We start from the raw sequence: 288,358 nt of genomic DNA, 5'->3' as shown, positions 1-288,358 counted from the left end.
GGGACACCCGCGGAAACAGAGACAAATCCATCAAAGTGACAAGCCACAGTGTCATCCACTGCAGCCTCCAGCAGCTGACGCCGGCTTTGCCCCAGGCTACGTGCAGGAGTTAGCCCTTCCCACCCGATGCAAGAGCCTTGCGGATGACGCCCGGGCTCAGCCTCACGGCCCCTCTGCCTGCAGAACTCCTCCCACTGGGGAGCCAGCGACCCCGCTCTCTGCCCTGGCAATGGGAACACCGCAGCCAAGCACTCGCCTGCCGGGCAGCGGCAGCTAATGGGGAGTGGAAACAGCTTCCTGTCCACGGCACGAGGCAGCTACCAAATTTCAGATTTGAATTGTATGAGAAATGGCTTCTGCCATCCACCAGCAAGAGTACCTAGAACTGTGTTTTTAAAATCTCACCAGAGTGTAACAAAAATCAGAACATTCATACGTTTGCGGCGGGATAGGACCAAGACCTGGATGGTAAAAGCCCCTTTTAGAGAGTTTTCACAAGAGGCTACAACCCGCCCGTCTGCGGAGCTCGCCTGGGGGGATGGGCTTCTCCCGTCCCTGTAGGTGGCTTACAGAGTCCCATGAATTGTCCTGCCTGAAGGAGGGGCCGCAAGCCCCCTCCCCAGAAGGCCTGGGCCTCTCCCCAGATCTCTCAGGCACGCCCTTTCTTGGGGTTCCAGTCTTCCAAAGCCATCGTCAGAGGCTTAGGGTCTAGGGGAGGGGCATCCTCATCGGAGCCCAGCACGGAGGCTTTGCATCGAGAGCTGCGCCCCTTCTGGGGTCCCCGCAGGCCCAGTGTCATATAGGAGCCTCAAGGTGGGACTCAATCTACTGGGCCAAGCTCCCCGAAGCCCTGCCACCGACACGCACACTTTCAACCACACAGGCCGCGTGCCCAAGGGTGGCTTGTGTTTCCAGGGACTGAAGCCGAGTTAGGACGGAAGAGAGAACCTGCACATCGCAGGTTAGGAACTGAGGCAAGGGGGGCGGGGCAGAGGGGTGCTCCCCAGTCACACAGCGGAGCGGAGCTGGGACGCGGCTCTGGGCTCCAAGCCGCCCACCCAATCCGGACAGTGAGGTGGGCTTCTCTCTCCCTTTCTTTGGTCTCTTTCTGGTTCATATTTAGGCATCAAGGGGGCCTCTGAGAGACGGGCCGCAGCAGCCCCCTCAAGGAAGGCAGCCCCCGGGAAGGTCGCTCAGCCGACAGAGAAGGTGCAGAAGAGAGACTCATGCCCAGGCTGCAGGCTCAGACCCTGGTGGTGACGCACTGCAGCATGGGGTCCCCTGGGCTCTGTGATACCAGGCCTGCTCAGCCAGAGGCTGGGGGAAGGGAGACGCCCCGCAGGCCTGCCTAGCAAGTGGGTGTCAGAGGAAGAGCCCGCTGCCTTGCTGGCCTGCCATCCACGCAGACACCCGCGTTTCCAAGTGCCCCTCTGTCTCCCCATCTGAGACTTTGCTGGTGAATCTCCATGCAAATAAGACCTTTCATGTTGTCTCTGAGTTGGTGAGAAATCAAGGAGATTATTTTTCTTCCATGGTTCAAAGCTTAGAAATTAAACAAACTCTGAACTGATAAACTCTAACAAGACGACCAAACTGTTTTAATGAGAAAAAATCGGACTTAAAATCTTAAAGATGTTACCATTCCAAGACTTACGAAGTTTTAAATCTGGGAGGGACCGTAGAGACGGTTACCCCAGCTTGCTCACTCGACAGATGAAGACGCCAGGCACCGCGGGCCCAGTGACTCCCCGGGGTGGCAGGCAGCAGAGCCGGCCCCCGCACTCAGCTGTCCGCGGCTGGGCGGGGCGCCTTCACCCCCACACGTGCCTCTCAGAGAAGGAGAGACTTCTGAGAACCTGCTCACGTTTCCAGACTCACTGCAGGTTCTCTAAGGAATAGCATATTTATTAATGTCTCTGTTTATAATGAATATTTATTAAGCAATTAGCATGTGCTCAGAAGCCCAAGGCATCCTGAAGGAGACGTAATTATGAGAAGTGTAAAAATATTACACGTGAGATTTTGTCACGTGTGCTCATTTGTGTGACAACCATCCCAGTCCAGACCCAGGACAAGGCCTCACCGAAGGACCCTGGCCGCTCCTTTCATGGAAGTAAATGCACAAACACACGAACACGTCTGTGTGCGTGTATAACTGGACACATCCGAACGAGGTCAAGGGTTGTATCAAACCTATTTCCTGGGTGGCGCCTAGTTATGTGAGATGTCATAACCACAGCACACCGGGGACGTGGGGGAAGCCGTCCCTCTGTGTTGCTAACTCGGGAGCTTGGGTTAAAGTGATGAGAACAAGGCGAAGTCAGAAACAGAGTAAAAGAGTCGGAGGAAAGAGTAGGAACTAGGCACACACGGGGGGAGGGGGACCTGCAGGGTCCTGCCTCAGGGTCCCCACGCTGCGCAAGAGCTGGCCAGGGGGCCTGGGACAGGAAGGGTGGCGGACCCTTGGCCTCGGGTCGCAGAGGTCATGAAGGAAATGGGGAGCCCGGGAGGAGTAAGGAGCCCGCATCCTCTCCTGCAGAGGGGCGCGAGCCTCAGGCCCACAGAGCGGCGGGAGCGTGTCCCCATGATTCTGGCCTGGCCCCGGGGGCCATTTGCTGTCTGCTCATTTCACTGCTCCGCCCACCAGTCCCCGAGGACAATTAGTCCTGAACTCAGGGGACAGATCTATCTCACACCTCTTCTGATAGAACGTGTTTGACAGAAGCAAGCACGCTCCCCAAGGACAACTAATGCATCTTCCATCCTCCGGCAATTTCCAGCAGGTGCCACGGCCAAAGGCACAGCCCCACGCCCCACAGCTGGGGACGGGGCCGCCGGTGGTCAGAGTCGGTGACATACTGTGAACGGAAATGCTGCCGCCTTCAGTGTTGACTGGCTCGCATCATAAATTCCTGAAATACACACGTCCTTGTCCCATTCTGTTCTATTCTCCCCACCCAAAGCCCGCGGTAGGCTGGCGTGTTTGCAAATCGACATTAATTATGCATCGGGAGAGCTCATTCCACCTCATGGTAAATGAAGCAGGGCAGACCCGAGGGACCGGCCTGGCTTCCAGGGCAGTAACCAGAGCCAGGGCGGCCGCCTTCGGCGCGTTTTGAATCCACGGTCCAACCAGGCTCCCCAAGTCCTCATAAAAGATCGCCTCTGATAACGAAAATGAAGCAAAGAGGAGAGAGGGAGTTGGAAAAGAATGAAGAAGAAATTGTATTTGCTCTAGGGGCAGACGGGTCCCATTTTAACTGCTGTGTGCAAACTGTCGTCGCAGTCACATCTTGTCCAGGACACCAGGAAGGGGGGGGCCCTTCAGGAATTCGGGTTCCTGAGCCTCAAAGTCCCCTCAGCCTTCTCCATGGCCCTGTGCGGACAGTAACCGGAGAATAGAGGTCCCTTGTCAAGAAATTAAGTGCTTCAAGAGAGGTAACAAACACACACCTGTCACTGCCCCTCCCTCCCCAGCCTGCTGTCATCTTCCTCTGCCCAAGTCAGCCACTGTCCCCGAGACCCAAGAGGCTGCTGGCCCTGGTGGTGACCAGCTGCTCAGGCGGTGACAGCAGACTGTGACTCGGGCCCACGGGAGACAGTGCGGCTTCCTTCCCGCCCGGGCCACCTCCACACCCAGCATGCTCAGGGCCCAGTGGGGCCCACGAGGTCTTCTAGACCCACGACTAGATCTCTGCCTCTCGCAACGAGGAGCGTAGAGCAGGGTTTCAGCACAGCAGCCCCGGTGACGCTGGGACCAGTCATCCATCGTGCTGGGTCCCCCGTGCCCTGCAGGGCGCTGAGCATCATCCCTGGCGTCTGCCCACCAGAGGCCAGTGACACCATGTCCTCCGCTGTGGTGACAACCACGCCTGTCTCCAGACACATTAGACAGTGTGTTTAGAGCTTAAGGATGTAGGTTTGGGACCATCACTGGCAGACGGTCCTGGATCCAGCCACCTCTACAGACCACTGTGTGTGGCAAGGAGCGGGGGACAAGGTGACTTTGGAGACGGTGCGGGCTGGAGCTGGGGCGTCCCAGGAAGGTGCCGTCTGACCCTGGCAGCCACAGCGAGCCCACTGTGCTGTCCCTCTGGCCACACACCCCGCAGAGAGAAGGCCTCATCGGGACAGGAAAGCCACCTGGGCGAGGACGACCCTCCTGCAGCCTTCCTGTAGCAGCAGGTGCAGGCCACGCAGCGGCGTCCGGGCCGAAGGACCCTGTTTCCACAGGTCCCACCCACACAGTGACGGACGTTCTATGAAGCCACTTGAAAGTGCGGAAAGTGCTGGCCTGGAGGGCCCAAGCCCAGCGTGTGCATGAGAAGAAATAGGTGCACTCGTGCTCACGGCACGCCTCCGTTTCCACGCACCGACGAGAGTCCCAGCACGTGAACGCACAGGCCCTTCCGAGAGAACCACGAGGAACCGCTAACCGTGCTTGCTCCTGGGGGACCGGGGGGCTTCGGGGGAAAGGGGGCAGTTCCATTGTGTTCCCATTCGTATTCTGCATGTCTGACCATGTGCATGCGTGCTTTGTGAATAAAATAAGAAATGCATCGTTTAAAAATAAATGCACACTTAAGCACATACATACATATACCTACACCCACACTGGACCTTACTTATCTGATGAGAGAGAGTGACCTTGATCAAAGAATGAAATGCTGAGCGCCCCTTACTTTTTTTCTTAGTTATGCCACCTAAAATCCTTCTGCACGAAGAAGTACACCTACAAGAACTTCCGGCCTAGATGGAGGTCTAGACAGACACGCTGCATCTCCCTCCACAGTTAAGAAGGAACACAAGTACCTCAAAACTAGAGACAACCAGAAGTTCCAGGACATCAAACTGCATGGAAGTCCAGCAAACAAAGACATAAAGAAGAAACACTCACCCAGACAGGTAGGAGGGACAGAGCCAGGGCGGAGAGGACACCGTGTGGTGGTGGCAGAGGCAGAAGCAGGGGCAGCCCTGTGGAAAGCAGAGTCACACATTTTAAAAAGTCAGGAGGGACACCTGGGGGGCACTCCCAGCCCCAGACCAGGCCATGCAGCTCACAGTTCCAGCACCAGGGAAAATCAAGCCTCATTGCTTCTGACTGTGCAGACCAGTGGGGGTTGGGGCGGAGGCAGAAACTGCCGGTCTCAGCAGAGTCCGCTCTTTAAAGGGCCCCTGTGGTCCTAGAGTGTCTGCAGACCCACCCACTCTGGGAACGACGGCTAGGGCAGCAGCTAGAGGGGCGCTAGTCCAGTGCGGAAGTGGGAGAGGTGCCTGGAAAAGGGGCGAGCGCTGGGCAGGTGGCATTGTTCCCTCTCAGACCCCTCCCCCACACACAGCGCCAAAACGTGGTGAAACAGGTCACCCGTACTGATGAAATTCTAAGGCTCCACCCCTTACAACGTAACAGAAGCGACAGCTCTACCTGGCACATGGAGGCAAACACACACAGTAGCCTGTCTGAATGAGGAGACAGAGAAGTATGGCCCGCAAGGAGGAACAGATCAAGGTTCCAGTGGGAGAACTAAGCGATGAGGAGATAGCCAACCTAACAGATAAGAAGATACACAACCTAGCAGACACAGAGTTCAGAACCCTGGTGATAAAGATGCTCACAGGCTTGACAGATATGCTTGAGTACGGCAAATGCATAAGGGAAGAAGTGAAGTCTATGCTAAGTGAAACGAAGGAAAATCCACACAAAACCAATAATGAAGGGAAGGAAACCGGGGCTCAAATCAATCATTTGGAACATAAGGAAGAAAAAAAAGAGTCAACCAGTACAGCATGAGGAAGCAAGAATTGAAAAAAAATGAGGAAAACTTCCCAAATTTTGCGAAGGAGATGGTCATACAGGTCCAGGAAACACAGAGGGTCCTGGGCGAGCTGGACACAGAGGGGACCACACCAGGACACATCAGGATTGAGATGCCAAAGATGAAAGATAAAGAGAGAGTCCTGGGGGCAACAAGAGAGAGGCGGAGAGTTGCCTACAGGGGGGTGCCTATAGGACTATCAGCTGATTTCTCTGAGGACACTTTGCAGGCAGGAAGGGACTGGCAAGCAGTATTCAATGTGATGAAAGGCAACCTGCAACCAGGATTCCTCTATCCAGCATGGCTATCATTTAGAATGGAAGGGCAGGTGAAATGCTTCCCAGACAAGGTGAAGCTAAAGGAAGTCATCATCGCCAAACAATTATTATATGAAATGTCAAAGGGACTTACTTAAGAAAAAGAAGATCAAAACTATGAGCATTAAAATGACAACAAACTCACAACTATCAGCAACTGAATCTAAAAAATAAAAACAAAATCCAACTAAGCAAACCAGAATAGGAACAGAATCATAGGTATGGGGGTCATTTGGAAGGTTATCAGCTGGGAGGGGGGAAGAGGAGAAATGGGGAAATGGTGCAGGGACTAAGAAGCATAATTGGTTGGTACAAAATAGACAGGGGGAAGGTAAGAATAATACAGGAAAGGGTGAAGCCAAAGAACTTACATGCATGACCCATGGACATGAACTAAGGGGGGGTGGGATTGCTGGAGGGAAAGGGGGGTACTGGGCAGAGGGGAGCAAAGGGGAGAAAGATTGGGACTACTGTAACAACATAATCAATAAAATACACTTTAAAAAAGAAAAAAGAAAAAATGAAGTTTACCTACAAATCCAGAGACCGATTCAGAACCATCTTTAAAAGCCAAACCCTGCAAGGTGACCAAGGGAAAGGCAATTTTGCTAAAAGTTGCCGGCAACCAAGCCCAGCTGGCATAGCCCCGAGGCCGCCCGCCTGTAAACTCACTTTTTAAGTCCTTGGTGCGTGTTAATTCTTGATGAACGGGGTCTAGACAGTTGGTGGGTTTTATGTGACTATTTTATTCTCACGATTGCTTACTCAGGACTAATATACACGACACAGTGAACTGGGGAACTGCTAACCGCCGCCAACCGGAGTAATTCCCACAAACCGTGGATGCCCGTTAATGGGGGCAGGGCGGGAGAAGAAGGGGCAGAACAAGACAGCAGCCCGCAGAGCTGAACCATGTGAAGATCACAACAGTGAATTTATTTGTCTGTAGTTCAGGGAGCGACATAATTTTGTAACGCGCAGTAATCCTGCCTGATTCCATCTCAGTGTCTTGCAAAGTACTGAAATGGAAATCTCTTCGCAAATCAACAAAGCCGTATTTTCTGAGCCTAAACACTAGCCCTCAAGCCGGCGCCAAATTGATGGGTCGGAAGCCAAGAAGATAAAGAATTATGAATAACTGAGAATGAAAGGGAGAACCTCCGAGTATATTTCTGAAGTCATAAAGCTGCGTGGCTTCTTGAAGCTTTAGGTCCATTTTTCAATGTAACTGAAAATTTCCTAAAGCCACCAAATGTTAACCAGATAATCACCTCTTTGAATGTTAAGCTGTGTGTTTAAAAATGTGTTCGAGGTCTTCATCACAGAAAATTCTCGTCTGGTTTGAAAAATGGAGGCCCCTGCTTTGGAGTTCTGTGTTTACTTTTGGCTCATGCCCTCACCCACCCAACACGGGAGACGGGGCTGTCTGTCTGGGGCACGGGAAGCTTCCTTTAGGGGGACCACAGTCTTGGCAGTGAAACAGATTGGTCAGTTCACAGAAAATGTGCCAGTTGCTACTCCTGTGCATGGACGTTTAATCTCGTGAGATACACGTTTTGCCAAGAAGAGGAAGAAGTCAAGGCAGATAGAAAATAGCAGGGCCCCAGCTCCTTCCCTTCTGTGCTTCTGTCCTTGGGGCCCAGAGGACGCGAGCTGCCAGGGTCTGGGACAGGGCCTTTCCCAGCGCGAGGGCAGCACCCTCTCACCTCCCAGGGGTGAGAAGACAAAGGTGCAGCCCCTGGAGGGACCCAGTGTTTTTCTACAGGTATTTTAGCTCGTGGCGGAAGCTGGGGTGGGCCGCGAGCTGCATGCCGGGCCTGCGGCCACCATGAGGACCAGCAGCGCTCAGACAGGTACAGTCGCTGCCCTCCGTGGCCGGGGTGCTCCCGCTGCAGACCCACCCAGACACAAAACACCCAGAAAGAAATGTTTCGTCGCTGCCGACACGCACCGTGCAGTGGGACCTAAGATGTTGCGTCTGTACAGAGCAGGTACCGATTGTTTCTTGTCATTCTTCCCTGAACAACACCGTGTGACAATTACTCCCGCAGAGTGACAGTGAATGGGGTGTCACGCGTAACCTAGAGATGATTGACGTAGACAGGAGCCCGTGCGCAGGTTACATGCAAAAGGAGTGATCACCCCTTCTCTGCTGTTTTGCTTTCCACCGATGCACTTGCCCGTGGGCAACTGAGGCCCCAAAATATTAACCAGAAAATTCCAGAAATGCACAATTCATGTACTTTAAACTGTGCTCCACTCTGAGCAGCGTGATGGATCTCGCGCTGTGCCACTGCGGAAATCCCCCCTGTCCAGAGCCACCACCACACGGCGTCCCACCTCGGGGACACTGTGTCACCTCACATCAGCGCGAGGAGAAGAGGCGTGAGCACGGTCCGAGAAGACAGTGGGACTGAGAGCAACCCCCACTTTATTACAGCGTATTGCTATAACTGTCCTATGTCATTACTAGGTGTGCATCTCTTACTGGGCCTGATGTATAGTTAAGCTTTATCAGAGGCATGTACGTCTAGGGAAAACCATGATATACTTCAGCACTGTCCACGGTTTCAGACATCCACTGGAAAGTACCCCCACCGATAGGGCGGACTCCTGTTCCGGGCCATTTTATTTAAGGGGCTTGAGCAGCCACAGATTTCGGTATCCGTGGGGGCTCCTGGACCCCCCTCCCCCCCCCCACACACACAGAAACAGAAACAAGGGCACAGGGGAAGGGCCGCATTTCTGTCCCACGATTCCACTGTCGCCTCTTTCCCTGTTTCAGGAAAATGAGGCCATTTAGAAAGTCAGTTGAATAGACTGATGAGCCCAATGGGCTGGAACCACAAAACAGATCCCAGGTGGCGTGAGTCTCCCTTGGAGGGACAGGCAGGAAAAATATGTTGAGCCCAGTGCGGTCTTGGTTTCGTGTGTGAGAAAACTCTCTTAAAGAGAGAACAAGGGCCTCATCCGTCAGCTCTCCCGTTAGCAGCAGCCCCCTGGCAGGACCCATCAATTCGGCTTTCGGGTGTCTGGAGCCCAGCCAGGGACGGCGCAGCTCCCACACGCTCAGCAATGCGCAGAGCAGCAGCCCTGCCGCCGCCGGCGGGCATGAGCGTTAGCCCCGCGGACTCCGGGCAGGCCCGAGCGCTCCCATCTATTACCCGATTCTGAGCAAGCCCCGCCTTGCCCATGCCGCCCGGCCCCGGCCTTGCGGGGTCCCTGGGGCTCCCTGTGCACCCACCAAGAATAGCTGGGTTCCTTGGCCCACCTAGCTCTCGCCTGGTCACACCCCCACCCGGTGTATCGATCACGTTCCGGCTGTCAGAGCAAGAAGCCAACCGCTCCGTCGCGACATTGCTGGGCTGTGTTCCTCCAAGCCCCGAACAGAGGAGAAGCAGAAACGGTGAGGACGCATCCCGGGGCACAGCCTCTGGGCAGAGACCTGTGTTCCCCTGTGTCTCTTTCCTCCCTGCCGCAGCCACCTTTCCCTCCCTGCACACGTGCAAGACAACACACCACATACACACAGGCTTATACAGGCACCACACACACGTGCATTCAACGTGTAGGCACCACCTATGCACATGCCTGAAGACACAGATACACATCACATGTGCATGCAACACACACACACACACACACCTGTGCACACATGGACACATCACATACTTATGTACACGTGCAAGCATGCACATGTGTACGTGTGGGCTGTACACATGCTCACACGTATACACGCGTCCACAAGGCACTCATGAGTGTGTACACACGGGCACTGTGCACACACACCCCACACACTTTTTTTTTGCTTCCTGTTCCAAATCGAGCCTGGCGGGTCCACATGTCCCAGCCTGAAAGTGCCTGTGCGCTGAGGCCTCTGGCTGGCTGACCGCGTCCAGGTTGGCCCCATGGAATGTCCCCTTGGTAGGGAGAAGCCCAGCCTTTGCTGCCCAGTGAGCACTGGGAGTGACCTTCCTTCCTGGCCTCCTTCCAGGCATTGAGGCTACTGGACTCTTCCACGCGGAATTCAGAACGCATTGAATTGGTCTGGCGGCACGAATGTTGGCGAGTCACGTAACCTCTCGGTGCTTCAACGTCTCCATCTCTACACGGGAGAGTAGCGGTCGCCTCTCCCGGCCGCGGGGCGGACGGCAGGCACTTGCCATTGTTCGTGTCACCGCGGAGCTCACGGCTGCCTGTCGATATGTCCCTGTTGAGACGGTCTTTACAGGCAGGACACGAGGTGGGGGAGGCGTGGGGGCGGGACCCCTGCACCGCTGAGGCGGCTGGGCACTGGGACGATGGCCGAGCCTGGGCAGCACGCAGACATCGGGGCCCCAGCCAGCCCTGGGCCTTGAACTCTGAAGAGCAAGGCCAAGCTTTCCGGCCCCCAGCAGGCGCTGCCTCTCCTCCTCCTGCACTAACTGCTCAGATGGGCCCTTTGGGGACCCATCGCTGCCCCAAAGCTGCAGTTACAGAGGGTGTGGAATGCAGAAAGGCGGAAAAAGGGAGCAAAAGAAACACATTCAAGAGATGCACCCAGCCAAGCCCCCGGCAAAAATTCTAAGCAGGAACAGGTCCAGATCTGGGGGGGTCTGAACCTTATACAGTCTGGGCGATACTTTCTGAGAAAAAGCACAAACTAATCAATGCGCAATCAGGGGGTTATCGGGATATGTATTTATAATGCGAAGAGAAATAGTGACGAATCGCCGGAGCTTGCGGTTGCTTTCCCAGAGGCCCCTGGAGTCTGCTGGACATCAGAGCTCCCACAGAAAAGCACCCCAGCTGCGACGGGCCTCCCACGGACCCAGGGCACTGACGGCCCCCGCCGGCACCCGCGGGCCTGACGTGGCCTCCGCTTCGGTGCCTGGGAGTCTCTCAGGGACCGGGGCGCTGCCGCTCCAGCTTTCTGAGACAAACGGTGGCAGCCTTGTGGCCATCGGCATTATCTCATCTGCTGGCCTGAGGGGAGAAAACGGAGCTGAGACCCTCCGATGAGTCCTCGTGTGAGGGGGCCAGATCACCTAAGTCATCCCACGCGCCTTCTGCACGCGGAAGAGCAGGTGACCTGAGGCTGCACGAGCAGCTCACGCGTGTTCCCGTCAGCACACTGGTGGCCCCGGGGCTGTGCTGCCGTACAGTGGACTGGTTCCCCCGGGAACCACACCCGCCCTTGGCTCTGCCAGGGCACCTGCCTGTCCCCTCTGTCCACAACCTGCACTCACGACCTGCAGAGCTCCACTGGGGTGACAATAGTCTTGGGCTGCCACCGCAGAGGGTTCCAGAAATCTAGGCCACAGATCTCACTCCATTGTCCCAAGGCCACAGTGTGGGGGTGAGATGCCCCACCTTCCCCCAAGCCCACACGCACCCACACCCCCCCCTCCACCCATGGAGTCATATTCCTGATCTAGTCTGCAAGGCCCACCCGTTCTGCGTGACCCGGCCCAGCCGGTCACCTCTGCTGGGAGGGGCCCCCCTCCCCTTGAGTCCTACGGCTCCTGCCTCTGCCATGGTGTGCTGACTGTCATCGCAGCTGCACAAATACACAAGTCACCGGGCCTCCCTCGGCGGCCACCTTTCCCAAGTCCAGGTCCCCAGCAAATCTGCCTCACGCATCCCCAGGCTCCATGGAGGAATGAACGACAAAGAAACTAGACATGCTTTTTAAACCAAAGACATCAGAGTACTTTCTATTGAAAACTACGAGGCTCTGAAAATGATTGTTAAACCTGTGTTCTTTCTGAGAGCGACGCGGGACGTCAGGAGGAGCCCGCGTGCCCTTAGAGTGGCGGCTGACCCTTTACACTGAGGTCCCCTCGGCAGAAAAATGAGAGCAGTGACAGCACCCGTCTCCTAGGCTCCCTGCACGCTCGGATGGTGGGTGCGTGCAGACTGGCACGTGGTGGGCACCCAGAAAACAGCTAACGCTTCTGGCCTTGACCCCACAGAGGAGTGCCCATCCTGCCAGCTGCCCTGTCTCGCCGGCAGCAACAGTCAAACCTGCTCCGAGGAAGAAGGCTGGGTGGGAAGCGGGGTTTCCGGAAGGGGCAGTTCCCGGGCAGTCTGGGCGCAGCAGCCCCTCCGCTCGTAGCTTCTGCCCGGGGCGCTGCTGAGGCTTGCTGGCCCCCCGCGGCCCTCGCCCACACGCTCCCCTGCTGCCTCCAGCTGTGCCCCTTCCAGGCTCCGTCTGAACACCGCCCTGCCTGCTCCCCGTCTGCACGTGGACGGGGTCAAGGCTGGGCCTCCAGGGACGTGCCAGCCCTCAGTGCCCGTCTCTGCTCAGAAGTTCCCACCCTGTGTGCCCAGACCTCCTGCCACGCGCCGCTCCTCTAGATTAGCAACTGGACCTGACCACACAACGCGGGGCTTGATCTCCTCGGCCCATGCGTTCCTCTTAATCAGCAACGGTCCATGGGGCAGCACGCTTTGCCCCTGCAAACTGCAAGGTGACCACCCTGAAGATTTCATGGAGTATAATTTTAAGGGTAAAATGGGAGAGTCTTAGATTGCAGGGCCCAGGACGCTCAGTCGCTCCCGTTGAAACGGCACGGAAATAGCCTATCATGGCTTGACTCTGCCTGACACAAATACCCAGCACAGGACAGCTTCCTCTGTCATCATTTCTGCGGCCACAGGACACAGCGCCCTGGTCCTCGGCCTACCCTACGGCAGGCACACTCTCACCGGGCTCCCGGCCCCCAGCCCGCCCCCACTCCCGCCCGTCCATCCTTTCTATACACACCAGCTATTTTTACAAACTCTTAACTAATGGGCTTTTTGGAGAAAAACAAATACTTTACAGCTGAACTTCAATCTCAAAAGCCTTGAGAATACGAACTACGAATATGAACACATACCATTTTGCTGGGTCACTAGTTTAAGGTTTTGAATTTTCTAAAAGGATTTAGAACCCCAGCTTGACAGATCTGTAAAAAGACATCGATGGGTGAGTGGTGGGCTTGGAGCAGGCAAGGAGCGGCTCTGGCATCCTGACCTGCGATGGTCACATCCTGCCCTCAGCCTCTGCCCCCATGAAAAGTGTAATTGCAGCAATGACAGCAATGACAACACGAAGCGGCACGTGAAGATGGAAAGAAAACCACGCTGGTCACATCTCCCAGGGTGGGTTTCAGACTCTGTGCTTCCGCTGGCTTCAAACGTCTACGTTGCTGAGTTTCAATCTGAAGAGCACACATCTGTCTTGGGAGTGAGCGTGTTAGACTATGTGGCTATCTGGTGTCTCCACTTTGAAAAACAAAAATAATATATCGCCTGAACCAGATCACATCGGTGACCGTCCCCTAAGTCCTGCCCTGTGGTGTCAGGGCTGACGTCTCCATCTCTGGTCACAAGCCCAGGGGTCACGGGCACGCGCTGAGCCTGCACTAGGCTGGTGCACTGGCCAGGCCACCTTTTCGTACCGTGTCCTTACGTCAAAGCCCCGTTACCTTCCAGGTGAACTCATGTTGGGGTTTTTGAACCGACTTTCAAAATAAAATTTCTGCTTGGAAGTGGTTGTTGACAATCAAGAAAGATATTTCGAATACTAAAAGTTTGTGTTCCCCAGGTACTAGCAGGTTTGGTCTGACATCATGAAGTCCACACTCTAGTGGAGAGACGTCCAACTTCAGAGAGAGAGAGAGGGTGTGGGGCAGGGGTAAGAGTGGGGACCCTGGAGCTGCAGTGGCAGGGTGCAAACCCTAGCCCTGCCCCACGTGACCTCTCTGTGCCTCAGTTTCCCTGAGCGTAACATGGATATCATATCCTTTTGGCAAATACTACTTTCAGCAAGATTTCTGGTTCTCCTCTGTTTCCAGGTACACGAGCCCTTGAACTTAGACGTGGCCGTGTGAAGTACTTTGGCCACTAAAATATCAGTGGAAGTGACGTTTTTATATGTGCACAATGAATGTGATGGAATAATGACGTTACTTGGCAGAGCAATATTGAAGATCTGGTGCACAATCCACCAAGTTTTCCTCCCCAGAGAGGGACGATCGCGGAAACTCCAGTTGACTCTGAGGTGACGCAGAGGGAGACTGAGCCTTCATAACGGCTTGACATGCATGAGAAACAATCATCTGCTGAAGTAACCCACTGCGATCTGGGAGCTGCTTGTTCCCGAGCGCCAGCAAGCCTGTTGGGTGAACCCATTTCCCCGCACGGCATCGGGAGATCGGCGGAGAGCGTACGTAAACACGTCCAAGACTCCTCGTCGTAGGAACTACACAAACTCTTGCTAAGCCTCTTCCAGGAGGGCCTGCCCCCCCCCCCCCCCAGTTTCTCACAGCCTCGGGGCACTCCCTGTGGGGTGCTGGCCTGGAAGCCCTGCTGAGGAGGGAAAGGGAGGTTGAGCCTGGTCACAGGACCACAGCCCCTCCCTCACACCCCTCACCCAAACCCTCCCCACCCCCGCGCTGGGCCTGCGGCTGTACAGCCAGAGCCCCCAGAGCAGAAGGATCAGAGGAATGTCGTCATTGTCACCTGTCTGCAACCCAGTGCCCAAAGCCAAACACTGCTGAGTGGGAGACAGAGGGCATTCAGGGGTCAGGAGGCTGGAGGGCGCCAGGGCCCTCGTGCCTTTTGTCCCCTGAAATAAAAGGCAGGAAGCGACTGTCCATGGGCAGCACCCACCCAGGCCCCGTGGGTGTGACACGCTCCTCACCGCTGTCCTAACTCCACCTTTATCTTTGTGTTCCTGGGCCGCCTCCCCCCGGAAGTTCCCTGTGGACAGAGTCTGACCTGTTTTTGGTTTCTCTACAGCATCGGAGCCCCTGAGCACAGTAGGAGCTCAAAGGGCCATGGGAGTGAACTGACGTGCACAGGACTGAACGGAGCCGGGTCTCAGCAGCCTCCATGCATCCACCAACCTCCCTTTCCCACAGGAAAGGCTCCCTCAGGCCCACACAGAAACCCACCTCAGGAGCCACCAGCCTGGCCCCTCCTGGCCCCTGGAGGGGCTGTGTGAGCCAGAGCACTGTGCTTGGGGGACCCCTGCACATGGCTGCGTCTGTGAGTGACTGAAAGAGGAAAAGAAGCTCCTGCTGCAGGCTGGCAGGCTGCCTGGAGGAGGGGGCCACATGAGACAGCTACATTTGGGTGGTTCTGCAGCCCTTAGGATTTCCCCACATCCCTGCCATGCAGAATCTTTACAGATAGAGAGTAAATCCGTCTCATCGCCAGGGCCTTACACTAGCTCTACCAAGTCTCCCCCTCTTTTTTTTTTTTTACTTTTAAACCTCATTTTCCTGCCAAAAAGTGAGTTGGGTTTGCTTCAGAAATAACTACAAACTCAGGGCTGGCGAGTGCAAACAACCTTAAATGTAGGAGCTCCGGCTCATCCAACCAAGGCACACGCCCCTCTTCCCACCCCTCCCAACCTCACCGCCGAGCCCTTAAGGTCAGCCTTGAGCTGGACAACCCGTCCCCCTCACCTGTCCTGGCCTTCGACTCTCAGGTTCCTCCCGGCTGGGGACCCGAGAAAGGTGTGCCCTCAGCACACCTCCCATGGTGAGCAGCGTGGGGCCATGCGCAGACAGGACAAGGACACCTGCCCCCTCGCCTGGCGTTCACAGCGCAGCGCACCCTGGGAGGCTCTGGACGGAGGACAGGGCGGGCTAACTGGCTGGGCACCGCGGTGCAGACGGTGGTTCCGAGCGCTGACAGCGCCCCGCGTGATGGGTGTGGAGACCGCTGGGCAGCAGGCCATGGCCTTCCTCCCGACCCTTCTCTTCTGACTATTGCTCTCATCCTCGGTGGCACCAGCATGCCCGCTGCCAGCTAAGGACATGTGTTCTGTCTGTGGCAGGTGACAGTTCCTAAGAGAACGCACGGAGGCACCTAAGCGAGACTTAGTGACGCCAGGAAGAGGGGGTGGGAGGGGTCTGGGTCCTTATCTGTCCGGTTGATTAAGGCTCTAAAGCCAGAGAAGGACCCCGCTTCCTCTTCCACCTGCTGCCCCCCTTAGAAGACATGTTCTGTCTCCTTTCTGCCCCCCCCCCCGACAGCCCCCTCCGATAGCACACATCCGAGGACGCTGGGGGGCGGGTCACGGGGCTCCAATCTCCAGGCCCCGTCCTCACACCTGTTGGCAGGTAGCACAGAGCGCCCTGAGTGGTACCAAGGGCATGTCAACTTCCCCAAACCTGCCAGGCAATTGATGCCACTCACGCATGGGCCATTTGTCACACAAGGACCATGTAGAGAGCAAGAGGGGTTGCTTTTCCTGAGTGGGTTGAAGATTTAATTTTTTTTTAAAAAAGAAAACTTGGGCTTTTGTGGAAGCAGGAGACACAGCAGGAAGTCCAAGGAAGCACGCAGGGGCTGAGAGAGGAGGACGTGAGTCAACACTCGGAAGCTCCTCCTTGGCTACAACCAGGCCATGGACGTCCCTGTGCCCCTGGTGCTGACATGGGACAGCACACATGTTCATGACAGGAGGTCCCCGTCAGACACACAGACTCCAGGGCGGAGAGTCGGATGCCATGGGTCTGAGTGCAGCCCAGGGTTCTGTGTGTGTGTTTGCATGTTTGCATGTTTGCGTGTTTGTTTGCTTGTTCATTCCCAGGTGATCTGGATACACAGCCAGGCTGACCCGTATCTAAAACTCAGACGTGCTGAATTTCTTTCTACAGTGATCAAATGCACATTTGGTCTTTTTTTTTTTTTTTAATAAAAAGGATTTAAGAATGATTATACATTTCAAGAAAAAAATACCTGGACTGCTTAAATACAAGGGTTACTACGAGTACTATTTTGACATTCATTTTCTGTGCCACAACGGTTCGTGAACATTCCGTACGGTGTTGGTACGGCATTTTATATTCATAATCAGACCTTGGGAGAAGAGGGCCCCCCTAGCTCGTTTGTCTCAAATCAGCTTTGTCTAGTAGTGGAAGGTGGTGCTCAGGGGCCACTGGTCCCAACCAGCCCCCCAGTGCTGGATTTCAACCCCCTCGGGAAAGCGTCAGCCACGGCCCAACCCACCGAGTGCGTGTCGGAGTGGCTGCTGAGAGGCTGCGTCTGGGCGGGAGGCTCAGGATGACAGACACAGGCACGCGTGGCGGCCCGCGCTCCCTGCGCGACAGAGAGAACTCCGTCCGGCTCTGTCATTCGGCAGGCTGGGCGCCGGGGCTGGCACGCTGAGTTCTGCCCACCGCTGCTCAGACCCAGCCTCGGAAGAGCCCGTAGCTGGGAGATCTGGGGGCCATCGCGCCAACACACCCTATCGTCCTTCCTGGTCACAGCCAGAGCCACAGTGAGTGAGTCAGCCACGCTGCAGAGTTTGCGACCCTGGGGAGAGCAGGTAGGGTGTCAGACCAACTAAAAGGGTCCTGTCTGGTTAAAAGTGTCCAAGGAGAGGCCCTCGAATGTGCTGGCCTCCCTGAGGGTCTGGGGAGGGTGCCTGCAGGCAGACAGACAGACAGACAGGCAGACACTGGGAGTCCCTCCCCTCCTCGGCCACCTTGTCTCTGTGTCTCCAACTTGGGGTCACCTCTTGGGCAGCGACAGAGAACATTTTTTTCAGTGGCACCCCTTAACCCCCCGCCCATGGTAAGGACAGACGCCTTGCTGGAGCAGGACAGAGTGCCGGACAGGACAGGGAGAGGAAGCAGCTTCTCGTGTTTTCTCCGCGGGAAGCACATCACTGAGCTGGAGGGAAGCCGGGCGCAGACCGCCCGCTCGGGTCTCCATCCCTGTGGCGCGGGTGGAGGGCGCAGTGGTGGTGACAGGTCACACTCCCATCGTGTCTAAAGATCATGCGTGTCAAATGTCACGCGGGTGCTCAGCAGAGACCGGACCGTAGTCACTCCCCCAACAGCTGAAGCCAACTGAGACAAAAGAGCTGTGAGGTCCCTCCTCCCAAGGTCTGCTCGTGAAGACAAACCATAGAGACCGTTCGTGAACTGGGCCAGCACAGTGGGTCTCAGAACGATGGTCAGAAAACACTGTATTTAAATAGCACAGACATTTTTTTTTTTGTCTTTTATAATCATTTTTCAATCCTTATTAAGCTGAAAGCCAACATTTCCATTGGATAGGTTGGGGCTGGGGATTTGGCAATTCTGAGTGAAGGAAAATGAGAAGTTTGGCTCTTCCTCCTTTTCTTTGCCGTTGCGTCTTGGAACGAGGCCCGGTGTGTGGTGCTGCCTCTCAGCCCTATTTTCCAGGGAAACCGTCCTCTAACCCGGCCGGGGCCCTTCCCCAACGACGGCCTCTGTGCAGACATCTGTACTTTGTCCCTTATCAAGACGTTGCTCACGTCCCCGGCAACAGCAGGTGCACTGGCTGAAGGTCCCACAGGGAAGCCCACTTTGTCGGAGACCACCCTTGTCGCAAGTGGGGTTGCCCTGCAGATGTCACAGAGAAAGGCCACCTCCTCCTTCAGTCCTTCCTTCCTGCTCTGCAGACGCCTCTGAAACCCGCTGCCTGCATCACAAATGGCTGGTCTCTCTGCAGGTACACGGCTCACTCGTCCTAAGGGCTCCACGGTAGATCCATCACACAGCCTCTCTGGGGGCCCAGGACGTCTAACTCCCAATCTCCAGGGATGGCGTTTACAGGTGGCTCTGAGGTACCTGAATTCCAAAGTTGTGGGACAAAGGAGCAAGCAAAGTAAAAGATGGAGCTAAACCCACCAGCAGAAAGAGGGGAAAATGCCACCCGACAGAAGAAAGCGGAGCGCTCCCCGCCACCCCACCCCCGCCGGCAGATCAAGCAGCTGTGGAGCTCCTGCAGGCATTTCGCACCCACATTCATACCCATGTGCTTGCATCCCCGTCACTCGTCACCATGGGAACCAGGTGGTTTTGACTGACACATTAAATATGATAAAGACAGAAAGGAAAGAAAAAATGGCCAAGATACACACCTCCCCTGGGTGTAGGTATCTCTCCCAGGGGTGATTGAACGAGTTGACACTTTTGAGGGATGGGTTGTATGCACCGGACCTCCATCCTGACACCAGACCTGAGCTGAGTGGTTCTCAGTCTGAGGGTGGCCGGTGAGGGCCCAGATTTCTGGGGCGCACACCCAGAGTTCCCGATGCACTGAACCTGGCCAGAGCCCAGGAACCTACATTTCTGACAGATGCCACAGATGCCGCGACTCGGGAACCACGCTGGGAGAACAGTGGCTTCCCTGGGTGCCTTCAGGCTTCACGAAGGGGAGGACGCCGGGGATACGAGGTCCTGTCGCTGACCGTCACACTCACCCACGGGCACAGGCTTTGCTGGGGAAGTCCTTGCTGAGTTTCTCCTGTATGTCTGTGTGCAAAACTCTAGCATTCAAGTGAACCCTGCAGCCCGCCAGCCAAAGGGAACGTCCCGACAGCATTCTAAAGGCTCTCGGTAGACTTCCTATGAATTGAATTTAGGTTGAACAGGAATTGTACATGTTAATTAAACAGCCACTGATTACTGAGACATACCCTGTGAGGATTGCTATGGAACAGACGTGGACTTGGGACATCAATGCCAGCTCCAGTCCTTAGTAAGGACTAACCAGCTGTCGCATCAGAGAGACGGGAAATGGCCGAGGCTACTTTGGTGTGTGAGGATTCTCCGTGGCTAGACTTGCTCATGCGCAGCAGCAGACACTCTCGCTGTGAGATCCAGTGTTCAAACTATTTTTCTTTTCTGCCCCGTTTGTGAAGCTGCCCACGCCACCAGCGGGCGGCTGTCTCACTTCCTGGTACTGACTTGTACGTGCAAACCCTAAGGGGAGGTGTGCATGCCAACATGGCCTTGACCTCCGGTCTCAGCACAAAAGAGTAACCACCAGCACAACAGCAATACCAACACCACCTGCTGAGCCTCCTGGGCTTCGTGTGCGGCATGCGACGGGGACGGTAGGAGCGTCCCATGCGCGGAATCGGGGCTCCGGCGGGTCAGGGGGTGGCCGAGGCGACACTTGAGTCTGTTGTAGGATGAAGGCGAGACCGGCCTGTCTGACCCCAGAGGTCTTCTGCTGCATCACTGAGCTGGACCGAGCGCTAAATGACCTAGAGTTTACGAAATCTCCAACAGATGCTGTTCAATGCCTGCGTGCAGCATGTGCTAGAACGCTGCTTACACTTTGCAGACGAAGGGCGGAGGCGCCATGGGGCGGAGACATTTGCACAAGGTGACCAGCGAGTGCACGGAAACCGAGACCCGAGCTCCCTACAAAACCCCTCTAACCGCTGCGTTCCTGCCGAGGGGGAGACTCTGTGCTTCCCTCAGTGAGGTCAAAGGCATTTACTTGCCAAACGCGTGTTACGTGCTACATGCCCACAAAGCGCCGTTGCTGAGCATGCGTGCGAGCGGCCGACTTGGATGGTGGGCGACTGCGGAGGACTGAAGGTAACGCTCCTCCCTGCAGCTCGGGGCTGGGCCTGGCTGCTTTCCCGGACAGGGTTGGGGGCCCAGCTCCGGGCAGAGCCTCCGGAGGCACCGGCAGGTCCCACCTCGGTCTCCCGGAGTCCTCAGCTGTCGGGTAAGAAGTCTGGCACCGTCCTGCTTCAGCGGACGACAGGGGGAGGGGGCGAGCCAGGTGAGCCCAGCCCTCCAACGGCCTCGGAGAAGCCTTCTCGGTCCCCCAGCCCTGCCTACCTGCGCGCAGGACACCCCGGGTCAGCGTAACCTGGAACGAGAGACTCATCCAGGCGCGTGCCGCTCAAATTCCTCATTCCTGAAATTATGAAACGTAATGCAATTGTTCACGGTTTAAGTCACCACGTTTTGGGTCAGCTTGGGATGCAGCCACAGGGTACAAGAAAGACTCTTGTGATCTGGAAGTGGCGAGGTGCCGTGACCAGAATTATAACAGCCGCGTTGGGACGAGGACCTGGCGGCGCAGACAGGGCTGGAGGCTTCTGAGCACCTGCTCGCGGAGAGGAAGGACAGCAAGAAACCATTATTGGAGGCTGGGGAGATGGCCTGTGTCATGTAGGGGCAGGTTGTTTCACGAAAGTGTCCCTTCCAGTAACGTGGGAAGTAGGACTTTCCCATGAAGCATGTAGAACTCTTCTTCCGGCGGCTAATGATGAAATTCAAGAAGACAAACATGGACCAAAGAAGAAACCGTTTTTTGTTTGTTTGTTTGTTTGTTTTAGCAGAATGTAGAGAGAATATAAAGGAGCCGGGGCTTGCTTGGTTTGAAAATAAAACGCTTTCTTATCCTTAGCTTCTCCAAGCAGAAGATTCTCGAAAGAGAAATGGCCTCCGGGAAAAGGTCAGACCCAGGCGTCAGCTCAGGTTCTGTGAAGGCTCTGCCCCTCTGGCCACAGTCCTGCCTCCGATTGCCCCTCAAACCCTGCACTTCCTTCCTGCTTCTGTGACGACGCACGAATGTCACTGTGGACATGCGAGGGAAGGAACGGGGTCTTGTTCATTCCCATCACGTTCCTCCGCCCCTCCTCCTGTCCTGACCGAGTGCTGTGCAGTGTCTGACACAGACCAGTTGACCAAATGCAGAATTATTAATTCTTCCGCTCTGTGCCAGGGAGGTGACCATTGAGTGGGCTTCTGGCACTGGGTGCAGACAGGCAGGACAGACACTGAGGGACGGGGCTCACCGGGGCCTCTCACCCCCTCACCGAGCAGCCCCCTGTGCTCTTGCAGGCTAAGGGAGGCACAGGTCCAACCTGAAGCTGTTGTCTTGTGTACCAGCTGGAAAACCCCAGGAGGTCAAGGCCTGGATCTGAGCCACAAGCTCTCGGACATGCTGACTGCAGCTCTGACACCTGACTGTGCAGCGCGTGCATGAGGGAAATTTCCTGGAAGCAAACAGGGTTTAAACCCCACCATGACAGCACAGAGAGTTCACCTTGTCCCTTTGCCAAGGTACCCAGACGCCCCTCCGGCGTTAACATCGGAACCGGTAAAAACCTGTAAGAACACCTGCTCGCCGGCCCTCGGACATGACGCGCCAGACAGCAGGCCGGAGCGAGTCTCTCGGCCCCGCCAGGAAAGCCTTCGCTGCGGGGGGATGTGAGGAGTGCAAGGTTTCCAAACAATCTGAATTAAAATTGAGTCAGCTTACAAATCCTACTTTGCCTTTCATTTAGTCTCCAGCAAAAACAAATAAGAAAAAAAACAAAACCCTACATCAGTCTAAGCACCCCAAAGTTCATTTGTTTTTCATTTATTCTCCGAACGGGTACAGGACTTCCTTCCCCTTAATGTGCTCCTGTTCGGGCTCATTTGGTTGCAAGGGAGAAAACTCCCTTGTACGCAGAGCCGAGAAGGAGGTGTTCGTGTGCGGACGGCTGAGATGCTCTCGCGGAGCCTGGAGAAGCAGCGTCCTCACTGGGCAGGAGCCCTCTGGCTGGAGAAGGAGGGACACTGGGGTCTGAGGCAGACCCGGGGCCCCAGGGGGATGGCGTGGCCCTCCCCTCGCTCTTCACCAGCCCCGCCATCCCGCCTTGGACGGTCACAGCATCGCCTGCATCATTTGCTCTCACTACGAACTGCCAACTCTTTCTCTGTGGCCAGTTCAGGTTCTTAAGGAGGAAGGAACTGGGTCAGACGGGCTCACTGTTCAAGCGGCCACCGATCTGCGGCCAGCCTGTCGGGAGGTATGGACTGGCTGCCCCGAAGCGCTGGGTGTTCACACCTTACCAGTCAGATGTGAGCGTAGGATGCTCGTGTGTGTGTGTGTGTGTGTGTGTGCACATATGCATGCATGTTAGATGATGGGATGTGGATATAGGAGTGTACCCCAAGAACATCAAAGATTCGGGGAAAGGTTCTTCTCCACCGAAACACACATGTTATCATTTTAGATAAACTTACTGATATATTGCTCCCCAAGCTCCAATCTGCACGGACCAGTTTACCCTATAAGTGTATGAGGGGCCTTGAACTGGCCAACAAGTCAGGTCACCTGGGAGCTCATTTTCGTGTCCCGGGGAAACGGCCTAGTCATGCCAAGGTCGGGCCGGGGTACTGAGGACGCCACGTTCCCTGAAAAAGTGCTGCACTGTGCAGAGCGGGAGAGGACCACTCTGTCTAAGGGCCTGACTCCCGGGAGAGGGAAGGAGACTCCCTCTGTAATCGGATGCTTCGTTAAGCTCTCCGATAGTCTGGGAGGCCCCCCCAAGTCTCTACCAAAGACAAAAAACAAGCAGGAAAGTTGACTCCGCTGGTGCTCTACCTAAAAACAAGAACCTAAGATTTCAGGGTTTGAGGGGGGGAATCTGGGAACCCCCCCAAGACCCAGCCATCCCAGAATGGTGATTTGGTAACAGTGGCTGCAAGTGTTACAAGTGTACACCCGAAGAGCTTTGGTCAGGACACCCAAGGGTGGGGCCCCGCCAGCTTAGGTTTCTCCTGAATCGTGGGAGAAACCAGTCGCCTGGTCACTGCACCTCCCAGGACACCAAGGGGCGAGGCCAGCCCAAGTCAGGGCAGCGCCTCTTGGACATCTGAGACTTCCTCCTCCTCCCAACACCCCACCGTCCCCGTCCCTGCCCGGCACATCCCTGCGTGTCTTTCAAAAACCCCCTCCCGGGCAGTGTGGCCACTGAAGGCTCACCCTGCTCCTTCCTCTGCCAGCGAACCCTGAGGTCCCTCGGTCCAACCGACCAGTCCGCGTTGTGATCAGCTGTGGTGCACATGCTCCCCCCCAAACTGGGAGCTGGAGCCCCAGGGCAGTCTGAAGAGGCAGAATAAATAGGAGATGTGGCTGACATCTAATGGAGCTGAATATCGCTTTTCATTCTAGAGAACTGACCAACTCTACACGAGGTCCCACGGTCACTCGAGGCCCAGCCACGGTCTCCCAGCCTTCTGAGGAATTCGATGAACCCCCAGCAGGCTCGCCTAAGGGTGAAAATAGACGCCACCGTGGGAACAGAGCGACACCACAGTGACCCGGGGTGCGCCCCCCACGTGCAGATGACGGCCATATTTATCGACGCCTGTTACGTGTCAGGCTGGGGGTGGGGACAAAAGCCCACAAGGCACCACGAGGAAACGCGGGCTGAGAAGCAAAGGGGCCGCCCCGTGACACCGCATTGGTGGGGGACGGAGTGGGGCTGTCCCTTCAGCTGTGACCCCGTGCCATTGCTTTGTGGTCAGGACTTCCCCGCAGCTCTCCTTCAGGCGGGACTCGCAAATCCTTGAGGAGCCAGCCCTGGAGATAGCTACCGTCCCTGTCGGAGGTTCCGTGGACGAACGGCAGACGAGCCTCGTTTCTGAGTTGAGAAGCTCAGCCGTTCCTGTTTGCTCCCCGTTCCAAGGTTCACCCCCTCCCGAGCCATTGCCTTCCCGCTCCCTGTCCCCCAGCGCCTCCCCGCTGCCTCACAGGCTGCCGTGAACTGTCACTCAGAACTGCCCTGTCTGGGTGGTCCTGTCCCGGCCTGGAAGGGGGTGGGATGGAGTGTGAAGGTCATGGCCCGTGTCCCCTTCCCTCCTGCTGCCAGGAACGCGCCTCCCAGGCCCTGTGTTGCCTTCCCACCCAGAAACCAACCTCACCTGCTTTAAGGAAAGGCCGCACATGAGAACTAGAAAGCGCCTGCTCTTGCAGGAAGACAGCCAGGCCTTGGCCTCGTTCGTCGGGGCTGGTCTGCCCTCACCCGGGAGAGAAGGTGCGTTCTGTATGTCTCCCGAGCTCCTGGGGTCTCCGCTCCCCCTCCTGTGACGTGAGGAAACGTTCTGCACGCAGACAGACACGTATTCGGGTCGCCTGACCTTGCTTCCGCTCCCTCCTGGGCTACCAGTTACCAAAAGGAAAATCAGCTGCTTTCTTCCTCCAAGTTTTGATGCTGTGACAGAACCCACGCCTGTCAAAGATGCTGGTGGCCCTCGGAACAGAGGGAGCGTTTCTGCACGAAGCCGTCTGAGCGGGATCGTAAGTGAGCACCGCGGGGCAGGAAGCGCGCGGTCACCACCGCCGTTCTCGGCGCCCCTGCCCTCCGAGCGTCGCTGGGGTGCTCGTAAGGGAGATCGCTGCTTTCTCCGGCCGCTAAACAAGGCCCCAGGCTTTCCTTCGGGGCGACCAGGACGAACTGGACTCCGGGTCAGACTGCTCCACCGTGGGGGGTGCGCCCCACGCAGGAGCACCGGCGCCCTGCGGGAACACGTGCCGGGGGACCGAAGACTGGGACGCATCTGCATTCTCCTCCTTTACAATAAAATCACTGAATGGGACGTACAACCCGATTTTCCCATCTTCTCCCTCAAACTCCACAGCAGCCGCGCACTCCCAGGGAGACCGTTCACTCTGCGGGTTCCACGGCAGGTCTCCCGTGTCGCATGCAAGCGCCGCCCGGCTCAGCCCTCCTCCCGGGCGGGGGCTGACCCTGCTCCTGTTTACATCAAAGTTCCCTGTACAAAGCCCCGTGTGGTCCCACCCGGGACACATCCTTCCTGATGGCCTGAGCCAGGGACACGGCCCCACATCGAGGAGGAGCCGCGCTCAGCCCGGGGCTTCTCCCGCAGCCGGAGCCCCTCCCACAGCCGGAGCCCCACCCACAGCCGGAGCTCCTCCCACAGCCGGAGCTCCTCCCACAGCCGCAGCCCCTCCCACAGCCGGAGCTCCTCCCACAGCCGCAGCCCCTCCCACAGCCTCAGCCCCTCCCACAGCCTCAGCCTCTCCCGGAGCCCCTCCCACAGCCGGAGCCCCTCCCACAGCCGGAGCCCCTCCCACAGCCGGAGCCTGCGGCCTCCTGCGCGCCCTCCTCCTGCCGCGTCCTCGTGGCTCCAGGAAACGATGACCAGACTTGACTGCGTGAAGCACACGCCCTGAGTTTGCTCCCAGTTACTTCCAGGAGGTCATTTCTGTGTGTGTGTGTGTTTGCTGGTGAAAGAGGACAAAGAGCAGAGCGGAGGGAAGAAACCAGAGCATCCCCTGATGGCGCTTCGGCTAATTTGGGGCCTGGGCGTCAGCGGAAAGGGGCCTCTGATCTCCTTATTCCTACAAACGCACAGCGATCCCTGGCCCCTGTGGGCGGACCTGCGTCCACGCAAGGCTGGGCCACGAACGAGAGGCTGTGCCTGAGTAATGCACACCCACACGCTCACACGCACTCGTGCCTGCCGACACTTCGGGGACATGCGCATGGTCTAACTCAGGAGAAAAAGACAGAAGCATTGCAGCTAAGGGGGTGCAGTCTGTCGGGCTGATCCCCAGTGTGAACAGGGCCCGTTAGTGCCGCACCCCTGATGGTGCTGCGTCCTGGCCTGCGTTTTAAAGCACCTACCAACACTGCAGTAAGGAAAGCAGGAAGGCAAGCCCTCTCCGCTCGGCCTAAGGCCACGCTAACCCTTCACAGCCACGCCCACGGAGCGCGCCCCACGAGCTAGCCTTGCACGTGCCTCTGATGGCAGATGCAAGGGTCTGGCCACTGCCCTCAAACTGCCCCCGTTCCCACGGGGAGGGTGCGGAATCACCTAGGGCGCAAAGGAGAGGGCTCAAAGTGCTGGAGAACAGGGGCTGCTGGAGCCCAGGAGAGAAGCGCTCATCCTGCCCCGGGGGTCCTCAGAGGCTGCCCGGTGTGGCCTTGGAGCCTGCCCCGTGTGGCCTCGGAGCCTGCCCGGTGTGGCCTCGGAGCCTGCCCGGTGTGGCCTCGGAGCCTGCCCCGTGTGGCCTCGGAGCCTGCCCGGTGTGGCCTCGGAGCCTGCCCGGTGTGACCTCGGAGCCTGACCTTGAAGGGACGGAGAATTCTCACAGGCAGACACGGAGGAATGCCAGAGCCTCAGAAGGGATCAGTGTGTTCTAGGCAAGAGGGCCCATGACAGCTGCAGGCAAACTAGGGCACAAAGCAGGTGGCCCGTGTGTCTCTGTCAGGGTCCCACGAGGGGAGCAAGGCCCAGCGAGACGTACGCACCAAGGGGTGATGCCAAGGCCTTAGCTTACGGGACTGGGGGCCGGCTCAGCAGGTCTGAAATGCTGGGCGGGGAGTCAGGGAGAGACGGCGGGGGGCAGAATCTGTAACAGCTCCTGCCCATCAAGAAACACATGCCCCCACGCGCGCACACACACACACACTTAGGTCTTCCGCGGGCGGCCCTACACCGTGTAGCCTGAGTTAGGAAAGAATTAATTCACCACCTGAGGCCCACGAGCTCCACACCCCATCCAGAGATCAAACGTTTCTGCCCATGACTTTTCTTTTTCATGGAGTTAGATTTCTCCTGATTTTTCTCTAGCAGTAAATTTAATTGAAGCAATAGATACAGCAGCTGATACCTTATATTAAAAAAATAGCCTCGCTAGCTTGGCACTGCTAAAGGATTTTATTTTACAAAACCCACCACCGCAAAACACTGGCTTCGCCTTTTGTACTACAGATGTGACGGAATTAAAGGATTCAGGAGTGCAAAGCCTTCATGAATAATTTAGAAACCTCAGCTCCCGGCAAACACGCGCTCCGCTTTCGGGGCGCCAGCACCGCGCTGGCATTTGAAGAAGGTTTAATGGCGCTGAGAGCTTCTTAATTCAGGATCATCTCCCGCCAACACGCACACCCGCGCGCGCGCGCTTCTTCCAGCCGTTCTGTGCCACCGTGTGTCTAAAATCTCAGACCGCGCTCATCTCCGTGGTGCTGGGGTCCCGGATATTTATTCTAACACATCCCAAATCATAGCTCATTATCCTCCTCCTAGCGAACTATTAGGTAGGAGTCACAATCCTGCGAATAAAGTAATCCAAGCTCAGGCCGGGGGCGCCCCCTCTCCCAGCCACACCCCCAGGAGGGGCGCGGCCGGGGCCCAGGGGCAGGTTCTCCGGCCCAAGTCTGCGCTCCCAGCCATTGCACCGCCTGTCGTGCCGGTCACTAAAAGGGCAACAGCGATGCCCAAGGGGTGCGACAGCTTTTCTGCTGTATTTTCAGGAAGGGTCAGGACACTGGGTGGTCTCCGTCCAATATGGAAACTCTTTTCTAAGCTTGAATCCCAACTAGCAGCTACCTTCCTGTCACCTCGAGGACAGAGACGTGCTCATCACCACGTGCGGAAGGACAGTGAGCAGACCCCACCCACGCATGCGCTCAGGTCTCCATCCCCACAGGGAGACAAAGGCCTTCTCCAGGCGACAAGGAAGCAGCGGGACGATGCACGGCCCACGTCAGAGGAACGGCATGGACACCATTGGGAGACATTTAATACTCTGAAGAAATCCTGAATCTTCACCCCAGGAAACTCTGCATTTTTTCCTCAAGGCACGAGGGTCCTCGGGCAGCAAAGGGAGCCTCCGGGGGCAGGTCAGCATGGAGCGCAGAGAAGGCATCGCCGCAGCCTGGGCAGCCGGAGGACAGGAGGGGGTCCCGGGCTGGCAGGGGTGTGCCCGTGCCCAGCCTGCCTGGGCCTCACCCACCCCCTGCTGTGAAGCTTTGGGAGGTCATACCTGACGTGTGCGACCCGTGACCCGTGACACAGGAGGCCCGGTCATCATGCCACCCGCGCAGGCAGGAAAGCGGGCTCCGTGCTCCCACGTAAAACAGAAACCCCTCCTCACAGCGATGAGTACCGGTGACGGGTTTATCTTGAACTGGAAATCACAAAGCAAGTTGGTTTTGTTTATATTTCACACCATTTTAGGTTATTAAACAGAACACCGCCGGTATTGATGGGGGAGGGGCCGCGACGTGACATCCTGCATTTGATCATCGCCCTTCCCGGCGCGCTCAGAAGAGGCCCAGTTCTGCCAAACGGCATCAGGCTCTCCCTCGATGCTCCCAAGGGTCCCTCCCCACAGCTTCAAACGCATGCCACTGTCCTCGCCAACGCTGCTCTTCCTCTGAGAGCGGGAATAGGCCTCTCAGGGCCCCGCTTCCCGAGGGCGTGTGCAGGCTTCGTGGGACTCTGCCTCGACCGCAGGACCACAGTCTCACTCTGTAAACGCTGCACACCCGTCTGCACACCCGTCTGCACACCCGTCTGCACGGCCATCTGCACACCCGTCTGCACACCCGTCTGCACAGCAACGTCTGAGGGGATCATGGCAGCAATCAGGAAGCAGTGCGGTCCCATGGGAATGGATCATTCTGCTGCTGACTGGTGACGTTTCATGCTGTGACTTCTGTTTTCTCTAAGCAGACTTGGAACGAAGGAGACCAAGGGATACTCCCCTTTTTGTGCTCCTGTGAGGACCGGCCGTCGAGAGGCTCTAGAAGGGTTACGGTCCGCCAGCGGGATCCGGTGAACCCCACCAGTGCCTCCAGCACCTCCCCTTTTCATTGAGGTAGCCAACAGCACAGACTCCAAAGCAGGCAAATGCGGAACTATTAAAATGATATATATAAAACCCACTGCTAATTTTTAAAATTTAAGTCTGGTTAGTACACAATATCTTATGTTGGCTACATTCGTTTCAGGGGTGCGATACAGTGTCGGACATTTTCACACCCCAGCATGTGAGCACCCACTAACTCTCTAACCTAGTCACCTCCTGTCACCGGGCACACTGACCACGATGTTACTGACTGCGTTCACCTTTGTCTCCCTCCCCCTCCCCCTCTTCTCCGGCAGCTGACCCCCTGGTCTCCATTCCTATGAGTCCATGTTGGTTTTGTTTGTTTACTTGTTTTGTTTTGTCTTTAGATTCCACGTGTAAGTAAAACCATATGGTGTCGGTCTTCCTCTGTCTGACTTACCTCACTCAGCATAATATAATCAGCCTGGCAAAAATTTAGAGGAAATTGTGACATACCAAAAATGATGACGAATGCTAAATAAAAGCCGGTGCGCGAAGACTGAGGCTGGAAGAAGCAATAATCTGCTTGTCTCTGGGGGCTGTGCAGGGATGACAGAAAAGCAATGAACACCAGGACCCTCAGAACCAACGCCCACAAGCAGGAGATGGTATGAACAGCCCGCCTCAACGCTGGTCCTGAAGGAGGGGGAAGCTTTCCACTCGGAGGGTTTCCAACCACATCCTGGCCCTCCTTGTATTTGGGACCAGAATCATGCTACCTGCATGGCCCCCGTGACACCTAGTGTTTGTGTCCACGGGCACAGGACAGAAACTTAAACACAGGCCTCCACGATTCCCAAACATAAATTTCCAAGTATATCTTTCACCACTCAAACCGGGCAATACCTACAAGGACGAGAGCCACCGTGAGCAGGAATCAACAGAAGGAATGAACACCAAAAGCCAATTCGCAAAGCATAGAATTTAGAACCATCAACTAGAAAAACTTAAAACACACACGTCTAGTCTGTGCCAAGAAATTTAAAATATCAAATTCATAATATAAAACTACTAACAATCATTTAGATTAAAAGAAAAACAAATTACTAAAGTTAGAAACTATAAAAAATAAAATTTAGTACACAAAAAATAATAAAGTTAAAGGATGAGTTAAAAAGAGAAGATTATATAGCTTTGATGGGAGACTTAGTGAACTGGAGGATATACTTAAAAACTATATGTCAGACTGACTCTCAGAGCTATAAAGAGAGAAAGAAAATAGTATTGAGAATTTGGGAAATATAGTAATAGAGTGAACCATCACCCTATCTAATTAAAGTTTCTAAAGGAGATAATATAAGGGAGAAAGAAGAGATATTTGAAGAGATAATAACTTAGAATTTTCTAAATTAATGATAGATATCTAAATCTTCAGAGTCAAGGAACCCAAAATATCCAAGTAGGAAAATAAATGCTAAAATACTGGAGAACAACAGTACATTAGCTGGAAAGGGCATGATTGGAATGAAGATAATCTAAGCTTCTGTATTCTTTAAGAGGAAGGTAAATTTATAGATTAACTTTCAGTTTTGTTAAATTAAATATATTTTAATTTTTTAGGGAACCACTCTAAGATATTAGTTCCAAGGAGTAGAAGGGAAAATTATAATAAAGAAGGAAAAGGAAGAAAATCACATTCAATCCAAAAGTAAATATTAAAGAAAAAGAAAAGTACTAAGAAAAACCAGAACAAATAGAAAGCACATAAGATATTAGAAATGAAGAAAAAATACCAATAATAACAATAAATATAAATGGGTTAAATTCATCAGTTAATAGGCACAGACGGTCGGTCAGACTGCATCTTTTTTTTTTTTTTTAAAGTATATATACAGTATACTGGTGACCCACCTAAGACAGAAAGACTCAAAAAAGTCGAAAATTAAAAGATACACATAGAAAATACTAACCAAAATAAAGTTGACATTAATAATAGAAAAAACATTCTTTAAAGCATTAAACATCAGTAGAGATAAGGGAGGTCACTAGACCATAATAAAATGATCAATTTTGTTGTCATTTCTACTAGAAGGACAGAAAAATTTTAAACTTGTATGCACCTATTAACATAACTTCAAAATATAGTTTTTAAATGGTAGAACTTCAAGAGTAATTGACAAATCTCTAATATAGAGGAAAAATTTTATTATTCTCTAAATAATTGAGAGACCAAGCAATTTAAAAATCAGAAAAAAATAGAATATTTAAACAACACAATTAACTATCCTGGCTTACTAAAATTCTTTTCATGTGTACATGGAATTTTTTTTTTAATTAACTATATTCTGGGCCATAAACCAAGCTTCAACACAACTCTAAACATTGTTAATATAAAAACAACATTCTCTAGCCCAGTACAAATTGAAACCAATAACAAGAAAGATTTTTTAACCCTCCCTTCATGTGTAAAGTTTTAAATGCCTTGTTAAATAACCTTAGTTCAAAGAAGACACCATAATGGAAAATTTAAAAATACCCTGAATGAAACAATCATAAATATATATCACATATCAAAACTTACATGTTGTAGCTAAAGACTATTGAAGAGAAATTTATAGGTTTAAATGCTCATTTTAGTAAAACACTCTTTAAAAAAACTGAAAGTTAATGTATTAAGTATACAACTTAAGTAATTATACTTGTATAAAAAACAACAGAATAACAGTTTTTAAAATGCAGAAAGGAAGAAATAGTAAAAATAAGAGCAGAAATGAATACATTAGAAAACAAAGCTCCACAGAAAGAGAACTACGTGAGCCTGATTCCCTGGTGCAGATGCCCAGGGAAGCAGGAAAATGCCCTTTCTGTGTGAAACAGCAGGTAAGGCCCCGACCGTGTCCCCGCACCGGGTCTGCGGCTCAGGTCCGATTACAATGCTGAAATGAGCCCGCAGCCTCGCAGAGAACTTTGCTTCCTGTTCCATCTGCCTTTTTTTTTTGTTATTCATTCAACAAACACTTTCCTCCTGGCTACAGCAGACCAACTGCTGTGCTAAGTGCCGGAACACAGAAATGAATAAGGAACATCCTTGTCCACACACGCACATCACAACCGTGACCCCGTTATGTCCCCAGAGGCACAAGAGCAGAGTCGAGGTGGCCTTTTGTTGCCCCATTAGTCAACCATTTTGCTGAATTGGTTGGTGTTTTTCTGAAAACACCTTCCTTCAGCAGGGCCACAGAGGCGGTCATTAACCCCGTTTTATCACGGCCGAGAACGTTGTGGCCCGAGGCCGGCACCTTAAACCGATGTTTCGGGGAACCATCCTGACTTGCTCTATCATCAGGGGGAAGAGTAATGATCTGTTTCAAACCAGCTCTCCGAGCGAGCGGCGATTCACAGTCTTTCCCTCCCAAAAGTCATCAGGCTCTGAGGAAACCTGCTTCGGCACCAAACTGTCTGCGGCCACAGCGGGCCCAACTGCGAGTGTCCTGACCCAGCTACGTGCAAGGCTGGCAGCCAGCACTCTGGATTTGTCACCCACACCCGGGCGCTGCCGAGCACCCGAGGGCACGTCTGACGTTCCCCGTAGGAGACGCAGCAGCGCAGGTGGGTGGCCGTTCGCCCCAGGAGGATCAAGTGATCTAACTGAACCTGAATCTCGAGTCACCCCCGCGCTGTCTTGTGAGTCATAAGGGTGACCCTTCTGACCGAAACCAGGTCCCTTTCCCTGAGCTGGCTCTTCCGTGAGACAATGTGCCGGGGTGATGGGGACAGGTCTTTCTAAAGGTGTCTTCCAAAATTAACCGTAAACACTTGGGTGCTGCCCAACTTTGCACACATTATGATTAATAACACCAATTGCTTGATAACAATTAATTGGAGTGCTAATATTTTATCTAAGCGTTCCATCACCCTAGGGAAAGGGCAAAGGACCAGAGTTGCCAGCTGCCAGGTGACGAAGGGGCAGCACTGCTGTCACCTTGGATGGCCCAGCCTTATGATTTTCTATATAATAAATAATATGATATATGTCACACATTAAGTGATATGTACCAATCACACATACAAACATTTAAAATACATAATAAATATGTAATTATATACTATGTAATATATAATGGGTAGAAAGATATCAAAAACCACTTCAGTAACAGACACACTGAGAGGCGATGGGAGCTGGAAGATGCCATTCTGAGCCTATTTTACATCTAAATGTCCCGGTCTTTGGGTCAGAATGTTACCCTTGCTTGCCCGGACTCCACTCCCACTCATCGGCCCTGGCCGTCTGTCTTCTAAGAACACATTCTGGTCATTACACGAACCGATCAGTGGCAGCAACAACAATAAAAAAGAGAGAGAGGAAAGAAGAGAACTCTTATTTGCCCGCCGGAGAGTACCCTGCTGGGCCTCCGCACTGCGCTCCCTCCACAACACCGACCGGAGACGTTCCCTTTCCGTGCCCTAGAGGCCGCAGTCACACAACCACTTCCGTTCCGGGGCATCCACGCAGCACCCTTCTCCCAGAACGGGACAGGCCATCCGCTCAGCATCGCAGCCCTGCCCCCTCGGCAGCACAGCCGGCCCTTCGGTATCAGCCCCTGGACCTCGGTCAACGGCCATGCTCTCCTCGCCACACTCAGTCTGAGGAGCGAATGGAGACCTTGGAAAGCAGACTCCTCTGTAGAACCCCAGCTCTGTCTCCCCGAAACCTTTTGCTCCCCGTTTCCTTTCCATCCTCGTCCTTCCCCCTCTGTCCCGCAGCGGTAAGCACACAGCACGCGCCCCCACCTTCCCAGCCTGCCGTGGAACTCGGGCACGGGTGCCCTGTGTCCGCTGGCACATCTGCCGGGCCCGGGCGCGTGAGGCCCAGCCGGAGATCATGAGGAAAAATCCCTGCATTCACGTGAGAACACGGGATTGTGCGGGGCTTCACGTACAATGTTAATTATTTACTGAAAAATGAGTTGCACCTGCATTTGACTGTAACTATATCAAATAAAACTGATGGCATGCAGGTGATTGCAACTCCTTTATCACATAGTTGTTTCTTAAAACAATCCTTTTAAAAGAGGCTCCCTCGGGCAATAAGTCCTCATGTTTAACTTAACTTTCATTTTCCATCCTAACCAGGCTCCTCTGTAATAAAACCAAACTCATCTGACATGTTTGTAGAGCACTTTATCCAAAGAGTCCCAAAGGCTCACAGATTTCATTCTATTGGAGGGAAGGGAGCAAATTACTCACTTTACAGAGAGCAGTGAATAACATTTCCTGGCTACTTTGATCACTCCCTCTAACAGTCAGTAGTAACGCAGACAGTCCCCTGCGGCCATTTATGCCAGCGTCATTCTGTAAGCTTGTGGGGACACAGAGGGGCTAGACTGACCCCCCCCATGCCACGCCTCCGTCCATCTTTCTGGCCTCCAATCACAAAGCATCTTGCTCCTCTTCACTCTGATTGGTATTCGCCATGTCAAAATGTGGAAACAGAAAATGAGAACATGTCAAAAATTTAATTATCAATACACTAAATGGCCCCCTGTTACTGGGAAATGTTAACGTCCTTCCCAGGAACACACCTCCGTTCCGCCTTACAAGCCTCCCCTTGCCGTCCAGTTCCGCAGGAAAGGCAGTCTCTAACCTGCGTGCTATCCCCGGTCACCAATGGAGGCAGAGGGTGAAAAGGAGCAGAGATTGGTCCAAACTAAAGAATGCCTGAAGACAGACGATCTCCACATATGTGAGTCGCAGCAGCCGTGAGAAAACATCCACAAGACAGCAAAGAGGACAAAAATAACTGTAAGAGATCCCTGGCAGGGACCCGAGAAGATAGCCTGTCAACATGTCTTTAAAATGGGCGGTGCTGCTTCTCAAAGAAGCAACCAGAATCATCCCGTTTCTGCTCAAGGAAAGTCATGGTATAGGAAATGCATCATTTGACTGAGTTATTTTCTGGAAGATTCCACAATACCCTCCCTAGACACATTAAGTCAATCACCATGGACCAAGCACCGCCAACACCCCGTACCCAGGACCCCCTGGGCTTCGCTTCCCACGTTCTACCACTGATGGAGACACACCTGGGCAGTCCCTGGGAAGAGCTAACCTCAGGGTATATAATTCCTCGCTAGGAACACATACGCGCACCCCCGAATATTCTTTTTAATGTTAACATTATTTACAGCAGAGTAATAAATATATGCAGAACGGCGAATAAACCGCTTTACAGATTACAAATCAATGCACTACACGTTTCAGCCTCGCCCAGCGTCTCATCAATCCAAGAACAGCTTATTGCTGTGCAGGAGCCAAATCAATAAAAAACACACCTTAGAAACACCTATAACACAGAGCGCTGGCGGACAGACACTCTGGGACTACAGGAGCAATTATACCGCACAGTTACGGAGCATAATACCGAGAGCAAGCAGTTATCGTAACCACCCATGAAAAATTATGGGGTGTTTAAAGCTAAGTTGCTTCCCATTACACTTTTCTTAAGGAAGATCCGATATCGGGGAGTGTATTTACAGTTCTTTACCCACGTATGCCGGCGCTGTCACCAAAATTGAGAGGATCGGTGCTAAACAGGACTCGTGGAGCGATCCAAAGCTTGTGTTCAAACCGTGAGCTCTTTTGGGTCCTGAGCAGGACATTGCTTGTGGCCACACAAACACCATGTCCCCGCGCTCCCAGCAGCCGCCTGTGCTCCTAGGTCACAGAGTAGTGCCCTGCTGCGGGTCCTGTTACGTGTCTTGGTCCCGCTTTGGCACGTGTGAGACAGAGGCCGCGTTTCACCAGCCATACACGCCACTGACCCTTTGCCTCCCTTCGGCTCTGACTCCCTCCACCCAGAGATGTCCAGTGTCACCGGACCCTTGCGGGCATCTGGAAGGATGTCCCTTCACCAGCGGCATGCATGCTGCCCAGACCCGAACGATAGCTTGTCTGGCCAAAGACGGGAACAGAAAAAGAGGGGAGAGGAAGAGAAGAAGGGAAAGGAAGGAACGTAACAGAAAATAAAGTCATCAGGAGAAATGCAGTGAAGCGAAGTGAAAAATGAGCCAATCGTCTGAGACAGATTCTGACCTGCACAGGGGGGTGCTCTGAGCACCCAGACACTTCACGGCTCCCATTCAAGGTCCCTGTCGGACAGCGACAAGACACTGAGCAGCCAGGCTCGAGTCTGAGGGCTGTCCCTCTGACAGGGCCATGGCAAGTCCATCTGAAACTAATACACAATAACACTGCATGTGAACTGTGATTGAGACATAAAGTTAAAATAAAATGGAAGGGCCAGGCCAAATATAAAAGTGAATGAATGAGCTGTAAGGCTAAATATCGTATGAAGAACCCCCGGAAACAATGGTGCGGTGTAGCCCGAACAAAGTAACTCGCAGAGCAAAGGGGTCCTGGCCTGGAACAAACAAGGGTCACGTAAAGGGAAGCGAGACGCTCGCCAGGGTCCCACGGCCGGAAGAGTGGGAGCGACCGGGAGAAACTGTCCGCAGGGTGAGGAGCGACTTCCTAAGCGCCGGACCCAGTGCAGGGACAGGCCAGCGTGGCCCCTGGGAGCTCCTGCCACCGAAGTCAGCCGAGACCAGACAGACACCTGAAGGGTGAGCAAGAGGTTCTCGCCCTCAGAGCAGAAGGAGCCCAGTGACCTCTGTGGGCCCTGACACTGCAGTGTCGTGACAGAGGTTGGTGTCCTGTGCATGTCATCGGCCTGAGCAACTCTCGCCTGACTTCAGTGCTGCCCTGGGGCCCCGGAGGCAGGAGGGGGCAGCAGCCCAAAGGGCCACCACCCAGGCAGAGCCATTCTGACCTAAGTGGCCCGAAGTATGTGTGCAGCGGAGAGGCCCTGGGTGGCGTGAGATGTGGGTGTCCGGGATGACCACCAGGGACATTACCCTGATGCTGCCTAGGGTCAGAAGGGACTAGATCAGGCCTTTGCCACAGGAGTATCTGGATCTCACTGAAAAAGAGCAGTGACCCCACCCCCAGCCGAGTCCCCTGGGCAGACAGCAGTTTCTGGGGGAACCACGGAGCCTGCAGCCTCCTCAGACCCTCTCCCACCTGACCCCCCGCCCCCAAGCCCTCCATTCTGCGGGCACCTGTTAACTGGGATGTAGGCCGCCCTTCTGGCCAGCTGTGCGCACACTGAGTGCCTCGGAGCTGCAGGGCCTCCTGCCTCCGGGCCACTCACGGCCCTCGTTTCCGCGTTGGCTGGTCCCCGCGCAGCTCAGAGGGCAAAGCGGTGTGACCAGGGCAGAGTGGGCGCCCCAGTTCCGCTCGGCCTTTCAACACCTGTGACTTCTCACGCATGCTCGCATTTCCCGGTGCAAACCTCTCAGAGGAAACCATCCTCATTAGGGTGGATCATTAACTGAGAAAACAAAGACGTCTGTAAGGCATCATTATCCTTTTTCTTTTCTCCTGAATGTGGCCAGAATTTCAACCTTCTCCAAGGAGACGTGGGCCGTTAGATTGCTTGGGGAATGAACGGTCTTTACCATTCCTGCGACGGCGCCTTCTCCCCTGCATGGCTCCTGTGCTGGGGACCCTGGAGCAAGCAGCCGGGCGCTTGTCCTCGTCAGGTGCAGCTCAGCCACCCCTGCTCGGTCCGTCTCAGCTTCCCTGTCACGGCACCAGGGGCAGGAGATTACCTGCAGGCAGCCAAGGCACTTACCACCCAGCAGGGTCCGATTGTTTTCCGTTAAAAGCTTTACTGCAGCCTTTAGTCTCCGACTCAGCTGCGGCCACCTGAGTGCCTGAGGGCCTACCAGCCATGGGCCCATGCCACGCCCAGTGCCATTAATGCCGGGGAGCGTTTTCCTCCTTCCTAATGAGAAACCTCCACGGTCCAGGGCAGACATGGGAAGAGCCTGACGCCTTTTCGGTGGCCCAGGGAAAGCTGTAACGCAGGACTCAGGAAGGTCACTTCTGGGAAAAACAAGCCTTTCCCCTCCTGCCTGAAGTACTCGATGGTTGTCTTAATGCTCATCTTCACAGCAACAGGGGTGCTCAGCTCGAACTGCTCCCCTTCCCACCTCCCACCCACCACAGAGTTGGTAGCTCTCAAATGAAAAGTCTCCGAACTACGATTTCACCAGATGCATCGTCTTGGGGGAGACATTTTTTATTTTCATATTCACTCTCGGCCCAGCTCTGCACAATTCAGCAGGACCCAAAACCGAGGCAGAGAAAATTGTAAAGAGCCACCCAGGACACCCAATGGGAGAGTGATAGAAGCTATTTTAGCTGTTTTGGTAACGTAGAGCCTAGACTCCATTTCTAAGGTGACGAACTTATTAGAAATTAGCGTGGGTGCTTTATGGACCCAGGAGGGGTGACAGCCCAAGGGTTGGACGTGGAGTTTCCTGCACAAATTCAGCCCGTTCCTGGTGCTTTACACTGGAAATGGGCTCACACAGCTCCAGGCTCTGTGCCTTCCTCTGCAGCAGAGGTTCTTCTGTAGCTCCGTGGGGCCGTGGGCCACAGCCCTGCCCCGTGAGGCGGACGTGCGAATCCCAAAGAGGGGTCCCTTCCCAAACGAAAAGGCAAAGCCTTGCAAGGAGAAAGCACTGGGCCCTTTCGATCCTCCTCCCCTTGTGCCTTCTCTGCATGTCCCTTGGACAGGAGTCTGAAGGGCCAGTAGGCGTGAGGACAAAGGCATGAGCACTGGAGAGGTCATGCAGAAATTCAGAAAGAGCGGGTCCTTCACAACACAGAGCCAGCCCAAGACTGCTGAGGCCCAGCTTGCCATTCGTGAGGCATAGAAGTCACAGGCTGTTTCCGACCTGCCAGAAGGCTTTGCTGCCATTTGTGGGTGGGGGTGGGGGGTGCATTCCTAACTAATCGAGTAATCCAACCAAGAAAATAGTCACCAAAAGGACTGGAGGGAAGTTCCAGACCAAGAGAAGTACTTCCATTTGAAGCAGCAAGTTTACTCTCTTGATTCTCAAAAGAGTAAGACAAAAATTCTCGAAGATCATTAACCAAACTAAAAGAATTTGAAAGGCAAAGTCAGAAATCCATGGGCAACAGTTTTTGCTGTTTTCTCCCATATTTCTGGCTTCCCTTCTTCCTGGAAAACGATAAAGTGTGCTTCCGTGCTCCTCTGACGTGAGACAAAACCATGTAACGTTCTCTGGCCACTTGAAGAGTCAGTGTCCCTTCCTCTGACGGAGGCGATGGGGAGCCCAGGTCACAATGGGGCACCTGCTCCCCCTGGCTCCCCGGGAGCGGCACCCCCTGCTGACCCGCCCGGAAGTGCAGCCGGAGCGGAGCAGAAAGGTGCGTGGAGAACCCCACGGAGGGGCTGCTCCTCGTTTGTTCCAGCATCACGCGCTGTCCCCGGAGCCTGCCACGCCGTCTGACAAGCAACACCTGGGCAATGCAGGGGCGTCACGTTGGGGGGAAGAACCTACAAAAAGACTCAGATTCTCACTGAGGAGTTTCTTGACGCGTGAAGGACAAGAGCAGCGGATCCCCAACTTCGCCGCAAATGGCAGTCACTCCGGGGCCTCTAACGTCCTGACAGCCAGGTCGGCGCCCCATGCGCACGAACCCAAAGGCTCAGGGGGGAGCCAAGCGTGGGAATTTTAGGAAGATCCCCAATGAGTCCAGTGTGCAAGCGAGTTTAGGAAAGATTCCATCACAGTCCTTTTCCTTCACTAAAAAAAAAAAAAATCACGTTTCTGTTGAGTGTAAGAATACTTACTGCAAGGCAAGGCTGTTACTGAGCCGAAGAGGAGGGAAGAGGGCAAATCACCGTCCACGGGACCCCGATGGGGAGGGAGGAGACTCCTCCCCCAAACACGTCAGTAATGCCACCCTGGGAGCCACCCTGGGAGTGGCTTCCGTCCGCCGACATTATCTGAGAGTCAGCTTTTCACAGGCTGTCCATCGGCCCTGAGATCACGTTTATGAATGACTTCTCCTCAGACTCTTTGGCTTGGGTCTCCCCCCGAGAGGCCAGCGACTCCCCCTGACGCCCCCACCACCACTTCAGGGTGTCAGTCTGGGCTGCTGAAGGGAGGGGACAGCATTCGCTCTGCCTTCCAGCGCGTCCTGGCTACAAAGCCCTCCCCACTCTGCCACGGCCTCTGCCCTCCTGCAGAAACGACTCATTGGGAATCTCATGGCATTGCCTTGCCCTTTTGAGAAAAGAACAAGGTAATAAATCAGATATCTTTAAGTTCTTCGGGCATAATTTGCCCCTGAAATACCCCGAACTATTTTCATAAGGCACATGACAAACCTGGGTCGGGCCAGCCCGACCTGAAGAAGCCCCGGGGGACAGGGGCCCTTCCGGTGTGTGAGCCTCAGTACGCCCCTAACTAGGTCGCCCTCTGCCCCCTGCCCGTGCCCCCGCCCCCCGCCAGCGGCGCTCCTGTGAGCCCTCCGCGGTTATTCCAAAAACTATGCACACGGCACAGCTCTGGGAGGCTTGCTCCCCCGACGGCTTGGCCACCGGCCACCTCCTGTGGCCGTGCAATGAAAAAAAAAACAAAAAACGGTGCGTCCCCAGTGACTTCCTGTATCCCTGCCCGTTCCTGCCTCCCTGGCAGCGGCGTGATTGAACGCCAGTCGTAAATTAAGAGCCTCCGCCGAGCCCTGCGCCCCATTTTGCTGATTACAAAGAAACCTTGCCAGGACTTCCATTACGGATACTCATTTCCTAAACTGTAACTCCAGCCACGTCGTCATCGCGCCGTACAGTAATGGATGGAGGCTGTATATTCACCCTGCGTCCCTCTGAGCTCATTCTGATGATTAAAATGACTCCCCTAATGTCCTCCCAGCACATGCTGTCCCCATGATGTCAGCTTCCCCTGACCGGCCCCCGCGGGGCGTGCAGGCGGGGTGGGCTGCCCGGCTCTGGGCTGCTGGGCTTCACCCAGCTGGTGGTGGCAGAGGCTCCCGCCAGCCTGGCCCGTGCTGGGGTCGGGGGACTCTCCCGGTGCCACCAGAGCTTGTGTGTGTGTTCACTTTGTCTCGTTTGCTTATTTTGTTTCTTCGGGGCTGAAGTGTGAATGCTTTAGATTAGGACCGAGGTGGCCAGAGTTTCATTCCGCTTTGCTTCATACAGGTGGCCCCAGCAGCCCTTCGGGGCGTGAGTTGTGTTTGGGCAGATCCCAGTCTCTCTGACCCTCGGGGTTGCCATCAATAAAATGAGGACGATACTAAAATCTGTGCTCACACGACTGTTGTTGGGATCAGCAAAATAACCTGTGAAAACACTTTACCGAATGCAAGTACGTGAGCTGCTGGTATTGCTCAAAGTCAGAAGAATGGACTCACGAACCCAGTTCTGATCCCGAATCCACCCTTAAGGAGCTGCATGTCCTTAAATAAGACACGTAACAATTCACGGCTCGTCCCCAGTTCTCTTGTGAAGACTGGAGTGAGAGGGCGGGCAGCGCACACCACAGGACCCACGAGAAACTCAGGGCCCAGCAAACAGCAGCCACTTCTCTTCTCGTTGTTAGCGTCGCGTGACGAGGATAAGCAGCTAAAAGGCCTGTCCAAGGACCACAGAGAAACTGCCCTTTCTTTTATCTTACGCGTCTTGAGAAGAGAAGAGGAGAAGCAGGCTTTTCACATTTCCAAAGTGACACTGATTCATAAATAAAGAGCAACACTTGGGAGCTCCTGAATATTGTCTAACGAATTTGAGAACTCTGGAAAAAAAAAAAAATAGAACAGCTGACACATCAGAGCTTAAATATAATCAGTCACCGAAATTGCTCTGCAATTTGTTTCTGTTTCTTTCTGTGGAGCTGGTTCTTTTTTTAACCGTCCACATGTCCTCAGTATATAATTATATGGCGGAATATAATAGCTCACTTAGAGTCATTGAGGCCTATTAGCTGGTGCAGTGGGACGCGGGGCCGGGTGAGGAGAGGGGCGGGCTGGGTGACTTGAACGAGTGTCCAGCGCGAGCCTGGGCAGGTGTCCACGAATGGTCTTGGGACCCGTTCTCTTCTCATCCTGGCCAGTCTTCCAAGAGACACATCGATTTCCTCCAAACACTAAATGGCTTTAAATTGATGGTACATATTCTTTCAAAAGATCGAAGGACTTTCCATGTAAAATGTATCATGGGCAGAGTATAAGTGTGTGTCTGTATGTATTATGCCCACGTGTGTGTCATGACGGAGGGTATGCGTTTCTGGGTGTCTGGGTGTAAGTCTGTATGTCTGTCTGCCTGAAATCTGTGTGTTCCAGGACGCTAAGAACTGTCTTGGACATAGGAGACACCCAGTTTTTCAAGGAATAAATAAGCAAGGCAAATTCCCGCCTCCCTAGACATCCTCCACTGGACCCGTCCATGAAAGGTATGCATGAGCAGAACCCGACAGGAGGACCCACTTCGTCTGCCCCCTGACTTGGGTTTTAGTGGACGCAGCCAGCGCCATGGATCCTGGCCGAGCTGACCACCTTGTCAGCGTGTCCCTGCTGAGGAACCGAGGGATTCCACACAGACCTCCTGCCCATCTCCATTCCCAGAGCAGAGTTCCTCTCCTTCAAGACAAACCAGCAGGGGGATGCGAGACCACAGATGAGACCACCTATTCAAAACTCACTACGGAATTTATTCTTAATCCCAAGAAAAGCTAAGACTGGGGACGCTTGGACGTGCCTTACAACAGTGGTCGCCTAAGAGTCGGGGGACAGACATGCCTCCCATTGCTCTCCCCATCTGCACACGGACCCTCGGGGCCCGAGTCATCAGGGGAAAGTCCATTCTGCGTATTGAAGCCGATGCAGACTGGCCTGGGCAACCTTTACCTTCTCGCAGCTGACGTTTTGAAGAACCACATGTCGTTCAAAGTGCGTTCCTCTGCCTAAGGGGCAGCCCCTCCCCCCGCAGAGGCCAACAGAGCGCAGGGATGTGCTCACCTGGGGCCCCACTGCCACACGGGCTGCTCCCGAGCGTCTGCATTTGTCACCACTGAGAACTTTCTCGTCTGGCCTGGCTCTCCCCTCCCAAAGATACAAATCTCTGAAAGCATGGCTTCACGGGGCATCTGTCTTCTCCCCGGAACTCACAGGGCCTTCGGGAGCTCCCAGAACGGTGACCGACCAAGGCCTGGAGCCACCACCCCAGGGCAGTTTCACGCTGAATTTTGTCCTCTAGGTAATTGCAGCCAAAACCTCAATTCTGGGACCTCATTTTCAAGATCCTGCTCCCCTCCCCAGGGAGCTGGAGGAGCACCACCTGGTCTACATTCTGGGGGTCCAGCTCCCTTCCTGTCATTGGAAAGAAGCCACTTTGGTGCCCAGAGGGGACATGGGTCTCAGCCTGGCGTAGGAGCTCAGGGTCAGAGGCCACTGGGTGGCAGCCTCCCATCCGGCCTGGTCTTGAGGACAGAGGGGAGACGGCTGCAGTGAGGGAGGGGGCCGTCCCCAGCCAGGGGCAGCGCCTAGGGACACCTGGGCATGAGAGGAGCCCTGGTAACAGGAGCAGCCAGGGGAGCAAACTGAGCTCGGAAGCGCGGGGGGTAGATGGACCGCTCTGGCGAGAAGACCATGGAGCCCCCTGTCTTCCCACGATGCCTGCGGAGCAGCCCAACATCGTCGTCGTCGGTAGCCGTCCGTCTCGAGAGACGATGGCGTAGCTTCTTGAGAGTCTATCTGCACCGCCGAGAATGGCTGTGCAGTCCGATTCGGGAGTGACAATCCCTGCCGCACTTGTTACAGGTGAAGGCAGATGGCCGTTGTTGCTGCTGTTGACGCTGCTTCCGCCTCGATCTTTTCTGGACCGCCTCCTCGTTGCGCGCAGCCTCCGCGCGTGACGTACCTTGCCTGACCGCGAGCCTCCAGGCTAGGCGGTCGTCTGCTTGAACTTCCCATGTGTTGAGATTGATGGAGCATTGTGTCATGTCCTTTTTGCAGATGTCTTTGAACCGCTCAGCCCAACATGGACCGAATCCAACCGGCTCAGAGCTGTCATTCCAGCCCCAGGGTGGCACTTCGAGAAAGCCCTCCTTCCAGCCTCTGCCCCTCCTTGCTTAAGCCACGCCCCCAGTGCCCCTCCTTGCCCCCCAAACGAGCCTCTGCTCCAGCCAGCTGGCAGGTGAGCCACTCTGCTCTCCACGCGTCAGCAAAGCCGGCAGCCTTCTGCAACTGTCCTCAGGGCCCCCCCAGCCCATCAGGGTGCTTCCCCCCACCCGCACCCCCAACCAAACCTCCTGCCTTGGTGCTCCCACCAGGCACGCTTCCCCTTCGTTCCTCCGTCACCTGGACCGTCTCCCAAGGCCCAGCTCAGGGCCTCCTCTGCTCAGCCCACGCAGACAGCACCGCTTGGGGGTGGATTCCTGCGAGCCCTGCCGAGCGGGGGAATGGCCCGTCCCCTAGCCAGAGACGCTGCGGCCCCGCTGAGAGCCCCACGCCCTCCTAAGGTCCCCGCGTGCAGAACCAGGCTAACGCTCGCTGACGGGACTGTGCGTCAACTCCACACCCCGCTGAGGAAACTGACGAGTAACGTGTGCAAGGGCATCCCTAGGAAGCAGCCCAGCGGGGGTCGGCTCCAGCCAGCTCCCCGGCGTGGCACTGTGCTCCCCTGTCACCGCTCAGGCCACGCTCCTGGCCTCCCTCCTCAGTGGAGGGTCCGCCCAGCTCGGCCTCGGGCTTGCTTTCAGTTTTGCTGTTTTATGTGACTGTGACGTCACTCCGAGAGGACTGCCAGTTCTGGGGGCGCAGGGGCCCAACTCTGGGTTCTCACATTGAACTTGACAGACACGACTCGGCGCTCTCCTGCCTCGGAGCATCGGGAGGCCCCTGGCCAAGCCACCTCTGCGTTGACCGAAGTCCACAGCAGAACCAGCATTTCTGTTTGGGGTCCCAGAGGCACGCCATTCCGAAGGCCGATGAGCTGACTTAAAGCCACAGGGCCTCTGTCTCTGCGGCGAGGGGACCATGCGCGCTGCACCGGACAGCGGGTTCCAGCCCTTCCCACACAGCCTTCCCCCGGCAGACGGCCTTGACGCCCGCGTGGAGGGGAGAGCTTCTGGGGTCGGCAGCCATGATCATGACCGCGTCCAGTCTAAAGCCCATCGGTCACGGCTACAGCCAGAGGAACACGTCAGATAGCTGTCCCCCCATCGCCAGGGTCTGTGTCTGGGGACAGTGGGAGTCAGCCCAGAGACCTGATCCCTGAGCAGAAGGGGCAGCGCTGGGGACCCCCGAGGTCCAGGGCTCGGTGGGAGGGGTCACAGTCAGTGCTTGGGCTGGGAACACAGGAGATGCGGAGACGGACAGACCCCCTCAGACAAGCCCACCGCCGGGAGACCCCGGCCCTTCCTGGGCGGAGTCTGGTCTTGCCGCTGACTGTCCAGGTCCCTGTCCTTCAGCTGCCCCCAGTCACCAGATTCAACTCGATCCTGGGGCAACGGCAGCCAGAAATATGAGCTGTCATCAAAGGTCATCCCCAGCCAGGCCTGGCTTCCACCTTGACCCCCACGTGGCCTCTGTGGCTTGATGTAATCCCCCGTTTCCTCGTCGCCTTTCACACACATTCACGCGGATCCCAGCTGGACTGCGGCGCTGAATTTCCGTGGCGCAAGTCTGAGGTCTGAGGTCTGAGCGAAGTGCAGGAGCTCTGATTCCCCGAGCCCCCCGGCACCCTGAGCACCCTGAGTACCCCAAGAACCCAGAGTGGCAAGCAGCTTCACAGACGTGGGGGCGTAGCTTCACAGATGTGGGGGTGCAGCTTCCCAGACGTCTGTCTTGTAACAGCTCGACTTTATGTAATAACCCTCTCTGTCCCCAAGTGTGAACGCTGCGGCTCTGTAATATCCTTCTGCTGTGGCAGAACCACCCTGCGACACAGGAAATAAGCTCTGAGAAAACATCTAAAATAACGAAGACAGGAGACTCCGTGAGCTTTTCATCGTTACGCGTTCGTTCAGACGACAGCCAGTAGGGCTTGAAATTACACGTTTCCTCCTTCACGCACTCAGTGTCCCAGCACCGGCGTGTGACCCGGGCAGGACCCGCTGCGCCCACAGCTGTCAGTCGGGGCGGCGCGGGGAGCCTGCCGGGGCGAGGGGAGGGCGGTGCCGACCGGGCCTCCGGGGCTGCCAATCAGCCGAGCGGATGAAGCCACTCAGCTTATCAAGGGCGACCTGGACGTCAGCTGATTGCAAATGGTGGTCTCACCCCAGGAGGTATCACTGCAGACACCCCGTGGCGTTTCGGACGAGCCCCGCGGGAGTCCCAGGGAGCCCCCTGCAGTCCTGCAGTGAGGGCATGCCACCTGCGGCGGGGAGCCGCGCGTCCTGACAAACGACCCCTACATTCTGTGGAACTCGGACCGAAACAGACTGCCCAGCCATGGGCCCCAGGTGACCGTGTGGCCAGAGGAGCCGGGGCCCTTCAGACCCACTGCGTCCAAGCGGGCCGGCAAGACTCCAACAAGGGGAGGCCCAGCGTCACGCGGGCTGCGCGGCAGGTGGTCCAGGGCACCGTCACAGCAGCGCCTGTCCCTGGGCCGCGCCGGTGGCTGCTGCGGCTGATTGCGCGTGACCGGGACGATGAGCCGGGTGTATGCCGTCAGCCGAGTGTGTGGAGTGTGACAGTCACCAGGAGTGACTTTGAAAGACGCTGTTGGGGGAAACCCTCCCGGGGGCAGAGCTTTGGGCAGCGCGCCTGCTCGTTCCTCTTGGGGTGGCAAGAGAGAGAGAAGGTCCCCGACGTTAGACCGCAGATGAGCTCAGAGGCACGGTGAAAGGCCTTGCTCGCCGGTCAGGCCCCCGGAGGGAACCAAGAGGGAGGATGGGGACAGAGGGGTCTGAGGCAGAGGCGCCCGGAATTCAGGAGGGGCACAGAGTGTAACACGCTGCGCCACGTGCCAACGGAAGCAGCGACGTGCTGACTGCTGAGTGGGCGTGAGGAGGCGGGACGGCTCCCTCCCTCCCGTCTCCGCGCTAAAGAGCTCGGTCCGCTTACCCCGGCCCGCGACGTGCGCCTGCACCGGCGGGAGAACGCTGAGTGCCGGGCCCCGCCCTCAGCATCTTTGATTCAGGAGCTCTGGGGTGAGTTTGTATTTCAAAGAAGCCCCCCAGGAACGCTGCTGCCATGGCCCGGGGACCCCACTTCAACCAGAACCGCCTCCCCCTGTCCTCCTAGTTCTTGTTTTCCAGATGCCGACACCTTTGTCACCTTCTTCTGACCTCTCCCATGGCACCTTCCGTGGAAAACCCGATTTGCAAAGCGTGTTTTCCACAGCCTGCCCGGAGCAGAACATAAAAGGAGGATTCCTCTGCCCACTGCTGTGTCAGCCGGCTGGGGCGTCCGTTAGTGCTGAGCCTGGGCGACTGCCACTCTGTGCGGGTGACACACCGTGGCTCTCGTCTCCCCGCCCTGTGGGCAGGTGACAGGACGTCCTCTGAAGCTCACACACGAGACCCACGCGTGACACCGGCAAACAGTCCTAAACGTTTATCAGCAACAAGAAGGTTTTCACATTCTCCCACTCAGGGGCTTATTTCGTCCATTACCAGGATGAAAAACATGAAACACGGCCCGGTGGGGGCTGTCCACCGAAAGCCCTGAAGCGGCTCCGGCAGTCACTGCCGTGCGGGGTGGCACTGCCAGAGCCTGGGATGCCTCAGGGAACGTGGAAGGTCCAAACCTGTACGTGAAGCCCCCGGCTTTTAACTGCTGTCGTTCGAACGTGTTTGCAGGCTTGGCCAGCTCCCCGCCGCCGGTGCCGCCCCCGCGCTGGCCCTCGGGTGTGGGCCTCCCCCGCTCACTGCCTCAGCGTCTCAGCTGGCACGGCGCCGCCACTGGGCAAGGCAGCAAGCATGTCTCCCCGTGACAGAGGAGCAGACGGAGCCCACAAGGGCTAATGACTTGCCCAAGGCCTCAGAGCGAACGGAGCAGAGCCGGGACGCAGCCTGCAGGGCCCGCTTCTGCCTAGGACACGCTGTGGGCGTCCCCCGGAGGCCGCCTGCTCTGAGAAGCCCACAGCCGGCGTCCGGGGTGGGCAGGCAGCGCCCTCCCTTCTCCCATCGGGGGGCTCGGGCATCTTCAGCCCGTGCCTTCTGAAGCCACCGGGTCTGGCAGCAGAGGAGCATGAGGAAGCCACGTGTGGGGATGCCATACGGGAAGCCTGGAAGCGCGTGTATCACCTGCTTACGTGCAGCCAGCCAGACCCTGGCGACAAGGTGGCGACCCCAACTGCAGAGGGAGCTGGCGGGCGGGGTGCAGCTGCAAGCTCAGAGGCAGGCGCCGACCGACGTGGTGACCGCTTTGCTGCGCTGCCGTGAACTTACGTGCAAGTGACTCACGTTCTCCGAGACCGTCCTTGTTTTGGTTGGAAATACAGCGCCTTTGCATTGAGGTTTCCAATTTTCAAACTATTAAGGTTAAAACTGGAACGTGGACTGATAGATCTTCTGCCTGATAAAATACCCAACTTCTATTCGGTGCTGCTTAATCCTAGGACAGTGCCACACACGTAGGAGGTACCGGGTAACACCAGCCAAAAAGGACTTAATTCACCCTGGGCGTGGCCCTGTGCTGAAGAGGAGACAGGCAGAGGCTCCAGCTTCTCTCCAGCCAACCGGCCTCTGGCCTGGCTGCGCAGCCCCTGGGGAGACGGGAGATTCAACACCCACTGTGCTGGTGGCAAGGAACCCTCGCTGACCCACTCCGCCTCCCTGAGCCTCAGTCCCCACCAGCAGAAGGGAGAGACCATCCCCACGACGTCACTTTGGGGCCACGTGATGTAACACATCTGTCACAATGCTGAACACAGAAGGCGTTCCATCAGCAGCTGCTAAGGAAGTGAGAAGCAGGCACGGCCCTACGGCTGGAGCAGCCCAGAGTAGCCCAGATGTGGCAGCATCGCTGGAGACATCCCAGGTGACCGGGCCCACAGATGACTGTCCAGAATGAGGGACGACCTCGCCAGCAAAGACAAGCTCTTCATACTCGTGGGGCTATCACAGGAACCAGAGAGGTGAGGGCTGATGGCCACGCCAGGAGAAGGCTTCCTGCCAATGTGCCGGGATGCGTGGTCACTCCAGGACACATGGATCCAACCAGCCCTCCAGTGACTGACCAGGTGGCCCCCCGTGTGGGACTTCTAGCCGCCCAGTGGCTGGGTCAGGGCTCAGCTTGTCCCTGGGCTACAGGGCAGCTCTGTCCTGTGTGCTGGGGCATGAGGCGCGGCAGGGGCTCTCTCCCTTCTCAGCAGAACACAAGTGTTTCTTCCCCGGAAGCGCAGGCCCGGCTCCTGTCACCAGGGGAGCAGATAAGAAAGCAGGAGCTCGGCGTAGAAGCGAATGTGCCCCGTCTCTGCTCAGGGCCCCGGCTCCGCTCAGAACGGGGGCAGGCGGCATGCAGACGAATGTCACGTTCCACGGTCCTGCGGGTTTGTCCCTCTGCCATGACAGAGCCGTGAAATCACGTTAAATCGAATATCAAGTACAGCTTTAACAGGGAAAAAATAAAATCGTTGGGAGACAGAGAAGAAAGTTAAGGAAACTGTGACCTTCACAGTGAGAAGGGCGAGGCAAAGCAGCGCTGCCCAAACTGGGAGGGGACTGCAGACCCCTTGGGGGGGGCGCTTCGCTCCGGGTGCGGGGGTCTGCGGGCCCAGGAGGCCGCAGCGGGCGGGGCTCCCCGGGAAGTCCCCGTGCGCCCCACTCTTTCGGACACCCTGACACGAGGCTTCAGTAGGTGGGACCTGCGCTGACCCCAGAGAGCCTCGGGTGTTGGAAGCTTCTAGAGCCACCCTCCCCTCTGACAGACAGCTCGTGCCCACAGTCCTGTTAGCCACATGCCACTCGCCGTGGGTGTTCAGACTGGGGTGCACCAGACTCCCCCGGAGAGCTGGCCCCAGCCCGCGTGTCTGCCTCGGTGATCAGTATGTGCCCCGAACCTGCACTCTGACAGGTCCTGCGTCCCCGGGTGGCACTGATGTGTGGTCCGGGTCTCCCCATGAGAAGCCCGCTCCACACCAGGCCCTCGAGCTCAGCCCCCTGAGACGCGGGCGGGAGCGCTCCCTAATGGGGGCCGTCCTGGGCCTGCGGGGGTGGTCTGCAGCATCCTTGGCTTCGACCCACTAGAGACCAGTGTCACCCCCACCTGTGACAACCAGAAATGCCTGCAGACATCCCCGAAAGTCATCTGTGGGGCAAACGTTCTCCCCCATCACCACCCATTGGAGAACGGGTCTCGGGGAACTCAAGACCTGCTGAAGGCTCCAGGCAGTGGGGCCACCGCTTTCTGTCCTCTTCTATACAAATCCCTGCCTGTCCTCGCTTCTGTCCCTGCCTGCCCTGGGCCCCACGGGGCTGCCCCCTGTCCCCACCTTGACCTTGATTTCCTCCAGCCACAGAAGCAGCTCTCCCTTCCCACCTTAAAGACGTTTCCACCCGGCTTTCCTCAGCATAAGAACCAGCGGATCCCCCTCTGAAGGAGAGATTCCCAGGCCCCTCTCTGGATGTTCGGAGCCACAGGGCGGCAGGGGGGCCCCGGAATCTGCCTGTGCAAGGCGCCCCAGGCGAGGCTGACATCTCCGAGGCCTGGGCAGCGCGGCCCCCAGCTGTGCTTCTCCGGCGCTGACGTCCAGCACCTCCTCCCCTGGGGGTCTTGTTAAACGCCAGGTTTCAATCCAGTTGGCCTGGGGTGGAGCCTGAGAGTCTGCATTCCTAAGAAGCCCCCAGTGATGCCAACACGCCCCAAGTCCTCAGACCGCGCCCCAGGGAGCAGGCCCCTACAGCGCCAAACCAGGCCACGGGGCACAGCGGTGCTGAGCTGACACGGGGACAGGGGTGGGGCTCAGGGGCCTGCGAGAAGTTCCGCGCAGCCCAGGGGCCCTTCTCGGAGAACACCAGCCTGCACAGCGGGGGCCAGTGTCTCTGGGCGCATGCTGGCCCCTTCGTATCCCAGGACATCTCTCCCTGGCGTGTCTGCGGCTGTTGCTTCTCGTGCGTGTCTCGACTGTGTCCCGGTCCTCCAGCCTCTCCCGTCGTCCGCAGTCCCAGGGCTGCTCCCCAGCTACCGGTCAACCATGAACCCCTCCACTGGGCACACGGCACAACTTCCCTTCCCGCCAGTCCGCCTGACCTCCTCTTTTTCCGTCAGAACCAGCTCGGGTGGACACCTTGAACTTGTCAGCCTAAAGAGTCAATCAAACTGCTCTCCTTAAGGAAGTCCAGCTTTCCCTGCACGAGGACCCTCTGTTCTCCCAGCCCCGTGGGTCTCAATGGGCGGCCAGCATCCCAGGGACCTCGTCAGACATGCAGTGCATCCGAAACTCCGGGGGAGGGACCTGCCACCTGTGTTTGAGCAAGTCCGCCAGGTGGGTCTGCACCTTCAGCTTGGAGACCGCTGGTCTAGAGTGCGGCCAGCTTGGAAAGGAGATCGCTCCGCCACGTGCACAGGGGCCAGCAGGCCTCTCGAACACCAGCCATGGAAGTCCCCACCTCCTGGCGCTGCTGGGGGACCCCGCCAGCCGGTGAGGGCGAAGGCGTTTGGTGAGCTCTGCAGGCTGGACGCGTCCTCGCTGAACACAGTGCAAACCCACCAGCAGGCGAGTCTGGAAGCCCAAGTTCCCCTTCCGTCCCTGCAGTGACACCCGCGCCTAAATCACAGACGTGGTGTGAGAACCTCACCTTGTCGGCGCACCAAGGTGAACCTGTTAGGCAACTGCTCTCCTCCCTGAAAATAAAACATGTCCAAACAAACGAACGCGGCATTTTCTTAAGAATAAAATGACAATGTGACTTGCAAACACGGGCTTTCGGGGCGTGAGTAACATCCCCATTATTCACGACGCACACACCAGCCCGGGGTCTGGGAGACGGCTGCAGAGGCGAACACGGTGGCAGTCTGGATCTAAATACGCCAAACACATTGGTGCTTCTTTTTTAATTATTTAGACTTTACCACCCACACATGCTGATTGCTTCACACCGGCCTTAATTACCTGGTTGAATCACCTCCGTGGCAGAGCGCCGGCTGCAGAAACCACGGAGCTTGGTCTGAAATCGGCTGCGCTCTAAATGAGCAGAGAACACTTCAGAGCAAAGGAAAAAAGGATAAAACTGTCCCCTGGAGACCTCAGGAGAATTTAACAAGATGCAGATGCGCTAGGACCTGACGTCCTGTTGGCATTTACTGGGACTGACACACAGTCTTGGCCCCAAACTAACCCCTCCATGAAAGCTGGGTTGGCACGGAAGATGGGCCAGTATCTATCTGGTGAGTATGATCTTGCACTTGAGATATCCAAGTTAATTAACTTGATAAATTTCAGCTTTTCTCTATGCGGTGTAGACAAAGCCATTTTCTGGGGAAATAACAGATTATTTTTCCCCATGGAAAAGGCTAGTAATAAAAAGCCTTTCGCCTACATCCTTTCCAAGCCTAGAACTTCTTGAAGAGTGCCGCTGTCACCTCCTTCCTCTAACGGGGACACCCTGGGGGTTCACATGGGCCCCTCTGGCCACTCAGAATTGCCATGGTTGACAGAAGGGACAAACACCCAGAAAGACCTTTTTTCCAATTTCACGTACTTAGGGACAGGCAAAGGACGGAGAGAGACTATTTCAAACAGGCAATTTAGCAATTATGTTTTGGGGGAATTTTTAGAAAGCAGCTTGGTACATTTCTATTTTAAAATTAATGACATGTACTTGATCAAAAATGCTATTTTCAGCAAATTGCACAGATAATTAAGTCTAATTTCAATGATGTTTGAAATAATAGCAATAAATCTTTATGGTTCTTGCATTCAGTCCATACTGAAAACTCATTTTAATACAGATTTTTCTCATCCTGGTGACTTTTTTATGGGTTTAGTTAACTAAGGCGGTGTCTTCATGGAAAAAGTGAACAAGAAGAAAATTACTTAAGTGGGCTAATTTGAGTATTTTAAAAACCAGATTTTCCCTGGCTGGTGTGACTCAGTGGATGGATTGAGTGCTGGCCTGAAAACCAAAGGGTCGCCGGTTCGATTCCCAGTCAGGGCACATACCTGGGTTGTGGGCCAGGTCCCCAGTTGGGGGTGTAAGAGGCAACCACACAGTGATGTTTCTCTCCTCCTTTTTCTCCCTCCCTTCCCCTCTCCCTAAAAATAAATGAAAGCTTTAAAAACCTAAAATAAAAACCAGATTTATCCTAATTGTGTAGAGTACCACTTCCACTCTTCACTATTTTCTCTTTGTGGCTTTGGTACTGATATTGTCAAACCCTCTCCCTCAAGCTCCAGAATAAAAGGATCACAGTTCTCCCCCACACCCCTAATTTGGATTGAAAGCGATCATAAATACATGATTTAACAAAAAGACTCCCAAAACCTAAATCAGGGTAGGCTGGGAAAGGTGGTAGAGAGTTGCTGGTTTAAATAAATCCTGGGGCCAGCTGCTTTTGGAAGGTTCCATAGTTCAGGCCTGCGGGGAGCTCTCAGACCACGCCCCCACAAAGCAGCCCGTCACAGAGAAGTCCACGTCTGTCCTGGCCTCTGCCCTTTCATCGTGGCTAAGAGGCAGAAAGGCTGCTAAGGTGTGTTGGGGGGTAACAGGCTTCCCAGGGGCATGGGGTGTCTCTCCAGGGCAGGAACGAGCCGGGGGGCCCGCCCCCGCCCTGACGCCCGGGCAGTGCTCACCACAGCAAGGGAGAGCTCCAGGGCCTTTCCTGGAATTGTTCCCTTCTGCCTGCCTGTCCCCGGCCCCCACACAAGGGCGCCCCTATTATTTTATCAGCAGGTCAGCTGGCGTTGTCTTCAGACATGAAGGTCTGTGTCCCCTAACTTTACATTTCACCTCCGCAGTCAGCAAACTCTTCCTAGAAAGGGACACAGAGTAAAGAGTGGGGACCTGCAGGCTCTACAGGAGCTCGGCTGCAGCCACGGAGCGCCGCCATTTTAACACGGCAGCAGCCACAGACGATGCATAGACACGTGTGCGGCTGCATTTCAAATAGAACTTTATTTACAAAAATACGCAGTGGGTCCCGTCTGGCCCCTGTGCTGCCGTGGGCCACCCCCTGCTGTGTTTGGGCCGTGAAGGCGCAGAAGGTGGCCGCCGCCATGTGGGCTCACGCTTCTATTCCAGCAGCCACGTACCTCCCGGGAAGTGTTCAGAAAAGGCTTCCATTCGGTCCCCGCTTGGAGATGGGCAAAGACACTCGAAACCATTTGGAACCACCCTGGGAAAGGGGGAGGCGACATGAGGAAGCGGGTGTGCTGGCCGCCTGCGCAGAGGCTGCGTATGATTACATTTCACATGAGGGCTGAATTACTCACGGGCCGGGCCCTCGATCCCCGGGAGGGCCACGCTAGGGGACAGGCCCACTCCGCTTCAGGGAATAGAACAGTCCTGGCAGCACATTCAAGGAGACGCGGACGTGCAGCGGCCCATGTGGACAGCATCCCTATCACAGGTGTGATGCGACCCCACACGGAGGCTCGGTCAGGGCCGCCACCTCCACGGAGCGCCCTGTGAATCGAGCATATCGCCCTTGCCCAGTGTCCCCAGTGTCAGAGATGGAGCCTGGAGGGTGGGCGTGTCCCGCAGGCCCGACCTCCTATCCGACTAGCCCCTGTGAAAGAGACTGCCTGACAGCGGGTGTGCGACGTCACGTAATAAACATGGGACTTCTTTCTGGAGCAGCCAAATAATTGGCCATAAGTCGAGACTCTGAAGACAGGCGCGGGCACATTGGCACTGTTTATAAGGCACACACCCCGTGGAGCAAAAGGCAGAACGCGACACAACGTTCAGATCAACCCCCGGGCTTCCGAGGGGAGTGGCACCGTGCCGCGGCTCTGAAACCAGAGTGTCTGCGGGCAAGTTCTGGCTGCTTTGGGAAGCCTCCGGGAAGGCAGTTTCCTGCCTGAGACTCGGTTCACTGAGTGGTGAACGGGGCCGAGTGGCAAGCCCCTCGGGGGATGGTGTCAGGATAAGCCGCTGACCTCTGTGCAGCTGTCCCCGCGAACTTGTCCCACGTTTCAGCCTCTGGGTGGCTGGGCACACCCCATCCCACCCCGTCTCCGATGCTCTCAGCGCTCCTGCCTGGGGACACCGTTCCCACTCAACCAATAGCGGACTGGTGCTTCCAAACACGCAGACAGTGGCCCAGGAGGCCTCTCGCTCCGCCCCTGCTGTGTCCCGGCGTTGCTTCCCAGAAGTGCCGCCCAGGTGGTTCTGAAGGCTGGCGAGCCCTCGGCTGACCAGGGCCGGGCCGCCCAGCGAGGCCCAGTTCACACCAGCAGAGAAGCCGAGAAAACGCTTCAGTGCCACACTTGACATTTTCAAAGACGAGATCTGAATTATGTTCCATGTTAAAGGAGAAATGAAATCATTCATGACACTAAACCGCTGCCGTTGGAGCGAACGCGGGTCGTCAGGACGTTGCTCTCTGTGGTCGGCCACGAACGTGCCTTCTTGGCAACTAAGCCTTTCATGGCCTTTACAAACAGCAGGTTCTTACGGAACGCGCGTTAAAAAATAAAAACTTTGCATCTCAACAGAAAACCACTTGTATTTTATACTTAATCTTTCACATTATTTAACTCCTTTATGTGTAATTATTTGTTCAAAGCAAAAATTGGTTGCCTAGTGCGCTCAAGGCCTCGCCTTCGGAAGGCTTAGACCCCCCTGGGCGCAGGCCAGGAGGGTGGAGACGGTGGTTATCCACCGCAGAGCCCGGGACCCCTCCCGTCCGGGACCCCTCCCGTCCGGTCCCCGCTCCGCCCTCCGGCAGGAAGAGGGGTGCTTGGCTGTCTGGCTCCGGCGCCCACAGGCGTGCAGGGCTGGTCAGTGTCCCGCGGAGCACCGCCCACCCGTCCCCGGCGCGGGGTGGTGGCTGGACGTGCAGACTTGGGACCACGCACCGCGGCCGCCTAACGCACGGCGGAGGGTCACAGCGCGCACACGGAGGGACCGCGGCGCCGCCGACCTGAGAGACAGGCAGGTCTGCCCGGGGGAAGTTTACTTCAGGCTGTGGTCTACATGATGGGACGTGTGCACTTAAAGGAAACTTTCCCGCTGTTACACTGGACAGGGCGTTCATTGACGACATTCCCCAAGTGATCTGAGCGGCAGAATGTGAGACCAGCTGGTGTTACATTAAGAGTTAAATTCTTATGCCGACGGCACATACGTGTTCTGTCAGGTGGGTCCTTGGGCGCAGTCTCCAGCATCCTGGTTTGATTATGTCGCCTCGTAATTTACTTAGCGGTTATTTTTATAAGAAAGATCTCATCCTTACTCCTCTTTTTCAAAATTTGTTTAGATATTTTTCTTTCTTCAAGTCATTTTGGAATTATTTTGTCAAGTTGCCAAAGAATCCATTGTAATTAAAGTAAAAATTGCACTAAATTTATAAGCTGACCTGAAGCAAATGGGAAGTTTTTACAATATTCTGTTGCCATCCTGCAATGTATATATTTATATATACATTTTTGTTTATTCCAGCGATATTTTTATGGGTCTTTGTAAAATAATTTCATTTATAAACCTTGTATTTATTAACTTATTCTGGTGAGTTTTAAAATTTATTGCTATTATAAATAGCAAAATTAAGGAATTTTGGAAATTTACTTTTTAATGGAAACCAAGTTGACTGGGAAGCCCTGCGTGAGCACAAACAGACGCGACTACTGAGGCCTTTCCCGTAGCTGCTCACCGCGGGCGTCCGTCTCAGCTCCGCCCCACGGAGTCCTGTGACGTCGCGCAATCAGCTGACCGGGACGCCGGGTCCATGCGGGACGCCGGGTCCATGCGGGACGCCCCGCATCCCCCGGAGAAAGAAGCCGCAGGACCCGCCAGGCAGTGCAGGGGCACCCAGGAGAGCGCTGTGCTGTGGGGGCCCCGCGCCCTGGTTCCCACCTGCCTCCTCCAGCTTCACGTGCGGGCAAAGGCTGCGTGGCCCCCACCGGGAGCTGAGCATCACCCCAGGACCCCGCTCATCCCCGCGCGGAAGCTGCAGGTCCAGGGGCGTCAGAGCGTCTCCAGACCCAAATACGATGCTTTCTTAGCCTCGCCTCTCGCCACTGTGGTTTCAAGGCGAACAAGCTCACGTCGCTCAGATGCAAGGCGACCCCGAGCAGCGTGGGCTGGAGCCACGGGGCACGGCCCAGGGGCCTGCAGTTCAGACAGCCGCGTGGGTGCAGTCGCGCGGGCAGGTGCAGGGCCGGGGGCGACATCTGCCTCGCCCGCATCCCCGATTTACACCCTCAGTGCGGCTTCCCAGGTCTGCAGCCCGGCGGCGCTCCTGAAGGTCCCCAGGGGCCTGGCACACACTCTGGTCACTGGTCACAGTCCCATGCAGTTGATGTGGAGAGTCACCATGGAAGCACACAAGCAACCTCACCTCCTTCTGCACCCCCACACCCCACCCTGTCCTCCAAACACACTGAGACAAGAGGTCAGATATGTCACGCGTGTCGTCAAAACACACAGCCACCCTCAAAACCAGAGGAATCCCTCATGAGCCCAGAGCGGGGCTAAAGTCAAGGTCGCAGGGCTGCCAGGACATTGGATGCGAACTGGGTCCGACGCAAACCCCTCCCCCACCCTACTCTTGAGAGCCACCGAGACAACCCCAGCGACCTGCGTGGCCACTTCCACGTGTCACCTTGACAAAGCCACAGGTGCCCACCTGTGCCATCATATGTTAGTCTGGGTGTCTGCAGGGATGTTTCTGGAAGAGATCAGCAGTTAAATCAGCTGAGTACCGTGGGTCCCCCTCCCCAGTGGCACTGTGCAGTGTGGTAGGGGTCGGCGTAGAACCAAAGGAGGAGGGAAGGGAGCTCCCCCACCCCCTACCCCCTCTCTGCCCGACTTTGGAGCTGGCCCATGCACCTTCCCTGCCCTTGGACCGGGACTTACACCACCTCCGGCGCCGCTGGCTCTGGGTCCTTCAGACTGAGACGGGAGCCTCCCCTCGGCGCCTGGCGCTCAGCCGACACGCCGCACGCAGCTCTGCGGGCCCCAGCCTGCGGCCCACGGGTCACAGCCCTTAGGCGCGGCGATGGCGAGACTCACTCCTGAGAGCGAACCTATTGGCCGTTTCTCTGAACAGCCGTGACCACCACGCGGCCCGAAGAGGAACAAGAGAGGGGCCCGAGGAGGAAACTCCGTAAGCACGGCTCTCCGACAAACTTCCCAAACAGCAGCTGAGGAAGCCCAACAAGACGCCGACCAAAGAGAACAGAGCGCTGGAGGCCAGAGACCAGGAACATCACACCTTCCGGGTGCCAGGGAAGAGCAGCTGAGCGAGCACCGTTCTCCCGGCTGAGTTTGGAAATTAAGACCATGCAATGCAGCCTTTCTTTCTTTAATCAAATGTGGTTTCTTTTTTTAAGACATCAATACTGTAACCCCCGCACTTGATGAACGATCCAAGGCCGCCAAAGGGACTCACCCCGCGTTAATATGGAGTGGCGAAAATGCGTCTCTCTCTCCTGCCTCCTATTAACTAAATTACAGAAGCATTTATATGAGCAAAGCAATAAAAAGGCAAAGGAGAGGGAACCAGAGAGGAACCTATAAAATGATTAAGCTTATTAGCATAAGAGCCGTTAGTGGACTCGATGGCGTAGCTCTAAGCGCATCACAATGGCGTCTTTCTGACTCAGCTCTCTGCTGGAATGATAATTCCACTATTGATTATACATAATTATTGAAATCTCTTCCCCAAATGAAACACAGACTAGTTTTCTGGATGACTGTTATTAACTTATGCAGCTAAATAATCTTAGTAACTATCATGCATGAAAATGGAAAAATTATTTGCCTTTCTCTATTAGGACAATACAAATGAGACAAAATGAGAAAAGATTATTTAAATCAACATGTTAAAATCAAAGACGTGGTTTCAAAGTGATGTTATTTTATGAGTGAAGCTTCAAAGCGGAAAGTTCAGAATCAGGACTTGCAAAACAAGACAGGGGGCTGCGGGCAGGTGTGGGCAGCTATGGGCAGGTGTGGGCAGCTATGGGCAGGTGTGGGCGGCTGTGGGCAGGTGTGGGCGGCTGTTGGCAGGTGTGGGCAGCTATGGGCAGGTGTGGGCGGCTGTGGGCAGGTGTGGGCAGCTATGGGCAGGTGTGGGCGGCTGTGGGCAGGTGTGGGCGGCTGTTGGCAGGTGTGGGCAGCTATGGGCAGGTGTGGGTGGCTGTGGGCAGGTGTGGGTGGCTGTGGGCAGGTGTGGGCAGCTATGGGCAGGTGTGGGCGGCTGTGGGCAGGTGTGGGCGGCTGTTGGCAGGTGTGGGCAGCTATGGGCAGGTGTGGGCAGCTGTGGGCATCTGTGGGCAGCTGTGGGCAGGTGTGGGCAGCTGTTGGCAGGTGTGGGCAGCTGAGGGCAGGTTTGGTCAGATGTGGGCAGCTGAGGGCAGATGTGGGTGGCTGTGGGCAGCTGTGGGCAGGTGTGGGCGGTTCTGGGCAGGTGTGGGCGGCTCTGGGAAGGTGTGGGCGGCTGTGGGCAGGGCTTTCCAGCTGGCCGCGTATGGGACCCAGGCTCTCCTCTGCATAGCAGTCCCCCTGCTTCAGCACCTTCTGCTTCCAAGCTCTGTTCAGAGGCGAGATAAGACCAACTTATTCACTGAGCCATAAGGATCAACATGTGTCCTCTCCCAGGGAAATTTGCATTTTAATGAAAGACAAACCATCACTCTTTACTCTGTAGAAACATCCCCTAGAACAAGATCGTTTCATGAACCAGAAACCGAAGATGTCAGTGGCATGGAAGTTGGGGCTGAGCTGAGGAGACCAGGCAGAGCATCACCCTCTATGAAGCACCCAGGATTTCTGCTCCCCGCCCCCCGGGCACCCCGCTTTCCATCACTTCCCCTGGATGCGGAAGGGGCAAAGGCAGAGTCCTTTTTAATTTCACTTCATTTTCATCTGCAGGCCTAACCACACACAACATATTTGCCTGAGCTGGTGTTAATTCATGATAATTACTAAGAAAATGCCTGTGACTCATAAGCAGAGGCCTGACACGTGAATTTTTTAACGAACGATTTAGATTTTATTGCTCTGTGATACACACACCCAAATGCATTTTAAAGCTCACCAGTGTCGATTTCGGCCCAGGATAGTCACAGAGCCACCACACGAGCTAGCTAGAACTCTAACTTATGTCTCTGAATATTCGGGGAAACCCTTCTACATCACCCTCCATCAAGGACCACGGACCCGCAATTCCCACAAGCCCCGCTCGTGGCTGCGGCCTTAAGACAAGACGCCTGTTCCTTGGTGCTTCGCCCAGCGAACTTCATGAGCCTTAACTTGGCTTCATGGCAGCAGCGTTATCCGAAGGAGCTGCGCGCGGGAGCGCAGGGCTGCTTCCTGCCCAGACCCTGTGGCTTCGCGTCACCGCCTCCCGGAGGCGGGCGCTCTGTAAGCGCTACCGCAGGACCCCGGTCACTGCTCCCACTTTAAGTAGCTCTGCAGCCAGTGCTGGGCCCCGCCACCCGTCCCCGCCCCGGGCCCCCGCCAGCAGGCACACAACGGACCCAGCGAGCCACGGTGCTCTTGGCGCCGCAGACACGGGAACGAAGCTCCCAGGGGTTAGCACTGGGCTCTGCCCACCACCCCTAACGTGACCAAGACGCCCGTGTGTCGAAGCCTAACGTGACCAAGACGCCCGTGTGTCGAATCCACTGTGACCTGGATTTCAGTCGATGGGCTGTAGCTCACACCTGTCTCTCACCTCCCCACCCTCACCTCCCAATCTATAGGAGAAAATCTTTAACCACCCCCCCCACCACCACCACCAAGCAATGCAACTCCGCTGACTGGGAGCTGCGACCCCAGCGACCCCAGCGACCCCAGCGACCCCAGCATCAGGAAGGCAGCTCCTGAGAGGGCCCGAGGCCCTGCGGAAGCATCTGAAGACAGCCACATCGGGGAAGCAGGCAGGGTGATGGCCTCTTACAGGTGAGGCCCCTGAGGCCCACACCAATGAAGCCACCATTGTCCCCATTCCGCCAGCCATGGAGGGTGTGTGGCCCAGCATCTCCCCTGCCACTGCCGGACCTGGGGCCCGGGGCGCTGTGACACAGCCACGCAAGGTCCCCGCTCTCCTGACGCTGACAGGCTCATAGACAGAAGCAGGCAGTGAGCTAGCCAGTGAGCAGGGAGACAATCCCAGCTAGAAGAGCTCTGATGACAAACGGGGGGCGGGGGGGTGGGGTGGGCCTCACTGCAAAGGCTGCTTGGACACTGGGAACGGGGACACAGGAGCTCCGACACCTCACTGACAAGGATGGAGCCACTCGGGCATCGGGAGAAAGTTCTGGGCCGAGGCCCTCGGGTGCCAATGTCCCCAGGTGGGAGTGGGGATGGATGGCACCATGCAGGCACAGGAAGAGCCTGGGGACCGGGAGGAACAGTGGTCCCAGGCGGACACCAAGAGGTTCAAGTGGGGTCCCAGCTGGGGGCGAAGTGAAGTCCAGGTGGGGTCCCGGGAGGATGGGAGAGGCCTGCCCGGGTTCTTGCTGTTCCAAGTATTGTGAAAGGCGGAGAGGATCGATCGAAGACAGGAGCTTCACTCGGTCTGGTTTGTTTTTAAAGAGACCCCTCTGGCTGCTGTTCGGGACTGGACCACGGGAGCAGGCGCGCAGGCAGGGAGTGTGGTCAGGGGCAGGGCGGACCCGGCTGGAAGCCTCGCTCCGCAGGCCAGGCGGAGGCAGGTTCTATTGCGCTGCGTCCGAGGCCCAAGGAGACAGAGGCGGGTCAGAAGGGGCCGAGCAGCGCTGGGGGCAACGGCACTGGGAGGAGGAGCCCTGAGTTCCTAGAAACCTGGGCCCGAGGCTCTGAGAAGACCCCGCTCCTACGCGGCCCCTCGAGCCTCAGAGAGCCCGTTCCGTGCACGACTAAGATAATTAATTACACAGGACAAAGTTCAGTGCGATGTGAGCAAAGAAATGGCTCTTACGTACCAACAGCCCAGACTCGTGGGCCTTCCGCCAGCAAGCTGGGGCTCTGTGCGCCCTGCCTTTACTCCTCTCTGCTGGGTTCTCTCCAGAGCCTGCCACCCCACAGGGGGCTTTTCTCAGACACAGCGGGCCCTGCCACGTGCGGGGCCCAGAGGCTCAGCCCCCGCTGCTGTCCCTGCTCTGTCCACGCTGGGCACGCTGGCGTGGGGACGGAGGCCGCCCAGCAGACCGTGCGCCTGTGCAGACTGGTCCTACCCCCTCTTCCCTGCTGGGGTGACTCACACGGGGCTGCTCTTTCGTCCTGAGCAGTCAGTGTCCCCTGGGACACGAGGACAGAGCCGTTGACCCCGAGGCGATTCACAGCCACGCGCATGGGGTCCCGGTGGGTGTCGGAGAGCACCTCCAGGGGACGGCCGTTGCCTACGGCTGCAGCGCATGCCTGTGTCTCTCCCTCCCAGCAGCAGGGACCCCTCGCGGGCTGCCCAACCTCGCTCCTGCTCCCGGGGACTGGATGATGAACAGACCTTTTTCTAAGCAGCCCGCGCGCCACCCTTGATTAGAAACTGCCTGTAATTACAACACCACATCGGAATTCAGAGCCAGTTCCATCCTGGCTCTCCTAAGTGCTTTGTACAAAACATTAGCTCTGGAATCTCATTACACATTTGCCACCCCCGTGACAAACATAAATGATAATTGAGTTCTAATACCTTCTCGAGCAAGCCAGCCTTTCCAAGACGCAAGGCTCACAGCCATGTACGGAGGGGATGGGGAAGTGTCGTGTGTATCTTCTCAAACAAAGAGTTCGAGCTGGGGCAGCAGTGGGCTGACCAGTCAGCACCAAGCACACACCTGCCAGCCCTGAGCACACACCTGCCAGCCCTGAGCACACACCTGTCGGCCCCGAGCACGCATTTACCAGCCCCGAGCACACACCTGCTAGCCCCGAGCACACACCTGCCGGCCCCGAGCACACACCTGTCAGCCCCGAGCACACACCTGTCGGCACCAAGCACACACCTGTCAGCCCCGAGCACACACCTGCCGGCCCCGAGCACACACCTGTCAGCCCCGAGCACACACCTGTCGGCACCAAGCACACACCTGTCAGCCCCGAGCACACACCTGCCGGCCCCGAGCACACACCTGCCGGCCCTTAGCACACACCTGTCGGCTCTGCCGTACTCACCCGGAAAGCTCTGTCGCTTCTGCAAGCCCCAGTCCTTAGGTACCAATGACAAGGGGCGGGCACTCTGGGAAACTGAGGTAAGGCAGGTCTGAACCACGTTGCTAATTGCTCACAGGGGACAGCTCAAAGGACCTGCATCAGGGTCAGAGAAGACCCTTCCTGGAAAGGGAGCCCAGACTTCCCAGCAAGGCAGGTGGGAGGGGCGATAACTGAAGGCTTGAGACTGGCGCTGCCAGAGGAGGGGGGTGGCGTCTGGGTGAAGACGGTGACGGACCTGAGACGTGCGGATCGGTAGCTGCAGGGACAGTGATCACCACACAGGGAGTGCGTCAGTAATATCATCCCAGCCAGGTCTGGTACCAGGAGGGCACTTGAAATATTGGGGGAATCACTTTGTAAAGTATGTGATTATCTAACCACGATGCTGTGCACCTGAAGCTAATACAAAATAATATTAAATGTAAACTGTAATTAAATGTTTGAATTTAAAAACGCAGAAGACAGTAACGACGGAGGGTCACGTCTCTGCGCCGCTCTGACGCGTCACGCTGGCCTCGCTGCGCCCGCGGGGCTCTGGCTGTCCTTCAGCCCCTCCCAACGGGACGGCAGTGGGCTGTGCAAACCTGCTCCTCCTGCCTCCGGTGGCCACCCCGAGGGCGGGCTGCTGACCTGGGCGGGGGGCGGCCCACCCGTGGGCTCGCTGGCCTGCGAATGCACCGCCCTGCTCGCCCAGGGGCCCGCCGTGCCAGCCAGGTGCTCGGACCACAAAACACGACGGAGGAGGCAGAGCCGGACACGTATCAGCCACGGACACGCCGGAGTGGAGACAGACCAGCGCGGCTTGCGAGGCAGCCACGAGGGTGGGAGACAGGCCCAGGCGTCCGAGGGGAGCGAGCAGCCCCGGGTGAGGCCGAGGCAGGCGGTGCGAGAGGCCGCGCTGGACCGACGGGGACAGAAGAGGCAGGACTCACAGGTGCTCTGGACCCCAGTCGCCTCCGCCCCAGGTTCTGGGGGTCCTAGCACGAGCGTTCCCATGGGGGCGCCCACGCAACCTCAGCGCCTCAGCCCACGGGCAGCTTCATCCCCCGGCTCCTCCCCGAGCCAGAGCCGGCCCTGCTGATGCTGAGGGCAGACGCGGCACCGCCAACGCAATGGCATGTGTGCACACGCGTGGGGGTTGTCTGTGCGCGTGTGGGGGCTGTACGTGTGCGTTAGTGTGAGTGCGTGTATGTGTGCACGGGTGGGAGTGTGCGCACGATGTCCTAGTGTGTGCATGTCAGCATGTTGTTTATATGTGTACATGTGTGTGCGAGTGTGCATGTGTGTGTGTTAGCGTGCATGTGTGGGTGTGTATATGTGTGGGTGTATGTGCATGAGTGTGCGTGTGTGTGAGTGCGTATATGTGTGAGCATTGTGCACATGTGTGCATGATTGTGTGTGTCAGTTGTGATTGTGTGTGGCTCAGTATGCATGAGTGTGCTAGTATGACTGTGTGTGTTGAGTGTATTGTGTATGTATGTATGTGTATGTGTAAGTGCGCAAGTATATGTATGCACAGCGCATGTGCACATGGAAGTGTGCATGTGTGTGTACACGTGCACGTGTGTGCATGCATGTAAGTGTGCATGTGTGTACATGCATGTGTAGGCATGCGTGTGTGTGCATGTGACTTGTGGGCATGTGTGCGCGTGCGTGTGCATGCGTGTGCATGTGTGAGTGTGTACATGTGTGTGTAGGTGTGAGTGCGTGTGCGAGAGTGTGCGCGCGTGACGGTGGGTGTGTGTGAGTGTGTGTGTGAGAGTGTCGCTCGGGCTGGGGTTTCATGACCTCACAACAACTGTCCAGGAGCCTCGTCTCTCCAGCCCTCGGGGACCTCCCCTCTCCCCGGGCTCCCCTTCCCCCCACCCTGTCAGCTGGCCACGCCCCCGCTGCTGCACAGTCACCTTTTCGAGGGCCCGCCCCTTCTACCCTCTGGGTGTCCGCGGCAGGCAGAGACCCAGCCACGCCCACCCCTGCCCCCCCACCCCTGGGCGACCAGACCCGCCGGCTGCGTGGACTCCCACGCCGGCTCCTGCAGGAAGGTTGTGAATACCCCGAGAAAGCTGGTTTCTGGGACTTACTGTACATTTCTCAGAGCTAGCTACGGGTCATTCATGAAATATTTTTTAGCAAAATGTAAAATTCCTTTCCTGCTCTTTGTCGATAAAACTTTAGCTCCTCGATGAACCACTTCTTAAAAAACTTAGCTTTACCATGACGATTTCCCACAATCAAGTGTTAGGAAGGCTGCAGGTTCCGAACTAAGCGAAGCCTCGCCTACCGTCCGAGCTCAGGCACTGCCCGCCTTGGGGTCGTCATGAAGGGGGTGCGGGCCTCACGCTTTGTAAAATCGCTCACCTTCTCAGTTCTTCTGCTCTTGCGACTCACCAGCTTCGTGCCCTGACGCTGACTTCCTCAGCCTCGGTCCTCCTTCAAGGGTCTAACTAAGAGCACTTGAAACTAGACCTGAGCTTCCGGGTGCGGGTTCAGCGCTGTGAGCAGGTCGCTGATTCTGGTGCGATCCTGCCTTTTCCCAGCTTCGGGGAGCTGTAACTGACATGTCACACTGTGAGCTCAGAGGGCGTTGTGCCATGATGTGATATCCACATAGACTGGAAGTGATTATCACAGCACAGTCAGTTCCCACCTCCGTCACCTCACGCAGTGACCTGTCGGTATTGGCATGGTGAGAACGGTTAGGATGCCTCTTTTAGCAACTTTCAAATACAACAGTGTTGTTCCCTGTGGCCACCATGGCGCCCACTGGTCCTCGGGACTTACTTGTGTAATAAGCGAGGGTGTGTCCTTTTTGACCTTCAGCCACGACCCTCTACCCTCACCACCCCCACACCCCGCTCAGGGCAATGACCAATTTACTCTCCATTCCTATGAATGCTAAGTTGTGTTTAAGATTCCACTATATGTGGCCTGGGGCAGTGGGTTTGTCTGACATTCTACATAGCATAACGCCCTCCAGGCCCCCCCATTCTGCCCCAAGTGGCAGACCTGCCTTCATTCGGGGGCTGAATAATATCATGCTGCACGCATACACCCTGTTTCCTTCGTCCGTCCGTCCGTCTGTCCGTCCATCAGTGGGCACTCGGGCTGTTGCTTCCATGCCTTGGCCATTGTAACTAATGCCGCTGTGGACATGGGAACGCAGATATTTTTTAGAGTTAGCGTTTCTATTTTCTTTAGCTAAACACCCAGAATTGCTGGATCATGTGCTAGCACTTTTTTATTTTGGGGGAACCTCCATACTGCTTTGCACAGCGGCCGACCCAGCCTGCGTTCCCTCTCCCCACACCCCGGCCAGCCTGGTACTGCTCATCCTTTTATCACGGCCGCTCTGACCAGTGTGGCGCGCGAGCTCATGGCGGTTTGGGTTTGCGTTTCCCCCGATGGTTAGTGTGTGGAGCACCTGTGGGTCATCTGCTTGTCTCCTCTGGAAACATGTCCATTCGGGTCCTCTGTCCATTTGTAAACTGGATTATTTGGGGGGGTTGCTGTTGAGTTGTTTGAGCTCCTCCTATAATTTTGATATCAATTCCTTGTCAGATGTAAGGTTTGCAAATAGTTTCTTCCATTCCATTGGCTGTGTTTTCATTTCGTTGCTGATTTTCTGGATTTCTCTTCCTGTGCAGACGCATTCCAGGTTCATGTTATCCCACTTGTTCATTTGCAATTTTGCTGCTGGCGCTTTCTGTGTCGCATCCAAAAGTCACCGCCAAGACCTATTTCAAGAAGCTCGTTTCCTATGTTTTCTTCTAGGGTCTTCAGGTCTCACAGTTAAGTCTTCAATCCATTTCCAGTTAATTTTGCGACTGGTATGATCTTCTTTATCAGAAACACGAGGGGAGAAAGGAAATGAATAGATACAGATTCTGTATGCTGTTAGGTGCTGGTATTAAATAAGCATGGGATAAACTTACTATTGCACAGTGTATTTTACACAATACAGCAATCTTTGCCATTCCCCTGTAACCCTTGGCTTGTACATAGCCCCGCTGGTAACTTTAATTTGGTGCCTTTCAGCCGCTGGCAAACTCATATGCTTAAAATATATTACTTGATTTTTACCTCTCCCTTTTCCATTTTTTATTTCCAACAGCAGAACAACCCAGGAGTCAAAAATCCTCTAAAGCACAGCATCTAAGTCGTGATTCCGGAGCGGGCGCTGCATTCTGATATTCTTACCCCAGGGCTGCATGGATGAATCCCGTAGCTGACGGAAGTCTGGAAATGAGACCCTGCAATGCTGTTTCCGACGTTAAAAAATGGCTAAAATACCCGGAAACAGTCGCTCTTGGAAGGGCTTACGCAGGGTAGACACTTAGTGCTTTCGCCCCAAAGAGCAGATCCAGGGCCTAAGAGGCGAGAGACAGATGTCAACGAACAGAAAGCTGGCTTACTAGGGCTGCAAGTGCACTGATTGGGGAAGCAGCGCGCCCCGTACCCCTCCCTGCGTTTGAGAACAGAGTGGGTGTGGGTTACATCACTGTGTCCAAACACGGTCCACAGGGCCCACGGGGCTCCTGCTGTCCCTCCTCCAGCCGTCGGACCTCACCCACAACCCACCCCATGTGCAGTCGGGGCCACGGGCTGCCCCTGTGCGTCTCAGAAACTCCCACGGGAAGACGCCCCCGCCCCCTGAATCCATCAGAAGGAGTGGAGTGAATGAGGTCAAGAAGAGCCTGAAGGAAATGGGGGCGGCTGCCAGCCCCACCAGGGGAAGAGCTGGGCCCCAGCCACCATCGCCTCTGCTGTAGTCACCTGGACTGGAAATTTATAACACACACACACGCACACGCACACGCACACGCACATGCACATGCACACGGGTCCGTCAAGATTCTGTTTAGGACCCTAACTAACAACCAAACACCCGGAAGAACATGAGACCACTGACCAGCCCCTAGAGCCGTGGCCCATGCAGCGTGTCCTTCCAAGCCACTCACCCTGTGCAGGGAGTGCTGCCACGCGTGGCTCGGGCTCCGTCATCCTTCCTTCCATGTCCTCCCCCCGCTCATCCATCCTCTGTTGTCCTGGTTCCCCACCCAGGGGTCACCTAGGTCCCCATTCCACTGCAAGGCAGCCCTATGTCAGGAGGGTAGATAAGACCTTTAATCAGAGTGCCAGCCCTCGGGGGGCCTGAGCGCAGGAGGAGAGGGATTCCTGGGGGAAGGGGCTCCTACACGTCCCATGCTGCGAGGCCCATGAACCAGGCTGGGCCCGTGGGTGGCCTCTGTGGCAGTGCTTCCAGGCCCGAGTGGGGGAGAAAGACGAAGCGAAGGAAACAAACCGATTATTCTCCAAGCTCTTTAGGAATTAAATACAGGGGGAAAAAATTGCGCAATAATCTTGTTCTTGGTTCCAGAAAAAAATGAATTTCAGGAGGATAAAAATACGTATTGTGTCTAATTTCAGCTCATTTCCCTCCTGAAGACTCTGTGTCGAACGAAGGGTTTTATTTCAGGTGCCGCTTTTCTCAACGCCATCTTACTCGGTAGCGGCTCGCTCAGGGACCTTCCGGCACCTGTCAGTGGGCAGCCGCTGTACCAGACCCAGCCTGTCTCTCAGGCGGACAAAGTGTTCAGTGACTAGCTGCTGGCAAAAAAGAAAAAAAGTGGGGGGGGGGGGGTTGGTTCCTCCCGAAGAGAGGGCAGTCGGTTTCCACTCTACGAAGGTAGCACCTCAGGAACGTCTTAAAAATAACCCCCCCCCGTCCATGCCCTCCCTCGCTTTTCTGCTCCCCACAAGGGAACCGAACCCAGACTATGAGGAATGGAAGTTCGAAGCGATTTCTCAGGACGGAGCTTCGCCTGCCCAGAGGCAGGACCAGCCGCACGGACGGCTGGGAAAGAGCCGGCTCCGCTCCCTCCTCCTCCCCGTGTTCCACCTTCTTGCCCTCTTGCCCTCTGTTATTTTATTTCAAATATTGTTTTCTCTTTTAAAATTGCTTGTTTACATGTACACCCATATCATTTTACACAACACATCGATGTTCCATCTCATTTTCTTTGCTTTCCTTTCTGTTCCTCTGCTTCTCCTCTGTGGTGGACAGTCTAGGGTCCCCCAAAGGTGTCCGCAGCTGACCTGGGAACATACTACCTTGCATGACAAAAGGGACTTTGTGGAGGTGATTAAACTAAGGTCCTCAGGGTGGGGACTGTCCTGGGTCTCCGGGCGGCCCAAAGGCATCATCAGGGACCTTATAAAAGGGAGACCAGGCGGAGTCTAGCTGTAGGCAGCAAGGAAATCAAGCCTGCAGGCTGCATCCAGGGGGGACGTCTCTACCACATGCTGTTAACAATTGATCATACAGACTTCCAAACACGCTTTCTATGTTCATCGAACCATAGTCACACGTATGACATGCACACACCTGTGCACATGTGAAAGGTTAGGTTGCCATGTACTTTATCAAAGGGAAACCGTGTTATACAGAGTTTTCTGAACTATCTCACACTCAACCAGACCTTGTAAAAAGCCCCTCACCTGCACCTCGTACGTTCCCACTCGTTCTGTTTGCGACGGCGGCGTAATATTCCCGGCAACCAGCCTAACACAGAGCCGGTCACGTCCCTGACCCTGCACCCCTGTTTGGTTTCGCTGCTATAAACGCGCTGTGAGAGCCAACCCGGGGCGGGACTGCTGGGTCAGAGCTTCTGCATATTCACCTTAGCAAACAGTGCCCGTCTGTTACCCCAAACACCTGTGGATTTCTGCGTTCCCACCAGCAGGGCATGAAAAGTGCCCGACAGCGTCCTGGGCGGCCCCGCGGTCCGTGTCCTGCTTCAGCTGCGCTCGGGCGGCCCAGGCCCAGGGGCGCCCCTTCTCCCAGCCTCCGACCCCCTCCAGCCTCTTGTCCACCCTGGGAACCCCCTCGGCCACCCTCGGCCACCAGACCCGCCCACGCCGGTCCCCGACCTTCACTCTCAGGACCGGACAGCCACGCGCGCCCAGACCCCTCAGGGTCATTCCTCCAGGAGGAGGCCCCGCCACCGCCGGGTCGCCCCGCGTCTGCGGCCCCGACACCTACCTCCCTCGGGGCGCCTCTTTCCACCGGGACGCTGTGGCTCTGCGGGGCCTGGGACACTTCTTCCCCGAGGTGGCCAAGGGGACGCCAAGGGCGCCGAGCGGCCCTTAAAGCTGCAAACCCAGCGCGGGCCGCGTTCTCCTCCAGGGCGCGCGGAGGCCGTCCCAGGACGCGGGGTGACCCTCAGGACGCCAGGGAGGCCGCCTGGGCCTGGAGAAGAGCCGGGCCTGGCCCTGTGGCCCCGCAGGCCCCGCTCTGCCCGCACAGCCGCTCCGCTCCGGGACGTCCTGGGGAGCCGCGTCCCGGACCCGCAGGGGAGGCTCCCCAAGGAGATGGGCGACACCTGGCCCGGCTCCCGGGCCGGCCGCCCTGGGCTGCGCTGGGCGGTGTCTCTTCCAAAGGCTCCCCGTGAAGCCCCGCCAGGGGCCTGTGGATCCCCGAGGCCCTCGAGGGGCCCCTCTGCACCCCCCGGTGTCTGGCTCCTGCCTGAGCCCCACCCTGCAGCCACTGGGCAGCCCTTCAGCCGCCCTGCACCCCTCCCAGGCCGCGGACCGAGGGGAAACGGTGAAGCTTATTGCAGGGAAAGGAGGAGGAGGAGGAGGAGGAAGAAAAGTGCCCCATCATTACACCCTCACCAGCGGCCTTTTTTGGCAGGGGTGGGGGTCATCACCTTTTGATAGTTGAGAGAGAAATACCGTGAAACAGGGCTCCCCACTTTACACTTCACTTGGCACGGATCCCCTTTTTATATTATTGTCCTTCTAAGTCCGCTTATTTGGGGGGGGGATTGCCTCTCTGAACCTCTTGCCCCTTTTGGTTGGACTAATTACATATTTCTTGCCAATTATTAAGAATTCTTTGTATACCATAGAGAGAAAGCCCCTCCACAACAATGCTTATTTTCGTTCATTTTAATGTGTTTTCCCACACAAATGTCTAATTTTATATATTCACACAGTCTGTTTATTGTTATGTTGTTTTAAGGTTGCCAGATAAGAGTCTCTCTCTCCCTAGACTGTAAATATAGTCCCTTATTTTTCTTGGAGTGCTTTATTGTTCTTTCATTTTTTAAATGTAATCCACCCCAAACTTGTTTTTACATGATGTAAGATGAGAATCTCGTACATTTTGTTTTTATTTCCTTACAAAAAGATGACGGGCTACGGCAGGCCTCTGTGCGTTAAATAACCCGCTGCTGGCACACGTCAGACTCTCCTGTCTCTCAGGTCTGTTTCCGGACGTGTGCGTGCTCCCGCTGGCACACGTGTCTGCCCCTCGGCCACTGGCCGTCTGATGGGAGCCCGAGGCTTTCCTGTTCTGCTGCTGGAGCACCTAGTCCTCCCTGCCTAGTCTCCTCATTCTCGAATATTCCCAGGTATAGATTCTCCCATCTAAGCATTAGAGAAGCGAAAGTCTATCACGGTCAGCAGGGAAAGAAGCCACCACGGGAGGGGCAGGTATGTGGGAATGCTAGTCCTACGGGTCCTCAGTGACCCTGGTGGCACATCCGCCCACTGTGGACCGTGAGCACCGAGCCTGGCCGCTCCTGTGGGAGCCACGGGAGCGTTTCCAGAAGTGGCGGAGAAACAGTGGCTCCTCTCAGGGGCGCGGGGGGCGGCGACCAGACAGCCTCCTTCACCTTCGGCTGCTCGCTCGTCTTCCGCATGTAGTTCTCCAACCTTAGCATTTAGAAGAATAAAGTTCCGGCCAGTTTTACGGTCAGTGACAAGGACCACGAGGATGACGGGCCATCGCAGGTGGTGGCTGTGGAGTCTTGACGTGGCTGAGCCGAGTCCAGGACAGTGTGATGTGCATTTTATGGAAGTCCCCCGGTGGTTTCTCAGTGGTCGCTGGGCTGTGTCTTGTCTCGGCTGCTGATCAAGCCCTTGACACGTGTGTGTCCCATCAGAGTGTTCACATCGTCGACAACAAGGCCTGGGAATGAACACTGTAACCTTGCTCTTGGGGGGTGCGCAGGTTCTGCTTATCCCTGAAATTCTCAGTCGCGCAGAGGGATGTTGGGCACACAGAGTAGCCCCTAGGATGAGGACATGTAATGTTTAAACATCTCCGATAACAGGGGCTCCTTAGGCAACCCCGGCTGTACGTGTCCGTTGCGATTGTGGGAGGGGTTCAGCTAGATTTTATTCGTAAACTCCGGATTACGTCTAAAACGCGTGAATTTTAACCCCGCGGAAAATGGGTCAGGCACCTCATCCCACCCGAAGCACCTGCGCACAGCGCGCGCCTGCGTCTCTGGCCGGTCACGTTCCCGCTCTCCAGGCCCCGGTCTGCGCCTCCCAGTAGTTTCAATGCGCGCCTTTCGTGCGGAACCAGGAAACACAGACGGCGCCGTGACAAACACCCAGTGGACACGCCCCGGGTCCCGGCCAAGTGCTCGGAGGGGGGCCTTTATTGGCTCACTCACCCCTCCAAGAGCCTGACCGTGTAGACACTGCGCCCTCACTTTACAGGGAAGAGACCTGAGATCGGAGGCAACCTGTCCCGTATAATCGCAGCGAAGAAGGAGCCGCCAACCCAGAAGAGCCCGTGTCGCTGTGCTTTGATACGTAGACACCCTTCGGTGTGAGAAGGACATCGAGAAAACACCTGGAATACGTACGTTTCTAAGTGCAAATGCTGAGTGATTGACAAGGACTTTCTCTTTTAAAAAAAAAAATCACACCTTATTTCTTTAGTGACCGTGAGCTTGGTTTGGATGGGAGAACGGGCTGCCGAGGGGCCGTGGGAGGAGACCCTGCTCCTCCCCTTCGGGGACCGGGGCTGGCTGACGGCTGCGGCCTGGGGCGGCGGCCTCCGGGCGTGGCCACAGCTGTGCGTGATATCTGTTAGGGTGCTCGGTGGCACCTGGGCCTTCACGACAACGGTTTCCGAGGCCTGAGCCCCGGGCCCTCTGGGGCGGCTCAGGGACACAGAGCGCTGGCTGCTCCAGATGGCAAACTCTTATCCAACTTAAAATTCCTTCACAGCAACGGCGAACAGGGCAACGAACGCCTCGTTCTGTAAAACGTGGGAGTCGGGGGGGGAGTCACCTTATTGCTAATATTTGAAAAGTGCAGAGAGCCCCAAACCACACTACCACGGGTGACCCAAACCTAGACTGAGAACTTGGGAGTGAACTTCTCCCCTTCCTAGGGACAAGCAGGAAGTTAAACCTCACACAGAGAAATAGATAGGTGTACACAAGGCTACAAACCTCTCCAAAGGAAGTATGAGAACCTGCTCCCTGAAAGCCCCCTCCTTCCTGCTCCCCAGGCTTTCCTGAGAGTGGGGAGTTGCTCCCCAGCCCCCCGCCCAGCCCAGGTTGGTCCCAGCATCTCCGGCCGCTGCTTCCCACCAGGCCGACAGGACAGGTGCACATCAACCTGGGCTGGGTGCTCCCTGCTCTCTGAAAAGTGGTTGAAATCAGGGGATTTCAGTTCTCTGACCCCTCATCTAAGCGCATACTTCCCTTGGGGTCATTAATGAAAGTGTGTCAAGATCAGCTGATTTTTGCTGTTGCTCAAACAATGGCAGAACTTTCTTTAGAAGCCCAGATACTCCCATCTTAGGGCAAAAACGATGGGACACCTATCTGATAGAATGCTTTTAAGTATTCTGTGTGCAGTTTCAAATACTGGCAGTAAGCAGGTAACTTTTAAAGTTTTAGTTTACAGAAGGAGGGATTTGTAATCCCTAGTAATGATTGGTGGAAATGATGTTTAAGTTAAATGAACAAGATTTTGTAGTCTAGCTCAATTTAGACGTAGTGTGGCATTTTAAGAATAAATATTTGAGTGGGGGAAGCCCGCATCAGGCGTTAGGGCTTTGGAGGCCCCACTGGCTGAGGTTTCTGACACATGCACCTGCGTGAATGCCTCCTCTAGAAACAGACGCACAGGACACAGGACATTCAGTGAGGGAACCACCCTGCCAGTCCCTGTGCTGGTCACGCCATCCCCAGAGGACTGCACTCTGTGGGGGCAGAGCAGACCATGCCACCTTCAAGGGAACTGAAACCCCACAAAACTGAAGGGTGGCCCTGAATCAGCTCCCCACGGGAAAAGAAAGAAAAACCGGAGTTGATTGAGAATCACTGAAACCAAGCGGCATCTTCAATGGACGGTCACGTCTCCTGAAAAGATGTGTAGCAGCTGGGGTCCACACAGCCGGCTGGGCCAGGCGCCCTCCAGGTCACCGTGGCAGAGTGGGGTGACAGGAGCGCGTGCTGTGTCACCCCCGGGGCTGTCAGAGCCCAGAGCAGTCCACGGCTTTGTCACCGGCACCCACGGGGGTAAAACAATTTCCTGGAGGCCAACTGTTGGTAACATGCTCTACTGCTCAGACTCAGGAGTAGGGGGCCGATGACCTATTTTATTCCTTCCATTTTCTTTTGTATTGGTTTTAGGTGTACAGCTCAGTGGTTAGACAACAACTCACTGACAGAAAGTGCTCCCCTCGATGCCACCAGCGCCCCGACACCGTACCTGCTTCCTGCACCATGATTCCCTACGCAGCCCTTTACGTCCTGTGACTGTTTTGTAACTGCTGCTGGGTGACAGAGCTGAAGGGTTTGAGGTGACGCGTGATTTACGAATAGAGCTTACACACCGGACACCGAGGAGACCAGTGCTTGCGTCTTGCAGACGATGGCTTGTTTCCGTAGGAGAAATCGATGAGCTTGACTGCTGCTGCCGGAACGTTGTTATCCACTGTGAATAGTGAGACATGGGACATTGGCCCTGTTCTAAATACCACAGGTTGGTTAGCAGCCCTGGCTGTCATGCTGCCCTCTGAACCTCGGTCCCCTCTGGGTGGGCTATCACTGGGATACCTTCCCCCAGAGCCCAAGACCCACTCACCCTGTCCCCTCCCTGGTGCAGGTTATGGGCCCTCCACCGACCGCCCCTCTGCTGCTAACTCCTGTCCCATGTCTGTGGTTCCAGCAGCCTCGTCCGTGGCTCCCAGTCACCTCTCCAGTTATTTTCTACATGCACGATGACAGGGGAAGTTTCCAGAAGCTCTGTTCTGAGGAACCCACCAGACCCCCAGTTTGGGGGCAGGATCCAGGCCGCCTAACATACCAGTTGCCCTCCCGTCCCTCCTCTTCGTGGAGAAGGACGGCGTGGTGCCCAGAATGAGCCACGCACAATAGAGGAAACCATGTCCGTGTGGGTTCGGATGGAGGGTCTGCGGGGCGAACCAGAGGCAGCGGCGTGGGGGGCGGGGGGCAGTGCAGGGATCCAGACATGAAGGCGCGCGTCCGTGCCGCTGGGCAGCGGTGCGCTCCTCTGTGATCACGGGGGTGCTCGGGAGCCTGTGTGATCGATCACCAAAGGTTTTAGTCCGAGGGGGTCTGGTCACTTGTTTCTGTTCTAAGTGTTTTTATGGGGCTTATGAGAAGACGCTGGGCTGTCCCTCAGGGGCAGAAACTCGGGTACGCTCTCCGGCTGCCTCTCCCCGGCAGCAGGGCCTCGGGTGGGTTACACCCACTGCCCCCCCCCTCCCCCCCCCCGGCTGGACGCCTCTGAGCAGTTTCAGCCCGTCCATCCGCAGGGCCCAAGGCCACCGCTTGAATGGAGTTCTCCAGGGACAGCTCTGGAAACCGGACACACAGCGGCAGGTACTCACTCAGCGAGCGTTTATTGAGACTGAGGTTTCAGTCGCAAAGGAATGCGAAGAGCCATGACAGGGAAGGGAAAACGTCCTCGGAGCGCCTTCCAGACCCTCCGGACGAGTTCCCACGCACACCTGCCTTCACAGACCAGAGCGGCCCTGGGAAAGACTGACCTCCTCCGGAAAGTAGCAAATGCCAGGCTGCCGTTTGCAGATCAAACTGCTCTTCTCGGACCTCGGCCAAGGATGAAAGGAGAGGGGCTTGATGTCAGTGTCACTGGGGGCGGGGGTCCGGGGCACAGGAAGGCGGCCTGAGGTTAGCGATGGACTTTTGCAGGGGCCACAGCACTCTCCCCCCGTGGGGCTGCCTCACATGAGGTCTCGGCTGCGGGCGGAAAGGAAGCCCCTGGCCCAGGCACACGGGGTGGAGGGCCGGGGCTGAGCTGCCTGGGCCCGAGAGTCGCCCTTCTGATCAGGGGGATGAAGATGAAGGGGCCCTTCCCCCTAAGACTGAACCACCAAACATGACAGGCTTCCTCAAAGGTGTTTTTCTTAAATAGTAATGGAATGAGATAGGCGTCTGGGAAATGGGATTACTTTAGACACGACCACACGGAGCAGCAGAACTTTCTACTGAAATGGAGCCGTCTTTACGATAAACCGGCCCTTGGTAGTCTTCGTCCCAAGAATTGTCACTTTACTAGACGTGGGCAGACGTGGGGCACAGGACGCTGCTGTCCCACGGGCGGGAGGATCACCAGGTTTTTACATCACACCGATTTGTCTGCCCTGGTCCTGGATGGGCAGCTGTTTTGTCCAAGAGCCCATTCTTCTTAGCACGTGAATGAATACTTCTGGGTGAATAACAGGGCTTAGTAATTTGGGGAGTCCTTTCACTCATATTTGGAATTTTAATACATCAGCATAAATTCCAAATTGGATTTATCTGGTGAAACAATGTAACAGTTCAGTCTTGAAGCCTCTGTATTTTTAATTGCCCCTAATCACCAGTTTATTATATTCTGAAAGCAAAATGTTTATTATATTCTGAAAGCCACATGGGAAGACAGTCTGGAAACTTCTTAGAAAACTGAACATGCTGTTACCACGTCATCCGGTCATCGTACTGTCTGGTATTTACACAAAGAAATGGAAGACCTATGTCCACCCGAAACCTGCACACGAGTGTTTGTGGCAGCTTCATGCACAATGGCCCGAACATGGAAGCAGCCAAAGATGTCTGTCCGTGGGTGAGTGAGTCAGACACTGCGGCCCACCCGACAATGGAATGCGACTCAGTGCTGGGAAGGAACGAGGCAGCACTGCGTGAAAAGGGGGGGACTCACATTCAGAGCGCTAAGCAGAAGCAGGTCTGAATGAGCTGCATTCTGTAAGGTCCCGACCTAGGACACTCTGGAAAGGGCGCAGCTATGGAGAAAAGACCCGTGGCTGCCAGGAGCTGGGGGCGGGGAGTGGAGGGATTGGCAGGGCATTTTTAGGGCAGCGGAGCCCCTCTGTGTGATACCATAATGGCGGTTACTTGCCATTATTCCATTTAGTCCAAACGCAGAGAACGGACACCCCAAGGCGGGACTCGAACGTGAACCGTGGACTCCGGGCAATGACATGTCTGTGCAAGTTCATCAGCTGTAAAGACGCGTCCCTTTGGGGGGATGAGCTGATAATGCAGGAGGCTCCCCGTGTGGACGGGTGGTGGTGGTGGGGTACAGGAAAAAATCTCTGTACTGTCTGCTCCATTTTGCTCTGAATCTAAATCTGTCCTAAGACATAATCTATTAAAAATAAAGCAAGACAAAACAAAAATCCTTTACCAGAACCACCAGTGTAGTAAACAAAACAAAACAAAACACTATTTGTAACACTTCCTGTGATGAAAGGGCCATAGGAGAAAACTGATCAAGCTGCCTCAGTAAACATACTAACTTATCTCTGTAAACACACGTCCATGAATTAGCTTGGTGCGTTACACTGCAAATGTAGACCTGAAATCTTCATTTGAACAGCGGCCTGCACTTCATACTCCTTTGGACAGTGCGCAGAAGCCCCTAAGAAGCAGGCTCTTTGCATGTTGCTCTTGACACACCGAGCCCTTGGACACCTGGATGCTCTCTGGCAAATGGGGTCCTTATATGCTACTGTGGAAAGCAACTTCCATTGCTCCAAAAAATAAAAACGCACAGCAAACACGTTACACACTTGTTTTAATTTTGCAAACACTAACACTTGTTTTTACCTTATGGCCTTTCACGACGTCTTACCTCGACATGTCTCAGAGCTGAGTTGGAAGAGCATTCACTTATGGGTGACGGTAAGACAGCTGCAGATTTTAAAGAAGCTAAAAATTACTGGTGAAAGGAAAGATGTCTTCGGTTACAATTTCCTACCTTTGCGTCTATCTGGACTGTGTATCTGAGGGCCATCCGTGACGGGAACGACAGCCGTCTCCAACACAGGCCACTAAGGGGCATGTCTGGAAGGACGTGGATATTCAAAGTGCGTGTCCTCTCGGTTTCTGATTCTAAGGCATTAACCCATCTTCCTATCTGGCTTTACCGCACGTGGTAAGTGTGATGTTATTTCCATGTGCACAGAATAGCTCTATTGCATCGCATACTGATTGCAGAGCACCTGCTTTCCACCGCGCGTCCAGTCCGGTTAAGTTCCCAGGAAGCTGACTGAGGCGCTAACGCGAGGACCCTCTGGTCCAAGGCAGACATGCCGCCTGGCGGGCTACTTCCTGGCGTCTTTCCCTAACATCTGACTCTGAAAGCCGTTGGGCACAGTATGACACAGTTCTTTTCTAACATCCGGCCCACCCCACAGCTCCCTGCAGTGTTTGTGTTTCCGTTTCATCCCAGTTCTAGTTCCCACTCTTGTGAGACTCACGGGGAACGGAGTAGCAATTCAGCTGGAAAGGGAGAAGCAGGAGCCCATGCGGACAGCCGCTCCCTGCATGTCCTGCGCCCCGGGGCCGCTCTGCAGGGGAGCTCCCCTGGGCCGTCACCAAGTCCCCCACAGCCACCTGTCAGCTCGCACAGCACAGGGGTCTCCAGCATTCCTGCCTCTCATTTTCATCACTTCCGGCTCTAGTAGGGTGACCAAACAAATAAATGGAAGTTGATGTAAGCCACTCCATTTTCAGGCTCACGTTACTCGTATGAACGCCCTTCACTTGGCTGTGCTCACTGCTGTCGGGAAGCCGTACTTCTCTGAATTTAGGGGACAGAGGTGAGAATGGGCTCCCCTTTACTCCTCTCCCCACGCCCTGCCCATGGTTTATTGCGTATTTACTGAACGGAAATTTCTCCCTAGTAGTAATGTATGAATCATGACTAATAGTTTTGGTTTAGAAACGGTATTCATCTGATTTTTCAGGAGGAAAAACACTGAGCCCTGTGTTACACCAGACCCTCTGGAGTGCCACTTAGGTGTCTGAAGTTCAAGTTTCCACTCTGGACCAGGAGGGGCAAGCACAGGAGCCCACAGGAACCCGGGAGGTGAGGACAGTCAGCCAGGACAGGAGGAAGGACATCACCAGTCCAGGTGACACCACGGGGGCAGGACGGAGTGGCGGGCAGTGGCCACCTGGGCAGCACTTGGTTAAAAAAGGACAGCAGAATCCATGGTCCTGAGGGATATGATGGGAACATGGGCCTCCGCTCTCTGGATATTTTGATGTTAAACATACTAAGCGAAGGACTATTCCTTTGTACCTTGTGCTTTTAGAAGTGTGTGGAAAAGATACTCCCAAGCCAGACTAAGGTTCCAGGGAGCCATCCGAGAGGAGAAAAGAGAACCGAAGTCTGTGCAAGGGAACCGGGGCTGTGAGGGTGCACGGGGGCCTAACACTCAGATTTCAGCGTGAAATCTTAGCGAAGAGCTTTCAGAATACTGGCAACAGTTTAAAAAAAAAAAAACCAAGTCTCCTTTGTTCAAGAAACTGATGACACTAGTAGTTTTCACAGAACAGAGATCCAAGATTTGCTCGGATCCCTTCTTCCTTACATCCCTGAACTCCAGAGAAACTGTACCCCAGTCCCCCAGTTAGGAAGGCCAGCCGTTTGGGGACCCAGACCCAGTCATGAACACGGCGGGTCTGGTCACTGATGACCTCTTCAGCGCCGTGTCGGGGGACACATTATGATCGCCCTCCAGGGAAGTGATGTTAGCGCTCCAGAATGTCCGATTCGTACGCTCTCTCCTTAGCGAAAGCACCGGCAGAAATTAGAAACGGACAACGCGCGCGCTTTATTTACACGCGCGCTTTTGCGGGGGGGGGGGGGAGGCAGGCGGCGAGAAGAGGCACACACGCGTTTTCCAGTTGGTTTATTGCACTCGCTCGTGTACAGACTCGGTCCTCCACTCCCGTCGCTGGGGAGGCCTACTCAACTTTTCTGTCTGCAGTTTCCACAAGTACAGTTCTCTGTCTTATCCACACCGCGACAACACAAACCACGACAGATGTATTTGGTAATCAAACCTCAATAATAGCATTTAAAAAGAAGACATAAATTAATGCTTTATCCTGGGAGCTGAGCTTCTCTCCACCACGTGGTGTCTTTCGCTGAGAAAGGACAGCCAAACTGTGAGCAATGAGAATCAGCGTCGCTGTCTGCTGCACTGACCACCCTCAGCCATGCCTCCTCCTCCTCCTCCTCCTCCTGCCCTAGCGGTTAGTGCAGCACCGACACAGCAAGGAGGGCGAGGCGTAGGGGAACCAGTTTGATTCAACGTTGAGGACCAGGTATTCATAACAAAGCTATTCCCATTTAGATTTTATACTAAAGAAACCACAGATAAATTACCATGAGTGTCGTACATAAAATGAATTTTTTCTATTTTAAATAAAGGTATTAAGGAATTTGTGACTATGTTGAAAAAAATTACCTTTTGAACTACTTAAAAAGTCTGTAAATCCAAAGTGTTCCGAGTAACTTATGCTATTAAATAATAGATTATAATTTAGCAATACACTTCATTTTACTAAGAAATCACTTGCTATAAATACTGTAATTGTTAGCAAGGAATAAAGACAGCCATCCCGACAAGCAAACAAATGCCCCTGCCCAAAGGAACCTGGGGAAAGCTTAGCCTCTCACAGAACAAGTGCTAAGCTTCCCTTGTAAGGAAGATTCTTGATTTGGTAACGAGCGTTTTCACTGAAATCCATTATCTGCTTTCGGTGTGCTGGACATCGGCGAGCCTTCACGTGCACCGAGGACTCACCCAGAAAACTGTACCCCCTCCCTATTCCGCGTGCGCGCGCACACGCACACCCAGGCCTCACGGCAGGCGGCCGCTGCAGCCCCCCGCCCCCGCCCCCGTGAGTGACCCCACTGGCATACCTGCTGTCTTGCTGCATCTGCCCCCAGAAAAAAATGCTTACCTACCGGGTGCCTTCATTTCACCGCCTTCTTGACGTGAAGGGGCAACTGTTCTAGCCCACAGCAGAAACGGATCAGCTGACTCCAGCCTTCGTTCACTCTAAGAGTTCAGCAGTTCCGTGTTTAATGCTGCTACAGCCTCGATAAGAACGACACCCGTAGTGCCGTCTCCCCCTTTAAAGGAGCCTTGTAGTACGTGTCCAACATCACAGGGGACAGTGTGACACGGCTGGACACAACGTGTCCTTGAGTGAAGGTGAGATGAGCCTGCGTCCACGGGCAGTCAACGGCACAGAGGCCCGCGAGCTCCCGTGGCGCGGGGCCCTGACGGCCTGCATGTCAGCAGCGCGACAGCCACGCTCAGGGTCCCACAGAGAAGAGCTGAACAGCACAGCCACGAGGACTTCTACAGACAGGGGCACACTGAAGCCCCGGCTGCCTAGCAGTGACGTGCACCCCGCCGAGAACCCCACTCAGCGGCTTCAGTCCAAACGACCGTCCCCATCGTGAGGAAATCAGCTGTCATCACTATCCTATGGGTTATATATTATGGCAATAAATAAACATAAAACGAGAATATTTTGACAGTCTGATCAGTTAAAACCATATTGGTATAGTTATGTCTTCTGTAACATGTGACCCTTAAGCCCCCAAATTTAGGACTTTAAAATAAATAAAATGTAATTTATAAAAATAAGCCATTATTTATGAATGCAAAAATTCACCCTAAGGTTTTTTATTATCCAGATCTGATTCACAGAAAAGGAAGCTGACAGTACCTGTGAAGGAAAAATGCACTCCGAGGGCTAAACTAAAGAATTCCTCAGCAGAGGTCACTGTACCTCGGCCGCAGCCAAGGAAAGCAGGACAGTATTTAATACATTTTCAATGGACCTGCATGCAAAAATCAATGACATATCCTTTTCTGAATTGCTTATATGTCTTGTACTAGGGCCGCACTCTGGATGTAGGTTAGAAGCGGGGGCCGGAGAAAGGACGCCCGAGAACCGGCCTGAGGGCCGCCGCGGTGGCCCCCAGACGGACAGCGTGCCCTGCCCGGTCCTGCGCATCAGGGCCGCCCCGCCCTGACCTGTGCCGAGCGCTGCCAGCAGGAGCCACAGGCTACAGAACAGGTCAGCAGCTGGTGACGGAAACATGTCCCGTCACGGTGACCGAACACCAGCAGACCCTCGGCGTTACAATGGAAGCGGTAGCACTACCCAACTTACAGAAATCAGAAGCAAGGGCTCAACAAAGAATCAAACTGGTTTCCCGGGGCACGTCACCGCAATGGGTTTCTTTACTCTGAATGCCGTGAGCAGACAGGGATTATTTGGAAGGAGGAAACACAGGAGAGTGTGGCATTAGTAATGCTGAGGCTGCAAGGCAAGTGGTAAGGCCAGGAGGGGCCCCTCACACCGAAGCTACTTTGTTCCCGCCTCTACTGGCTCCCCCGCCCCCTCCGAGTCCCAGAATGAACAAAGCCACTGTGACAGCATGTGCATCACTGTCAGCTGACAAACGACACGGAAACAAGTCACGCTGTGTTATCTGTGGTCACGTTCCTCAGGGTTAGTCCGGTAACTCAAGACTTTACATTCTTTTGTCTCTGTTTGTTCATTTGAATTAAACACGTAAAGGTTAATAAACAGACACAGTCCAGAGTTAGTAGGTTGGTATTATAACATTTATTAAAATAATGCCATGGGTTAATAGAAACAGCAAAGAACCAAAGAATTAAAATGCAAGCTACGTAAAACCCCAACTAAAACCCGGAAGCATCTCATGTAGTCATTCGTTAGCTAACTAAAAAGCCCGAGGAAGACAAGACACCCAATATAATAAAGTACTGCAAAACAATTGGCAATTTTCAGTTATCAAAATTGTGGATTTTGCATTTTGTATCCTTTTCTCAATCAAGAAAAAAATTCTTTTTGAATGTTATATAACATACATATAAAACAAGATAGAAAAATACATTATAAACTTGTAACAATGGCTGTAAATACATTATCTTACATGTTTCTTCTCATAGGCAATAGGTTGGTTATGGTACATACATAGCATGAAACTACTAAGATAATAAAGAATAGACAAAAATACATGTCAGCTGTACGGTAACATACAAGCGACACTCCCATCTACCCACGCTAAAAAATTACATAATACTGTCAAAAAAAGTCTTAAAAACTACATATTTTAATAAGAAATAAATTCAATAAAGAATGATAATACTGAGAACCAAGGCATTCAGAGATTTCAAAAGTCATGCTTATTTTCAGTTGATCCAAAATTGTTTCAACTAAGTTTTCAAAAGTTTGTTCAGAGCCAACATTACTCATAAATGTCACACATCTATTTCATATATTTACTTTCTTCCCCATAAAAGACCTTTGATAAACATCTAAAATGTCCAGGTATAACACAGTTGAGATGAAACTGGATCAAATACTGGTATTGTTTTTAAACTATTATCACCTCAAGTGTTTGAGTGTCGCAAATTTATTCAATCAACCAAACAAAATAAAATTCAAAATGGCACAGCATATACTGTAAATGAACCACACAACGGTGTGTGTGACAGAGAGAAGAGCAGTGGCACAGGACACCCACGCTGGCTGCTACGGACAACGGATGGCTATTGCATAGTAAATGAACTGAGACGGTTTCCGAGGGAGACCAGATGACAGAGGAGGTCACCGCGAAGTTGCTTTCGGAGCTTACTGCTGACCTTTGACCGTGCAGGTGTGTATGCAAGAGGGGACGAGCTGATGAGCTGGGGACCCACTGCCCTTGACATTTGCCACATCTGGTACTGAGCAGCTGATGGTCACCAAGTGTTTCGATAGACGCAGGCTCCGTGCACAAGTCGGGTCAGCCACGAGTCGCTGGGCTGCAGCAGAAGCGGGAAGCCTCCACGCACACGCGGCTGAGCACTCACATGCACAACGGTGCTAGTTTTTCACATTCTTTTAAAGTAAAAAACAACAGGTGTGTGCATGGGGGCAGAGGGCACCTCAGGTTATCAAACCTGGCAAGGCGGACGGACTACCCGAGTGATCTGGTATGGCAGAAAGAGGTCTGATTATGTTTGGGTCATTTAAAGACACTGTTTTTCAGAATGAAAATCAAGGAGATTCATTTCTGTGAAAACATTTGCTGAGTATAATATTAATCTTCGAATAATAAGATAGAATTCAACATACACCCTTGTCTCTGAATAAAATAAAGCTCTAATTTTGTCTGTAAACTGATGTTCAAATCACACATAATTTTTCTCAGAATCCTTTGGGGTAACATTAAATATTGCAATAATCAAAAGCAATCAATTATGATTTTAAAAGAATGATGTTTTAAAACACGTCAGGCATTAGAAAAAATTATCAAATTTTTTCACAGTATCAGATTTGGCAAATTTGTATCAAGGTAAGATGGCAAAAATTATATAATTCAAACCATCAACTCATTTATCTCCCTCTTCTTTCACATACTGGGCGACTGAGTGACATGCATTAACTTGTATTCTGAGGGAGGAGCTGATCTTACAAGACACTTGACTAAATGACCATGAAGAAAATAAGGCACTTCCTTTTCTTTAGACTTATTCCAATACTTAAAAAATAAAAAAGAAAGACAAAAAGGCTCTTTTGGTCTTTTGTTTCTTGACACCCACCAGAAAAAATCATTTAATGAAATAAAGGGTTTCTTTGTTCTTTTTCTTTTTTTTTTATAACACTTGAAAGTATAAAATGCTACATTTCCAAAAATATATATATTTTTTCTGCACCAGCACCCTTGTATAGTAAAAGTATCTACTTTTTGTTCATTGTTTCAATGCACTACACGTTATCTACAATTTCATTACATGTGTACAGCAAAGAGGCAAGCATGGCTTTTACATCCTTAATGATTTTTCTATACAGGGAGGTTTGACAAAACTATTGGAACAGTTTGCCCAGTAATGTGACACATAATGCATGTACCTTGTTCTCGTGTACGTTAAGGAGCTGTAAAATAAAGGGTTAGTAACTTTAACTCGGAGAGCTCTCTTTGTAAAAATAATGTTGCAGTTCTGCTCTTTGCGTTCCCTTTCTCGCATGGCACACTTCTGACCCTTGAAATTTTGGCAGGCGGCACAGAAAAGGCTGCCGCTGCCGCCCTCTGAGGGCGCCGTAGTGACTGAACTGCACGTCCAATTTTGACTACTTTGTGAAACCCCCCACCAATGACATCCCTGACCGAAGGTTCATGCATGATGCATCGTCACACAGTGCATTCAGAGTGGGGCTCGCCACGAGAAGGCGGGCTCCGGGGAAGCCCTCACAGTAACCGCCTGTCACTGAGTAGTCGGGGGCCACCTGTCTCCCCCCCCCTGCAGTGAGGCCGTCTTACCGTTCGCTTGGGGCGGGGCGCTAGAAGATGAGCAGTGCTGTGGCGCGGGCGGGGCCTTATTGCTTTGCTACTATTCAGTGCAGGTTCTAGAACCACTTCCACCCAAACGGGAAAAACAACACAACACAAAACAAAAGCTGAGTTGGAGGACAACGATTTCTTTGTCTTTTGTTTGGTTAGATGGTAAGACGGACGGACAAGTGCCTCAGCTCGCTGCACTGACGACAGGCAAGCAAAGGCGATTACCAGTTAACTGATCAGCAGGCAGGCATGGTCAGGTCATCATTGGGTGAAGAGTTCAGAGGTCAGAAGGTCATAGGTTAGTTGCCGGTGGCGGCTGGGTGGTTAGAAACAAAAAACAAAACAAAAAAAAAAAAAAAAAAAAAGAAAAGAAAAGATAGAGAAGAGATTAGTTTCAGCTAGTGACGGCTTAATGACAACATGAAAAACTAATCACAACTAATAAAAAAAAAAAAAGCATGTGTAATTCTGACAAACTGATTGACACCATCTACAAAATACAATAAAAATCATGACAATTTCATATCATGATTTGAACAAATGAAGGAGAGCCCTCTCCCACAAAAAAAAAAAAAATAAAAGAATAAAAAATAAACTGGTTAACAGGAAAAAAATAGAAATGAAATATAACTAACATCTAACAGTTAGTAGCTCAATGGAGGAAACCGAAACAACGGTGCCCAGGTCCGGAGTACAGAACTCTGCAGCAGTCAGGGCAGTTACCAGGGCCTGACTGCTGCTAAGCATTAGTATTCTCTCGGATGCAAGCATTAAAGCAGCTATTAATGATGGGTGTGATTATTAATAACTGATGATTAACAGAAATGAATCTAAAGAAATTTAAATTTCTATGAACAATTTGGTTCAAGATAAACTCTGGGCCAAACAAGGTTTCTTTTGTTCAATAAATGTTTATTGCTTTTCAATTGTTCTATTTACAAACAACGTGGGATTTCTTGGCCTCATGAGACAGAGCGACGCTAACCTGCAGTCTTAGCAGTGCAGGCGACGTCATGGGAACCAGAAAACGGCCAGGCCTTGGGCGCTGGCCAGCACTTTCCAGTTGGAAATACTATTTTACACATATAGAACACTTATAAAATGCACTTGCATGTAAACACTGTAAAATCCTGCCATTTAAAATTCTATACTCAAAAGCTCTAAGTACATCAAAAAATAGAAGAAATTTCTAATTGATACCAATAAGGCATTTTAAAACTACAAACAGCTTTCTTTATTCAATTTCAAAGCTAATTCTCTGCAAATACAATAAAATCTGACATTTCATATACATTCCTGCTTTATATACTTTAAAAGAAGCCAACTGTAAATACTATTTTCTTTTGCAAAATAACAAACAGAACAAAAAAAAAACTTAAAAAATTACAGTAAAACATAAAGTAGTTCTCAAGTGGAAAAGTCATCGTCCCCAATGTCCTCGCGCTACCCCCTCCGTAACCAACGACCTCTGTCACGCTCTGCTTCACCAAACTTGGTCCACTTAACAGTAGTATGATTTTTAAGACTCATTCAACAGCTTAATTGTCTCTGCCCTACTCTGAGGTTTGCTAGAACTTTCTGTGCTGTGGCCACTGTGACTCCGGCAGAGGAGATGTGAACTGAAACGCGTCAGTGCAAAGGCAGACTCTGTGCCCCGTCGTCAGGCAACGCCCAGGAGGTCTGGTCACAGAGTTCAATGGTCTATGTGCTCGACTGGTTTACCCTCATGTAGCAAAAATGCTTTGTACAGTCTATCCTTTAGATTAGTTTAAAAATACTACAAAAATACTGTGTCTTTAGTGTGACCAAATCGTCCCTGAATTTCTTAAAAATAGTGGAATTTATTTAAGAGGAAAACGGCTATTCCATATTCAAAGAATAAATATTTCACATGATGTAGTCATATCATTTCATAGGTACTCCAGAAATACAGACTCTTAAAGCATTTTTGATTTTAACTCTAATTTTTGATTAAAATTGTATTAAGTTTCTTATACAAATTGTATAAATACTGACTTCTGTGACATCATTACTCAGAAGCATTCTCACGGTGTTTTGAACATGGAGTCCTCAGAAAAAGCACACTACCACTCCTGTACATACCAGTACACCTAGAAGACTTCCTCTGCCGAGTCCTGGCCTCCTACAGTACACACAGGTGTGTCAGCCGTGCAAAATAACTTAGGGTTCACTTCAACGAAAAAGTCAGTTGGTCTTTTATAGGCTTCAAAATGTTTTTGAAATATTAGAGGTGGATTTGTTTGTAGTAAAGAACTAGACACTTGTCAACCATGCCATACTCTAACTGCTCACAGAGAATTGCATGGTTACAGGTCCAAGGGCTAAGCTTCCTTGCATTAAATGAATGCTTGTATTAATCTTCCCCTCAAAAGATTAAAAAAGTAATAAAAAACCTCAAAATAGAGAAAACAGTAGTATCATAAAATAATTTAAGTGAAGGACTTGAGACATCTCCCTTAGACCCAAAGAGAGCACACAGTGACGGTGCAGCAGTATACAAAGTATTCTGTTACGTAGGGAAAAAAAGTAGCATTTCGGTTTGCTGACATTGCATTTTGAACAAAAACAGTGACAGGACTAATCAAAACACAGAACACATATTACTACAGAGGAGCCATGCATGGAATGTGTTCTTATTTTGAAATACAATAAAGTCTTCCTAATACTTTCCAATATCTCAAGGCCCTGGAGTATGGGGTGGGCCAATAACTATTGCGTTACAACAAAATTATGAAAACCCTAAAAGGGGAGCACAGGGAAGGGTTAATAACTGAAGAAAAATTACTTCCAAAAACTCCTATTTTAGACAATAACTATGGAAAGAAAGCTTCAAATTATTCGTGGAATTATCTGGATTCTTTAAATCCACACCACCTTTCCCCCTTTAAAAAAAGCCCTCCTTTCCCAGGAGACGTGTGCTGTGCACGTGTGTACGTGACACACTGACAAAGAGTGTCATCCTCACAGATGGTCAGTGAGCTAGGGGGCCTTTCTATTTTGTTCATTAAATCACTACTAGTACTGTATTAGTTCAAAACCTTCAAGGCTGTTTAATGATAATTATGATAAATAAATATCGCCAATATCTTTGGAAAGGTGCTTTATTCTGATGTGGGCAATAGTCATGTCCAGTAGTTATCACCAGCATCCAAGAGAACCACGCAGAGCCTACACAGGCCTTTCACCAGTTCCTAGGAGATGCAGTACTGAGGTTTCGTTCCGTCCCTTTTCCAAACGGGCATTAGATGTTAGGTCAAGGGTCAAGTAAATCAGTAGGTAATAAATGTGCCATAAAAAAAAAAAAAAAAAAAAATAGAAAAAAGAAAGAAGAAAGCTTATAAAAAATTATCTTCTACCTGGTTTTGAATTCCTATCTGGTCATTTCAAACTTAGAAAGAGAATTCAATGTCAATAAACCGAAAATATCACTCCTCAATAAACATAAATAATTTATAAAAGGGTCCAAGGGAATATACAGGACACAGATCACAAATGTTGAAAAGGAGAAAAATGAAGACTTATTTCCAGTCACAGGTTAGTCAAAAAAGATATTCAAACAGCTGGATTCATGTCACCACAGAACTTCAAAAAATAGTTTACCTTTAGATAATATACTTTAGCAGCAAATGATAAAAATCAAAGGATCCATTTTGGAAGAAAAATGTAAGAATAAAAGGGAATTGATTTTCTGACTTATAGAAAGATCCAACTGCATCAAAGTCCTCTTCACAGTCCTTACTTCGCTGATTTCAGCTAAGTACTTGACATGCATAACCTCATGTGTGTACAGTGGCTCAAATATCTTATTAAAAGAGAAAATGGGAAACTAAATCTTCAGTTTTCTCCAAAAGAACACAGGAGGCATATACTCCGTTACTTCTCTCATTAAAGCACCATCTGCTCAGTTCATTTTGCAAAACCAACCCAAAATTTCAGAACAATTAAAAGATAACTTTTAGCAAAAATTATTACTGAAAAATAAGGCGACAACAAAATTTAATAGCTCCCCAAATGGACTAATTTATGTTTTAGTAGGAATAAATCATAGTGCATACTAATAGGATTTAATAAGTTAAAATATGAAGGGAGAAAAACAAAAACCAAGAAGCCACCCCCAAAACCCAACCCTTAAGTCTGTCAATTATTATAAATTAATTGAGGGAGGGAAAGTAATGCTGTGCAGGTATACAGTTATGTACGTCTCAGGCAGGTGTGGTGTTGCAAAGTGTACAGACACCCAAGGCATTGCTCAGAAACAAGAACCGCAGAACTAAACTAACCTCGGTCTGCGGTCACAATCCTTTGGTAAGGATGGACGCGCATATCGTGCCTTCGAACCTTAGTAGCCACCGCACCTAGTTAAATTGCAATCACCAAGACAAAGTTAGAAAACATTCACAAGGGGGAGAAAACACAAACATTAACAGCAGGTTTATCAAAATGGACTTTAAATGTTCATTGACTACAAAAGTTTCGTTTTAAGAAACATGTTAAGGCACAGTAGTTTTAAAATTAACGGTAGTAAGTTGCGTATATATGCGTCTATCGATATTGCATTCATTTCAAACATCTTGGCCTTAACCTAGTTTACCCATTAATTTACAGTCCCAAGGTACAGTATTTCATGAACTCGTTAGATCAAAATAGACGCTTTACTAGTCACGTATTCACTGACGTGCCTTTCTTGCAGCAGGACCACGTGAAATCATGCCGTGTTTAATACTGACAATTACTTGCTAACCTTAAGACCACTTCCAGAGTTTATCACTTCAAAAGGTTTATGAGCAATTCTTAAAGCCTACAGATCGTGGTTTTAAACTCTGAGTCAATCAGTATGAACCGCAATGAATTAGGTGATTAGTAAAGCAAACAGTATAGTACACTTAGCAGTCAGGATACTACTGGACACTCCTTTATAAATTACAGTTACTGGTAAGAGTATACGCTAAACCAAATTAATAACACCCTTTTACTTTTGTGCAAAAAGTGCAAGTAAGTCGCTGACTGCTAGGCTAAGCTTCCCTCCCGCCCCCGGAGGCTGCTGAGACTAAGCGTTTGTTAAATTCAGATCTGATGAGGGTTCAGTTAAGACCGTTCTTGAATTCTTAGCCTTTCGTTGGGAAAGCCATACCTAAAGATAAAAGGAAGGGAATTAAAAATTAGTCACTGATGAAGATTTGATGCTATTACCAATCTCCTCACTACCACCAACACACATGTCTGCATCTGTTTTGAAGGGCACTGCTTATTTTAAAATAATACGATGTGAGACCTGATATATAGCATGCATGTTATCTGTGTGCAAACTATTAACTTATCAATTTGAAATAATTTTCTCAATTCTCCAAGTGGTCAATCAAGAGCACCTTTTACTGCTTAGGTGGCAAAGCAAGAAATAAAATTGATCCATAATGGATCTTTGTCACTTAGTACTCATTATTATTCATCTCATGAATGCCAATTAGATATCTGTATATTTTGCTTTTAACTGTCAGCCTAATAATTACTATAAATAAAAACTTCCCACCACAGCCAAGAACACATGGCTTTGCGTCGGGACACAAACCCTGCAGCTCCCCTTGCCGTCTCTAAGCAGTAAAGTGGTCTGTCACCCCGTCTACACTGCAGATAAACGAGTCTCAGACCAGTCCAACGCCACGAGGCCAGACCGGGAGCTCTGGCTCGGTGCCTCGGGGGCTCGGAGCCGCCTGGACGCGCCCGCCCTGGGGGAGCCGCAGCCCCACTGCTCCAGCAGACGCTGTGCGTGCAGCAGGGAGGAGCTCTGCGGGGAGGAGCAGGCAGGGGCCGCAGGACAGAGCGTTAACAGAAGAGAAACGGAAACAGGTTATATGTTACATGTTATTTTAAAAACGCTTCAAGAAATGTGCAACAGAAACAAGAATCTCATCAACAGTTCTAGGGTGTTATTCTGACCTGGAATACTTTATACAACGATTTAGAGATAACCAGAAACACGTACAATAAAATGTCTTTACTCATGAAACAAGAGGCACCTGAGTGCATGCGCACACACAGATAACATACAGAGCATTGTGGTTTGCTTTAATTGACAATGAATTTTCAAGTTTAACTTGTTGTCCGGGTTCATTAAAGGCTTTCAAATTTTGAGACCAGTGTTAATGCTGGAAGGAAGCAGGCCCTGAAAGGTCCGAGTCCCGACAGCGAGCAGCGGGCGGGCCCCCAGCCGGCCCGGCGGGGGCACGGGCTCAGCTCTCCGGCAAGACAGGCCGCGGCCCGGCCGCCCGCACCGCCTGCTCCCGCTACAGCGGCGGCTGCTGCGCGCTATCCTTCCTCCAGCAAGTCAATGGGCTGAAATATCAGGCATGACTGGCATTTCAATCCACTCTATAAAAAAAAGGCAGCGGTAATGTCTTTTTCAAGCGCACCAGCTTTCGTCCCTGCAAAAACGAGCATTTACAGTAGGGCCTGACGTTTTGCCTCCGGAGTGACTACCTCAGTGACTTGGTCTGACTCATCAGGGCCATGAAATAAGGAGCTTCTCTTATGTTTCTATTAACCAGGACTTCGAAAAGAAAAACTGAAAAAACTGGAAGAATGCAGCGACTGACAAGGGCCCTTTCATATTTTAAGTGATCACAAATATTAGAAAGCACCGCAATTACAGCAGTTTAAAAAATCTCAAAATATTTTCACGCAGAAAATTAAAATCTAGCTGACAATTAAATAAATCTCTGAGAGGAACAGGATCTTACTCTGTGGCAAAACTGAAGGAGGGCAGAGGCCAGGGTGCGGGACCTGAAACTCAGAAGGACCTCAGTCATGTCAAAGGTGACCAGTATTTCCTGTTTGCAAGGTCCAGCTGTACCCATCCAAAGTGAATCTGAGCTACCAAAGCAAATCTGAACAGAGCTTAGACGCAATTGCTTAAAAGGGGAACCCTCAGGAGGGGCTGAAATAAAACAGAGTTTAGTCTTCAGTCTTCCCTCATGGAAACGTGTCTTGCCTCCCTGAAACTGAGGTAAGGATTTCAAAGTCCGGGGCAGAAGCTACAAGTACAGCGCGACCCATGCCGAGAAGACAACTTACCTAACACGCCACTAGGTTCAATGGGGTACTCCAGAATGGACGTCGCCGGGGCCAGTGTGTACGGGTACTCATAGGGGGTGTAGATTAACCCCGCTTCGGGCCCGGGAGGAACTATTGCCGCCGTGGGGTGAGGAGTGCCGTTTGGCATGACCGCGGTCTGTATCTGTCTGATCAAAGGCATTATGGTGGGGCCCGCCGGCGTCGGGGTGCGCAGGGCAGCTGGGGGCAGGACAGGCGCGGGCCCGGTGATAATCCGCGGCGCAGCCTGGGCTGTCGCTGCAAGAGAAAAGGCAAGGGCTGCTACAGTAAGCAAAGAGATTCAGAAGGAAGTACAGGGACGGCAGTGCCAAACACAGGGGACGAGAGGGAAGTAGGAAAAGGAAGGAAGAAGCAGGAGGGAAGAAAAATAAAAGGAAACCATTAGTACATGCGCTGATCACACGCCGCCGCCAAAGCACACCAACCAAACGCAGCGGCTTCCCCTTCCCAACGCGATTAAGAGGACGCAAACACTAAAAAGCCGCTGTAAAAAACCGAGACCATTAATAGGTTATGTTTAGTTCCTGTGTCTATGTTTTTAAGATCTCATGAGGCTGAAGGTGCATGCAGAAGTACAAGAAAAGCACTTGCATTAAAAGATATTTAAAAAAATATTCTGCAACTGGACTCCACAGAAAGAGTTTTGGTATATTTCTAATGGAGTATATTCAGTTTCATATGAAAGAGAGTAACTTTTATTATATTAAGTAAGCCAACTAATTACTATTTATATATAAATTCTCTGCACATGTAGGAATTAATTTCTCATAGAGAAACAATACAGGGGGCACAAAAGCAGGTTTGTAGTTGTTCATATGGAAAACCACACACTAATTAATAAACAGTAATACCACACTTAATAAAGTCAAGACACTGTGGCACACTCTCACAACTGCACACCCGCTTTTGCCCGCCCTGGACAATGAACATCGCGTTCATGATACGCTCATCCTCATGAGTAAACTGCAGCCAGCCATTTGGACGCTAACCACTTTTAAACCCAACAGGTTGTCTACATTTTGGAAAATTGCCTAGAACTTCAAAATTCAATTTCTCAAAAAAAAAAAAAAAAATAGTAATTTAACTTTAGATTTTCTCAAAATATAAATTTCACATTATTTCACTGTAAATATTAAAAAAGCACCCCCCTAATAACGTGTGGAAGCACACACAGATACACACACAGGACAAGCGGAGTGAGAGCCGTCCCCACCCGCTGCCCTCTGTGAACTTGCACGTACAATCGTCAGAGAAAAACTCGGGAGGGGAAGCAGCAGGCCAGTCAGAAGGACCGAACTCAGCAGAAAGACCACTGCATTCAGGTGAGTTCCCAACGAGCTCTAAAAGCTCTGATGTTTTTTGTCCTTTTCATGAATGTGACAAAATAAGCTCGAAGCTTTCAATCTGAAGCCCTAGATCTGAAGTCAACAGAATAGGAAATTTCATTAAACTCTTGAATTTAGAAGTTGAAATTTCATCCAAACAGGAAAAGTTTATAAACCTGAAGCTTAAAAAGCATGCCGAATCAAGTGAACACAAGAGGAGCATCCACAATTCGTTAAGACCCTTGGTCCCACGTCAAGTGACAACTGCTTCACCTCTTCGTTTGGTCTAACTGGTCACGTTTGGGCCGCCAAGAGGCGGGGTCCGTGGACAAACAGCTGAGCCGGCTGTTGGCCTGGCCTCAGCCTCGCTCTTACGTGATTTGATGTTGGCGTCTCTGTAGGTGCCGTTCAGGATCGCCAGCTCCATCAGCTGCATCTTCTTCAGGCTGTCTTCCCCCTCTGCCTGGACCGGAAAACACGAGAGCAGTGAGCACAGGGACACGCGAGCCTCCCGCCACGCCCGCGGGTCCCAGCCAGGAAGGGGGTCCTGGGGACCAGGGCTCTGACCCGACCCCCCGCGGCCCACGCTCTCACTGACAGTGTGCTGAGACACAGCACCCTCCACTGCCACTTGGGGCACTTCTAGCTGGAATCTTTTAATGTAAGCTACACCGACTCATTACAGCGCTCCTACGAGGCGTTACTTTTCAATGGGAGGAATGAAAATGTCAGGTACGAGGAAATGCACTACGTTCTCGTTAGTATCCCTCATTTTGAAGATTCCAAAGTACAAATGTATTCATCAAAAGACAAAAAAGGGATTTTAAACATGTAAGATTCGATTGTGATAGATAAGAATATTCTGTTCAATTTTAAAAAAAGAAAAATTTAATAAAGTCATAAGAATTTCTAAAATGTGTATACAGATTCTGCCAACATCCCCCTCTCCTTTAAATGAGAAAGTGCTATCAATTCTAAAGCTAATCTGCCTTCAGGGCCACCATGAAACAGGCGACAGCACACAGCAGTGCTATTAACAAGGACGCTGTGACATCAGGCACAAACCAGGACTGCCTCTGATGACTAAAATGTGCGGCCACCCGGGTCACCTTGGGCTCCCTCCAGCTTTGCAGTTACTAAGGCCGCCCTCGTCCTAGACATCAGTGGGGAGCCATCAGAACCGCTACGAAACCGGTCACGATGTCTATTCACCAACGTACACACAACGGCCAGATGAACTGTTCAAGCTGCAACTTCTATTTTTTTTAACTTTTTTATTGTTTTTCTATCACAGTCGTCCCATCCCCCCCCACTGCTGTCCCCTGCCCCGCCACCCCCCTCCCCCAGTCAGTCCCCATGCGACTTTCATCTCAATACCACGTATCTATCTAAAAGTATAAACCATTTAAGCTACCTATGATCTGGCCCCAAACTACGTTCAAGTTAAACTCACTAATCTCCTATTTTCCTACTTATGTCTTGTTTTAAACCAAAGCAAGTCCCCCCGTTACTCCCTCCCTTCTGTGCACACCCTGCACCCACCGTCTCGAGTGCTGCTCCGCCCCCCACCAGCCGCTTTCCAAATCCTCCTCAACCCTGCAGACTTCGAACCCACAGGACCCCTCTCAAGGGGCCACCCCTCGGTGGCCCTGCTCCTGCCCTGACTCACAGGGCGCCGCACGTCACTGTCACCACCGCCAGCCCCTGAGAGGAGACTACTTACTTGTTGTTGCCCATCACCCTATTCACCCCCCGCAAGTTATTTGTAGGAACTTCTCTCTCAAATGACTGGTGTGCGAAATCTTTCATCTCATTCCCCGTCTCAAATGTGGAAAGCTACAGGACGAAGGCCCACCCACTGAGGTCCACGCCCCGTGGTGGGGGAAGGAAAGGAACAGTGTGCTGCTCACAGGTCTGTGCGTCATCTAATGCCCAGACTTGATACGTAAAAAGGTAACTGACCATACACTGTTCGGGTATAATCCTGGTCCTTCCTGGTTAAGGAAGGAGCCGCACTGAGCAGGACAGGCCTCCTTGTTCTGTCACAGCTGGGAACGATACAGAATCGCGGACCTGGCACGACGGCACAGAACGGGGATATAATTTGTAGTGGTTAAGACACAACGACATTAAAGACAAGGACGAGGGAAAACATCATCAGACAATGTTTAATGTGCTGCTGCCACCTTTTCAGAAACCTACTTGGCAGCAGGAAACCGAGAAGATACTTGCAGGCTTTTGAAATTACTATTCCCTGATTCCTATGAATTTGTACAGATGGAAGAAAAAAAACAAAAAACCAACGACAACATAATTTCTTTGAAAGACCAGCAATTAATTGTTAAATATAAAAATAAGCAAACACTATTACTGGATGGGAAGAATTAATTGAAAATCCGTTACAATAAAACTCCTTAAACTTGGTCATTGAAAACTAATAATACTAAAAATTAAAACTAATCATGTTCTTTCAAACGTAAATCTCTCTACATAATAGAGTACCAGACGAAGTACATAAATTATACTTTATGTAAGTCAGAAGAAGAGCAACAGCTATACTAATCACCTTCCACAGTGACAAAGCAGCTCACGTTTAAAAACGTCAGGAAATGAAGAGGAAGCCGTCGTGGGGAGCCAGGGAGGGCCCTGGACGGGGGCTTCCTCGGCTGCCTCTGCCGGACAACCTGTTACTGCCGGTGCTGGAAGCAGCGGCGAACGGGGAAAGGCCAAGGCCAAAGCCAAGGCCGATGGAAGACGCGCGGGTGCACACCCGGGGATGCGCGTGCATGTGTGCGCCTTTCGCGAGGTGCAGGGAGCTGAGGAGCAGGTGCAGCAGAGACCCCCGAGAGGGGACCAGAAGTCAGAGCAGCGAGCCCGGCTGTCCCTGGGCAGGGTCCGCGGGACGTGCCTTAGCGGCGTCTCCAGAGGCTGCTGAGCTCACAGACTGGGGGACTACAGCATGTGCACTGCGCCGGGCCCCGGGGCAGAGGCCCCACGAACACGTCCCAGCAGAGCATGGCCTTCGCTGGCAGAGCTCGGACCTGAGCCTGGGGTCCCGGTCCAGAAGGAGCTCCACTCCGGACGCTCGCCACTCACCGCGCTGTGTGTCCCCAGAGCCGGCACAGCCCGCTGCGGGCTTCCTTCCCCACAGGACGGCTGTGCCGTCTCAGCCTCTGTCCTGTGTGGGGGGACAGACCGCACAAACCTGCCTGAACACTGTGGGGGGCAGGCCACCTCTTTTTCAAACGTGCCGTCGGACAAGAAAGCCGTCTGGTTCCTGAAGTCACCAGCACGCAGTGTCTTCTACAGCCAGGCCTCAGACCAGCCCACTGGGCCTCCTCTTCTCTCAAAGACAGAAGGTGGTCGAACGTGCCGCCCGGAAGCCACAGACCTCAAGTCGGCCGTCTCAGGAGGAATTCTGCACAGCAGGCTCAGAGCCAAGCCCCCCGGAGAGGGCAGGGCGCGCTGACTTTCCTGTCTGTGACGAAGGAAGCGGCCCCGCAGCAACCAGACCTCAGGGCGAGCGGTGCTGCGTCACGACGCGCACAAGCGGTCCCCGGGCCTCATTTCTCGGTGCTCACGCATACCCACGTGCTGGGAACTCTGAGGCCTGAAGCGCAGGGCCCCATTGGCGTCGGGGAAGGCGCACGCAGATGCAGGCCGCCCCCCACTCAGGGCGCGTCCCCACTCCTCGTCCCGCCCCCCACCCCCAGGCCACTGCGGGTGTCCGCCGCCTCGGGGCACCGCCGCCTGTTCTGAAGCTGCTAGAACAGAATACAGGGCCCAGACCGCTCTGCGTCCGGCCTCTTCCCCTCGGCATGCCCGTGGGCCTCTCCCACGTTGGGGCGCGTATCAGTAGTGAGTCTGTTTGAACAGCGGAGCGACCTTTTGTTTACCCATTCTTCTGCTACGGACATTGGACAGTCTCTGAGTTTTGAATATTGTGAATGAAGCCACTATGAAAATTTTTGTACAGACTTTTTTAATGAACATGTTCTCATTTCTTTTGAATAAATACCTGAGTGGAATTTTGTTGGGTGATAGGGAAGATGAATATTTTTCTCATATGTTGCAGGGAAAACATTATGTGAAGATTATTAAAATATGCTATGAATAACACCCTCACTGGAAACACCTAACAAGCCCTTGCTGACACCCACGAAGGCCACGGCCCCCGACTGCTCCCCCTTACGAGACCCGGGGGTTAGAGCCCCAGCACCGGCCTTGCCCTCACACAGACAGACACACGGTGTCATCCCCGAGGCACAGACGGGCTGGGCAGCTCGCCCGGACTGCAAGGCCGCGCTGCAAGCGGGGCTTCCGAGCCAGAGCACCTGCCCCCACGTGCTCGTTCTGTCCTCTCCAACACTCTCGTGCCTGGAAGGGGAAGCACCTTGGGAAGTCATCAAAGACCACACACAGGAAAGGAAGAAAATGTTTATCTGGTCCTTTCAAATCTATGAAGTACACACTGAAGAATGACCCACTACAACAATGAAAACCTTGACAACAGAACTGAAACAAATGTAGGAGTATTTCCAAATCACCGACAATGTGGCAACTAACGACATGTCCCTTGAACCGCCGTCTGTAAGAAGAGCCCCAGCTCGCCAGCTGAGCATCCACGGCGCTGATGCATCTACCAGCGGCCCTCGTTAGATTCCTGTCCGCTGAGCTCTCCGGCGGCCCTGTGCTCGCCGGCCCCCAGGTCAGACGGGACTCCGAGCCCCCGGGGCCCGCTCTCCTCACAGCTGGCTCCCCGCCCCGGCCAGGGCACCCCCGTTTCCTAACCACGCCCACACCTTAGGCATCGTTCCCCTGAATCTGCGCTGCTCCTTCCGGGGAATCAATCATATCCAGCCATCTGTTAGCTCGTCCTTCCTAGTTTTTTCCTGTTCTTTCAGGACATTTTTCATGACTCGTGTCCATAAATTAACCAATTCTCACACTTCTTTACAGCCCCTAACGCCCTGCAAAAGCGAACTTGCTCAATGCATTAAAAAACCGAGTATTTCTGTAACTCTGAAATGAATATAAAAGGTTTTACAAACCTCGAAAAATTCCATGACTAACCCGCCCGGAGAAACAAAGCCTGAACGAGGCGCTAGTGGAGCGAAGAGGAGGGAGAGGGACCAGAATTCATTTTTAATCCCAACCTCTGCCTGCATCTGCCTCGCCCGCTTCCGTAAAGGCTGACAAAGAACCCGACTGCCGTGAACTTGGCGGGTTTTAGGCACGAGGGTGACAGAACAGGACCTGCCTTCAAAAGCTCATCTGCTCCTTTGTGAACGGACTACTGGGGGGGAAAACACAGAACACACTCGTCCCGAGCTCTGGTCCGGCCCAGGAGACGGAAGGGGCCTCGATGTGGGAAGAGGGTGAGAAGTAAGGTCACGTGGCAGGACACGACCAGGGAGAGGTCCGTAGTGAGGGGACGGGAGACCCCCGAGGGTGACCGCTCGTGGGAAGCTGAAGGCTGAGTGGCGTGGAGCCAACACTGAGCCGAGGGGCCCCTGGACCACGTGAGGGAAGACGCTGTGCAGACGAGCTGGGGTCTCCTGAGCCCAGCGCACCCCCTCAGGCTGGAAGCGCGAGCCTCCCAACATTCTCAGAGCATTTTCCTCCAAGACGACTGTCTTACTGAGCTCCACAGTGACCGGCTACACGCTCCAGACGCCGGGTCATGCCGGGGCGCGGCTTCCTCTCTGCCAGCTCCAAGGGCGAGTCCCCCCCCCCCACCCCCCCGGGACCCAGCAAGGGTATGAGAGCGGACGGATGCGCCCGCGGGCTGCGCGGAGGAGGGGGCTCCCTCCTGAGACAGCATGCTCAGTGCCACCCTGCGCCCGGGGCTCCGCGCTGTCCCCCCTCACCCGTCGGAGCTACGGGGGCCCAGCATGAGCCGCGGGTCCCGCCGCCAGGCGACTCGGTCGCCCCTCTGCCCCGAGCTCTCCGAGAGTCTAAGATGAAGCGACAGTGCTGACCTCCTTCACTGCCCGGCCATCAAGGCAAGAGCTGCTCCCTGCAGCTTCTCAGTCGTGTCACCCCTGTCCCGTGCCCCCTTGAACAGCCCCCGACACCCGGACAGCCGGTTCCGCTGTTAGTGCTCTGCTGAGACACAGGGAGGCCCACTTCACGCCCCTGGGACGTCCTGCGGCTCTTCACTTATTCGCAGTTTTCTCCTGAGACGGCAGCAGTCCAGCCCCTCCTCCAACTCCAGTTCTCCGTTTCCACACGTCTGCAGTCACGCCCTCTGCTGAAGTCCTGAACCCTTCGGCCACCCAGGAGCGCTGGAGTCAAATTCTTGTCGATCCTGCCATCATCGGAGTTCAGTGTCCATGACCTACACGTTCCTGACGACACCTAAGATGGTGAACTCTTTGCAAAAAGTATTCAATTTACTTTGCCCAGATCCACCACAGAATTCACTCCTTATGGCAGCAGTAACCTCATGAACTTTGTATCTTTAATAATAAGATGTGAGAATCAAATTTAACCCTTAATCCATGGGCTGCTGAGTGGACGTTGTGTTCGGAGGCACGGAACCCACGCTCAGCTCCAAGCGTCTCCAACAAGGCCCTTGGGTGGCCCGGTGTGCTGTCAGTGAGCAGCGGCACTGTTCCGAGAGGCAGCTTTTTGCTGAACAAGTCTCACCGGCGGGCTTTAACCCTCTGAGCGCCATACGTAATTCGAAATTTGGATCGACATGAGAAAAAGTTATAGCAATATATAGCCTGAGTTACAAAAAAAAGAGAACAGAACATAAAATACGAATTATTCCATTGTTATTTACATTGACAGCCATCGAAAAGTCTCTGGGAGCGACGCTGGCACTTTGGGGAAGATTTGTCAACGTTGCTCACAGCGACTTTAGCACTCCAAGGGTTGAATGTTCAGTAAACCATGTTGCCATCAAGGCTTTACTGTTCCATTCACAGAGCACAGGGAGGATAGATTCAGTCTAATTCTTTTGGAATGGTAGATGAGCACTGGCTGCATTAGCCCCCAACAGGAGAGTCAGCCTGTCCTTCGAAGCTTTGAGGCCAGACACTGACTTCTCCTCTCCAGCAATGAATGTCCTAGAGGGCGTCCTCTTCCCATATAAGGCCGTTGTGCCTGCACTGAAATCTGCCATTTAGCATAGCCGCCTTCGTTAATTTATCTTGGCTGGACCTTCTGGATAACTTGCGGCTGCTTCCACACCAGATTGCTGTGTTGTGAAGATGCCTTCTTTCCTTAAAGCTCATGACCCAACCTCTGCTAGCTTCCAACTTTCCTTTTGCAGCCTCCTCCCCTCTCAGCCTTCACGGAATTGAAGGGGGTTAGGGCCTCGCTCTGGACTAGGCCTTGGCCTAAGGGAACGTTGTGGCTGCTTTGATCTCCTACCCAGACCACTGACACTTTCATCAACAGTAATAAGGCTGTTTCACTTTCTTATCATTTGTGTGTTCATCTGTAAAACACTTTTAGTTTCCTTCGAGAACTTTCCCTTGGCATTCACAACCTCACAAACTGGCTTAAGAGGTCCAGCTTCCAGCCTATCTTGTCTTTCAACATGGCTTCCTCACTGAGCTTAATCATTTCTAGCTTTCAATTTTAAGTGGGAGACGTACAACCCTTCCTTTCACTTGAACACTTAAGAGGCTACTGCAAGGTCGTTCACGGGCCAGGTTTCAATACTGTTGTATCGCAGGGTGTAGAGGAGCTGGAGGAACGGAAGACATAGGGAAGGGCTGGTTGGAAAGAGAACACATTAAAACATGGATCGATTAAGTTTGCTGTCTCATCTGAGTGCAGGTCATGGTGCCCCCAAACAACTGCAATAGTAATACAAAAGATCACTGATCACAGACCACCATAACAAATATAAACAATGAACAAACGTGGAATGTTGTGAGGACTGCTGAAATGTGACAGAGACACAGAGTGAGCAAATGCTGTTGGGAAATGGCACCAAGCCTTGCTGGACACAGGGTCGTCATAAAACTTCAATCTGTAAATAGCGCAGCATCTGCAAAGCACAGGAAAGCTTAGCACGATAAAACAGGAGATGCCTGTATTAAAAAGATGTATGAAAACTGCTATGTTTCGGCAGAGAGCCAAAGACAATTTAACGTCCTTACTTTATCTGGGCAATATAGCCTGCTCATCTTTTACAAAGCAAGCCCTTAGCTTTAATTAAATGCAAAGATGACTGTGTTGCTTCATTGAAAAATTTGTGGGTCAAAATGTCAGAGGCACAGTTGGGGGCAAAATCTCAGCATATCTTTTTTATTTCCCATCTCACTACCTAACACTATCTCACTTTATCATAATGCAGATAGTGCCCGACGGACAGTGGGTCAACTCAGGACTCTGACTTCACAGTGGTGCCAGAAGGACACGGATTCAGTGAAAACCATCCTTCAGATGGTGGACGTGGACCTTTTCCTGGGCCAGCAGTATGAGCACGCTGCTCTCACGACGCTGCAGAGTGGCAGGGAGCCACAGCTCCCAGTCAGCCACAAGGTCAGGGTGAACGACCTGTAAGCTGTAGCGACTGCTTCATCAGCGTCTTTGGGATACTGTGTGTTTTTCAGCCCATCATGTGCGCCACATGCCCCTGTGTCTCCTGTTTTTGATAAGAAGGGGAAGGCAATTACTCACAACAAATCCCAAGACAGCCGTCCCACTGCAGGCTGACGTGAGGATCCTGAGCGCCTTGAAGGTTGGCTGGGCTAAGCTACGATGTTCGGGAAGTTAGATGGTTAAGCGCATATTCAACTTAAGATATCAGCTAATGATGGGTTTATCAGGACATACTTATAAGTCAGGGACCACTGGTACCTGGATTAGCAGCAACAAGCTACCACAGATAAAGAGAAGGCAGAAAGAAAGCAAGGGACACTTTAACCATAAAGGCTTAAAAGACTCTCTCTCACACACACGTTATATAAACTACAAGGCCTGTCCATAAAGTACCCAGCCTTGTACGATGTAGAAGACATTTATTGAAGAAGATACAAGTAACATGGTGCATAGGACAATGACGCCCCAGTCCCCTTCATAGTTATGACCTTGAGGAAATCTGGTTCACTGGTAGCAGTTTGAGTCAACTCATTAACAGCTGCGCACGATGCTCCTTTTGCTCCGGTAGCAGAAGCCGTGGAACGAATTTTGCCACCACACGTTTCATGGTTTCATGCCAAGGCCCTGCATCAAAACCTCGGACACAGTGGTGTTTGGAGTCCCCAGATCAGCTTCTGGGTCTCGCGCTGTCAGTCGCCGATCTTCGTTGACCGCAGCCCGTACACACACGCTCCACACTCTCAGGTGTCTGCCTGTTGCCGGCCTTCCAGGACATGGGTCACCTCCAACAGACTCTCAGCCATCTTTGAAGCGTTTGTGCCACTTTTATTTGCGCTGCAGTCATTGCATCGTCCCTGAAAGCCTTCTGAACCATCTGAATAGTTTCCGTGGAGGAATGTTCAAGCTTAATGCAAAATTGGATGCAGATTCACTGCTCTACTTAGTCAATTTGAATGCGACAGCCACACAGCACACATGCTCACTCAGTGGCATCTACCACACGTTCACTAGTACAGTGAGGTTGTCATTGTTCATGCATACGCATTCCAGTCCCCTCTCCTTGGCTGCCAGGTTACATCAATGTCGCAAAAACCGTCCTTGTTATATTAATAGTGGCTGGACTCTTTCTAGCAGATCTTGTACATCAACTACTAATCTCTAAAACATATCAAGTAGTTTTACCTTAGAACAATATTGTTCTTTTTCCATCAAGGCAGAAACAGATCCATCTAAAAGCAGTAATCTCAGGAAAAAAAGCCATGTCTCATAGTAAGTATGTATTTCTTCCTATGCAAAATACAGTATGATACAATTTGAGATTTTCTTACTTCTAGTAGACTTAACAAGAACAACAAACTTCCGAAAGATTTAGATGATCTACAATTCAGGCTGCATACCAGTGTTTGTAGAGCCACACCATTACCTTATGAAAGAAAGGACCTCGAAAGCTGATTGTTTCTTAAACATTATCAGACTATTTGGTTGGGCAATAGCAGAAAAGACATAAAAACAGTAACTGCAAGCTTAATAGAGCTTTGTTCCGCGGTGAAAGATGAAGAACAGGAGCCCGAAAACAATAATGATTTAAGACCCTGGTGGCTGTGAGAGGCGTATGTGAGGCGGCGGCAAACATTTAAAAACTACACCGGCCGTGTCGGTGCGGGTGGGGGCAAGGGGTGGAGAGGAGACCCTTGCAGGGTATCATGACAACAGCAAATTCTGAAAACGAGAACATACAAAATGCCTATGTATTCAGAATAAGCACCGGTCTACAGGAAGGAAAAGAAATTTACTTTTACGAAACATGGATTATTACCAAGGCCCAACCCCATGCCTAAGGATATAAGGAATTAGAGGTGACCCCTGCCTGTGAGACTTATCGTCCAGTTTGGGGAGAGGCAGAAATGCAGTGTAAGCTCAGGGAAGCATGGTAGGCACTCTGACACAGTCTACACAGACACTGAAAGTCCCCACGGAGGAGCGCGGGGAAAGGACGCCAGGCCACGTCAACCATCTGAGTAGGAGCACAATGCAAAACGTGACTTCCATTTTCAGGGGCCAGCAGCGAGAACAAGCTCGCCCGTGAGGGTCTGTGACAACACTGTCAGTCCGATCGGCTGGCCTTAAGACTTGCAGGAATGCTACTGTACCCTGTCCTCCTTCTAAGAGGCTCTTTCAAGTAACGCGTTTGTCACTAGGAAATGTTTGTGGATTTCTGAGTCATCGGGCACAATCTGATGACCGCAAAGGGGAGCAGAGGCACAAAGCAGCCTGGGTCTCAGAGCAGTGTGAAGTCACCGCCGCTAACGTCACTTCTACTCACACTGTTTTTGTATGTGTCATTATGGCGATAACCGAGGCCACTAATTTTGGTTGGTTCCCAAAGGAATCAAAAGACTTCACTTCATTGTCAACGGTTGACTAAACCTCTGACCTCAAACTAAGGCCACGGGAGAACAAGGGAGGGAAAGAAGAAAGGCTGGTCGTTTCTTCCAATGCCACCCGGCAGCACGGGCCTCAGGGATGCACAGGAGGCAGGTAAGTGAGGTCTTCTGCCCTGTCGTTTCTGTTCCAGACTGAGACTCATCTCACTGCCTCGGTTAGAAAAGAACCCGGCTAATAAAATCATTTCATTATTTTAAGGTTCTTTTCCCCCTGAAAAAGAAGTTAGCCTTTCTTATCCCATTTCACCTCCTAACAAGTCTGTAAGGCACTTCGGACAGGTGTTTGAGTGCCCTGCTGGTAAAATCCCACAAAGGCAGGAATCTGCACCACTGTGTCGATCGAGTACTTGAATGCTCTTCATTCCGCTTAGCTATTCGAGGAGAGCCAGGAAGGCAGGTTTCGGTCATTCAGCTACACTTGAAAAATCAAATAACAAATAAAACTTGGAATGTAAACACATTCCTTTTGGAATGAAAAATATTTTACTTCTGAAGGAAGCTGCGAGTATGCCTCCATTTTTGAAGCAGGAAACTGCAGAGCAATCTAAAAGCCTCCCTTCCAAGCAGGTATAAATAAACCAGGGGACAGCAAGCGCAGGAGCAAACCGTTTAGAGCAGGCATCAATCCTAGACCCCCTCGGCAACGCGCCCTCTGCGGCAGGGCCAGCTGGGGGCGGGGCAGCTGTGCGGCTCGGTCACGTCCTTACAGAAGAGGAAAGGCCATGTAAGAATCCCTCTGCTTACGGACTTGGAAACTTCCTTCTACAGTCGGTAAAAGCACTCCCATCAAGCAGGCTGCTTACGCACAGACACTGATTTTTGGCCACTCCTCTATTCTTTATAGCTACTGTGGTTACCCTGTTGGTTGAGCTGTTTTATGGATATTAAAAATAACACCTTATCTAATAAGTGCAACAGGACTAAACCTGTAAACTCTCAGTGACATCCAATCACCAACAGGAACAAAAGCTGCAAAGTGGGGGGGAAACGATAGATGCTGGAGCGTTTTAAGGCGCCCAGGGCTCCTCCATTAAAGTGCAGACAGCGCTGACGTCCGTCACCGGCGGGAGGTGTGGCCTCAGGCCCGGGGAACGCGCGCGTCGGACCTGTGTCACCAGCAGGAGCACATGAAGGGCACAGGCTCAGCTAGTCAGGCTGCCCAGGACTTCCCTGCGACATCTGAGGAGTTCATCACGGAAAAGAGTCACCTACCTCAACGGCTCTCTTCCCACACATGGAGAAGATGCAATGACGGACCGCCGGGGGGAGGAGCCCTGAGAAGACCCCCAGCCGCCAAGGGCAGGGTCTTAGCGCTCCTTAGACGGGCTTGGCTGTGGGGTCAACACATGATGGTGCACACTGAGCCCCCCAAACGAGAAAGCGAGGCAGGTGGCCGAGGAAAACGAAGGGCGCGCTCCCAAACCCAGAACCAGCGTAGGACGGGGCGAGGCTGCTCTGCGAGCCGCGGTAAAGCAGGCGGGCGCGCGCCCCGGCGCCACCAGTCACTTAAGTGCCTTAGCCCCCGGAGAGAGCCGATGAGGCGTCTGCTCGAGACGCGCCTCCGGCTCCAGAGTGGGGGCCACGGCAGTCCCGCTCATCCGCGGGGAGCAGCCCCGGGGACGTCTGAGGGCGCACGTGTCCTAGCACAGACCGTTTACTCCTAGACGCGCCCGCGGCAGAGCTGAAGTTACAGATGAGGCGCAGTGAGGGACCAACGACGGACACCAGACAACGGTAACAACGCACTGCGGCCGTTTTCAGCCGGCGTGCTGTGAGCGCGCTTCGAGCGCTTTTAACCTCGCCTCTGGCGGCCTGAGCCAGGGCCATGGGCCCCTTTTCCCTCGGACGGCCAAATAAAAACTGACAGCAACCAACACCCCAAGAGCTGCCTGATGGGAACGCATGAACATAGCTATTTCTTTTAGGTCGGCAAAAAAAAAAAGTGGTTTTTTTGGTGAGCCACAGAACTTTAGCAATTACTTCATGTGCGCTGCGAGGTGAAAAGGGCTGAAAACCGCTGAGACACTGAAGTTTTGTGAATGTGCGCCTGCTGTCCTGTACTCTCCTCTCACTCACACAAAGCGTGTGACGGCTTCGCTCTGGCACGCGTGGAGAGCCAGCAGCACCACGCTTGCGCTTTGGGGCCGCCATGAAGGCGTGTGAGGGTTATCTGAACACAGAGCTGTGGGAAGGTGACTGTCGATCTGACAACCAAGACGGTGACTAAGTGGCTCATAGGCGAGAAGCGTGTCCAGCGCGGAGACGCAGGACAGATGGAGGATGCATGTACCCAGTGAGATGGAGCTCATACTACTCAGAACAGTGTGGAATTTAAAACTTCGAATTTATTTCTGGAACTTTCCATGTAGCATTTTCAGACCGCCGGTGACTGAAACTGTGGATAAGTGGAGACTAGTGTTTTTGGAAAGGTAGGATCACACCAATTCAGGGGCAACACATAACGCCATTCTAGACTGAGACAATTCCAGTAGAGACAGAGTTAATGGTCCCCTACTGCTTAACAGTATTAACCTTTTGCCTTCATAAGCATTACTGTTACCACGTACCTTTCTGATGAGGATTACATCTTTTGAATGAACCCCAAAAGTAGTAGCTTTTATATCTGCTCTCTACCCGATTCCAGAAGATGCTCGCACTCCTTTCTAACTGACCGAAAAAGGCTTTTCTGATGTACATGGTTACACAAAGGCATGGGTGCTAATTTTATGAACCCTTCAATAACTTAACTTTTAAAAACCTACAAAATAATTGCTAACTGAAATGAGAAAAAGCCAGAGATCCTTAAATGAAGGGTCAAACCGGACTTTTTCTCAGGCCTTTCCCAGAGCTGGGACAGCCGCAGTCCGTTTTTTCTAAGAAAACCGCGAAGGCTGGATTAACACATGCTAGTCTGCAGAAGAGGTGCCACGTAAAACCGGTCGCTCGGGGACTGGCGGCACTCGTCTGACAAGCAAGCCCAGGAACCCCAAAGAAGAGATCAGAGAGCACTCATATTGCTTGTATTTAGACTCAGTTTTAAGCACTACTGTTTTTGTGTACTTTATATATGTATACATGTATGTAGATGTAATATGTATAAGAACACCTATGTGTGTACAACAGTTTTTAAGTTACCCGCCCTTCCAGGCTTTTTCCTTTTAGCGTAGAAAATAATCAGATATAAAAAATTAGTACACTCTTAAATGCGTTCACCCTTATTTCCAGTGACAGATTTTTATGCTCAAAATACTTCTAATTAATAAAAATCAGCAGCTAAAATGAAATTCATGAAATAGAAATATGCTTTATAAAGAAACTGCGTTTTTTAAATTTAAGAACCACACACAGAATTAGACTGAACGCCTCAGAGATCTTTACTGGCTGGTACCCATGACCGTGATCACGCCTGAGAGCCGCTGCCCGGCTTGCGGTTGAAGCCGCAGCGGCAGCGCTTCCTCCCTGCGGCAGCGCGCACAGCAGCCCCGGCTCGCTACGGGCACCCATCCGCACCCCCTGGGCTGTTTCTTAACACCTAAGTTTTTGTGCTAAAGGATGAAACAAGGAAGGACGCGGTGGATTAGAGAACAGCAGACAGTATCCCTCGCTCACCGCAGGTGTTACGTCCTAGACCCCCCGCGATAGGTGACAATCCGCGAAGCAGGAACCTTACACTTATTTTAGTATTTGTATATATTTGAAGGCTTTGTAAACCCTTCCCACACACTTATGAACTGTTCCCAGTCCCTTATTCACCTTTCCCACACTTTTATAAACACTGCTAATGTTCTTAAACATATTCTACACTCTTAAACCTGCGTAACTTTAACAGCATACGTATACAGTACCGCAAAATCCCGCGATATAATGAGAGATCCACGATAAATAATTAAATATAATATTTTTAAACATCCCGCGGTACAGCGAGGCCGCGGTAAGTGACCTGCAATATAGCGAGGGACAGCTGTATAGCGAGGGACTACCGTACTCTCCAGCCAGCTCCTAACACCACAGGTTCAACCCGGCTGATGTCCCCCAGGTGAGCAGCTTTTCTAGGAAGACAGTTGGTGCTTTATATTGTGAGCATGAATATTTAAGAGACAATTAGCTGATGGTTAAAACGAAGGCATTGGCTCTGATTCCAGTGTTAGAAGTAATTCAACTCTGGATCTGTCCTTTTATGTATTAGTTTTATATTAGATTTAGGGATTTTTAAAAAATCTTTGATTATTAAACGTCCCACAGAAAAAAGTTAATTGGTTATTGTGCGTTTGAAACTGCCCGCATTCCCCATGAAACCGCTTTTTATGATCAGAGTTCCGACTGCACACTGTCAGGAGCACACCTCTCCCTCTGCGGGAGAACGCACCGTGTACAACTGTATCTTCAGGTTCCTGGTATACGCGGCACTGGTAACTTTCTCCAGTGACTAAGCAGACCCTTTACACGGCACTGTTAGACTGAAAAACGGAACTTTCCGTTTAAGAGGTTATGAATAATAAAGTGAAGACTACCTGGGCTGCATACTAATTAACATGCGCCTCTTTAAAAAGCCTGACAAACACTGTGCCAGGTTTCCGGGGACCACGCGCCTCTGCTCATCTCTCACTGCTGGAGCACGAAGACCACCCTTCTCTGGGCACCTTCCTGAAGCCACTTCCGCGGCATCCACTCCGGGGGTCATTGCAGCGCGCCACGCCAACAGGGGTATCCTGGACATGCACACGACCCCGGGCCGGAGGGAGGTGCGCCCGCCCCACCAGCAGGGGCTGCGGCCCGCGCTCACGGTGCGCACTCCGACCCCACAGGGAAGCGGGCCGGGGCCACCCTGTGCTGGGGCGTGAGGACGCCGCCGCGACCAGAAAGCACGCTCAGGCGACAGCGAGGTGGCGGCACCGCCTGGGTCTCGTCCCACAGAGGGAACAGGCCAGAGCGATCAAATCGAGGGGAAGGAGCCGGGACACGGAGACCGGAACGGGAAGTGCAGGGTGTACGACTCCCAGGCCGCTGCCGCCGGCACCTGAAGACCACAGTGGGGGGCACCCGCGGAAGGCGGAGAAGGACCGGGCCGCAGGGTGAAAGTGTTCTGTCCGAGGGCCATTCGCCACCCTGGGCAGTGCTGATGGACGGGCGATCGGAGTTCAAGGCTGGCAGCGTCCTGGAGACAGGGCTGGGGACGCGGGAGCCCAGAAACACTGACTGGCGAGAAGACCACTCTAGAAAGTGCCTGCGTTTGAGGAGAGCAGGCCACTTCTGCAGAGCCCGCAGCAGGGGACCAAATGCATCACCGGCAGACTCACTAGTTCCGTCCTAAGCCCCCTCGCACCACCCCCCCCAGATCTCTGCGCTGAGTCGGGGTGCCCACCCTGCTTACCCGCAGCTCCTCAATACCCCCTGTGAGGTGGGCTGGCTGGCTGGGGCAGTAAGAGCGAGGGAGTCTTGGAACCTCCCAAGGGCGTTAGGATTCCATGATTCTGAATTCAGTAATCAAAATATTTTATTTAAACAGAGTAGACTGCCATCACCCACAGGTGGATTCATACGGTAAATTAATAGCACAAAGTAAGCCAACTCATAATCTGCTGGCTTGCTCAGGGCTATGTTCCACCAGCGCTTAAGCTATAACATAAGCGGAGGCTAGGTCGGTTTCAAGGCAGAACTTTAAAAACCACTCAAGTTAAATTTTACATATAAATATACACATTAAAGAGTGAATGCTGGCCCCCTACGAAAGCATTAAAGGTTGAGAGAATAAAAAACAAGTCACATATTCTTATGCAAGTCCGCACTATAGGATTCAGAGTACTCCTCATAAAGGGGTTTACTATGCCTAAGTGTGACTTTTGAAATTAAAATTTCAACACCCAGTTACCCAAAATACAAAAGAAAATTAAGCCATAAAATGAGCTACCAAATTAGCTTACCTGAAGCACTCTTAGTATTAAAATGCTCATCTGAACTGTAATATACTATTAAAATTTCACAAAGGTAGTGTCTGAATAATTTTACTAATACAGCACTTCAAATGTTGCCAAGAGAAATTAAAGGGTTAAAATTATAAGCAAATTAAATAAAATAAGGAACATATGATTTCCTTAACTTTTTGCCAATTCAATTTCAATGTTGACTAATACAAAGTGAATGGATTAAAAACGCTTTGCCTCCATGTAAGGAACATGATGCTAGTTACCAACGGTCAGAAGGGCACGCAAACAAATTAAAGAGATGTATGAAAATAACTGAACTGTAGAAAATATAGTGAGAAACCACTCGCCTATTTTCCTATTGAATAATTTTAATTCTTAAATAAATTTACATTTTAAATTAAATTTAGAGTATTTGCATAGAATATCATACATTTAATAAATATTTTTAAAAAATCAAAATGCATTATCCCAGCTGGTGAGCAGCATATTTACAATTAAGAGATAGTGACATTAATATTTTAGAATAAACAGGCATTTTGGAAACTTATCTGTCACTGGGTTAAGTTTTATTAATTTACTATAGGATTTTAACCAGGCTACTTTAACATGCAATTATACTTAAAGGAGTAAATATTAATATACAAACAATATACTTATTGCACTTCTAAGAATATTATATACCTGCTCATCTGACACAATCATTTTGCATACCTGTATCTCCTTGTGAAACATTTCTGAAAGACGCATCTACATTTTTAGGCTACAAAAATTGGCAACCAAATGATTACTTTCCTTATGAAACTGTACCGAAAGGCTTGGAAATGTTATTATAAGAGAGTATTTTATAGTCTCAAAGTTTCAGGTACTTAAATCTCACTCAGAGTTGTTTCTGAACTAGGGCCCTCGCTGCTCTGTTGAGGACCGCGGGGCGGGCGGAGGGGGCGCAGGGGGCGCAGCCTCGGTTCTGGCCGCCACCCCAGGCGTTAGGGGGGCAGCAGCCCGCTGAGACGCCATCACACTGCGGCCAGTGCTCCTGAGACAGGGAGCGCTGAAGCTCCCTCTGAAACACGCGCATGCAACCTGTATAACCCAGTTCCTGAGCCTGAGTACCCTACCCCCCCCAAACTATAAATGTACGTCTTACTTTGTGAGACAGACAGGACAAGTGTGAAGATATAAATTTATTACACATACCAAGAAAAATTAAACATCAGGTTAAGGTTTATTAAAACAACTTTTTAGTAGAACCATTTGAAGACTATTTAATTTGGGAAGGGAAAGTTACATGTAGAATCTTCTCTCTCCCCGGGAGACTTGGAACAAAACACCCTGCCTTAGGGCGCCTGGGCCGATGCGCTGACTGCCCTGAGGATGGGTGGGACCGGAGCGCTGACGGCCCAGCATACAGCCCCGCCTCCAGGGAGGCAGCCAGGACTGGCTCCTTCCAAATCCCTGACTTTTGAGTTTATCCAAACCTGCCAAATTGCCTTAAGTAAATGCCTCTCACATCTGAGAAGTCTCACGGCAATTCACTGAGTCCGGCAGCCTGGCAAATCCAAACTCAGCCCTGTGGTCCTGCAGCTGAACCACCACAATGGTAATTCTGCTCTGACACTGAAGAGACTGCTAATGACTGTCCTCAGGGCCCCCAGAGCGAAAGGGCTGTGCACAGGGGGTACAGCAGCAGCACCTCCCTTCCCAGGGGAGAGGCGGTCTCCCCTAATGCACCTCCCTCGAGGCGCAGCAGCACCACAGCTGGGTGGCTTTTAACCTCCAGTTTCCCAGCCAGCCTGCCTTCCCAGTGAGAGGAACGGAGCAGTAACGCCGTACATCACAAGGACGGAGACACTGGTCAAGCACAAAATGCAGAGCCACCATTTCATTGAAGATCCAGTTGAAAACCTTGAACCAGAAGATTCCCATCTCTAGAGTCATTATCTCTCTTCCTCTTCCTAACTTACTCTTTACCTACTTTTATATATTTGCAGGTTATAATCAAAACACAGTACCTGAGTCAAATGCATATGGCCTCAGAAACGTAAAAGGCAAACCTAAAAGTACTTCGTGATGCGTCTCCTTTTCTCTAACTCTCCCAAACTTTGACGACCTTGACATCTACACTTTTTAAATTAGTGAAATAAAATTACTTCTGATTTGAAAAAATCTTCAAATTTCATACTGTTCCTTGAAATAACTGCCAACAACCTTAAATTTCAAAACCCCCAGTTGGAAATTTGTCAGAACCTATTAGACCAATTATTTAGTTTAATATTACTGAACTCTATGTATATAAATGCTTTCATAAAGAGATCCGCTATACATTCAAAACTGACTCACGCCCCGGCTGACGTGGGTCAGTGGGCTGAACACCAGCCTGTGAACTGCAAGGCTGCCGGCTGGATTCCTGGTCAGGGCACAGGCCAGGGTAGCAGGCCAGCTCCCCGACTGGGGGTGTCAAGAGGCAACCAGTCAAGGGTTCTCTCCCTCTCCCCCCTCTCTTTAAAAAATAAAGCACTGGTTCATGTTGAAGTTCTCAAGCACCAAAAGTAAACTTAAAGAGAAAAGGAAAGACCAAAGAAAAAGACATAATTATGCCCATCATAAAGTAAAAAAGCCTCAAAACAAACCAAGAGAAACACTCCGCGTTCTTTGGCACGGGCAGCCCCTGTGCGCGCCTGGCCGTCTTGAATGAGGACACCATGTACATCCAGCAGCTACTCCTCCAGTCCTTCCAGGTCAGTGTTCTATCTCAACAGAAGCCTTTCACCTCATTCCTGCTGAACGGGAAGAAGACTTGCAGCAAGAGGAGGAGATTCAGGGGTGTTTCCCTCACCTCTCCTTCCTCAGTCTTCCTATCAGCAGGCCAGGACGATAGTCCCTTACTTCTGCTTCTAGTGTTTTTAGGGTCTTTGGGAGAGACTAAAAAGATCACAGAACACATATCCATGAGGGCCTAGCTAATGAATACAGGTATTATTTTCTAACTTGCTGAGATGAGAGTTAACTGAAAGAGAAATGCTATTGAACACCTGAGATGGTAGGTGCAAACCCATAGTTGAGTGAGAAGAGGGAGTGTGTGTTTGGGAGGGAGGGGGCATTTTACCATGTCTTAGTAACATTAATACATGGTCTTCATAGTTCTCTCGTTTATTACGCCACTGAAAACAAAAGCAGATACTGAGATGAGGACCAGCAATGAGAATCTCTAAGGAGGAAACAGAATGACTTCCTCTCGGTACGCTGCCTCCATCCTGTGACCGGGCACTGCGTGGCCACCACTCTTGCCAATGGTGTAGGTGAGGTATCTAGTCCATGCACCATATAAGACAATAGGATGAAAAAAGAGGAAACACGTGTCTTGTATTTCTACATAATTGAAATAATAATTATGACCTTCCAAGGACTTCCAAGGCAGCTGAGCAGTAATAATCCAATTCTACAAATAAGACAGTCCCTGACCATGATTTGTGTCAATCCTATTGTAAGTATTTTCGTTTTTAATAACCTGAAACGCACATCGTGCCATCGCTAAAATGCATGGATACTAATCCTCTCTGTCTCTGTGAATCTGTATCTTGAACTTTTAGTTCAGGCCTCACCAACCTACGTAAAATCTTCTCCCTAAGCACCCAGTGCACCTCGACTCCTTCCTAGGAACACCTGTGACATTTTCTGGTTGCCACCTGCGTACTGCTTGGATACCATCTGCCTGAGAGAATCCACAAACGGAACTTAATTTTGGGGGCCAAAACAAAGGCTTCAAATTTAATACAAGGGGAAAGCTGCCAAGGAGTGAACCCCTTCAGCGACCACACCGTGGGCAGACGGGTTGTGTACACTACAAACACGTCAGACACAGGACCAGGCCGCGCGCGTGAGCACCCCACGTGAGACCAAGCGCACACGAGCACGCATTTTACAATGAGTGAATGGGGACCTTCAGACACCTTTAGTGACTAACAAAACCAGGGGGGAAACAGGTAAGGAAGAGAGAAGCCCTGAACAACGTTTCCAACCCCCTCCACCTCACCGCGTTTACACCGTGCGCACGCAACTACTGCAGAACACACATCTTCTATGTGCACATGGGTTATTCACCAAAAGAGACCACAGGCTGGACTATAAAAAAGTTCTAAGTAGATTCAAAAGGACTAAAATGTTAGTTTTTTCTTTTTGGCACAGAACAGAATTAAATTAGAGATCAGTCACAGTAAGATAGAGAAGCCCCAAATATTTGGAAATATTTGCTAATATTCCATGGGTCAATGAAGAAATCATGGAAGGAACCAGAAAATATACTGAACTAAATGGCATTGAAAATAAAACAATATTATTTGGGGGGATGCACCTAAAGCATTATTCCTATTGCAATTTAAACTTTTAAGACAGGTCTCAAAACAGAAAAGGTCTCAATCACTGGTCTTCCGCCTTTAAGAAGCATGAAAGTGATACTGAACCAAAATCAGGTGGAGGAACGCATAAAAGGAGAATCAAAAATAGAAAAAAGTAACAAACAGAGAAAACCAACAAAAACAAAAGCTGGTTCTTAGAGGAGATCAAAAAATTTAATGAAGCTATAGAGCCAGAATGATCAACAGAAAAAGGAATGAAAAGGGAACATTACTACAGATCCTAAGGACCTTAAGGTAAAAAGGAAATATTATGAATAACTTCGTGACAGAAATCTTAACTTAGATGACATAAATTAATTCCTTGAAAAATACATACAAGAAAAAAAATCAGGAAAGTTCAATATTTTACAAATAAATTAAATCTGTAATTAAAAGTTTTCTCCCCAAAACACAAAATACAAGGTAAGCTACAGATCAGAATATTTGTCTAATAAAAGATTTATTCCCAATATATACAAAGAATTGCTATATTAAGTTTGCCAAAGAGTCTGTTTAGTTTTTTTTTCTGTAAAATAAGAGGCATTTTTCACTTTCCCCAGTAACTTGACTGATCTGGAGGTTCTGAGAATGGCGGCTGCCTCCCGTGTGGCATAGCCCTGATGGTGCTCAGCTGGTACCGTGACCTGACTGCTGTCCACTTCAGCGGGTGTCCCCGCCCGTGGAGCGCTGCCCACCGAGGAACCTCCAGCATGAACCTTTGCAAACCACTTCCGACACATTGGAGCAGTCAGAGCACCTTCTCCATACCCTGCACAAACCCTTTCTTTTGTTTCAGTTTACCTTTCTCGATGTAATTAAGCATAATATGCCAAAAACGTTTTTTCTTCCATCTTCAATATCAAAACAGCTACACAAAATTCACTTCACCAATTTTGATAATCTTTTTAATGCATGCTGATATGACAGCTGTCACGATAGAATCTAACAAAGTTGTTTCAAATTCAGTTAAAGACAACTAAGTGCCACCAAAGCCACCTTATGAAAAAAGCCAAACGAACTTTTCGGCCACCCCAATAACTCAGTAAAAGAAGATGAGGCAATAAAATAGATTTAAACAGACAGACTTCATGAAAGAAGATGCATGAGTTGCCAAAAGGCACACTCAGATATGCTCAGCATCGCTTGGCCTCAGAGAAACGGACGTTAAAGCTGCCGCAGGTGAAGGGTGACCAAGCTGTGATGGATCTCGTCTGTGGGATTCTAATCATCAGCGAAAAGGAACGACCCACCCATTCATGCAACGGTACGGACGCACCTCAAAAAAAAGCCATGCCGGTTCCAGGCACAAAATAATTCTCCTTTATCTTAAGTTAATAAAGGTAAACTGAATGTATTAAAAAGTTGACCTTACACAACCAGAGAGCAGAAGGGTGGGAGCCAATGGCTGGGAGGTAAGGGGAACGAGACCAGAAAAATCCTGGTCAAAGGACACAAGTGTTTAATTACACAACGAGTGAGTTACGGGGACCCAGGGGACAGCTTGGTGGTGACAGTGGACAATCCTGTCTTACAGTCTTGAAATGTGCTAAGAGTGTATCTTAAAAATTGGTAGCTACGTGAGGTGATGGAGGTGTTACCTCGGCTGTGATAATCATTTCCCAATTCCTATTGTGTATCAAAGTCATATTCTATGATTTTTATTTGTCAACCCTATGTCAATAAGACTGAAAAAAAATAGTTTTGGGACTATAAGGGGGAGAAGGGCAAAAGGAACCCCACCGTTTGTCGGGGGGCAGTGGGAGAGAGGTGGTTAACTGATGGGAAGAGTGAGAGAATGTTTGGGGTGATAGAAACCCCGATGGAGGGCGTGATTATAAGCGTATACAGCTTCAATACTCAAACTCTACACTTAAAACGAATGTGTTTCATGGTATGCTTAAAAAGGAATGGGGAAAGAACCCTCAAGAAGCGATTCCTGTCTTCATGTCTTCAAAATGACGCCATTAGCATTAAAAATAAAAATGAGGCTCAACTGTGTTTAAATCAGACCTGACCGTTTCCGCATTTCACAGATTATCTCTAGAACACTAAATATGAAGTATTCTTGAAATGATTCTGATGGCCAATTAAATCTGGAAATGGTTCCTACCAGAGGCCCCCAATCCTTACTGGCATGTTAGAGACTTCATGTACCCGAATATCTATGAAAAAAACGACTCACAAAATACAGTGCGGGGAATGTCAGCCACTCCAAGGACCCTACGTAAAATACTTCTCCGCGCACCACGGCCCTGCGACACAGTCAGCCTGGACAAGTACCCGTGAACACGCACCAGCACGGGAAGAGCTGCGTGGATGGGCAACAGGCATCTCCAACGTCCTGGGTCCAAAACTAACCCTACTGATGCCGCCCAAGTCTTGTCCTCCCAACGTCCCCCTCAGCAGGGTAGTCACGTTACATCCTCCCAGTTGTTCAGGCGAAAAACTGACGCCTTCTCGACTCGACGCTTTCTTTCTAACGGCGCCCAGACCGCCTGTTCGCCGAGCCTGCCAGCTTCGCCTCAAACACACACTCAGCATCGGACCCCGCTTCCCCTCGACCGCTGTGGCACCGGGGCCCCCCCACCCTCGTCTCCCATTTGGATGAACGCAGCAGTTCAGAAACAGGCCAGGCAGTTCACGGGTTTTCTGGGCGCAGGCTCGTCCACAGACGCGCAAGCAGCGGCCCCGGACACTGGGGAACACAGGAGCGTGGCTGTGTTTCCGGGACATTTGTGAACCAACAATGGGATTTCAGCTTCATATGAAGTGCTGCTTTGCTTTAAAATATAAATTGTATGAATGTTTTGAAAAGCTTCTTTTAAAATCTATTTTAGCCTTTTAATATTGAAAGACAAATAATCAGAAAAACCAAGTGGCCCTGAGAGGACCCTGGCTCCGATTCTCACTGCGTAAACGAGGAAGCAGGCAGAGATGCGCTCACTTTCTGAGACACTCACAGCTGGTTAATGATACGGCAGACTGCTAACTCGATGTTCTTTCCCACCTTAACAGTTTTTAGAACTCAAGTAGCTTACAGAATGGTTAGGGTACTCTAACAGGTAAGGGTCTTAGTTATCAGACGCTGCCCTAATGTCTCAGGTGAAATCATCTGTTTAGCTACACGAGCTGAAGACCTCCAGTTGCAACAACAAATAAAGGACTAACGGTAAGTAACGTGTTCTGATCACGCAACTAACAGCCCAGTATGCTTAGGAGTAAAAACCCCTTTTCTATACATCTTTTCAATATTGCATAATTATTTTTAAAAAGGAAAAGTTACATGGTTTAATAGTGTACAATTACAGACTTTACACTTAACCTGCTTGTTTATATTCCTTATAAGACCTATCAAACAGAATTTACATGGAATTATTTTCTTCCAGGGAGTGTTTTCTGTTAGCTAAATGGAAATGTTTCTGTGTCGTAAGTTTACTTGTGGAACAGACGACCTAGGGGAACAGAACGGAAGACCTTTTATGCGTTTATGTAAATGCCAACAAATTTCTGTTGGACAGAATATTAATAATATTCCTAGTATTTTTCGATAGAAAGTTAGAGTCCGCATTTCCATATATTTTACTAATATAAAAAATTTTAAATGTCTTAGAAAACCAGTAATTTATTTTTATTTCCCATTGAAAAAGAAAAACTCTGGCAGGAGCGCAGCCGTCCCGGCTGAAGCGACTCCAGTTCTGCGACGGCGAGGAAGAGGCGAGGGCTGGCTGGGCAGGATGGAGGGGGAAGGGGAAGATCGGGGGGGGGGGGCAGAGGAGGGGACACAGAGGCGCCGGGTCCGCTGCGGAGAGGGAGCCCCGACGGCGCCGCGGGCAAATCCCGCTCCGGGCCGATCGCCTTTCTGATCGCCTTTCTGCGCGAGGGACCGACAGGCCAGGAGCAGCGCAGCGCAGGCGGCGCGCCCCTCCCGCCGCGGCCCCTCCCGACGTCTGCAGACGCACTGCCCCTCCGGGGGGCCCGCCGTCGCCCTCCGCGCGCTGCTTCTGGAAGGCGCGCCCCCGCGGCACCCCCTCCCCAAACCCGAACGGGCGTCCCCGCGCGCCTGCCGCGGTGAAGAGGCTGTGAGCTCCCGCCGTGTCACCGCCACGCGGCTAAGAGCGCAGCGCGTGCGCCACAACAGCCGCACGGCCGTTCACACGGAGACAGACGGGGCAGCGCTACTTACTGCGGGAACCAGCAGCTTCTTCACCTCCTCCACGGCTCTCTTCAGCTTGATCTCCGCCCTGTTCTGCGCGTCCTCCACGGTGATCAGGACGTGCAGGTCCTCGTTGAGATGCTCCCAGTTGGGCTTGCCTCTGTTCTGCTCCTCCTGAAACAGCCACGAAGTGCACTGTTACAAGCTTTCCTTTCCAAAAAGAAAGACTGTTTTTCATAATATCAACCCGCTGTCAATTATTTAAACTAGGTTTGCATTATTTTTCTATGAGGGCATTAAAATATTTTGAGTTATTTTCCTGGTGAAACCACCCAGTGGGTCACAGCTGACTCAACAAGTATCCGACAGGCACGCACTGCACACCGAGCGTGGAGCCGGCCGCGGGGGCCCTGACCGCGAGCCAGGCGACCGTGGCCCTGCCGTGCTCTGGGGAACTCGGAGAGCCATCCGTGGCGGCATCCCTGGGTCACCATGTTACTTCTCTATTTTATTATAAGTAAACAGGAGGGCATCAGGGTTGGGTTAAGTCTGCCATCATCAAAGTCACACAGCTAATTAGTTGCCAATTTAGGATCTTAATCAAAGTTATGGAGACTCAAATTCAGTCATTTATTTTGTTACAATTACTTTTAATAACATTGACTGAATTCAAGATCAGGGAAAGTACTTTGCAAAGAGCCATTATGTAATAGAAATGCCATCTGTTTTCAGTATTTCAAGTAATTTATAAAACTATTTCATTATAATCACAATAAGAAAAACTACCTTTCCATCATTAGCTTACTTTAAATAGAGTGAACTGTAAGGTTCCTCTTTAGTTCTGTCAACTTGTAAATCCCAGTTTAATAGAGAATATCTACACTTCATTTCCTTGATGTGCTCCATCACCTCATGAGGACCACCTCCAGGCTGGAAACACTGTCAAGCTACAGAGGCTGAAAAGCAGAGTGGGCCACATTTCCCCTTTGCCTATGACAAAATAATTTCAGAACTGCTTCTTGAATTAGGTTTTAGAGATAATGTAATCTATTTATAAATAATTTACAATATATAACTTAAAAATACCACTTTAAATATTAAACATGAGAATATAAACTTATTATAAGTATAAAAATGGTATAAATAAAGGCACCTGTCTCCGTACAAGGTGCCATATAAGCAATAAATAATACTGCTTGTAGGTCTCTATTTACTAAATTGTGAGAAAAAAATTAATCGAAACCAACCTAGAACTGACATAGATGTTATAATTAATAGAAACACACACTGATGGTCAGAGCGCGTGTGCGAGAGGGACACTAATGCATAAAGATACTAATACAAAAAGACCTGAGGAATATTTATAATTCAGAATGTTTTAGAAAGACCTAAGAATGAAAACTAAAATTATATGTGACTTACCACAGAAACTTTTATGCACTGGCAGGACAAAAGCCAGGGGATTTTAAAGGAGGAGGATTTTTATTCACATGACAGAAACAGAGAAAGAAGCTGCAGTATAACTTCACATTATGCTTTATTATAGGAATAAATTTATGAGTTGTAAAACGCCTTAGTAAATACACACTCAATTCCACAACTGAAGTGTCAAATTAAAAATGCAGAAGTAAAGACAGTTACACTTATCCTAATAACCACTACAAAATAAAGTTTTGCTAACAGTTTTAAAAACTGTTCAAAGGATTTGAAAGACTTATAGAAAAAGATGGTGAAATTATAATTCAATTGTGTTCCTTCATTCCCTCCTGAATTCCTCTAAAACACGAGGTCTGTCCAGAAAATATCCAGCTATGTAATATGAAAAATAGAAACATTTGTTGAAAGAAACACAAGAAACACTGTACACAGGACAATGACACCTCAGTCCCCTTCTAAGCAGGCACCTGGGACCTCACACAGCTCTCCCAGTCCCTATCAGCTGCCCCGTCATATTTTCCTGAATCTCATCGACAGTCTGAAATCTCTCCACTTTCAAAGGTGATTTAGTTTTGGGAAAAGCCAGAAGTTGCAGAGCGCAAAGTCTGGGCTGCAGGGGGGCTGAGTCACCTGGGTGATTAGATGTTTCGCAAAAAAACTCTGCACGAGACGTGACGCATGAGCAGGTGCATTGTCTTGGTGAAGCTGCCAGTCGCCAGCGGCCCATAGCGGCAGCTTCTGCAACATCCAAATGTTCAAGCTTAACGCAAAACTGGACGCAGATTCATTGCTCTGCTCTCTCAGTCACTTTGAATACAACGGCCACACAGCACACATGCTCACTCAATGGTGTCGACCACCCCCGCTGACTTGTACAGTGAAGTTGCCACTGTTCACACACGTGTATTCCAGTCCTCCCTCCTTGGCTGCCAGGTTACATCAATGTCATGCAAAACATTTTCCTTATATTAACAAATGCTGGACTTTTCCTGCACAAACCTCATTCAGTAGTAAAAATGTACAAACTCATGAGGCAAGAAAAAAATGGGAAACAATTTAGAACTTAGAAAACAAATGGCTAACTTAACGATGAGCTTAGTCAACCCAAGTGAGAAGGAACCAATTTATATTGCAGACCTCTGCCACCCAAAAAGGCAGGGGAAAATGGCAGCAATGAGGCAATGGGGAGGGGAGAAGGCTAAGACTGAAATTCTCACTGACCAAATTCTCACGAAAGAGCAGCTGAATCTCCACATCCCTGCCCACAAAGAGCTGACTACGTAGCACTCCCTAATTCCCAACAACACTAAAAATGTATTCGTAACGAGTTCCACTTTCTGGAGCTGGGTTTCGAGGGGCAGTTAATGGGGTCCCTATACACCACCACTCTACACCTCCAGAAAAGGACTGCCAGCCCACTCACTGGGGGCTGGTTAGATCCCCCATTTCTGTGGGGAGTCTAACCAGCGCAACAGAAAACAACCTCAAGAAAGAAAGCAACCCCTGAGCAGAGAGGAAAACTAAAACATCTGCGGAGTTAAGACAAAATATGGCATCCTTCAAACTAGTAGAGAATTTTCTTAAAAGAATTCAAAACATACTGGGTTGGCCAAAGAGTTCTGTTTTAATTAAAGAGTTTAGTTTTCATTAAAACTAAAAAGGTGCTTTCATTTTCACCAATAACTTCACTGAACAAATGTATTCGCCACTTTGTTTCACTACCTTCTGCCGTCTTTCCGGCGACTTCACAATTCCACCTTCCCCAAACTTTCTCTCTCTTTGAGCAAAGAACTCTTCCAGGTGCCTTTTGCAGTCGTCCAGAGAACTGAAATTTTTTCCATTAAGAAAACTTTGTTAAGACCCAAATAAATGGAAGTCCGAAGGTGCAACATCGGGGGAAGACGGTGGATGAATCGGGACTTCTCTGCCAGGCTGTGACAGTTTTTGCCTGGTCATCAAAGAAACACGCGGTCTTGTGTTATCCTGATGGAAGGTTCTGCATTTTCTGTTGCCTAATTCCAGATGCTTTTCGTCAAGTGCCCCTTTCCGTTGGTCTAATTGGGAGCAGTCCTTGCTGGAATTAACCGTTTGGTCTTCTGGAAGAAACTCGTAATAGAGGCCTCCCTTCCCACCCCACCATATACACAATATAACCTTCTTGGGATGGAGACTGGCCTTTGGTGTGGTTGGTGGTTCATTTTGCTTCCCCACCATCTCTTCCATTCCACATTATTGGAAAGCATACACTTTTCATCGCCTGCCACAATTTGTTTTAAAAATGGAATGTTTGTGTCACATTTCAGTAGAGCATCGCATGCAGAAATAAAGTCAAGAAGATCCTCCCACCCCCCTAACCAAGCTGGTGGAAATGATTTTCAGCCCTTGATTTGAATATTCTGAGTATGTCAGCTGTCTCCCATGTGGTACAATAGGTTGATGGTTTGCAATTAATGTCTCAATTTGATCGCTATCAACTTCAACTGGTCTACCCAAGCACGGAGCATCATCCAGCGAGACTCTCCAGCACAAAGCTTTGCAAACCACTTTTGACACAATCAGTCACAGCACCTTCTCCGTACATTAAAAAAATATTTTTTTTACAGTTCAGTTGCTTTTTTGAAATAATTAAGCTTAATATGCCACAAATGTTGCAGATTTTCTTCCATCTTCAATATTAAAATGGCTACACAAAAGTTCATCAATTTTAATTAAGTATTTTTTAATCACACGCTGATATGACAGCTATCACAATACAATCTAACAAAATTGCTTCGAATGAAGTTAAAGACAAGCAAGCGCTACTGGAGCCATCGTACGTAAAAAACCAAAAGAACCTTCTGGCTGACCCAAAACCGAAACATAAAAAAGATGACACTAAAAATAGGATGGTAGGAATAAAAAGCTGGATAGAGTGGTTAGAGGAAGAAACTGAGGTCAGCAAGGGCAGAGACAGAAAGTGGTAGAATAATATAAAAATCACAGGTCTGCTCCAAAAGGTTCAGAAACTGAATGACAAATGTCTCACCATGAAAAAGGAAGCAGAAGAGAGAAAAATCATCAACAGAATACATACTTCTACAACGAAACTGAAGGATAAGCGCTTTTAAATGAAGAGAGCTTACTGAGTTCTCACCAAGATCGGATAAATGAGACGGGGGAAAAATCAACTAGACGCATGTACACAGTGCAGTAACGACGACTCTCTTAAAGAGCGGAAGGTTGGGGGAGGGGCAGGCAGACAACAGCGAGAGGGAGAAACCCATGTGTTCCATGTCAGGTCTCAAAGAATTACATATTTTTAATCTATGACCATATCAGACCTCATATTTAAAAGAAGGTTTTATGATAATTCTATCCAGAAGTCACATTTATCCAATTGCCAGAATTCACATCTATCCAATTGTGGTTTATTCTAACTCAGGACGAGTTATGATTAAGTAAATTCCTTCACACTGAGGTCTGAGCCTAGTAATTATTTAATACAAATATAATGTCGTCCTTTGTCCTCCTTCTGTTTCTCAAATAGATAATAAAGGAAACCTGGAATAAGCAAATACTCACAGAGGCTCTATTTCAGTCATAAGCAAGCATTAGAATAAAACTACAGGGTGCATCCTTCTGGGTGCCAAAATACCCACATTAAGGATCCACTTTAAAAATTTCTCATTTCAAAAAATAGTTTGAGGAGAAAGAGAAAGAAAAAAAAGGTTGAAACAAAGCAAAGCGGAGGGTTAACAAAAGGAATAAACACAAAAAAAAGTCACCCCTTGGAAACAGGGGCTTACGGGGCATTAATTCCTTTAGATACACTTCGAATGGTATTTCAGGACTCAACACCTGAGAGACGGATGTAGGAAAACACAGCTCATTACTGATCATTGTAAAGTCTGTCCTATTCCTGATTACCACAGTGCCTGCGTACGGCCACCCAACACAGTGTCATTTCCTTTTATGCACCAATGTATCTTCTCAAGACGGAGAACACCGTCCTCCCTGCCGACTTCCAGGCCTCCAAATCAGGTCGCCACCTGCGCGGGCCCAGCCCATCACTGTCCCCAAAGCACGTCCGACACACCATGTCCAAGCTGCAGCTCTCTGTACATCCCTTCTCCAACCCCGTCCACAATTTACACCGCAGTTCTTATTAATCCTGGGCTTTCTGAATACAAGTGCATTTTTAAAACTGGAGGACAAGGACCGACTGATTTTGTAGGAAAAGCTCTGAAATGCAGCCATACGCTTACGTGTCGAGAGAGAGAGAGAGAGAGGCTACTGCACACTCGCCCACTCCTTTCAGTCCACGCGACCTCCAGGGGCCATTTCTTGCTCACTGCCCCCCAGCATCCTTACACTCACTCCATACCGTAAGGAAACTGGCCTGTTCCCACACATGAATTCTGAGACCCCTAACTTTAGGCGAGCTACCACCCATGTCCAGAGCGGCTCCTCTTGGCCCTCCTTTGACAGTTACTTTTATTTACGTTTTGCTCTAAGTACCATACTGTAACTTAGGGCTGTAAGCGCTCGTCTTATTCCAGCTATTCCAAAGTCTGATCCCGCCCGGCTAAATACCAGAACCAGGTCGCGCTGATTTTTATACTCTTAACAGTAGGCACATACTGGCTTTCCGCATATCTGGCCTTAAACAAATATTTACTGAATTCAACAACTGAGCCTTTATTACCGAGAAGCGTCATTAAAGCCAAGCACCACACTGTGAACGAGGGCACCGCCGCCTGCCCCACACGCGCCCGCGCCCCTTTTTACTGCATCCTCTGTATCGTGTCAGACGCCTCTGGTCGCCCTGATCGTACACTGCATGCTGGCTGCTGGGCCTGCCTCCTTCTGACCTCCCATCTGACAACCTTCTATTCTTGCTCTCCTCCTAGTCACCTCTCCCAGATTTTCTACAATAGAGCTGATGGGCTCTGATTTTCATGCCCCGCCGCAAACGCTGCTTTTCCTTAGCTATTACCTCTACACTACCTTGCTTCAAACAGAGAAGGAAAACTCTGACTCCAAAAAACCTCCGCTGCCTTGCGGCATACCTCTTCAGGGGAAAGGCTAAGGGAGTAAACCCCGACAGAAAATCCGGAGCCGGAGTCCCTAAGGCGGTTTGACGTTGTAGTCAACACCGGCAACTCCTGCGGCGCACCTGAAGCCAAGCTGTATTGACTCCGTCTTTCCCTTGGACCCTTCAGCTGCGAAGAGAGGGGGGGTCTGCTGCATGGGCAACAGCAGACCCTCCATATCACCCTGCCCAGGCTCTGTAACTTCAGCTTCACTGGAGAGGACACTCCAGCGTCATCGCAAGATGTCGATTCAACACGGGAGGAGACACTGTCACTCCCGAGTCGGACTGCACAGCCATTCTCGGCGGTGCAGATACTCTTAAGAAGCTACACCATCGTCTCTCGAGACGGACGGCTGCCGACGACGACGACCTTGCTTCAATGGATCAGAAGTAGAAGGTCAAAGTCCTTCTGAAACTACAAAACTAAAGTTCTATCTTAATATAACAAAGTGACAACAAAAATAAATACATACAATTACTGTGCATAAATGTTCAAAGCACAAAAATGCTGAATGTTTTATTTAAGGGAGGCTGAAATGACAAGACAGTCTTTAAGGAAATAAAATGTAGCTTTATTTATACAATAAAGCTTCGCAGCACATAAAACAACTCTGTCATACCGTCCATGCCTGACTAGAGAGCAGTCGGACGGGATCACCAGTGACACCTCATTATGGGTCTACATCCCCGACGAGTGCACTACAGAGAAGTCAATTCCAAGTAACTCAGTCTCGTCAGGCGATGACAAGGGAACAAACTGAGGAATGAAAATGATAATGACAGCAACTAGACACGTGCTCTCTGCTGAGCTCTGTGCTAGGCCATGTGCACACTCCACCTCCTCCAATCCTCCTGCCAGACAAGAGTGCAGGTCTTATTAGCGTGTTAATAAGGAGGGTGCGGCAGACCTGACCTGTCCACGCAGCACATACGTAAATGTCCTACAGGGCCTGATTTTAGAGCCTGCGCCCTCAACAGCTGATTCCCCATACATCACCTACACGGGCCATACATTAATCAGATTTCCCCCGAACAGCCTCATCTATTAGGAAAAGAGCCATCAGCAGAAAACTGAGATCTTCAATCTTCAGAATTTTTCCTACTCTTTTACCCTTAAATGTTTTGTTTTGTTTTTTCCCCATAAAATTCTAAGCACATCTTCTCCTCAAAGAATTCTAGATGTGGTAGAAAACTGGATTGCAGATTAAAAAAATAAAAAATTTAATTTGGTAAATTTGGGTTTTGCTTTTTTAATACTGGTTTGATCTCCTAATTTCACATCGAGTACTCTTGCTCAGTAATGAATTCCTGAAGAAGTCATGTGTAAAACTAGCGACGCCCTGGCTGGGTGGCTCAGTGGACGGAGCACAGGCCTGGGAACCAAAGAGTCGCTGGCTGGATTCCCAGTCAGGCACAGGCCGGGGTGGCGGGCCAGGCCCCCAGCTGGGGGCATGAGAGGTAACCAGTCAATGCAGCTCTCTCACATGGATGTTTCTCTCGCTCTCTCCCATTCTCCCTCCCTCCCCCCTCTCTAAAAATAAAAATAAAATAAAATCTTAAAAATAAAAAAACTAGCAGGGGAGCACTGGTTAAATAGATCTCTTACATCTACAAAAATGCGTTTTTTTCTGGAACAAGAGAAATGCCTGTCAAATTCAATGACAGAAATACATAAAAATGATAAATCTGTGTGCACTTATATAGAATTTCTCCAGAGTCAATAGGTTATTAAGACTAAAATTTGGTCTTATTAATATATCTATAATTAATAAATTAGGGATAATCACAGGTTCTAACCATTACTTTTCAATAAAACATCATCCATTTCATTTTGAAGCTGATGTTTTCAGTGATGTGAAAATATTTTTTTAAAGTTCTCAACATTGAGAAACTATTATTTTTATTGGTTTTTGACTTAAAAAAAAAACACATGAGTCACTGCCCTATGAAGTTTTAAATTATGCTCTAATTACAGTACCTGTTTCAACAATAAAGTAATTCTGTAACATAAGGCATCAGAACACACTGACTGTCCTTACCCCTGCTGAGAGGCTCATTTAATTATAGATTTGTAGTCAAGCAAATGAGCACAAGACTTCTCCCCTACTGTGCTCTTAATGTGAGAGTTCATACGCCAAAACCTCCAAGATAGGAATCCAAATGTTATATATTCAAGTAAACCAAGATTCCAATAAACTCTTCTGACTATATATCAATACATTTTAGGCCACGGGATAAAGCCTCTGGTTGTTTGGTCCATGTTCACTAAGAAACTGGACATAAAGTGGTTTTACCTAATTGCTCACTGACTCAAGTTATAAAGTTGACCTCAACCATTTTTTTAACTTGAACTTGAGTCCAACAACAATGTTTTCAAAGCAAATTATTTTCTAATAATATATGAAGATCAGAATAACTTTATATTCAGGTTGTTGAAATTATCATCTAGAGAAGTCTTTATAGGCAGCAGAAATGCAATCAATGTTTATTAAATTAGGCACAATGAAACAATTTGCTAAATTCAAAGAACATTATCATGTCAATATTTTTCAAGTTAAAAACAAAAGACTATTCTCCATACTTCTCTCTCACAAAAACATGTTTCTCCTACAATCACGATAGTTAAAGACTGTTAGGGAAGGACCTCCTTGCAATTTTTATGTAGTAATTCCACTAACTCACTGGAATTAATCCACGTCCAAACTAAACTTACATATCCCCAGTTCTGGACATTTACTATGGGCCTGTCACAGTGATGAGCAAAATTAAAATTTCTCTAGCTCAGAGCTGCTTATCATATGAAAAACCACTTTAGATGTGGCCATTTAAAGATACAGGGCGAATACAAAGAAAGCTCCGGCAGAAGAGCCTTGCGGAAACTCAGGCCCGAGGTACGGCTGCGAAGGCGAGCCTGGCGACCTCCCCTGTAGGGCGAAGCGAGGCGCGGCAGGCCTGTCCTGGCCCGGCCACGGGTTCTCCATGTGCCGTGTTCACACGGCACACAGAAGCGTGCCCAGCGCCTCACAAGAGGTTTGAACGGGCTGCTCTCTCCAGGCAAAGAGGGATAAGTAACTGTAGAAAATAACACATGCATGAACACACTGACGAGCTAACACTACAGCACATAAAACTACCATGACTACAGGTTACAGTTTAAGAAAATAAAACTGGAGAAGTACTGTAGGGACAAAGAACACTAGCTGAAGATAAACTATTTTTTAATTAACTTAGTCAATAAAAATATATCGAACACATTAAATACAGAATAATTTTCAGGAGAAAGCAGCTGAGCGAGGACCCCTGTAATTTCCGAGGCTGCAGCCCCCCGGAGAGCGCAGTGGACACGCACCTGCACGGAGCGCCCCCCCCCCCCCCCCCCCCGCGGGGCCTGCCGCTGAAGCAGGGCCACGAAGGCAGCTCCGGTCTCCCAGAGGACTCAGCCGCGACTATCTCAGGGCGCTACACGGCACAGCCCAACAGAGCAGTCCAAGGGATTTGCTGGCTTTTTATTCATGAAACTGAAAAATGAGTTCAAATACCACCCCTTCCGTACTAACTCCCCAAGCTGCCCTCTGTCAGAGCCCCTCCCGTCCCCGCCTCCCGTGGGGGCCTTCATGGCTCGGTCGTAAAACTGAACGCTGGGCCGGGGTCCTCTGCCTCCGGTCCATGGGGCAGGAAGCTTCTGGAGCAGACGGTTCGCGGCGCCCGCCGCACGATGCCCGGGCGGGCTCTGGGACAGACCCGACGGCTTCCCGGCCGCCTCTCTGTCCTCCGGCCCCGCCCAGGCCCGCACCTGCGCGTCTCCTGTGACGGGTTCCTCAGTGCTTCCTGAATGTCTGTGTATTTGTCTTATTTTATATGTGACACGGATTTTATAAGTGAATTGTCACACATAAATGTCCTATTAGGTTCTCTACATACATACATGCATTCTCTTCACATAACACATGCTAAACACGACTCTTCTTACATATTAGAAACGATTTACCTACCACCCAACAAAATGGTTTTTATACAGTAAGCACTTAAGAAACAGCTGGAGTTCAATTTCTATATTATAAACTGAAAATAACGAGTAAATAAAATACACTGGTTAAATGCTTACTAAGCTCCTAAGCCATATGTGGTCTTCTGCGTTTTACTTAATGTACTTTTCTGTGTGGAATAAGGGGAAAAAATTAATTACATAAAAATTTTTATTCAAAATCTATTTTTTAAAACAGCAATCAAGCAATATCAAAACCAACTATTTTACCTGCTTCCTGTAAAGCAACAAGAAAGACCTGAATCAGCCGCACGAGTGACAACCCCAAGGCTGTCCTGGGAACCCCATGCTACCCGGCGCAGCCCCTGGCCCCCTTGCCCAGGGACGGCAACGGCACACGCCCGCATCCGTAGCTGTCAGCTGGCAAGGCCCTGTGCAAGCCAGAGCCACCGTGACTATTTATGACATTCATACTGCCCAAATAGTAATTCACAGCTGCCTTCATGGGATCTTGAACCCATCAGGGAAAAACAGCATCAAAAAACCACAGTTCTGTAGAACAATGACTTTAATTTACGACTGCTGATTTAGGAACTGCATCTCTGGGAGGGGTTTGGGGGCAGGAGAGCTGTATTTGTGGGGGGAAAGCATGTGACTTATAATTGTTCTGTAGTCCATGTGGTCTAAGCACCTATCAATTGTTCGCATTTTTGAATTAATAACTGGAGTGTTCAGTTTGCTCCAAACCCTAAAGCCTCATTTGCTCGTTACAGAAGAGGGCAAATAAGAAGAATTCATTTAACTAGGAAGGCGGCGAACAAGACGGCCTCTCCCCTCGCTCACTGCCCTCCCGAGAGCACAGGGCACATAAAGTGGTGAAGCAAGGACATGAGACTCAAACGCCAGCCTTATTTCAGCGCCTTAACCTAGCTGTCCCTGGAACATGGAGCTGCTCGCTCATACACTCGCGTATTTAATAAACCGAGTCTTCCTCTCCAGAGAAGGCGCTCTGCTAGCGAACGAAGCGTGTGACAGGCAACAGGACAGCCTCGCAAGCCCTCGAAGAGCTTACAGGCTCGCGAGGAAGACATGCATGAAATAAGTAACAGAGTAACCATCATTTTCAATTACAATGAGCGAGACATCAAAATCCGCTATGGTAACTGAAGTGCGAACTACCCGACTGATGCAGGTTACATGGTGACTACCTCCAGAAAGCGTGTCCCCTCATTTGTAAAGGTGACAGGCCACCAGGAGGCAACGGAAGAAAGGACGTCAGAGACAGGGCCTGCTTCATCACACGCAGCGCTTTCACACGCAACTCCTGCCTCCCCTGCTCCCTTCCCAGGTCTCCCTTAAAAGGGGGCTTTCTAGCGAAGTGTCCCTTTTTCCACGATAGGACTTAATTCTTGTCGTTACTATGACCCAGCACCAAGGAAGACCCCGTTGCTTCATTACAAACCTCAAAATCAAAGTGACAATAAAACAATTAGCTCAATGGAATTAATAAGGAATTCATCAATGATTCCCTCTACATTAAAAAATGCAGGTGCCCACCTCAAATTGCCCAGGATGTCGTCATTCTTCTTGGTAGTGACGCCCAACCTTGTAAAGTTGTGGAATTAAGGTCAGAATGATAAAAACAAATCAAACTCATGATTAATAGGCTTTGTGTGGTTATTCCCTAAAGTATATGTAAGTATTTTAAGATTATCCGATTTCCACTGAAAGAAAAATGTAGACAGATGCCCACAACACACCCCAGACACTGTCACAGGGACGGAGCAGAAGCCTCTGTACTTTTTCAAAGCTCTACAGACAGCTGCAACGCACAGCTAGGAAGTACTGATATAGTTCCTACGAATAACATACCTCTAAACTTCTTGCCTAATAATTTGGATGACATAATGTCTGACGGTGACCAAAAATATAACACAGAATTGCCCAAATGATTAACAGATTATGAGCAGAGTTCCTTCTTTTCCTAATAGTGGGTTGGCCAAAAAGTTCATTCAGTTTTCCCACAGCATGGCTCTAGTGGCGCTTAGTTGTCTTTAAATCCATTCAAAACAAATTTGTTAGGTTGTATTGTGACAGCTGTCACATCAGCGTGCATTAAAAAAAAATATATCAAAACTGGTGAATTTTTGTGTAGCCATTTAAATACTGAAGATTGAAAACATGCAACTTTTTCAGCAAATTATGCTTAATTATTTCAAGAAAGGTAAAAATTCAACTGAAACACAGAAAAAGGTTTGTGAGTATAGGGAGAATGTTCTGTGACTGATCAAACACGTCAAAAGTGGTTTGCGAGGCTTTGTGCTGAAGATTTCTCGCTGGGCCGTACTCCATGGTCGGGTAAACCAGTTGAGGTTGACAGCGATCCAACCGAGACACTGAGAACAATCAACGTTACACACGTGGGAGACAGCTGACGTACTGAGAACATCCAACTCAATCATCGGTGAAAATGAAAAACGTGCCTTTTGTTTTATGGAAAAAACTAAATGGACTTTTTGGCCAACCCAATAATTCCAAGTTTAAAATATTTAACGTATCTACACTTCTTAGTGGATAAAAAGTGAAGATAATTTTACTTATAATTGTAAAAACGGGGTCAGTCCAGGGTTGCCCTACATTACACTGCCTCCCTTGCCTAAAACCTTTAAAAATCCAAGACTTTTCTTCCAAATCTTTATTAAAATTTGGCTAACAAAACACAGCTGTGTGCTTCATAATGACTTTCAGGTCAACAATGAAACACAAATGACCGTGGTCCCACGGGAATTTTTCACTCCATTATAACCTCATCACCTCGTACATCATAGTTATCTCCCCATCATAGTGCAAAACTTGCAAAAATGGACAAGACTAAGAACTTGACCCTCGTTCGGGCGAGTGTAACACACACTGAGAAGCTCTCAAGAACTGATGGACGGTTGAAGGGTTCAGAAAGCGGGACAGGAACGCATAAATGAAGAAGAGGCAAGAGAAACACATGCAGAAGGAAAAGAACCCCCGAAATTCACAGGGAAGGGTTTAGTATAAGCTTTTGTAGACCTCAACAAGCTCCTTAGATAGTTTAAAACATGAACCCCCACACCAGAAGGTGCTCACCAACAGGGAGGCATGTTCCCGGTGCACGACGCGCCGATTCGGAGAGGAGGAGCCCCAGGCAGGCCCTGCGGCAGGTGCCCACAGGCCTTGCTGCACAGGAGAGGACGCGCCCCTCGGTCGTTGCCACTGCAGACCCCCCATGGGGACAAGATGCGCAGGCGGGGTTCAGTGGTGCTGATGCTCTCGACACGTAGCCTTGGTGCAACCAGGCTAATGTGTGTGCCTGACTTTAGCTTTTAACAAGGTTTAAAGTTTAAATAAATAATTTAAAAATAGGGAAAAGGCTTAAAGATGTAAAAAATGTATTTTGGTACAGCTGTACAATGTGTTGCTTTAAGCTATTACAGGAGTTGATAAATGTTTTAAAAAATTAAATATTTAAAATACAAAAATTACAACAAGCTAAAGTTAACGTATCATTGAAAAGATTTCTTTTGTAAGTTCAGCGGAGCCTCGGCGTACAGGGTCCACGAAGCCCACGGGGCGGAACGGTGGCGCCCCAGGCCTTCCCACGCCCCCCCACGCCCCCCAGGCTCAGCCGGGCAGCTCCCGCAAGCCCCGGGCAGGGTGCGCACCGCCGGGTACGCGGCGCCTTTACTGCAGCTTTTCTGTGTTCACACACACCCCGCACGTGCCGTTAGGTTACAAGCGCCCGCGGCCTTCAGGGCCGTCCGCGCTGCACAGGCGACACCCTCAGCCGGCGTGTGTGTCCAGGGCCTCTGTGAGGGGCACACCAAGAATCGCCGTGTTGTGACCCGGTGTGTGTGAGTGCCTGTATGACGTCTGCATGAAGAATCGCCTGAAGACGCGCTTCTCAGGGCGCGTCCGTGTCGTTAAGCAATGCATGACTATTAGCTCAAGTGGTAACTTCCTTATAAGCTCCCACCTATAACTTGATAAGCAAAGTATAACCATAAAAGTGATGTAGTTAATGCAGCACAGAATATGTAATGCAATTGTCCTTTTCTCTTAAAGATTTTAAACTATTTTCACTTGTGAGTATCTCTGAAATATAACAAACCCAAAGTTGATACTAAGTACGTTAAAAAACGTTAACAGACTGAAAACATTAAAAAGCTACCCCTGAGGGCCGTCAGCATGACCTCAATGGGCATGAGCACAACTAAGCGCACGCCACACGTCCGCACCTGCCACGTGGTGGTCAGTCTAAACAGGGTGATTTTTAGAATAGCCTCATCTTTATTCCCATTCTACAGGAGTTTCAATACGTAAAAATAGCTTGTTGCATGTATGCTTATAAAAATAATGATACATCCAAAATTTATAAGTTCTCTAAAATCTTTTTTTAATTCCTATTTGCTAACCAACAATGTTACACTAATGGCTTTTCTACAAATTTTTATACATCATCCAATGTCGTAATTGATACTCAAGTTAAATGTTAACCATCTGTTGTTATTTTTACATTTTACTGTAACTACCTGAAAATTCAACTCTATCAGCCAAGAAGAGTACTTTCTCAGCAGGATAAAAAATAAAGGTTCACAGAACCCATGTTTTGTTTTATTAAAATCACTTCAAACAGGTCCAAGTTCAGAGATATTGAACTGAAGTGAAGTTCTTTTAACTTCCTCTCGCTGGTATCGACTGACGTCCCTTTAACTGTATAACCCACAGGGACCAAGCAGACATTTTCGGGGCCCAGGGAGCAGTGCACCACTTGTCCACCAGTGATTCAGGGTATCTCACCCACCACCAGAGATCTGCGTGGACAGGACAGCCAGGCCCCCTCTTTCAGAATAACCTTGCTTCCCCTCCTCTCAGTTAACAAAGAAACAGATGTAACAGAAGATACTCAACATCTCACTGAAATGTGACTGCAATGAAAGCCATTTTCTAGGGTATAAAATAAACTTTATGACAAGCATTTGAAATCATTATAATGCTTATAAATTAAGCTACCAATAACAATGTGCTTAATTTTGAGGATGAGGTTCAATTTAAATCTTAATAGCAATCATAACTGGAGAAACATCTTTTTGAAAATGACCCCAATGCAATACCTAAGGAGCTATCAATGGCCTATATTATCCTAAAACAATAGATAAAAACACACTGCCGATAACCCTTTAGTATTGGGTAGCCCTGAATGGCACCTGTCATTAACCTCGTTTCACAGACGAGACTTAGACCCCACAGAGCAGCTCGTCTTCAGTCCTCAACCACTAAGGAAAGGGCCCAGAGAGGAGAGGCCACCCGCCCCCTCCATGTCCTCTGCCAGCGGCGGAAGTGGCCCCTCTGATCCCACTCTGTCCGCGGCTCCACGGGACCCCCGGTGTCACCCAGGCCCCCCTTCTGCCGAGCTACCCCAGGAGCCTGCTCCTCCTCCTCACTCTACCAGTCGCAGCCCGTCTGACCCTTGCCAACGACACACTGTGACACGGTTAGCTCCACACAGCCTCCAGCCTCATCGCCTCATGGCTCCTGCAGGTTCCCGAAAGCCAGGGTTCCCGCCCGACACCTTCAACGCCCTTCACACTCACACACTGACTCAGGGAAATGCAAAGACCCTCATGGGTAATGGGAAGAGCACGCTCAACGAGCACCATCTCCATAGCAAATGAGGCTCTAATTGTATCCATAGAGATCATGTACCAGTAAACGCTCACAGTGAACAGAAAGTCCGATGACTACTTTCACGCTACCCTCACAAGAATAAGAAATACTAAATAAAGTCATGCAGCCACTAAAATATATGCAAGCCTCTGTAAACGCTACTGCATTTGGAAAAGCTGGAACCTGGCGAATTGTTGGGGTCTTCCTAGGCTTACCCCATACAATCTTGCCAAAATACAGAACTGACATTCTGTGCAAAAAAAAAAAAAAAAAAGAACTTATAAGTAGAATTAACTTGTCTTTGAAAAATAGTGTTTTTTCTGAATTTTCCATGCCGAAAAAACTGATTTTTAAATAGTCTGTAGAAAGTATCTGACAAAAAATTAAAGCCTAACCGTCAAGGTCTACAGCTCATAAAGTGCAAACCGTCTACATAAACACATTTAACTTTATTATTGACAATTAATAACACCTAAATGTATATCCCTATTCAAAGAAATAGAAAATCCTTTAATAGCAAGAACCGAAATAAAGGAAGCTACTCTTCAAGAAGAAAAGTCAGCCATCTGGGTATGTCAACTTCGGCTGCACGCCACCGTGTCGGAACGGCATTCCGGCGCGTGTTCCGTGCGATGAGCAATGAAGTGCATCCCTTCCGAGGAGTGGGAGGCCAACAAGGAGACAGTGGTCCCTTTGCAGGACACACGCAACCTCCCCTCACTGTTCAATCAAACGCTAGTGCGGCGCTGCTGTACCAAAGTTCTGTGGCTGTAACTGAAGCCACCAACCCGCTGACTTCAATCCTAAGGGGGGGTCTCCTGCGTGGGCCTGGCTTGATCAGAGGAAAGTCTTCCAAAGAGGGATCAGGCCTTCTCTAAGAGGGTGCACAGCTGTTCTCCCTCCCCCCGGACCCCCACGCTGACCCTTCGTCCCGACCGCGTGCTCTGGGTGCCGAGCAGGCAGGCACAGGCCCCGCTGCGAAGGCCCAACGTCTCAGCGCAAACCCTGGGTGCGTCTCCTGCTGCTCCTCTGGATGAACCCTGACTTACAGTTTCCATTCAAGTTTTACCGTCATAAAACTTACACAATAAATTTAAAGTATCTCATTAAGTGACAGGCCATAATCATAGCCCATGTCAAGACAGCAAGGGGCTGACCTTGGTAACACGTATTTTGAAGTAGTCATAGTATGTCTACGAGTGGTCTTAGGCTAAATAAATTAAAATCTATTCTACAATGTTAAATAATTTGGACCAAATACACACTGATGAGAAAGAAAGAAGTATTCATTTTGGAGTAAAAAAACCAATTTCTTTAATAAATATGTTAGATCAATCCTTATTCAATAAACATGACAGAAAGTAATTAAGATGGGAAAAGAAAATATTTTCTTGAAATAAGTCATCAAGACCATAAAGGCATACTGGAAAGACTGAAGACCCCCAAATTTGACTAGATATAAGTAACTTCATATTAATTTTTAGAAATTCTGTTTTATCCAGGAGACCCTCCATAGTACTAAGCTGCAACCAAAAGATGGACACAGAGTAGAATGTATTTACAAGGGACCCCCCCCCAAAAAAAACAGAAACTTATACAGATTTTTGTACGTATCCTTGCACGTCTGAACCCAGCCGTGTTCCAAGCACTCCCCACCGGAGGCAGTGCACCTGTCGCGACGCTCTTCCCTCTGCGCCAAGCAGCGCAGAACGCGCCCAGGTTTTCCTTGCTGTTGCTTCACCTTCACCTCTGCCACACGGGCAAAGCACTTCCCTCTGAGGACTGTTTTCACTCAGGGACACGAAACAAAGTCGCTCGGGGTAAGATGGCGTGAAGAAGGGGGCGAGGCATGGGGCCAGGCCATCTTTGGTCAAACTGCTGAACTGAGCGTGGAGTGGGCAGGCGCGCTTGTAAATCACCCGTCATGAAATGGGCAAACACGCTGAGTCGTCAAAAAAGTCACTGATGTCGAACGCAGCCTCTCACGACGACGCCAGCTGGTGCCCTGATGCAGGTGGGTTCTTAGACCACTCGCCTAGCAGGGAAGCCTGTACTTCAAGGGGCCTGCCCTCCAGAAGATGATTCTGGTTTTTTAGGGCCTCCCCCAAGATTGTGTGTTGTATGTGTGCATACATATTTTTAACTTCCGATAGCCTGCACTCTTAAGGACATTAATAAACCACAGAAACATATTAATCGCATTTTTACTTTAACATTCCAGAACAAAACTGCATTTAGTTTTTTAATATGCAATCAGGAGAGGAAAGTCTTTGAAAATAGTTTCCTAGATAAGTGAACAGATTACTCCACAATGAGGTGACAGATTTGAGAAAGAAAAACAGCAAAAAGCTTTCACGACTTATTAACTCTCAAGTGATGGACTAATTTTGTACTTTAAAGGAGAAAACGGTAGCTAGTTATATACGACCCCCAAAGTCAAATATTTGATATTTAAAATGCTTAATAGTTTAATAAATTAGACATAAAATCTCTGAAAATTCCATCTCACATATTGCATGACCCATCAACAAATCACCATGTGATAAGATTCCTTTTAAAAATTGTTCTATGTGTAAAAAACATATCCATGTATTTTTAATCAGTGAGCAGAAAGTACCCAGAATAGTAATTCAAAACTTTGCTGTTTTCGCTATCACAATTGCAAGATGGAGCACATGTGAATCAAGTGTATTTAATAAAATTTATTCCTTTTCATTACCACATAATGTTCTCTTACATGAAGAAATCAGAATTTCATCTCCCCCCATATTACCATTTATACTGTTTCAAGTTTATTAAAGAATGCTGCAGTGAACCTGTTCATATCCATCTTCCAACACACATAGGTAAGAGTTTAAGAAATTGACAAATAGTATAATTTGCACAGAGAGATGTTTTTAAAGTTTACTGTTAAACAGACTGCCAAATTGCTCTTCAGGGCACTTGTACGCATTTACATGCCCAACCTCAATGTACAGGAGCTCATTTTTCTCCACAGCCTAAACCTTGGTCGTATTTTTATTTTTGACAATTCAGTGGGTGTCAAATGATGCATCGCCCTCACTGGAATGTGCATTCTCCTATTAATGAAGTAAAGCATCCCTCATGTGTTCACTGTTCATTCCGGTCCACTGGTCTATGAGCTGCCTAGTCACCACTGAAAGTGTGATCTTGTTTTTATTTTTGAATGAATTCTTTATGTATTCTGAATACGAACACTTTATGTGACTGGCCCCTTAATAATTTACGGTGTCTTTTGCATAACAAGTTTGTTCCCAATACAGCCATACCTACCCACCATCCTTTACAAGTTTTCTGCTGCGTGACCCTGAGCTGCTTATCCCGAAGTCACAAATACATTCTCCTGCAGCTTCTTCAATGGCTAAACTTTTGCTCCTCACTTTCGGGTGCTCGATTCAGCTGGAACTTCTGGTTGTACATGCAAACCCCCTACCCTAACATCACCTAATGCGTAAGCTGGGTCTCGTCCGTCATTCCACCACGCACACCCCTTCTCTCCACGACATATGCATACATGGCATACGACAATCTCTTCGTTTAATCCCACTGATCTAGCTGCTGCCCCTCGGTAACAATCAGTAAAATGACGGAAGTTAAATGCACTCACGCACTCCTCCAATGGGTTTTACTTCTTCAGAAATGTTCCAATTACTCACAGAATGTTTACTACCTTAAGAATTCTGAAATAAATTCACTTCTACAAGCAAAACATTGTATTTTCTAATAAAAGGGAACTTCTTGTTGGATTTTATTAATCACAGAGATTCACTCACAAACAAACGGTATCTTAAAAATATAGCGTTTAAGCTGCACTGTCCGTGCTTTAAAAGACCTGGCCCTCATTTCCGTTCTTAATGTTACACAGGATGTCGCCTATTCTAACACGTGAAGAACATACGTTCCCACCGCTGCCGCCTGGGGCGCCAGGCTCATGCTGTCGCACAGGCAGCAGCAGGACACAGCCTCCCGCCCCCGCGCCCCATCCCCTCCAGCCGAGGGGCGCCTGCAGTCAGTCACACAGGTCACGGGGCAGGTCCCCCTTCAGCAACGCGGATCAACGGAGGCTCAGTGAGCCGGGGACCAGGCCCAGGGACAGGGCCGACATGCCGACACTCCGCTCCTGCTTAAGCTGCGGCTGAGGAGGTCTGGCCTCGGAACCCCAAGTCTCGGGTCCCTCACCAGCACCCTTAGAAACGGGTGGCAAGTGGACGGGTCAGCTCACAGCAGGCTCAGCCAGACCTCCGACCGCACCTGCCGACAACGTGGACGAGGCCCGGCAGCAGCTCGGGGAGAAGGGCCTAGGGAAGCGTCACGGAGCGCGTCTTCAAAAACGCTGCGTCCTACCGCCGGGGACCACTGGCTCTGTGGCCTAAAACGCATGACTGGGTACAAAGGGGTGAGAAGCTCACTGAGACGGTCTTGGAAATTTACTGACTTCGCTTGTAGTTTCCTTTTCACATACATCACAAAATAAAATAAAGATAAAACCAACTCAGTCTATATATAATTACAAACTCTACGGGAACAGCAAGCTGTTCGTTCGTTTTGCTGCTTCTTCCCCTTGGTGACACATAAAATAATAGCGCTACAATCAATGACATCAAATTCAGCTCTGCTTTCTCTTTAAAGAAACTGTTTTCCTTCCATCACGATCTGTCCCTTCTATACCCTCCCCCTCCCCCTTTCCTTCTGGTATTTACCACGCGTACTGTTCTCTGTGTCAATGAGGTAAGTTTGTTTGTTCTTAATCCCTTCGCCTTCTTCACCCAGCGACCCTTAGAATTTTCTATATAAACAACCAGGAAGTCTGAAAATAGACTTTTACTTCTTCCTTTCCAAAATGAATGCCCATTTATTTCTTTTTCTTGTCTTATTGCACGTCCTAAGACCTTGAATACAAATTAGAATAAAAAATGGTGGCCACATACGTCCTCGGCTTGTTCATGAGTTTAGGAAAAAGGCCTTGAGCTTTTCTCTGTGGAACGGGACATTACTACAGTCACGTGCTGCATGGGGATGTGTCCATCGACGACGGACGGCGCGCGGGACAGCGCTGCGCCCAGGCGCACGGAGGGTCGTAGCACCCGGGTCTGTGAGTGCGCGCTGTGATGCTCTCCGCCAAGGACCCACTCAAGGACACACCTGCCAGACCCAACCCCCAGCAAGCGGCAAATAACTTTTTAGGTATTTTCACCTATGAACTTTATCAAACTGATAGTGTCTTTCTAGTTTTAGTTTTCAGCTTTGTTTTATTGTGAAAGTGCATTAAATTTTGTCCAGTACTTTCTTATGCATCTCTTAAGATAATCTCATTTTTTTAATCTTTATTCTTTTGATATGATGAATTATACTGATGAATTCCTGGATGTCACACTAACCTTGCATTGCCAAGATATACCTTATTTTGGTATTAATATAGTATCCTTTTTATAGGTCATTGGATTCAATTTGCTAACGTTTTATTAAGAATTTTGGCACCTAGAAAGAATACTGGTTCTTTTTTTGGTGGTATCACAGTAATGCTGGTAACTAGCAATTTCTGGTACTAAAATAAAGTATTCCATTCCACATCTTTCATGATATGTAGAAACCAGTGCCACCTACGGTGCTTGACCCCAGGCTAAAAGCCAGGGAAATAAGTACAAACTTCTCAACCCCAGGGGCTTCCTCCACTCCAGCTCTGGGGGCATTCACTCCCCAGTGCCCCGGGCCTTGTGTTATGTATCTATATAGATATATCTATATCTCCGTATCTCTGAGGGAGCTTTCTGCAGGTCAGTCAGTCTGAGACGAATTTTATTCGCTCCTTACTGGAAACAGAAGGCCTCATGTTCTTACCTCAAAGCTCCTTTTTCCAGAGGGAGAGCAGCGACCCAGTATTCAAACCAGAGGCAGCCTGGGGGCCCTGGGTCTGGTTTACGAGACTCGCCCCCCCCTCCTGCCACCTGGAACGTATCCTAGGTGGCACCGCTGTGTGCTTGTACTTCAGGTGGCACAGCTCGCCCCCAGCCCAGCCCATGCCTGGGAAACGGGCTCCGATACCCGCTGCCCACGCTCAGGGCAACGTCCCGGCCATCGGGCCCTTCCTCACCCAGAACCGAGTGAGGCTCCCACGTAGTCCTTGCTTACAGCCACGTGTTTCCAATTCAGGGGGGAAATTCATGCACTGCATCCAACGCTGCTCCTGGGCAACATAAATCTAAAACACAGCGCTGGAGGCACTAAACTATGTATAAAAGCAGAAAATCCAACAGCAGGCGTGAAGCGCTCCGGAGACGAGCTCAGACAGGAGACCCTGGGCTGCACCAAGCACGCCTGAGTGTGCCCCACGTGCCCGGCCCGTGCACACCACAGAGACGAGCGAGACTAAGGTGCCACGCGGAGAGCCCTGCGATAACCCGACTGTGCTGCAGGCTTTAGGGCAACTTGATATGTGTGGGATCAGTGCAGTGGAGCAGCTCACTTAAGTCTTAACACATCGCGTAAGACTAGAAAAGGGTTTGAAAGAGCCAAAGAGGACCCACAACACAGATTAGGCACTTGAAGACTTTGTCGTTCCAGAGGTTTAGGGGTTTTCTTTAACATAAAACTCTAACACACTCAGATTTTACAGACCGATCCCTCAAATACGTAGTTGTATAAAGTAATGCTTCAACTACATTAATTATGTAACAAGACCAACATAAATGTCAGCCCAATTATATAAATCTTTTTTTCTCAGATTATTAGAAAACAGCATTTCCAGAAGGCAAAGAAGAATAAGCAGTATTTTTAAAATGAAGCTTGAGAGTGTATTCAGAAGTAATACATTTTGAGAGGAAAACTAAATGAATTCATGTATATAAGTTATATTAAAAATGATAATGACAATGTTTCAAAGTTCACCCTAAACCCCACAATCATTTTTTTCTGTTAAGCTCAAAATACAGTGACTTCCTTTTTACGCAGAAAAACTTTAAGGGCACAAATATAAGGAATTCCTTAGAAATCATAAAGCTTCACTAAGTGCTTAATATTCTGCGTTGTCCAGCTCTTAAGAGTTCTGAACAATTTGTTTTAACTTTGGTCCCAGGCTGAACCTGCTCTCCTGTCTCAGACTTTAAATGAACAAGGGGAATTTTAGATTTGTATATTTAAGCTTAAGAAAACACAAAAGCGTTTTCCAACTGCCTCCAAAAAATTCAAAGATTAGTACTCCATTAAATATTCCCAACTTAACCTTGTATCCCCAAAATAAAACTTAGAAAGAAATTGCTACATACCAAAAATATCTACCCTACTTCCATACCTTAACAGTAAATAATACAAATAAAATATTTTGGGAATATCTGCAAAACTTATTTTCTTTAAAATTTTAGGAGTTTAAAGATGTTCGATATTTTTAATGTAATAAATCTCTGACCCCTAAACTCTATGTAGGCCAACTGTGATAGCAAAGTACATTACTTTTAACTTTTATTAAAACACTGAAAATGTTTCTCTACCTCTTCCATTTTAACTAAAAGATAATGATTCAGTACTTTCCAAATCCTATCTTCCAGGTACCTTTGGTCAATTCTCCTAGGCCATCCTGCTGACAGCCTCCTTCTTTTCCCTGGAAGTATCCAGAACTCTCCTTAAAACTCATTTTCTCATTCAGTATACTATCCAAAACTATGCCTGACACATCTTTTATCCACATACGTTGTAGGTCAAAGCCAATTTCAAGGACAGAAGTGAAATGGCAGAGATGAGGGCAGAGAGGAGGCTCGCAGAGCTTTGCGCTACCCGTTCTAGTCCTCGCCGGTGAGCGTGAGTGACAGCAGGCAGAGCGCAGGAAAGCGCAGTTTACAGTGAAAGACAGTTATTGCAAAGACAAACATTAAAAGAACTGGCACTGAGTCGGGCAGCATCAAACAGAACACAGAGCAGGAACCTGCTTTCCTACCCTTTACAAACATTACCTGCGATCTCCCTACAGCAGCCGTTAGTCATTATTTGATTACCAAAATCACACAGATTAGAGACCCAAATTAGAAAGGTGAACTGATAACAAACAGGTAATTTACTGATGTGACAATAACTAAAAAAAAAAACAAAAAACAAACAAAAAAAAAAAAAACCCAGAATTTTAAGCTTTGTGCTGGATACAGAAGTTCCAAAGAATAAAACAGAGGTTTAACTAGCCTGAAACTCCAGTAATTAGTAGTTACAAACTTCAAAAGGACATTGAAGAATATCAATAATATCTCTTTTAAGTTAATAACTTTATGAGGCAACAATAACTAATAAAAATTTAAGTCTATAAAAGCACTTCTCAGAGTAGTTTTCTATTCTCAAGATTTACCAAAAACAAAGCTGCCAACAAACAGCAGGAAGAAGTCAAGTTCATCGCCTTCACCCCGTCTTCCCAGCAGATACACAAGGGCATGATAGCTGCTTAATGCACGTTTTAATTGAGGGCTGTCACTGGTGGGAAGGGGAGGTGGAACCACTACTTTCCATACCAAACAAAGCAGGTAATGAGCCGCCACCCCGGCACAATCCCTTATCACCACAAGACACAGCGACACTAACTCCTCGGAGCCTGTGTCGGGGTCACGCTCACCTCCCTATTCCACAGGCCCCCATCTGCGGCTCTGACAGAAACCTATAATTAAACACAAGGAGACTATAATGCTAATGTTCAGGCTAGCTGGCATGTGAAGGGGTTCCCCCCCTCCCAGTACAGATGATTGCCTTTCATTCCAGAGTTTCAAGTAGTTCCAGTTCACTTAGTTTTGATTACACAGCAATTAGATAGCACATGCATAAGATCCGGAAAAACACTTGTTCAAACATCAGACCGTGAGCAATCAGGCCCATTCTCTTCTCTTGTATCTACAAGCAGCTCGTTAAACAGCTATTGTCTAAAACCATCTCTGCCTCTAACGCCTTGGTTTTTTTAAACGTTGAAACATTCAAAAGGCGTCCTTGGAAGAATCTCTCGTCAAAGCAGTGCCTGAGTGCAGGATGGGGAGGGGGCCAGTGGGCACGGAAAGCACACGCCCTGATTCACACTTTCAGGGTTGCCTCGGGCTTGCTGAGAAACTGGTTGAAATGTTTAAAAATACAGTTTAAAGCGTTCTATGAAATGAAAGCTATTAACATAATATAAAACACTTCCCAGTATTCCGAGACATCCTGGCCACCCGCAGAGGGACCCCTCTCACCTTGTTCACGGGTCTGCGGTAGGAGCCTCTCGCAGGCCGCTCGGGGGAGGAGCCACGCGCAGGGGACAGCCGGCAGGTGCAACGGCCCCCCAGGGAGAGCAAAGCTGCGACCTGTGCCTGTGGCCGTGACCTCAGTAACCAGTATGGCCCCTGGTGCTCTTGCTTACTGGTCTCCACACCCCAGCAAATGATTTTACTTTTAGGTTTTAAATTTCAAGTTCATTTTTAACCATTACCTTAACAAGTCCCTGCTGCCTTTCTTTTTCTTGTTCTGAGTCATCGTCAGTTGTTCACGTTTAAGTAAATATTCCAAGTGTCTCTCCTGCATCCCCTGTCTGATCCTCCTACACTTCAGAAGAGTCAAGCAACTGGCAGTGGTAAGAAGACGACGATGTTTCAATGGCCACCAGGGACGCCCACGCCCCGCTGAGGAAACGAGAAGCGCTGGGCGCTGCCCTGGGAGAAGGCAGCCGGGCCCGGGGACAGAAGCGAACGACACCGGCAGAGGCCGAGCCGCGCGCTGGCGCACATGCCCCCCCCCCCAACACACCGCGTGGTTCGCCACCACCAGCCGGGCGGGCACCTTTAACGGAACGTTCAGTGGCGCGCGTACAGCCGCGCCCACTCCCTCCTCCGCACGGTGTCCTTTCCGAGTATCTCCCACGTCGTCCTCCCATCCCACCGTTCGAAAGCAACCCCGTGCGGAGGAGGCAGGGGCCGCGGCTGTACCCCCCGCCCTGAACGTTCCATTAAAGGTGCCCGGCTGGTGGTGACGAAACGAGACCGCGTGTTGGGCGCGGTGATGCTATACTATCCCTGCCCCCTCTTCAAAGACTTTTCATCAGGCCTGGCACTTAATGTCACATGGAACCTGGCCTCACCCTAAGCGCAGCAGCACATTTTCACATCCAAAACTTCCTAAGCCCACAGTATCATTCAAACCTCATGGCAGCCAGGAGAAAACCAGATTTAATGATGCTGGTCATGCTTTGTGTAAGAAAGCTGAACTCTAAACAGCAAAGCAATAGCCAATCTGAGAGTGACTATGTAATTTGGCACCCAAACCAGGACACTTTCAAAGTGAATAGAGATGCTATTAAAAATGACACTCAGCCCTGGCTGGCGGCTCAGCTGGTCGGTGACCCGTGCACCAGAAGCTTATGGGTTTGATTCCTAGTAAGGGCACATTCCTAGGTTGTGGGTTCAATCCCCGATCGGGGCATGTGTGGAAGGCAACTGATGGATATTTCTATCACATCAATGTGTGTGTCTCTCTCTCTCAAATCAATCAACCAAAATTACACCCAGACAATAAGTGTAGCTAAAACTGTCACACTGCAACTTACTGTCACCCTTCCAACTGAGAATAAAAACTTAGCATGTTATCAAAAACATGAAGATAATGCACCACCAATTTTTTAAAAACAGCATTACTCTTCTTTTTCCTAGATAATTAGGTAATACATATAACCTATCGTTACATGAGATTCTTAAAATAGTATTTTCTATGTCAAGTGATCAGTTTTCTGTATTTAGAATAAAGATATTTGAATTTGGCAAAAACTTTAAGTTAAAAAACTTATGAAGACCTTTACAAAAATTCCTATCTACCCATGATTTCTATTTACTCTTCTCTACGTATCGAATAATTCACAAAATAAATCACTTCAGCAATGTGAGAGGCAGTTCTAATTTGTTTAGACCCATCAGCTGTGGCCTCATCCTGGCCTTAAAACAAGTTATGACTTGAAAAAGAAAAGAATTATTCACATCTTTAAAAGCAAGAGTTAACACTACACATGATTTAAAATAAAAATCAGCATGTTTTAAAATAAAAAGAACAACAATGCAATATCTTTAAATAGTGACCTTTTATAACCAAAGGAGTAAACAGAAAAACTGCCAGGAATAGGATGGTCACTAGGTTTATGAAACAACCTGATAATTTTTCATTAATGAGTGAAAAGTTTCCAATCGCAGTCCCTTGTTAAATCAGCTGACGCAGCATAATGATATACACGTAAGCAACACCCCAGTACTAATTCTGGCAACAAAGAACTAAACTACCTAAAAAGAACATTTTTTGTGTACTACACAACTAACTACAAGGTGCTCAAATATTCCTTAACTAAACTGCAATCCAATCAAGCCTTAACTTTAAAAGGCTCATTAACAGCATCTAGTGATAAAATGGACTCTCCCTTTTCACTGAAACTCGTGTCTCATTTCATCAGACACGGGCAATTAACTCTGCTTGGTATTAGATCTATGGCAGAACAATTAGCTTAAGTTTTACAGGTTACTTAAAGTGTTCCTTTACTAATGAAAACAGAGGTTTATTTTCATTGGATCCATTGTTTTAGCCCTCAAAGACGTGTCTCACCAATTTTAATAACTGCACTTTAAAACACGCAGTAGTAGAATTTTCATTTCAAATACTACGCGTCTATGTTCATGTACGCGGGCAAAGCAGTGACTCTACAGTAAGTGTATGGACATACTATCCAATCGGAAATAAACACTGAATTTTTACTGCACTGCCTCATACTCTTCTATTTAAAAACAAGGCTAAGCCACTTGAGTCCACAATAAACACGTAACCAGAAACAGAACAAATAATTCACTATAAAAAAGGTTTTATTTAAAACACACACACAGCGCACACATGAGGGAGGGAGAAGCGGGGGCGCAGAGCAGAGGCGAGGACTCCGGGGAGCTAGTTCACGGTCTGAAAAAGCAGCGGTCACCTCCAGAGCCGTGCTTCCACCTCGGCAGCCCGAGCTGCTGGGAAGTGCGTAACAAACTTCCCCAGCGTTCTGACGGGCTGACCGTGCCTGGGCCGTAAAATGTCTTCAACGGGACCCTTTACAAATTCCGTCTCTCTGGTAATTTTATTAGATTTTACAAAAGGGGCTGGTCCACGACAGCTTACATTTTTTTTTAATGGATTTTTTTTTTTTTTTGCAGATCAATTGAAAAGCACTGATTTAAACTTTTCCAGAAAGGCAAGCCTTCCCTTCTCTTAAAAAAAAAAAAAAAAAAAGCAACCGCTTGAGGTCGAATGCAATGTCCCATTACATTAAAAAAGAAAGTCTGAAGCTCCTTGGGAATTAGTTTATAGGTAGAGCAGAGTGTTTTTAAAACATAAGTACTGTAATCAAATATGTCCAAGGCTCTAAGGTTTAAGAGAATATATTTGTTTTAAATTCAAAGTAGAATTAAGATCAAAGGATTTAAGTGTCAAAGATACCGATTTTATCTCCACACAAGGAAGAGCCCTCTGAGCAGAGCTAAGACTGGTCATTTGTTTGTGGCCTTCAGCCCCTTCTCCCCAATACCCGCCCTCCATGCGAAGTTATCTTTTAAAAACCATTGATATATCGTATTTCCTACCTTAAAAGCATGAAGATGTCAACGTCCTGGTTTCAAAATAAAAAACCCTCTATCATAGTATTCAAGGGCCTGTACCGCAGACCTCGCCCCGTTTTCCAACACCCACAGGTCCCTGCCGCACCAGGCCACAGCCCCGGGGAGACGGCACCTGCTGGCTGCTGGTCTGAGCATCCAGGACAGCACCCCACTCACCTGCCTTGCGTGCTCCGCTCCTACTCCAGCCCAGCTTCTCCCTAGCATCCTGGAAACCCCCAACACGCAGAGAACTCACTGCTTCCTGGACACCCCACAGCAGTCCGCGTGTAACATCTGGCGGTAGCCCCGGTCACACTGCGCATCAGCTGCCTGTTGATACGCCTGTCTCCGAGGAATCAAACCTCCTTGAGGGCACATTCAGAAACTCTGTATTTGCTGCCTGAGGAGGCATTAACTGTGACAAGAGGTAGCAGAGGCTGAGTGACAACTGCTGGCGGTATAGGAACTGAAATACCACAGAATTACCACAAGGATGGTCAGACTCCATGGCCTTGGTAAGGGCCCCTCCAACCATGTTGTAAGTACTGTAACTTACATAATCACTCTTCTAAAGCAACTGATCCGTCCTCATGAATACTACTAACTACTCAATCAGATTCACAGAAGTAAGCGATTTACAGGGTTAACACTAAGAATCTGTTAAGGCCTTACTCTTCAATGCGTCGAGTCAAAGGTACCAATGCCAGGAAAAGGGGGCGCAAGGCAGGGATGTAAAGCAGAGGAAACCAACCTGAGGATTCGGAATAATTCATGGTGCAGCCACACAACGGAATACAGTGATGGTATTGAAAGGAATAAGGCTATCTATATACTCCTAAGTAACTCATCTCAATGATAAATGAGTAAGTAAAGAAACATATACTTAACAAGGTACAGAGAAGTGTAGAACATATAACGATCTACAAAGGAGAAATCACACTCGTACACAACACACAACTGTCATACTTCTGTAACTTTTATGTCAAAAATAGAAATGGAAGGCTAAATCAAAAACTAAATTAAACATTTACACAAATGGCACAGGGGGAAATAGATAAAGGAACCAGGGATAAAAGCCAGACTTCTCTGAAAATTTCCTATATGGTCCATTTGACCTTGGAACCACGAAGTATTTTTTAAAATTCTTAAAACTAGAAAAGCAAGAGGAACAAATGAGCTTAACTGTGGATCCACGGGATGGGACAGCTCTGACACTGAATAACTATCGTTTAAAATACAGTAACTTGTCTCTCCAGTGAAATACACCCTGAAAACAACAAGAACTGTGGAAACCTGTTTTCACTGATGACACTGTTGGCTGTAGTGTCCACAGTGTAATTGAGCCGTCTTGCATATTTTAGAATAAAGTTAATTATCTTGTGTTATTAGGAACCAGAATTTTCAGTGCAAAAGAGAGAAAATATGGATACAAGACCAATTAAGTAAAACAAAGGAGTCTTGATTTTGAGTGAGAATGAACCGGTGTGTGTGTCTCCTAGGTCTGGGCTGAAATCTACAAAGTCATGAGCATCGCTAGAGCCCAGAATGCAATCTCTAAATACTCACAGTATATTTTCACTAACGGTAACCAGGGCTCCTTAAAGAAATGGCTGATTCCACGTTGGAGGAAGAAATCTAAAAAGATGAGCCCAGACCACCATATCACACCAGAAAGCAAAGCTACTGGCCACAACTACTGAGACTGTGTCCAAAGGACCTAAGAGGTGACCTTGAAGTGGCATCCACAGGCCAGACAACATAATGAGTTAAAAACACTAACTGCAAAGAAGTGAAACACATCAAAACTGTTTAAATACACTGACAATGATACTCAAAAGGAAACAAAACACACACCACTACTTCACCTTTGGAGAATCACTAGAACCAACTCGCCGTTTTAAAACTAGTGAAGAAGAATTCAGCATTTATTCAGCCTTGGCTATAAAAGTACACCTGGCTAATGGAGGAAACAGGATACAGCTCTTCTGCAACTAAAACCAGAGCGAGGGCGCTAGGTTTTATGTGCCACCACGACGCTACCTGTGAAATATTCTTTCAGAAGGAAGAAAGGAAATGAGGGAGGAAGGGGAGGAGATTTGAATGGGATTAAAACTTTCTTGCTACCAATTTACAAGAAACACAGGGGACAGAGTGTGCGCACCACGTAATGCAGTCGGCGACAGGCACGGGAATTCTTCGGGACACAGAGCTCAGCCCCCTCACGACACCTCGCATGGGGAAACGGGGCTGAGCGGGGCGCACAGCAGGAGCTCTGTCGGCTGCTCTGTGTGCGCGGCCCTCCTTGGATGCCATGCAACGAGCTTTCTTAAGAGCACGTTCATGCGACAAGAGGGAACCTGAACGCTGACAGGGCATTTGATACATAAAGGAAATTCTGTGGTTAAAAACACGCACGGCCCTGGCCAGCAATGGCTCAGTTGTTCGGAGCATCTTCCGTAACCCTAAAGGTCGTGGGCTCGGTTCCAGGACAGGGCACAGGCCTGGGCTGCGGGTTCAGCCCCCAGTGAGGGCACGCACGAGAGGCCACAGGGGCCGTTCCCCTCTCACGTCACATCGGTGCTTCCCCCCCCCCTCCTTCCCCCCCACCTGGGGTCAGTGAACGTGTCCTTGGGTGAGAATTAAAAAACAAAAACAAACAAACAAGAAACACAACCATAAAAAGCCTTCTATTTTAGAAACACCTACTAAAACATTTACAGATTAAATTATGTCTGGAACTTGCTCCCCAAATCATCTGGGGGGACAGACAGGAGAGTGAGGTGCATGTGGAAGGAGACAGGCAAGGCCGACCCTGGGGGATGGAGAAATCTTGTGTAAAATGTGCCACGGTGAAAGTTATTTTAAAGTGAACCATACCTATGCTAAAGGGTGAGAAAAACCAAAGTATTCAAAAAGCTGGATAACACAGGCTGCTTGGTAACTGTTTGTCCCTGATGTCATGTCACAGTGACCGTAGCCACTGCAGTTACCCACCGAAAACTGGTACAAATTTGGCGTCTTTCTGTCGAGACAACAGTTAATGCCTCCCCTTAGAAGAGAAGTCTGAGCCACCCCCAAACCAAGCAAGCCTAGCGGTGCGTGTGGCTGTCAAGGCCACCCTGAACAAGCCCCTCAGTGTGCCCGCCCGTCACCCAGGGCACCGTCAGACAGGACAGAGCGCAATGACCTGGTCAGCTGACAGCAGACAGCAGAGGGAGTTGGGGGAGAAAACACCAGTTATAAAGCATCATGTATGATATGATCCACGTTCTCTAACGTGTGAACATGCATGTAACTACATGAAGAAAAATCTACAAGCAGACACACCAAGTTGCCAACCAAAGGAGCATCTAGAGAGAGCCGGGCACACTTAATTTTTCTTCAGATCCCCTGTACTTTTCAACTTTCCTAAAACTATCACCTATTAAAACATCTATTACCATAAGAAATAAGCTATAAGATATTTAAGTATGTAATATATATGAAAAGCAGCATGTGAAATGTTATGAAAGTCTACCTATGTTTATAACTATATGGGATGTCTTCTGTCACATTTCACAAGTCATATTCCACAAGACACTGTAGTTCCTCAAGAAGTTTTAGAAACGTCTCTTAAAAAGGAGAGACTGTGGTCAAATATATCTGGGAAACAAGTGTGAATTTAAAAACGGATTGAAAACTTTATTTCAGATGTATCCAATTTTACATTCAAAGCTCATGTTCCTGTGAGAACAATCGGTACGCTAAATTTGAGCGTCTCCGCAGTGATGTGGGGATCTCATGACGTCATTAGGCAGAAACAAGGACATGGGTGAGTGACTTCACCGCTTTAAGCCTCCCACGCTGAGAGAGGGACGCTGTCCGTGGAGGCTGCTGCGAGGCTCGGAGAGGACCCCCACACACTGTGCAGAGCAGCTGACCCCACCCAGCCGCGGTCAGCAGCGGCTCTAGAGCAGCCCCCAGGCCCTCTCAGTGCTCGCTCCTTCGTTTCATCAAAGCGCTCTGACCACAACGGCTGAGTCTCGCTGGAACTTTCCAGGACACACAATGTCCGACCGAGCCGGCTTTAGTCTCCTGCACACACTTCGCCCGTCAAGGTTCGGGGCCAGGAGCGTGGCGCAGACTCACGGGCGTGACCAGAGCCCAGCCTGCTCGTGACCAGGAGGTCCCAGGGAAGAGCTGCAGGGTGTGGGGGGTACCGGTCCCCAAGGGTGTTCCTTGCAAGGACTATTCATAGTGATTCCCACAGGTGGGCTTCATGTGCCGCCTTAGTAATAACTGTAACCCCCCAGCAGCTCACCAGGGACCTACGGTCACGCACAGAACGCTCTTCTGTCTCAGTGACTCAGGTGTCTCCACCGGCCACACTGGAAGCCAGCCGCCCGCCGCCTCTGCTGTTCTGAAGGTGCGCCGTGCCCTCTGGCACCTCACGTGGCCCCTGCAGCCCTGTCACCTCAACTGAGAAACCACAAATAATCCATCACGTTCTTTTCCCCAAATTACTTCTCTAGCATCTCTAACCTGTTCTAGCACAGCATTTCCCATCAGAAAACAAGGGATTAAATCTTGTCTAAAGAAAGGAGTTGTGAAAATCAAAAGAATAAAACACAGAAAAATTTCAAAATACATTATCACTCAGAGAACAAACAAAAAGCTTAGAGAAATCACACTGACTTCATGAAGTTCAGAGTCTTCAATATTCAAGTTCTTCTAATATTTCTGAAGTTGCTATCACTCTTAGAGATGGCGTGTAATTAGAAGACAGCACACGACAGAACAGAATACAGGCTTGAGGCTCAAATTCTGACTGCCTTTTTTTTACATCTGACCTTTGGCAAATTACTCAATCTCCCTGGGCCTCAGCTTCCTCATCTACAAAGTGGAAATGATAAAGCTCAGATTGATTAACTGTATGTGAGGTACGGAGAATAACGCACGATCCGCAGCACCCCATAAATCTCAAGGGCCACCCCAACAGAGCCGGCTCCCACTGCAGGTGTCCTGGCACTGTCAGGGACGCAGGTGCAGCCAGCGGGCCGCAGTCGGCACCGCTGGACGCTGGCCGGGCGCCAGGAGATTTCCTAGTCTCTCAGAAAGTCTCACTGCAGCTCCTGCTCTCAGGTTCCCATTTATCCCAAATCAATGTTGCTGCGCCCATCAATACCGCTCACGTGGTATCAATCCAAGACAATGAAAACGGAAGTGGCATCTTCACTCCACTGCTTCAAACCAGCAGCTCAGGAAGATACTGTACTGCCTATCTTCCCAAAGAATTAAAAGCCCACGGGGCATACAATCGTCTCTATTAACAAAATCTTTTATGGTGGTCTGGATGTCAGGGAGGGAGGGGCATCTATGCCTGTCATTCATTACCTAAATGAAACATTTATTCCTTTCCCAGACATTTTTCCAGGTGCTACTATGTGCCAGGTAGTCATCACACACCAGGAAAACATGCCCTAAAGTAGACATGGTCTGTTTGCTCTCACTGACTTTGCCACTTGAATGACAAACACAGATCAGCAAACAGCATTTCCATCATAATATTTTAGGGCAATCAGTAAATTAAGATTTATTTTCGAGTTTTCTTCGCTTTGACATAAATGGACAACTGCAGAAAAGGTTCAAGTCAAATGGATTTTCCTTTGGAACACCAGAAATACACCTCAGCCAGGCTTACTATTTACATCAATACCTCTTTTTCTTTATATATATTTGTCACGGTCTTTCTCAAAATAACAGCCGCCAACAAATGACAATATATTCCATTTTGACTTTAATTTTATTAACATTTTTAAGAGCTCATTAAATAAACCACAGCATAACCCAAGGTGATTTTAGTTAATTTATTATGTGTAATAGATTTAAAGTAAGATTTTGGAAGATGCTCCTGGTATTATAAACCTATAAATTCTTCACAGAATCCATATACCATAATATAAAGCATATGGTAACCATCCCAATTCACTTAATACACCCACCAAGTTATGTGCATCTGTAGCTTTTCATTAAACCTAAATTGTAATCTACAGCCAATCTTTTGGTGTTTCACACTATTTTCTTGCACATATATGGATATTCTGTAAGCTTAAAAGTTTAATAGACAGCAGTAGAAGTTAAAAGTATATGAAACGTGTGCACCGTTTCTACGCATGGTTAAGAACAAAGGAGACAAGACAGAATACGGACACGCCAACGACCAGAGAAACAGAACAGAAAGGCCGTGAGAATATGGGACATTCAAAGGTCACCAAGAACAATTACTATCATTCCAAAGCTTAAAAATCTGTAGAATTCCCGTTATACATCTAAGAGTTTAAACATAAAATAAACTATAGAAGAGTGTTAAGATAAAATTAATAAGAACAATCATTAACATTAAATAATTTTTTACTGCATGCCAAAACACCATTCTAAGTGCTTAAGGCTAATTTAATCGTCACAAGCACCATAAGAGATAAGTCACATTACCATTTCCATTTCATATCCAAGGTCAGTCCAGAAGGTATCCAGCCACGTAACATGAAAAACAGAGACACTGAAGAAGATACAAGACACAAGAACCATTCCACACAGGGCAAGGACACCTCAGTCCCCTTCAGAGCAGGCCCCTGGGACCTCACGCAGCTCTCCCAGTCGCCATCAGCTGCCCCAACATATTTTCCTGAATCTCATCGGTGGTCTGAAATCTCTTTCCTTTCAAAGGTGATTTAGTTTTGGGAGAAGCCAGAAGTCACAGGGCGCCAGATCTGGGTGCTGGGGGGCTGCGTCACCTGGGTGATTGGATGCTTCCCCAGAAAACTCTGCACGAGACGTGATGCACACAATACCCACATACACTCAAGGCGCACTGACACGCTTGCCTCATCTTCAAACTCAGAGGACAAGATCAAGGTATAATACATTTTTAAAATATTATCACTGAGGACTTTTTACCTCAACTTCTTAGCTACTGACTCATTATTGGTCTGTGGGGCAGAAAACATGAAGGGAGAGCTTAAACAAAAGGGGGCGGAAGCTCCGAAAAGAAACCCGTCTGAACGCAGTCAGAGCAGCCTGGGGTCTCCGCAGCGGCTCAGCGCACACGCCCCAACATGAGCTGACCGCAGCTACCACCCGACAGCCCTTTCCAGGAAAAGTATTAAACAAGCAAAAAGCCCTCCTAACAGTATGTTTACTCATTGGCAACAAAATCTAGGGTTTCTTAAAATATATAGGTCAAACTTTTTTACGCAAATAGAAAGTCAAAAGTATTCTGCCTCACAGTATCACTAGATAAAAGGAAGTCGACTAGGCAAATGAAACCTTCTTGAAAACAAGATTTAAAGTAGAGAGTTAGGTCTTTATCAAGTCAACTAGCAAAACAAGAATTAGCAGGAGAAAAAAACAAACAAAACACAGAAACAATATGTTTTACAGTAAAATGTCCATAAAACTTATGATCAACACAAATGTTGGTGAAACCAAAATGGGGCTGGTCCTAAGCCTTCTTTTTCTGTCCCTAACTCTCCAAATGATGTGACATACATTCATTTGACTGTTCTCATCTAAATCTCAAAAGAAACATATTAGGTTTTCCAGACTTTGTTACATACCTTTATACACATTATAGCCTCCCCAACCCCCAGACTGGAAGCTTCTCGACTGTAAAAACCAAGGTTAACATGACGGACTGAGAGACACTTCAGGTAGCGAGGTGAAAAATAATTAGCAGGGCAAAATCATAACAACACCTTTAAAGCGTCCAAGGTTTGGACATGAAATAATGCAGCGCTTCACAGAGAAGACCCAGATGGGGTATCAGCATACAGAAGTTTCATTCAATTACTCGCAGGAAGACTTGCCTCCGTGTTCGAGAACTTACCTTCTTTTTATCCCTCATTGAGCCTTTGCCTCGGACCATTATTTTACATCCCGTTTCTGCTTCAAGCTGTTTAGCTGTAAGTCCTCTAGGTCCAAGGATTCTCCCAACAAAATTAAACTGGAAAAAAAAGTCACCATACATTATTTTCTCGAATTTATAGCTCTTAAAATTATCTTAAAATATATCTACTTTCTCAAATTAAATACTTTTTAATACTAGACTGAAATAGAATTAAGAGTCCTTATGAACTTCCTTGCAAGTTGCGGGGTGTTAAGTACAATAGCTCATTGTTTAGCACAAAACAATTCATATGTATTCATACAAAGAACAAATTAGAAACAATACAATCTACCTGGAAAAGGCACTATATGGTACTGCCCATCAACATGTAACATAAAGCAAAGCATATGCAGAACCTTGGATGCCACCCAAGAATTCAAATGTCCTCCACAAAACTCTGTAAGGATGGTCCTCGGGGAACTGCTCGTTACGTTAAACAGTAATTGCTTTTTTTTTTTTTAAAAAAACTAAAATCCTTGGGAAAAAATTCCTGTTATTTACCTAATAAGTTAAGTTCAACTCTCCCCAAAGCACGGGGTCAGAGACTGTACTTGCAGGCTGCCTATCAGAGTTCCACCCTGGCAGCCATCGGGACTCCACCCTGTACTAAATGTTTAAGTCCTAAATCGAAAGGACCCTTTTCCATCACATCCCTTGCACAAATTTATGCCTGTATCCTTCTTTTCTTTTCTTTTTTCCACCCTACCTTTAACTTACACTATTTTTGCAAGGAGGCTTACCTCTTTTCATGAATAGGGCAATGATTAAAAAAAAAAAACTGTATAAATAAAGAGTTAGCATCCCTCAACAGAAGCTTCTAGCATTCATACACAGAAGTTGTTTCTTTTTAGGGGCCAAGAAGGCCCAGGTGAAGAACAGAGCAGTGAAGAGTCCATTTCCATCGTTCACATGCCATCTGCATAAAAGGCAGTGACTTGTATGTGTCAAGCCCCTGTTCTGTCCTTGCACTTGACCGTCGCTGGTGTGTCACTGCTCAAGTTCTCTGCTGTCAGGGCTGAAGAGGCCGGGGCCCTTATCAGACTTTCCGCCCCCCATGGCTCTGACCCCGCCTCACGCAGCTGCTAGCCAGCACCGCCACACCCTACGAAAAGCGATTTGCAAATGAAAGATGGGAGGCGCACATCAGGGAGTCCTCTTCCCTCAGACTCGGATACAACTTGTTGCACCCCAAGTTCAGACTGATCCTATAAGCATCTGATCTGGTTCTGTAAGATCCCAAATTCTGAAATTTGCCTGAACTATCTCTATATATTCAAATAAAACCCCTTTTCCCTGTGTAGATCCTCAGCACATGGGACTTTTTACCCAACCTGAAGTCCTGCCGTCATCCCCATCACTGCTGCTCCTTTGAAGGTAACCTTTTTCTTCTTTTAGCTACTTTTAAGTTTCTTCCTACCATCAGTTTTAAGCAGTTTCGCTATGATCCGCCTAAGTATGGCTTCCACACTTGGAGGTTCGGGGTTTCACAGATCGGTGACTTTACTTCCCTGGTGTGAAAGTCCTCAGCCACAACCCCGCCAGCACTGCCTCCGGCCCCTCCCCCTCCTCCTAATCCTTCAGTTACACCCACAGTTGTTCTCACTGCCGCCTCTGGCTTCTCACACCCCCCTCGTTTCTCCATCCGTCTGCCTCCCAGGGTTGAGAATTTCCAACTGATCTGTCTTCCAGTTCACGCATCCTGTCCTCGGATGGTCCTCAGCTTCTGTTAAAGCCGCCGATTCCAGTAAACGTGCGTTTCAGTTTAATGTGCCTCTTGTAGTCTACATTCCTGCCGCATCTCTCCAGCTTGTCTTCTGCCTCATGTACACAGTACATGACATCTTATCAACAGTCCCTGTGGATCTGCTCCTACTGTTCCGTGGTTTCGTCACGTCTCTGTTAAGGTCATCTTACCTTCTTGTGCGTGCAGTTATTTTTTAGTGTGAACCAGACACTGTACATACTAACTACCTTACAGAAATAACACAGGGCCTTAAGTGATACGAACTTCCTCCAGGGAGGACACATATCACCTTTTCTGCCGGACACTTACTGCTCCAAGCAACTCAGGGCGATCTCAAAACAATTCCCGTCACTGAGGCTGAGAAAACGGGAGGCTGGCATGCTGGGTCCGCGAGGGCCTGGGAAAGCCTCGCCAGCAGCCCTCACCCAAGCTGGGACTGGAGATGAGAGGCAGCCACACAGACAGGTGACAGACTCAAGCGCTGTCCCCAGGGTCAGCCTCCCAGCAGTCCTCGCTACATTCGGCAAACAAACCCAGAAGAAAAGAAGGTCCCCAAAGCCAGACGTACATTCTGGACTATCAGCCGCCCTGTTCAGGACCCCACGCCAGGCATTCTTCACGATGCTGCTGGGTCTCTAATGCACTCAGCAGATGCTTGGTCCTAGTTTGTTTTACTGGAATTGCTCAGAGAGTCTGAATTAACCTGTTAGTCTCAAACAGAGAAGCCCATGGCATCTTTTTATAATCCTCACCCAAAGATAAGTTTATTGACTTGGGGGGGAGAGAAACACTGATCAGTTGCCTCCTGGATACCCCGTGACTGCCACCTTTTGGTGTGCGGGACGGCACTCTAAGCAACCGAGCCACGGCCAGGGCACCCACGGCATTTTTAAGAGGCTGCCTTTGAATATAAATAGATCTAGAGCTGACATAACTTCAGGAGGTACAAAGTAAAAATATACTAGAATAGGGTGGGGACGAGAGAAGACACACATTTCACAGAAAGTCTGTCCACAGGCCTGGCAGGGTCACCGAGAGCAAGCGCTCCCTACTCTTCTGCACCTCGCTGCTGGGACTCTGCCTGTTTACTCCGTCGTGGGTTCTGCAGAACGCCCGCCCACTCCCCCCGGGACACACAGCTGTGACAGAGACAGGGGTCTGCGCGTCCGTTCCTCCCGCGTTTTACTTACTCTGCGTATTTTTCAGTTGAATAGAAAAATGCCTTCTACTTTCAAATTCAATTCAATAAAAGTTATTTAAGGTCTGCTATGTAATAAAGAGTGAAATAGATGACTGAGATTTAAAAAAAGAGAAGAAATTCCGCTGCTCTCACGAAACCTGTGAAAATTCCTTTACTCTATCACCCCGACTGTTCCCTATAACAAGCAGCCTCGCCAGCTAGGCCCCAACCACTGAGCTCCACCCCGACGCTTCTCCAAAGCAGCCCGTACGCTGGATGTACAGGGTACGTCTCAGACAGGGGAGGGGTGCAGAGATGCCTCAGGAGTACGGGTACTTTGGGGTTTAAATAACTCATTGTCCCTGACGTGTGTCCTTTATCAAGCTGGCTGGCCGACACTTGACGACACATATACACTTAGAAGACCCTCTGCGGCACATCTTATTCTTTCCACATATTCAACCTCTTCTGCTGGAACCACAGCATTAAAATTACATAAAAAAAGACTTCACCACAGCTCAGTAATCCTCACAGTTATTACTTATTCATAAGAAATGTTTTAAAACCAAGATATTAACTCTGTAACACAACATTTTTGTAACCTTAAAAATGAACCAATCTCTACTACCCAACCAAAAAACCCAGCTCAAGTGTGTTCAAGTGCATCCCACTGGGAGTCTAATACAATTGGAACTGCCAAGGTCATCCTTCTCAGAATGCTGTAAGTAGAGAGTAAAAAAATTAATCATAGCAGCTGCTTTGTCTGCTGCAACCAATTTCCAAGTTAATATTGTTTGCCTTGCATTAAAATTCATTCTGTGTTGATTTATCATGCTAGTTCTGCAGCTTCATTCAATTAAAACAATGTCACAGCACATTCAAAGAAAACCATTTCAAATAGCCTGAGCTAACTGCAACTTTAAAGACCAAAATAAGGGAAAGAAAGAAAAAAGACACTCATTAACCCTATTGTTTGCAAACAGACCTTCTCTATGACTCACCAATTATATTTAAGCCAAGGGGCAGATTCTTTTCTAAGAATTACGTCTAATGCTGTTCTTTGCTGCTCACTCCATTTTAGACAGAAACCAATGACAGTATAAAAAGCATCATGGCATATCTTTCCAATAATTTTTTAAGATATCTACAATTAAAGATAAAACCTCTGTGACACCCTATTAAGACAGGTAACTAATAAAAACAAATAATTACCAAAAGCATTTCAGTGAAACACTTCTAAGAAATGGTAAGGAGAAAACATGCATTTCTGAAGGTTATTTTTTACACAGATTGATAATCTTTTTAAATATTGCGTCTAACATTTCTAAAGTGATTTTAATTAGACACCTTACAAACCTTACATTATATCACGTAAGTACCACAGGAGGTATGAAACACACGCAGGTGTATTTGTCAACGAAGCCTTTTACTTAGCAAATGACAGAAAAAGGACAGAAGTGAAGCCCCTCAAGTGCAGCCCACACAGTAGGCCTCTCTCACGCAGGGGTGGGTGTGAGACGAGGAGACCCGTCACTGCCTGGCAGTGCGGCAGGCCCTCACTAACTGCAGTTCACTCGCTGTAGCAGGGACGAGCGGCCCTGGGGACGTGACGCTTCTTCCAAACGACCACCCTAGGGTAAAGCTTGGCTGCACTGTGCCTCGTTTGCTTCAAGTCAGAGAACCCATGGACGGCATCACGTGAGGACGCACGTACCGCAAGACGGTTTTTAATTAAAAATGCCAGAATGAATGCATCAACATGTCTTGTTTTGGGGGGAGACAAATGCCTTATCCCTTTTGTATCTTCATATTAATTCTAGGTAAGCAACCAAATGTCTCCTTATACTAGATAGTAATTGCTATAAGGAATCATTCTGGAAAACTTTTCAAATATGTCAACTTTATATACATCTTCTGGTGGTGGCACAAGCTACGTAAGAAGAGGCACCAGCAGCTTAAGGAGGGAAATAGTAACCAGTAACAACCAAAATATGACGTCTATGCCATATGAGTTTGGATATCCTAAGTTACACAAATCATCTTTTGAGTATAGATATCACTGGGAAAGACTCTGAAATCACCCCAAAAAAAGTCAGGTGAGTAAGATAGATAATTCTCTCTATACAAGCTACACAGCAAGTGCTTGGGAAAAGACAATGTAGCCAATTAAAATAACAATAGGAGGCAATGAAGGCCACCAAGGGTTTTATGGCACAAGAACAGGACAGAACACCCGACAGGGCGGGGTACAGACTCACCTCACACACGAGGCCCTGCAGCAGATCCCAAACTGTATCTCTAACCTGTTCTTGCCATCACCCTTCTGCTCAGACACACGAGCCTCACTGTCCTCTACCAACAGCAGATGCCTTTCCAGCCTCCCTGTAACCTTCCTGTCCTTCCGCCCACCAGGACGGCCGCCTTCCGCATCACAAAGCGCTTGTTTCTTCTGTGGCTCCCTGTGCGCGCGCCCAGGCCTGGACAGCCGGGCTTTTCCTGCGCCATGCGAGCATCCCAGGGCGCTCTGTGGCCACCCTCCCAGAGCCCCGCCACGCGGTCCGTGCAGGGACCCGCGCGTCTCCTGCACGTGGCTCCGAAGTCAGGACCCAGCACCTGGTCTCCTTTCCCTCCACACCGCACATAGAAAAAACTGGCACTTACTCAAACTGCTGAATGATACAATTTATGAGAGTTCCCAGAAATCATACGGGGATTGTTTTTTCACTCCCATAATAAAATATACAATCACTAATTAAGTTATATGCAGCACAGGAACTCTCATACATTTAAGAAATTTCTCAAATTGTAAGCCTGACTGATGATCTCAGATAAAATTCCAAATGACAGATAGTGTCATAAAAACAAAACCATTATTTCCACTTGCCGTTTCAATAAAGAAGTATCATGAGTGCAAAGACCACGTCATTCCGTACTTCTTAGGTGTTGATACATGGAAACACGTTTTATTAATGAGTGTCCCAGTACGAGCCGGCTCCCAGTGCTGAGGGTGGCACTGGAAGGCAGGTGCCACTGTCACCCACCGCCAACACGTGAGGTTATAGAAGCAGCCCAGACCCTAGGACACCCAGACCGATCAGCACAGCATCACTCATGCCTTCCCCCTAAGGACCTTACACAGACACTCTAACCAAACCAGACGCTCACAGTCAGCTTTCTCAGTCTTATGGCTCATTCAAAATGTTCGGTAGGAAGTTTTTCAGACTCAAGTTTATTGTGTTTGTAATTTCTCCTTCACTCTACCCCAAACCATACCATTACGCTCCTTTTACGTAACCACACCTTGCCTTCTCAATATGAGGTCTGTCCAGAACAGTTCCAAGCACTGTTAATGTAACAAGAACAGTTTGTGTGACATCGATGTAACCTGACAGCCAAGGAGAGGGGACTGGAATGCGTATGCATGAACAATGACCACCTCACTGTACTAGTGAGCGGGTGATAAGATGCCACCGAGTGAGCATGTGTACTGTGTGGCTGTCACATTCAAAATGACTGAGCGAAATGGGCAACGGATCTGCATCCAGTTTAGTGTTAGGCTTGAACATTCCTCTGTGGAAACTATGTGGATGACTCAGAAGGCCTCAGATATGGGCAACTGGTGACTGGCAGCTTCCTGCTCATGCATCACGTCTTGTGCAGAGTTTTTTGGTGAAACATCCAATCACCCAGGTGACTCAGCCCCCTACAGCCTAGACTTGGTGCCCTGCAACTTCTAGCTTTTCCCAAAACTAAACCACCTTTGAAAGGGAAGAGGTTTCAGATCATCGATGAGATTCAGAAAAATAAAACGGGCAGCTGATGGTGACTGGGAGACCTGTGTGAGGTCCCAAGGCGCCTACTCTGAAGGGGACTGAGGCATCACTGTCCCATGTGCAACATTTCTTGTATCTTCTTAATAAATGTCTCTATTTTTCATATTATATGGCTGGATACCTTCTGGACAGATCTTGTATTGTCACCTGTCTGTACTGATTGGGATTACTGTCTTAGTCATCATCAAATACATCCTTTTAATCTTAACTGAACTGTCTATATGGATGAAAATCTTTATGCGATTACGACTTCATCTTCATACTTTAATGACAAATAAAGATAACTTCAAAAAAAAGACAAAGAGAATATAATTATTTGACTCAAGACTGAGCTTACAAGGGTCACCTCAGACTCTAAAGTGAAGTCAAGGAGATGAAATACTCGTATGGAGTTCTGATCATTCATTAAATACTTCCTAAGCTCTTTGAAATTGATTTATTCAGTTTTGCTGTATAAATATTACCTGCCCCATACACTCTTCCAACAGAATTAATTTAGCTCTGACAGTGGTGTGTTTTAGGCACAAATTTTAGTCGAATCGGACCTCCTGGTATATGTCTTTTATCCCTGGTTAAGTGTTTCTACACTGTTACAAACAACTCAGCTTACAGTGGCTTTTAATTAAATAATATTCTGTTTCTAGGGACGCTTATCATCTCTTACTGCCGATTCCTCTACAATGTTAAAATATAAACCTTATCCTCCTGTAGTCTCTACTTTCAATGAAGAGCTCCCCCGACAAAGCCTCTCTCACTCCTCGCCTCTGCATGTCATAGACTAAGACATCTTACGATTTTAATTAATCTGTCCCCTTTTCTTCATTTCAACTGCCACCACTCGGTTTAGGTCTATGGCTGTCACAGCACCGCTGAGAGCAGGCCTGGCTCTCCCTGCCACACCAGTGCCAAGCACAGGCTGCACACGGCGTCCTGGAAGAACGATGCCAAAGTTCATACTCACATCTCTTTAGCCTTCACGTTCCTAAAAACTTCCAAATTTATTTTTCTTTTGTTTTAATTTATCCTCAAAATTGCAAATTTATACTGCTTTTATACAGCCCGACAAATAAAAAGGCAAAAACTAATCAAAACTATCACTGTTCTATAACCCCAAACAACACAACATAGAGACACAGCTTTAATTTCAATAAATCCCTTATCAAACAGTAAGGAAAAAATGATCACACCCATGTGAAAGAGATGACAAGTGCATGGCAGGCAGGCTGCTCACTTCTCCTGCACTTGGGGAAACGCAGCTTTTTACCGCAGTCAGAGCTAGATTTCAGAAGTGCCTAATTTATATATGAACTGTTCTGTTCTAAAGAGTTGGGTTTATTAAGACATACAACATGCTTTCCCAATAAAATAATTAAATTTAGTTCCATGACACCTCATTTAGAAGTTAAGGCAGATTCTATCAAAAACTATGGTATTGTCTGTTCAAACAAATTCAAACCAAAACACGGCAATAATGATGAGTTCCTTCACTCCCAAAATAAACGTAGGTCACCTGCTGCAAACCGGTACTCAGACAGGGGTCAGCGTGAAGTGACACCATCTCCCACTGCTCCACAGCCCGCCTGTTTGCTGCGTTTGGAGGGAGGAGAGGCAGGAGCAGGAAGACTCTGTTCCTGACTGCGTCACTCCCTCCGTCTGGGGACACTGCTCTCTCAAGATGGGCCAAGAGCAGACAGGCACCTCTCTTTCCTCTATCAGCTAACAAACACCTCAAAGTTTCCAAAATACATTAGCACAGAGAAGCAGGTTTCTCTTCAATCTCTGTATTATACTCCTTTGGTTATTTTGGTGAGAATCTTAAAGATAAGTCTTTTACAACAATAATTTTAACAGAGCAGATCTTAAATCTTTTGGATAAGAGAAACGATAGACAAATCTGTATCTCAACTGAGGCTGACTACATGTGTTTACTCTGAGAACGTCTATTATTCTTAGAATTGTTAAACCTTGAAAAAAAACTTGAGTTAAATGTATTGTTTTCAGGCTCACTTGAAACATTTTTTGGAGTAATTTCTATTAACATCCTAATAAATTCTGTGTTTCTCAGACCATAAAGAGCCTATTAAATATTTGGTACACAGCAGGCCCTCAATACACTCTTGCAAAGTGAAAATGAAAAGTAAATCTCAACACCCAAAAACCGGAAGTCATGACATCAACCTTTACAAAATCAATCTGTTTAAAATTCTAAGTCAACAATAACAATTTCTCTACCTGAAACTTAAAGACATGCTTCATATTATGAATTCATACTACGAAACTAAAAACTTCAATGGGTTAATAAGTAATCTGAGACACTAACTCTACTCAATAGAAACATATACTAACCTTAAAACCAAGCACCTATGTTTAACAGTTTGCTGTATACACTACTAAAGGAGAAGACGTGTACACCTTACGTTTAAGATGGTGTACAGTATTTTCACTCATAATTAGGATCATACCCAGGCAGAAAGTAAGGTTTGACCTAAGCTGAAAAGGGTGACAGGGAGGATCATTCAGTTTTGAGTAAACACCCCCAGGGCAGGAGCCCGACCCCAGCCAGAGCACCTGCAGGGGGGCCACCGAGGGACGCTCCTATCTGACACTGCCTGTCTCGGCCTGTCTCTCCTCCCCGCCCCTTCCTTTCTCTCTAAAATCAGTAAACACATCCTCAGGGGAGGGTGAAACAAAAAACCTTCGGAAAGATGACTGCACCGACCCTCCCTTCTCACCACCTTCCAAAACGGGGGCCAGCTCGACCGCCGATGTGCAGGTGACAGTCAGAGAGTGAAGAAGACGGCCAATAACCCTGTACTAAGTCAGGGGCTTTGACTGGCCACACTTTCTCTGCAAACCCAGGAAAATTAAATAGAATGAAAGCTTAAAATTCACGCTCCACCATTAACAAAGAATATTATTACAAGACAATAGCAAGTACTGTGAATAACATTATAAATCTATATTATTATTGCAGCCAGACTGGGATCCTACAGGCTTGAAAGGGCTTTCATCCAACTTACAGACCTTTGATGCTGCTTGTCATCATGAGAAGCTAGACCCAACACACACCTTTCAAGGCTATAATCATTCAACATTAAAATACATTTACAAACACCAGAATGACAGAGTCATATTCATATGGAATCTCTGGGAAGAGTCTGGCTACAATTTCATCATCTCACATCCCAAGCCAACAGCTGAGGACCTGATCTGCCCACGTCTGTCCAGAACAACCCCTCTCCCTAGAAGCCAGGCCTGGCCCTATCTGGAACTTACCTACCCCTCTGGGAGACCCTATAAAACTGTTCTAATTCAGAATCGGTAACCAGCAAAACCGGTGACAGAACTGGTAGTGACTTACTGAGACACAAAGCCTTTTACTGTCAGCAATCAGAGTTACAGCCATTCGTATGGATTCAAGTAAGTCCTTAATAACTACAGGGGCCAAACTGCCAGTCCCACAGTCTTCTCTGCGTTCACGTCTGTCACTATATGAATGTGTATAACCGTAAAGAGTACTAAATGACTTAATGCAACGTATCTTCTCTTCCCTCTAAAGACTGTGGGCTCCTTCAGGGGAGGACTGCTGTTCTCACTCGGGCACAGGAACCACACTGAGGGCTCTCTCTGAGGCCATACATTCGCTCTCTTTATCCCCCCAAACATTTCTGAGGTGCCCCCTATAATTTAATAGACCAGAAAACAGATTCCAAAAAGTGAGCATGTGCTCAAAGCCAGCGGGACAGTTTCCGTCCTTTTCAGGAACTATTTCCCCCAGTCTCCTCCTCACTGGGAACAGTGACTTCACAATGCAGCCTCCCCATCTCAGCACTCCTGACGCTTTGGGCAGTGTCATTCTTTGCTGTGAAAGGCTGTCCTGCACGTTTGGGATTTTTAGAATAGATGCCACTAGCAACCCCTCCGAGTTCTGCCAACCAAAAACATCTCCAGACATGTCCAATGTCCCAGAGGGGCAAACCTTCCCAGCTGACAACGGCTGAGCCAGCAGAACCCTCGTGAGGGTACAAGGGCAGAGGCCTTACCCGGGCGTGAGTCGTCTAGCTGGGCTTGGGCACCCCAGTGACCTGCCACGAAAAGAGAAGCTCCAAGGAGCTGCTGCCCCTTTGGGCTGCGTCCAGCAGGAACCCCACTGGCAGCCAGCCTAGATCAAGGCCTAGATGACCTCCGCTCGGCCATCAGCAGAACCTTAGCCTACATCCAGCACAGACCCAAGCGCAGACATCGGTGTGTGTCAGTTTAAGGCCCTGAGTTTTAGGACAGCCTATGACAGAGCATTATTGTGGCACCTGCTGAGAAACATCACTGGTGAGGGGTAAGCCAGGATTCAAAATCTAGGCCTGTCTGGCTCAAAAACCCACCATCAGCTCCACCAGGGAGTTTTCTCAACCAGATGTGCTTGGCACACAGCAGAGGACACCTTCAACAGGCTGCTGGTATGACCTTCTCATCCCAACATGAAGCCACCGACTCACAAACACTGTGAAGAGCCGTCTAGGGTACGACCTCCTTTCTGAAACACTGGGCCCAAGACTTCCTTCTCCTATCACCCCAGAGCTGTACACAGGCAAGCCCAAACAACGGCTCAAATGAACGCTTTTATAAATAAGCCGCGATGTGCAGATGCAGAAGTTTTAAGTCTACCAGGATCTGAAAGAGCGCACCTCTCACACAGACACGCACCACACACACTTATCATCCACCGAACATTCACCAGATAAGGAGGTGAGCCCGTGGAAGCAAACGGACCCTCACCTCACGGAGCGCACAGTCTGGTCACACTTAGCCTATTTCCCACGTGCTTCCCATGTGTAAAAACCTCAGCCATGACTCACCTGTAACTTCTCACAGCCCTGTGGAAGAGGGGCCCTATTACTACACCCATTGCAGAGATGAGGAAACTGAGGACCAGAAATGACAGGTAATTTTCCCTAAGTCAGAAAACAAAGCACAGCCAGCCAGGGCTCTGGGTCTGAGCCCATACTTTAGACCACAACACCACACTGCCCATCTGGACCTATATAATAATAATAAGAATAATAATAATAATGGCATTTTTAAGTCAAATGGAATGAATTCACTTATAAAGTCAAGCTTATATAATACGAATGGGGAGGATGGATATGTAATGACCTCAAAGATGTAGTCAGTGGAAAAAAAGCAAGAGTATGAAGGAAATATTTGTTTCATTTTGGCCAATATCTAACTCTTAATTCTGAAATAAGTATTTCCCCATACTGCCAAAATCTGACACAGACTCCCTTGTTTTGTTGAATACTATTTAATTTTTTTAAAGATGAGATAAAGTGCCTTATACCACAAAACAGTACTACCATTTGGTGTGTATTAATAACCTATGAATTACAACTAAATTTCTCATTTAAACAGCTTTGTTAGAACAGACATTTGGGGGTGCCAGAGTCACCTACAACTCATATTCCCTTCTGCCCATCTCACAGGCCCGCACCTGAGTGTCTGACTCCAAACGCAGCAGCCCTAAACCAGAACGGACTCCACGTCCCTGTCCTGTCCCTTTCTGTCTCTCCTAGCTCTGGGGCTGGACATGCCGTGACCCCGACTGGCCAGAGCCTGTGAGCCACCCGTGGCCTTTCCTCGCACCACATAATCCAATCAGCACGTCCTACTGCCTCCCGGGCACCATCTAAGCAGGCGCCAAGCACTCCTGCGTCCTCTTGCTCGCGTGCCCTCCTCTGTCCCCTGGGCTGGTCTCCTTGCTGCGACCCCGTCTAGCGAGTGGCCTTTCTCCACAAGCAGGCAGAATGGATCCACTGAAACCCAGCAAAGCTCGTGGCACCCCTTGGGCCCAAACACGAGTGGCTTCCCACTTCTCTCAGACAGTATGTGGAGGCCCTGCGGGGGCCCCCAGCCACCGCACAACATGGCCTCTCTGCTCCCTCTCTAGCCTCACCTCTCGCCCCCTTCCCAAGACGCCGCGGCCACAGAGGCGCTGCATCTGCTCTCCCCTCTGCCTGAATGTCCTCCCCCAGGTGACCCCACGCCCTCCTCCCCATCGCCCCGTCCATGTCTCCGCGCTCCCTTCATCTCTGAGCAGGTCCCTTGCCTATGAACACTGAGTCACTATCTATCTCCTTCCCCCGCTTTAATTCTGTCCGCAGCACTGACCGCACCCCACAGTAAATACTCATCTCTACTGTCTGCCTCTGTCTCTTCCATGTTCGCTTCACAGAAGCAGAGGCATCGTTCCGTTCACTCTCCCTGCCTCCTGGAACAGACCCTGCCCAAGGGCCACATGGCAGCCCCGTCTGATGACACCAACGAAAGCAGTGTGCCCCGCAACCGCCTGCCTCAGGGGCACCTACAGCAGCACCCTCCGACCGGTCTGCCGCAGTGCACCGGGGCGCCGCAAGGAATTTTAGAACGTGCGACGCCTGACTATGTAGTCAAGGGCACTGACGTCTTTCCCCTTAAACTTTCAAATAAAAAATGACAACAGGTTACGTAACAATAGACGTCTGGTGTGAATTAATCAGAATTAGACTCTGTGTGTGTGTGTGTGTGTGCGTGTGTGTGCGTGTGTCAGGTCAGCAAAAAAAACTTCTGTGTGCCGCGGGACTTTAGTAATTAGTTGGTGTGTGTCATTGAGATGGAAACGGTTGAAAACCCCTGATGTATAGGTCTGGGAAGGCAGGCTGCTGGGCTGCACCCCTAGGACTCGATTCGACTACTCTGAGGTCGGGCTTAAACATTCCCAAGTTCCCAGGAGGTGTGAGGACACCATAGTCCTCGGATCACATTTTAAGAACCACTTGTCTTTCTTTCTTTTCTTTCTTTTTTAAAAAGAACAATGAGGACCAACTTGATCAAGGCTATAGCTCTAATAAGGTCTTCCAAGACTCGATGTTAACGACTAAGGCTGAAACCTGGATGAGAAGGCTGACATCCTTTAAGGAGGCACTGAAACACCACGCAGCAGCCTTGCCCACGTCACAAGTTCCCATCTCCAGGAATCACCCCGATATCCAGGGCAGGCCCACAGCATCACGTCCAGGTCGTCAGACAGATAACAGCACATCCCGAGTCATGGCAGATTGGTCCAAAACACAGTCTCCAGCCTAAGAACCTGAAGGTAAGATACAGTCTGGGGGGCACTGATTCTAAATTATGTTAAGAGCAAGGCTTTCAGAAGGGAAGGTCCAGACTCCTACTGGGGTTCTCACAGCGGCCTGATTCCCCTCTTTAATGCTTTTTACTGCACCCAATTGTATTTCAACAGATTCTCTCTCTGCCTATGTTATCAGTAATTTTTGTGTATTTGCAACCAAAAACACTCATAAAAACTGTAAATGCATTAGACTTAGAGAAAACCGTATTGGAAATACAATTTGTGAAATATGAAAGCTTCCTCCTGTTAATCCACCTTAAGATCTTCCGTTCCCTTCTCCAGATTATCATACTATCCATATAATCACTGAATTTTAAGAGTACACATCACATTTTTGACCTTACAACACACTAGCTCGTTCCTGTATTTGCTTTCAGAAAGTGAAACCTAGTGAAGTCACCCAATTTGCCTTTATTCAATACATACTGGATGCCTGTCATGTCCAATGTCATGCATATCTGCAACACGGCAATTAATAACGAAAACAGGTTCTTGACTTAAGTACCTTTAAATACCTTGCTAGGGAGACAGAGAAAAATAAACAAGGAAAATATCGGATAATAAATGTTACTGCAGAGAAATAAAGGAACTTAATGTGAAACAATGAGTAACAGGATTGCTTTTATATTAAATAGTCAGGGGAGGCCTCTCTGAAGTGACATTTAATCTAAAACCTTAATGACAAGCAGCAGCCAGCCAGCAGAGATCAGTGCACAGCTAACACACAGGTCCTTAGGCTGGGAACAGGCTCAGCTTGTTCTGGGAGCCAATGTGACTACGCAGAGTACTGAGGAAGAGGGAAAGTCAGTTACAATGAGGTCAGAGAGAAAGGGCTGTATCAAGCAGGGCTTTGTAAGAAGAGAGAGTCTGGAGCTATCTGTGAGTTAACCGGCATAGGACAAGGAGACTATTCCGACAAAACGTTTGCACAGAACAGCTGAGCAAGGGATTAAGAAGAACAAAAAGTAAGTTACCACAGAAATTTCAGAACTGAAAGAAACCGTAGTCTAAGCTCTCATTTTACTGAAAAGATGACATGACCCAGGCTGTGGCCGGGTCCCAGCCGAGCTAAGAGTTGTACTCAGTGCTCTGGGACACTCGGGCCAAAGATCTTTCTACGTCTGGCCTTGATCTGAAACCTAAAACGAAGTCTGTACCACGTGCGTTGCCACAGCAGCATTCAAATTAAAACACATTCAGAAAGTTTTCCAGTGATGCGCACCAGATTAGTCACACCTCTAGCCCTCTCCTGAAGTCCTTCTAAAGCAGCTGACACCACGAAGTATCCGCCCCCAGATAACGCTTCCCAAGGCCTGCGAAGCAGACACAGAGCTGACCGGGACAGCAAGCACACTTACATCCGGGTACTCTTTCACAGGCACGTAGAGCTTCTCCTGCAGCTGAACGACGGGCCCCACGGCGTCGGGCAGCTCTGCGCTCCTCTTCTCCGCGCTGCCATTCAGCGTGTCATTGTACATGTCCTTCCGCACTCGGCTGATTTCTGTCGGAAGCAAAAACGTTTCGTGTTAGACAAAAACCTTCTTGCAAGTCCGGGGGGGAGGGGAGTACGAAGCGAAATTTCCTTGGTGAAGTGTTAAAACTCAGAGAAGAGAACTGTTGACCTATCATTCTCTGGATAAGTCTAACAGGACTATAGCGCAATATATTTCTACCAGAAATGACATTTATACACCAAATAATTTATTTCATTAAAACCAACCTTGGAGCCCAGGTTCTTACCCACTATGATATATTGAAGATGTTATTTTACCTTCTCCATGCATAAGGCCAGTAATTCCAAATGACAGCTTGAGTCAACTACCATAAGAATGCCTATCAGACAAAAATACCAAAGCCTCTCTTCTACTCCCGATACAGAAATTTTTAGTTCAGCAGAGGTCTGAGTTGGACTCAAATTTAGTGATTAAAGCTTTAGGAATAGAAAAGATGTCTTAGAAAGGGAATAGGGAGAAGGCAGGACTGACTGAACCTTAGAAAAAGCAACATTTAAGGGGTGAAGAAAAGGAAGATCCAAACCCAGAAGAAATGGAGGGAGGCAGAAGCAGGGAAGAGTTGTCAAAGAAGCTAAGAAAGACAGATTCAAGGACAGGGTAATTAAGAGGGTCCGCCACCACAAAGGTGTAGTAAGGAGAGCAAGGTACCTTGGATTTGACCTCTAAACAACTGATGATCAGGGATGTTTTAAGGAAAAGAATGTAATGAAGATTAAACTACATTGGGTTACTGAGGGAAATACAAAAAACAACAGAGATACCTAGTCAATGACCTCTATAAAAAAACTATTATGACACCCCAGGTATAAACGTAATTCTTTTATTAAACCTTTTTTTTATTGTCATCGTATTACGGTTGTCCCAATGTTCCCCTCTTTGCACTCCTCTGCCCATCCCGCCTCTCCACCCCCACTGTCAACTCCCACGCTCTTGTCCATGTCTGTGGGTCATTCCTACATGGTCTCTGTCTAGTCCCTTCCCCTGCTTTTCACCATTATCCCTCCCCCTCTGGTCATTGTCAGTCTGTCCCTTGTTTCCATGCTTCTGGTTCCATTTTGTTCGTTCGTTTGTTCATTAGTCTCCTGTATCAGGTGAAATCACATGGTATTTGTCTTTTCCCACCTGGCTTATGTCACTGAGCATAATAGTCTCCAGTTCCACCCACGTTGTCACAAAAGGCAGGAGTTCCCTCCTTCTTTCTGCTCTATAGTACTCCACTGTGTGGATGTACCAGTTCTTTAATCCACTCGTCTACAGACGGGCACTCAGGCTGCTTCCAGCACGTGGCTATTGTAAACAAGGCTGCTATGAACACAGGGGTGCATGGGTTGTTTTGAATTGGGGTTTCAGGGTTCTTCAGGTATAATCCTAGCAGTGGGATTGCTGGGTCAGAAGGCAGTTCCATTTTTAGTTTAAGGAAACCCCACACTGCTTTCCACAGCGGCTGCACCCGTCTGCATTCCCACCAGCAGGGCACCAGGGCTCCCGTTTCTCCGCATCCTCGCCAGCACTTGTTTGCTGATTTGTTGATGGTGGCCGTTCTGACTTGTGTGAGGTGGTGTCTCATTGTGGTTTTTATTTGCATCTCTCCGATGGCTAGTGATGTTAAGCATCCTTTCATGTGCCTGTGGGCCCTCTGCATGTCCTCCTCGGAGAAGTGTCTGTTCAGGTTCTTTGCCCATTCTGTAACTGGATTGTTTGGCTGGCTGGTGCTAAATCATGAGTTCTTTATATATCTTGAGATCAAACCCTTGTCCAATGTATCATTGGCAAATATGTTCTTCCATACAGTCAGTTCCCTTTTTATTTTGATGATGGTTTCTTCAGCCGTGCAGAGCTTTTTAGTTTGATGTAGTCCCATTTGTTTATTTTTACCTTTATTTCCCTTGCCCTAGGCGATATATCAACAAAAATATTGCTATGTGGGATATCTGAAATTTTCCTGCCTATGTTTTCCTCTAGGACTTTTATGGTGTCACAGCTTATATTTAAGTCTCTTATCCATTTTGAGTTTATGCTGGTGTATGTAATAAGTGAATTTGGCAATAGAGGAATACAAAGTCAATATTCATAAACTGAAGGCATTTTTGCACAGCAACAATGAAATATCAGAAAGAGAAACTAGGAAAAAATCCCATTTACTCTAGCAACAAGAAAAATAAAGAACATAGGAATAAATTTAACCAAGGAGGTAAAAGACCTGAACTTGGAAAACTACAGAACACTGAAGAAAGAAATTAAAGAAGATACAAATAAATGGAAAAATATACTGTATTCATGGGTTGGAAGAATTAACATCATTAAAATGTCCATACTACCCAAATCAATCTATAGAATCAATGCAATTCCTATTAAAATACCAATGGCATATTCCACAGATCTGGAACAAAAATCTCAAAGATTCATATGGAACCAGCTCTGGCTGGTATGGCTCAGTGGACTGAGTGCTAGCCTGCAAACCAGAGGGTTGCTGGTTCGATTCCCAGTCAGGGCACAAGCCTGGGTTGTGGGCCACGTCCCCAGTTGGGGGTGTGTGAGAGGCAACCACACATTCATGCTTCTCTCCCATTCTTTCTCCCTCCCTCCCCCTCTCTCTAAAATTAAATAAATAAAATATTTTAAAAATAATTTATATGGAACCAAAAAAGACCCCGAATAGCCTCAGCAATCTTGAGAAAGAACAGCGTAGGAGGCATCACAATACCCAATATCAAACTATACTACAAAGCCACCGTAATCAAAACAGTCTGGTACTGGCATAAGAACAGACACACACACCAACGGAAGAGAACAGAGCGCCCAGAAATAAAGCCGAGTCTCTGTGGGCAATATTTGTCAAAGGGGACATGAGCACACAATGGAGTAAGGGTAGCCTCTTCAATAAATGGTGCTGGGAGGACTGGGCCCTTACGTGCCAAAAATGGAACTAGACCACCAACTGACACCATAAATATACTTCTTTAAGAGGAAGCATAAGAAACCTATTTTAATGAATCAAACCCTGGCCAAAAAAAAAAATGATTAACTCTCACGAATTCTTTAACCTTCCACAGTGTGCTAGAGGATAGGCCCCTGAACACTGGAACACAAGGGCTGTCACTATGAAATCAGCTGGCCGGGCCCTGGCAGGGCAGCTCCGTGTGTCAGAGCGCAGTCCCAATGCGCTGAAGCTGTGGGTTCCGGCTCCTGCCAAGGCACGTACAAGAACCAACCAATGAACGCGGAGTGAGTGGGACAACACACCAACGCTTCTCCCTCTCCCTGCCTTCCTCCAAAATCATTTAAAAAATATAAAAATTTTCAAAAAAAATAAAATAAAATAACTTGAAAAAATAATTTAAATTCTGTAGCCGTCTCTCCACGCTAGATTACATGCTCCTTGAGGGAAAAAGGTTCATGTCCATTGGTGTTTAAAAATAATCTTTTGTATTTTAAATGTATTTTGTATGCTTTCCAAAGATGGAATTTCAATCACTGTTATTAAGGAACAACAGATATTAATGCACACGTTAACTGTCTTTAGTTATTCAAATAACTTTTAGGTAAGCAAAATCTAGCACAGTGAAAAGGCACTACACCAAAGGTGTTCTTAGTTACAAAGCCCTAATGAGTGTAAATACTACACTCTAATACATTTTCTGCTTCAATTATGGCAATATTCATTTTATAAGAAATTTTCTCTTAAAATAAATGTTTGTCAAAGCTAAACAAATGTTTTTTTTCTTCTGAAAGGAAATGAAATAAAAAACAATTTTTAAAGGTATCTTGAATTGAACTAGAATATAATATAGGGCAAGACCTTAATTCTTTATTTTTTATACTTCCAGTTTCATGTTAAAATCTTTTCTAAAGATGTCCAGTCTCAAATTCATGTTTTTCTTAAATTAGCATATGACAGTAACTCTCAAATCAAGTTTTCAACAACCAAGTAATAATTTAAACATAAATATTACTTATGTAATTATAGCAAGTAATTAATTCAAGGGAATTAGAAAAATTTAATCTAATTAAAATTATACACATATCCTTTATCCCATTCTCGGTAAAAAAGCACTTTCAGTATTAGTTTTTTACATTTAAATCCTCTTGCTTAGAAATATAGATGTAAACATTCTAAATGAAGAGGCTCCCCCAGCATAGTAAAAATATAATGGACCAAAACAAAGTGGAATTTATACTATCAATGCAAGAGTAATTCAATATTTAAAAATCTATCAGTAACCATAACGACATAACAGTTTGAGGCGGGGGTAATGATTTTCCAGGTAAACAATTTATCAAACTTAGAAAAATCAAGAGAATCAATTATAAAAGAGAACATTCAGATGTCTATAGATTAAAAAGACATATAAATATACAAAAACCAATAACCTTCCTATAGCCAATTAGATGACATAACAGAAAATATATTTACAGGTTGTTATATTTCTATAAACATCTGCATAACTCTTTGATTGTTCCTGAAAGTTCCTTGAGAATCTGTTACGCTCCGTCTCCCCAGCTTCTAGAACCCTGCCCGGAACACAGTGGATTGGGCAGACGGGTGGGTGAGGAGTGAAGGGAGGAACGAGTCCGATTCTGGGGCATTCAAGCTACGTCTTGATTCCATTCTCCCCGAGCCGAGTGTAGCATCAGAGGCGCACAAGCGCACAGATGACCTAAGGCCTAGGAACAGGGCGGGCGCAGAGGCTGCAGCGGCACAAAGCAGCAGTTACCAGCCGCCGCAGCTACTGGGGCCGAGAAAGGAGTCAAGAGGAAAGAACCGCTGAGACTCCTCTTCTAATGACAGGAGGTACATGAAGCAAAAGCACAAACAGCAAAATTATAAATTCTACTTTTTCTTAAGATAAGAAGTCTTTCTACCACGTTCCTTTCATTCTCTAAAATGTACCAGTCAAGACAATAACAGAACACGAATTATATACGAAATAGCACATGTGGGTCCTCAGGGGGCTCACGACCTAACTGGCGGTCGGCCTCACCGGCCGAGTGTGAGGACACACTGCCCTTCATTAACAGCGACTTTCCAGCCAGGAAACCACTGGCACCGCTTGGCATGTTACTTTACAACACTCAAGTTCGAGCAAGTTTTGATTCCAGTTCTAACAGTAACTGCTTGTGTGATTTTAGACAAGTTTCTTGCTTAACTTGTATGTGCCTATGGCCCATATAATTAGAAGTTGCTTATTACTGAGTGACTCAGTTAAATGCACTGGTTTCCGACCTTGGTACGCAAAGACCGCGTGGATTGTCCCTCATGGTTAAAGAAGGTCTGTTTTCAACCTTTTTTTTGTTATGTCCTGGAAGCAGGTTGATAGAACAACAGCCAAAAAAAAAAAAAAAAAAAAAAAAGCATGTCATGGGAATGGGTGATACTCTAGTTCCTTTGTGCGTAACGGGTTTGCAGGTGTTCATTTATGGAACACAAGAATGCTGGCTGACGAGTATGTTGTCATATGTAACATGAAAACGGTCAAATGTCCCCTCATCTCCACACTACCTTCGTCAACCTGCAGCAGCAACTAAAAGTTCAGAACCAGAAATTACCACCACAGTAACCCAAACTGTCCCCAAGACCAAGACAATTTGCCCTAGACATCCCCTAAGTCCTTACACATCGCGAACTTATCTTACCAAACCAGAATCCTCCCTAAAGAGTCTCACGCTCCCGACTCGGCAGTCCAGAGGTCGCAAACGGGTCCTCCAAGGCTCCCCTGGACGACGGGCTCTGCAGTACCTGAGGCTCCCCTGGAACCTGCGCAGGGACAGGGTCCCCCGGACTCTACACGCCGTCTGCCCCCGTCCCTTCGGATACGGAAACCCTCCAGCACATACACCCCCCTTCCGCGATGGGCAGCGACTGAGGCCGCCCCGCTCCAGCCGCGCGCGCCCACCCCGGTGCGCCAGGGTACCGAGCACCCTCCCTTCCCGGGTGAGCCCGCCGCACGCACTGCGAGCAGCCGTGCTGGGGGCGACGGACACGGCCCCGCCGTGGGCACGTCCACACTGCTTGTCTGCTGAGACGATTTAAATGTCCTTCTGTGGCTGTTTCCGTTCACCTACCAGGTGACCTTTCTTACGGATGACGATGCATGAGCCAGAGACCCAACTACCGGCCGCCTCCCAGGCGCACGCCCCGCTGGCCCGGGCACTGGGACAGAGCCTCGCCCGCCCGCCCTCCGGTGAAAGCCCCGCTGCAGCAGGGCCGCGCCGCCCTGGGTCCTGGCTGTCGGCAGGAAGCCGTCAGTGGGGCGCCCGCGGGCTGTGCCCCGGGGTCAGAGGGCACACCTGTCAGCCTGGGGGCGCAGGCGCCTTGCCTGCTCCATGTTTCCGGAACTGATCCTCAGCACGTGTTCCAGACCTCAGTGCCCTGAAACAGCTCCTGTTTAGGACTAAAAGCCTGCCCCACTGATGCTGCTCACTGACCCCTCACCCTCCTCCGCTTTGGGGCTTTTCCTTGTCGGAACTGAAGCTCAGTCCTGCTCAGTAACGCGCGCTCCTCTGAGGAAGCCCGGCCACCGCCTCGTTGCTTCCCGAGACCTGCTTCCTGCGCACCGTCCGCCCTCAGCCTCCTCTCCTCCCTACTTCGCCGAGGAATGTTAAGTCAAAGCTCCGTTTTAAAGTCATTCTTATCTTTCATAAGCCTCAGCTCATTTCTGCCTGTGGCCTTCCCGTCACTCTTTTATTACATCCGCGTTACTGTGTGTGCATCCCGCCCTTCGCCACCTTAAAATCTAAACTGCTGGATTAATTAACAGACGAGTCACTCTATGGGAAAAGTTAAATGTCAAAATTCAAGACAGCATGAATAATATAGAAGAGAAAAATAGAAGGTGAGAACTCTAAGCTATAAATTTAAGTAATCATTTCCCAAGAGAGATAAACACTGTGTATAAATTCAAAACTGCAATGTTGGAAGACTAGATAAAGGAATAAAATATGGCCCCATTTCACTTTCTGGCTTAGAATTTTTTCAGCAAATTTAAACCAATAAAACAAAAACTAGGAAATATTAATATTTACTAGGTCAGTAGTAAACAAAAACTATCAATGATATACCAATAAAAAGCATAAAAGTTATTATTTTCAGGATTTGTAACAATCCAAATTAAAAGATGACTGTTTAAAACACTGGAAAACAATGATACAAAGCATGTCCTGTACTCAATGTTATGGCAAATTCCAACTGCTCAACTGGCTATTCTGATGTTAACAGACATATTTGGGCGTCTACCTGCTTTCTTTGTGCCTTACACTTAAGTCCATCAAAAAATTACTTTATCATTGTAATACGCTGGAGCTAAAATGAAAAAGTTATAGGATCAATTGACCATTACCATCTCATTTTTTTAATTTCATATTTTCCATTAATTTATGCAGAAAAATAAGAGCCAACTTTATAAAAATATATGTTTTGATGGACACAGTGTAAATTCTACAAGCAAAGTGAAAATGACAGCTTTCACCTTTTCAACTGAGGCTGAGAGGAGCTCTCTACTTCCTCTCTGCCGCGCCGGCCCCTGCTGGACACTGCCTGGCACGCCCACACCAACGGCAGAGTGACGTTTCCGTGCAGCTCTTACCGACAAAGTATGTGTCTACTTACACGATACTCGGTAAATATTAAAACAATATGAGGGTGTATTTATCACTGAAGAACTGCCACTTCACAGAGGTCGCTGTCATGTACCCTCAGTCAACAAAGGTCTGTTCTGCTAAAGAAAGCTTTAATTCAGGGTTTACTAAATACCGGAAATCCTTAGAGATATTTTGAGCACGGCAAAACCCATGAAATAATGTCACTTCACTGTGCTCGTTTTAAAAAGCCACTTTCACGAGGCACAGAGAAGCAAATGCCTTGAAAAGCAGATCACTAAACAATATGCATTAGTTAGTGGAGTATGCTTTGCTTACTCAAAACCACCAAATAAATTTGATCTGACTTAACTTTGAGGAAACTGCTTAGAAAGTGACAAGGAAAAAAAGGAAGCTATCAATAATTCTCTAGATGGGATCTTGTTTTTTGGGTTAAACTGTATTTGTACTTCAGAACTATAAGCACAAAAAGAAATACCACAAAATTAAATTCAAGGTCACAGCTCTCCTTTAAATTGCCAAAATTAACAACTGTGCAGAACTTGTTGGGACATCTCACATAAAAAACAGAAGGCAGTGGGTCTTATGAAAATGCCCACCCTGTTTTCATGACTGTTCGCAGCAGCTGTTTTGTATCTTGTAGGGCACTGAGCAGCAGCTGCACCTTCCTGCAAAAGCTCTTTCAAGGGTTACAGAAAAGAATGTCTATTATATGACCCAAGTTAAACGAAATATGTGTATTTTTAGATAGGCACATTAAACTGAAAAAATAGATATTACACCTCAAAAATTAAAAAGAGAACTACCATATGATCTAGCATTTCATGCCTGGGTATGGCAAGACCTGGAGGGCACTATGCTAACTGAAGTGAGTCAGACAGAGAAAGACAAATACCATATGTTTCCACATACATGTGGAATCTAACACACAAAACAAACTCATACAGAGAAGAGATGGTTCCCAGAATTTGGGGTGCGGCTGAAGGGATTAAGAAGTTACCAACTGCCCAGCAGTCACAGGGATGTAAAGTACCGCACAGGACACAGCCAGCAGCATCGTAAGCACCAAGTATGACGCCGGACGGTACTAGCCTTACCAGGACGATCGCTTTGCAAGGTACACAATGTCTAATCCCTGTGTTGTACACCTTAAACTACGATAATTGATATGTCAGCTGTAAAGATATAATGACTATCAACAGTAGTCGTCTCCGGGAGATGGATTTATGCGGACTAGTTAGCTCCCACATTACTATATGAATACTTTTATAGTTATCCCTTAGAAAACAGAGATATTACCAACAGGAGAGTAGAAAGTATTTTAAGTCAAATGCTGGATGCATTACTGGATTCTCTACACAAAATTATAATAAGGTTTAAGTCAGGGACTCACAGCTCTATAAAACCTCAGAGACCCATCAAATTATTATTTAATATATGAGCACCTCCATGAGGCTAAAATAATTTATATGAATTATCACCTGATTCTCATCAGAATCTGAACTAGAATACCCTTTTTGCAAAATAATATTAAGGATGATGCTCAGAGATTTTAAAAAATTGGTCCTAGGTCATAGCAAGTCAAACCACCTTATAGTTTCATAAAGAAATTCCTGAGATAAGACTCTTAAAATGCACTTTAAGAGACAGTAATTAGAGAATGTAAAAAAAGCAAGGGAACGAGCCAAACGTCCGGTTTATCACTAGCTGCACTATAGTGGGTGCAGTCCAGTAAGTTCAACCTACTGGTGACTCCAGAACCCAGCCTCGCGGCCTCGCCTTTCACTCCCAGCCCCGACACGGCTGGCGCACACAGAAGGTGAAACAGACTATCAGAAAGAACAGAACAGAGGGGAAGATTTGTGTTTAAGTGAATAAAACCCTATTATTTAATTGAAATAGGTATCCTTTCTCATTTAAATTGTTTGGAGGTTAGGTATGTTTGAACTGTTAGATAAGTTAAATATCAAGTATTATTGAATAAAAATGTTGCTTTCTAGACATTTACTTCTTTAGAATACTCAGAAGAAACCAGTCCTTATTTCTATATGATACACTGTATAAAAATTTAAATTTAAATCTGAAGGTTAAGAAACACTTGTCAAAAATACCTTAACCCTTTGAGTGCCAATGTCGCTGTGAGTGACGCTGACAAATTTTCCCAAAAGTGCCAGGGTCGCTCCCAGCAACTCTTTTTTCGATGGCTATAAAGGTAAATAACAATGGAATAATTCGTATTTTATGTTTTGTTCTCTTTTTTTGTACCTCAAGTTGTATATTGATATAACTTTTTCTCATGTTGATCCAAATTTTGAATTACGCGTGGCGCTCAGAGGGTAAAAGATACAGCAGTAAATCAGTAGGTGTCATCACAGTCTAGGTAAGAAGTAATCTTGAGAATCTAGCAATTTTTATCAATGACTCTTTTCTCAACCCTTTTAATATTTCTGGATGAATAAAAACAAACTCCTTGGAATGGAACTTGGTACCCAGGATATAGAGGGGGAAGAGATTTTTTTTTCACTATATTATTAATAGGCCTTTGAATTTTTAATCATCTCAATGTACTAACGTTTCAAAAATACTTTTTTATGAGAACTTACTTATAACATGATAATGATAGTAGTGGATTATAATCCATGTTACCAAAATGACATAAATTGAATAAAATAAATACATGAGCGAGAAGGGACGGATCATCCTTATAAAATTCCAACTAATAAATATAGAAGGAAAGAAGGAGTCAGAAAGTCAACAGTAGAAAGCCACAGTAATAATTACTGCAGGCAAGAGCCATTCAATGGATACTGAAGTTAGTGAACAGAAAGTTTAAGAAATACAGTAACTGTACACTGTTAGAGTACCTCCCCACAAGACATTTATTAATCCCAAAGGAAAAGAGAGACTGCAGAGTGGGGAGAACTGGCAGACACCACCTTATCTGGGGGCTCACAGTCAACATCACCAGAAACAACTTTACCCAGGTATGATGCACCCAGAACTAAAGGCCAGCCAATACTTCTGCTGTTTTCTTGCCAAAAATGCATAACCTCAATCTAATCACGAGAAAACATCAAATTCAAACTGGAGAATACTGTACAGAACACACCAGTCATCCTAAAATGTGTCAATAAGGGAGCTGTGAAAGGGTGTGGCACTGTCAAAAACTGGAAGAAACTAGAGAGACATCATCAGTTTGCGAATAATCCTGTAATCAGTGTTATTTTCCTGGTCCCTGTAACTGTAGCATTATTGTTCTATGAGTCAACATTACCCTCTGTAACAACTTTTTTCTATTTTTACCAAGCCTCAATTTATTTCCAAATTAAAATAAAAGCTTTTGCTTTGGCCTGCCGAGGAATTTAACTGGGGGTAGGGCAGTGGAAGAGAATGAAAGCCATATAATGTCTTCTCTAGTTTTTGAAAAAAAAAATTCCTGCTAAAATGAAAGCATTCAAAATAATCCCTAGAGATTGCTCTGGGTAGTATGGACATTTTACTGATGGTTAATTCTTCCTATCCGTGAACACAGGATGTACTTCCACTTATTAGTATCTTCTTCAATTTCTTTCTTACACGTCTTATAATTTTCCGAGTAGAGGTCGTTTACCTCCTTGGTTAGTTATTCCTGGGTATTTTATTCTTTTTGATGCAATTGTAAATGGGATTGTTTTTTAACTTCCCATTCCATTAGTTCATTATTGGCATATAAAGATGCAACTGATTTCTAGATATTAACTTTGTGTCCTGCTACTTTGCTGAATCCATTTATCAGTCTGAGTAGTTTCATGGTGGAATCTTTGGGATTCTGTATGTACAGCATCCTGTCATCTGCAAACAGACAGCTTCACTTCTTCCTTCCCAATTTGGATGCCTTTTATTTCTTCTTCTCATCTGATTGCTGTGGCTAGGACTCCCAGTACTATGTTGAAATTCCTATCAAGATTCCAATGACGTATTTCACAGAACTAGGACAAATACTTCAAAAATTTATATGGAACCACAAAAGGCCCCGCATAGCAACAGCGATCCTGAGAAAGAACGAAGTTGGAGGAATCACGCTACCTAATATCAAACTTTACTATAAGGCCATAGTAATCAAAGCAGCATGGTACTGGCATAAAGACACGCAGATGAACGGAACAGAACAGAGCGCCCAGAAATAAACCCACACCTTTACAGTCAATTAATACACGACACAGGAAGCAAGCACACACAATGGGCTAAAGATAGTTTATCCAATAAATGGTGTTGGGAGAATTGGACAGATATGTGCAGAAAAACGAAACTAGACCACACCTTCTTACACCACACGCAAGAATAAGTTCAAAAAGGATCCAAGACTGAAATGTTAGACCCGAAACCATAAAAGTCATAGGAGAAAACATGGACAGCAAAATCTCAGACACGGCTCATGGGAAGTTCTTATTGAATGTTACCTCCCCAGGGAAGGGGAACAGAAGGCATCACATCCAACTAAAAACGCTTTGCACAGCGAAGGAAACATCAATTAAATAAAAAGACAATCCATAGAATGGGAGAACATATTCACCGACACAGAGAAGGAAAACTCTGACTCCAAAAAACCTCCGCTGCCTTGCGGCATACCTCTTCAGGGGAAAGGCTAAGGGAGTAAACCCCGACAGAAAATCCGGAGCCGGAGTCCCTAAGGCGGTTTGACGTTGTAGTCAACACCGGCAACTCCTGCGGCGCACCTGAAGCCAAGCTGTATTGACTCCGTCTTTCCCTTGGACCCTTCAGCTGCGAAGAGAGGGGGCGTCTGCTGCATGGGCAACAGCAGACCCTCCATATCACCCTGCCCAGGCTCTGTAGCTTCAGTTTCACTGGAGAGGACACTCCAGCGTCATCGCAAGATGTCGATTTAACACGGGAGGAGACAGATACCGTGTCACTCCCGAGTCGGACTGCACAGCCATTCTCGGCAGTGCAGACTCTTAAGAAGCTACACCATCGTCTCTCGAGACGGACGGCTGCCGACGACGACGACGATTCACCGACACATCTGATATGGGGTTAATATCCAAAATTTATAAAGAACTTAAAAAACGCAACACCAAAAAAACAAACAATCCAACTGGAAAATGGGCAAAGAACCTGAACAGACACTTCTCCAAAGAGGACACGCAGACGGCCAACAGACATATGAAAAGATAATCAATGTCACTAATCATCAGAGAAATGCAAATTAAAACCACAACGAGACGTCACCTCACGCCTGTCAGCACGGCCATCATCAGTAAATCAGCAAAGTGCTGGCGAGGACGCGGAGAAAAGGGAGCCCTAGTGCCCTGCTGGTGGGAACGCAGCCTGGGGCGGCCGCTGTGGGAAGCGGTGTGGAGATCCCTCAAAAAATTACAAATGGATCTACCTTTCAACTCAGCTATCCCACTTCTGGGAATATATCTGAAGGAACCCAAAACACTAATCTGAAAGCACACAAGCACCCTAAGTTCATTGCAGGACTGTTTGCGGTCACCAAGTGCCCCTCGGCCGATGAGCGGGTAAAACGCTGTGGGGGCATTTACACAGCGGAGTGCTACTAACTCAGCTGTAAAAGGAGGAGTTTTACCCTTCGCGAGCGCGTGGAAGGACCTGGGGAGCTCCCTGTGCTGAGTGACATAAGCTGGTCAGAGAATGACAAGTGCCGTGTGACCTCAGTCACGTGCGGGATCTAATGAACACGCTGGACTGACAAGCAAGACACAGAGACAGACTCGTAGGTGGAAAGCAGGCGCCAGCTGAGGGGGGAGGGGAGGAAGGGAGTGGAGGGATCCACAGAAAGGAAACGGGACTCGTGGACGTGGATAACGGTGTGGAGACTGTGGGGAGGGGGTACAGGGTGATAAATGGTAATGGGAAAAGTGCAATAAAAATTATTAAGCAAAAAATAAATGCAACAAAAAATAATCTCTAATTCAAAAAATCAAAACAATTCCAAAAATCTTTAATTTTAGCATGTATTGCTTAAAAAACACATGTACTTTAAAGCCACCCTAAGAACATAAAGGAAAGCTACAATCCCTCTACAATGACTTTTTTCTGTAGAAAGCACATCTAAGAACTGCATGTAGGAGGGTTTACACAACCCAGATTTCACTCCTGGGTCCCGGCAAGAATGAGCTGTGTGGCTTTGAACTTAACCCTGTGCATCTCAGTTTCTTCTTCTGTGAAGTGAAGTGAGACCAGATCACAGTCATGGTTTCTCCCTGCTCTACAACTGTGTCAGTTAGGAGTCTGCGCGCATTCCTTTCCTTCACAGAGACCCCGTCTCTGCAGCCCATCGTATCGATGCCCCACGAGAAAGAACAGTATGTGTTCCGTGACCAGCTGAGGACCACAGAGAGTCAATCCTACTCCTGTTGGAATCACACATTTTCAAAATGTATTAACTGCTAAGGTCCCTGGGAAGGACAAAACCCTAATGTAACCATGGCCCTCTGCACATCTGAATCTGAGAAGTGAGAAGGGGTCCGTCACTATACATGTTATCCTGTTCAAGCCCAAATCCCCCAAGGGCTTTAAAGAAATGTGGTTAAATCGGAATGAAACATAACTCCCAAAAATTTTCAAGAAATTGTGTCTTATGTAGGGGGAGGGATAAGTTAACTTTTCTAATCAATTTCTTTGATTTTTTAAAATTATCCTTTTCAATTGTATTCCGAATTCCACCTCAGCTCAATGGAGGAAATACCTAAGATTGTAATCATGCACCACATGAGTATCACCTTAATTTCATAAATAAATGCAAGTTAATGTCAACAATCTACTATACAAAATATTCCAGAAGGTGCTTTATATCAAGCATCAAGATTAAATTAGAAAAGAAAATCAAACTTCTATTTTTTTTAACAAGAGGAATACTATAAGCTGTCAATGTGACTGAAACTGGAAACAATACTTTGAAATGGTAAAACAGTATGAGCCCCTTTAATTAAGCCAGTGCTGGTTTACTATACAAAGAATTAGATCCAGAATACCTAATGTTATACTCCTGGCAGAAATGCACTTCCTATACTTTTACTGCCTCTTAAAGTGTATATCCTATCATATATTCTTGGAAAGCAATTTTAATGAGTTTTAAAATGCAGAATACAGCTTTCTTGTTGAGATCATAAAAGTTTAACTTATTAGAAGGAAAGCTAAGAGCTCTCACAAAAATATTATCAAAACAATCCAACGAAAGCTTGGTCAAGGACATCCCAGACCAACGTTCCTGAATCCCAAACACCTACAGCCAACTGCCTTCGAAACACCAAACCGTCATCACCTTGACACATTCAGAACCAAACTCCCCACTGGCCCAGAGTTGTCCTACTGATATCAGAAAAGGGCAAGTCCGTCCTCTCACACATCACCTCTAATCCTCCAGCAAGATACATCCAGAACCCTGCCTCTCCCCACCTCATTCCCTATCCCCCTGCCTCTAGCCAACAATCATGTCTCCCCTACACCACCGACAACCCAACCAGCCCCGTGCTTCCACCACCGCCCCGTGCCAGTCTGTTCTGTGTTCTCCAGAGTTCGCCTGCTGAAAGGCAAGCAATATGTCACTTCTCTGCTCAAAACCCTCCAATGGAGCTGTTCTCAAACATTTGGTCTCAGGAGCCCACACTTTAAAAATGGCTCCAAGGAGCCTAAAGAGCCTTCTATCGGTCAGTTATAACTTTTAATACTTGCTGTATTAGAAACCAAAACTTTAAGTTATTTTTGATTCACTTTATAGTAATAGTAAACTCCATTCCATGCTAAGGAAAACATTTTATGGAAAACAGATACTTTCCAACTAAACAAAATAGTGAGAAGAGGCACTGTTTTCTTTTTTGCAAATCTTTTAACTCTGTCAGAGGGAGCAGATTCTCCTACCTTCTAAATTCAATCTGTTGCAACATCGTGCAGCACACAGCCTATAAATACGCTACTGCACACTCATGTGACAGTGAAGGAAAAAGTCAAATAACATTATGATGAAAACAGTGCGACCTCACGGACTCCCTACAAGGGCGCCTGGACCACGTCTGAGGACCAATTAGTGTAAAGGCTCAGGCCCTCGCAAAGAACTACCAGGGTCCACAACACCCAGAGGCTCCCTCCCGTGGGACCCACACTCCTCACCAGTCCACCCTCCCCGACCCCACCGCCCCAAATACCATTCACAGCTGCAGCCACAGAGGGAGTTCGCGGCCCCGGCCTCAGCTTTGCGCAACTATTCCCTCCATTCGGAAAGCGTTCCCCAGAGAGCAACGTGGCTCACTCCATCACCTCCTTCCAGTCTCTGTCCCGATGTCCCCAGCTCCGCAAGGCTCTCTCCAACCTCCCTCTTCGGTGACTGCAATGTGCTCTAATCCACCAGAACGCTCGCCCACCTTTATCCTGTTCAAGGTGGTCCCCTAATTTGGAGCGCCTACTGTGGCACAGAACGTGTGTACCGCTCGCCGCCCGCATCGGTATGGGCAACCTGGACGGCAGCGCACTCTTGTCTCTTGCCTTTTGCTGCATTCCCAACACCTATACCCACGGGGGTGGTATGGGGCGGGGGGCAGACTCCTCTTAAACAAACCTTATTAGGACCATTAACACAAAACATACAAAGCTACAAAGCATTCCTGAAACTTTACTCAAGCATCAATAGGTTATATGTTTGATTCCTCATTCCTTTTTCCTTTTAAAGTATCAGAAATGAATAATGAATTCTTTCTCCTCAAGAGGGTTTGGCTTTCTTTATTCTGGATTTGTGAGACTCTAAAACACTTGGTTAATAACAGCATATGTTCATGACATCAATGTTAAACTCTCACGTGTATTTTGGATCAAATGAGAAGATAAAACGCACAAGCACCCCCATATGAATGGTCTGAGCTTTAAAACACACACCCTAACCTAAGGGAAAGGTTGCCCCTACCAGGATAGCGGCAAAAGGGTTGTAACGATTCATTCCTCAGAGTTTTTCATAACCTCTGTACTTACAGTCTGCACAGTTCAACACTTCATTCAAGGCATATTTAGTAAAACGTTTAGGAATAGTAAGTTTTTATTTTATTTCCTAAAAATACAAATTATTTGTAAAATAGATTGTCCTGAATAAAGTATAATCTACAGTACATACACTATAATGGTTTTCCTTCTATGCAGTCAGCAAATCTGTATTGTACACCTTACAGCGCTATGCACCGGGCACTGCCTGAGGCCCAGGGATGCAGTCAGGTGCAGGGTCGGCGCTCCCTGCTCTATCAGAGACTGCGTGAGCGGAAGGGATGACCTCAGAGAAGCACCACGCTAGGGAAAACGGGGTTCTAGCTACACACACCCTCGCTTTAATTATTATGAAGGAGAGAAGGAAAAAAGTGGAGAAACCATGGATGTCGAGTTATCACTCTGATGACATGTAATGTTGAAAAAAAACCTTAAAATATATCCGTCTGTTCCCTCTCAAGGGCTTATTCCCAAACCTTAATTTTCCGACTCCTCTAATCCCAGCTGCTGTATGTTTAGCAATGCCTATGATTACCCAGGAAATGGTTCTGCTTTTCTTGCTCAAGATACTTCATTTATTCAAAAAGTTCTCAAAAACACAGGCCAGTGAAGAGCTGTGTATTTTAGAGTAGCCACACTAAGGTTAAAGATATGCACATTACCATTCAAATTAGGAATTTGTCCCTGGAAACCAATACGTATTTTTCTTTTAGGAAATTCATGATGAACGCAATTTCTAAAAACAAAGCTCTGTCTTCACCAGGGCCTGCACTGACAAGAACAGCATAATACTACCGCCTTAAACCGAACCTAGGAAAGAACCCGCATTGCAAACAGGACTCCAGCACCACCCCCACCACCTCCCCACTGGAAAACGAGTAAAGTCTAGTCTCTGGAGATGCCTCTCCCCCTGGCAGTGGCTTAAAACCAAACACCCTTAGGAAGACTAAGTACAGCAGGATCTACAACCCTTAGCTAGGTGATTTCACAGGCCGCAGAAGAACAGGTTCTACATCAGAACCCTACAGTGCACTTTGTTTAAAAGCAGGGGAATACGTGTGTAAAAGGCCATAGTTTCTCAAAACCAGGCCAATTCACAGCCACCAGAGACATTAGTAGTAACCTTTAGTGAGAGGCACATCAGAACAGACTTCAAAACGTGAACCCTCTTTCAGGTGGTCAGCACTACATGAACAAGCTTTGAAAGGAACGTATACTTCCTGCATAGTGAGTATGTCTTTTCTTTTATGAAAAGTTGATACTTTCAAGTCAAGCAAGGTATTTACAGTCAACAGACCAGCACCTTCCTTAAAGCTGTAAAGACAATTTAACGTAATGTGCATACAAAAGAGGACAGCTCAAGATAAGAGAAAAATGGACTCTCCTTTGTCTTTGTCCAGAACTAACCTAAACCATCAGCTCATGTTAGGTAAAATTTTACGTTTAAGGAAATTTACAAAACACCTGACTACATGGTTGATCTGTGATGAGGAACAGAGAAACGAAGTGCTGAAGTGCAATTTTTGAAAGAAAAAAAAAACTAATTGTAATATCTCAGTCTGCTTTCATGTCTTCACCTGGAAAATGGATCTGTTTCCAGGTCACACAGGATTGGTCAAGATTAAATTAAGATAATGAGATACATACACATAAGTATGTCCATATCACTGTAATCAATGATGATTGTGATGTAAAATGATGTATTCTGGAAACACTGTAGCCTAACAAATAGGTGGTCTGATGAACAACAGTTACCTAAAATCTGTAACTGCTCTTTTCCTATAACCTGTAGGCATAACAGACACTTAGAAACAGTCCCTACCAAATAACCAAATACTGTCTGCAAATGTAAACTCGTCATAAATAGCAAAGTGGAGGTAGATGTAACAAAGATACAGCTTAATTTCTCCAACTCATTTTTACTAAGCTCCTCTTCAACTAGTCAATTAAAAAACCCTTACAAACTACTCAAATATAAACCCCACAATGCACTCAGCTTATTAAAAATGACTCTTAAATACTTGAGACAAATACTTCCTATAGCATTTCCCTCAACACACTATTTTAAAATGGTAAGAGCTTTTGGCTCCAGAATCTCACCTGTTTTGGTTTAACCGCTTTTTTAGAGTTTAAGTTTAAACCTCAAATGAGTAACTTGGGGGAATGAAGTTGGTGGGGACATTCTGGCTTATTATGTGTATTTGCATAACTACAATTCAATACCTTAGAATGGTTATCCACACAAAAATACCAGGAAAGGACCACATCTCCTGCTGTCACATCTTCAAACTGCAATATCACTGTGAACATTCCCCTTGTTTTGCTCCACCCTGCCAATCCTGTAAGCTGAGCTAATTCCGTGATGTGGCTGTGCAAACACATGATTCTAAAACCCTTCCAGAACAACCCAGAATCTCAGATACTTCAGGTGTTTCAGACTCTGGCACAGGCAATCTTGAACAAAACTGCAGCGACCTTCAGCGGAGTAACAGACTCAGAAGCGCATTGAAGCGTATCAGTAAAACAACAACAGAGCCCTTTTAAAAAGTAAACCACTGCAGCGCCTATGGGAACGGAATTCAGTGTGTTTACAAACAACTGTACTCAGCCTGCTACAAAAAAGCAGCAAAGTTTTCATGAAGTATTACACACATGCACACATGTGTACACACACACACAATACTTGCATCATTAATACATGTGTGTTATATACACAACACGTTATATATTAAAACATATTCATATATATGTACATAATTCATATATATTCCATATACCTTATTCTTGCTTTATCTTATATGTTAAAATACATGAAACTGCTTTTTTCTGAAATTGAAAACAAAGCTTTCCCCATTTTGATTTACTGAATGAAGAGCATTAGAATTAAAGTGTAAGTATACCTTATTTCTCTCACAAAGGCTTAACATAAAGAATAGTTATCTTTGGGCTCTATCTCTGCATGATAAAGCTGCCACTTCTTATGCAAGTCAATAAACAAAATGACCAAGCAGCACTGATAAGCGGACAGAGGAGTTGATGAACTTTAAACTGCAAATTTCAGAGGTGACTAACATGCGAAGTCATCTTCAGCATCAGACGCTAAGCTTACTTCTCCCATACAGTACAGTCAGTCTAGCACTTAAAGTAATGTAAATGAAAGACTTTAATGACAAAGATACAGTTACTGCTACATATTTTAACAAGAAAAAAATACTATTTCTTCTTGGTTTTCATACCCGCAGTCCCGTGCACAACCTCAATAAATTATTTCCTAAATGCAGAGAATTTGTATAATATAACGTTTTTCTTCCTTCTGTTCTCACTTTCTCAGCTACCAAATATTAAGTTCCCACATTTATTTTAAAACCAAACACGTCTGCCCTGGCTGATGTTGTTCTGTGGACCAAAGGGTCGCTCGTTCGATTCCCAGTCAGGGCACATGCCTGGGTTGCGGGCCAGGTCCCCGGATGTGGGCAGCCACACACTGATGTTTCTCTCCCTGTCTTTCTTTCTCTCTAAAACTGAACACTTCCGTCATTCTTTATTGAAGAACACAGACTCAGGACAGCTACACTCTTACTACGTCACGCACTGTGCTGCCCAGAAAACATGGTTCATCACGTCAGGGGCGTGTGTCCAGGCAAAACCTAATAACCTCCTACAAGTAAGCCTTGCTTTTCTCCGGAACCCAGTAGGTTCGGTAAGTACAGCAGGAAACGTTATCTGTGTATTTTACATTGGCACTTATACTTTTAAACACTTACCATGCTCAGATAGGTCCCACAGATAACTCTCAACTTGGACACAGGACCCGTTAACAAGCATGTGTATCACTGGGGGAAGTGCACCTCAAAATGCATGCTCCGGTACACCGAGATTCTGAGCTGAACACTCTAACTACTGTATATTACACCAAGGGTTAGGTTATTCCTAGGAGCGACTGGCATCAGTCACTTAGAATTACAAGCAACAAAAGTCCAGATTTCCCATGATAGAAATTCTACCATTCTGTGTCTAAATTTATAATTAGTTTAAATACAACATAAAATAATAAAGACCGGCAGCTTATGACAGATCTTCTATCAATTCCCTATTACTTACAAACCCAGCGTATTTTGTATTCTTTAAGATTGCAGTCCATGATATGAATGGCAGAAGCATGAATTACATTACATGCGACCATAAATGTAGTAAATGGATTTCAATTCTTTAGGCATAGCATGTGCTGAAATATAAAAAGGTAGCGATATTTTAGCTATGTAAGAAAATACATGCTGGTTTGATTCCCAGTCAGGGCACAGGTCTGGGTTGCAGACCAGGTCCCCAGTTGGGGGTGCATGAAAGGCAACCTACACATTGATGTTTCTCTCCCTCTCTTTTTCCCTCCCATCCCTTCTCTCTAAAAATATATAAATAAAATCTTTTAAAAATAAAAAGAAAATTTGAAAAAAAAAACCAAATATGCTAACTGCTTTACATAAAAAGCATAAGCAACCTTAAACCAGCCATTTCTAGCTCTTCAACAGAGCACTCACATGTCATTCACCTGAACTAAGCAGGCCAAGCAAAATACCCTGGGATTCCTATGTTCTTCTCCTCAATGTCTACATGGGCGGATAAATTTAAAGCCTCTTCTCTCAAGAGTTGCTTTATAGGCAATTTTCTCCCAGTATCAAGGTCTGCAATTTCCATTTGACTGCCAGTTTGTTATTAAATTCATCACCTTTATTATAAAAATGTGCTTTCCTCCATGGCCTGCTGCGCAAGAACTATAAGGAAAACATTTTTCATTGCTAACAGCGAAATCATTCTAGGGCAACCAGCACGGCCACTCAGCCATTAGCTCCCTCAACCTGGCGCTGCACGCCCATCACTCACAGGACAAACCGGGGACAACCGTGTAACCCACGGGCACCCAACTCCATAGAAATACCATGCTTTAAGGTGGTAGTGTTTTTTGGAGAAAATGCAACCAAACTCCTAGTTTTTATACTGAGTTTTATTGTGAATGAACAAACTAATCACAAGATAAAAGATGTCAATATACAGACTATTTCCAAATTTTAATAAGATGACAAAACAATTTCTAAGTGTTGGATAATTAGTATCTTTTATTCCATTACTTAAAAAGTTCATGCTTTGTTCATGCTATCTTTCATTATCTGGGCAAACAGCCAATGGTAAAAGGTAAATAATCATGATATATTTTTATATTTATATAACACTTTTTCCTGACTTTACGAGTCACAATAGAAGCTTCAGCAGAAAAGAAGTAAATGTTACCCAAATAAACGGCATTCAAGCTAGTCACCATGACATATTTAGGATAACAGTATTACTCACTTGTGAGTAAATATTATCTACATAATATTATTAAATATTAAATATTATCTATATAACATTTACTTCTACAAACCTGGCCTATATGCTAAAAGTTCAAAAATCTATTTTCAAGTAAACTTGACAGCATTCATTTTAGAATTTACAGGGGTAAAAAACAGAGAACTAAATTTCACATGAAGCGAAGCCTGCAATCAGACGCCTGATGCGAGCACACAGCGTAGCATGTGACCTGGGAAGAAGTGTCTGTCCTCCTGTCCTCCTGCTGGGCAGCGACGGCCCCTCCCCTGGGACCTGCTGCGTGGCCACAGCAGCCGGGGCACCGACAGGGGCTTCTGATTTCATTCCTCTCCAAACCACTCAGGGCTTCTAAGGACTGAACCAGACCTGGGCATCTTTGTCTCCCAGCACCTCGCCAAGTGTTGGATTCTAGAAAAGTGCTTGTTGAAACCTAAATTACGGCAGGAGTCAACAGCAGTTTTGGTAAAACTGCATAGGTTACAACCCGTTAAATCTATACCATTAGTCACAAGCAGCATTTTTTAAATGGTCCACTTTGAAAATACTAGATTACATCATAGGTGACACAAATATATCATGAAATTTCCATTCAAGCTATTTAGTTATATAAATATATGCCTATGTACACAACATATATTTCTTTATAGGCAGCATTTTAAAAATGTAAGATACATGCCTTTTCTGGTTCATGTTTATACCTTTTTCTAGTTTATACTTATAGTGTCAGGGTATATGTACTTGTTATTCAATAAATAATATTATCCAAGAGACTCCTGATTCTCAAAATCAAAGACTGACACTATCAAATCCTCTTAATTTTCACTACTTGCTCCAAGACTTTTGTTCTTTCCCCTTTCTCCAGTTCCAAACTATGTGCCTTTAAATACCCATAAAAAAACTAACTAAACACTTAGTATTCAAACTGAACAACTTAAGACATGGTGACGTGCCGTGCAACAAAATTAAAATGCTGCTCTGGCGTATTCTATTGTGTTCAGTTACTACCGTTCAATAAGGAAAGCGAAGGGGGTTGCTAGTCCTTGAGCAATAATGAAGTGTGAACACTAACCCTCTCACAGCCCTTCCCGCCGTGTAAAACAAATTGTGCTGTCGCCGGAAAACAACCCTCGGACACTCTAACTCAGGCCTCACGACGGTCACTCCCTCCCAGCATCCATCCACCCCTCATCTGCTCCTTCTCGTACTTCCTTTCAGTCAAGAGTTACAAAAGCATTTTTTACAGGCATCTCTCCTAAATTAATCATCCCTCGAAATTTGGAGAAGCCTCTAGCAGCCTGTGGAACTGCACCCTGCAGGGAACCCCAACAGGCGTGCCCCGGTCTACCCACGAGGACGGGGACGGGGACGGGGACGGCCTGCACCGTCCCTCACCCTTGTCTGTCTTTCCCGGCGATATTGGCAAAGGACCAAGATCTACAAGGAGGCGGGAAGCGAACAAGCTTATGCTAAACAGATCCATGGGCAGTGGGGTTCTTATGTAAACAGACACTGGGCTGTCCCTAGACCCCAGTCAGCTGCTGAGGGAGGCCGTGGGGAGGACCCTGAACCAGGACAGAGCCTTCGGTCCTTGCCTTACATCAGGTGAATGACAATGCTACTCTGTGCACTAGATACTTGATTTTTTTTTTTTTAGAAGTTAAAAATGCCCTTGGCTAGATATTTCAAGTAATGAAATAAAATCTAAATAATCAAGACTACTCACATCAGAAGGCAGCCACATCACACAAATGACCAGTCAGGACGTAACCCTCCAGAGAAGGGACCAGGCCCAGAGGTCCTCGCCTGCAGACATATTTCTGTCACAAGCGCTGAACGCGTGACCACGCCTGAAACCAGCTGGTTCTACCACAGAAAACCTCATACCCTTTAACTGAACTGCACTGAATACACACTGGAAGGATGAAACTCTGGTGTCTAAGATCCGGTACAGAGGCAAAATCTCAGAATTATAGGTTTCTTTGGGCTGGGAGGGGGGAGCAATGGGGGAAAAATGGGACAACTGTAATTGAAAAACCAAAAAATAAAAGAAATTATATATAAAAAAAAAAAGAATTATAGGTTTCTTCCTTTGAACAAGGACACAACTTTTTTTTCTAAGAATCCTTTGGGGTCTTTCAGATGAAACGCTACTCTGCCACCTCCCCTGCACTTCCCACTCTGTTAAGGTCCCTGCAAACTAAATACCATCAAGATATCCTTTTACTACATGACTAAGTAACAGTTGTAAACTACTGCAATCTAACAAGTGTAAACATTTTTCTTTTCAAAATTTAACAACTCCTCTTCATCTTACTGTTCTCTAGTTTAAAAAAGTTAGCCTTAAGCCAGGCATATGTCAGAACATGAACCTATTTTTCTATGCATATCTATTCTAAAGTATGTTTCAATTTGATGTTTAAGTTCTTGGAATTCTACATTAACTTTCTTTCATTTAGTGAATTATACTTTAAAAGAGCAAGTTCAAATTTTCATTTAAATAACAAATATACTGAATTAAACAAGATTAACTATTGTAACCAGCTGCCTCAACTGTTACATAAAAAAGGCACTTTTTCTTGCTTCCTTTCAGATGAAATTTGAAATAACGCCAAACTAAATGAAATTTAACTACTTCTTCCAAAGGATACTTTGGTCTGACTTGAACCAGCATTCTCACCCAAAATTAAGATTCTCAAGCAGTATTTACACCCTCCCCCTTAGAACCCAAGCCTCTGCAAAACCTTCCTCCTATTGTTCCCCATGACGCCTCCTTGACCACTAGCTCCCCAAAGAAAAAAGGCATTCCTTTACCAAGGAATTCCAAAAACAGCTCAGGCGAACCAAGTCAGCTTTCTCCATGCAGATCCTGGATATCTAACCTGTCGCCACACACTGACTTCCCCAACGACGACTGCGGCGCACGGCCCCCAGGACCCTTCTGTCCTCAGACCACCTCGGGGCCAACACTGCGCGCGGCACAGTTTGCAGCAAGTCCCTACAGCCTCCCTCAACTCCAGAGCGAAAGGAGCCAACCTTCAATCCCACCCATCAAACCTGAAGTCGCAGTCTTTCTGGCCAGGAGAGCCCGAGCAAGGAGAGAGGGGGACAGGGCACGCCCCGCCACGCCCCACTGACCAGGTCGGCGGCGCTCACACGCTCCCCGCGCGTCACCCCCACACACGGGCGGGAAAGCAGTAAAGAAATGGCTTCGTAGACTGTTGGGCAAATCCAAATACACGGGTCAAACAGACCGTGAAGCCAGAGTAAGTATACACAGACTTAAAAAAAAAAAAATAGTTAAAATAGAAATTAGGTAGCAAAATACGGGGGTTGGGAGGTCAAGAAAAACAATCTGAAAACACGCAGGAAGCATAACAGTCTGTCACGTTTCCATAAAGCAAGCCGAAACAGGGAAGCAGGTAAAAGGGGGAAACCAACCGAGAGAAAGGATATAAATGACCCTCCCGTGACCAACGGGACAGCCAGGCAGGTAAAGCTCTCTACACAGGGAATGGCGTTCCTTCTCCTACTTGAAATGCTCTCACACTCAAGGACACCGATCCCTGGGGGCTAGAACTCTATTCCTTTGGCTTTTCTCCGTTTCAGTTCCATCTACCCCCTTCAGAGCCCGTGAAATTTGACCTTTTCTGAAGCATTCCATAACCTCTTCGGCCTAAAGCGCCCTCTAGCCACAGCCTCCAGCCCTCTCTCGGTATGTTCACATGACTTCTATCACTTTTCTTCTAGTGCTGTTTACTACTCAGACAACTTGAAAGTAGGAAATGAACCTGAGCTTTGTTGTATTTCACAGCATGCATTCAAACATCTGCAAATAGGATAAAAAATATCAAATATGTTAAGTCATTAAAAACTAATGTGAAATATGCAACTGACATTACTCAAAACTGACATGTCACATAAGAGTTATCACTCTGCTGGAATGCAGCACAGAATGTTGATATCCGGTAGCTGTACTGCAAAAATCAAAGAACTTGGTATTCACAGGGCCTAGTCACAACACTCAGTAACTGAAGGCTTTGTGAACAGTGCGTACTAAACTCTGAAACCATTTCATAACACACAAGCTTCCTGAGAGCAAAGTGACATGCCCAATAGAGAACAGTTAAGTAAATTATAACTCTGTAAGATGAACTATGTTATCACAAAAGATATAATATATTGTCAAAGAATATGAAATGGAAGAGGGAAATGTTCATGATATAATTTATTTTAAAAAAACCACAAAGACAGTAGTACAATAGAATCTAAACTGTGTTATATCCATAAGCAGAGGAGAGAAAAAAACTAGGAAAAAATCCATCTAAATGTAAAGGGTGATTATCACTGTATTATGAGTGATTTTCATTATTTAATTGATAGATTTTAGGGTTTTTCCATGAAGAATACTTACGATAAAAACAAAATAAATGTGTATAGATCTTTATTACAACACATTTTTAATGATTACTAGAAATTCTCATAAACTCTCAAACAACTTTAAGAAACAATCTTAAAAATGTATACACAGAATTGGCCTTTCCCAACTTTCCCTGGAAAAAAAATAAAAGTAATCCACATTAAGGTTCAAAGATAATAAGTATGTTATAATACCTCCCTGCCTTCACCATCACCTTTCTCAGGACTGAGAGATCACAAATCATGCTATTGCCAAAGATGAAATAAAAATGTTTGCATCTTCAATTTTCTACATTTTACTAACAAAGAAAAGTGAAAAAGAACAGGAGAGGGGGCAGTTCTACTGAGGAACCCACAGAGATAGTACCTGGTCCTCTAGAGATAAGCAAAGAGGACAAATGAGTATACGAGGTCTGTCCAGAAAATGTCCAGCAAATGTCCAGCCATTGTTAATACAACAAGAATGGTCTGAGGTACCCTGGCAGCCAAGGGGCGTGGAGCGGAATGCGCTTCTGTGATTAGTGATGACGTCACTGTACTAGCCAGTGGGGGCGGCAGACGCCACTGAGTGAGCATGTGTGCTGTGTGGCTGTCGCATTCAAAGTGAGTAGAGCAATGGATCTGCATCCAGTTGTGTTAAGCTTGAACATTCCGTGGAAACGATTCAGATGAGTCAGAAGGCCGCAGCTGTGGGCAGCTGGTGACTGGCAGCTCCATCACGACAGTGTGCCTGCTCATGCATCACATCTTGCACAGAATTTTTTGGCAAATCACCCAGGTAACTCAGCCCTCCTATAACCTAGATTTGGCACCCTGTGACTTCTGGCTTCTCCCAAAACTACAATCATCTTTGAAAGTGGAGAGATTTCAGACTGTTGATGAGATTCAGGAAAATACGACAGGGCAGCTGATGGCGACTGGGAGAGCTGTGTGAGGTCCCAAGGTGCCTGCTCTGAAGGGGACTGAGGCGTCATTGTCCTGGGTACAGTGCTTCTTGTATCTTCAATAAACGTCTCTATTCTTCCTATTACGTGGCTGGGTACCTTCTGGACAGACCTCATATATTCTTCTCCCATGTTGGGGTCCAATTCCAAGTAACTGAAGGAAAGGGGCACTGAACAACTGACTTAGCAATTCAAAAAGCTTAACAACTAGAAAAACATAATTTAAATGTGTTATTAACAACACATACTTCCAAACATGTCTAAGAAGGAACTTAAGCAATTTTTTCAACAATTCTGTATGGCACATTTTGAAGCAAAACATGTAATATTTACTTAACTAAAAAAATCTGACAAGGAATGCTATAAACTATAATAAAGTAAGATAAGATTACCTTTTTACTGCTGATAATTTTTTATTACTACAATAAAACTATAATCCGCAAAAGAGCTTAGTCACTCTTCAAATAACATATAACAAATAAATCATGGCACACATTTTTTTCTGACTTGCATTATTAAACAGAAATCAATCATCTGGTTAAAAACTTGAGAACTGTAAAGATACAAACAGAAGACCTTTAAACATACTGGACTCAGTCCCCTGCCAACAAACAAAACCCTCTACACTAAACGTTAAATACAGAAAAGCTACTTTAGAGAAAAATGCGACAACCAATCCGATGTCCTAAGCCAGTTTTGTCATACTGTCAACATACTGACATACGGTCTCTTAAAAGGACAAGTTCTTTAAAGAAATATCACAACTGATTTACATGCTACCCTGAATACAAAAGTCAGAAACATTGATTAGTCATATTGTTAACCAACTCTTCTGTTACAGTTTAAAAAATAAAAAATTCCTATTCCAGCAAAAGGGTTATTTCCAACACATTTTAATCACTAAACATTGTCTTTTGTGTACTAATATCTCCATCTGCTGGAACATAACTTCCTTACTATTAAAAGTCCTCAAGGACAACAACTTTGTAAGAGACTTTACAACTACTTAGAAAGAAAATTTTAATACTTAATTTCTACCTAGGGATTTTCTCTTACGTCATAAGACTTTAAAAGCTTCAACGGCTATACTTTTTTTTTTTACCAATATTCTTCAGAAGAATTAGTTTATTAGAACGATTTGCCCATATGTTCGCTTCTTTTTCTACCCTTCATGCTTAAGATACAAAGCATTAGTCTAAACAGACCGAACTTCTGATAAGTTAGTTAGCTTTATGGGTCATATCTCCATAAAACACACATACCCAGTCCTGATTTTAAAATACATGTGTGTATTTCTTCTAATTTCTGCTGGACATGGGGTAAATGCAGTCAGTACAACAAAAGAACTTAGCCAGTAAGTGACGACATCACAAGGTCAAAAACAAAATTTGGTAAAAAATACTTACTATACATAAAGGCCATAAAAAGCAAACTCTTATCAAATTAGAAGAACAAGAAGTCACTGGCTATATCTGTAATTTGTAACATATCTAAAATGTACTTTTTCCTAACCAATCAGTAGAGCCCACGACCTCAACTCCTTTAGCCACCAAAAAAAAAAAAAAAAATGTACTTTAGAAGTTTAAACATATTTGTGTTTCTACTATTACTAGTAATATTGTTTTTAAACTATTTTCTTTATATTGTAGGGTAAACTAAATAATATTGTCACTGTCAGAAATCACGTTATGTTGGTGAAATGTCATGTTAAAACTGAACTGAAAATATGAACATGAATTTGTGAATTCTAAACTCGATACTTTCTGGTGCTGACCCAGAACAGGGCCTGGCAGTAACCTCAACCAATGCTAGCTGTGGAGCAGGGCAGGCCCAAGATAAGCTTGGGACATGCAGCTGTTTCAGGAAGGGAAGATTTCAGAGACACAGGAGCCAGTTAAGACAACTGCTGGCCAAAGTGCCACCATTTTGAATCAAAAAGAGTAATTGTAGTTGATTAAATATACTGTCTATGAAAATCCATGAGCCCATAATGATGATTGTGAAAGAGAAAGAGAAAGAAAAAAATTCATTAGTCACCTTTTAGGCAGCCAGAAAAGCAATCAATAATTAATAATAATAAGCATCTATTTGGCTTTTCCATTAGGAAATTATTTCAGGTTAGCAATATAGTCTCTGCTGGTGAAAGAGTTAAAGAATATCTGACTTTACAGTGTATCACCTATGATGTGATACCTGAACCTATTCATTCTTTTAGACCTAACTTCCGAAGTACTAGGATACACAGGGCATAACGAAACCAGTCCGACGACAGTGAAGTTGTAACAGTATTGATTTAGAGAGAGAGAGACAGAGACAGAGAGACAGAGATGGCTCTAGATTTAAAAGACTTCAAGTCTTAACAACGAGATTCAATGACTGGTTTCTAAGTCAGGGTCTGCTTTGGACAAACCAGTTTTATCGTAGGGACAACTGCATAAATCTGAACATACCCGGGTCACGGCACCAGGTGAGGGAGTCATCCATTTTGCTCAGTGGTGTCACTATGCAGGAAAAGGTTAGCCTTTAAAACTATGTAAACATTCAGAGATGGAATGTCAAGTATTTCTAATTTACTCCCAATAATTAACATACAAGTAAATACAGTTAAAGTAAATAAAATGGATGGTGAGGACGGTACAGAACGTCGTACGAAGTGCCCGAAAAGCCCACACTGTGCTTTGTAACACCGAGATCTCACAGCAGGCAAGTGAGGCTGGGACAACATTTTCTCAGCTCAGACTAATTTAAGAATTCCTAAAATCCCAAACCACGGCTTTCTTTAATTTTCTTTAATTCAGAGAAGTAAAAGCTCAATTCTAAGTGACCAAAAACTGAGCTGACAGCTCAATGAATGAGCCCCATGTGCTCTCAATACTGCAGGAGGGGGCTGTAACTTGTGGGTAAGAAAAAGTAATGTCTATGTTTACTGAGTTAAAGCACATTTAGAAAAATACTGTAGAGTATAACCCTAAAATACAAAGAGCTCGAAATATGAACAACTGTATTAAATATTTCACCCTAACCCCCTCCACTGGGCCCGCGCCCCGATCCATTACAGCCATACGCTCTGCACACTCCAGTCGGTTCCCTCCCAGTCATCACCACGCCCTGGAAGAACCCACGCCCTCGGGGTCCCTTCCGAAGCTCAGACTAAAAGGGCACCTACTCATGCTGGCCCCCCCGGCCCGCACCCAGGTGACCGCGGCTGAGGCTCCCGGCCCTGCGCTTAACTCTCACTGCCCCGCCACGCGGCCCTGCCGTCCCACTGACTGCACCCCCACACACGCCCCGCAAGCCTTTCCGGTCCCCATCGCCGCCGCTGGGCGCCACGGCACCTTCCCTTCTCCTGGACACTCTCCACCCTCCCGTGTCCCTCATTAAGTCCACCAAGCACTAGTACCAACCTGGGTTCCACCTCTCGTAAGAACCTTCCTAGAAGCTTCCGCCCCAAGTGACTCCTGAACTATCAGGAGGCCTGGAGGGAGTGCATCTCCTGCACTCAGGGATGGACACACAATCCTCCTCTCCTCTTCTCTGGGAGTGGCGTGCTTATCTGATGACAAGTCCTGGCAAAAACAACCTCAAAGTGCTGGCAGAATTCGATGAGGCTACCTGACCGTCTGAGAAGCTCTCCTGCACGCAATCCTCGTCGGCCTCGGAGTACTCGGAGCTGAGGGCAGCAGGGCAGTGACCGAGGTTAGGCTGCTGTCCTGGTTAACCAACTAACTGGAACTGCTGGTCATGATTAGATCCCAGGCCTACTAGTCAAAGAACCCCTACCACTTTGCATCATGGTCTCATTAGCATGTGAACAGAAACTCCCAGTCGTCCTCCTCTGTACACTGGCTCATGTGTGTACACACACACACACAGAACTGACACCCGAATACCTGTCATCACAATGGGAACTTCACTGCAACAATGGCAGCAGCAATAACAATCAGAGAATTAGGCAGAGAAATTTGTATTTCTCCTGAAAAGTTTTATTCACCTGGCACCATGTAGCACCAATTCTAACAGAGGGCGACAATGACTGCAGGCCAGCACGCAAAGAGCTGGAGTCTACACGTACTCGTTCTGAACACACCACACTGGGAAGCAGCCGTCCGCGCTCCGGGCGCGCGCACCGGGGACAGGACGTACTGGTGACCCAGAGCAGCTCCCACTTCCCCTCAATTCAGCCTCATCCCGCTCCCTGCTGTCACCCGTCAGAGCTGCCACCTGAGCAGCCAGGGGCTCCCACCCCTGCGCTGATCTAACCTGACCCAGCACACACCCGTGACCCGAAGGCCCTGGCAATCAGCGCCAGCCCTCCACCTTCCGTCTGTCTCCCGGTCAGAACGGTCAGTGGCCCTGGGCGGCGAACTACACAGCGATCGCGGCACCAGCAGCAGCAACAGCGCTGAACGCGCCGAGACTTAGTCGTGCGCACTGTTGACGAGCGAAGGCTCTGTCCTTTGGTTACTGAGAACTTTAAGTGAATGAGCTGAAATCCTCTACCAGGGGAGATGCAAAAAAAAAAAAAACCCCAAAAAGGAATTTCTTTATAAAAAATTGTCCATTTTCTTTTACATGTTTAAACTTCAGTCCCCTTCAAAAATACTCTTCATCTGATGCAATGCACCTATGGAGACATTCTTCCTTCTGCTCAAAACAGTGTTTGAGCTCATCGGTTCTGATGCCTTTCAGTGCTTCTGCCATTTTTTGTTTCACCTCTCCACACTGGCAAAACGTTTTCCTCTGAGGAATTTTTTCACCTGGAGGAACAAAAAAAGAGTTGCTCGGGGAGAGATGGGGTGAATAGGGAAGCTGGGGCACAGGGGACCAGGCCATTTTGGTCAAAAACTGCTGAACTGAGTGTGCAGTGGGCCGGTGCGCTCACAAATCACCCGTCATGAAATGGGCAAAAGTCTTTCAAGTCTTCAAAAAAATTTTAAAATTCAGTGAAGCCAAACGCAGCCTCTCACACCACCACCAGCTGGTGCACTGAACCAGACAGGTTTCTAGAACACTTGCCTAGCGGGTAAGCCTGTACTACAAGGGGCCCACCCTCAGAAGATAATTCTGGCTTTTTGGGGGGTCCTTCTTCATAAAAACCCTTTACCGTCTCACTTTTACACTCCTAACTGTCATAAAGAGATTCCACTTAAAAGTTCTAATCCAAGACCTTGACCAGCATTTGCTCAGGTCCTACAGGTCGCAGAATCAACAAAACCCTGCCTGTGCCTTTCCTTCATGTCCACAGCCTGAGATCACAGCGGGCCTCAGCGCACGGACTGCCGCTGGCTGGGCTTTTCTCCTCCAGTTCCACTAACGGGGGCGGCACGATCACAAACCAGACCAGAGGGCAGGGGGAGGGTCGAGCTCCAGCTCTGACACTACCTGCCTTGTGATCTGGACAAGGCACAACCTCACTAGGCCTCCGTCCCGGCACCTACAGAACGAGGACGGCATCCCTGGACGGTCAGGTCCCTTGCGGCTCTGAAATCCTGTGACCTTCTGATACTACTTTAGTTTCCCCTCACATTTTAAAAAGAGATCTTTTGTACTTTTTAGTTTTCTTCACATATTCATCTCTTCAAATACTTTGTAAAATACTTCTGAGACACCGTAAAATAGTATGACATTAGGAGGTAATGAAAAGAGGTTTCAAGTAGAAAATGCCTGTCTGATTTTTAAATACAGTAAATGCATGTATATTACATGTATTTGTTAACCTACCTACATTCTAATCTGTTAAGTTGGCTCGAAAGGCAAGGACTTCCCCAATCACGTGCAACTGACCGAGGACCACGGCCTTACAACAACCTGTCCTGCACTAAAGCCAAAAGCAAGGTGTCACTGAAGCCCCACTCCCCTCTCCACCGCTGATACATAATCCTTGCAACCCTGGGGCCGAAGGTGACTCCTGACTCCCAAACCTACCTCGTTTGGGAACTTCAACATCCCCAGCACCCACCCCCAAGGGCTTCAAAGCCAGCTCGATGCACACCCACTGCATGGCTCTCTTTACATACATGCATGCTTGCACACGTGTACACGCTCGCACACACCCTTTCCTTATTATCGTGGCCGTAAAACATGGGTCCACTTTGCATTTTGTTGTTTTTCTGACACTTCGATACCCTTCAGAAGCATCCAAACTAATTCTGCTTTCTTGTAAATAATGTAATAGAAATGTTACAGAAAACTGACTCAATTCACCACCCTCAAAATTTAGTTTAATAAAACATACAGGTTAGAATCAATATATCATATGAGGCAACATTACAAACAAAATTTTATTAATGTTGTTAGATTTAATAAGATGGCTGGATTTTGAAACTAGAATTTCTGCTTCAGAAAACTGAAGATACAGTAAAAACATTAAGTACAGTCATTTGCTTGTTAATTACAAGAATTCTGGACAAAGCATTTATCTAGCACCAGCTACATTATTAAAAAACTCATGACACTTATTTTAAAACACTGTTAGGACTAAAGCAGAAGACTCCTTTTAAGAGGGTTAAGTTTCAGTTAACTTAAAACTTCAATTTATTTTCTAAGTAATGGCACTGTTTCAAATTAGCTTGAAACGCCTGTATTTTAAAAAATTGCTATTTGTGTTAAATTACTGTAACTGCCACATAAGTTTAAAGTCTGCTTTCTTCTAATTAAAACCATTCAAATAGTCCATTCGTGCCCTGAACACATCAAAGCAGCCCCTAGGGACCAGCATCGCTCCCACCAGCTGTGCCCGGCACAGAGAACAGGACCGCCATGCTGGCTGAGCGCGGACACGTGGGGGCAGCTGGGTACGGAAGAGGCTCACCCATGTAACCCCACAGAGGCAGCCTTTCCGGGGCTGAGACGGAATGACACGCTTTACGTAAGGCCTGGCTACGAGCTCCTGCTTCAGTGACTGTTCCCTCTAATTCTCACTCATACCAACGGTCGTCGTCGTCGGCAGCCTTCCGTCTCGAGAGACGATGGTGTAGCTTCTTAAGAGTCTATCTGCACTGCCGAGAATGGCTGTGCAGTCCGACTTGGGAGTGACACGGTATCTGTCTCCTCCCGTGTTGAATCGACATCTTGCGATGACGCTGGAGTGTCCTCTCCAGTGAAGCTGAAGCTACAGAGCCTGGGCAGGGTGATATGGAGGGTCTGCTGTTGCCCATGCAGCAGACCCCCCCTCTCTTCACAGCTGAAGGGTCCAAGGGAAAGACGGAGTCAATACAGCTTGGCTTCAGGTGCGCCGCAGGAGTTGCCGGTGTTGACTACAACGTCAAACCGCCTTAGGGACTCCGGCTCCGGATTTTCTGTCGGGGTTTACTCCCTTAGCCTTTCCCCTGAAGAGGTATGCCGCAAGGCAGCGGAGGTTTTTTGGAGTCAGAGTTTTCCTTCTCTGATGTGCCCTGACTGGAAGATCGAACCAGCGACACTTAGCTCGCAGGCCGACGCTCAATCCACTGAGCTAAACCAGCCAGGGCGTCATACCAACGGTAGTCGAGTCAAATTCAGATGAAGCTCCTTGAGGGCAGGCACTGCAAGTGACAGTGTCAGGTTTCCAAAAAATACCATTTTTAAGAAAAAAAAAGTACTTTTTCCTAATTGCCCAAAACCATCGCCAACTGTCCGACAGTTTGCTTGAGCCTGTATTTTGGAGAAACTAGAAGTCAGAAAGGAAAACCGAGTGTCTGCCTACTTGCTAATTCAGCAAGCACCCGAGAGGGTACAGGTGCCAGGCTATGAGGTGGGCGCCCTCAAGGGCCTGATTTTCACAGGGCGAGCAGAAGACAAGACAGATGACGTCAAGCACGACATCCACACAGAGACTCACAGCCAACGCAGACCTGGGCTACATTCGCAGCTGAAGGGAATCCCAGTTTTGTCGCCCCCACCTGCCTAAAGAAACAATTCTCAGCGGACCCGCTGGCCCAAGAGACTCGGGAGGAGAAACCTGCCGTAGGAAGGGAGGCTGAGGATGCAGCCTCGGCCTAACCCGCCCCACCCCCCGTGCCATGGTTTCTGAGCTGCCCAGCACGGACGCTCCTGCCACGTGTGTTCAGCTCGTCCTCAGCCACCAGTGAATAGCCCACCCTCACCTCCAAAATCTGAGACCCCAGCCCACCCCTCCTCTGCTCTGTCCAAAGCGTCTCCCGACGTCCAATCGTGTCCCCTCATGCTGCCGCAGTCTTTGGAACTTTCATACCTATAGGAATTCGCCAGGAGTATGGATTAAAAACCTGACTTTCCCTTGGTCACCTCTCTCTCATCAGTTTATTTAATTACTGGCCCAGCTAGAAGGACTCCGAAGGTGGGAGGAATTTTTTTCACCCCCCACCCCCACAGTCCAATTTAATAAAACTAACAAAACACACTGTACTCGCTATGAAAAGTTTGATGCTATTTTTGCTGTCTGATAAATGAAAATGAAGTGGAAAACTCTTGTTTGGACATCAACCTATGTAGCTATTTTGGGCTGCAAAATTGAAATGTCAATTTTTAAAAGAGGTATAAGCATTCCCTGAAAGTTCTCATTAAGGGAAAAGTACCTTATTGCCCTTAAGATTCACAATGAACTGTCTTAACGTCAAAAAAAGAGGGGTCTACGAAAATAATTAAGTCTTGTCAATCACGTAAACAAAAAATTGGTACATAATTCCATTTATGACATCGTGACAGAGGCCCCTGCACTACCTCACGCACGGGCCCCAGAACATACCCTGGTAGCTTCCCAACAGCCAACACACAGACAGCACAAAGTCACTCAGTGGGATGCTGTTTTTTAAGTTATCAATAAATAAGACCAACAATGGCACAGCACTTTGCACCTTCCAGAGAGTGAGGGAAGTTTTACTTACAAGCACACCATCCATCAAACAAATTGTATTATCTCCCTGGAACTTCTCAAGTAAATTAAAATGTAGTTCTAGTCCAGCCAGGTTATAAAAAGCTGCCCCTGTGATCAAACTGGTATAATTCTTAAAAAAAAAATCAAAACACAAAGCCCAACAACAGCCTTACACATCCAAGGAGCCCTCCCAAGAGGAGTATTCGGGTCGCCCGGACAAAGGCGAGGTCAGAGCGGGGGGCGGGGTTGTCACCCTGGGGTCGCAGCTCTCTCTTCCCTGCAGAAGCAAACCCAAGCCCCTCCTTCTCACGGGAAAGGCCGCGCTCGGTCAGCTTCGGCAGTGACTTCGCGGGAGGCCAGCAGCAGAAACACGCGTGTGTAAAACACCGGAAAAGTCAGGTTCCCTGGTGTCCACTGGGGCTCTTCTCAGAGCCATTTACGAAAAGGGGCTCCCACCAACCCCGCAGCAAGTGCTGCTCGCAGGGACCTGTTTCCACGGACCCAGGCACAGCGCACCCGTGGGAGGGCGGCCCCGCGGACCGAGTGAAGGACAGGGCGCCGCTCTCCGCCTCCCAGGACCCGATCCGCGCGCTGACCGCGCGAGGTCCGCTCCACGCGCACAGGCCGGCGGCGGGGCCAACGCCTGTGACGCCGGTCTCCACGACGACCTCACCCACGCAGCTGGGGCGCCTGGTCACAAACGTCGGGTCCTCCCGACGCCTCCCAACTCAGCGGGCCGAGCACACGTGCAGACTCTTTGTCCCTAAAACACAGGGACTAGGAAAAGGGACACATGAATTGCTTTAACTTAAAAGCTGTCTGTCGCCAACACTGGTCACTGTCAACTGCTCTTCAGGAAGGAAGACCCTGAGACGGTGACAAATGGACAGAGCGCGCGGCCCCTCAGTGCTGACAAACAGCCACCAATTTTCAAACCAGCCGCAGACGAGCGAGGCTTCCCAGAAGAAGACCCTGCGGGCGTCACAGCCAACAGCGACGGCGTGACAGGGGAGCAGCGCCGCACGGGAGAGTGTCAGCTACCGAAGCGGGTTTCCGTTCCAAACAATTCTGCCCCCATCTTGCAGGGACCGCAGAGCGCGCTGAGGTCACGAGAAAATGGACGGCCTCCCCCCGGAAGAGCCGCGGAGAAAACGAGGACGCGTCTCTGGAGCCGGAGTCCGAGCTGACACGGGGCCCGCTTGCCGGCCGCGCCGGCGCCCCGGACAGTCCCGGGAGAAGGACGAGGCCGCGCGTCTGCTCGCTCCACGGGCGGCGGCGCTGACCTCCCTGCCTGGGAAATAAAAGCTCAGAATCTGGCGGTAAAAGCCCTGCGTCTCCATGTCCCCTACTCGGGGTTGGCGGGTCAGACGGGTGTGTGTCCCGGCGAAACCGGACGCGGGTGCTGCCGTCGCTCAGGTCTCGTTTTCGGGGCAAAGGTTAGAAGCAGCAGCGGACAACGGGCGTTCCCCACGGGGGACCCCGGAGCCCCGCTGGAAACGCGCCCCTACGAGGAGCGGCGGGGCAGCCGGGGTCCCCGCGCGCAGCGGACGTGCCCACGACGGGAGGGGCGCCCGGAGCCTCGGGCGCATGGCGGCGCGACCCACGCGCCCCCCGCTGACACGCACACACGCTCAGGCTGGGTCCCGAGACACGTCTCACACGCGCAGCGGCCCGTCCTCAGGGGGCGCGCCGGTCCCCGGGACGTACCGCACAGCCCCCCCACCACGGGTGGCGAGTCCCCGGAACCCGCGCGCCGCGGGCAGGGCGGCTCGGCCGTGGGACGGACGCCGGGCCCCCGCAGGGAGTTCCGCGTGAAATCACCAGCCCGGGAAGGAGAGGGAGACGCTGCGCCTCAGGAACCAGCGGCCGCCGGGGCGCAGCGGGGCCCACGCGCGACGGCCTCTTCCCGAGGGAAACCGGCAGCAGGCGCCCCGGTCCGAGCGCCGCGGCCGGGACAGCAGCGGCACACACGCACGTTACACACGCACGTTACACACGCACGTTACACACACACACACACACACAGCCCGCCCCGCGCGCGGCCGCGGAGAAGTGGGCGGACGACGCCCCGCGGCCCCGGGCTGGCCGGGCCGCACACCCCGCGCTGAGGGCCGAACTTCTCAGGGAGCCTCCCCGTCCCCCGTCCCCCGCCACTCGGGCTGTGGGGCCGCACGGCGGGGGCGCCCTCCAGGGCCGACCAGAGGGCGCGGTGGCCCCCCGAGAACAGCGCGCCCGCCCCCCGCACCCCACGCCCTCCGACCGCACTCAGCGCTCCCACCCGGCGGGCGCGGCCCCCTTCCCTGGCCGCCGCCGCGGCCCGATGCCACTTCGCCGCCCGTGGGGCCCCTTTCCCACAACTGTCCTTAGTCGGGGGGGGGGGGGGGCGCCCGGCAGGCACTGTCACCGGGGCCCCGCCAGCCCCCGGCGCTGCCCCCTCGCCCCGCGCTCGGCCCGGACACAGCGGCTGGCGCCGCCTGGCGCCCGCTTCCGGGAGCGCCGCCGCCGGAGTCCCCGCGGCTTCTTTCTTTTTTTTTCCGACATTCCAGAAAGTTTTCTGCTCCACAGCGGCCGCGAGGCCGGCGCGGGCGGCGGGCAGGGCCCCCGGGAGGCGGCGGCGATGGCCCCCCGGCCGGGTCCCCCGCACCCCCGCCCGCGCCCGCGCCCGCTCGCACCTGCGCCGCACTTTTCCAGCCGCGTCCGCCGCGTCCGCGCCCGGGACGGCCCGGGACCCGCCGCGGACACGCTTCCGGCCTTTTGTTCCTCGGGGACGCCCGGCCTCGGGCACCGGATGCCCGCCCGGCGGCGCCGCTAGCGCCGCGGCTCTCACGGGGACCCGGGGGTCCGCTCCCGGCGGCGCAGCCCCCGAGTCCCCCCGAGTCCGCGCCCCGTCCCGCCGCCGAACTTCGCGGACCCTCGGCTTCCGCGCGGCCGTCCTCGCGGTACTTCGCGCTCGGCCCCCGCCCCCCGGGAAGTTCGAGTCCCCCCACTTCTCGCTCCCCGAACAAAAGGGCGGAAAGTGCTCCCCGCTGTCAGCCGGCGTCGCCTGCGCTGCCCCGCGAGCTCCTCCGCGCCGGCGAGCCCCACGCGTGTCCGCGCCCCGCCAACTCCCCCCAAGCGCGGCCCCCGGCCCCGCGGGCGGCCCGCGTCCGTGTCCTTCAGGCGCCCGGGGCGCGGGGCCGGGCTCCTCCCGGGAGGCCCGCGGGGCTCGCCGGGCAGCCTCGCCAGCGCTCGCAGCCGGGGTGCCGGGGTCCCGGGGCCGGGGCGCGACCCCCCCGCCGCCCCGCCCGGGCCTCCGGGCCCCGCGGCCGCGACCTCCCCGCCCCCCGCAGGCGCCGGCGGGCGTCGGTCCCGGGCGCTCACCCTCGTCCAGCAGCCGCTCGAGGTGGTTGAAGATCCCGCAGAAGTTGGGCAGGCTGCTCATGAGCTTCTTGTCGTTCATGAGCTGCATCAGGTAATCGGGCGTGGGCTTCGGCTTCTCCTTCGCTTCCATTTCCCCGACCATATTCCAGGCTGCGCCGCTCACTCCGCCCGCCGCCGCCGCCGCCGCCGCCGCCGAGGGAGGGAGGGGCGGGGAGCCCCGGCCGCCGGCCGCTCGGGACTCGGCGTCCCGCTCCGCTCCGCTCCCGCGCCGGCCGGCCGGACCGCGCGCCCTCCCCGCCCCCGCAGGCACTTTCCGCCGCGGCGCCGCGGCCGCCGGCTCGGCGCGTCCCTCCTGAGGCCGGCGGGGGAGGCGGGTCTCCGCGGGCCGAGAGCGGGCGCGGGCCGCTGGGCGCCGGACGAGGAGCCGCCGAGCCGCGTCGCCTCCCGCCCGCTCGCTCGCTCGCTCGCCCGCTCGGTCGCTCGGCTGGTCGCGCCCGCTCCGCCGCCGCCGCCGCCTGCGCCGCGGGCTCGGGGTCTCTCTGGGCTGGTCCCCGCCGCGGCCGCCTCTGCCGCTGCCGCCGCCGCCGCCGCGCTCTGACTCCGCTCCTCCTCTTCCTCCTCCTCCTCGCCGCCGCCTCCTCCTCCTCACTCACTTGGCGGCGGAGTTCGCCTCAGTTCAGGCGGCGCTGCCAGCGGCGGCGGCGGGGGAGGGGCGCCGGGCGGGGAGGGCCGGGGGCGGGCGGCGGGCGGGGCCGCGCAGGGCGGCCGTTAGCGGGGCAGGCGGCACGCTCCGCCCCCCGCCCCCCGCCCGGGGCCGCCGCCGCCGCCGCGCTGCTCCCTGCCGCGGGCTGGGCGCGGGCACCCGGGCGGCCGGGAGCGCGGGGCGGGGGCCGCGGGCTGTGGCGGGAGGTGCCGGGGACCCCCAGCAGGACGCGCCGCGGAGCGCCGGCACTGCCCTGCGCTAGCCGCCGCCCGGCGCCATTCTGCCCGCTCGTTACTATGTAGTTTTGTTTAAAGCTCGCTCGGCGCCCTCCCCGCCACCAAAAAAAAAAAAAAAAAAAAATTTTTTTTAACGTCCTGTTGCTTCACGGGGGACTTTCGCGGTGGGCGTCACGTGGCCCGACACGTAGCCGTAAGGTACGAGCGCGCGTGCGCGCGTCAAGGCCGGCAGCCACGCCCCTTCCGAGGGTCGCCCCGCCCCCGCCCGGGCCCCGCGAGCTGTGGGGGGGAGGGGAGGGGCCTGGCGTGGGGCAGGGGCGGGCCGGGGCCCGGGAGGGGGCGCGCCCGGAGATGGGGAGCGAGGAGGAGGAGGAGGAGCGGGGGTCTGCTGTGCGGGCCTCTGAGCGTAACCCAAGGCCTGGGGCGTGGGGCCCGACGCACCCCGAGGGGCGGGGACGGGCAGCGGAGGGGCCTTTGCTGCCAGGCCCCGGCTGTATCATTTGTGCGGCCCCCGTTCGCCTTCGCAGAACTTGGTCCTGGTGGGCTCCGCCCGCCTCTGCGCGGTTGGTGGGACCGCCGGACGATCCCTCCGCCCCTTGCCCCCCACCCCCACCCCCGATCCCGTATCCTCGCGGTCTCCTCCGGCTCCCAGAGCCGCACGGCGGGAAGGCGCCCGAGGAGCGGCGGGCCCCGCGTGGGCGCGCCCTGTCGCCCCGAAGGCGTCGCCGCTGCCGGTGCCGTGAGCGACCCAGCGGCGGGCGCGCCTCTGCGGCCCGGGGGCGCTTTGCTGCCGCATCCATTATGCCAAGGGCCGGCCGGGGTCCGGAGCAGGCCGCGCGGGGCACGAACTTCGGGGGCTCGTCAATGGCGTTGACATCCGGAAAGACAGTGCAGCCGCAGAAACGAAATGAAGTAGCGAGCACGTGCCCGGCTGGAAGGCGAAAGCCGACATTGCTGTTGGCACGTTGCAGAAATAATCATGCGGTGCGCGGGAGGGTGTGCCAGGCAGCGATGGATTTCAGATATTTCGGCTGGTCTGGGAAATAGTTTTCCGAGCTGCAGCAGGGTCGTCCTCTGTAGAATGTTATCGGCCACTCAGTCTGCATTTCATTGCAAGCCCTTTGTGACGTGCACCATTAATAGCGAGGCAGAATTATTGACTATCACTGACCGTTGTGAGAGTTACACGTGCCTGAGGTTTCTCTATTAATCATGCCCGCTGTGTCTGAACTGTGAACTTGCTTTGAACAAATCCTTAGGAACACTCTTTAAGATTGAGTTGCACTGGAGCTACCAAGGAAATTTCAAACAAATACTCTTTGAGTAGCAAGTAATTTCTGAAGAACACAGAATGAGTTCGTTTTTAAAATTAAGCAACTTGGATAGAGGAAATGGAATTGCCTTGGCAGGCAAAGTTAAAAAACATTTAACTCAAAACTTTTTAAGTTATCCAACACTGTTAAGAGCCATAGAATATTCATGTACTGATCACCTATTTAGAGGAGGAATTGTATAAATATAAGGAATAAATAATTTGACCAAAAGGCTGCTGTCTAAACACTAAAATAAAGTCTGCTTCTTCAGTACCCAGCAAAACGATAAGTCGCTCTAAAGGGTTTAGGTAGTAACTTACTTATTTAGTGTTGCTAGAGTGAAGGGTTCGATCCCCCTCTCAGTCGGCTCGCTTCTGTATTGAGCTCCCAGGCGCTGTGCTAGGTGCTTCTCCTGGATAAGTGCTTTCCGTGTGTAAGTCATTTCATCTGCAGGTCAGCCTTGTGGCTTGCGTTGTGCGGTATCCCCAGTTTACATACCGGGAGACCCAAGGAGAAGGCGGTTAAGTAACTGGCCCGAGACTACAGCTCATGAGTCCTGAATCTGGGATTCAAATCCACTTACACTTAATTCAAAGCTCTCATTCCTTGCCCTTCTGCTGACCCTGTCCATAAGTCACACTGAACCTTTTGACACCGTCTGACCATTTTTGATCCGTAGAAACTGGAATACCATGTAGCTCACCCAGCTCTTTACTAAGTGAGCCAGGTCAGAGCTAAAGGACCACGTTAGGCAGCATTCATTTCTTGTAATAAAATCGCCTATGGTTACCGTTGGGTAAGAGTTGCCCTGCGTTTTCCCGTCCATCGCTTCACCCCTCTGCGCACAGTTCTTTCCTTACCCCTCTGCACTAAAAATCCCAAAGACCGCGCCAAGGCCTGGAGCCCGCGTGCCCTGCCCGCTGCGGCCTTGCCGACCTTCTGTGCGTCTCTCTTCCCCTATCACAGCGGCCCGAGGCCCTGCATCCCCTCCCTGGCCCTAAAACAGGCCAAGCGCTGGGACAGGGTGTCTGGTACAGGTGCTTGGCGCCTTCCTGACTAATGTGAGGGTGAAATGCTTATGGAGATTATGCCCCAAGGTTCCCTTCCCAAAGCGGGAAAGTGGGTCTTTCTACTGAAACTCTTGAAGGAAAAGAGGAAGTAAAAAACTTCTTGAGTTAGCTGGGCTTTGCACGAGGTGTTTCCTCTCCTTGCAGTTTTCCACGTGCCTGCAAGCCCGCGTCCAGGTGTTTGACCCCCAGAAGTTGCAACAGAGCAGAAGTGTACACACACATCCTCGTTCTTGTCTGCTCACGTTGCTTTTCATTCTTTTCATAGCATTTATTTCCTCCTGCCACAGTCTGTCTATGGGTGAGTTTGCCTGTCACCTCCCCCTCCACTGTAAGCGCCATGAGAGTAAGGACTTTATTTTGTTCTATTTTGGATTCCCAACCCCTAGAACTGCGTGTAGTTTGTGTGCGTACTCATTAAAAATATGTTCAAAAGGGGTAGTAAGTACTTGTTAGGCACCAGGAACTGTACGAAACCCTCGCCTGCATTACTCCATTGAATGCGTGCAGTGGACATTTGAGGTGGGCACCCACGCCAGACGCCTCTCCTTGGAGACAGGTGCACCGTACCCACGTCCCCACCTCTTCTCCGTTCCTCTCTGCCTTGGGTGTCTGAGGTCTACGGGACCCCACTCATTTCCCTACGTATAAGTGCAGTGAGGATGCAGAAATTCTTGGGATGCCTCTCCTGCCTTCAAGAGGCGTGAAAATTAGTGTGTAAAGGCTAATTACACAACTACAAAAGCATCTCATGGCATCAACCAGTTACCACGTGCACAGAAAGTGCGTGTGGGTGAGCTTCCAGTTGAAGATCCTTATAACTTTTTCTCATCGTGAAAAAGGTCTAATATGTTGACCCTAAAAATGGTTCCATATCTAATATCAGTCATCAACCACAAGTTCTCTTAAATTTGATTTTATTTGTTTATTGCTGTTCGTTACATTTAAAAGAGAAAATCACAGTATTCCAAACATTCTTCTACATCACCATGTTGTTCCTGTAAGCACAAAAATGTCCCTTGGACTTAAGAATCAAAGTTTGATGGCTTTTTGTCCCCAATGTTCTTGCTAAAAATCTTAATCCTTAAATTTTTCTGAAAGGGAATGGGGCCTTCCCAGTGTCTTTGTAAAGTAGGTCTTTGTTTATTGTCCTAATAGGTTTCTTGAGACTTCTTTTCAGTTGTGAGATGGCTTATCAGGTCGGGTTAAAAGGCTGGAGTGGCACCTTGAAGTGTGGGTATCTTCATCAACAAATATTTGAGTGCCTGTCATTAACCCTGAGGCACTCAGGCTAAGCCAGGAGTTACTGGCACACACGCAGGAGAAGTTAACTAGTGAAAGTAAATGCTGACCACGAAATGGAAGGCCTCGCCCGTGGAAATGAGCACTGCGTTCCAGCCAGGCCGGGAGGCTCAGGGCGCCCCGGGCCTGGGAGCGGCAGTGGGGGTGGGAGCGCGGGTGCGGACGAAAGCGTGGACGTGGCGGCGTGCCGCGCGTTGCCTTCCAGGGAGCGGGTGCCAGATAGTGTTGTCCTCCTCGAATGTCAAGCTCACGCGTTCATAGAGAGGAGATGTAGGATATTTTTTTTTAATGTAAGGAAGTTAATAAAGTGGTCACAGGGATTCCGCTCAGGGAAGTACATTTATATCCAATCGTGCACACGCAGCACTGGGCAGGCGACAGGCGCTGCCCCCCGCAGCCCGGCAACACTAGTCGGGCCCCCGATTGAACCCCGGAACGCGGCTGCAGAGGGAACACTCACATTCCGCCTAAACCACTGCGCGGCAGTTAAATGTTAACTGGCCGGGTCGGGTGTCTACTCATTTGACCCAAACGAAACTTTAGAGGTAAAACGCTTCTCAGCCAAGAGGCAGGCCCTTGTTCCCGTAATCCAATCTTCATTCCATATTTAAGCAGAAACTTGGACTTGAAAGTAATTGTCTGTTATATATAAGAACATGAGGGAATTAAAGAAGCATTTTGTTTTGATCAACTTTCTGGCCGATGCATAGTTTTATGATTGCAAAACAATTTCCATAGTGTTCCCCTGGATCGGCCTGATTTGTTGTGTTTTTCCTTGAGGATGAATCTGTGATTTGATTTTTTAACATATGAAAGAGTGTTTGATTCATAATTTATGTGTTCATTTTAAATAACTAAGATTAGAAAGCATTTTAGGAGCGAGGGAAGTGTGTATTTGTCTCCTAGACATTGAATCAAATGCCATTACCCTTTGCTAAAATTTAGTTTGGACCTTAATGTTGTATTTTTCCAGGAACTTCTCTGTGTTCTTGCTTTCTAAGCGGAGTGCTGAGGGGCACCGGGGCGGCAGATAGAGGACTGGCGTTTGAGTCCCTACAAACCGTCAGGCTCTTCAGTTATTATCTCAGAGTGCCCTGCAACTCCGAGTTAATTATTATCCCTGCTCAGAGAGTTAACTAAGGGATGTGACTCCATGACACAGCTAGTGTCGGGGACAAGATTGAAGCCAGACCTCCCAAGTCCTGCGTGTTTACGGCAGGAGGCTGGCCCTTCTGTAAGTTAACTCTGTGTACCCCAAGGGCGGTGTCTTTCAGAGGCTCAAACACTGTCATCTCGGAGTCCTCCTTTTTTCAGCATTCTAGCCGATGATGGGGTTGAATCTCTTCAAACGTTAAGCTCTGTTGGCTCGTTGAAATACTGATGGTGTCATACAGAGGAAAGATGGCTGTGCTGGGTATAAAAAAGCCGTGTTAGTCTATCCTAATGAGCTGGTAACACTGAGTAAGTAACTCAGAGGCTCTGAGACTTGTACTACCTGATCTTGAAGTCTCTTTGAGTTCTGTGATTCTGAAAAAGATGTTCTTATCCACATCAGCAACTTGACTTTGTAATAATTTGATTTCTGTGTCTAGGATAATGCTGTGTACATATGTGTGGTCATGTAATGGCAATAAGAAATGTATTTTTAAATCATTGGTGTTCAGTTTTCCACTCCTCATTGAAATAAAAAAATATATTTATGGATTTTTGTTTCCCTTGGACAATACATTTGACTGGAGATATTACATTTTTATAATTTCCAAAAGATTAAATCAAATCCTTTTTTTTTTTTGAAACATATTACAACTTAATAAAAAGTGGAGCACTAAAAGATTGCTTCTAGAGCTCCTAGTGGAGAAACTTACTACCAGGAGAACATAAAAATTCCTGAATGGTAGAATCCAGAGCTCTTCCTTCCCTTCTGCTCTTATTTTTAAAATGCTTTACAAGTGTTCTGCTTTCAATAATTACTTATTTGAACAAAAAAAGAAAGAGAGAAGAAACACGGAGACATACCTGGGCTCTAGGAAGGGTAAGCGGTGTCAGCTGCTCACGGCCCAGAATACTGATCTGAGTAACCAGGAGCCTCAGGAAATCCTCGCCTTGGGAGGGAAACAGAGCAGGAGGAGGGGCCTCGGCGACTGTCCCCTGGGGACAGTTGGCAGTGGGACTCAATGACTCCTGAGAAGGACGCTGGAATGCCAGAAATGTCTCACTCTGCAGAAAGCACACCATTTGGGGCCACAGGGCCAGAGCACCCACAGTCTTCAGAGTCTCTAACAGGCCTGAAAACGAGCACAGCCGGGGTCTTTTTAATCAGAACCGCGTTATTCCGTACTTGGATTTGAGATCTAAAGCGGTGACTCTCGCAGCACTGATGTTCACCCAGGACACGCCAGCACGGCCGTATCAGTTTTTTATTGTGAAGCATTTCCACGCCACTCAGGGCACAGTGGCCACTCCCGGCTGCCCAGCCCTGCCCTTCCCTGGAGCGCTCCAGACCCTGGCCCAGCGGCGGGGGGCGGGCTGCCCCTGTGCCCCTGCAGTGCCCATGTGAAGCCAGCTCGGACGTCCCCTCTGCTGCTGTCAGCATGTTTACATATTTAGGAAGCTGTTTATTTCATGTCTTCATGTCTAGTAAACCTGAGTTTACTAGTTTTTCTAATTGCAACTGAAATGGGGTTTTTTTTCCCCTCTAAAATAGGCCTAGGTTCTTGGGGCGTCTATCCAAATTCAGAAAGAAGACTTCTGTAAATCATGGCTACCCAGTTACAATGATATACCAAAGTCTCCAGTTTTACTTTTCTATTTTGTGCCAAATAAGGTTTCCATGAATAGGTTGTTGCCAGAGCTGCAAGAAACATGGCTAATCATCCTCCTTATAGTGAAGTCTTGGTATTTCACACCAAGTCAGTCCTGGGTTCCACTCGCTCCCCAGTCCTCTGAGCGTTCCCGTGACTTTACTGGCCCCTGCGAGCAGCACTGATGAGGCCAGCATTGACTGGTTCCTGCTGCTTCTGTCCAAGCCCATCGGGGACAATGGGTTACATCCTACAGACCTTTGAGGGCCACCAACTTAATTAACTGGCATTCACTACACTGTTTTCCTCAATATTCACTGACGGCAAGCATTACTTTTTTAGATGAAGGTGAAATGTAGCAGTGAAGTGAGTAACACTTCTTGTTTAAAAGTTCTGAAATGAGTGGGAGGAACACTTTCTGTTGCCTGGAACATAGGACGGGTGCCATCGCAGGCCAGAGCTGTGACAGGCCATGGGCAGGGCCCTCCTGGGGCTGGATCGCGTCTCCATCCAGGAGAAGCTTTAAAGGAGCAGAAAGACCACGAGGAGGAAGTCAGAAACACTCAAGTGTTAAGTTGTGAAATGAAGGAAGAGAAAAAACTGTCCCGTCAGCGGACGTGCCAGCTCCCTGCCCAGTACCAGCTTCCTCTCCGGCTGCCCGGTGCTCGTGGGCAGAGGCAGCGGGCCCTTCTCTGCGCCGGGTGCCTCGGCCCCTGGGGACCGATAGCCAGACTTGACTGTCTCCTCTTCCTCAGCTGACCAGGTTTCAACATCTCAGCCACTCCGGTGCCTGATTTCACGATGGCACGCTTTCTCTTAAACAGCTCCAACCAGGCCCTGTCGCGGCGTGGGGAGCAAATTCTATGTGGGGACAGCTGCGGGAGCCTGTCTTGGTGTCTGGGCTGCTGAGCACCGAGCCTGGGGGCAGTGGGGGGGGGGCGCCCTCAGACAGCTGGTGTCCAATGAGTACTTCCTTCTGCACTGCGAAAAAATGAAGTAATAATATCTCAGTCCCACGACATAACCACCTGCCAAGCCACAGAAACCCTGTGGTCACAGATGATGTACGTGCGTGTCTTTAAACCCCAAGCAGGGAAACAGAGTCCTAAGACGTCCACCTTGAAGAGCTGGCCGGTCCCGGGAGGAGGCAGCTGAGCACGGTGGCCTACCATTCACTCCCTGCGCCTCTCCTCACCTGGAAAAGGGGGCAATGCCACCTAGGGATGTGGCCAGGGCAGTGTGGGTGAGCGAACAGGAAGGGCCCAGCAGAACCTCCGGTACACAGTCAGCGTTCAGGGCGTGGTGCTGTTTGTTTTAAACACTAAAGAGAGTAAGGCCTGGATATAGTTCATCTATGCCAGTGCGCGAGTTCTGGACTGTGTATAAATATCTTCACTTAAACTGAGAATGTATCCACGAGGCCCAAAAGTAGTTAGTCATCAGTTTCCTCCGCTTCCTGTTGCACAAACCATTTCCCGTCCCCAGGACTGCTGACACTGGGAAGCAGAGGGCAGACAACCTGAGGCACGGGAGCCTGGGTCCCAGCCTGGCGGTACCCGCGGTGGCAGCAACAGTTCCCCCACGGTGGGCCCGAGTCCCCATGCTCTTCAGGACCCCCGCTTCGCTGCGGGACGGTAGAAACAGCTCTGTAGCTCTGGGGCAGGTGGGGCAAAGGAGAGACTGCCCCCACCCCCGTTCCTGCCCTGTAGCACCCGAGTCGGCAGTCAGTGAAGGGTCCTGGGGAGATCACATCTTCCAGAAAGTCCAGAACCAGGGTGCACAGGCCCATGCCGCCCCAGACTTGCAGGTGCTCCCAGGACACCCGCATCAAGTCCATTGTGTTCTAACGCAGCCCATCGTGGGCCCACCGGGGTTTAGAGTGGATGTCCCGGCACCTGCAGCGCCTGGCAAGGGCAGGTAAGTGAACTTGCCCAGCGAGTCCATGCTTTCTATATGGCCACAGATATTCAGTGAGGCCCCACCTCCCCACCCTTTTAAAAATCAGATCCCACAGGAAAAAAAGAGGTCATGCTTCGGGGAATTTAAAGTCCGAGAGTAGTCTGAGTGCAGACAAATGCACACGCTCTCCCGCACGCCTCCTGCAGCTCAGCGCCATGGGCCGCGCGTGAAGCAAAGAGCAGTCGGGACAGCCCTGGGCTCCCTGGGCCGTCCGTGCAGCAGACGTCATGGCTCCAGGTGCGCCCCCAGAGGCCCCGATCTTCAGCAAGACCGCACCTCTGCGCCCCCGATGCCCGCTCCCCGGCACCTGCCACCAGCACCCGGATGCCAGGCCACACCTGCGGCCTCCAAACATTTACCCCAGGAGCCCAAACTCTGCCCGCCTCCCGAGGGCAGGAACACAGTTAAACCCGGGCCGCTGAAAGGAAGAAAGCGCTTTACAGTTGTGAGTCCGGCTGCACAGGGAGTCATGTACCCCACACACCCCAACACAGCCGCAGTAGTGAGCGGAATCTGTATCCGCATCGTAGGTTTTCTCGTTACAAAGATGGCCTCCTGTTGTCACAAGGCACCTGGGGGGATGATTCAGTCTGAATCCCTGACATGGCCAGGGCTTGATGAGAATGTTCTTCTCAAATGGCCATTGTGACACGTACACAGTAATTATGCACCAAGGAAGGGTGATGTAATAGATCACAGCAAAAAACTGAAATCGCCTATTTTCATGCCACATTTCTCCCAAGGCAAAATCTTGGTCCTGTCATTGAGCTGTCATGTGAATGACAAAATCAGAGCTCAGGCCTTAGCCCGCCCCTCCCCCCCGCGAGGCTCAAGTTCAATAGCTCTTCTCTCTGCCTCTGCCTTTTCCCATTTTCTCTGTCATCTTGGTCAAGGGTCATTTCCTACCAGCCCAACAGCCTCTCTGCACAGTCTCAGAGGCGCCGCAAGTTCCTTTAATCTTGAAACTCGCTGGTCTAATGTGAGAGCATTTTTTATTCATAACCTAATGTGTGCATGTCACCGTGATGTGTATGTACATCCATAACCTTGTTCCCCGCGCTTCCTGTTGCACTTTTCTGGCTGGAAACTTTGCTGGCGCTTTAAGACAGCTTTATAAAAAAATACTTGACATGAGATTTGTCATTTATGAATCCTTCACTGGCACTGCATTCAGCGCCTCAACTTTGTACAGCATTCATTCATGACGTCACTCGCTAAAAGAAGGGAAGGGGAACTGCAGGAGGGGAAAAACAAGGGAAACAGTCCCAAACGGCAAATTTGCTCTCGGAAGTGAGCTTCAGAGCAGTTTTGTTTTTCACTCCTCGCCAGCCAGCTCAGCGTCTAGCTCATCTGTCAGTCTGTCAGCCCCACTGCGTGCCTGTGCTGTAGTCCCCCTGTGGACCCCCAAGTTCAAGTTCGGGCACTAGAAGGTTTTAAGATTCTCTGCCCTGTTTGAGATTGTTTGCAAGATAAGATCGGCATTGTTGAGGCGAAGATCCTGGCCTCCATACCACGTTAACCACAGGAAAATATTAGGAAGCATTTCAGAGAAGAAAAAACAAAAGAGCCCTAGGGCCTGTCATTTACTTTTTATTTTTAATCTTTGTTGGAATTGAATTAAATCAGCGGCCAACTTCACAAAACTAGAAAACGTTCACCATCTATTTTCCCTCTTTCAGAGTCCAGAGGGGGCCTCCGATCTGGGGAGAAAATCTTGATGCGAATGAAACCTCACAGTTTATTCTATCTGGGCCTCGTCTGCACAGCGGCCAGAAGCTTCCTCGGCCCAGCAGTTCCCACCGAAGAGCTGAGAGCCCTGCCCACCCTGTGCAACGATGAGCCTCGGGCAATTTCAGCTGTCCGGGTCCCTGCTGCCCGGGTTCTTGCATAGGAGGTTTGCAAAGCTTGTCATTTCTCCCCAAAGGAATTTAAGCTGCACTTGGACTAAAGAGATAAGTGTGTGCGCTGGCTGCCCCTGACGCTGACACAAGATTCTGTACGACACACACCCTTCTCAGGCCCGAGACTTACGCCCTCGGAGGGTCCCAGCCCCGCGCCAGCCCCTCCTTCCGCCGGCCAGGCCAGGCCAGGCCCCAGCCCCCGCGGCTCACTTCTCCTTTCCAGTCCCTCCCACCGGGCCCCGGCCGGCTGTCCTCTGAGGCCGCTGCGGCCGGACACAGCTTCCTCCGCCTCTCCTCGTCCCCCTCGGCCTCCAAAGCAAACACAAGTCAGAACAAGGATAAAGGATTTTTAGTCATAGAAAGGTCAGAGTTTTTTAAAATGACAAACATTGGAGGAAATTACAAGGTTGGTGAAGAACCGCAGAGAAATCCAGCAGGGCTCCCTCCTTTACATTCCCGGGGAGACCTGTCCACTGCTGCAGACAGTTCCCTACTGTTCTTACTAAATTGTCCTGGAGTCACAGGTCCCCGGGCACCATCTCTGTCCCTGGGGTGTGCTGCCCAGCAGGGGGGTGGGGGTGGGGGGCCCAACCTCTGACCCTTTGACAGAGGAACCCCTTCTCCTTCCCCTCCAAGGCCTCTCCCTCGGGTTCCACGCTCCTTGCTCTGACCTTCAGCTCGCTCCCCAGGCCCCTAACGGAGCACCCCTGGTTGAGGGCGCTAGAGTCTGACCTGCCTCCTCCGGCATCAGACACGCCCGCACCTGGCCCAGCTCCTCACTCATCCTGCGGCCGCTTCTCTGCGGATCCGGGCTGTGGGCCTCTGTGGCGCTGAATTAAAGCCGGCCCAGCCCGGGGACACAGGGCTGCAAGGCTCTGGTTGTGCCGTGATGCTGGGCCTACGGCGCGATCTCAGCAACGCCCCTTTCCTCGGCTGCAGCACGGGGGCACGGACACCCACTTTACAGTGTCCCTGGGCGGTGAGATGAGGCAAAGCTTGTGACGCCCGCAGTACACCTGGGGCACGCGTACAGGGGTCGCTCCTGGGTACGGCCATTACTGTGGCCTGCGCCCCCCCACCGCTCTCCGGTGACCGCCCCTGCGCGCTGCGTGATGTGGGCTGGCCACGGTACGAAGCGAGTGGTTGTCTCCGGCAAAGTAGGCGAGTCAACCAAAAATGACCACGCAATGGAATTGTGCTTCAGGAGTGTGGAGCCAGGAGCAGCGGCCCCACCGCCACCACCACCCTGCCTGAGGACAGAACAGGGTCGGTGTGCAGATCTGGATGGAGACACGTTCCTGCCCTTGAAGGTAACCTGTGCGGGTGGCGGTCACGGCTGGTTCTGCCCGGGCAGGAATTTGGCCCGTTCAGCAATTGCTCTAACTTAGCGAACGGATCCAGGCTGCCCAGGGGCCCTTTGGACTCAGTAGGGAACAGCCTGCGGAGGGAGGCGCCCTCTGCAGACACACCCCTCCCCCCTGCCCCCAGCCTCCAGGTGACGCTTCACTGGCATCATCTCACTTAGTGTCCCCGACGGCTCTGTGTGGTCACCTTGCCTTGTATCAAATCCTGGCTCCGGCGATGTCTAGTTTTGCAACTTTGGGCAAGTCAGGTAACCTCTCTGCATCTCTGTTTCTTTGTCTTCCGATGAGGATGCTCGTCCCACCTCCCAGGCTGATGAGCTGAGACAGCAAAGCCCTGGGCCCCAGCCAGGTGCACAGTAAGGACTCGGTAACTGCCATTACTGTGCCACCGCTCCTGCCTCCAGTTCTCGACGCGTTTGCAGAATTCTGGGGACTGGCGAGGCGAAGCTTGAGAGGGGTTCACTAGGATGTACTTCTTCTTCCTGGGCACACGGCTCATCTTACTTCCCTACCTCGCTCCAAGTCAGGTGCGGCCATGTGACTGAGCTCGTCAGCAGACCGTGAGCTGACGCGATGGGCACCCTTCTAGGCCTGGCCCAGAATAGCCCCCCGCCGTTGTCTGTGCTGTCCGGCCGGCGGGGTGGAGACTCATTGAGGACGTGGTCCAAAGGGGCTGCCTGCGACCTTGTCACCTCTCCTTCCACTTCACCAGGACACACACTCGTGCTGTGTTTGTGCTGGCGCGTGTCCGGCTCCCAGACGAGCCCGCCCTCATGCGTCCAGCTCACAGACACGAGCTCAGTGAAGGGCCAGTTCTGGGGTGAACTGTCCTGTCGGAGCGGTGGTTGTCTACCCAGCGTGTTTCCCCTTTCTTGTCCTCCTTCCCATGAAACCTCTCCTGTTTCAGGTGACGTCTAGTGTGGCTTTGGTGTGGTCTCACACCTGCACCTACCTGCAGGCCGTGAGCCCGGGACACCACTACGCCATGGCAGGTGCTCCATCCTTGCTGCTGCCGCCGCTGCTGCTGCCCCTCCAGCGCCACGGTGGTCTCTCTCTCTTGATGGAATCTGTGGTTTTGGAAGAGGAAGATGTTTTAAGGACACAATGGCCATGGTGCTAATTACCCCCAAGGGGGAGAGCTTGCCAAGGACAGATGCCACTCGCAGGAAGGACCTTTCTGGTGTCATCTGAGCGCCTGTGTTTGCGCATGTCTGAGAGATGGTCCCCAGTTTCCTCAGTGAGTGAACCCCCTTTTCGGTTAAGCTAGTTAGAGCTCGTTTTCCCTTTATTTGGAACTGCCAGTCACCAGTTTCCCAGCGTGGCCCCTTCCCCGTTCCCTCAGGCCTCTGGCTCCTTACACGCTCTCCTACCCCAGCACCTGCCCTGAAAGCCGTCTTGATAATCCCATCTTCACTTTATATAAAATACTGAAATCCCTTAAATAAACAGTGACAGTTACAGGCATGACTTCCAGGGGTGGAAGAACAGTGTTAGTCACTCACATGTGGTCTCAGCTGATGATGCCCACGTTTAGGAGAGGCTGGATGTCTGTGCTGTGGAGAAGGTCCCATCAAAACAAACCGGTAGGGCTGCCCACTTTTTTTTTTTTTTTTAGTTGCACAGGTGGAGGTTGGGAGGGAGTGTCCTTGGAATGTGCCACCTGACATGTAGATTATTTCAAACTGAAATCAATTACCGCCCAACTAACTCAGGAAGAGTTTCATATTTCCCCTTTTTCTTAAAGAGTTTCAGTAGAAAGACCTACTTGAGGGTGGAAACCTTAGGGCACATTCCCCGTCAGCGTTTTCCCCCTCATATCAGTCAGGGTGACTCCAAGCACCTGGTCCACACCCCTGTGCCCTGGTGTCAGAGCTGCCCAGCCAGGACGTTCCTGCCACGTGCGTTCAGCTCGTCCTCAGCCGCCTGTGCCTCCCCCACTCTCACTTCCCCCTGTTTCTGCTTTCTTCAGACTGTTGTATATGCCCAGTGTTGCCTCACCGTCGTTGGAATTCTCCTGCTTGTGTGAATTCCCATACACATGTGTTATACTTTGACTTTTCTCCTGTTCGTTGGCTGTATGTTGCTTAAATTATTCAACCAGCCAGAAGAACTGAAGAGGTAAGAGGAATGTTTCCCTGGTGCCAACGCACTGAACTTTTATCATGAAAGATTTCTTAAAGTAATGATGAATTCGGGGATGGGGATTCCAAGTTTCCTCCGTCTCATGTTGCTTTGTAATGGGACTTGATCAATAATAATTATTCGATACCGCTTTCATTTAAATCTACATAGTTGCAGCCCCAGATGTTTGCAAAACAGGAAGTAACAATATCAATTAATTGTTACAGTTATTCGGGTTATTCCTCTCAGACTTCACTTTGGTCTCTTGGTAAGTACAGTGTACCCCCCATTTGGCGGAAATGTTCTATAAAGCATATAATCCAATTATTTTATCTTAAATACTATCAGTATAACAAGGCTTTTATCTTTGAAGTTCATTTTAAAATTCTTACATAAACCAATTTCTTATGAAAATGGACAGCATTGAAATGCTGCTAAACTTCTTATCATTTTCTTCGTTCTGGTGAAAACCAGGCTGGGCCCCCGCCTTGCAGGGTGTCTTTCCCCATATTTGTGTCCAGGCTTCGCGTTCATTTGCTCGGTGAAACCACTCTTCAGTGAGGAGGCTCTTCCAGCTCTAACTCATTTTTTCTATCTTTACCCCTGGTTACTGGGCATCGCTCTGCAGCCCCTCCCCCGCTAACCCGCCCAGACCGAGTGCTGGGCGTTCGGGCTCCATGGAGAGCCTTTAGGAATGGAGTTTTTAAAAACTCGAGTTTGTGCTGGGGGAGGAGAGTCAGGAGTTATTGTTTCACGTGTACAGAACTTCTGTTTAGGACAATGAAAAGGTTCTAGAGCTAGAGAGTGGTGAGCGTTACACAACCTGGTGAAAGAAGTTAATGCCAGTGACTCGCACACTTAAAACGGTTAAAATGGCAAGTTGTATGCCTATTTTGCCACAATAAAAAAAAATCTTGTTCATACTTCCTGTCTGGTGTGTTTGTACATATCACTAAATATAGACGCATCGCCCATAAGGAGAGCAGCAGCTACCAAGAATGAAGAAGTCAAATACACAGTGTGAAGCGATTTCGTTCCTTTACAAACTTGTGAGAGGGAACAAAGTGCACACCCCCTCCGCCGGCGGTCCCTGGGAGCCCGCTCCGTCTGCCCCTGCGCAGAGAAGAGCCAGGCCGCCGCGGGATTGTGGGGGGCGAGATAAATGGCCCCCCGGAGACCGGAGGGTTTGTGTTCGAGTTTCCACCACCTTTTCATCCTTTTTGTTCCCCTCTCGATTCACATGCAGATGAACCCGGAGCAACTCCTCACTAAATAGGCTTTTTCACTCCAGTTTGGAAGGTAGAAGGAGCATCTAAATATTTATGAGGCTTTTTCTCCTGGGTTTCTGGTGCGCCCTTGTTGGAGGTGCGGGAATGACGTTAATGAATGCGTGCCTGCACACACCCACACAGAAACCAGGCAAAGGGGAAAAAACACACACACAGGGCTCTGTCGGGCTCGCCAAACAGTTCCCATGAAAAGGGAGAAAAGAGGGGGGGGGAGGAAGGGAGATTTAAAATCTGTTGCCAGGAGAGAAATAAATTGCACAGCTCACACAAAAGCAAGAACAAAGTTTCATCTTTGCTTTCTGGAGTTGCAAATGTAACTGTATTCAAGTCGGAACAAATGTGAAATGAAACATGGGGACAGAAAAACGAGACCCGGCCGGCCTGGCCCTCCCAGTGATGGAGAAAATCACGCAGAGTTTATTAGAAAACCAAGATCAAACCCACACTTCCTTCTAAGCAGGGCTTTATCCATGCTCCTTCCACACAGATGATTTCGGTGTGAATCTATAAAACGGCTCTCAGGGGTTTTTTTTGTTCTGGTGCCATCTTTCCCTCTGTCTCCTCAGTGCCTTGTAGACACTGTTTCCATTAGGCTGGCTAAAAAGTGAACTCGCCCTAAACCTGTTGTGTGAAATTGTATCTAGTTATGGTTTAGACTGTGAATCATCTTTAACTACAGGCCATCTTTATGATATTTTAACAGACAGAATAATATATTTGCAGACTAGAAAGTCAAATGCAGACATAGTAATGGCCTTCATAGTGCTCTGTCAAAACAGTCACCTTTCCAGCCTTTAACCGTCTCCGGGCCTGTCTTCTGTCCCATTCACAGTGAACATGGAATGCCCCTGCAGCCGGTCAGAGCCCCGCCCAGGAAGAATGCGGTGGTGGCTCTGTATTTATCTTCTTTTTTTAAAAAAAAGATTTTATGTATCTATTTTTCAAGAGACGGGAAGGGAGGGAGAAAGAGAGGGAGAGAAACATCTCACATGGGGACCTGGCCTGCAACACGGGCATGTGCCCTGACTGGGAATCGAACCAGCAACGCTCTGGTTCACAGGCCGGCACTCAATCCACTGCACCACACCAGCCAGGATCGTAATTATCTTTAATATCGGTGCAGCAGGGTAGTAGGTTTAAAAGTGTACTTAACCATATGGCCCCTTAACTGGTATTTCTTTGCATTTGCAGATCATAATATACAAAAGGATTAAGGTCGTGTTTGTAATTTTTGTAGATTCTTGCTGGAGTGAGGAGATACCAAGACTGGCTCTAGTCTCATCTTCAGAGGGTGAAAAAGACTGAGGAATCCTGCCTCAGACCCCACCCAGCCCAAAGTGCCGCCCTGGCTGGAAGGAGGGAAAGCAATGTCCACGTGACAACTATCTGAACCTGCAAAGAACTTCTGTGAGTTTGCTTGAGCCAAACTGACGACAGTTTGCCAAGAAACAAAATATCAAGGGTTTGAGAAAATGCCCCTAAGAATGGCAGCTGTGCAGCTTATTTTGTACATTACGTCAAAGGAGGAGCCATGAGGCAGTTCCATGAAGTCTGCTGGTGGGAGACTAGGGCGGCGGAAGAAAGCAAAGCGGGGAGAGCTCTGGGGTGGGACGCAAGGTAAAACGGATACCTGTGCTTCTTTTACACTGGCGGGCGCAGGACAGGTAACAGTTAGCACTTACAGCACGCGGACGCGGTGTGCGGTGGAGGAAGCAGCCCGGGGTCCTGCGTCTCCGCTCTGCTGGGAGGTGGTGCCCTGCGGGGGTGCGATGCAGGTGCACAAAGACCACAGACAGGCTGGCTTTAGGGCAAGGCTGACCTTCGTCTAGGAAGCAGCAGGCTCGGGACCTGCCTGCTGCCGCGAACTGCTTTTAAGTGAGGAAGTTTGCACTTCAGACCATCCCCGGTGGTTACATTCTGTCTCAAGTTCGGAGGGCCTCTGCGCAGGCCTCTGCGGGGCGTGCAAGGGTCAGGACGCGGCCCCGGTTCCCTCCACAGCAGGAAAGAAGCCTCCAGCCTCTCTTTAAAGACACTTAAGCTTCCCCACATTTTTGTGACCAACTGAAAATAACCTGTTGGTTGTTAATATTTATTTGTTTTTTCACATTCGAGTAAAATACGGGACATATTCTCCTACTCCCACCCTGCCCCCAAAATCTGTTTGCTTGATTCTCAGTTATGTGAAGTTCAGATAATAATTGATTCAAGTCTCTTTATGTAACTGTTGTTAAAATCTGAGCATTACATATTCTTAGCTTACAAACAGTGCCATTAAATCAGTTTTATCAGTAAAAACCAAGATAAAACACTGGCACAGGGACGTGTGAGTCTTTCATCTGCTGCACTGACAAAGAATTGCACTAGCTCAGCATTATTCTGCAGCCGTTTCTGACTTACTTGCTTGAGTGAACAAGCACTTGGCTAGATCGAAGTTGAAAGAAACTATATCTAAGTTTCAAAGAAAAATTTAGTGAAGGGTTCACGAAGTTGCCCCAAACTCCCTGGGGCAGGGGGTGGGGTGGGGATATTGCTTGGAATGTATTTCAGAAGGGCATTTTGTACAAAACTTGGAAAATCAGTGTGCGCAGGCAGTAACTTTTTAAATGAATGTTGCACAGCTTTGATCAAAACATTAAATATGCCCATCACTTCTGTCATCAATTTGTGCGTAAATGAAGGTACATCCACAGAGGCATCACCCCTGTGGATGGTACGTTGCTCAGACCCAGCGTGTGCCCCAGGCGTCATGCTAACGGATGCCGTGAGCAGCGAGCGTGCTGTCACTCTGAGGACGCCCGGCCTCGTCACCAGGTCCAGGCGGGGCGGGCATTTTCCCCCCACCGCGTGACAGTAAACGGGTGGGGGTGGGCATGGGGGCTGGCCATTCATGACACACACTAGAAGCCATGACCTACATGGAATAAGTTGAGGGTCTTCAAGAACAATTTCCCTTCATTTTCCTCACCAACATACCTTACGTCTTTACATTTGTATTAGTTTTATCTATAAAGAACATGTACAGTGATCCCTCACTTATCGCGGGTATTCCGTTCTAGACCCCCCTCCCCGCCCCCCGCGATAGGTGAAAATCCGCGAAATAGGAACCTTACATTTACTTTAGTATTTATATATATTTTAAGGCTTTATAACCCCTTCCCACACACTTATAAACCATTCCCAGTCCCTTATTAACCTTTCCCGCTCCCTTATTAACCTTTTCCACACTTTGATAAACACTAATGTTCTTAAACATATTCTACACTCTGAAACCTACGTAACCTTAACAACATACGTATATAGAATCGCAAAATCCTGCAATATAGTGAGAGATCCACGATAAATAATTAAATATAATATTGTAAAAAATCCCGTCATACAGTGAGGCCGCGGTAAGTGACCCGCGATATGGCGAGCAACTGCTGTATAAATTTGGGGAAGGTGCCTTCATTGTCAAGTTCCGACTGACATTACTGTAGTAGATTCACTTTACAGAGGAGATAAAAATCTCTATTTTTAAAACACGGAATACACTAAAGAAGGGAAAGTTCAGGCTCTTGCAATGACAGGGACCTAGTAAAATGTACTAGAATGTACTAGAACAGGGTTCCCTGGGAAACTGAGCCGCATTTTTGTGGCTGCATGGAAACTCAACATAAAGGAGGCATTTAGCAGGATCAGGAACGCTGAGGACTAACTTTGTACCTTGTAGAAGTTTGTCCCCAAAGAGAAAAGCTATTTTTTACCTACAAAATTAAAAAACATGTGTTAATGATATAATTTGCTCTTAAAGCAAGGAAACAGACATCCTCATACACAGATGATACTACTATAAATCAACAGAAGACTCTGAAAGGCAATTTGATAATACATATCTAAAGATTTAGAAGTTTGTGTGTCTTTGGTCTCGAATTGCAATTCTGAACATTTATTTTGTATAAATAATCATAGATGGGCAGAGATAGAGCAATGTTATTATTTCTAACATGGAAGACTGGGAAGAAAATGTTTATTTCATTGTTTTTGCTGGGCTATCTTTTCTATAATAAAAATTAATTAATTATGTAATGTGAAATCAGCAATAAAATTTGTTAAGAAAGAAAGTTTGGTCGTGGCCAGTGAATGCCGCTGGAGCCTCCCAGGCACCGCAGAGAGGGCTCCGGCCCAGGCCCCTGTGGGAAACCTACAGTGAATCCTCTCCCGCAGGGCCTCCTCGGGGGAAAAGACAAAACACGCAAACCATCAGGGAAGTGGTGAGGTTTTGAGAAATGTAGACAAAATTGCAAAGTTTTAATTTACTCAACTATGTGCATTTCCGAAAATGGTTTATAATTTCTCATACTTCTAAAAATACAGCTAAATGCACACAAAATATAGGCAGCAGTTAGCACCTCCACTGTCAAAACCTTGGGATCTCCTTGAATCCAGTTTCTGCTTTTCCTAGTGCAGCTTTGTGCAAAGAACAGCATCGGCCCCGAACCAGAATTGATCCGCATTATATTGAAAGAGCGAGGAATAAATTAAAATATCTGTATCAAGTGCTAACTTAGCAATATTTGTATCAAGTGTTGACTCGGAACCGAAATTTCAAATAGGACATTTTTGCCCTCAGTCTCATTTCCCGCAAGGCTTTAGCTCACGTTATTATTTTTCTTTCTCAAACATTTTCACCCAACTCCCTGCAAAGTTAAAAATTGCTGCCTATTCCAGAATGTTTGCACTGAGCCCTCAGACATGATACGAACCGGCAGCTCAGCCCCCAGCCGTTCTCCTGGGCTCACCTCGGGGTGTTTTTCCGCCCTCCCAGGGTCATAGCCCGGCCTGGAAACGCGGGTTTCACAGCTGAGCCTGCATCCAACCTGAAGTGAAAAAATTTCTGGCTAAACACCAAATTCGGAACTTCCCTGACCTGCCTTCCCCATTCTCTGACAGTGCACACATGTACTGACTTGTCTGAAAACAGCCAGTTTGTAAACAGGAAGAATTTGCCCAAGAAGTGTTAGCACCATGAAATACGTGTCTTATTTTGTCTGTATAGACAAACAACCAGTCAACTCAGTGGGGGGAGAAGAGACCAACACTTCTTTTTCATAGTTGATGAGTTGACTTAATTGCTTGTTGTTGTTTTTTTTTAATATTGGTTAGTTATTGAGTTACAATATCTACAAGGCAAAATTCCCATTGAGTAACGGGTTAAGTTAGGCTCAGACTATTGTAGCCCCTGTTTCAGCACGTGGTTAAGTGCAGCTAATATTTAGTGATAAACGCATCGAGTGAGAAAGACCTGTGGAGTTTGCCTTGGCCAGAGGCTACCAAGGAGCCCCGGGCCTCATTCTGTGTCCTTCCATGAGGCCCACAATGACAGCAGTCTCACCTTTGACTCTGGTGTGTGTTGGGTTTCCAGAAGCAACAACAATACAAATGCAACATAAAAGCCAGGGATCCGGCCCAGCCCTGCACTGATTTCACCCCTGCACAGAATTGCACAAAGACGGGAAAGCCGGAGCAGATCACTTCTGGCGCCTGGCCTGCAGGGAAAGCTGGTGACCTTTTTGAAGAGTGGCTGTCATGGGGCTTTGCTGCAGCCGCTTGGCCCCGTTCAGTGTCCAGCAGGGACTGTCCCCCTGAGCAGTTCAGTGCTGCTCCTGGGTCTCCTGGCTGGTGCAAACCAGTTGATATGGGAGAGACAGTGAGGAATTAGATGTATGTGATCCTCAATTTTAAGCATAATTCATGTATAAAATCATTCAGTCTTCCTAAACTATGTGAATGGAATTTGTTTGCATAAATCTAATTCCACCAAAGGCTTCTAAACTGTGAACTAATTACATGATCTGATTTCGGAGCTTTTCCAGAGTTAATCTCTGAATTAGTAACCTTTTGCTTTTCTTTTAAGCATCATCTGCTTTTTCACATTTCATTAGGTATCAAAACCAAGACAGCCAGCACCCTGGGCGGTCCCCATGATCATCTCCTGCTTCAGCAGCGCTCGGGCAGCCCAGGCCCAGGGGCGCCCCTTCTCCCAGCCTCTGACCCCCTCCAGCCTCTTGTCCACCCTGGGAACCCCCTCGGCCACCCTCGGCCTCCAGACCCGCCCACGCCAGTCTCCGACCTTCACTCATGACCGGACAGCCACGCGCGCCCAAACCCCTCAGGGTCATTCCTCCAGGAGGAGGCCCCGCCACCGCCGGGTCGCCCCGCGTCTGTGGCCCCCAACATCTACCTCCCTCGGGGCGCCTCTTTCCACCGGGACGCTGTGGCTCTGCGGGGCCTGGGACACTTCTTCCCCGAGGTGGCCGAGGGGATGCCAAGGGCGCCGAGCGGCCCTTAAAGCTGCAAACCCAGCGCGGGCCGCGTTCTCCTCCAGGGCGCGCGGAGACCGTCCCAGGACGCGGGGTGACCCTCAGGACGCCAGGGAGGCCGCCTGGGCCTGGAGAAGAGCCGGGCCTGGCCCTGTGGCCCCGCAGGCCCCGCTCTGCCCGCACAGCCCCTCCGCTCCGGGACGTCCTGGGGAGCCGCGTCCCGGACCCGCAGGGGAGGCTCCCCAAGGAGATGGGCGACACCTGGCCCGGCTCCCGGGCCGGCCGCCGCAGGCTGCGCTGGGCGGTGTCTCTTCCAAAGGCTCCCCGTGAAGCCCCGCCAGGGGCCTGTGGAGCCCCGAGGCCCTCGAGGGGTCCCTCTGCACCCCCTGGTGTCTGGCTTCTGCCTGAGTCCCTCCCTGCAACCACTAGGAAGCTTATTGATATTTTATCAGGTCTCAAAATAATGAAAAATATTTTATCCCGGCTTGATCTACTGAAGAGTTAGGTGGCAGGAAATAAAAGCGCAAATCATTGTGGGCAACAACATCTTAAATCACTTTTAAAAAGTAATCCTAAGAGAACAGTTATTTTGCTGAATTCAGTTTTCATTTTTCATTGGAATGATCATCATGTGCACACGTGCCTGTCCCATCACTGCCTGGGTGTTTGAGAGCAGGGACGTCACCTACCGTGTCTGAACCTCAGTTTTGTCACCTAAAATTAGGGCTAACAACGCTTGTCCTATCCGTTTCAAAGGCATATCATAGAAATTGCAGGAGACAGGGTATGTGAAACTCTATTAATTACATATATAGTGTCCTAATAACACGTGCTGGTAGGTAGCATTATACCAGTAACTCCATACAAGATTTGGGACAGTTTATTCAACTTTCCTGAGCCTTATTTCTTGACGTGTGAGGGTGGATTATAATTCATTCATGGGGATAGAAGCGTAACATTGAAGACAGAGTAACATTAGCTATGACTCCTTTGGTTTTTTAAGGAAGATAAACTCAAGTGGAAATAGTCTAAGCAAAAAAAAAAAAAAAGTTTTTATTGAAAGTCTCCAGTAACCACGGCAAAGGAGCAATGGAGCTTTGAATCCCACTGGCACGGGACTCTGAATGCTAATGAGGCTTTCTCTCTCCTCACTGCATTTTGTTTGTTTTTAATTTCCTCCAACTTCCTCCATGTGGCTGGACACACAGCCACCAGCAACACACCTCAGAATTTTGCTACAAGAGGGGACCTTGACTCAAATGGTCCAGCTCCTTGCCCCTCAAGCCTGACACTGGTTGCCAAGTCCCAGGAAAAGCCTTTGGTTGGCTCAGGTCAGGTCAGGGGCCCCAGATGGGAGAGTCACTGGTCACCCCAACTTGAACCAGATAGATGGCTGGGGTGAGAGAGAAGCAGTTTTCCCCAAAAGGGAGGCGGCGTCCCCAGGACTGAGGAGGGGTACGAGGCAGGCAGAGCAATCACTGCTCACACAGAAGCGCAGAGGGCTGGCTGAGCCTTTCTGCCGCCGCCGGGGCGCCTGCATCAGGCAGGACAAACAGAAGCCCCTCCCATGCCCTGGCCGGGTCACTCGGTCGGTTGAAGCATCGTCCACACACCACAAGGCTGTGGGTTCGATGCTCAGTCAGGGTACATACCTAGGTTGCAGGTTCAATCCCTGACTGGGGCATGTATGGGAAGCAACCAGTCAAGGTTTCTCTCTCTTTCTCTCTCTCTCTTTCTCAAATATAAACACATTCTTAGGTGAGGATTAAAGAAAACAGAATCCCTCCCGCCTTCTAAGCTTGACGTGAGGGAAAGCTTACAGCCTAGATATTAAGGTGCCTTATAAGTTTGCAGAGCCGTCGCCGTGAGAGGTAGACTAGGCTACCCTAGTTCTGTCTGTGTTTTGGTCCCCACGTAAGTGAATCCAGATTATAATCTTGTAAAAGTACAGAGCCAGGGATTAAAGCCACTCTCTCAATCTGGTTTGTTGGGAAACAGCACTATTTCAGAGGGGCTTTACATTCATTCTACATAGTTAAAATAGTATTCATCTCCTGTTAAATCATGCACGTGATTTACTTGGGGCTACAACAGACGTGTTTTTTCAATCAGAAAACCGTAAATGACAAAGTGCATTATTTATAACGCACACACAGTTGACTCTGTGTTAGAGGACCAGCTGCAGAAATGACAGTAGAATAACACCAGCACAGATAGTCCACCAGATTAAATGGTCTACCTGTTCCTTTCAGGTCTAGTGGTAGAGCTTTCCCCATCTTGGACAGTTTTCTCTGGGGTGACAGTTGTCTGTGATGGAATGTGTTCTGTTTGGCCCCAGCTGTGCGCATCGCAGGGAGCTGTTTTGGGCCTCACCATGGGCCCCCGACACCCCATACTTCAGTTACTTCTCCACAGGGCTCACGCAGGCCCTGTCTCCCTGGAGGGTGTGCCTCACTGCCCATCTGTGGGATGGGCCCGTCCTGTCCTTCAAGACTGGCTCCAACGTACTGCGCTCCACACCCACCCTGCTGCCCTCTCCCTGTGGGAGAGCTTCTTGACTTGGGTGCGTAGGGGAGCAGCGCATAACCATCGGTGTTGCTTTGTGCATCTTCTCAAGTTACTGTATGTGGGTGCTTTGTCTCCCAAGGTGCAACCTGAGTGCCCACCTGCTTCTCTGCAGGAGGACTGTGGCGACCTTCGGTGCTGCCACACATGTCTGGCATCTCCCGGGACAAGTAGGAGGCCCAGAAGACAGACGGAGCCAGCCTCACCTCTCTGCCCCAGTCTCCGGTGGGCCTGTCCATGGAGGGAAGCCTGGGTGGGACCGGAATAGGACGGCCCTGGCCTTGGTCCCTCGGCCTGGGATGCGAGGCCACGACAAGACAGAGCACCTCCTGCCCATGGCTGCCAGGAAGCAGCTAGAGTATAAGTGCTGAAAATAATATTCTGGGGTGAGGGCCAAGGTCATGGCCAGTGGGTGTGTCCAAACCATGTCATAAATTAAGCAGCTATTGGAAAACTGGGAGCTGAGTTACAGAGCCAAGATACATGGTGCTGAGCCACAGGACGAGCCAAGGACCGGGAGAGGGAGGAAGGGTGATGGGCCCCATGTCAAAGGTCAGACCAGTGAGGCCGTCTGCAGGTGGCCGGCGGGTCAAGGGCCTTCCAGGTCTGCAGACACAGTAAGCAGAAGCCTGCCTGCCCTCTTACGGGATCTGTTCATCTGCTCCGGGATCCCCCAAGTGAACTCTGATCTAAAGCTCTTCACAGATGGACAAGAGATTCTACTCTTTTGTTATCCTAATCCCAAACAAACCACGCTGCGCAGAGCCAATTTCCGATTTAACCCCATTACCTCTGTCCAAGCGGAACTCAATCCCCATTTCCGTCGCCCTGCAGAACATCCAGAGCCCGGGGCCTGGAGAGAAACGCCCGGCAGCTCGGGGTGCTGGGCAGCCGCGCTAGGACCCACGGCATCCACAGTGGGTTTGTGATTGCTTCTGGGCCCGTGTGGGGGCGGGGCGGGGATGCTGTTCTGTGACAGTTTTATACTTTATCTGACTATCCATACACTTCCTCCTCGTCTCTCCTCTTCCTGTGGGGACATCTGTGTGTGTGCTCGATGCCATAAGCTTCCAGAGGAAGTGCGAGTGCTTTAGAGTGACTAAATCAGCGTCCCGTAGTGAGGCCGGGCTTTGGGCTGCCAGTTCAATTGGGCCATTAAAACTCGCTGTGCTCCTTAAACATGTTTTTTTTCCAGAACCCAAGTATAATCTCTTCTACAATGCTGTTGACCTGTAACTGTACACTTGTCTCCTACAGAGGCCAAACGAGATTGGTCCTGTGACTCAGACATGAAATTGTTTAATTCTTTAAAAAACATTCCGGACAGGAAAAAAAAAAAAGACACATAGCTATTCAGAGCGCGCACACATTAGCAATTCTAGCTGTTTGGTGCTGGGTTATTCTTTCTATGTGATTTGGTTTTGAAAAGCTGATGCAGCCCCTTGTCCACAAGTTCAGGGGGAAGGACCCCCCCCCGCCTTGTTCCCACTGCCAGAGGAGGAGGAGGAAGGAGAGGGAAGGAGCCCACCTCCCTCAGCACCTGAACGGGGTCCCTGGATGGAGACCCGCCTTGTGGGCAGGAGATGCAAACGCCCAGGTGGCCCATGAACAGTCTAGAATCAGCTGTAATTTTTGTCGTCTGGGCGGTCCAATGGGAATATGACAAAGCTCAGGACTCTGGAGGACAAGAAACCAAAACAACAAAAAAGCCCCCTCCCCCTTTTAAATTAAAAAGCCTTCTTTATTCACTACCTTGATGCTCATGATGTGAAATTGATCACTTTTGTAAAACCTCTCATTTTCTCTGGTAGGAAAGTTCTTTGTATCTGTGGGGGCTAAAAGAAACTTAATACTTTTCCTGCCACCTTCGAAGTTCTTCTAGCTGGGCTTATATCAAACTACGAGACAGAGCACCAGGAGAAAATCAGATTTTTCATACATGCACATGGGGAAATTCACATAAGCATGAAAATTCCAAAGACAGTGGGGCGACATGGAGTCTAGATAACTTTTTATACAAGGAAAACAAGGAGGGGGGCTGGGGTCTTAGATTTCGTGACAGTGGGCAGTTCACACGTGGCTGAGGATGAGCTGAACACTCGTGGCAGGAACGTCCGTGCCGGGCAGCTCTGCATCCAAGGCACAGGGGGGCGTGTAGCTCCCAGGCCCTGCCTGCAGCGCTCCGTCTGCCTCACGTAGTTCTGACTAGCCCAAGGCCACGTCCTCAAACTCCCTTCCTGGAGTAGGTTTCTCCACCTGAGTCTCCTGAGCAGGAAAGGAGGGAGCTCAAAGGTTCTTTCTGAGTCTTTTATTTCTTAATAATCAACTTAAAACCAATATCCCAAAAGGCAGCTGCAGGGGGGCAGAGCTTGAGCTCCCTTCCACTCCCAGGATTTACATGCGAACTCTTAACATGAGTTCTCTTTCCAGCAAGAGTTGCATCATGAAACACGGCTGAAGGCACAACGTTCTTTTCTCTCCAGTGACAGAGGGGGACTCACTCCTCCACGGCTTCTGCTAGATGACACCTAGCACCGTGGGGATGAAACAGCCCTCGGGGGAAAGGTGACCCCCTCCCAGGCTTGTCGTTTTGGAGACAGAACCACAAGGTGGTGAGGAGGTCACAGCACTTAAGACAAGGAGAGAGAGCGTGGTCCCTCTGCCACAGGTCACTGGGGCCGCCACGGGAGCGGTACCACGGACACCAGGGACACAGCACAAGGAATGTTCCCGGGCTTCAGGGGCCCCACTGCGGAGGACGATCACTCACTCAGTATCCGGAGACAGGGAGGAAGTATTCGCCTGATGAGTGATTGAGAGGCTGTTGTAACTCTTCAGAAGTGGGGCAGCCGCCACAGAGATGGGGAGCCGGGACATTTGCGGAAATGCTGAGCACACGGTGTTTCATGTTAGAGCCCCACTGCCACTGAACAGCTGTATGACATTGAGCACATCGCTTCTCCCTGGGTTTCACGTGCCCCACCTTAACAACAGGTGAATTCAGTCCTACCTTCTCTCACTTCTCTTCAAGCTCTAACCTATACCAGCAAGAACGTTAAGACGATTATGTGAGCAGTGACTTCTCAGACGTGAAGTAAAGGGTGGAGGCCTAAGGCACTTTAAGGATGGCTCTGTGCTATTTTATCAGCAATCTCCAAGAATGTCCTGGCTCAGAGTCCTCACAACAAGCCAATGAATGCCAGACAGTAGGGGAAATATTCTGTTGCATGAACAAACTAGCCATTAGGGGAACTGACTGATTTTTGACTTAATTAGGAGGGGAATGGTTTGTCGGGCACCTACTATTCCAGGCAATGTGTTAGACGCTTCACACCCATTTAATTTTCAAAAGAGTCCTATGACCATTATACCCATTTTACAGATGAGGAAATAAACTCCCTCAAAGAGAATGAGGCAACTTACCCGTGTCACTCAGCTCAGACGCAAGGCCGCTGTGCTCTGACTCCACGTGAACATTCTCGAACCCTCGATTGCGCCTTGGTTAGGAAGTCACAAACACTGCAGTAAAGATAGAGCGACACTTCCTGGCGTGGAAGGACTCTGGTTGGATCCCAAATCACGTCCTGTGCTTAGAACAGGCCAGCACAAAGTTGGTTTTCCTTGACGATGTGTCCAATGGAAGGTAACCATCCATTTGCCCACGGGGTCTCTGTCTCCTTGGTGTTTCTGTCTTCAGAGCAGCACTGACTGCCCAGCGCGCTTCTGTGACGATGGAAATGTTCATTATCTCCCGCGTGTGGCTATTAAGCCCTTGAAATATGGGTAGAGTGTCTCGAGAGCTAAATGCTAAATGTTATTTAATTTTAATGCATTTATTGTGAAAGAGCCACGTGGGACTGATGACGACCAGATCAGCGAGTCTCGGGTGACACGTGGATAAAGTGCGTGACCTACAGGGACCGTCTGGGCTTCCCAGTGAGCAAGCAGACGCTCTTCTAGACGAGCTCTCCTGCCCAAAGACTAAGGAACGGAGAGGGGTAAAATCAGGACCCCTCCCGAGTTTTTCTGCTATGGCCTGGCCCCCTACCTTCCCCACCATCTTCCTGTACAAAAGCAGAACAAAAGAACCAGGAATCTTGGGAGAAGGAAGCGCCAAAACAGACACAACCGGGAGCATCCGGGGGCCGTTTCCAGGAGTGGGAACGGCCTCCCCCGGAGGACTCGAGGTCCATCAGATAGGAAGCCTTGCGCAGCCGGTGGGGTCTGCACCCTGCCCAGGACCGGCGCCTGTTAGTGCGCCCCTCGGTACCTGAGCGGTCAGACTGAGACCGCAGGGGTGAGGGGGATGCAGGACGGCGACTCGCAAGGACCCGTGACCCCGCTGGGCGTCCTGGGGCGGCGGGGCTCCCCAGCAGCAGTTCTCAGCCTTTTCCGCTCCCGCTGCCAAAGGCGGCTCCTCGGACGCCGCTCTGACTTCGCTGCCCGGGGACGGCTGCGGACCACAGGTCTGCTCATCTGGCTGCGCTCGGCGCGTGCAGCTGCGCTTTCTACATGAAAAGAACGTGGTTCTTTTGCTCCCGAGAACACATTTCCATCACCTGGCGGGGCGGGGAGGGGTGCTAGCTGCTGGGAATATTCCAGAACGGGTGCCCTCCTCTTGGCAGTGAAGGGAGGCGCAGGGGAACGGGCCTGGGCTCCGGTTTTAGTCCTCCTGGCCCTGCGCCTCTCAGGAAGCCTCAGTGTCGCTTTTCTCTCCCGTGGGCCCGTCGCGAGGAACACGGGAGGAAGGTTACGGATGCGCATCAGAGCGCACGGCACGTGGTCGGCGCGCCTTGGCCGGCGGCCGGTGCGCGGTTTTGGTAACACGGGAGCTTTCTGCAGGGCCGCCGGTTTTCAGACCTCTGGTTTCCGGGGGGGTTGCCCTTCGGGGTTCTCTGAGAGGGGGCTTTGCCATGTCTAGGAACAGCGGCTTCTCTCAGGCGAGGTTCTTAAGAAACCACTGCTCGGGGCGTGGTTTTGTGTCTGTGTTGCAGCTGCGGTCGGAGCTGACACACAGAAATCGCGGGCCGCTCTTGCCTCGTGCAAAATATGCGTGGGGACACCGTCTTAATTAGGCGAACCTGTCTCGGAAGTGATAAATAAATGCTTCTTTTCGGATGTGTCTGATTGAATAGACTAATACCAGGGGAAAGTTGCTGAAATATTATTCAGGGGGTGAGGGAGAAATTAATAAACTCAAATATTTAAAGACCAACAGCAATTAACAACCCATTTAAAACAGATGTTCGAATTGTGATTTATTTATCCTTATGAAACCAAGACTGAGCCTGGGGCTCATCATTATCGTTTTGGGCCTGGCGGGGCCCCGACCCTTGGCCTGGGAGGCACCGTCCAGCTCCATTCTGCAGGGGCGGCCGACCATGACAGCCAGAGGGTGCCAGTTCAAAGGTCCCACCTGAGCTGCCAGGGGCACAACCCCCCGTGTTCCCTGGGTCCTGCTTCCGCTTCCCTCCCTTCCTTGGACACCTGGATTTAACTTCCCTGCTACACACATTTGCCCACGCACAAAGCCAGACCACTCTCTTCCTACCAGTCCCCAGGAACCAAGGAAAGCGCCTGGCGCTGCCCTGGGGTCACGTCCACTCCCTGAGGCGGGACCTCCTGCCTGCGCACAGGGAGGAGCCTGCACTTGGAAGTTGTCCTGGGAGGAGATGCGCCTGGTATGCGGGAGGCCTCGGGTGGCATTTTCCCCGTGTGTCCTGTGTCCAAAGGGACGAAGGTGGGGAAGAACCGGGGTAGGAAAGGAGGGCAAGCGTGTTAGCAACACGGAGTGGAGACTTTTCCCGTTAGATGCTCACCCAGTCTGGGTGGGGGAGGGCGGCTGGAAGCACACAAGGCTGGAGAGTCAAGCCAGCCAGGGGTTGCTGCTTTAACGGTAATTTTTACGTGGACAGTTTTCGGTTGTCCAGAGGGACACCTGAAAAGAAGGGAGTGGAGGGCGAAGAGCCCCACTGTGCGAGGTCAGGTGGAAGACACACAGGTTAGCCTCTGTGTGAGCAGGGGGTCAAGACGAGGGTGTCCCGGATGCGACCCCTTATGGCAAGGGTGGCACCCTTTGCGGGCAGAGTGGCATCGTGGGCGGGCCCCTCCAGTGCTCCTTTGTTATGTGGCACCAGCCCACGGACCTCACCCCCAGCAGCGCACCCACTCCCCACCAGTGGCCCCCAGCCATGCCTGTCTGACACAGCCCAGAGGTCAGCCAGCCGTCTCTCCCAACCCCTTTCTCTCCCCCACGAGCCTGGAACGGGAACTTGGGGTGCTGTCTCTCTGCTGCTGACTTGGGCTGGGGTGACGCAGGTCAGGAAGTTGGAACTGGTGTGCGAGTGGTAGCTGACTTAGCTGCTTGACAGGAGGGGAAAGCTGGGTACAGAGAGGAATGCAGAGACGGAAAAAAACGCTGATGAGCCATCCAGCGACTGCCTGGGCTCTTAAGGGTTATCAGCATCCACTCTCGGCCCTCCCTGAGGAGGCTCCAACGGAGAATCCTTGTCTCCTCCACCTTCTGGGGGTTGCAGGGGCTTCTCAGGGGGATTTGAGCCCAAAGATAAGATAAGGATGCTAAGAGTGGTCAGGTCTTGGGTTTTATTTGTCCCAGTTTAACACTGGAGCGTCGGGACGGGCTGGCAGAGGGGAGCAGGAGACCACCCGGAGTGGGCTGTGGCTGGCCAGGCCATCCTCCAAGTGGGGGCCACGGCAGCAGCAGGCAGGAGACCAGCGATCGGCCAGGTGAAGCGGCCCAAAGGGAAATGAGGACATTCTAATAAGCAGAGGAAGTGGGGCATCCAGGAAGGGTCCATTCCTTTTTTTTTTTTTGTCTGTTAGTTAAGCTTCTGTTTTCCCAAGTCACCTTCGGTGACAAAGGGATATTTGACAGTTATGGGAGGCGCAGAGAATTTACGGAAGAACCAAACAATCCACTTCAGGAACCCACAGGGAATCCGGAGCAGATTCTGTCACCGAGTGCTGCCAGTTCTCAGAACTCTGTCATTGACGTCCTGCTGCTCTGATGGCGCCCACTTGCAAGTTTCAGGTTCCGGAGGAGAATTTAGCCCCAGTCAAGTGTGAGAATAATCAGCCATGGAGTGGGCCTGGCCGCTGTGAGGTGGAGAAGTCACCCTGGTGGGGTCTGTGACAGGCAGGCAGGCAGGGGTGGCCAAAGGGTGCAGGGGCAAAGAGCAGACGGGGGTGGGGGTGACCTGGCACAGAGCAGCGGTCTCAACCTTTCTGTCTAAGAACCTCGTACTCTGTTTTCTTTCAATTTTATTTTTCATGCAGTTTACATTCAATATTATTTTGCATTAGTTTCAGGTGTACAGCGTAGTACAAAGGTCAGCTGGATGCCTTGGTCAGACAAAGGACCTCTTTAATTTACACTCTTAAAAAATTATTGAGTCCCAGAGAGACCTGGGGGGCTGTATCAATATTGACCTTACCGGAAATCAAACCTGAGGCGTGTTTCAGACACGCGCGCCGTTAGCTGTCAGACCCACAATGCCGCCGCGCCTCAGGAGTTTCTGGAAGGCTCCTGGGAGTAAGAGAGAAGGTCAAGGATGTCGTGGTGTTATTATAAAATTAGTTCTGACCTCGGAGCCCCTGTGAAAGGGCCTTGGAGCCCTGCTGGGTCCAGATCGCCCCCAGGGACACTCTGCTGGGAGGGTCAGGACGTGGGCTTCAGAGCCGGGCCACCTGAGCTGGAGCTCGGCTCTGCCACACCTGAGTCAGCGAGTCCTCACCAGCTCAGCGCCTCCCTGTTGGACCTGAGCGTGGGGACAGCAGGGCCGCCTGCAGGCTGTGGGCGGGAGAGAAGGGGGCTCTGCACCTGCGTGCAGTCCCTGAAGCCTGGAGGGGGGCTAACCGCAGGGCTGTCCCCCAGGCCCCTGGATCCCAGGCCTGGTGGGAGGGACAGGGACCTGAGGATGGGCTTTGGGACCTAGACTCCATGGTGGGGCCTCTGGCTAAGTCGCGTCCCCCCGCCAGCCTGCCCCGGGAGGCGGCCCAGCCCTGTGCAGGAGCCTGAGTGAGCTGAGGATCCCCGGCTGTCCGTGGGCCTGGTGCTCAGGAGCAGGAGAAGCAGTGGGTCATGGAATTGGGGTGTGGTCTGATATCTTAGCAAAGACTGTTCTCCAAACAAACAAAAAACCTTTTTTTATGCTATTCCTGACTTGTGTTGCCGAGACATGTCATTTCTCTGCATCCATCAATAAAAATGTGAATTGGGCCAATTTACGAATATTTCATATAAGACAAATCTAAGATTTTAATGCTCAAAAGCAATTTAAACGTGTGTCAGTAAGCCTGGGCCTCCTGAATGCCCCCCAGGGCTGCAGTCCGGCCGGGGTTCGGTCCTGCACACAGGGCCTGGGTGGCACCCAGCCGACCCAGCGACTAGGACTCCAGCCCCTGCCCGTGAACACCAGGCGCCGGGGAGGCTCAGTGGGGGGACTCTGAGGTTGGGGCTGCAGGGCCGACCAACAGATCCAGTGGGAAGACGGGGCTGGGACGTGACATGGAGGAGCCCATGCACACATGTGACACACTCGGGTCACGGGCTTGCCCTGGGAAATGCCCTGGGACAGGACAGGCGACTCTTAATGAAGAACTGCTGTCCCCGCAGGGTTTGTCCCTCTTCTCACCCCCTCGGGGACATGCCGCCTGAGGTCCAAGCAGCCCCTGCAGGGCTCACGGTCCCCTCCTGGCCATACCGCTCCCACGCCCACCCTGCTCTCTGGTTTCCTCCCTCCGAGGGGATGACTCTCAGTTCGGGGCCATTCTTCATCCTCATCGCTCATCCATGAGCGTCCACTTGGGCTGCCCACGGGGAGCCCGCGGTTTCACTTCAGTGCCTGGAGCCTTTGGTTGGCCGACTGGTCCGTGACGGTCCCCGGCATCCACCACCGCGCCAGCCTGGAGCCACAGCTCACGGCTCGCAGCCGTAAAGAGGGGAGCAGTGTGGAGGCCCCTATTCCCACTTCTAGTCTCCAGACGGGGCAGACTGGAGGAGGGAGAGCCACTCACGGCCGCGTGGACAACAAGGAAGTCATGGCGGAGCCCGTGACCACGTGCCCGGACGGGGGCACAACCGGGCTTCCTTGCTGGCCTCTCCTGTCTCTGCCTCACGTGCCACTGGGGTCCTTTGGGCAGATAGAGCCTCAGGGGCCACTTCCAGTTGTGTAATATGCCTGCCATTCCAGAGCGCAGGCCCCTTCCCTGAGCACACGGGCAAGGAAACATGGCCGAGAAGACGCTGAAGGTGTCCACACTCTGCCCCTGCTGCCCTCTCTCTCCTGCTCTCTGCATCGCGTCCCTGGTAGGGCAGGCTGGAGGGCTTGCTGAAGCCTCAGACGTCAGCGGACAAGGGATTCGGGAGATCCGTATAATAACAAGGGACTCCTGAGGGCCAAAGAGTTCTTGACCCTCGCAGGAATGAAGTTATGAAAGTGGGAAATTAAACTTGCTGCTGCTAAATTCCACTGCCCGCCTCCCCCAGCTCATAACTGTGCTATGTGTGGTGTGCAAGGGCCAGCCAGCCAGGGCTCAGGTGACCCCCAGGGGACACCACCGTGTGACCGCCGGGCAGAAGGCTGACCCTGCGGCTGAGAGGTGGGCTGTGGGAGCCAGGAAAGTGGGAGCTACTCTCGCCTGGTTGCTCTTGTCACCTGGGCCCAGAGAGGTGATGTCATTTTCTTTGCGACACACAGCTAATGAGCGGCAGGGCCAGAGCTGATAGGAGTGCCAGGTGTCTCGGTCCAGTGTGCTCTCTCCTAGCGGTCCCTGCTCTTCTGCTGCGGGTGCACACTTCAAAATTAGCTGTGCCTTTGGCTCCGAATGGCACCCCATGGTGCATCAGGCCTTCGGGGATGTGGTTTGTGTCGCCCTGTGTGACAGGAGGTCTCAGCCCCCCGTGTATGCTCCGGTCCCCCTTGTTCAAACCTCTTCCAGCCCTGCCCATTCAAGCCCCTCCTCCTGTGTTACATGGAAGGGCTGGTCCTCCTCGGGAGCTGACTTTCACCCTCTAGGAGGAAAAGACCACATTATTATTTCTTATTTTAATTAGGAAAAGAAGTGAAAGGGCCTTTTGGGCAATTGTTCCCCAAGATGGGGCACTAAGTTTAGTTTCCTCTGACACTGCATCTCAGGGCCCCCACTTTACAGGTGAGGAAACTGAGGCTGCGAGAGGTGAACTTGCCAACGCACATCCTGGTGGTCCCGGGGTCGGCTCTGCGGCGGCCAGACCTCCGGCTCAGCCGCGGGGCCGTCCGAGGTTTCCACATGCTTTTATTCCTAAGGGAGACTCTCAAAAAGGGGTTGTTTAAAGTCGGAATGGCCTTGCTGTGCCCGAGGAGCTGCAGCCTGTGTCCCTTCTGACCACTGCGACCAATACGGACTTTCACCAGCACATGGGAACAATCGTTTTGACGTGGCATTTCCGGGGTTTGGAGGATGGTTCGTATAATCAAATTATGTAGAGTTGTAACACAGGAGCAGGATTTAAGTAGCTCACAGAATTACCTCGGGGATGCATGTGAAAATCTAAAGGACCCATGGCCTCCACGAGCTTCCCAGAAAGTCATGTGGTGATTGGTTAGGACAGCTTTGTCTTTGTGGCAAGCGCCCGCTCCGCACGCCTCTCCCTCCTCCGTCCCTGCCCCAGCCCGTCACAGCCACACGACGCTCTGGTGACAGACAGGGTGGACCCAGTGCCGGGCCTCCCCTCACCCTGACCTCGAGCAAAGGAGCAGCCGGAGAAAGCCGTGGAGTGTGCTGAAATTCTGATTTCTTTCAGCTTTATAGTTTTTATAACTTATCTTTTATTGACTATGCAAGGTCTCTAGTCCCGAATGTACGTTTGTTGCATCTGGGGAGAAAGGTTAATTCCCTTCTTTATGCTCCTGAAACCATATCTAAGAGACAGACAGACAAACAGGTCTTAATAGAAGGGGACAGCAGCCCCTCCCTCTTGCTCATGCTGGCTGTCCTCTCTCCCTGTCCCCATGGGAGGAGGAGGAGCCTAAGGGTGGGCCACCTTACGGGTGGCAGCTGGAGACCTGCCACCAGACTCAGAATCAGAGCTCTCGCCAATAGGGGCCTGGGGATGGGTGGTCGTGAGCACACACTTTGGGGAGTCTGCACATCATTTGCAATTTCTCAGACTTAAAGAGTTGTGCCCGGTCACCTAGAGACATGGCTATACATCAGGGAACTTCATTATAACAATGGCTGCAGGAGCCTGGCTCCTTTAAAGCCTCAGCTGTTCGATTCGGCCTCTTCGGCCCATAGCTGCTTATAAGATGAATAGACTCCGATGTATAACCAACTCTCCCACTGGGAGAGGAAGAGAGAGCGCGTCACCCCAGACCCCACCGATGTAGCTCTCCCCCAGAGAGGCGTGTGCGCAGGACCCCGGAGGCGGTGACGAGGAGGGTGGCGAGGGAGGGGGGGGTAGCCTGGGAGGGGAGGGTGGTCTGGGGGGACCTCGCGCTCTCCCCTCGCTGAGGCCTGGCTGGACGCTGTGCAGACAGACTTGGTGGCAGAGCCTGGGGCACAGGGACCGGCTCGGCAGCAGGACGCAGAGCCTGGGCTGGGAGGTGGCAGCCAGGAGGGGGGGGAAGTGGGTCCACAGAGGACTGGCCCCGGGGTCCCCAGCTTAGTGCAGAGGAGCCCAGACAGGGAATGATGCTTTGGGGTCCTCGTCCCCTCTCCGGGGTCACAGGCTGTTGCCCAGGCCCCTGTCCTGTAGGACACGAGACACCTCTTTTCAAAGCAAACGCCAGCTGGTAAGGATGGCGGGGCAGGCTCCCCGAGTGCCAGCGCCGGGGAGCCAGGGCGTCGTCACCAGTGGGGCCCTGGAGACTCAGGAAGTGCTTCTTGAAGGAGTGAAAGGGCAAAGGAAATGCAGACCCTGGGTGAGAGCGTCCAGAGGAGGCGGCCGCGACCCAATGGGAAGGGCAGCAGCCAGGCTTGGGGAGGCTGGAGAACTGACCGGTGACGGTGGGGCAGAAGGCGTGCCTGGACCACAGCCCGGGGCCGGCCAGGGTGGGAACAGCTGGGACGCCTGGTCCCCACGTCAGCTCACAGCTCACGGTTCTAGGCCCGCGTCTGACTCAGCCCCTCCAGCACGGGTGTCATTGGTACCTGACAGTCACTGAGCCCCTCGGTGACGACTTCAGTAAAGCACAGAGGTGTCCCTGCAGGACGGAAGCAGGGAGCTGGACCGCTCTGCCCATCTGCCGGGGCCTCTGCTCTTGGGTGACCTTCACGGTGCAGAGGGAGGCCACGTGGCTCGTAGGCTCGCTGAAAACAAAAACCCAAACCAGAGCACGCTGTAGAGGAGTTGGAAGAGTACTGTCTGCTCTCCACGATGAGGGTCCCCCACGTAAAGGGCCTCTCTCTGTTGGAGGGAAGCCTGGATTGTTCTTTGATTCATCCGTTTGCCCTTCCCTCTCTTGACCTTAAGTAACTGCCTTGTAGCTGGAAACCCACGAATCTGCTTCTTCTCCAGCTCCTGGAAAACCCCAAAGCAGCCTGCAAAGATAAGTCTTATCTCTGCCTGTCTTCCTCCTAACTGACCACCAAATGACCCCGGTGTGATGACGGGAGGTCAGGCCCATGGTGATGGTGATGTGGCCATAACTCACATGCTTGCTTGGTGACAACTTGGTGCAGCGTAACAGGGCACATTGCGGACCCTGGGCTCCACCCTCACTTAGATGTGAACCCCTTCTTCTGTGCGTGTCTCGGAGACGTGGCGTAAACACACCCTCCCGGCCACGTCCGCTCATCCTTCCTATTGTTTTTCAGGGATGAAGAAGCAGGCTGGCAATGGAGAGCGCCCAGTGTCAGCTTATCGACTTACAAGAACTATCAACCTTGTGCAGAGATGGAAGAAAACAAAGAAACCACCCTGGTGGTCTCGGGGGCCGACCGGGTGTTAATTTGTCACGGCGTTGAGGTAAACTGCACCGGCTCAGGATGTCGCCTGCTTAGCATCGGAGTCAAACGATCGCTGGGCAAGAGAGTGCTTTCTGCTTGCAGGTCTCCTAAACAAATAGAAAAGTAATTAACGGGGCATGACGGCAGAGCATCAGCTGGAATTTCATTACGGCCGCGGAGGCGAGGTGTCCCTGGGCCTCACCGTCTGACGACGCGTTCGGGCTGGCTTTCTCTCACAGGACTCCAGGGAAGGTTCCAAACTTCCTTGTGTAGCTTCACTTCCATCAGTGGGAAAAGAGAAAAGAAAATGAAAAAAACAAACAAAAAGCTTAAGTACCTGAAAGTAGCCTAAAAATAAAGAATTCTTCTCATGTTTTCATTTATTTTGGTTCTTCAATCCATGGATGGTTCTTTCTCGTTCTATAGTCTCTTTTTTCTCAGTTATTAAATATCTGAATTTTGAAGTGCTCACCGAATGTCTCATTATTATTATTATTTTCCCCTCCCTTTGGGAAGTGAGTGGCATTATACCATTTATAACAGCAGGAGGAAATGAAATTTCATAGGAGGGAAATTTACTCTCAATTGGAAGAAGAAAAGATGTTAAAGGCACTTGTTTCTAATCATCTTTTTAAAAATATTTATTTGAAAGGACTAAATTCAATTTCACATGTTCAGAATGGTATAACTTCATTTTAGCGTATTAATTAACAATAAAAGTAGTGTTGTGTCTCATACAAGGAAATAAAATGATTAACTTACTGGGGAAGTAGGGCCATATGATTTTACTCTGAGAGGGTTATGAATGACACCGAGTAACGTCACAAAAAGATTCTGCACAGCAGCCCTGGCTGTGGAGCCTGTTCGGAATTCTGGCTTAAATATCAATGGCCGACAGTGTTCTGCGTCCCCAGGTCTTAGCCGTCTTGACCCAGACTGGCAGCAGGCACTCCAGCGAGGCCTGCCCGCATTCCTCCCAAAGAATTCTGAGTTCAAGGGGAGGCGAGCGTTTGACGACTTTCAAGGATGAGTTGAGTGTCGCCTGAGTCAATAATCACTTGGGTGCTTTCTACTTGGGGAAGAAATTCCAACACTTTTGTATTTTACGTATTTGGACCTTTGCACTTGGAATATTTTGTCCCACTTCACATAGCTGCATTCCCGGGGTGGGGGGAACTAGTCTCTTAAGTGGTTATTATAAATCTAAGTGCATAAATATGCGCGAGAGGCCGTTATTACCACAAGCAGATACTTGAAGGGTTCAAATATCTCTTACTGAAATTTTTCAGCTTGTTCTGTGACAGTAAATCAAAATCTCCAGTTTTTCATTGCCGAACTTTGCCTTTAATTGTTCTTTCAAAGTTTGCAAAGAAATGTTTCAAGGCTCTGGCTGGGTAGCTCAGTTGGTTAGAGCATTGTCCCAATATGCCATGGTTTCGGGTTCGATCCCCAGTCAGGGCACATGCAAGATTCAACTGATGAATGAATGAAGAAGTGGGACAACAGATCTCTCTCTCTCTCTCTCTCTTCCCCTTTTCTTCTCTCAGATCAATAAATACCACTTCTAAAAATGTTGCAGAGCCCTGTCATTCATTCATTCATTTGACATATCATTAATGAGATATTTAACTACCTGTGTTCACATTTATGCAGAATGCCACATATAAAGCGTCGTAGCCAGGTCTCTGAAGCCTGAGTCATGGGATTTCTAGATTTTAGAGCTGGAAGGAAGGCCCATGGAAGCTAAGTGGCTTGTCCCGCCTCATACTGCACGTGAAGACTGGAAATCAGATCTGACCTCCAGGCCACGCCTCTGACCAATGAGTAAGGGAAGCAGGAAAGCGTGAGAGCCAACGGAGAGCATCATCCCGGGAACCGTGATAATGAGTTGCGTTTCGGCCCACGTTCCACCTCCAGAACTCGATATTTCAATGGAGACATCTTGCACGGTGTCATCAGAATCTTAAAGGCTCTTCCACATGACTGACGTTGAGGATCGACTTCAGTTCAAACGTACGCCCGCAGCAGGTTCCCGCTTGGAGAGGGGAACACGTTCCTCCCTGGGAGTAATTACCCACGGAGCCCTGCTCCCCAGGGGGAAGGACAAACGGCAGTGAAAACAACATGGGACCGGAGAGGGCGGAACGGCTCCCACCGGTAGCAGCGGTTTTTCTCTCTCCGGGGGTGGGAATCCCACTCAAGTAGGCCATCCGTGGAGTCTGAGGCTGTTTTCAGTTCCAGACTGACAAAGAAAAGGCAATTTACAAATGTAAAGCCAACCTTTCTTCAATCCCTGCTCTAGGCTCCCCATCTCGGGAAAGGAGGGAAGGTGGGGTCCGGGTGACAAGGCACGCCGTCTTCCTCTAGGGCGACACGCAGTGTGGCGGGAGCACCCACAATTTTCCACACCGGACTTCCTCTGAACCCTAAGCTTGGCCTTGCTTGGGGACGTTGCGGCAAGAGGGAACTGTGGAGAAGATGGAGGTGAACTCTGAAATTCAGGGCAAACCGACAGCGCCCCCCCCCTCCCCCGGCGCCCCCACAGAGGTGTTGCCTTTGAACTTGGAAAACTTTCCATGGTTGGAGCTCACACGTTCTCATTTGTTCCTACCCAAAGCCGACACATTTTAAAGTCCATTTCCCCAGTCAAGTGGCCATGGAGATTGGTGGGAAGAGTGAGCACCTCAGGGCCAGTCTGGGTTCGAATCTCTGCTCCTCCACTTACTGGCTGTGAAAACTCGGGCAAGCGGGCTAACCTCTCTGGGGCACAGTCTCCTCACCTGGCAGCTAACCCTAACCCTCACCTCGGCTTCCAGGACGGTCGGGGTTGGAGGGGATGATGCACAGCAAGTCTGGTTCTGTCCCGGCTCAACCGCGTCCCCCTCCACCCTCGGCCTCCTGAAGTTCTTCCCAAGGGACAGAGTCTCCAACTGGGTGTGAACCCCCTGGGTCATTCCCCCGTGCCCAGCAACCGTGTGTCTTATTTGCAAAGCATTTCCGTACATCCCTTGATTGTTTTATTATTTTCGTGATTGTTTTTTATTGTTTTGTAATTTTAACATTTCTTAAAGCTGCCAATTTTTGTAATACGTTTTCTGTCTTCCCCATATATTACGATTTCCATTTTAAAAGGACATGCCTTTTCTTATTCAACTCCTTTACCGATTCAGTACTGTGTCCACGTGAGAAGCGCAGGGAGTGCCGGCAGACTGACAGAATGAGCAAACGGTCCCAGACCCAAGCTTTTGCTTTCATTCTCAATGATTCACGCTGTCTTCCCGAAACCCTAGAATCGCAGCGTCTGCTGTGACCTCTGAGGTCACCGTCAGCCCCTCCCTTACAGACCTGGGCGTGCCACTCGGACAGTCACTGCCGGAGAAGAATGCAGATCTACGGACACGTGGACAGGACCCGTGAGATGGCCCCGGCCCAGCTCCAGGGCACCCCTCTTTAAGAAGATGGACTTCCACCAGGTGGATCCGGGGATTGCCCCAAGATGGTTCTAATTGTATCTGAGCTGCCTCTGATTTCTTTTGGGAAATAATCCCACAGTTCCCTGGGAGCCATGTGGACTTCCTGTTTGTGAGTCTGCATACATTTACTTTGATCTGAAACTGTTTGGCTCTGAATCTTGGCTCAGGTGCACACCTGTTCACAATGGCTTGCAAACATGCCCAGATGCAAATATCAGTGTCAGATGGGGTTAGTCTCACCCTGGACAGATATTTATTTATTCACAGTTTACAAATTAAACATGTCCTCATCTGTCTGCCCCCTCCCTTCTTCCATTAGTTCTGAGTTATTCATCCAACCAACGCTTGCTGAGCTCCCGGGAGGTGCCGGGCTGCGGGCCACCCCAATCGCCTCAGAGCTGCTAGGCCAGCCCTCAGCTTCCCGCCGTCCTCTCCATCCCCTAGGAGACCTTGTCACTGCGCTCCGAGGTGCCCACACAGAATATAATATCCCATGACAGGATGTCTTTCCATGTGCAAACCAAAATAGCGCTGGCCTTTGTCCGGCTGTCTTCCTTTCTGAACTCGTCCTGACGTAATGTCTGATCTCGCCTCTCGCCCATTTTGGTCCCTGTTGGTGGCACGCATCGCACCACGAGGCACCACGAAGATCTAAGTGGACGTCTTGGGCTCCTTTGTCTGTAAGGTGTGAATCCATTCACCGTTTCCCTCCTCACCGCTGTGCACACTGCGTCCCTGCTGGGAAGCCGGAGGCTTGTGTTTTTCCACCCATTTTCCTTCGGGTAACGAAGATGTCGAAGAAACCATACCCGTGGGTGGAAAGGGGCTAGGTTACATTCTTGGAAAGTCACAATTTACGTAGCCTCATTTTAAGTAACACAATCCTTTCTTCCAAAAAAAAAAAAAAAAAGGAGGGGGAGGAGGGGAATGAAGCTGGATGAGACCTGGGACATCTCTGGCCCAATCCCCTTCTTGACAGATTGGGATCAAGGTTCAGAGCAGGTGTGTGCTTGTCCCAGCTCTGCTGGGGCGTGTGCTCCTGAGGCGGGTGGGAATCCTGGCCTTCTGCCTCAACTCAGTGTGTGAGTCTTTTTTTCTTTCTTCTGCTAAAGATTATGTGTATATAAAAAGGACCAAACCGACTCCCAATGCCACGTCGAATCGAACAGGTTTCCAGGGCCGTGTGGAGCTGACACGCTCCTCGCTCCCCGGCACCCGGGAGCTCGGAGCAGCAGGGTTTCCTTCCTCGGGGACCCGTGTGCCCCCGCAGCCCGGCGCCCCCACGCCCAGCAGCCCCAGGTCTCCCTCCCTACAGTCACCGAGTCGGCACTGACGTGCCCCGGCAGCTGCGCCTGCTGATCTTGCCTGACCCACGGCTGGAAACCCTCTCGTGATAAGGATTTTGCTTTCTTTCTGGACAACTCCAGCTGTATGTTAGGGAGTTTCCCTTCCAGTCCAGCCGACTGCCTTCCTCTGGCTGTCCTCACGGTTTGCTCTGTGCTCTTCAGAAAGGACTGGCTTGTGGGCAGGCAGTCGGCTGGGACTGAACCAAAGTGGGGGGGTTGCCCTGGGCAGGGTCCCGGGTGCCTGCTCCTGCTCCCTCCGCTCCCCTGTCCTGACCTCCTGCGTGTGGTTCTCATTCTGTTTGCACTTCCCACGGAAAGCTGTGCCAGTAGCAACCCAGGCGCACTGTCTGTTCAGCTTTTCCCTGGAGGCGTCTCTAGGATACGACCTCTAGCTTTGCCCTCCAGTCTCCCGGATCTTGACTCTGCTGCTTGTTGTCCCCCAGGTCAGGAGGGCACGGGGCAGATGGCCTGCCCCTCCCCCGTGCAGTCCCGTGGGCCTGGGAAGGACCTGGGGCTCCAAGCCTTCGTTCTGTCCTCTGGAGTGGAATAGGGTACATCTAATCCCTGCTAGTATTTTAGGACTGTGATCCCATCCCACTCACACAGCTCCGATCCCTCTCCTGAGCGCTCCTTTGAAGGATGGATATAAACGCTGGCACCTGTGGAGCTGGTGTCCGACCTGCACTTTGGCCAGGGCGCCTTTTCCCACCATGGCTGGAATGTTCTATGTGCATTAGGGCCGACTCTCTGCATCTACTGTGCTTGCTAACGTGGCCACACCTGAGCTTGTGGTCACCAACTACGTCCGTCCCTCCCTCCTTTCCTATGAATCACTGCAAATCTTGATCTCTGTGTTCCTCCAGTTATGTCATTTATTTATTTTCAGACTCTCGTGTGGTCCTGTTAATTCATATTTTTACTCGGGTTCCTCATTCTAGTCCATCGTTATCCTTTTTTTTTAAGTATTTTTTTCCTCAAGTATCATTTTATTATTATTATTATGTTTTAGATTGTATTTATTTATTTTTCAGAGCAAGGGAGAAAGAGAGGGAAACATCACTGTGTGGTTGCCTCTCATGCGCCCCCAGCTGGGGGCCTGGCCTGCAACCCACGCGTGTGCCCTGACTGGGAATCGAACCGGCGACACTTGGTTCGCAGGCCGGTGCTCAATCCACTGAGCCACAGCAGCCAGGGCCATTGATATATTTTCAAGTCCCGATTCCTTCGTGTGTCTTTACATTTCCTCCAAACTTTCACTGTGCACAAGTTTGACATGTAAATACCATGTATGTCAACAGCACAGTTGAACGTGTCCAGGAGGGTGCGGATTCACAATTCTGAGACAGTGCGACGTGTGCAGGTAAGTGATTGGATGGTGGGGCCAGGTCAGTGTTGGGAGGCGGAAGTTAGGTGGACGAAGGGGTGGAGGCTGCTGGATTCAGGTCAGAGCTACCTGTGGACCTCCTGTTCAGCCTAGTGCAGACGACGAGATAATTCTACATGCATGTACGTCTGTGCATTAGCAGACATACACATAGTTCCTACTTCTCGCTGCTGAGGGGACCTAGACACAGGGAACATTCCAGTAGCATCAGGCCCCACAGCTCAGCCTCTAAGTGCAATTCTCCTATAAGAGGGACCAGGGCTTCTTGGAGAAAAGGCTCATTCTAGGATGGGTCAGGGGACAGATAAGATGAGCCCAGAGCATCCTGGAAGAGCACGGAGTGGGGAGATGCTCAAACAGCACAAGGGTGGGGGTGTCTCAGGGACCCAGGAGCCAACCGGAAGCCACGCTCTATGGCCAGAGCTGTAACAATGGGGACGGAAAGGTGAGTGACTCTGTTGTAGATCAGAGTGTGAAATAAACCTGCTGGAGTCCTTGTTGATATAAAGAAACACATTAATGGAAGAGACAGGACACGTATTTCTTACAGAAGAATCCCAAATAATTTATGTAGATGTCCCCACCCATCCGCCCCAACCATCTGCCTTGAGTGTGGCTGGACTTAGTGACTTGCTTCCAAAGAATAGAGTGAGCGGGGTGGGTGGGGGGAGAAACTGGACAAACCGGTGAAACGCCACCTGGGTCAGGGGATCAAGGTTCATGTCACCATTGACAGGTCAGATAGATAGTGTGTCCTTGATACGACGTGCTGGGATATCTGTGGTCTTCCCCCGGCCCCCAGAGCCACTGACGGCAGTCGTGAGAAACACACCGGAAAAACCAGAAGACAAAATGAAGGGTCAGCCTGCGCACTCCCTGGCCAGTAGCCCTTAGAACCGTCAAGCCGTTAAAAACCGCCAAAGCTGAGAAACTATGACCAAGCAGAGGAGGCGAAGGGAGGACCTTGACAATGAAATGGTCCTATCTCTGCAACTTTTCCGTATAAAATGAGTCCTCCCCCAAACTAATAACAACTAAAGCCGAGGATGACACGTACCATTTGCAATAATGTTCCGTAGACAAGAGCAAACGTCGGACTTTCTACCAGCGACCTCCGCCTGTCGGTGTCAGCACAGCCCCCAGCACTGCCTCCCGCCTCTGGGGCAGACGGCGCTGGGCCAGCCCTCTGCCTCCACGGTCTACGTGCGCATCTAAAGGTCGACTCAAGGTTTCCACCCGTGTCTAAAGCTCAACACAGCTCAAGCCAGGGTCCGCGGGAAGTTTCCCTCGCGCTCTCATTTGTTCCCGTTTCTCCGGGATCACGTTCCTACCATTCTGGCCGCGACTCCGGTTAGCTGTGCCCTCTCTCTCCTTTTTCCACCTCCATTCCCACACTGGGTGCTTCCGACCCCGACAACTTCCAGACGACCCCCCACCTCCCCATCCTGCATCCGCAGAACTTCCCGGCCAAGGGATCAGTTTTCTGGGAAGCCTCACTGTCTCTCATTTGCGTTCAAAGGAAACTGACAGCTCCTCATTATGATCGTCACAGCCCTCCTCCCAAGTGTCCCTTCCACCTTAGACACAGGTGAGGGGCCACCTGGCCGTTCTGTGTGCCCCGCCCCAACTCGGGGCATGCGCCCTGCTCCTTCCCTGCAGCGCACAGTCCGGGGCGGGCTCCTGGCTCCTGGACGCCAAGCCACATTCCTCCCACGCCTCATCACACGCCTGTAAGAAGCCTCTGAGTCACATTCCGTGCAGGACACCAAGCCACTGCAGCCATTGCCGCGGCTCCTTGACGTTTACGAGCAGCTGTCAGCAGTGCATATATACGCCTCTGTTTCTGTAACTCCTGTTTCCTGGGCTCGAGTAGAAGCGTTTGGGTGCAGGCTCTGTGTCCTTACGACTTTCTTATTTTATTTAAATGCGTGGCAGTGGGTAAAGTGTTACTTGAATAAGTCATTGCCCTGTATGGGCCCCTTGGCAAAGTGTCGTTTGAATATAGGAGCGTATGTGTGAGTGGTGTGTTTGTGTGTGCGCTGTGTGTGCTCTATGTGTGTAGAGGATCAGCCGGCAGCTCTGGAAGGCCTCGCTGCAGCTGGCAGGGATCACAGGAGGGTGGCGGGGGGCACAGACTGAGGTGGTGGAGGAGGGGCCGGACGCCAAGTCCCAGACTGCCCTGCACTGTGGCCACAGCAGGCACTGCGCCACCGCAGGGGAACTGCGGCCACGCCAGCTGGCCGAGGCCTTCCAGTGGCTGGGGCTGTGGGCCCCACACCCCCACGAGCTCCGCTGTTCTTCCTCCTCTCTCCTCCCTCCTCCCTCCTCCCTCCTCCCTCCTCCCTCCAGCACGGTCACCTACGCCCCCTCCTTCCTCCCGGGAGCCTCGGGTTTCTCACTTGTAAAATGGTGACCATACCAATCACCAGACGAGGACAGCCTACATGAGGACGGGATGAGACAGAGGCCCGGGAAGGGGCTTTGCCGGCGGGAGGACTTGAACATCACGGGGCCGTCTGTCCCCCTGTGGGTCCCGCAGTGTCTACAGCCTCCTTGCGTCGTGTATACGACGTTTAGAACTGCAAACAGGGCCCGCCTCTGTCTCTCTCTGAAACTGCAGCCGTGAGCAGAGAACGGAAGGCCTGTGGGTTTAGCGTTCTGCTCAGTGCTAGGCTGTCCCTGCGTGTTCCTGGGTCCCGTGTTAGGGCCAGCTGACCCTGGGGTTCCCTGGGACAGTATAGTGCTTTTATCAACCCCTGGATGTCTCGGCTTATTGGCTTTGGATTGATCTATCGATTAATAACAGTCATTCATCACCGTCGCTGGGTCAGGCTCAAACACCAATTCATCTGCAGGTTGGCCAGCGTCATCCATAACCGATGGTTTGCTGATTCCGTGGGGTGACTGATTTCCACGGCACAAGCACGGAGAACCTCGGTCACTGTCAGAGCCCTGGTCTCCACACACAGCTGCTGTCCCCACCCGTCAGCCGGGTCCTGTCCGCCCGGGCTCTCGGTCATCGGCATGGCTGCCTCCCTACTGCGCCCTCTTAGGAATGGCTTTGCCAAATGCACGTCGTGGAAGGAGTGGGGTGCGGGGTGGGGGCTGCGGGGCGCCGTTGGGTCTCAGGGCAGAGCAGGAGAGCCAGCGCCGCTGCAGCCGTGCCTCCGGCACCTGCCACGGCCATCAGCCCAGCGGGGGCCTCCTCCCGACGGGCGGCCGCGGTGCTGGGAAGCGGGGGAAGCCAGCGGAGATTCACTTCCTCCTGACGTTTGTGCCCAGGCAGGACATTTTTTAAAAAAGCTGCATGTTGAGCTGACGTGCCTCCGACTGCCTCTGTGACTAAAACTCCTGCTGGCAAAGTGCAGGCCACACGCGCCACACGCAGGTGTGAGCTGCTGCACACGCACGTGGTCACACGGGCCCCGGGACCCGGCCGCCCTCACTCAGCCTCCAGCCACCGCGTTTCCAGGAGCGCGCGGCCACCACGCACACCGCCAGCAGGTCCGAAGGGGGCGCGGCACCCCGTGCTTCTGACGCTGGGGTCCAAACCTCAGGGCTTTGTGCACGCCCCTGCCGGGAGCGGGCCAGGCCGGGCGCCCCACGCCAGCGCCGCGTGGCCTTTGGGGAAATGAAAGTCTGCCTCCCAAGAGTGAAGAAAAGGAATTGAATCTAGCAAGCTGTGTGCTGCCCCCCGGACACCATCTACGCCCCTGTATGTCGCTGCGGGACAGCGTCTCCTGCGCCGGCACGTGCTTTCCGGAGGCCAGATCTCCGTCTGCGGACCCCAGGCAGGAAGCACAGGAGGGACTGTCTGGCTGTCACCCTGGGCCCCAGCGTCAAGCGGCACAGTGGTTTCTTTATCGTGACTTTTCGAGGGCCAAACAGATCTGGGAGACACTTCCTCAAAAGTGGCGCCTCCACTCCTGAAACGCTGGCGGTCACGGCTTCCATTGAAAGCTCCTTGCGCCCGAAAAGTTCATGCACCGGGACCTTATATGTTTCTCTTTATCACAATTGTAGTCTTCTACGTATGAAAGAAGGTTCCTTGTCTTGTTCAATTTTTATTTATTAATTTTCAGGGGGAGAGAGGACGGAGCAGAGAGAGAAACATTAATCTGCTCTGCTGCTTATTTCTGCGTTCATTGGTTGATTCTTGTATGTGCTCTGATGGAACCTGCAATATTGGGGTGTTGGGACGGTGCCCTAACCAACTGAGCTACCTGGCCAGGGCCTAGGGCTGCTCCTCCTAGTTAGGAATCATGGTAGCTCTTTAAAGCATCTGTAGCCGTAATCAGAAACTTGCCATCGCTCTCCACCAAAGACACCTCTGTTATTATAAAGTGTAATTCCCGCTAGTCTGGAAGAAACTTAAACACAATGAAATGTTCTTCTCAGCCTTTAAGTTCCACACTGGTTTTTTACTCTGAAAAAAATCCCTTAATAATTATGTGGAGAGTTGTTAATATTTCACACCCTCACATTCCAGAAATGTTTATGCAAATTGCCTGAGACAGGCCGGGCGCAGTCTCCCTGCAGAGCAGGCCTCTGCAGCTGCCGGATTAAACAAACACGCAGGCTTGTCATTAGCTCTTTGCTCCTGGACGCGGTGGAGACTCCGGTTCCTTCCTTGCTTCACACAGGCTGCCACTGTGTCTCCCAGCACGGACGGAGGCTGCGTCTTCGCTCTTTTCTTCACCCCCGACCCCTGCACTCAAGCCCCAAACCTTCTGGAAAAAAAGGACAGGCTGCAATTCATTGTTGACGATGTTTAGAAAGAGTTAGGAATTCAGTTTACAAAATGTTCTTTAATTTTTTTTTTTAACTTTGGTTTCGATAACATTTTTTGGAATGTGAGTGTGCCTCGTGTTTACTCAGAGAGTGTTACAGAAAAGTAAAGCAGAGGGGTGACCTGGCATTTGTTTATTTCAATTAGGAAAAGAGCCTTCGTTTTCCTGGGCTTTGCCACAGCCCTGACTTTAATAGTATATCATGGACTCTAATGAGCGTATGATTTCATTTGTAAAAATTCTTTCAATGTAGATACCTCTGGGAAAAGTAAAGTACAGATTCCAGCCGGGCCTTAGGCTCTGATTCTGAGGCCCAGAGTCACAGACACAAATGCTGGGGGCACCCCCTGTGGATTTCCTGGGACGGGCGGAGGAGGGGCGGCAAAAGAGGAGCCCACGGGCACAGGGGCCCCTAGCTTCATGGAGTCTTTTCCGGGGCTGCAGGGTTCAGCAGCAGGGTCCCATCTGGACGTGGGGACCCAGAGCTTGCTGAGTCTGTTTCAGCGTTCGGAGTGACGTCCCTCCTTCCCGAGACATCTCGGCAGGCCTTCCCTTAGTAGCACATATGACTGTGGAGGGTCCTGGGGTGGGGGTGGGGGGGCGGGGGGCAGAGGGAGCCAAGAAGGGGACGCCCAAGAGAGCCAGGCCTGACCGAGGCCTTCCCCTGCGACCTGGAAGTAAGACTGACCCCCTCCTGGGCTGGATGGGACATGCGTTTCTATTTCTGCGGGGGCTGTGGTCAAGCTCCCTGAATCGCCACACGGACACAAGGAAGGGCTGTCTGGGTTTGTAAAAGACAGACAGACAGACAGGCAGAGTGAGCTGGCTTGGACCTCAGGCCCAGTCCTGGGGTGTGTGTGGCCTTGGGGAACAAAGTTGGCTAATCCTTGAGACCTTCTCCCCATCAGCAAATCACAGGCACTATGTCTGCTGTGTGGGTCTCTGACAGCATGTGGTGCTGTGTGTGCACACGGCCCAGGGAGGCCCCTGAGTCAACATCATCCTCCCACGTCCTGACCGGTGTGGCTCAGTGGTGGAGCATCATCCTGCAAAGTGATAGGTCGCAGGTTCGATTCCCGGTCAGGGCATGTGCCCGGGTCGCAGGCCCGGTGTCCAGGCGGGGTGTGTTTTTTACCCTCGTGTGGCAACATGGCTGCTCTGTCCCCTTCCGAGTCACAGACATGCTCAGAAGGGAGAAGGGGGCAGGTGCGGGATACGTGAGCTCTTCCACAGCCTCATCCAATCGATTTTCTTCACATCTCACGGCCACCTCTAGGGAAAGGGGGTGTGGGGAGAAGTATTTCCAGTGGCCCCAATGCCACCTCAATCAAAATGGGGGCTCTGTTACCAAGCGTTACTGGTAGAATCATGTCCCCACCCCCAGTTCATCAAGTCCTCACCCAAGGAGCTCAGAATGTGCCCCTGTTTGGAAGCAGTTAATGAGTTACAGACGGGAGTAGTTAAAACGAGGGCCTCAGGGTGGGGCCTTCGTCCCATACAGCTGGCGCCTCATGCGAAGTGGAAGTGTGGGCACAGACAGCCCCCCAGGGAGACCTCTAACGAGGCCGGAAGGCCACGGACAGCCAGGGAGCCCCCGGCAGCTGGGGTGGGGCCCGCAGAGGGTCTCCCTTGCGTCTTCAGCAGGGACAACCTGGCTGTTTCTCCGTCTCTGACTTCTGGCCTCTAAACCGTGGGACTTGGCGTCGTCTGAGCCGCATGCTCTGCGTCACCTTGCTCCCACGCCCGGGGACGCCAGCAGCCGCTGAAGACAGGGAGGGCCGTGGGGCAGATAACGGGCAAAATCAGCCATATGCGTCATGAGATAAGCCACATTCTTTTTATAAAAAATTAAATTTGTTGGCGTAACATGGGTTGGTAGCATCATACACACTCGGGCGTGCAGCTTCCTGATACGACCTCTAGTCTCCTTCCACCGCCCTGCCTCTGGCCTTGGTGGCTCCACCTGCCCAGCCCCCCTCCTCTGGGCCCCGCCATGCTGTGCTCTGTGTCTGTGACTTTGTTTGTTGCTTTTGTTTTCCCATCCCACACAGGACTGAAATGCACTTCTTGTCATTTCTCCCTTATTTCACTTAGCACGAAACTCTCAAGGTCCAGCATTCTTAAAAGGACACATGTCCTTCTCTGATGAAGCTGAGCGGAGTGGGCCAGGTCAACAGCCCTGGTAAACCCAGGCCCTTGAGGAGCCGGTGGCCTCAGGGAGCCTGACACCAGACGTGGTGAAGGGCCACCCGAAAGGTACGGCCCGTCCCAGGGAGTGAAAGACTGTTGCGGACTGGTGGGTCAGGGATGGCAGGTCAGAGGAGCCGGGCCTTGGGGACGTGGCCTCGTGGCTGGGAGATGGGGGAGAACATTCTGGAGGGAACAATGGAGCGAGGGCTGGAGGCCACAGACAATGAGCCAGTGTGTGAGACAGCAGATGGTGGCACTGGGCCACGGGGGTGGGACGGGTGAAGGATGATGCTCTGTAATTAGATCAACAGCAAGTGGCCTGGGGTTTCAGCTACGCTCCTGAGTTCTTGCCCGGAAGACCCAGCGCCCCGCACGCACGGGAGAAGCGAGGAATCGGAGCTCTTCTTCTGTGTCACAATTCCACTTCTGATCCAGTTCTCCTTGGCGAGACCTGGGCAGAGCGGTTTTATGCTTCTTCACACTTTCTCCAGCCCTAAGCCCCAGGACAGAAGGCCCCGGAGCCGAGCAGTTGGGGGTGGGGGGGCGCCTGGAGGCTTGTCGGGGAGTTTCCTCCTGCCTGACAGTGACCCAGGGATGTCCCCAGCTTCCTAAATTCTCTTATTCCAACATGAGCCATTGCTACTCAGCGTGTTAGTTTCTTATTGCCGCTGTAACCAGCTGCCACAGATTCACAGAAATTTAGTCTCTTCTACATCCAGAGGTCAGAACTCTAAGGTGGGCCCTAAAATCAGGGTGTGGGCAGGGCTGTGCTCTTTCTGGAAGCTTTGGGGAGAGCCCAGCTTCTGAGTTTTCCAGCTTCCAGAGGCACCCACGTTCCTTGATGTGTGGGTCCTTTCTCTCTTATCTTCAGAAGCATCACTCCGGCTTCCGCTTTGGGGATCCACCTCCTGCCTTGGACCTTTTTGCCCCTCTCTTCTAAAGGCCCTGGTGACTAGATTCGGCTCACTTGGACAATCCGGGAGAATCGCATCTCCAGGCTCTTAATCAGGGGCAGACAGTCCTTTGCCAGACGGGGCAAATATTCACAGCTGTGGGGGATTAGGACGGGGACACCTTTGGGTGGGTGGGGCATTGTTCTGTCTGCCACACATGACAGAAGTTGCTCTTTTATTAACAAATAAATTTTGAAAATGTTGGGTTAAAAAAAAGGTAAACAGATTTTTTTTTTTAATTGCAAAACTTTTTGGAGGTTTTAATATGTCAATGTATTTTACAGAATTCAAGAAAGAACTTTATTTAATAGGCAGCATTTCCCAAACCTGTCTGACCAGAGGTCCCTCCCCACCCCTCCCCTTTTTCTCATGTGAAACATTTCAGGGTAAAGTGGAACAGGCTCCGGAAGCACCCTGGGGCCCCACCGGCAAGGCCGGGTCCCGCGAGGAGGCTCACCTTGGTCTGGGGTGCTGCTGCAATGGGTTATGCAGCCCCCGCCCTCTGCAGGCCAGCACATGCTGTGCGTGAATGGCTGGACGCCGGGGAAGCGGATTCCTCCTTTAGGATCGGAATTCCATCTTGCAGATGTCTGACTAGGATCAGGTTGGCTTGAACTTCACCCTCAAAGCAGATGAGCACTCAGTTCTTTCTTCTTCATTCATCCGGTCACGAGGCAGCACCTTCTGGGGAGTCACACCTACATTCCCTGCCCGCCTTCACCAGCTCCAGTCCCCCGCCCAGCCCTCCCTGCCAATGCCACCCCTAACTCGGCTGGAATCACAGACAGCTGTCTCCCCAAAATATCCTGAGACATTTCTCTTAACTATATATATTTCAGGAAGGTCCCACAAAGTGAGGCTATAGGCAGGAGGGCAGAGCCTGGGCAGTTCACTGTGACTCACTGGGCAAGTGCCGCCTGAATACTTCAGGCCTTGGGGTTGGGGAGCAGGCGGGGTGCCCGGCGCTGACGTTCATGGTTGGGTTAACGGATGGAATTTGTCCGGGCGGGTGGTAGCGCCGGGAGGCACCTCCACGGGCCCGGCGATGGAGCGTGCCCTGGAGCCCCCCATTACACCTCTCTCTGGGGGCAGCGCCATCCCCACCCGGCCCCTGTGTGTTTTAAATGCCAAGAAACACACTCCCCAGAGCTGTCCCCCTCCTCCCTGGCCCGGCCCCTCCCATGGTCTGGGCACACAGAGCCCTGGGACAGGAGGGTTCCCAGTGAGGCCGGCTTCACGGTCAAGTGCAGACGGGCCTATTTATAGAGCCAGCGAGGGAGGCGGGTCTGGGAGTCCATGAAAGGACCACACTGACGGGTCTTCAGAGAGCTTCTCTCACGAAGCTTTGGAGCTCACGACCACGAGCTGTGTCATAAGCCTCTAAGTGTGTTCACACTCATAAAGTAAAATTATGCCAAGTGCCAGCGCCCCAGGCCCTTGCCCGCTGGACGCTTCTCTGCAGGAGCTGGGCCTGCCTGGGCCCCGGCCGGGGCCTTGACTCTCGGTGGGGCGCCCTCTGCTCTCTGCGTTCGCCGGACAGCGGTTTGGATGATAACCGCAGGGCGGGCTCGCCTCGGGAGGCAGGAGCGGCTCTGGTGACCGTTCAGATGTCCACACCCGCAGGGGCCTGACAGCTGAGGGCTGCGTGGGCGGGGGGCGGGGAGGGAGGGAAGTCTGTGTCGGCAGAAGGGACACACCGGTGCTGAGTTCAAGTTAGGAGAAACAAATTTGGAAACTGTTTCCTCTTGTGTCATCTTAAGCGGAACGGCGGCAGTTCGGGGTGTTTCTGACGTGGAAGGGCGCCGTTTGTTTATCCTTGTTTTCTCTGTGTCCCCAGACAAAGGAACCTCGGAGTGAAGCACACGCTGGGGCCCTGTTCTTTGTTTCCGCCCCCCCCCCCCGCCCGCCCCTCCCGCTCAGGCGGCCTCATGACATCAGCCCTTATTTTAGAGATGTTTTGATGTGATGTGTTGAACAGGTTGCCGAGACCCAGTCGTGCCAAAGGGGCTGCCAAGGGGCATTCAGCTGATTCCTGGTGGCCTCTCTGTCTCCTGGGGGCTGGAACAACGGAGGCTTGGGCTGGAGCCACCAGGAGCCCCGGAGGATGGGGAGGGGTGGGGTCAGCTGCCAGGCTGACTCAGCGGGCCCCCGGGCTGCGGCGGCCAGTCCTCTGTGGGCCCGCAGGTGGCCCTGGCCTTGCTGACCTGCCCAGGCCCCCTGCACCTGCGCTATTGTGGAGGTGCTTAGTATGTTGCTGGCCACATTGGCACACTAAGAAAAGTCCCAGCAAAGGCGCGAAAGGTATCTCGGAGCTTCCTAGATCTTAATTCTCCAGGTTGCTTGAGTGTCTCTGTCCCTTTGAGGCACAAGTGGCTGGATGTCAACAGGGTGATGTCACATAGCGCCTATAATTGGACACCAGGGAAGAGTGCTCTCGGATGAGCCCGTGGCCGCATGAGTGGTCAAGGGCAGGGAACAGGGGAGATGGTCCCTTTCAGAAAGGACCTCACTGGTGCAGCAGAGCGACCCCCACACAGCCCCCAGAACACACGCTGGGCGGTGGCGGCCGTGGGGGCGGAACCCGTAGGGTCACGTCATCCTCCCTAAGAAGCCACTGGCTCCTTCACGACTGCGCTCAGCTTTTCAGCCCCAGCCTCGCTCTTCCCGAGCTCCCCACAGTGACCGGACTCAGTGGGGCTGTGAGACATTCGTCCCCGCTCCGGTCCTCCTGTGGGTGTGGCTCCCAGAACTGGAGCAGTCTGAGCCCTCCTTGCCACTCCTGCCCCCCCTTTGTCCTTTACAGGCCTGATCCCCCCAACAGGTGTCTTGCCTCGTCCTCTGCGCCTGCAGCGGCTTCCCCAAGGACCGGAGCAGCACAGGGCACAGAGGGGAACGGCCTTGGCAGTTGTGACTGACTTGCTATCTCCCAGGCCAGGCGCGCCGCAGACGGACGAGGCAGACTGCATGCTTTCTGGGATCCTGGCCCGGCCTTGGGGTGGGGGTGGGGGTGGGCTGCAGAGACTACTGGGAAGTGGGCCGGCAGAAGGGACGCAGCTGGCATGCTGCAGGAGGGGGGTCGGGAAAGGGGGAAAGGGGGAGCGAGCCCCCAGCCGGGGGCCACATGTGAGCTGACCAGTCAGCACGGAGGAGTACACTCCCTGCCCTTTTCCAGACACGGAGCTCAAGTCAGGGTCAGAGCAGGCCCAGGGCGTCCAGCATCCCAATCCAGTCGCTGGATTTGCTGTGCCCTGGAGGCGGAGCTGGGGGGGTGCTGAGTGTGTCCGCAGGAGGCAGGTGCCTGGGGGCTGGGGTGGGGGCAGGTCTGGGAGACGGCACACAGACTTGAGTGCCCAGGCACCGGGGTATTTGCAGTTACCTGGGGCTTCTTTCCAAGTGTGGTAAGGGGCGGGTGGGCCGTACGGAGAAGTGAAGCGTCTCTTTTATGCAGCAAACCAGGGCATTCCGCCTGCACCCGACGGCCTCCCACACAGCTGTCCCGTCCACTGTCACCTGGCGTCCCAACACGTTCTTATGCATAGCGCGTCCTTCCAGGTGTGTGGAAGAGCTTTCAGAGAGCTGCCTGCCGAAGGAGGCACCCACACTCATTTGTGAACTGAGTAACAGCTCTGCCTAGTTTGAATTTGAATTTTGATGCAGCATATTTTTAAAAACAGGATATATATGTGTAATTTTAGAAGAGTTGGCTGGTTCCAAAATACCTCAGATACTACATCCTCCAACTATAAATACTTTCCAAATAGCATACTTGTGAGGGACCCTAGCTTCCCTCTAACCACTGGCCTTTCTTGCCAAGAGCCGGAACCAGCAGCCTCTTATTTTAACCCTGAGCCGGGGACAGAGGTCAAAGAACAGCGCAGTTTCCAGGCTGGCCCTGGCCCTGGCCCTGCCCGCGGCTTCCCCGCCGATGGGTAGGTGCAGGAAAGTGGTCCCTACTCCCTAAAGGGGTGTGGCCCCTGGGCCTTAAATGAGGGTCACCTCGTCGTCCTCAGGAGCCTGTGCATTTCCCGAGTGCAGGTGTGCTCGCCCTGACGATATGTCCCACAACCCAGCAGTGGGTTGTACTGGTGGGTGCTGAGGGGCATCGGGGGAGGGGCGTCTGGGTTCCACGCAGGCGTGGGCTTCAGGGACAGCAGACCGAGCGAGTGCCTCCTGAGATGACTTCAAAGTCCCTCGGAGTCCACCCTGTCTGTCAATCCTCCGTCACGGAGGCAGCTGGCGGCATCTCAGGGTGTCACACGGTGAGTGTGACCTTCCCTCCGGGTGTGGGAAAGGAAAGGGGTCCCGTGAGACCAGGAGGGAAGGGCAGAATGGGAAGATCGGGACGGAGGCTGTGGAGTAGGGGGTTCACTGTGCGCACACAGATCTGTTCAGGTCCTCCCCGCCGGCCCCTGTGAGTGGGAGCTTGTTTAGCAGCAGCGTTTTTGCAGATGTCACAGATTGGATGCATTCGCTAGAGCGGCCCGAATCCATGATGACTGGGATCTTTATAAGAAGAGAAGGTCACAGAGGGACGCAGAATGCCACGTGGCCTTGGAGGCAGAGACTGGAGGGATGCGGCCACAAGCCAAGGAATGCCTGGGGCCCCCAGAAGCTGGAGGAGGCAGGAAGAGACCTTCCCCTACAGGCCGGAGGAGAGCTCCCCTTGGGTTCAGACCTGTGGCCTCCAGAGCTGGGAGAGACCAGGTTCTGTGCTGTCTGCCCCTCAGGCTGCGGTCCTTTGTCGTGGTGGCCCCAGGAAACCGACACAGCCCGTTTCACTCGTTCCTAAAAACAGACTCAACGTCATAGTAAACCCAGAGATGACTCTTATCCTATATTGGATGTACTGGGGGTCTTAACAGCTGCCTAAACTGTGGGCCAAAAAGGAACCATTTGCAGGAGGTCCGCAGTGGGACTGACCCCCGCTGGCCGCGCCTGAAGGCCCAGGTGGGCAGACAAAGCGAATGGCCTGGAGCTCGGCCCACAGGTGCGCCACAGAGGGCTACACAGACTTGCCGTGGAAATGACCCCGGGGACGGCCAGCGAGCCTCGGGCAGCGATGACAGAGACGGGAGGAGGTGTGAGGGGTACAGGGCCTGGAGACCAGCCGATGCCAGGGCTCTGGGGAGGGAGGCGTTGGAGGGGAAAGGCAGGTTTCAGCGTGTGTCCCAGGATGCTCAGCAGGAAGCAAAGCGAGCCTGCTGTGTTCTGGATTCTGAGGACTGAGGCGGCAGTGCTGTGGGCCCCAGGGGCCCCGAGGGACGGTGTCCTCTGTCACCTCCTCCCTCTGTCGCCTCCTCCAACTGAGGAGAGAATGAACCACCTGTCAGGAATCTAATGTCTGGGTTTAAGACAATTGCAGGAACTGATTCTTTGATAAGTGTCTCTGTCACCAGAATTGCTCAGAATGACAAAGGAGCGGCAGCTGTAAGGACATCAAAGGGTCTGTATCCCAAAGCAACAGCCCCGGTGGTTCAGGAATCCCGCTGTCACTTCGGAGACATGGCCAGAGCCCCAGTTCTCACAGGCTGGGGTGGGTGTGAGCTGCCAGCCCTGGGGCCGCAGAATAAAGCTGAAGGGAGGCCTGGCTGGCGGCGGGGCTGTGGGCAGTGCCCCAGGACGGCTCCGGTGCCAAGGGGGGGAGCCAGTGGCCTGTTTGGGACTGGCAGAGATGGTTCCAAAGGCTCAGGTCTGAACCGGGCCAGAGATAAACAGCAGACAAGACATGGGAGTCAAGGAGGGGTTTGTGAACTGACCCTCTACACGCCAGTGACGGGAGGGGCTGCCCCCCAGAGCACAGCTGCGGCCCGCGTCTCAAAGGCCTGGCTGCTTGGGTGTGGCTTGGCAGTGGTGACCGAGCATGACAGCAAGGGGCAGCGTCACCATCCTCCCAGGGAGGTTCTTCTTCATTCGCTAAACTCACTAATAATGAGTGATGTGAATACCAAACGCCGTGGTAACAACAGAAGTGCTGGTGAAACTACAGGTAACCAGGAGTGCTCAGGGATTCCTGATGGAAGTGCAAATGTGATTATTTTGGAAGAAAGTTTGAAAGAACATGCTAGTCTACATTTGACTCCATAATTCTGTTCCTGAGGATGAAATACAGCGATCCCTCACCTATCGTGGGTATTACGTTCTAGAACCCCCCCACGAAGTAGGAACCTTACATGTATTCTACACTCTTAAACCTATGTAACTTTAATAGCATACGTATACAGTACTGCAAAATCCACGATATAGCAAAAAAATCCATGATAAATAATTAAATATAATATTTTTAAAAATCCCGTGATACAGTGAGGCTGCGATAAGTGAACCGTGATATAGAGAGGGACGACTGTAATTCAAATTGAGAAAAAGCCATTCTGCGCTGGCCTGGTTGGTTGGGGAGTCATCCTGATACACCAAGGTTGTGGGCTCAGTCTCTGGTCAGGGTACACACGAGAGTCAATCAGTGAATGCAGAACTGGAGCAATGAGTTGATGCCCTTTTCCCTCTCTCTCGAATCAATAAATAAAAAAAATAAAAATAAAAAGCTATACTTATGATAGGGCATATAGGTGGGATCATAAGTGCTTTAAAAGTTCAATAATATGACAATGGTTATTTTATTATAGAATGCTAACTCCATAACATATTACATGGTGATTAAAAATGACAGAGTGTATACAAAATACAGAGTATATATTATATATACATATATATAATATATAAAATAATGTCAAGTAGGATACAATATATTAAAATAATTGTCAATATTTAAAAAATAACAAAATATATGGATCCAGGTGAAAGGAAACTATAAGAAAATGTAATTCATTTTACACTGGTAAGGGGGTTGGGATATAATTATCTGTGGTTGGTTTATTAAAAATAAATTAAAATACATATAACTAATTATCTTAATTTCTCCAAATTACCTGTTATGAATCTACAACTTCTCAAGATTTATGTGTTGTTGACCTCTATCGGGGTATAAAAATCCAGTCAGGGGTTCAGGGAAGACACAGTGAGCCCTAAACTCCACGGGGCATTCCCTGAGCTGGTTTGGAAGTATCACCTGAGCAGGCAGACGTATGTGTCTCTCCAAGGAAAACTCACTCCTCCAGGTCCGCACTTGTTCCCTAATACTGTCTTTCATGCTATTATAGGGACGCCTGGCTCTTAATTTGCGGAATTATCCTCTAATATACCTCAAAACCGCTTCAAAAGTCACTGGGTTTTCCGATCAGAGAAGGAAAATTTAATGAGGACAGTACCAAGTAACTCCAAAGCATTACGCGGGGTGGAACTAGCCCAATAGAAGCGTTGGGTCGCTGGCCTGGTGTGCGGTCCTGGGGGAACCCTCCGAGTTTTGAAAAGGACAGAAACACTTCCTTTCCCAGAGCCACAGTCAGACCCCACACACATGGGAGGTGATGCTGTTTCTGTCCCCGGGTTCTAGTTACACAGACCCGGCCTAGAAGCTTTGTTCTCAGGAGTCACGCTGTCATCAAAGGACGCGTTCCAAACACCGCCGACGCCGGCCAGTGGCTGAGCTGTCCCCGCGGCTGCAAAAGGCCCTTCTGTGCTGGGAAACTCGGGCTTTGGCTGGGTCCAGAATGCCTGCGGGCCTCACCTCAGCCTGCCTCTGCTCCCCCTGAATCCTGTCCCTTCGGACTGTCCTGCTTCTCCACATCTTCCCAGATCGCCTGCTGCCTACCTCTGTGCGTGGCAGGTCGGGGCTGGCCCCAAATTTCTGTTCTCACACTTACTGGGGGAATCTTTTCATGGTCAGTGTCTATGGAAGTGACAGGCACCTGTGTGTCCCCTCCAAACCAGGGGAGAGCTGTGTCCCGTTCACAGAGCTGACACCACGGCCCTCGGGGGCTTAAACCTGTGGTCTCTGGAGAGGCTTGTGGGGTCTCTGTGAAGCCCTCGAGCCCCGGGCGAAGTCTGCGGCCTGAAGGCAGCCATCACTGCTGTGGCCTCCCAGCAGGGGTCTCTGGCTCCTGGGGTCACAATGGGTCCCTGGGTTTGGAGCCAATTCTGGAGGTCTCCTTCCCCTCGCAGGGGATTGGTTTAGACTTGGGACTTTTGTCTCCTTCCAGACCAATGGGACCCGAGGGGCAGTTGGCCGGGAATGTCGGGGAAAGATGCTCTCACGGGGGCGGGGGGGGGGGGGGGGCGGGGGGGGGAGGGGACACGAGGGAGCAGGCCTCTTCGTCGATGTCCTTGTCCTTGTGGGGTGACAAAGAGACGAAGAGGCAGAGCGGGATGTTGAAGCCCCAGGGGCCTTCCAGGCGTGACTGAGCACGGCCTCCGCCAGCCCCACGTCTTTGATTCTGAGCTTGAGACGTGACACCGCCCACAGCCTATTTCTTAAGGTCCACGTAATGACATTTTCTCTATGGTTGTAGCTGATCCACAGAACGTAAATGTGGCTATGGAGACTCTTCATTAGATAATCAGAAGGACCAGAGCCCCCCACCCCCCAGGCGAAGGGTCTCTGCAGAAGGCGTCCCGTAGACAGCGACCAATCAATTGATTGATACGACTGGAGCTCGGGGAACCCCTGGACACGCCTCCACGTCCCCCAGGAACCGCGGGAATTCGCCGAGTGTGTTTACGGGATGATGCTGACGGGGGTTTGTCATTCCCACCCTTAAGGCCACTGCCCAGCGCTGCCAGGCCACGGGAGGGGCAACCAGAGGGGCCTCAACATCAGAGCAGAGGGCGGGGGGCTCAGGCGCTGGGCGACAGGCCGAGAGAGGACCCGGTGGCCTTGGGCAGCGCTTCCCTGGTGGGCAGACCCGGGCAGAGCCGTCCTCCGCAGCGCGTGCGGGGCAGGCAGACTTCAGCTTGCAGGCGGTTCCGGGGCAGCGGCCCTGCCGAGGGGGACTCACAATCTGAGCCTCATTCGGCTTCACCCTTACGTCTCTGTGGGCACACAGAGGAAGGGCACCAACAGGTTTGTCCCGGTGCCGTGTCCTTCGTCTGTCAGGCCTGGTTCTTGGCTTTGTGGGTGTTTCTGTCCCCCAGCAGAGACCATCAAGTGTGGCTTCGCGTCTTGAAAGGCCAGCCTCCTCTGGCGGGAAACCATCTGGTCTGAGCCAGGAGGCAGGGGCCGTGCCATTCAGAAGTCACCTCCGTGGAAACCAGTCGATGGGCCCCGGGTTCACCAGCCAGTCTTGGTAGATCTATCCCCACCGACCTCGGGCGGCCTCTTCCTCAGGGGGTGGCAGGCAGAGTCAGGAGAGAGTGAGTACCCCGGTCCGTGGCATCGTTCAGACGTCACTTCCGGGAGCCACATGAGAGGGGGCACCCCCTCACCCCCATGCGCGACCCCTCCGCCCTGGGGCCGTTGGTAGAAGGGACGCCCCTTCTGCTATTGTCACAGTCGATGGCTGTGGTCAGGGTGTGGCTGCCGTGTCACACCCAGCTGGGCGGTGCGCTGCTCCCCTGGGCGCCCGTCAGAGGAGTGAGGGGCGCCAGGCTACCTGCACCCACGGGGAAGGGCTCAGGTGGAGCTCCTAGGGACAGCGGGGTTGGCGGGAGGCTCTGCCCGGGCACCGGGGAGAGGGGAGGACAGGGCCTGGGACTGGACGTGCGCATGCTTGGCTCCAGCAGCTGGAGGGCCCCTTGCTCTGGCCGGAGCGAGTCTCTCCCCTGCGGGAGGTGGTGAGATACAGGGAGGCTTCGGCGTGGGATTGGAGGGGTGGGCACGAGGCGGAGGCAGAGAGAAGCGCCTGGAGGGGCTGGGGCTGGGGCCCGAGGGCTGCCACTAAGGCCCTTCTCCCCTCCCCCTTCCTGCTTCCTTCCCTTCCTCCCCTCTCCCCCCAGATCCCCATGCACCTCCCCTTCCCACCCTGCCTGCCCCCCGTCCCCCTCCCTACTTACCTTTTCCCCTTCCCCTCAGGTGCACGACAGGCCATGCCTGTGACCCCCGGCATCCCCGTGTGTGTGCACTGTGTTGGCCTCCCCCCACCAGCACCCCCCGAGGGACGGGGGCTCCCTTGGGGGCCCTGGATCTGGGCGCGGGGGGTGGCGTGGTTGTGCCTGAAGTGAAGCAGATGGTGCTGGTGGCTCCCTGGCGGTGGCCAAAGGACGCGACCTTCCTCCCGGCCTTTCTTTTGGGAAAGGAAGTCTTTGGACATTTGTAGCAACTGAATAAATCTTGTCACTTTGATAAGCAGGGTTCCGTTGGGCTCCCCGTGTGGAGAAAGCCCCCCACTTCCTCCGATTGTCTCGGTTTATTGAATTTCAGTGTGTGAGACATGATAACCTCATTCCCGGGCAGCGCGGGGAGGAAGCCGCGGCCGGCCTGGCTTCCAGGGCTGGGCCGGGCTGGGGAGCAGGCCGCGGTTATTCTGGGAAGCTATTTCGATCCTCTGGGCCTCGTCAGCTCAGGTTTCTGGGCACAGCCTCGGGGCCCGGGCCTGGGAGGATGAGGCGTTTTTTTTTACAGTAACAGACTCCTGCAGGGGGGCGCTGGGACCCTCGTCTCCCCCAGGTCTGCTGGGTGCGGGACGTGGTGGGAGCAGAGGAGCCTGGAGAGGCTGCAGCTGAGCCCCTGCGGGTGGCCCCCCAGGGGCCAGACCTTTCTCGGCACAGCTCCCGGTGGAGTGACTCACGGGAGTGACTCAGGAGACCCATGGGTGGCAGAGCCAGGGAGGCAGCTCTCGGCTGGATGGAAGGAAGACTGTTCTCGTGATGAAGGCTGTGGATAAACTGGACCCACTGCCCTGGGAGAGAGATCCTGAGGCGGGAGGGCCCACCCCCACCCCCCGTGGGCCAGGCGCCCACGCCACCCCCAGGCCACACAGCAGAGTGCGCTCCAGCGGGTGCCGGTGTCCCAGTCCTGGGGGCTGGAAGTTCAAGGTCGCGGTGCTGACGGGGCGGGGAGGGCAGGTCTGCTCCACGCCTGCCGGGGCTTCTGGGGCGCTCTAGCCTCTGCCTCTGTTTTCACACAAAGTCCTCCCCGTGCGTGTCTCCTGCCCAGAGGTCCCCTTTTTAAAGGAAGCGGTGACCCCTGCCCAGGGCCCCCCCCGCTCCAGGGTGATCTCTTCCTAACTTACGCACATCGGCAGTGACCCTGCTTCCCTGTGAGGTCGCGCTCCCAGTTACTGCGGGTTAGAGCTCCGACACATGAATCTGGGGGGACGCAACGCAGCCCCTCATAGATGAGGTGTGTACACACCGTAGAAACTGAGGAAAGAACTGAAGGGAAAGGAGCAGCTCCCACCTTCCTGTGCTCGGAGGTCGCCGCTGGGAGTAGCTTTGAACATGTCCTGGAAAAAAATCTTAAAAGGAGACAAACCGGATATATTCTTTCATGCTTGCTTTATATAAGGAACCTCTACCTTTGTATTCCCCTAAATTTCTTCTCTGCTCGTACCTAGTCTGCGCTCACACTGACTGTTCTTTGTAGTGGCTCTGCTCACACCAATGAGCAATCCACAGCGATTCATTGTAAGTCATTACCTTAATTCTCTTTAACCCACCACTGTCCCTTGTATGACCTTGACTTATCGGGGCCAGTGAGGCGCATGATATCCCCCCGTTGCTTCTCTGTGATGCCCTTCGGCTCATGTGTCTGTTCCCTGTGCTGCCCGGAACCTGGGACCCGTGTGAGCTGCCGCACGGGCTCCAGTGAAACAGCTCGGGGTGGAAAGCAGGCAGGCCCTTCCCACTGCCCCGCGTCAGAAGACGTGTGGCGTCTGGTTGACCCATGTCAGGCCTTACCGGGGCGGCACCTGGGGGTTCCTGCTTTGGACGAAGTGGCACCGGATGACCTTGAATGCTTCTTGCAACACTGAACATCTTCAGTCTTGAAAGTTTCTGGCAATTGAGACAGGAACTTGTCCTTTCTGGTGGCAGCTGTCACTGGGAAAGTAGTGAGTCAGGGTCCACTGAGCCGCCCTCACTGCGGCCCTTGGGGATCGCGATGCTGAGACTTCCAGTTCTGAGAAGTCCTGCCCCCGATTCCCGACGCTGTGCCCACTGATGTAGGGTGGCGGGGGCGTCCGCACCCCACTGTGCCGGGAGGCAGGGCGTTGGTGGGCCCATCTTCCCCCCAGCCCGTTTCCAGGAAGAACCTCAGCTCTTTCTCCCCAAGGTTCTACACGGTTTGGGTGTTTCTTTAGAGAAACAATATACAGTGAAACTCACAAACTGTACGTGCCTTTGCCGATTTTTTGAGAAACGCATACACCTGAACGACCCACATCTCTATCAATAGACACCTCTAATGCCCCACCGCCCATCCGGTTCCCTGGCGCCCCCGCCCCGCCACCCCGCCCGCCCACAGGGAACCACAGCGGCTGACGTTGCTCGTCTCTCAGCTCCACGTGCGCAGACTCACAGCACCCTCTCTCTCTCCGAGCTGGTGGAGGCGGGGTCCCAGCGGCGGGGGTGCGGGGACCGGTACTCCAGCCCCTTCTTCCCTGGGTAGGGTTGCGTTATGGGAACACACGCGGTTTGTTTATCCATGCAGGTCCGTGGATGGACACGAGGCGTTGCCAGTTCCGAGCTGTGGTGGACAGAGCTGCATGGACGCATGTTTTCATTCCTCTCGGGTCAGTATCCAGGAGGGAAACCCGTGGGGTGTCGTCGAAGAGGTCAGGTTGTAGCGCCTTGCCCTTCCGGACCCAGGTCAGCAGCCCACGGGAGTGCTGGTATCGCCAGCCTTTTAGTTTTCTCATCCTGGTGCGTGTGTCGTGGTAACTCCGGGTGGGTGATGAACAGGACTTCTCTGAAGCTTGCCGGCCATTCGTATATCTTCTATGAGACCATAGCTTTTAAAAATTAATTTGTATCGCTCTTCTTGAGAACTGGTGTTGAGCTTGTTCAGAAGGGCACGCAACACAGGAAGGGAACCTCTGGTGCCTCCTTCGGCGAAGACTAGCCCAGATCCGGGGGTAGGAAGTGCTCTTTGCGATGGAGCCCGGTCTCGGGTTTTCACCATGTTGTTTCTGGCGGGTCCGCCCTGAGCAGACACTGGGGGTCTGTGGCTGGGAGCTGCGGTGTGCAGGGTGTCCTTGTAGAGGGTTCTGACACTCAGGGGGCAGGGGTGGAGGCGGGGAAGGACACAGGAAGACAGCTGTGCCCTGCAGTTCACCCACAGGGTTGGGTGGGAGGGAGTGGACGTAGGCAGACGGCAGCCGGGAGCCGGGGAAGGGCGCCGGCTTCCGGACAGCGCGCTGGGCCTTGCTTTCAGGTCACACGAGTCTCGAGAGAGGCCTGTGTGCACCCTGGCCAGCCTGCCCCTTGTGCCCACCCAGACGGTCCGGAGGGGAGCCACTCGGCCAGCAGGCGAGCCCCGCCCCGCGCCCCCTCCGGCTCCCACTCAAGTGCCCCCCTCACTTACAGGGACTCGTTCCACGGTGGACCTCGAAGCCCCGAAGGGACGTCACCGGAGGCCCTGAGAATGGGCCACAGAGAAGGAAACGTAGGAAAAGGAGAGGAAGACATGCGGGAGGTGCAGGGTGGGCACCCCGGCCCTGACCTGCTGCTCCTGCCCTGAGCCCAGTGCCCCTCAGGGGGCCGTGGGACAGAGAGACCATGTGCCCCCCTCTGTGGAGCCCACGGTCTCTCCCAGCGCCGCCTTCAGACACGTCCGGCAAGAACCAAGGCGTCGACGGACGAGTGGATGTTACGAGGAGATGAATCTGTGATGCAGAGCGATCTGCTGCAGCAGGGCCCTGTCTTACATGGTGGGGACCTGCCGTGTAAAAACACGCCCCCTTTCCCCGGCTGTTCTCAGTTGCCACGGGATCACCTTGCCTGGGCCTGAACCTGTCCCCAGTCTTTTAGGGTTATGAGAGGAAAGAAGTTGGAAAACTCAGGAACAAGGAGGTGGAAGGAGGGCCCCTCAGCGTGACGGGCGCAGCGTGGGCCCTGTTTGGAGAGGTCACCTTGGAGGGGCCGTGGCCCTGGGGTACACCCACAGCCCCTGGGGTGAGCCCGCAGCCCCTGGGGTGAGCCCACTGACCTTGGGGTGAGTCCGTAGCCCCTGGGGTACGCTTGCACCAGCCACAAAAGATTGGAGGGAGGAGAGGAAGGGCTCATGGAAACCGAGAGAGCCCCGAGCGGCTTCTGGGGGGACCGCGTGGCAGGCGTCCTCCCCGCAGAGAGGACTGTGGGAACGCCCTTTGCCCCGGCCCCCTCCCGCCCCTTCCAGCCCCAGAGAAAGCAGCCGTTGGCACGGGGGTCGGGGAGTCCCGGAGGCCAGGGCTGGCGCGGGAAGCTCCCGCTGGCTTCGCCCTGCCGGGTGCCGGATTCCCAGGCCCCAGTACACAGCTGTGGGCCAAGTCCCGCCTCCTCCCTGGGAACAGCCCCGTGAGGGACGCGGGGACCACAGCATCCTTGGGGACAGGCTGCCTCCCCTACGCAGTGGCCCACCCTTGTGCAGTGCTGTGGAGCAGTGTGCTGTGTAGTCACGAGTCTGCTTTCTCCAGTTAGAACCCCAGGGTCTGACACTCAGGAGGAACGTGGAGGTCAAGAGCTGGCCCGCACACCCCTCTGTACAGAAGGGGACCCTGAGGCCCGGGACACTGCAGTTCCGTGGTGGCAGAGCAGCCGCCGGAACTCCGGCTCGGCGCAGACCCTGTGCCACCCAGGAGGGGGAAGGACACGGGACGGGAAGTCCCTGAACCAGTTCGGAGCCACCCTGGCCTGCACCCCACGGGAAAGCCCTGGTTAGCACAGCAGCTGGCTGGGGACAGGGGCGGGGAGCGGCAGCCCTGGCAGACACCTTCCCGCCGGCGTCTGTGTGGCCCTCTGGGGTCCCTGTCACCAGCTGGGTGAGCCTGCAGCTACACTCACCTGCTCTGGGTGACGATTTCCCCAGCGCGCCTGCTATGGGGTGGTGGTGAGTGTTAGCAGTGGCCTCTGCCACGTGCGTGGGGCCCGGGGACTCGCCAGGCCGCATGTCCCGGTTCCTTCGTGGCTTGATGTCACTTCTGGCTGCTTTGGGCCTGCACTGGGGCAGGGGCACCGTGGGCAGCAGTTGGCACAACCTCAGCCAAAGAGGTCAGAGGCCGCGCTAGGCCTGGCCCCGGGGGATGGAGCAGCCCCGGGGGACAGAGCTGCGAGGCTGTAGCTGTCCACAAGGCGCAGCCCCCCTGACCCCACTGCCTGCTTCTCCACCTGAAGGTGCCGGTCAGTGGGGTCCTCACACCTGCAACCTCTGCCTGTTCCTGCAGGAGGGCGGAAGCAGGCTCGGCTGCAGGGAGCACCTGTGTCCCAGCCAGAGTCCCCTCCTCCACGCCAAGGACACCGGAGGGAGCAAGGGGATGAACTCGTAGCTCTGAAGGGGAAACTGCAACTCTCCCAAGGCGCTGGAAATACGCGGATTAAAAAACCTCATCCGGGCCTACCCTGGCTCACCCTGCCTCACGTCTGTGCCTCGTGGGCGATTGAAAAGCATCTGTCAGCCGCTGCCTCGGGAGCAGGTTGTAGGGACCCGGGCGACCGGAAGCTGCCTCGGAAATGTCACGGGAACGTGGGGACACAGAGGCACAGAGACGCGGCGGCGAGGGAGCCGGCAAGTGTCTGCGAGGAAGGGAGGCCGCGCATCTCTGCGGGGGAGCGGAGCTGGGCTGACACTTTCCCTAAGAAGCCACGGAGGAGGCCTTTCCACGCAAGGGCGCCCAGGCCCCCGCGGCTAAAACAATCGCATGTGGGGTTCTGAAGTGGTGACATCAGAAATCCACGTGCTGTTTGACACTGGGGGGGGGGATTTAGTTTCGTGCTTCGGTCTTTCTCAGACACTCGCAGACAGGCATGTCCATGGGGGGTCGGCGACGAAGCGCCCACAGGGCGTGGAAGGGACTCTTTGCCGCTGAGCCGGGCCCCGTGTGCATCGCTGTGATCTGGGTGACCCCAGGCTCCGAGGTGAGTGCGTCTGGGGTTTCCGCGTGCAGGTTGCCACCCACATCATTTGTTCTGCATTTATTTAACTGTTTACGGCGAGACATTCTGGATGCCTCCTGCTGAAAGATGACGTCTCAGGCCCAGTTTCATGTGACTTTTCACAAAATGCCGCATGTACCCCTCCTTCTGAAGTATTCTTTCCTTCCATTGTTCAGATGGGGACACGGAGGCTCAGCGGGGGTGACACAGCCTGATGGGGGTGGGGCTGCCACGGCACCCTCGGCCCTGACCTGGGCCCCGTGTCTCTCACCCACGGCCAGCCCTCGCCTCTCTCTGGACTCACGTTGTTTTTCAGATTGGAATTAGATCTGTCTCTTTCCAAGCCAGTCTAGAATATCTGTGCACCCATCCTTGCCCCTTCCCAGTCCTAACCTGCCCCCCCGCGCCCTCAGTGTCACATGAACCATGACCTTGCCATCCGCCTGTTCATGGCTCCGCTTGGAAGCCAGCGCAGCATTAGATCTTCAGTGACCAGGGCTGACCGTCCCCCACACTCGTGCAGAGCAGTACATTGTCGCACGAGTTGCCCCATTGAGGCCCACGATGACACCCCGGGGGTGGGGAGGTCCCAGGGGCCCCTCTTGCTGCTGGAGAAACAGAGGCACTCGGCGCACTTCTGCTCCTTTGTAGGTTCTGAGTTATCTTCCAGAGAAAGGCCCCCTCCCACGGGGACTCTGAACCCCTCGTGAGGCGCTTTGGTGCGTGGTTGGGGGGCGTCCTGTGCCGCGTTGGTGACGTCACTAGGAAGGGAAGCGAGTCCGGAAAAGGTTCCGTTTAGTTCCCCCCAGTAAAGCGGCTTCACCAGTTTTATGGTTCGGGTCATTCTGGTTGGGCTCTGAATGACGGGAGAACAATCCCTCCCTCAGGGCATCATTCCTGCCCCTCAGCAAACAAAGATCCACCACGTACGGCAGATTTGGGGCCCAGATGGTCACGGTTCAGAAATGCCAGGCCGGGGGGCCTCTGGACTAAAGACACCCCTTCGACGTGGAGAGCCCCCCGGAGAACGGCACAGAGCGCGCTCCCACGCGCTGCTCCCCGCTCACAGCAGCCTCCTGACGGATTATTAAAAATTTACCTTTCTATCAATAAAGTTCTTCATGGGACACTTTTCTCGCTGCATGTGAATGTCATGTTTACGGCCCCAGATGTGTGCGGGAGGAGACAGAAGGGCCATTTAAAGCTCTGGTTCTAGAATGCGCCTATTATGCGTGTCACTGAATCGAGTGCCACACGGCCTTGCTGAATGAGGACATAGTTGGAGCTGGAGGCTGCCTTCACACAACCTGGGGCCGGGGACAAATGTCAATCCAGACGCCTGTCCTCAGGGACAGCGAAATCCCCTCCGGCTGGCCTGAGGCCGCTGACCTTGACCGGCGGACTTCTGAGCAGCTCCCTACAAGGGTCCTTCTCCATTGATGTTAACGGCTCTGTGTTTAAGTTTCGGCTATGGGGGCACAGCCACACTGACGACTGGGAAACGCTCTTTTGGAACAGCGACTCTTCTTGGCCTTTTATTTTTTTGATAACACTTGACGCAAAGATGATACGTTCTTACCATTGGCATTTTATTGATTGATTTAAACCACAGTTTCCTTAAGCTATGCCAGCTGAGGACAATTTATTTATCTTCTTGATGAGGGAAGCTGAAGTCCCCCTGCGGCTCCTAAAGGCTACTTGAAGTTAATGCCCCTCCAGAGGCTTGCTGTTTAATGGAGAAAAGGAACAGCAGCCGGGTCGGAAGGCAGGACCCACGGAGACCGCCACTCGGGGACCCTTGACTTTCAGCTCCACTGGGCCCGGTGAGGGGCTGGGATCCACACTGGGTGGAAACTTTGGGTTGGAACAGTGACCCCCAAACACCCTGGCACATCAGGATCCCCTGGACAGCTCATGCCCTAGAGTTTCTGACCCGGCAGGTCTGAGCAGGGGCCTCCAAGCTCCCAGGTGGCCTGATGCTGCTGGAACGGAGCCCCTTGGGAACCCTGGGCCAGGGCGTGCTGGGGTGACTCTGGCCTCCTTGAGGACGTGATGCCATGGACATCAGAGAGCCCTCCGGGAACACCCACACGGAGGGGCGTTGGGAAGTGACCAGCGCACTGGCTAAGCCCGGCTGGATGCATCGGTGCTGTCCTGGAGGTTCCCCAGGAGGGACGCAGCACGCGTAGGTCACAGCTCACAGGGAGACCGTTTGTCCGTCTTCGAACAGCCAGCCAGGCCCCGTGTTTCCGGGAGCTTCGGAGGATGTTTAAAACACTGTCCTCTGACTCAGTCAAACAGAATGATGAATGCCTCTCCCCAGGACAGCAGAGCCTGCTTGGATTTTCCAGAGCCTGTGCATCTCCAGTGCCTCCTACACTGGACTGATGGCTCCTCTTCCCTCGGGGAGCAGAGCCATGGCCCCAGGGCCCCCGAGGAAGTTCGGTGCCCTCTACGTGAGGAGGGGTGCCTGGGGGCGCCTGTGCCACTTCCTGTAAGGACCGATCATTCGTCAATCCAACATGTCTGCTGAGTGCCAACTGCACGGGGGGCACTTCCTGGCCCGGGGGGACCTCGCGGTGAACTGTGCCAGCCCCCTGTTCTCACGGCCCATGTTCTATAAATAAACAAGAAAGATGCACTAATCTGTCAGATACTCATCCACGTCTGGAGGCAGGAAAGGTACAATGAGGGACAGAGAAGAGGAGGGTGCAGGGAGGAAGGCTTTCTGAGGGTGGGACATCTCACAGAGACCAGGGAGACGCCAGCAGGGATGGCACCTGCCGAGCTCTGAGCTGACCACGGGGCTCTGGCCTCCCTGCGGGGCCGGGAGAGGGCAGGAGGCAGGGCTGGGGTGGCCAGGGGCCGCAAGGTGCGTGCTACACGTGGGCCCAGTGAGAGACAGAATTTGCCCTGAGAGATGGGGGGCTGAGGGGGTCTCAGGGGCCCACGGGTTGCGTGTCTGAATGTCACCGACCACAGAGCAGTGTCCCGCCTCCCCCAGAGGCAGCGACGGTAAGCTAGGGAAGGCGGTGTCTGGCCCGGAGTGGGAGGGAGGGGCCGGCCCGGATCGGACTTGGGATGTCTGTGACTGGTTTTGTGGACAGATTTGCAGGGGGGGCCCTGGGAGAGGGAGTCAGGAATGAGTCTGGGTTTTGACCTCAGCAAATGGAGACTGTGCTGGGGTGCAGAGGAGGAGGTGGGAGTGTCAGGGGAGCCAGGGGCTTTGGTTTCAAACGCACGGTCTCAGGAGCCTTTAGCTAGAAGAGTCGGGCCCAATTTGAGGAGCAGGGTGTGTGGGTGACGTTTGAAGCCATGGGGTGGGAGGAGGTGGCCTGGGGCACTTCAGAGGTGAGGAGGAGAAGGAGCCAGCAAAGCAGAGGAGCAGGAGCAGGTGTCCGGCATCCCTGGGCACAACTTTAGTAGCACTGGTCCCTGTCTCCTCAGGGCCACTGTCACCAAGGGGGTGTGCAGTGCATTCTCTCTCCTCCTCTAAGGCAAGCACTGCCATTTCTGAGTAGGTGGCCCTGGGTGCACCTTCTGACAGAGGGGCCCCTAGCCTGCCAGAGCCCTGAGTGCAGGGCACGGAGCCCCCAGTGGACTCCTGCGGCAGGGCGCGGGGCTATTTCTCAGTGCTTCCTAAATGAAAAAGTAACCGAAGTAATAAATTTTTACGCTCCCTCAGCACAGGAAGAGAACAAATCCTTTCTCCCAGATTTAAACTCACAGAAACTTGGCAACGTAAGAACGGATAAGAAATCCAAGTACCTTAGAAACGTTCCCACTGGGGAAACTAGAAACCAACCCCTGATAGAAAGCAACCCAATGGGACCAGTGAGCAAAGAGCGTTTCCACTCCCTGCCTGTCTACATCCCCGCCCAGGGCGAGAGGACCTTCTAGTTGCCGAATAGCTCGTGGGACGGAGCAAACGGATCCGCTGAGATCCGAACGGGAACAGGTGCGTGAGCCGCACCGCAGGCCCCTTCCTTACGGTGGAGGCCACGCCGCGCACTCTCGCGGATTTTATTCTGTAGCTGCCTCTTTCCGCTCTCCTATCGTTGTCAGCACTTGAACTGGAGGGTGAACTGGTCTTAGTTACGCTTCTCAGGAAGAGCGCCTGGCTCAGGCTGTGGATTTCCCTTCAGCGTGTCTGCGCTCCCTCATGACAACCACGGAAGAGAATAAGACGCCGCGAGACGTTTTCAGAATCAGGGTCAGCACCCACCTGTCTCTGCCTGTTGGAAAGTGCTCTTGACGAGGCCAAGCACACGTGTACGGCATTTTCCCCACTGCAGGGCGCAGGGCACGCGCAGACTCTCTTTTGTATTAAAACCTCGTGATTACAAATACTTGGAGTAGCCGGGGGTAGTGCTGCCCCTTTCAAAGTGGCCTTTCCCTCCCAGAACACGGGTGGGCTTCACCTCATTATCAGGGCAGAGAAATGCACACAGAACAGCCAGGAAGTTTAATTCACTCCCAATATCTTTTTTTAATAGAAATGAGGCTGGTGGAGCTTAGGAATGCCCCTCTTTCTGGGTCTTCACAGGAATGCGGTGCTGTATTCTGTGGGTTTCGGGCCCCACCCCCACCCCCGTGGGACCAGAGTGGGAAGGCGGACCCTGGGGACCTTGCCCTGTGTCCTGAGTGACCTCTGGCTCTGAGCACGGCTGATCTACCTGCAGGCTGCGTGAGTGCAGACAGTCTTCCAGGCCCCGACCATCTAAAACGTGGATGGGAATTGTCCTGGTGGGATGCAAACCTGGTCAGTTTAGGTCTGGAAGTGTCTCCTTCTGGACAAACTTTGGTGAACTGGTACCCTTCTAAAAAAGGGGGACCCTATCATAGAGGGAACTATTTAAAAAGTATTTCAGGTTTTCTGACTCCATTTTAAATCTTATCAGATTTTCCCAGGTATATAACTTCACAGACAAACCAGTCTTTGAGCTCCCAGCCTCCGCTTGCAAAGGGCTAGCAATAAACATCTCAAAATAGCTAGAAGAAGCAAAGATGCATTGAAAGAGACCGAAATCACCCAGTTTGACCCTCCCTGAATCATGGCGCTGAGAGGTCCACAGCCCACACCGAAGCTTCTTCAGAGACCTCGTTTAGGTAAATCTCAGAAGGATTTAAGGATTTCTTTGTCTGTTAAGAAATCTTCTGTTTAAAAAGGCCCCATTCTCCAAGAATGCCTTCGTTTCACGGAGATCTTGAACTTCATGTTTCTGTCTGAGGCGTCACAGATGGAGGAGGCCGGTGAGAACCGCGTGCTGTCCTTGCAGTGGGATGGGGGTGGGAAGGCTCTCACAGGTGACAGAGGCCCGCGGAGGTGACTCCCAGAGGCAGTGGGCTTCTGACAGGCCTGACGTCTTTCTCACCAGGCCCCACATCAGAGCCATGATCAATGCCTGTGAGGTGCCAGGAACCACCCGCCGGCCCGCGGGGACCTGCGCAGACATGGCGAGACTGGGACTGAGCACCCCTCTGCTCCGGGCGCCAGGCTAGCTGCCTCGGTGGGGTCTCCCCCTCAACCCCTCATGCTTCCATTCATGCAGCCGGGCTCCCTCTGAGCCCTTTCCTCACGGGCCTTTGTCCTGGGGCGCTACAGCAAACCTGCAAGATGGACGTTTCGGGGGTGGGGGAGGGGTTGGTTTTAGAGTTTCCATAACTTGCCCAAGAGCACATGGCAGAGAGAGACTTCCGTGCCAGCTCTGCCCGGCCCCCACTCCTGGCCTCTAGCCCTGCACCCCTGCATGGGTTGCTTGGTCCCGGTAGGGATCGGGGAAGTAGAGGCTGTCACAGAGAAGGCAACCGAGTTTAAGTGGCTTGCTCTGTCTGGGCTCCTGAGTCACAGGCTCAGAGCCCCAAGGTGGCAACAAGCAAATACAGCCCAGGCAGGTGGACCACTCAGGAAACCTTGCCACCCACGCGGTGCCGGGCACTTCCACTTCTCCTCGCCGCCTTCCTTTCCGGCCCTTTGAAAGGAAGTCAGGACGTGGAAACGCAGTGCGGGAAGGGCTGGTCTCTCAGATCAGAGGGTCGCTGGGAGAAGATGACCAAGCTGGGGGAGAGCAGACAGACAAAGCAGGCCACTCCGCTTCTGTGCTGGCAAAGCCATGTGTGTGTCTCAAAGGTCTTCAGAAAGCACTGTCCTACCTCTGCAGGTATTTGGCTTTCTTGCAAATTTTCCTCTTGATAGCAAAGACTGCAACACTGTCTCGTGGGAAGCACCGTGTTGTCTAAAGATTGGCCGGGGTGGAAACAGTCGTTACTCCTGAGTAGTTTCTCTTTGAAACGCAAGGCCAGCGGCTGTGAGGAACCACAGCAGGGACTTCACGTGACTCACCTGTGGGCCGCACAGCATTCCTGCGGGCAGGTGTCATCGTGGGTTCAGGGCTGGGAGGCGGGAGGCGCGCAGAGGTTACATAGCTGGCCCGGGGCGGCGCAGCCAACGAGAGGCAGAGCTGGGAAATGAACCTGGATGTTTTCATTCCAAACCGAAGTTAGGGCTCCTGGCTAAGTGTGTGTGTGTGTGTGTGTGTGTGTAGGGGGGTGTTCTTCTCCTGCCTGCACGGGGCGGTGTCTGTGCGTGACCTGGGGCGGGAGGCCAGGCCTGCTTCTGTGAGCCCTAACGGAGCCGTGTAGGGAATTCCAGCAGGACCTCTGGAAGGCGCCAGCCAGTCACCATCTTCCCAATGGTATCATGGCCGTCGGTGTCGCTCTGAACACCTTGCCAATGCCAGGATGAGAGCTTCTGAGTGCAACCGAATGTCACAGCTTAGAGGAAAACCTGCAGTAGCCTGCTGACATTTACCCCTAGCTACGTCTTCTCCCAATATTGTCCGTGAAAGCCAATCAGTCTCTCCTAGTCATGCATCTCCATTTACCCTAGAAAGTGCTCACGGAGGCCACGTGGCAGCTGCTTAGCCGCTGCTGCGTTTCCTGTGCTGAGCCAGGTGTTGAGGAAGATGAATAATGAGCCAGTTCTCAAATGGGGAGTTGGTCTTTGGAAACTGGCGCCTTAAACAATGAGTGACAATAGTCTGCAGGCCGACGCTCAGTGCGTGGGGTTGGAGTTTCTTTTTTCCACTCCTGCGCAGAAACGGCACTTGCCTACATAAGGAGGTGTTTGGGCCACGCGCTTCTGGGCAAGGCCGGCATTTCTCGGGCCTGCAAAGCCAGTGTTCCGTCCCGATGACGCGTTCCAGGCTGGGTTTCCAATGCCCTGACCCCACGGCCCTGCACGCCTGTGTGGCCACTGTCCGGGCCGAGGGCCTTGGAGTTGGGCTTCTTCCAGGCGCTTCTTCTCTTCTTCAGGTCAGTGAAAAACTGCATGTTTTTTTTTGTCTATTTTTTTCTTTGGTCTCAATAAAATTCCAAAGTCCTGCCATCAGACCTACAGAGAGTTGCTGTGAGCACCCATTCAGTGCGTGGGAGGGGGCAAAGGGAAGGAGAATTGCCAAGGAAGAGAATTTGATTTGTTTCTAGGGGTGCTCATTAAGATTAAATAATTAGACATATTTCCGACCAAGATGGAGGCATAGACAGACATGCTGCATCTCCCTCCACAACTAAGAAGGAACACAACTACCTTAAAACTAGAAACAACCAGAAGTTCCAGAAATTCAAACTGCATGGAAGTCCAGCAAACAGAAATATAAAGAAGAAATACTCATCCAGACAGGAAGGAGGGGCGGATCCAGGGCAGAGAGGACGCAGTGTGGTGGTGGCAGCAGTGGTGGGGCAGTGGCAGGCCAGTGGAAAGTGCAGTCACACATTTTGAAAAGTAGGTGGAAATACCTGGGGAGCGCTCCCAGCACCAGGCCAGAGCACACAGCTCATGGTCCCAGCGCCAGGGAAAATCAAGCGTCATTGCTTCTGACTGTGCAGACCAGTGGGGGTTGGGGTGGAGGAAGAAACTGCCGGTCTCTCAGCAGAGTCCTCTTGTTTAAAGGGCCCCCATGGTCCTAGAACGCCCGCAGACCCACCCATTCTGGAAACAACAGCCAGGGCAACAGCTAGAGGGGTGCCAGTCCCATACAAAGTGGGAGGAGTGCCTGGAAAAAGGGGCAAGTGCTGAGCAAGTGGCATTGTTCCCTCTCAGACCCCTCCTCCACATAAGGCACCACAACGTGGTGAAACAGGTTGCCTGTACTGACAATACCTAAGGCTCCGCCCCTTATAATGTAACAGGAGTGACAGCTCTGTCTAAGACACAGGGGCAAACAAACACAGGAGCCTGTCCAGATGAGGAGACAGAGAGGTATGGCCCCAAAGAGGGAACAGATCAAGGTTCTAGTGGGAGAACTAAGTGACGAGGAGATAGCCAACCTAACAGACATAGAATTCCAAACACTGGTGATAAAGATGCTCACAGGCTTGACAGATTTGCTTGAGTATGGCAAATGCATAAGAGAAGAAGTGAAGGCTATGCTAAGTGAAACGAAGGAAAACCCACACAAAACCAAGGGTGAAGGGAACAAAACTGGGGTTCAAATCAATGACTTGGAACAAAAGAAAGAAAAAAAAACAGTCAACCAGTACAGACTGAGGAAAAAAGAATTGAAAAAAATGAGGAGAGGCTTGGGAACTTCTGGGACCACTTTAAACATGCCAACATCGAATCATGACGGTGCCAGAAGGAGAAGAGGAAGAGGAAGAAATTGAAAACTTATGGGAAAAAATAATGGAGGCAAACTTCCCAAATTTGGTGAAGAAAATAGACATACAAGTTCAGGAAGCATGGAGAGTCCCAGGTGAGCTGGACCCAGAGGGGACCACACCAAGACACATCATGATTAAAATGCCAAAGATGAAAGATAAAGAGAGAATCCTAAAAGCAGCAAGAGAGAAGCAGAGAGTTACTACAAAGGGGTGCCTATTAGACTCTCAGCTGATTTCTCAAAGGACACTTTGCAGGCAGGAATGGACTGGGAAGAAGTATTCAATGTGATGAAAGCAAGGACCTACAACCAAGACTACTCTAT

The 288,358-nt window shown here is 50.6% G+C and overlaps 1 protein-coding gene across 8 annotated transcripts; it reads right to left on the bottom strand.

Moving 5' to 3' along the window:
- Positions 1-85,989: 85,989 nt before the first annotated feature.
- On the bottom strand, positions 85,990-211,727 carry QKI (QKI, KH domain containing RNA binding). 8 transcript variants are annotated; one of them, XM_090280062.1, is made up of 8 exons: positions 211,471-211,690; positions 171,814-171,956; positions 156,477-156,593; positions 119,833-119,976; positions 94,701-94,788; positions 92,962-93,261; positions 90,174-90,248; positions 85,990-86,188 (listed from the first exon to the last, which is right to left on the bottom strand). In XM_090280062.1, the coding sequence occupies exons 1-8, from the start codon at positions 211,610-211,612 to the stop codon at positions 86,172-86,174; spliced, it is 1,026 nt and encodes a 341-aa protein (XP_090136188.1). In that variant the 5' UTR covers positions 211,613-211,690; the 3' UTR covers positions 85,990-86,171. The 8 variants fall into 8 exon arrangements, with proteins under 8 accessions (XP_090136188.1, XP_090136190.1, XP_090136186.1 ...); XM_090280064.1 differs by lacking the exon at positions 85,990-86,188 and adding an exon at positions 86,764-89,118 and having other exon boundaries at positions 211,471-211,727; XM_090280060.1 differs by lacking the exon at positions 85,990-86,188 and adding an exon at positions 86,764-89,118 and having other exon boundaries at positions 92,962-93,258; positions 211,471-211,691.
- Positions 211,728-288,358: the final 76,631 nt, after the last annotated feature.

This window comes from Furipterus horrens, unplaced genomic scaffold (assembly GCF_987537825.1).
Source record: "Furipterus horrens unplaced genomic scaffold, mFurHor1.1.pri manual_scaffold_6, whole genome shotgun sequence".
Taxonomy (NCBI): domain Eukaryota; kingdom Metazoa; phylum Chordata; class Mammalia; order Chiroptera; family Furipteridae; genus Furipterus; species Furipterus horrens.
The sequence above is the reverse complement of the archived record's forward strand: the minus strand, read 5'-3'. Positions and strand labels throughout refer to the sequence as shown.

Excerpts from the sequence above, each read along its gene's own strand:
- QKI (XM_090280064.1), bottom strand. The coding sequence starts at position 211,612 with ATGGTCGGGGAAATGGAAGCGAAGGAGAAGCCGAAGCCCACGCCCGAT. Across the intron at positions 93,262-94,700 it reads AGACGCCAACATCAAATCAC|CAGCCCTTGCCTTTTCTCTT; the intron begins GTAAGAGCGAGG and ends TGCTTACTGTAG. Across the intron at positions 89,119-90,173 it reads GATTGTGACCGCAGACCGAG|GGACGGAACGAAACCTCAGT; the intron begins GTTAGTTTAGTT and ends CGTTTGGAAAAG.